General features: G+C 53.4%; 5 protein-coding genes across 6 annotated transcripts; 3 read left to right on the top strand and 2 right to left on the bottom strand.

The window, feature by feature from the left end:
• Positions 1-6,033: 6,033 nt before the first annotated feature.
• On the top strand, positions 6,034-44,333 carry COTL1 (coactosin like F-actin binding protein 1). The gene is made up of 4 exons (XM_069456285.1): positions 6,034-6,255; positions 6,410-6,492; positions 28,112-28,269; positions 43,097-44,333. Exons 1-4 carry the CDS (start codon positions 6,179-6,181, stop codon positions 43,205-43,207), a joined length of 429 nt encoding a protein of 142 aa, XP_069312386.1. The 5' UTR covers positions 6,034-6,178; the 3' UTR covers positions 43,208-44,333.
• Positions 44,334-86,451: 42,118 nt separating this feature from the next.
• MEAK7 (MTOR associated protein, eak-7 homolog) lies at positions 86,452-103,671 on the top strand. 2 transcript variants are annotated; one of them, XM_069456690.1, is made up of 8 exons: positions 86,452-86,582; positions 92,103-92,280; positions 94,083-94,313; positions 94,672-94,813; positions 96,686-97,114; positions 100,621-100,739; positions 101,490-101,669; positions 102,204-103,671. In XM_069456690.1, the coding sequence occupies exons 1-8, from the start codon at positions 86,563-86,565 to the stop codon at positions 102,315-102,317; spliced, it is 1,413 nt and encodes a 470-aa protein (XP_069312791.1). In that variant the 5' UTR covers positions 86,452-86,562; the 3' UTR covers positions 102,318-103,671. The 2 variants fall into 2 exon arrangements, with proteins under 2 accessions (XP_069312791.1, XP_069312792.1); XM_069456691.1 differs by lacking the exons at positions 86,452-86,582; positions 92,103-92,280 and adding an exon at positions 93,046-93,259.
• Positions 103,672-109,999: 6,328 nt separating this feature from the next.
• Positions 110,000-166,654, bottom strand: ATP2C2 (ATPase secretory pathway Ca2+ transporting 2). Its single transcript, XM_069456729.1, has 28 exons — positions 166,593-166,654; positions 166,445-166,558; positions 151,071-151,181; positions 149,087-149,203; positions 144,953-145,042; positions 143,568-143,603; positions 143,406-143,467; positions 139,979-140,087; positions 135,809-135,958; positions 135,650-135,718; positions 135,203-135,278; positions 131,602-131,668; positions 125,806-125,930; positions 125,562-125,659; positions 124,547-124,648; positions 123,408-123,497; positions 121,975-122,076; positions 120,040-120,196; positions 118,476-118,646; positions 117,584-117,681; positions 117,445-117,495; positions 115,790-115,956; positions 114,330-114,398; positions 114,126-114,242; positions 112,801-112,948; positions 111,519-111,617; positions 111,278-111,419; positions 110,000-110,167 (listed from the first exon to the last, which is right to left on the bottom strand). Exons 2-28 carry the CDS (start codon positions 166,541-166,543, stop codon positions 110,049-110,051), a joined length of 2,841 nt encoding a protein of 946 aa, XP_069312830.1. The 5' UTR covers positions 166,544-166,558; positions 166,593-166,654; the 3' UTR covers positions 110,000-110,048.
• A 15,078-nt stretch (positions 166,655-181,732) lies between these two features.
• Positions 181,733-206,595, bottom strand: WFDC1 (WAP four-disulfide core domain 1). The gene is made up of 7 exons (XM_069456472.1): positions 206,358-206,595; positions 191,433-191,625; positions 187,563-187,646; positions 186,405-186,545; positions 184,802-184,843; positions 183,497-183,570; positions 181,733-182,211 (listed from the first exon to the last, which is right to left on the bottom strand). Exons 1-6 carry the CDS (start codon positions 206,499-206,501, stop codon positions 183,512-183,514), a joined length of 663 nt encoding a protein of 220 aa, XP_069312573.1. The 5' UTR covers positions 206,502-206,595; the 3' UTR covers positions 181,733-182,211; positions 183,497-183,511.
• A 38,413-nt stretch (positions 206,596-245,008) lies between these two features.
• On the top strand, positions 245,009-256,212 carry KCNG4 (potassium voltage-gated channel modifier subfamily G member 4). Its single transcript, XM_069456641.1, has 3 exons — positions 245,009-245,758; positions 255,343-256,068; positions 256,135-256,212. Exons 1-3 carry the CDS (start codon positions 245,009-245,011, stop codon positions 256,210-256,212), a joined length of 1,554 nt encoding a protein of 517 aa, XP_069312742.1.
• The last annotated feature ends 13,638 nt before the right edge of the window (positions 256,213-269,850 follow it).

The raw sequence follows: 269,850 nt of genomic DNA on the forward strand, positions 1-269,850 counted from the left end.
TTTGTCTATCTGTTCATCTGCTGATAGATATTTAGCTTTATGTGACCCACTGCACCAGGCCTGGGTTACTTGCCTTTTTATTGTTGAGTTGTAAGAGTATTTTTAATATATTCTGGATACCAGACCTTTATCAGATATATGATTTCCCCATACTTTCTCCTAACCTGTGTGTTGTCTTTTCCCTTCCTCATGGTGCCCTTTGAGTCACAAACATTTTGTATTTCAATGAAGTCCAACTTATCCAATTTTTTTATGTCACTTCTGCTTTTTGTGTCATATCTAAGAAATCATTGCTTACTCCAAGGTCATGAAGATTTATGCCTATATTTTCATGTAAGAATAATTCTTAATTAATATTCTTAATTAATAATTTATGTGATCCACTTTGAGTTCATTTTTGTCTATGGTGTGAGGTAGGGGTCCAACTTCATTGTTTTGCATGTGGTATTCAATTGTCCCCTCACCATTTGTTGAAAGATTAGTTCTTCCCCACTGAACTGTCTTGGCACCCTCATTGAAAATCAACTGACCATAAATATAAGAGTTCATTTCTGGACTCTCAATTCTATACCACTGATCTATGTGGCCACGTGGCACCACCTTCTTTGACTCTTCCCTCTCCCTCACCCTGCTGCATCCTTCCACTCCGCAATGATCCGTGTGTCTGTCTGGGACAGATGCTGTGCTTGGAGCTGGACATTCAGTGGTGAGCAAGATGCACACTGTCCCTGCCCTTATAGATCTGACACTTTTCTAGGAGTGGGTGGACAATGTACGAGTAAAGAGATAAATGAAAAAGGTGATTTAAGATAGTGATGAATGTATGCTATGGAAAACACAAAAAGGGTTATATGATACTGACCGGTAGAGGACCACAGAGGGGACTTTTCTACACTGAGAAGCTGGGAAGGCCTCTGTGAGGGGCAGTGTTTGAGGTCTGAATGAGAAGCCGGTCATGCAGATTTGGGAGAAGGGTGTGCCAGGCAGAGGGGCAGAATTTGCTTGAAGATGAGTCTGATACACAAAGGAGGGCGAAACAGAGACATCAGCACTATAGAGCCGTCGCCTTGATCCCAGCCCTTGTCAGTGGCTTTTCCTTCCTCTCTGTTCAAGCCCATTTGACTTGAGTTTTCTGTTGCTGACGACCAGCAGGATCCACACTGGAGTAACTGCTTGTCACCCATACTAGACTTTAAGCCCCAATAGGGCTGGGAGATATTTGCCTAGTTCACATTTGCACACAGGTAGCTCTTAAATGTCACATTTTTATTGCCAAAGTTTAAGAATAAGAGATTTCTCAAAGAGATACAGATGTTTTGCTTAGTGTAAACAACTGGATGTGTGGAACTATCGTGCACAGCAACCAGGGCGGAGCTGAGAACCGGCGGCCCTCTCTGATGGGGAAGTTGTTCTGAAGATGAAACTGGCGCCCAGAGGAAGGCAGAACAGAGAGGATCCCCTTTTCCAGAAAAATTTTTCTTATGTGCTGTGTGCTTGGTTCATGTACGTTACACGCCTGCCCCCTACAGGCAAGTGAGATTGTGGCCCCCTTGGATTGTAGGCCCAGTGCCAGGAGTGAATAAATGAATGAATGAATACATTTGTAACACTCCCTAATTTTTTTTTTTTTTTGAGACAAGGTCTCGCTCATTCGCCTGGGCTAGATAGTGCAGTGGCGTCAGCCTAGCTCACAGCAACCTCAAACTCTTGGGCTCAAGGGATCCTCCTGCCTCAGCCGCCCAAGTAGCTGGGACTACAGGCGCACAACACCATGCTCAGCTAATTTTTCTATTTTTAGTAGAGACTGGGTGTTGCTCTTGCTCAGGCTGGTCTCGAACTCCTGACCTCAAGCAATCCTTCCACCCCAGCCTCCCAGAGTGCTGTGATTACAGACATGAACCACCACTGGTCTTTTTTTTTTTTTTTTTTTGGAGACAGGGTATCACTCTGTCACCTGGCCTGCAGTGCAGTGGTGGGATCATAGCTCACTGCAGCCTGGAACTCCTGGGCTTGAGGGATCCTACTGCCTTAGCTGCCTAAGTAGCTGGGACTACAGGTGCCTGCCACCACGCCCAACTAATTTTCAAAATTTTTTGTAGAGACAGGGTCTTGCTATGGTGCCCAGGCTGGTCTCAAACTCCTGGCCTCAAGCAATGCTCCAACCTCAGCCTCCCAAAATGCTGGGATTACAGGTGTGAACCACCATGCCCAGCCCATTGCCTTAATTCTTATCTTTTTTATTATTATTTATTTATTTATTTTTTGAGACAGTCTCACTCTGCTGTCCGGGCTAGAGTGCCATGGCATCAGCCTAGCTCACAACAACCTCAAACTCCTGGGCTCAAGCAATCCTACTGCCTCAGCCTCCTGAGTAGCTGGGACTACAGGCATGTGCCACCACGCCTGCCTATTTTTTTTCTATATATATTTTTAGTTGTCCAGCTAATTTCTTTTTATTTTTTTATTTTATTTATTTTTTTTGTAGAGACAGGGTCTCGCTCTTGCTCAGGCTGGTCTCGAACTCCTGAGCTCAAATGATCCACCCGCCTCGGCCTCCCAGAGTGCTAGGATTACAGGCGTGAGCCACCTCACCCCGCCTGCCTTAATTCTTAACTCAGTACATAGCACATACTAAGTGTCAAATATTTTGATTTCTCTTACAGAGGCATGAGTTGAATTAGATGGCATTTTATATTGTGTGGGTCTTAATTTAAACAGCTATTCTATTTACACATAATATTTATTTCTGGTCTGCAGTTTGTTTTTCTGCCTTAGCTGTGCAAATGGGCCGCAAAGTGCTCAAAATTGGGTTCTTTTAAAAACTAATCCTTTACGTCTTCAGTCCAGTAGAGGGCGATCGCAACAATGAACAGAAAGACAACAATTAAAGGCGGAAGGAAGGCGGGTTCCAAATTCTCAACACATCAGTACTATTGCTCCAGTAACGCTGGACCTTGGAGACACCGGAGCCACTTTTTGTTTTGGTGGTAATTTAGTGTTTTGAATAAATAATGCATTCACATGGTTCAATAATAAAATGAAATAAATTAAAGGTATATAGTGAAATCTCCCACCCAACCCCTTCCGTGGGGCTGTCTGCTCACCCCCACCACAGGACCACTGTTACTTTTCTCTTGGATGCGCTATCAGAGGTTATTATGCAGGTATATAAATAAATGCAAATATCTGTGTACCCCGTCCCCTTCCCCCCAGAGGTAGTATTGTTGTGAGCACGCTGTTCTGTCCCTAGCTTTGTATTTCTTGTAGAACCTGCCATGTCAGCATATAGAGACTGTCCTTTCTGTTACAGCCGCGTGGTCCTTGATGGCTTATCAGTGTCACTACCTATTCATCCAGCCCCTTTTGATGGGGACTCAGGTGATTCCCAACCTTCTGCCATTGGAAATACAGCTCAGGGAATAATCCTGGATGTAATTTGCACACATGCCAGTGTATCCATAGCAGTGACTTTCAGCTCTAAAACTGGACATGAGAATCACCCAGGGGGCTTTTAAGAATCCCGATACCCAGGGTATACCTCAGACCAATTACAGCAGAGTCTCGCAGGATCAGAGCATCCTGGGAATTCCAGTGTCCAGCTGGGCTGGGCACCTCTGATCCTACAGGGTAAATGGATTGGTCAAGGGCACATAGATTTGTAAATTTGGTAGCTATTGCCAAGGGGCCACCATGGGGGTTGTGTCAATTTACACTCCCACCAGCGATGTGTAAGAGGGCCTGGGTCTTCATAGGCTTGCCAAACTTTGATTTTTGTCAAACTGCTAGATTTTTTAAAGGTATATTTCAGTCTTGCTTTAATTTGCGTTTCTTTTATTTGGGGTTGAAGTTGAGCAATTTTTCATGTTTAAAAGCCATTTGATCTGTCTGGTTATATCTTATGCCCATTTTTCTTTTTCTTTTCTTTTTCTTTTTAGGTTGACCTCTCTGTAATCCTTGGAGCTGTAGACACTTTTTACTGTTTTGTCTTTTATTTTCACACTTTGCATGAGGTGGTATCTTTTTGTTCTCTAGAACAAGACTTTTTTTTAAGAAGTTTTTTTATACATTTGAATGTACCCATCTTTTTTTGGCTTCTGGGTTTTGAGTTATGGTTAGAAAGACCTTCCCCATTCTAGGCTTATAAAGGAAGCTCCCATGTTTTCTTCTGGCACTTTTGTAGTTTCCTTTATTTGTGTTTAAATCTTTGATCCTTTTGGAATTTTCCCTGATCAATGGTGTGAGGAATGGATTCATCTTTGTTTTTCTTTCTGAGAGCCAGTTGTCCCATTACCTTTATCAAGGAGTAAGGTAGGAATCACTTTGCACTGCCTCAAATGGGAATTTCTTTGTTTTTGTCTTTTTATTTATAGCAACAGCTGCTCCTGCTTTTCTGAAACTGTGGTCCTGTTCACCTACCACCCATTCAATCATCCACTGATTGCTTGATTCAGTCATCTTTTTGTGTTTGCTTTTTGCTTGCTGAGAATTCTACCTTTTTTCTTTGCTTTTCTTTTTTTAGAGATGGGGTCTTGCTCTGTCACCTAGGCTGGAATATATGGTGACACAATCATAGCTCACTGCAGCCTTAAACTCCTGGGCTCAAGTGATCTGCCTCTGCTTCCTGAGTAGCTGGTACTATAGGCTTGTGCCATCACGCTTGGCTAATTCTTTTCAATTTTTTAGAGATGAGGTCTTGCTTTATTGCCCAGGTTGGTCTTGAACTCCTGATCTCAAATGGCCTCAGCTTCCTGAGTTGCTGGGATTACAAGTGAGAGCCACCAGGATCAGCTCAGGAATTCTAGTATTAATTGGACATTGTTCCTGACCTTTTGGGTTTCTATTTAGTATTCATTTTTATTATTTAATAACCAAAAACGATGACCTTTTATCCAATGTCTATTTGTTTACATGTATCATATCATTTCAATTAAACTTAAACCAGTGATGTCCATTCTATTATTTTTCCCATTGGAGGAAAGTAATCCCAGAGAGGTTTGAGACTTGCCCAACGGCCCCCAGTTGGAAAGTGGCAGCACTGGATGCAATTCAAGAGCCGGGTCTGCAGGGTCCTGCCTTGACACCGTAACTGGTCTCTGTGGAATGACTGGACAAGGGAATGAATGAATGAGTCAGTGAGGAATGAGGAAGATAGAATGAGTCAGCTCTTGCTCTCAGAGGAGCCCAAAGGGGGAGGTAAGATGTGAATGCAAATAACTAGAATACAAAGTAAACAGTGACCCACTAGCATTTTGGAAGCAGTCCTGTTCTCTACCCCTCTAGTCTGAAATGCTTCCTTCTTTCCAACCCCCACCCCAGAAGCCTTGGAACCAACTCTAGGGTGGGGGCAGTGACCAGCCTGTCTTCTTGGGTTTGAGGCATTACATCACCCACTTGGAGGTCCCCTGTGGAGCTCAGCAGCCCTGCAGCCTTCGGGACAGGGGTGAAGAGAATGAGGGGGCAGGAGAGAGGGAGAAGTGAGAGGGAGGAGGGGTGGGGAGGAGGGAGATGCAAGGAGGGGGAAGGGAAGAGGAGGGAAGGAGAGGAAGGAGGAGGCAAGGGGAAAGTGGGGGGAGGAGGAGGGAGGAAGAGAGCCTGGGAGAAGGGAACAGGGAGGAGGGAGAAGGGGTTGGGGGCGGGAGAAGCAAGGATAGGGAGGGAGAAGAGGAGGAGGGACAAACAGGAGCGGGAGGAAGACGGAGGGCGAGCGAAAGGAGAGAGGGGCTGGAGAGTAGGAAGGGGGAGGAGTTGGGGTACTGGGAGCATCAAGGAGGGGGAGCGGGAGGGCGGAGAAGGGAGCGGGAGGGAGGACAGAGCGGGAGGAGGAAGAAGCCCCCCTCCAGCCCCCACCGCGGAGTTGCGCAACCCTCCCGGTCTGGGATTGGCCGTCCGAGAGTGGAGAAGCCCCGCCCACGCGTCCTAGCCGCCAATGGCGAGGCGGGCCGCGGCCCGGACGGCCAATGGCCGGGGGGGCGGGGCGGCCGCGGCCCGAGGTCCTGGAGCGCGCCCCGTCCGCAGTCGGAGGCGCAGCCGCGCTCGGAGCTCGCGGTCGCCGCGTTGCCGTCGCCGCCGCCAGCCCGCGCGTCCTTCCCGGCGCGTCCCCGTCGCGCTCCGGCCCCTGCAGCCCGCCCGGGGCGCGCCCGGCCGCTGTGGGCAGAGTCCCCGCCGCCGCCCCGCGGCGATGGCCACCAAGATCGACAAGGAGGCTTGCCGCGCGGCGTACAACCTGGTGCGCGACGACAGCTCGGCCGTCATCTGGTGAGGATTCTCCCTCTGGCGTGCGCGCCCCGCCCGAGCCCCTCCGCCGGGGCGCGCCGGGCCGTCCGGGCTGTCCCCGCACCGGCCCGGCCAGCGCGGCCGCTCCCGCGCACCCGCCGGCGCTCACGTGTGTGTTTTTTCTTCCACTCCAAAGGGTGACTTTTAAATACGACGGCCCCACCATCGTCCCCGGCGAGCAGGGAGCGGAGTACCAGCACTTCATCCAAGAGTGCACAGGTAGGAGTCCGCGCAGTCGTGATCTTTGGGGTCCTGTGGCCACGGGCACGCCTCTGGTGCTGGCGTTGGGGAGGTTTAAAGCCTCCTTCAGCCTTGTCCCCTTTGGACGTCCGAAGCAGCAGAGGTGACCCCCTACCTCCTTCCCACCATACCCTCTCCGGGGGCGGACAGCTCCTTTGCCCCCCGTGGTTCGCCGGTTTTCCAAGGTCAACTCCGGCAGTTCCAAACTCCGGTGTTCAGCCTTCCCCACCTGCCCCTTGGATAGGTCGAGTAGCCACCAAAATAAAAACAAGCTGGGGACTGCTTGGGAGAGAAAGAAACTGTTAGCTGCACCCTTCTTTCTCCTGCAAGTCATTGTCTGTGTGCTGAGGATGTGTGCTTTTCAAATTTGAAGAACAGAGCCACATACCAAAGGGTACACACCATATGATTCCATTTATATGAAATTGTAGAAAAGCCAAAGCTGATCTATTGTGTGAAAAGTCAGAGTGGCGGTTAGCTTTGGGGGCAGATAGCCGCCGATTGGAGGGGGTACATAAGAGGCTGGAAATGTCCCATATTTTGATCTCGGAGGGGGTGACACAGGTGTGTGCACACATAAAAAATCATCGCACTGTATACTTGAGATTTCTGTGCTTTTTACACTTCCCTGTGGTGTGTGAAGCATGAGAAGAAGGAACACGTGGCAGGGACAGCCCTAGACTCCTCCACCCGGGCTGAAGGCTCCGCATGGTTGGTAAGAGGACCCTTTAAGGAGACTGGAGAACTTGAACTCTCTCAGTCTCTGGTTTTTAGCTTGGGAGCAAACTTCAGACAAAGGCCTGGAGGTTCGGGTGTGGACCCTGAGCCCCACGGTGTGGGTTTGAATCCCCAGTGGCTACTTCCTGGCTGTGTGGTCGGGGCCTCGGTTTCCTCACCTGTAATGTCACAGGGCTGTTGTAAGGGCGAGTGAGTCGACGTGTGTAGAATGCTCAGGACGGTGTCTGTACAAGCCACACGATCATTTGTGAAATAGATAAAAAGCACAAAATTATGCCGGGGGTCATGTGGGCGTTTCTTTCCATAACTGCTTCCTTAATCAAATTACATTTTGCATTTAGTTCAATTCAGAGGATATTTGTGAAGTGTCTACTATGGGCGGGGTGGTACTGAGATTGTACATACACTCACACACATACACTCCCAACTAAAATATCTCCTTGAGAGCTGCCTCTAGGCTTTTCATTCATCCCTTCTGCAAATAAATAATTGGCTTAAAATATCAGAAGCATAAAGTACTACGGCAGTGTGGGGGAGTTGGTGGGGTCAGGATTTGAATCCAGGGCTCTGACTCAGGAGCTCAGGAGGTTTCTCAACCACTCTCCCTCTTCCACCACAGGCGGATGTTTCTGCAAGTGGCAGGAGCGCAAACTTCTCCCCCATCGGATCAGGGCAGGACCAGGAGACTGGGCAGAGTCTCTGCCTCGCTGCCCTGAGGCTGTGCTTTGCAGGCCAGCTGCCCTCCCTAAATTGGGCTTCTTTCCTCCTGCTGGTCCCCTATGGCTGCCCCCGCCCCCAGCTGATTGTGTTCCGCCTCTGAAGCTATTGTTGAAGCCATTGTTCTCTCCACCAAGTTGCAGAAGGTGACCGGGAAGAAAGAGAGCATCCTGTCATTAGATTCCTGAGCGATGCTCCTGGCCTTTGGGCCGCAGCCCACTCTGGTGCAGTCAGAGAACACTTCCTTCCCCGAGCAGGCTTTGTGGTTTTCTGATCAGACCCCCCACCCCCACCCTGGGGAGCGGGGAGTGGCACGTCTGGCAGGGGAGCTAAAAATGCTTTCCCTGCTGCGTGTTGATCCTTATGAATGGGCCGTGGGAGCTGCGGGCTCTGTCTGCTCAGCTGAAGTCTGCTCTCTCTCCCGGCCATCTGTTGGACAAACGCACAGGCGAGTTATGCTTGCCGGGTCTGCTCTTGTTCCCCTTGGAAAAGCTTGTTCCTTCCTGCTGTGGTGTCCTCGTAACCCAGTACGGCAGACTCAGAGCACTGACTAGTAACTTTTCCTGGCACTGTTGTATACCAGTCACTGCCCGTGGCATGTCTTATCTTGACTATGCCCTCTAACAGCCCTGCGCAACAGATACTGAGACTGTTCCCCTTCTACAGATGAGGAAACTGAGGCCCAGAGAGGTAAGCAACTTGCCTGAAATCACACAGCTAGGAATTGGCAGAACTGGCACTTGAACCCAGGGAGGATGGCCTCAGTGGCCCATGCTCTTGGCCTCTAAGGAAGTAGTTTATTTATTTATTTAGTTTTTGAGACAGAGTCTTGCTCTGTCACCCTGGGTAGAGTGCAGTGGTGTCATTGTAGCTCACTGCAACCTCCAGCTCCTGGGCCCAGGCGATCCTCCTGCCTCAGCCTCCCAAGTAGCTGGAACTACAGGCGTGTGCCACAACGCCCAGCTAATTTTTCTATTTTTAGTGGAGACGGGGTCTTGCTTTTGCTCAGGCTAGTCTTGAACTCCTGAACTCAAGTGATCCTCCCACCTCGGCCTCCTAGGGTGCTAGGATTACAGGCGTGAGTGGGATTGTTTGCAGATTACAAATGCTATGCGTGTTTGCTCACTTGTGATACAGGGGGGCTCACTTGTGATACAGGGGGGCTCTTTTGTGGCTCTAATTCCCCGCCAGGTGTCCTGACAGGCCTGAGAAGAAAGGCTCCTAGTCCGGCTCAGACTTACTGTTTCCAAACATCTCACAGTATGCAGCAACTTGGAAGCCCAGAAACAGCACCCAGTCTGTTCCTCCATAGACTGGGGACCTTCCTGGGGCTTCCCCTCCTCACTGACTCTGCCAGGGCGCTCAGGCTCTCTCTCTCTCTGAAACACCCTGCCCTCCCACCCCAGGCTACTGTCTGTCCTCTCCCCTTCCTCCTCCATTGCTTTCCAGAATGGAATCCGCCCATCCCACCTCTTCCTCTCATCTCCTCAGCCCCCAGGCCTGGCTTCTCCTCTCCTAGAGCTGTCTTCTGGAAGGTCCCGGGGTGCCTGAGCTGCCCCACCAGCTCCCCTGCTCTCATCTTCCCAGCCTTTCTGCTGGCAGGATGTGGAGCCCTCGGGCCCGTATGGGCTCTTGCCCGACGCTGGTCTTGCCCACCTCCCTTCCTTTTTTGCCAGCCGTCGTCACTGCCTCTGCTGTTGCTTCTTGCCCCGGAGCTCAGCTCACTGGGATGGCCAGAGATCTGTCAGGTGCAGGGGGACAGGGGAGGTCCTAGCTGCGGCGAAGGCTGCCAGACCCTTGGCTGGCCGCTCACCCTCTCCTAGCTCTGCCTTCCCCCTTTATGTCCCTGCTTGGGGGCTACGGGGAGAGTTCTCCTTGAGTGGTGACATGGATGGTCCTCAACTGCTCCAGCTTCACCCAACAGGCAGAGCCATCCTGGTGGAGGGACACAGCGAGCCTCTTTGCCAATAATGTCGGGGGTCCCTGGGCTGACTGTCCTGGCTGAGGTCGTGTGCCCATCCCTGAACCAAGCACTGGGACTCTGGGTGGCCAGGCCTCACCCACACCAGGAGACAGACTGAGGGAGGGTGGCTTCCTCAGGGGAGAGTGGGGTGCTGCCTCAAGAAGAGGGACAAACCCAGACAGGTCCATCCCTGTCCCATCTCTTCCTCTTTGTTACAACAGTCTCTTAGCCCTTGATCTTCCTTGTCTCGTATCCATTCTGTCCACCATTGCTAGAGTAAGTCTTTCTAAGGCACATCTCTAATCAAGTCACTCCTCTGCTCATTAACCTTCTATGGCTCCCCTGTGCCCCTTGGATTAATCCCAGACTGTCTGCTTGGCTTTCTAATCGGTTTGTCCCCACCCACATCTCCTACGCAATAGCTCTGAGCATTCCTGTTTGTGTACCTGCAGCTCGAGGCTGTAACGCTCCCAGCCTGGGGGCCTTTGGTTGGGGAAGCTCTGTCCTGAGGAATTCTCCTCTTCCCCACCTCAGCCCCTCTAGGACTCAGCCCAGCTTAATGTGATCTCCTCTTTATTTCAACTGTCAGGACACTTTGGAATCAGGAAAGTTCTAGATTCACATGTCAACTCTGTCTGTCACTCACTGTGTGGCCTTGGGCAAGTGTAGCCCTTCCTCTGTGCCTGTTTTTTGGTCTGTAACATGGGGATCCTGGCAGTGCCTGCCTCCGAGGGGGGCTGGGGGGCTAACTGAACTGGTACCTCTGCAGTGAGAGCACAGGCCCCCGACGTGCCTGGGCTGTCCTTACAGTCACTTTTATATAATTATTTTTACTCTTATAGCACTGACGGTGACATGCGCTTTCTGTTGTGAAGCTTTGAGTAAGTGCCGCGGCTCAGGGCACAGTAGACGCCAACCCCAGGCTGGCACGCAGTAGGCATCCGGTTCTACGTGGCGCGTTAGACCCGTGGCCTGGGTCCATGTGCCGTGGCCGTTCCGTACATGGCGAGAGGGGGTTAGCCTGGTGGTTAAAGGGTCTGGGCTGCACTGGGTGGCCCGGGTTCACGGACTTGCCCATCGTGTGACCGGGCGAGGGTGCGTTACCCATCCGGCAGCTCCTCTGCTGCAGCGTGGCCGTTAGGAGGGTTCGGCAAGCACGTGCACGGTGCCTGGGACACAGCCAGTGCTCCATACGGGTCCATTACTGTGACTGTCCTTTTGTCTGTAGACTTCAAGTGATGTGGAAATAGAGTCCACAGTCCGAGCGCCAGAAAGGAGGGAGGGGAAGGGACGAAGGGAAGGAAACGGTGCGGAGCGGGGCCGCCGGGGCTCCGTCCGCTCAGCAGAACCACCGGGAGTCGGGAGCAAGCAGGGCTCGGCCGGCAGAGACCAAGGGGGAGACCGGCCGGACACGTGACGCGTCTGGCCACGGCAGAAAGGCTTTCACAGCGTGTGTGTGTGACCAGGCCGTGGCTCAGGCCGTCTGTGCAGTCACCTTCTGTTTTTGCATTGTACAAATAATGCACACGCCTTGTGGGATATTCAGAAACTAGAACTAAACAAAAAGAAGAGAATGCAAACCAGATATAGTTCGGATATACCAATATTAACAGTTTTACCACTCAGAAATCTGTTCCTCCATTCATTTGACCGTTCGTTTATTCCCTTGTCGTTCAGTCACTCAATGTACGTGAGTGGCTGCTCTGTGGGCCCTAGTCTGTGCACTGAGGCTGAGTATAGAAGCAGAGAAGGGCCCTCTCCTCTCGTGGAACTGATGTCTGATTGTCATCACCCCATATGAACCCCTGGTCTCATTTTTATCTATATTCTTGAAATATTTTCCTATATGCACTTTCTGCTACAAAAAGGAACATATATAGATATACGGATATTTCTGAGCCGACTTCCCCCTTCACTCTAACTCCTGAGCATTTTTCTTCTCTCTCACTCTTCTGCCCCTGCACCCTTTAAAATGGCCACATAGTCCCCTCTCACATAAACGCAACATTGTTTAACCAGTCCTGTCTCCATGGACCTCAAATTACTCTGTGGCGAGCAGTTTTATTTTGGAAAGAATCCAGGCATCTGGGAATGAATCCAGTTTTCTGTTGGTGCAGATTTTAGAGCTGATCAGTGAAGAGCATCGATGGTGGAGCTGGAGCGTCTTGCTTTGAACTGTAGCCTTGCTGTGCTGTGTGGCCTTGGGCAGGTCTCCTAGGTTCTCTGTTTCCTCGTTTGACAGATGGGGATCATGACTGCATAAAATGCACAGGTTATTGGAAGGGTAAATTGGCATGATACATTTAAAGCTAGTAGGGTACTGGCTAATGTAGAGTGAATGTCCAGTAAATGTGGTTCTTGTTAAAGAGGCACCTTCTTGGAAGGTGCTGCACATCAGCAGTTGGGTTGACATAAACTCGAGGTGTGTTCATGGAGGGCAGCATCAGCTCGGTTGGAGGCAGGTGCCCTGTGATGTTGGCTGGGTAATGGTCTGGGTGCAGGTGATATTCCCATGATGCCATGGTCAGCCTATAGCTCATTCACAGAGAGATGCAGGGATTGATGTTTTTGTCTATCCGGTATCCCATGCTTTGGGAGAACCTCTCCCTTCCGTTTCACGAGAATCCTGCTTGGCCAATGTCGTTACAGTAAGGCTGACCCTGCACTTCTCTATGGGGTGGGCGCATGGCCTAGACCTGGCCAATCAGAGTAAGCCATTCCCTCTGCTAACTGATTGGTTCAAACTTGGGCTTATGTGACTCAAGTCAAGCCAATCAGATTCATCCCTGAGACTTTGGACTGAGCTGTTGGCACAAAGAGTCTTTTTATCTTTCTCTGGGGTTAAGAACTGAAAGAATAATGAAGACTTGGAGCTCACAGGGCCCATCTACCATCTGTAGAGAGAATCTGTCTGAGAATTCAGGAACAGAGCGAAGGTCGGGGTTGGAGAACAGATGACATGGCTTAAACTCTTCGATCCAGCCATGCTTGAAGCTCTCTCCTTAGACTGTTCACTTTCATGAGCTGATTAATTTTCTTCCTTAAGGCAACTTGAGTGAGTTCTCTGCTATTTCCACTTAAAGGAGTCCTGACCATGATCTCCAGGTTAGCCAGCTAGCAATAGGCTCAGAGAGGAAGAGAATTCAGGCTGGACAAGGAATTCAAAATGTCTCACGTGAGACGTGACAGAAAATTGGGCATATTGAACCCAGAGGAGAGACACCTTGGAGGACATGAGTGTCGTCTTCAGATGTTTGAGGGCCTGTCATGTGGAAGGTGTGGACATCTTTGATGTTCCTGCCCCCACTCCATATGATCAAGGGAACCAAACAGTAGAAATTTCAGAGATAGATTTTGGGTTGACCTGGAGAAGAACTCTGCTCTCAAGTGAGAATAGGTTACCACAAGAGGTAATGAGACCCCCATCCTGGGAGGTATGTTAGGAGAGACTGACTAACCACTCAGCATAGATGTCCAAGAAAGAGATTGCAAGAGGCCCTCGTTGACTGTGCACTCTTCTCTCCCCCAGCCCCTTTCTCTGGTCTGCTTTGCCCCTGGGAAGAATGGCCACGTGTGCATTAGCACAGCTTGGGTGCTGCCTGCCTGTCGGGGGCTCCGTCCTACCTGGATGACAGGGACTGAGAGTGCCAGAGAGGTGGTTCCTAAGGAAAACCACGGTGTGTTTACCAAAGAAGGGGGATGGATTGCCAAGGACACAGAACACTTGCTGTCCGCGGCCTCCGCATTCATAGTAGTACAACACGCGTGCAGTTGGCACTCTACTTGTCGTGCTGTTTGCCTTGCAATATTTTTTCCCTACGGAAAAAAATCCACATATGGAAATCCACATATAGATTTCAGAAATTTGGGTGAGAAGGGAAGGAGAGAAATTTCCCAGTAGGTCTCAGGGAATTTGAGATCAAAAGGAAGCTTTACATCTGGGACAAGGTTTTGGACATGATAAAGTGCTAAACAGTCTGTTGGTCATGCAGTCAACAAACATTTATTGAACACCTGCTTGGCTCTAGAAACAAAGTTCGATTTTTATTTTACGGGCTTTGCTCACACATCGGTTGCTGGGAGGCTCTGAGCCACATGGCATGGCTTCTTTTGTTTCCTAAGGTGCATGGACTTTGTGACAGCTCTTTTGGCCTACTGTGTGGTGACATTTGTGCTTGTTTTTGTGTTTGTGGCCATGTCTTCCACGACGAAGGTTGGCAGATGTCCGTCTTCCTGATACATAAGGGTGTCCCTTGTTCAGAAAAGATGTTCCATCAACATTAGTTGCATTGAACTGAGTTTCTGCTCCTTGAAAAATGTCAGGAGGTAATGCAAACTTTTTCAAAGCATGGCTTACGGATTTATAGATGCCATAATCACTCACCCCCCCATGCTTTCTGTACCCCGTTACAGTCTGGTGCCCACCTGCACCCAGAGCACGGGACCCTGTGCCTTAGTCTTTGGTAATCTTCTGCTTGCTGAATTTCTTGGCCATTTCTTTGTCTTTGTTCCACTTGACCTCCCACTAGCATTTGTCGGTGACCATCACCTACTGAAAAGATAATCCCCCCCCCCCGCCCCCGCTTCTGCACGGCTAAGCTTGCCTAGTTCCCCTTGTGTGTCTGTCTTCTCTCGCTCTCACTTCCCTCTGCTACTTCTCCTTCCCCTTCCCGTCCCATAAATCTAGGCGTTTCTTAGGGCTCCACCCTTGATCATGGCCTTGTCTTCTCCAGGGCATTTCTTGAGCATCTACTGTGTGCCAAGTACTGAGTTGGGTCCTTTCCCTGACCCTGGTGAGCTTGCAGTGCCGGCCAGAGGTGGCTTTCTAAAGTTCACTTCAGGTCGTGTTGCTCCCAGAACGTTTTGTCGCATCTGTCTGTTAGGTGCCAATGCTTAAATGGGACACGTGGTGCCCTTTATGACAGGTGCTTGCCAGTCATAAAGGAGCTAACGCTCCTGTGCATGTCACCAACACGTGTGGCTCTGACTTCACGGATGTCCAAACGCCGGGCACTGTGTGGGTGCTGCATGTATTAGCTCATAAAATTTCTCTTATTTATGAGGGACCAATGAGCACAATGACACCTGTAAGTAGGAGTTGTCCCCATTTTATTGATGGGGAACCTGATGTTGTCCTTGGAGAGCCAGAGTCGCTTGCTTGGGATGGTGCAGTGAGTGGGGCCAGCTGCGCTTCGGGCCCAGGTCTGTGTCTGAGGCTCCCAGCTTTGTCCCTGCCCTGTACCTGTGGACGGTCTTCCTTCTGCCTGCACTGTCTTCATCAGCTTTGCTTTCCTGGAAGACTTCTACACACCCGTCAAGGCCCAGTGTAAATGTCCCCTGTGCTCGAACCTCCTCCTTGTCTTGGTGTTGCTCATGCGTTGTGTGGTGGTAATGTTCACATCTGTCTCTTCCACTCCATGGCAAGGCCCTGGAGAGAGGGACTTTGTCCCTTTGGTGGTGGCATCCTCCGTGGAGACTCCCTGCCCTTCATGGTTCATTACCTACCAATTGCTTTTCTCCCCCATGGATGTGTTGCTGTCTTGAGTGGGCCCAAGTCATGGGCTGTAGCCTGGGTGACAGGCTTTGCCAGCAAGTGCTGGCTCCCTGCCCCTTTGTCCCTTGCCTAGAGAAGAGAATGCATACTACGGAGTTCAAATCTTAGCTCTGCTGCTTATGAGCTGTGTGACTTTGGGCAAGCCATTTAACCTCTCTGTGCCTCAGTGTCCTCAAGTGGAAAATGGAAAGTGTCCTTAGGAAGAGCAGACCTCTCAAGCTCTGAAAGGCCCTCTCTGATGGCCCAGCCACCCTCTCTGCCACCAGCTCTGTTTTTCTTCCTGGCACTGGTCTTGGGTTGGGGTCTTCCCAAAGTCAACCCCAAGGCCCGGACTTGAGTGCAGGCGGGACAATTGGAGCCAGGAAGCCAGAGTGAGGGTGCAGGGAGAGCCCGGCATCGTGGGCACCTGGGCAAATACCGCAGGGACCCTTGGAGGCACAGGTGGGGTGCTGCCCTGGGAGCCATATGGCCACCCACTCTTGTCCGCTATTTGTTGAGGGGTCGCCCAGGGGCTTTACGGCCCCTGCACTCCAGGTGGTGCCTCTGTGGGGTCTGAGCAGCTTCCAGGGGTTCAGAGAAAGGCCACCGGCAGAACCGCAGAGGCCGGCTGAGGCAGGATGTCACAGCACCGAAATCAGAGGTGGGCAGTGAGAAAGTGACACGGGGCAAGAAGCTCTCCTTGCCGCATTTAGCAGTGCCCCGGTCATACCACGTGTGCATGCACATGGCTGTTCATTGTGTGACTTTCCTGTGTGGCAGAAACCTGGTCTGCCTTGCTCTGCCGGACGGCCAGCGCCTGGCAGAGACGTGGCCTTCTGCGCGGGTACTTGTTGGACAGATAAGTGCAAAATCATCCCCTGAGCTGTTGAGAGCTCAGCTTGCCCGGGAGGGCCTCTGTCCCCTCCTCTAGAGAACAGCCCAGTGGCCAGTAAGGCCGTGACTGCCCTGCCCCAGGCCCAGTCCCTCCTCCAGCCCCCTGCAGGCTGCTACTCTCCCCCCCACCCCCCAGCTTTGGCTTCTCAGACCCAACTCAGTGGCGTCGGCAGGGGCAGGTCCCCAGAGGCCTGTTTCTGAAGGCAGGGGTGTCCCTGGGCATTTTATATTTTATTTCATCCGTGCACTTTGACGTTAGCCTGCCCGAGATCCTGGGTTCAGTTCTGTACCGAGTCTGTGGCCGTCTCATTCTTCCTCGGCACAAGCTTTTATTTTGTCTTCCACGCGTTGATGTAAGCTTCCTTGCCAGTAATAAATAAATGAGTTAATAATGATGCTAATGACGGACCTTTATTGTGCCAGGCATTGTGCTAAGGTCATTGTGTTAATTTCCTATGGCCGCTGTAACAAATGGCAAACTTAGTGACTTAAGACAACGTCAGTTTTTCATCTGGCAAGTTCTGGAGGTCAGAAGTCTGACGTGGGTCTCGGGGGCGAAAATCAAGGTGTTGCCAGGCTGGTTCCTTCTGGGGGCTCCAGGGAGAATCTGTTTCTGTACCTTCCAGCTTCTAGAGCCACCCACACTCCTCGGCTGGTGGCCTCCTCCGCCATCTTCAAAGCCAGCCATGGCGGTGGAGCCTTTCTCCTGGTGCATCTCTCTGCGTCCCGCCCTCCTGCCTCCCTCGTCCCCATTTAAGGACCCCTGTGATGTCATTGGGTCCACCCAGACAATCCAGGATCATCTCCCCCTCCCCAGGTCCTTAACTTAATCCCATCTGCAAAGTCCCTTGTGCCTTGGGAGGTGAGGTATTCACAGGCTCCAGGGGTTAGGGTGGGGACGTCTGGGGGGCCTTTGTTTTGCCTGCCACAGTCATCCACCCGCTACAACGTCACAGCCCTGTTGTCACCCTCAGCTGTTATCCCAGTTTCATGGATGAGGACACTGAGGCTCGAATGTGTGAGGGCCCTTCCCCGAATCTTACCTGGTACCTGGGCTCCAGACCCCCACCCCTCACCCCTCTGCTTCTTAAAATCCGCCAGTTAAAATCTTTGTGAAACTAGCGGGAAGACAGGAGGAGGCTCTTGTCTCGAACCCTGAGGGACAGTCCTAGTGCCAGCGTTTCTCCCTTTGTCGGGGAGGTGGGAAACCTGCCAGGGTCTTCTTCCAAGTGCTCTGTCCTTCCGGGGTAAAATTCTGCCTTGGCTCCTTTTCCTGAAGAAAGGTCCCCTGGAGGTCATCTGATCTGACCCAGAAGTAGTTTTCTTCCCCTCTGTGGCTGCAGTCCTACCCTGCCTGTGAAGTGGGTGTGATGTTCGAGGTTTGCAATAAAGGAAGCAGCTGCCCCAGGCAGGCCAGGGGTCAGCTGGGGCTGGGGCGGGGGTGGGAAGGACCTGGCTTGAGATCCTAAAAGCCGGGCTCTGGGCGGCCCCTGTGTGACCCCTACCTGACCGAGGGCCAGAGCAGGGCCTGTGGCCAACACGGAGCCCTCGCCGTGGCCCCGGGGTGCCACTTGCTCTCTTGCCATTCTGAAGAACGAACGGACCGTCTTCCGGGGTGATTGTGTCCACGCCTCCGTCCAGCACGTGTAGGTTGAAGGCCGCTGCGTGCCGGGCACTGCGGTGCCGGGAGGTTCAGCGATGTGTTCGCACAGGCAGCCTCGTGGGTTTCTAGAAACCACCGAACTGTGCATTTGAAAAGGGTCCATTTTACGGTGTGTAAATGACATCTCAGGTTTTCAAATGAAAAGAAACAGGGAGAGGACAGGTGTGGAGCATGGCCCAGTTGTGGTGGCGTGGCGGGGCGTGGCGGGGCGTGGCGGGGCGTGGCGGGGCGTGGTGCGGTGCGGTGGGGCACGGCGTGGACTCTGGGTTCGCTGGAGCGGCGCCCATTCTGTCCCAACAACTTTTCTTCTGCGTCCTCCCAGGACTTCGCCTGGGCCCTCGGTGTGTTGAATTCCCAGCAGGCAGTTTCCGTTCTGCCACGGTCCCTCTGGGTCCCCAGCGACGACTCGCCAGCCCCCAGGCCCTCTCCCCTTTGGAACCGAGCCCTGTGTCCCCATTTCCCGACCGCTGCCCTTCGCCTCACAGCAGGTGCCCTGTGGCCTGGGTCGCCTGGCCCGCTGCTCTCCTCCTCGTCTCGCACTTTAGTGCCGCTGCGGGCTGTGCCCGGCCCAGGGCCAGGAGCTGCGCACTGTCCGCTATTCTACTGGCGGTGGACACGCGTGTTAGTGAGGAGGAGGCCTTTCGGCAGTGGGTCCCTCTGTCCCCCAGCCCAGCGCGAGGGGAGGGACGCCGCTGCGTGCTGCACCCACGGCTGCCGTGAGTGTATGGTTAATAAATTAGTGAATCAATGAGAGCGAAATGAGTCAGCGGCAGTGTGTGGGCTGAGAGCGTTGTTAACATCCCCGGGGGCAGGAAACCGGCCCCCACCGGCTCTGAGGCGGAGATGGAGGGGCCGTTTCCAGCCTGGAGAACTGGGGATCAGAGAGGGGACGACAGAGGCAGAGCTGGGACTTGGACCCTGGCCTCCTGCTGTGCCCCTCGGTGGCTCCGCACCGGGTGGGGTGCAGAGACGGTAGACGAGGTCCCTCCAGGCGCAGGCACCGCTGATTCTAGCAACATTGCATAGTTGCCTGCCCTTTCCATGCACTTTTATGAAAGGGCAAATTTGTCAAAACCAATCAACTGTTCTATCCACATCTGATCACTTGCACCCGTCTACTCATTCCTGCTGTCTGGGGTGGAAGTCACACTCCTAAAATCCCAAGAGGGGGATGGATTTTATTCTTATAAAACGGCATCTCCCACCGAACTGAAAGGCCGCTGAGAACTGGGAACCCACAGCCTCTGAGAAGTCAAGGATGACGTGCAGACGCTCCCGTTAATTCAAGAAATATTTGTTGAGCGCGTGCGGCGTGTCAGGCAGCATCCGGGTGTTTGGGACGTGAGAGGGGACGAGATTCCGTCCCTGCTGGAGTGGGGATGCGCAAGCTGTAGGGGGACCTCCGGGAAGTCTTTCTGAGCCTTTAAACTCTTGTTTTACACACAGTTGTAACAAGCTTAGTTATGTGCCCTTCTGGCCTGTGGCGAGTCAGAAACAGAAGGATGGTGGGGGAAGCACTTTGAACTTGCCAGCAGACGCTGTTGCTTTTGCCTGTGGAGTTCCGTTAGAATCTACCCCTCACATTGTTAACACGTCCCCTTCGTCCTTACCCTGCTTGCTGGGTGCACTCTAAGTCATCCTTCAAGACCCAGAGCAGACATCACCCTCTCTCTGAAGCCTGCCCTGATCACAACTCCCCAGACAGAGTTAAATTTCCTGCTTTCTCTGATGTTCCCTTAACACCCGGCAACAACTCTTTGGCACGGCAGTGAGTTCACTGCATTCGCACGCCGAGTTTTTGTGTGCTGTGCTGGAGTGTGTGTTTTTTGAGGGCAGGGATTGTGTCTTACTCAGCAAAGTCCCTGTATCACGGATTGTCAGTTGGCGTTTGTCAAATAACCCGCCAGCAGCAAAGGGAGACGCAGCAAAACTGTACAAAGCAGTCACAATACAGAGTGGCGCGAGCCGGGCCGGGCGGTGCCGGGGCGGTCGGCCGGACCCGTCTGCGGCCCGGGCGGTCGTCACAGATGCTGCAATGATGTGCTCAGAGCCCCCGGGACCGCAGCTCTGAGTCAGAAGGTGGAGCTGGCTATAGCATGCTGACTTCCATTTAAGGAAGTAAAGTATAATCATTTTTAAAAAAAATGCTGGTGCCCTGTCGTGGGGGGAAGCCTCCGCTCTCCTTATCATGTTGTGTGTCCGGATCAGCCTATTCCCGGGGGTCTCCTGAAGTTGTCATCTTTCTTTCCCTCTGGCTATCTTGGACTCCACTTTCTGTGCTCTGTCACCCTGGGGAAGCTGGGTCCTTCACAGCTAATGAAAACTCAGTTGGTCAGGATCTTGGCGACGCTTTGGGGAGTGGGCGGGACAAAGCGTCCAGCAGCATTTTCTGCGCGATTTCAGTGCAGAAACGGTGCGTGTACGTAGCGCACCTGCAGCGCAGGTGGCAGAAATAAGCAGGACCTCGTTCATCCCCTGCGAGGAATAAAGCAAAAGGGAAACAGGGCTTCTGTTTCTGGGGTGATGGGTTTTCTTTAATTTTTAATGCTTTTTAGCATTTTCTAAAAATTTTTTGAGTGGGACAGGAGGAGGGCTTTTTGTTGTTTTTTGTTTTATTAATCAATGGAAAGTATAAAAGTCACTTTGAAAAAAGTGGGGCCTCCTAGACATGAGAATTCTCCTTTCAACTTCAAGGGATGAGGCCGACTCCTTCCAGCCTCGGGCCTCAGTCCCCTCCCTCGTAGACACCCTGAGCCCTCCTTCCTCCTTGGTGCAGAGAGGACATGATCCCCTTCGTTCCCCTTCCCCAGGCCTTGCCCTGTCACTGCCCGGGCTCCCCCCATCAGCAGCCCACTAGAAGCGGCGGCTGCTGTGGCTCCTGTCCAGCTCTGTCCTTGCTCTGGGCGGCAGGACCTTAGAATCCCTTCCCATTTCCTTTCATGCTAGCTCCAGGGAGCTCCCTGGGTGGAAGCTGCCAGCTCAGCTTTGTGGTGTGTGGGTTGTTTTTTCCCTTCCTGAACCTTGTTTGCATAACCTCTTAGGAGTCTATATAAGGTAAGGTCAGCCTTAGAGCGAGCTGCAATCTTGGCGGGCCCTGGGGCAATTTCCTCCCCGCTTCACCTTCCTCCTTTCTTTTGTTTTGCTCTGAAGTTCAGTGTTGGGTGGAAATTATGAAATTATTCTCTTTTTTTTTTTCCTTCCGTTGGCCCACAGATAATTTATAGGGTGCCTATGGGGTGCCTGGCGCTGTGATGGGTGCTGGGGCTATACCAAGAACAGGACAGATACGAAAGTAGCTAAAAAGATCACAAGGACTTGTGCCAAAAAGTTTATCGGGGTTACTTACGTGGTGGGGCCTTATTTGTATTTCTTATCATTCTACACCTAGTATGTGTTTTGTGTATAATGAAAGAAAAATTGTTCAAAGCATTTGCAAAGGTGTAAGAAAGTCACACAGTGCTAGGTCCATAGCAGATCCGTGGTCCCCTGGAGTTTGGTTCTGTTGCCAGGACTGGCTTTGGGGACAGGCAGAGACTAGCTTCCCTTCTGGGGCAAGGCAGGGCCCCTCAGTCAATGTGGACTCTGGGCCAGGGCCACCCTGGTGAGAATGCTGCGTGGGATTGGTCGGAATCTGCTCCTCAGTGATGACCCGAGCCTCCGGAGAGTTCAAGTTCGGGTGGGAGAGGGGAAAAGGGAGGGCAGGGGCAGTCTTTGAGCGCTTGGTAGAGATTCTATGCCACTTACAATTTTTGGGAAATTGTTAGAGCAGCTCATTCTGGTGGCTTTGGTGATTCCACTGAATCCTGACTGCCCCCTTTTTTTCTTGAACCCTCTTCCCATCCCCCAAGGATCATCCTCCTGCTCTGTCATCTCTGTGTTTCTCCCCCATCCCCAGCACCCCCACTCCGTTGCCCACTCACCTCCTCCCCTTCTCCCCTCCTGGCCTTTCCTCCTCTTGTGTGGGGCCTTTCCTTCCTGCGTCTCTCTCTCTTCCAGGGGGTCGGGAGGAGGAGGAAATGGGAAGGGGAGACACAGACATGTGATGATTCATTGACGTACATGAACTTGCCCAGTAAACGGAGGCAGAGAGGCCCGAAGAGGTGAGCTGGGCTTTGGACTAAGGTTCCCTTTACCTACCTGTGGGCCTTGCCTGGGGTTTCCAGGTCTCGAGGGGTCCCCACCGGGAGCCATTTCACAAAGACAGCCCTTCACTGGCCCGTGATGAAGCTTCATAGACCAACCGAAGGGTCAAGTTCTTTTCAAAGTGGAGTTTCATTAACGCTGCGTGCCAACTGTCTTTCCATGAGCAAGATTCTCAGCGGGTGGGAAGGGGAGGGTGTCCACAGCCCCTGAATCGGGGACGTCCTGAGTGCAGTCGGCCAGGGCTTTGAGCGCATGGCACTGGCCAGAAGGACACGACAGTCGTCGGGATGGGGCTCCCGGCCTTGCTTTGTCACGGGTGATGGGTGACGTCTCCCCCAAGATGGGGCTTCACTTGCTAATCGGGGCTTGTTTTCAGATAGGCGAGCTGGAGCTACGCCCATAGAAAGAGCTCACTGTCACCTGGGCCGTCCTTTGGTGGCTATTTTCCTAACCCTGGCTTCTCCCTGTCTGGGGGTGTGGGATTTGCGGGGAGGGAGAGTCGCCGGTGGTCTGTGATGGTGCAAGGCTCAGGAACCCGCCTAGGTGCTTTAATGCTGTAAATGACAGCCTTGAAAGGGCCACACAGGAAGCTTCTTTACACTGTCACTTCCCTAAAATGAAAGGGGTGCAGGAGGGAAGTGGGCGGGGCTAGACTTTGAAGCTTCAGCTTCTGGCCCGGAGGCCTTTGCCGGTTTCCTCTTCTCACCTCTTTCTCTCCATCAGTGGTTCTCACGCTTTGGCGACATCAAAATCATCCTGGGTGGCTCGTTCAGGTATCATTTCCTGGCCCCATCCTCAGGGTTTCTGAATCAGTAGTTCTGAGTGGACCCTGAGAATTCACACTTCTAGTAAGTTCCTGGGGGCTGTGGCTGCAGCTGCTGCTGGTCCCAGGGCCACACTGTGGGAACTGCTGCTCCAGGCGTCACCTGTTCTCCAGCGGATGGGGAGGAGCTGTCGGGCTCCTTATTGTCTCACGTCTCCGAGCCTCAGTTTCCTCATCTGTGAAATGGGCCTGTGAGCAATGCTGACCTCATAGAGAAGTTGGGATGACAAAACGTGCCAATCCACATAAGCGCTTACACTAGTGCCTAGAAGTACGCAATAGATGTGGGCCTCTGGCACCCCCTGGGCTCTCACGGTCTCCTCTGTCTCCCTCGGCGCGTGGCCCTGTGCTTGGCACATAGCAGGCCCGTGAGAAAGACTCATGTAACGAGTGACCCAGGGACTCTGTGTGTGCCCGGGAGCCCCCGCTTTGAAACTCAGCGGAATAGGCTTAGGTTTGCTGGGTATAGAAAGTTGTCCCCATTCTACAGCTGGAACAACCGAGGCTCAGAGCATGAAGATTCTTATCTGACGTTACGTAGCTGAAAAGGAAGCTAGCTGGGCTCCGGCCCTGGCCCGCTCGTCTCTGGAGTTTGTGCTCCTGTCAGCGGACCAGGTTGCCGCAGCAAATGTTGGTGTGTGGGGCGCGTGAGGTGCCAGGACGCGGAGAGAAACAGGCGCAGACTCTGCCCGCCTAGTTGAGGGGACAGGCTGGTTGGCAGCCGTGAGGGCAGGGACCAGGGTATCTGAGGGCCCGGTGTCCTGGATTTAGTAGCCCAGCTCCCGTAGGGACAGAGTGTCAGGGGAAAGGAGGGACGATTTGGAACCTCGGGGGGTGTTCGTGTAGAGCCAGAAGGAAGGAGGAGGCCGGACTGGCGCTCTGCTCTGAGAGAGGAGGGTGCCGTGTCCTGGGTGTGGCGGGGAGGGAACATTTCAAGAAGGGCTGGATTGGAAACGGTTTGGAGCCCCATGGCACCGGGAGCTCAGGTGAGCATGCGCACAGAGAAGATGCTGCTGGCTGGATTTGGCAATTAGGAGGCCCCTGGGGGCCTGAGAGCCGTCTCATTGTGGCGGGGGGCTTCAAACCCAGCACCTGTCCCCAGGGGCCAAGTCCTTCCCTCTCATTTCTTTTCCATTTCATCCTCACAACCACTTTATGAGGTAAGTATTGGACCCATTTTGCAGATGAGCAAACCAAGGCCTTTAGACATTCAGGAATCCAGTCTAGGTCACAGAGCTGGTGCTCAGTGAGGGTAAGTTTCTGACGGATTCTGGGACTCAAACTCTTACCCTGGACGCCACAGAGCAGGCTGAGCGTGAGGCAGCAGGTGCGGACCGTTGCCCTGCAGAGGCCCCCCCGCAGGAGGAGCTCGGGGCCCCTGTCTCCTGGTGCCTGTGTATGGGTGACGTCCTGGTCCAGTGTTCCCCACGGGGGTGGCCCAGTCTCCCTCTCTCCTTTGCCTGAGCCGGACCCTCCACCTCCATCTGCAAAGACGGACCATCGGCCTCAGTGGAACCGAGTGGCACAGTGGGGGTGATGGGAAGCCCAGGTTCCAACCTTCTGGCCAGTCTGGCCATCTCAGCACACACACAAACACGCACATACATACGTGTACACACTTATGCACACACGGTAAAATATATATGACGACGTTTCACTATGTTCTTCCATTGACGTGCTCGAGTTTTCGTGCATATGACAGCGATGTCAGCAGGAGGTGACTGAGGGCGCATGCCACTCCCCACTGACCGTGCCGGGGCTGCCCTTCTCTGGTCAGGAGAGGGCAGGAAATCGCCAGCGAGCCGGGATGAAGCGCCAGCACTTCCTTCCTCCTGCGCTGCCCAGGCTGAGGTCGAAGGGGCCGGAGCCTCCTTCAGGGTGAGCGAGGGGGAGCGGCCTCAGGTCGGACCAGCAGGTTTTCCGCCTGGGACTCAGCTGACATTCCCAGTCATGCCACATCTCCGGGGGATTTCCAAAAACACGCCCGTCAGCAATCTTGTTTGACCAAACTATTGTCAGATAAGCACTGAGCAGTCACCCAGGAAACCATGTCCCTTCCCCCCCTCCCATGATAATTTAAATGACATCAGCCTGTGGCTCTGGAAGGTTCCCAATGCCCTTGGGGGCAGGGGGTGGGGTGACTGACTTATTGTGGGTCCCTCTCGTGCCAGGCCCTGGGCTGGTGCTTGGGACACAAGGTTTAACTGGGAGAATGCTTGCTCTCCAGCAAGAACCCGGACGACCCTAGAGGGAGGCGGAGCTGCCCGAGTTAGAACGGGGAAGGTCTGAAAGACGGAGGAACAGACTTGGAGAGTTGGGGGTGCGCAGAGGACGGCCGTGTGGAGACATGCAGCAGCCAGCAGAGAGGACGGACCTTGGAAAAGGCGCAGTGTTGCCCAGAGAAGCTGGCCAGGGCCACGGGAGTGGGTGACATCCAGGAAGAGAGGGGGTGGGGGCTTGGCACTGGGCTGAACAGGGGGTCAGGGCCTCCAAAAACTGCGTTGGCCCAAAGCAGGGCCAGCGACTTTCCCACACGGAGGCTCTGGCCAGAGACGGGCGGCTTGATCCACACGCAGTCACTGGAACCCGCGTGTCTGGGCTGACAGCGTGGAAATGGGAAACACAGAGTGGTTGCTATGGAAACAGACTCGCTGTGCTCTTTCGCTTGTGAGATCCAGGCGGGGAGGCAGCTGGGCTGTGCCGGGCCCTCCTCCCGCTCAGGTCCAGGCTGCAGTTTAATGAAACACTTCGGTGCCGGTGCCCGGACAAGGCCAGGGACAGCACTAGGCAGAGCAGCGCTGGCGTCCCGGCCACGCCGGGCTTCTCCCGTGTCAGCCTGCGGCGCCGGTCTGCAGACGCACTCTCGCGTTTCCTGTGCGCGGTGACCGCTTGGCAGCTCTGCCCTGTGGCAGCAGCTTCAGGTACAAGGACAAGGTCCTGTCCTTGTACCTCTCGGGCTAGGTGGGTTTGTAGCTTTCACGTTCACTCCTCGTGGGTGACTGATGGTGGCTGAAATCGCCCCAGTTTGGAAGCGACTCAAATGCCTACGAACTGATGAGTGGCTGGGCCACGTGTGGGCTGTTGTCCGATGGAATGCGCCGTCCGGCTGTCGAAAGGAGGGAAGTGCTGATACAGGCGCAACGGGGACCGACCTTGAAAGCAAGATGCCGAGTGACAGAACCCGGCCACAAAGGCCACGCACTGATGCCTGCGTTTCTGTGAAACGTCCAGAACAGCAAATCCGTAGCCACAGAGAGTGGATTAGCGGTTGCCAGGGCCTGGGGGAGGAGGGTGGAGAATGGGGAGTGACTGCTGATGGGGACACGGGTTCCTTTGGGGTGACGTAAATGTTCTGGAATTAGATGGGGGCGATGGTTGTACAATACTGTGAGTGTACTTAAAACCACTGAATCGTATACTTTAAAATGGTTAAAAAGGTGAATTGTATGACTTTTATCTCAATAAAGGGAAAAACTGGGAAGGACGAAAAGAATCACCTGTTTTACAGATGAGGCAACCGAGGCCCAGGCTTGGGAATGAAGGCAGGGGCCTGGGAGGGACAGGTGGAGCTCTTGCCTGCGTGGTCTCCTGGGGACTCGTGTCCAGCCGGTCACGAGGCCCTTGCCAGTGCCTCTGAGACCATCCGTTCTTCTGTCCCCACTGCCTTGTCACCCACTGATCCCCGGGCTCAGGTACCCCCCGGGGGTCCCCCCAGACCTGCTGCATCAGGATCTGTGTTTGGGAAGATCCCCTGTGGCTCAAGTCCCTCCATGTTTAAGAAGCAAACGTATCACTGGGTGGCATCCTCGGGTACCCGAGCAGCCCTAAAGCCAGCAACTGAGAGCCCCTTAAGAACACAGGAGTTCATCACGGTGGCTGACACAGACGAATAGCTCCAAACCAGTCTCGTCCCCGTGGGCCTGTGAGCGCCGGTTAGGGACTGTAATGAGATCTCATTGAAAATGGAAATTAAAATACGAAGTGCTTAGGAGTGAAGCTGAGTGACGCTATGCGATGTCTTCTGTGAAGCGCAGAACTTTGGTGGGAGCCCGACATGGGTCCTGATTAAATGGGGACACAAACTGTGTCTAGACCACAGGTTCTCAACCAGGGGTGTTCTGCCCCCCAGGGGACATCTGGCAATGTCCGGAGGCGTTTTTGGTTGTCACAACTGAGGGGTGGTCCTGGCATCTCGTGAGGGCAAGAGATGCTGCTCAACACCCTACAAAGTGTAGGGTGGTCCCGGCACCGAGAATGGGCCGGCCCCAAACGTCCCCAGTGCTGAGGTGCACAGTCGTGGCCTGTCCCAGGGGGCTGCTCGCACACACGTCACTTTAAACGCTCAGGAACGTCGAACGCCGTTTTGCTGACGCAGAGCAGCGGGGGACGGGGAGCTGGACACAGTGGGTTGTGAGAGACTCTGAGGTGGCAATAACGAAAACAGCGTGGCTCTGAGACAAGGCTTGGCGTAGATCAGTGGGGCAGAGTCACCCCAAAGTCATTTTAATAGAAGCGACTATACCACAAGCATGACGCACCCAGTGGAGAAACATGCAGGATTCATCCCTGGCCTCGCTGTCCAGCCGTAAGCTAAGTGTCCCCGCTGGGCCTGGAGCCGCAGCCCAGGCCAGAGTAAGGGCCACTTTCTCCTGGTTTCCACCTCTACCCCAGCCCTTCCCGGCGTGGTTCCGGGCGCGGCTTTCCCGTTCCAGGCAGGAGCTCAACGACTGAGGGTAAGAAGAGCTGAATTTCTGTTCCCTAACTGGGATCCAGTTTGAGGCTTGATGGTGTGAGGCTGGTGGGGTTGCAGCCAGGGGCCTGGATTCAAACCCCAGCATGGTCGAGCTGCCTGCATGACCTTGGGAGTGTCACGTGGCCTTGCTGAACCTTGTGTCCCTTATGAAACGGGCACCAAAGGCTGAAGTGCTACTGTCAGGATTAAAGGCGGGAACATTGGCCAAGGCCAACGTATGAAGCCTCGTTCCCGCCTTCTGCACTGGTGCTTGTGCGTTGGGCCCCGCCGCGCGGCTCCGGCCACGCTCGTGGCTCAGAGCCTCTCCCCGAGGATGTGGTTTTGGGGAGTTTTAACCGATCGCGGTATTCTCTCTTTGCTGTTGGCCACAGATGACGTCCGGCTGTTTGCCTTCGTGCGCTTCACCACCGGGGACGCCATGAGCAAGAGGTCCAAGTTCGCCCTCATCACGTGGATCGGTGAGAACGTCAGCGGGCTGCAGCGCGCCAAGACCGGCACGGACAAGACCCTGGTGAAGGAGGTGGTGCAGGTAATTCTCCTGTGTTCCTTCGGGGCCGGGGAGGTCACTCTGTGCAAAGCGTCACCATCCGGCAGGGGCAGAGGGAGCTGGGCCTGACTCCTGGGTCTGGGACTTTGCTGAGACTTTGAACAAGCCCCACTGCGTCTCTGGACCCTAGAGCCACTGGTGAAATGGTCAAGTTGTTTCAGGATGCGGCTCGGAGGAGGTGGCTGGGCTCGCGATCCCGGCCACCACAGCAGGAACGTGGTAGCTGGTCTACCCTCTGTGTGGGGCAGGTCGCCCGCAGAGAAGGGGGCTGGCTCCCGTGGCTCCCATGGTGGCTGTGGGGATCCCGTGGGAGATCCACGAGGGCCCTTTCTCAATGGTGCTTTAACATTCTGGCCATTGAAGAAAATCAACACTGTCAATGCTGGAAGCTTTTAAGGTGGTCTGTTTGGGGTTAGGGTGTGGGGTCATGTTGAGAAGAGAAAATCTGAATTCCAAAAAGCCAACCCAGAGGAAGGGCAGGTGAGGGAGAGAGAGCTCTTTCCCTGTGGTTTGGAAACCCCGTGAAGCAAGGACTCGCTCCCTCTTTAGACTGTCGTTTACGTCACCAGAAACCAGAAACAGCGTGTGGCAGGTCCCTGCCGCAGCCCGTCTGCAGCCGCGGACAAGGGACCCCAGCACCTCCCCCGCCCCACGTGCATTGTTTCTCAGATACGAAACAGTGTAATTGGCTCACAGTAAAATAAATGTTTAAAAGTAACAGGCTGGCCGGGCGCGGTGGTTCACGCCTGTAATCCTAGCACTCTGGGAGGCCGAGGCGGGTGGATCGCTCGAGGTCAGGAGTTCGAGACCAGCCTGAGCAAGAGCGAGACCCCCGTCTCTACTAAAAATAGAAAGACATTATATGGACAACTAAAAATCTATATAGAAAAAATTAGCCGGGCATAGTGGCGCATGCCTGTAGTCCCAGCTACTCGGGAGGCTGAGGCAGTAGGATCACTTAAGCCGAGGAGTCTGAGGTTGCTGTGAGCCAAGCTGACGCCACGGCACTCACTCTAGCCCAGGCAACAAAGTGAGACTCTGTCTCAAAAAAAAAAAAAAAAAAAAAGTAACAGGCTAACGGTGGGGGTGGGGCATAGCTAAATGATGCAGGGTTTCTTTTTGAGGTGATGAAAATGCCCTAAAATCGACTGTCACAATCGGTGCACATAAGTGTGTGTATACAAAAACCACTGAATTGCAAAACACAAACGCAGACAAAAAATAGGGTATATACAATGTGATTCTGGATCGCCATCTGATTCTGGATTAGACCCATGAACAGAAAAACTGGTGAAATCTGAATAAAACCCAGAGTTTAGTTAATTGTAACACCAACACCAGTGCTGGCTGTTTCACTGTGACATGTGCCGCAGTAGCGTGGTGTTCACAGCTGGGGAAATATAGTGTGTGTGTGTGTGTGTGTGTGTGTGTGTGTGTCGTGGGGATGGAAAACTCTCAGTACCACCTCTTATAACTTTTCTGTAAATCTAAAACTCTTCCAGACTAAAAATTTTATTTAAAAAATAATCATAGGGAATCATAAATTACCATCGTTTCGCCGTCCCTGTCTGTTTTTTGATCTCCCCCTGCCCCTCCGCGCGGCTGCAGGCGCGGCCCGAGCTCGCACTGCGGTTGGCAGCTGCTTTCTTTTTAGGTTAATATCGTTTCATAAATGATGTGGCTGCGCTGTCTTTGCAATTAGTGTTTCTCTGTAGTCTGTCCCACTTCACAGGTGCACCGTAATGTACTGAATGTTCCCCTGCGCGTGGCCTCTTGAGTTGCTTCCAATGTTTCTTTTTATAAATATTGTTCCAAGCAACATTTTAATACACGCAGCTCCTTTCTCTCTTCCATTGAATTGTTTCTTTAGAATACATTCTCAGGAGGTATGGGGTTCTGTTCTGGCGTTATTAGTCGTGGGAATCAGTTTTAAAAGGTATGCGTCATCGTAGCTCACAGCAACCTTAAATTCCCGGGCTCAAGCGATCCTCCTGCCTCAGCCTCCCCAGTAGCTGGGACTACAGGTGTGTACCACCACACCCGGCTAATTTTTCTGGTTTTTGTAGAGGTGGGGTCTCACTATGTTGTTCAGGCTGGTCTCAAACTCCTGGCCAAAAGTGATCCTCCTGCCTCGGCCTCCCAAAGTGCTGGGATTACAGGCGGGAGCCACCGCGCCCGGTCATCAGATCGCCTTTTGAAAGGGTTAGCACGGTGCCTGGGACTGCGGAAATGCTCAGCACATTGGGCATGGCCTTTTGAATCTTGCAGTTCCCTTTTTCTTTCCATTTAAAAAATTGAGGTAAAATATAATAACGTAAAATTTACCTTTTCAGCCATTTTCAAGTGTAGACTTCAGTGGCATCAAGCACATTCACAGCACTGTGCAGCCATCGCCACTACCTAGTCTCGGAACTCTCCCACCACCCCCAAAGGAAACCTCGTACCCACCGAGCACTCTGCAGAGCTTCCTCCAAATCCAGAACTCTTCTCAGCTGGGTGAAGTGGGCCTGCGGCCGGGGAGATTGGGGGAAATTGATTCTCTGGTAGGAAGCTTTAGGTGGGAGGAGGAGTTATGATTCATTTGTTTGCAAGCTCAAATACGCTGAGGCACAAAGGGGACTTGCCTGGCCTTTGGAACTGGGAAGTGCAGGGGTTTTGGCTTCAGGTGTGGCTGGATCCAGGGCTCAAGTAGTATTTTCATCTCATTCCTTCAGTTCTGTTTTTCTCTGGGTTTGGCCTCAGGCAACTTCTGCCCAGCAGGAGGAAAGGTCCAGGCTACCGTGGTCCTTTGGGTCGGTGGTCCTTTGGGTCAGGATCCCAGAAGAAGAGAGGCCTCTTCCTTCACTGTCCATCAATCCCTTAAGAGGACCCTGATTGGCCCAGCTTGGGTCACATGCACACCCTGTGGGGCAGGAGGCGGGTTCAGGATTGGCAGCTGCAGTGCCATCCCAGTTGTTAAGAGAAGGGGATGCTGGTGGGTGAAGGAACTGCAGGTGCAGTGTCATCTCTTGACCCTTATCATTTGCATTTTCCACCTCTGTTGATCATCTGAAGCCGCTGCAAGCCCTCACGTTTGTACTACAGCTGCAGATGCAGCCACTCGGGTTACAAAGGGTCCTTACGCTGGTCTGATGGTGTCTTCCCACGGTCACTAAAGTCATGCCGAGACTGGCATGTGCCAGCTCTCCCTCTGCCTAACGGACACTCAGACCAGATGTTCTCTAAGGGAGCTTCTGGGTGGGCCACCCGGATTCCATGTCCCGGGGACTGGGTCACTTCTCCAGCTGCCTTTTGCCACCGTTTCCATGTGAAGAATAAGTGGATTCACTTTCAGTTTTAAGATTATGGTATGAATAGACCCTTGACTTCCGTTGGAATAAAGTAATGCACACGCATCCTCGTGCTTTGTAGGAAACGTGGCGAGTGGAAGTTGATTGCATGTCACTGAGGTAGAGTGACTGGAACCGAGAGAGGTGCCCTGTGTGCCACTGACTACCCGTCTGACCCTGGGCAAGTCCCTCTCCCTCCCTGGGCCTCAGTTTCCTCATCTGTGAAGTGATGAATTGGATGAGTTGCTGTGTCATATTCTACTTCAGCATATTATGAAAATTTTTCTTTCTTTTTTTTTTTTTTTTGAGACAGAGTCTCACTCTGTTGCCCAGGCTAGAGTGAGTGCCTTGGCGTCAGCCTAGCTCACAGCAACCTCAAACTCCTGAGCTCAAGCGATCCTCCTGTCTCAGCCTCCCGAGTAGCTGGGACTACAGGCATGTGCCACCATGCCCGGCTAATTTTTTCTATATATATATTTAGCTGTCTATGTAATTTCTTTCTATTTTTAGTAGAGATGGGGTCTCGCTCTTGCTCAGGCTGGTCTCGAACTCCTGAGCTCAAACGATCCGCCCGCCTTGGCCTCCCAGAGTGCTAGGATTACAGGCATGAGCCACCGCGCCCGGCCGATTTTTCTTTTTCTTTTTTTAAAATGGGGTAATTTTTTTACGAAGGCATTTTACCTTTAACAAAGAACCTTAGTTGACTTTGACAAAGAGGCAGTATGGTGCAGTGGTTGACTTTTGAGCCAGATGGTGTGGGTTTACATTCAGCCTCATGACTTGCTGTGTGGCCTGGGGCACGTTTCTTACCCTCTCTGGGCCCCAGTCACCTGACGTCTAATGTAGCGTCTGACTGTTAGGGTTGCTGTGGGGATTAAGCAAACAAATACAGAGAAAGTGTTTAGAACAGCGTCTGGTAATGACCCTGGAAGTAGTAGCTGTTACTTCCAGTTCTCCCTTTTAGACAACACCATGACGCACAGCTTGGGTGGAAAATGTTTCTACGTTGTGGGTTATTTCCTTAGGAGATGGTAGATACCTGTGCTGAGCTATGGGGTGTGAATCTTGTTGTTCCCCAATATTGCCTGATTGTCTTGCAAATGGCCTGGACCACAGTCACAGCTGTCAGCAACACAGAAAGGTCCTGGCCTCACCCACGCTTGCCAGTGCTAACTTGAGACAATCCATACTTCATCTGTGGCCTGCCACTTAGGTGTGCCGGCATAGGGGGAAACTGAGGCTCAGACCAGTGATAGGCCCTGCCCTGAACCCACAGCCAACAAGCAACAGAGCCGGGGCGAGACCCTGGACCCGTGAATGGTCAGGAGGTTCGACTCTGGGTCTGTGTTCAGAGCCAGGCTGAGAACCCGAGAGGCATCTGTGGCTGGGGGGAAACAAGACAGGTGCCAGCCAGGCCACAGGGCCACAGGGGCTGCTGGGTGCGGTGGGCTGGGCGATTGTGGCACCCAGACCTGAGTCCCCGGAATGAGCTGAGCACGCAGCACGCACGGCCGCCGCGCCACAGCTGCCGTCTGCCACACAGAAGTGCCCGGCTGGTGCCCGGGACAGAACATCGGCCCCATTGTTCTTGTGTCTTTCACGAGATTGTTGGGACAATGCGGTGGCTGCTGACAGCGACCTGCCCTGTGCCGGGGCCCGGCTACCTTGATTTAGAGCCAGACCCGGCCAATGATGCATCGTGCTTGTCTTGCAAAACGGTTTTACTCATGTGATGCTGTTATTTATTTTTTAACATAATATGAGGGTTCCCAGAGCCAAGTACCCAGAGGGCATGTCCAGCTTCCAGCGCTGGGAAAAGAGAACGACAGAGGTTGTGTCCTCCGAGGATCTGTGGGGGTGGGGGGACAGCGTTTCAGGAGAGGAGCAGACCCCGCAGCTCAGGGTCTCTCCAGATGCTTCTAAGCCCAGAAGCAGGGTCGGCTTAAATACGGGATCCCGTCCACCCAGGGCCAGGTGTGCCCAGCCCTCCCCTCTGAGCACCTCTTTTGTGTACCAGTGTGGAAGATACATCAGTAACAGTAGCTCGTGTCCCTGCTATGTGCCCGACACCCTTTGAAGGCTTTCCGCATGTTAAATCATTTGTTCTTTTTCCCGGATGCGGAGCCTGAGACCCGAGGAAGTGGCATGCCTTGCCCAGGGGTGGACGTGGTGGGGCTAAGCCTGGAAGCCACACTGTGGTCTCGGGCCCCGACTCAGTCACATCCCCTCCCCACGAGTTTCCAAAGTCTTCCCGCACCAGGGAGACCGGTCAGAGGCCGTAAGTGGAATGTGGACGCTTTCCTTGTGTAGACGCGGGTCTACGGCTATACGAGTTGTATAAACTCGTGTCGCCCGTGTACATTTGTTTTTAAATTTACTGGTTTTCCATCTTTCTCGATGGTGGAAACTTTCTTAAACTGGAAACTGAACACGGTTGTGCTGCTGAGTCAAATGGGAAACATCCTGGGCTTCGGGGGGAGTGAGACTCAAGTCCTATTCTGGCTTCATCAGCGCACAGCTGTAGGACCTTGGGCAAGTAATTTTCTCTCTAGAATTTCTGTGTTCTCACTTGTGAGAAAGACAAAGTGTTGGTGCTTGGTAAACTCTTATTCATCCTTCAAAACCCTGATTTTTTTTTTTTTTTTTTTTGAGACGATCTCACTCTGTTGCCCAGGCTGGAGTGCAGTGTCATGATCACAGCTCACTGCAGCCTCGAACTCCTGGCCTCAAGCGATCCTCCCACCTCAGCCTCCCAAAATGCTGGTATCACATGCTTGGCCGACCCTGATTCTTTACCCCACACCCCTACCAGCCTCCATCGGAGTTCATTGCTTCTATATCTGTTTCCACTATGGTCCAGGTTCCAGGAATTGTAACTAAGTGCCCAGCTAGAAAGTAAGCCCCTGAGGGCAGGCGGCTCACCAAGCCGTGGCTGCTGTACTACCCGGGACTCCCAGCGCCTGAACGGTGCTGAAACAGCAAAGAAATGAAGCTATCCGTGCAGGTTCTTTGTGTATTGCTAGGACAGACGCTAACAAACGCGCAGTAACTGTTCTTTGGTTTGAATTCAACTGTGGAAGCCGGTTACACCCAGGGAGGGACTTGGGGCGAGTGACATTTCCAAAGGCCTTGCTTTTGCTTCAGTGGAAAGCAGAAGTGGGAGCTGGGGGGGGCGGCTGGGGGAGCCCACGCAGCTCCGGGCAATGAGACTTGCACGGCCGCCACCCGCCTTTGCAGGGCATGAGCTGCCTCCCGGGTCTCCAGGGACTAGCCGTGGAGCCTCACTGCCCCAGGGCTTTCAGCTGCTTGTTTTCACCTGGGGTGTTTACACTTCTTCAAGCCACTGGCTCATGGAAGGAGGTGTAGTCTCAAAGCCAGAAGGGCCTTTTGGTCCCGATGCATGTCACCTGGGCCGTGCCCCGCAGGGCTGCTTGTGGCTCCTCTCATATATTTTGAAAACACAAACTACCTGAGTGAAAAATGGAAAGCTCCCCAGCGGCCTATGAATGGTGGTACCAGGTACCTACCACGCATGCAAGGCCAGGTGCTGTCTCACCCCCAATGCACAGATGGGGAAACTGAGGCTTGGAGAGGATGCATTCTTGAGCCACGCTGAGTGTTGAGGCAGAAGCCTGTGGCGAGGGATCAGAGACCACTTTAAAGCCGTGGCGGGGTGGGGGCTCTGGGAAGACTTTAAACGGGAGAGTGGAGGAGCCAGCTTGGTGCTCCTGTTACCAAAGGTGTGAAAAGCTCTTAGGGGGCAGGGGAGAGCCCCACACCTTGGGTTTGGGCCTAGCATGTAAATGAGGCCACTTTAATGCACAAACGGTTCTGCCCAGCAGGCTGTGGGCTGCCTGCCCTTCGCTAAGCTCCAGGCCAGGTGCCAGCCCTTGGCCAGCCGGCCTGCCTTAGCATTGCACCTGCCCGGGTCACCTGCCAGCAGCTGGCCTCCTGATGCCCTGACGCGGTGGTTCCCGACAGTCAGTCCAGTGCACAGTCGCCGTGCCGTGAGGACACCCGGCCAGGACACGTACAGGTCCTGGTTGAAGGGGCCGGACGAAATGAACCCAGAGAGCCTCCTGCGTGAGCCGCGCGTTTCCACGTGCCGGGTGGAGGCTGGAGGCTGCCGCACTCTCAGTCCCGTCGCTTCCGGTACCGCTGCCCACCTCTGTCCCCTCTGGCCAGCCTTTGTCCCTGGACATTGTGCCTTTTGAGATTCCCCTCTGGAGCAAGCCCAGGCTCCGACTCTTCCTCCTCTCCCAAGACAAAGTGGTGGTTGGTGGTTTTACCCCAATCCGTGTGGTTTGCAAAAGCGCTCAGACGCAATGAAGGAGCGCGGTGGCCGGCGCCACCCTCCGCGCCACGCAGAGATTTCCCTGCCTGCCGCGGGGCCCCGCCCCATGGCCCGGGTTTCTACGCGGCCTTTGTGATAGCAGAGACACAACTGTGGCCCTTCTCTTAACATTTCACAAATATGTTTTCAGTTTTTGTAATTTTGATGACCAAATACTATTTTGTGAATGTAGCACAACACATGTAAGTCTGATACCCACTTTGTGTGTTTGCTCCTGTGTGTGTACGTGTGGGGGGTGTGTATGTGTCCCTGCTCCTCCTAAAGACCTTGCTGTGGAGTTAATCGCGTGACCTTTTTGCTGGCTGCGTCACCTCCCTGATCCTCAATTTCCTCATCTGAAAAATGGAGATGATATTTAATGCATGGAATTGTGAAAATCAAGTAAGGTACTGCATATGATAAGTGCCTGGTGTACATAAAGGGTTCGACGCAGATACTGTTCACTTATTCAATTTTTATTGAAAGACAGAAATGGTCTGGTATTTACTGGCAATGAACTTCTTTGAGTATATGTGTTGTCATTTAAAAAAAAAATTCTGTTATTTCTTTGGGAAAAATTCCCAAACAGGGTTGTGGCTGAGGAACAAGAAGTGCTAGGCACAGTTTTGACTGAGCAGAAGTTGACCTGAACCTGGAGTTAATCTCTAGCTTATCAACTGATCAGCAGGCATGGGCTATTTGGAGTTCTGGGTTAAGAAGGATTCTGAGGTTAAGCCTAGACTTAGTGGGGAAAGTGCCAGGATTGATTTGTGATGTCTGCTGTGGACATGGGAGGGGAGAATAGAGTATGTTTCCCACATTCTCACTGTCCCTGGGCTAGATGAAGCAATAGTCTGAAATCAGGCAAGGTGGAGTTGGGCTTCTGTATGTATCTGTGGTTAGGAAAGAGGAGGGTTAGACTCTAGGCAGTTGCCCAAATGCTAAAGATGCTGGTAGCCCTACAGGTGTCAGGGTTCCAGGCATAGGAACAACTGCCCCCATTCGGTTTTGTCCCAAGCCTAGTCACAGCGTGTTCTTGGGACGCCAGACCTTCCTCCTTCCATCTTCATTAGATGCTCACCCCGGGCCTACCTGGATCGTAGCCGTGTGCCTCTGTCTTGTCCTTTGTTCTCTCCCTAGGGAAGCAGGATCACGTCACTCCTGAGCTGTGAGGGTGACACAGGTGCCATTGCTCCCTTATCTGTCAAACGCTCGGGGGTGCCATTTTGATCTGTTTGTTTTTCCCCCATTTTCTATGATGACTCATGCCTCTTATAACAACCTGTTCTTTTTGAGTCAATTACACCTTGCTGGTAGGATTTAAAAAACCTTGGTCTTTCAAGTACTTTAGAACAGTTGTAGGAGGGGCAGCGTGGGGCCGGGAGGGGCTGGCAGCCGTGTGGGGTGCATTTTCCTTTGGCCCACGCTTCTCGGAGGCGGCCCTTCTCCTAGCAAGACGCAGCGTGCATGAGACTGCTTTCCTTCAGCACTGCAGGGTCTTTGGTTTATAATTAATCTTCCTGCACTGGGTGGGAAGGCAGATGACTGTGGCCAGCACGTGTCTGTCTGCCCCCCGCCCCATCTCATGCACGTGGGAGAAGAGATTCTATCCCCTACGTTTTTTGCGAGGATTTGGGACAGGCCTGGAGCCGGCTCAGCCTTCGCTTAGAGAGCCGTGCTCTGAGCCCAAAGCCGCCTTTTCCATGGCCGTTCTCCCCAGCGCCCCTCGGACCCTGACGTCCACGGTGGAACTCTGTCCATGTCCATGTGCTCCCGAGGCTTGGGTGTGGGTCCCGGGACCACCGGTGGGGAAGCCCTGGGAGACCCTTTGTGCAGCCGCCTTCTTTCACGGAGATGGAAGCCGGGGCCCAGAGCCATTGAACTCTCCTTTCAGGGGGTTTAGGGCCCTGCTCCTCTTTTTCTGCTCTCAGTCCCTCAGAGAGGCCCATAAATACCAGAATTTCGACTTCCAGAGCCTAGGAGAGTCTATGGCATATAATAAGTGTTCAATGAGCACGTGTTTGTGGGAAGAATGAATTGCTTTAGCTTTCATTGTCTTTAGATACAACCAAGATCACCTCTCCTCCCTGATATCACAGATCTAACTGCCCCAAAGAGTCCCCACTCACCTTTTTCTTCCCAGAGCTTCCCCTGCACCCCCCGACACCCGGGTTCTCCATGGTGGTCAGGGAGACACCATGGTCCAGACGCTCTAAGTAGACCTGACAGTTCTCCCCCGACAGCTCCTCCCTGTCCCCCCGCAGCCAACCCCGGGCCGGGCCTCTGGCCTGGCAGCTGGATTTACTGGCCTGTCTCCGCCTTGGTTATTCAGAGGAATTCCTGGGACTTTCCTTCGCTGAAAAATAAACACTGGGAAGGGAGAGAAGAGGAACCAGCCTTTGCTCCAAGCAGTTCTGAGAACTTTTTTGTATCTTAAATTCCCCTACAATCTTGAGGATGAAGAGGAGCCCACGGTCATGTAAAAATCTCCCTCACTCTGTGCCGGGCACACCCATCAAGTGTCCCAGCCCTTTGCACGCTCATGAGATCCTCACAGCAGCCGCACGACCCGGGGGCTGTTGCTGTCCCCATGTGCGGATAAGGAGATCGAGCTCGCGGAGGTTGAGTCCCCGGGGAGGGCCAGGCTGCTGGAGGGGCGTGTGGACAACTGTCCCTGTTTGTATTTGGCCCAGACCTACTCCTAGCGCTTTGGGGTTTAAACCCAGGCAGGCGGGAGCCATTTAAAAATGAAAGGCATGATTTAAAGCCAAGGATGGGAAATGTGTGTATACTTTTTACACCAGCCTTGCAAACCGATGCTCGACTCTGCACAGAGCCCCGGCTGGTCCCTGGCCTCATCCTTTGCCAGCGCGCCTTCCGCAGGAAAGGGGCTGACGTCTGCTTTGCATCTTTGAGGGACGAACGTAGGTGCACTTGGGAACGGTCACAGGAGCGAAATTCGTCTTCGACTTGGTGGTTACGCAGTTCCAACCCATTTTGATGGGGGCTGAGCTGGGTGGGGCCTCTTCCTTTGAAAAGTCCTGCTGTGGCCAAAAAAGGAAAAGTCCCTTGTCTGGAAGCTGCCAGAGACGAACACCATGTTCCCAGACAAACACAGAAAATCTTTCTGCAAGCACAGGTGACAGTGCCCCGCCCTGGCACATCTTGCTCTGGCGTCTCGATGGATTCCTTCTGCTCCGGCAGCCTCCGGGGCCAGGTGCTCTGGGGCTCCCCGTGACTTTGGCCGTGACGTCGCTGTGCCTCGGGATGAATGGCTCACCCTCTCTGGGTCTCTCCCTGGGCCTCTGTCAATGGAGGGGTGAGCGGCAGGTTTCAAGGGCCTGTCTTGGTCATTAGAAGAGGAAAAAAATTCAGTGAAGAATGAGGAAGGACTTGATTGTCTACAGTTTCTCTGGTGTCTCCCTGAGGATAAATTGGAAATGAAATGTTAAGATAAGGCAGGACTGGAGGCGTGAGCTGGTTGACTGTGTTAAGACACTTGATCTGTACCCTTCTTTTTGGCAGTAATCGGATCACTGGGTGATTGTCTTTAAGACTTGTAAGCAGTCACTATAAAAACATGCCTTCTGTGGACAAAATAATCTTCCGTTCTGTTTCCTACTGAGGTAGAGAGGAAAGGACATTGGGCTGATCCAAAAGGGTCATCCAGTTGCATGGTGGCCTCTTTATCTTCTTAGATTCAGTTTATTTTAAACCTTTTCAGAGATCATATGGTTTCTTTTCTTTTCTTTTCTTTTCTTTTCTTTTCTTTTCTTTTCTTTTCTTTTCTTTTCTTTTCTTTGAGACAGAGTCTTGCCTTGTTGCCCTGGGTAGAGTGCAGTGGCATCAGCATAGCTCACAGCAACCTCAAACTCCTGGGCTCAAGTGATTCTTCTGCCTCAACCTCCCGTGTAGCTGGGACTACAGGCGCACAACATCACGCCCAGCTAACTTTTCTATTTTTAGTAGAGATGGAGTCTCACTCTTGCTTAGGCTGGTCTTGAACTCCTGGGCTCAAGTGATCCTCCCACCTCGGCCTCCCAGAGTGCTAGGATTACAGGCGTGAGCCACCACACCCGGCCTATGTTTACTTTTCTATATGGATACTTTTTATAACATGGAATCATTTTTTGCTAATCTTGTGGTTTTAAACATGTTTCTGGTATGTGGCATAGGGCTTGGGGTTGCTTTTTATTGTCCTTTGAAACAGCATTTTTAAAGGTAATTTTGTTCATTTACATTTATTGTTATGTCATATTTTCCTAGAGTCTGCCACCTGTTTTGCTGCTTATTTGGGTTATAATTTGGTTTCCCACGTACCTGTGGTTTCAGGGTGGACGGCAGTTACCTCCATCGACATGTCACTTTGGATTTCTTAGACCTTATCAACCTGACTTCTGCTTAATCCTCATCTTGTAATAGGTAACCGACACAGCCACTGGTTCTTACTTCTTTATACTGCCATATATGGCTATCACAAAGCCGAGGACCTTGGACTTCCTTCTACAGGCATCCTGAGCTTTCGGCTTCTTGCTCCTGGGTGCTCGGGTGCTCTCTGCCCCTCCTTCATGCCTCGGGGTCTCGGGCTGAGAGATGCATGAATTCTCAGTTCTCCTTTCTGGCTCTCAGTTCAGCTCGTGTTCTCTCACTGCACTGGTCCCTTGCACGCACACTCAGTGACACGGTGTGGCAGAACGACAGGGTGTTTTGTCATTCTGACCAAATCTCTCCAAGCCCAGCCCAGGGGTCTTATCTTAAAAAAAATAAAAAAGCCAATATACTGAGGGCGATTACATGAGAGAACGGGAGGCCGTGCCCGGCACTTATCAGCTGCCTGATAAGTACTAACCTCCCTCCTCCCTCCCTGTTAGCATTCTTGGCGGCTTGGGCGCCAGGTGTTTGTCTTTTTACTGTAAAACTTGACCTTGGGGGTTCTCCTGCTTCAGTCATTCTTCTTGGTAGAATGGTGACCTTTTTGGTTTGGTTTTGTTTTTAAATGGAGGTGAAATTCCCTTAACATAAAATTAACCGTTTCAAAATGTACAACTCAGTGGCATTTCGTACATTCACGATGTTGTGCGGCCACCACTTCTACCTGGTCCCAAAACATTTTTCTTACCCCAAAAGGAGATGGTGCCTCTCGTAACATACCAGCTTTGGAGTCACCTGGACCTTCTAGCTGTGTGACTTTGGGCAAGTATTGTGACCTCTGGCCTTTGTTTTCTCGTCTTTAAAATGAAAATAATATCGATTATCTTACAGGAATTTTTTTTTTTTTTTTTTTTTTTTTTTTTTTGTTGAGACAGAGTCTCACTTTGTTGCCCAGGCTAGAGTGAGTGCCGTGGCGTCAGCTTAGCTCACAGCAACCTCAGACTCCTGGGCTTAAGCGATCCTACTGCCTCAGCCTCCCAAGTAGCTGGGACTACAGGCATGCGCCACTATGCCCGGCTAATTTTTTCTATATAGATTTTTAGTTGTCCATATAATGTCTTTCTATTTTTAGTAGAGACGGGGTCTCGCTCAGGCTGGTCTCGAACTCCTGACCTTGAGCAATCCACCCGCCTCGGCCTCCCAGAGTGCTAGGATTACAGGCGTGAGCCACCGCGCCCGGCATCTTACAGGAATTTTTAAAAACAACTTTACTGAGGTATGATTTATATACTGCAAAATTAACTCATCCTCAGTGTACGATTCAGGGATTTTTAGTAAATTTACACACCTCTGCAAGCATCGCCACAATCCCCATTTTAGAACATTTCTATCATCTTCCGTTCCCTTCTCCAGCCCCTGGTGACCAAACCACTCATCTGCTTTCTGTCTCTGTGGAGTTCCCTTTTTGAGACATTTCATGTAAATGGAACCAGACAATATGTGGCCTTTTGTGACTTGCTTCTTTCACTTAGCGTCACGTCTTTGTGGCTCATCCACGCTGTACCACGTAGCAGGACTTCGTTCCTTTGCCAGGCTGAGTAATATTCCAGGTGTGGCTGGACCAGGTGGTGTTTACTTGCTCATCTGCTGGCGACATTGGGTGGTTTCCCGGTTTGGCTGTCACCGTGACGTGTGCGTCTGCGTGCAAGTGTGTGGGTGGGCGTGTGCCTCCACCCCGCTGCGCAGATCTCCAGGAGGGGAGTTGCTGGTCCTATCGAAGTGTTTTGAAAATGGTATTTGCTAATGTGTGTCACTCAGCACGACCACACAGTGCCTGGCGCACATTAAGTACTTAGTGACGGTTGTCCTTGTTTACATTAGTTCCTTGTGGACTTTTTTATGTGGATGATTTTCTGACCTTTAGAGTTGTTATTTGTAGTTTTTTGGTAGCTTTTCCTGTATTCCTGTCACCATAGCTCAGGGTTATTTGATTCGCCAAATCACCTGCTTTACTCATTCACGCCACGGACATTCACCAGGTGCCTCGTGTGTGCCAGGCCTGTGGGTTACATGGGCGAAACCTGTGTGGCCGTTTTGCTCAGCCCTGTAGCCCCATAAGGTGGAGTGGTGTTTTTTGAGTGAATGAGAACGAAGCCCCTGCCCTCAAGTAGCTGAGCATGGCTGGACAGCCCAGTACGTGCCCAGGCTGGTCACTCAGACCTGGGACCAGAAGCCCCGCACCATTGCGACCAGTGGGGGCCAAGAGAACCTGTCATGCCTGTCTCTTCCCAACTCCACGTATGATGACACAACCCCTCTGGGCATAGAATATTTATACCATGGAAATGGGCAAACGCTACAGCTCAGAGCTTTCCTCCTTTTTTGGGGGGGAGTCAGGTGATAAGTAAACATTTACCAGCACATCCACCTGCCTTCCCAGCCTCATAACCTATTGTTCTCCCAACAAGATGGTTTTTCACAGATGGGGAGGTTGAGGCATGGAGAGTTGAAGGGACGTGCCCGGGGTCAGGCAGCTGGAAGGTGGCAGAGCTCACACTGGCCCGTCCCTGTGGTTGTGGGAAGACACAGCGTGTCACCGTCACCCAGGCCCCGTCTCTAGGCGTATTTCCCTGCCAGTCAGCCCCGCTGCCGAGCTTTCGTCGTGATCGCGCGCTCCTGTTTGAGGTGCCAGCGCTTCCTAGCGTGTTGCCGGAGCCGCACTTGGATCACGTCCTCTTCTTCTTCATAGGAACCATGTGTGTTTTTGTCCTTGCAGAATTTCGCTAAAGAGTTCGTGATCAGCGACCGCAAGGAGCTGGAGGAGGATTTCATCAAGAGCGAGCTGAAGAAGGCGGGGGGAGCCAACTACGACGCCCAGACGGAGTAGCCCCGCCCTCCTGGCCAAGGTCATCGCCTGCTCCCCGGGGGAGGGGACCGCCGGCCTCAGCCACCAGCCCACCAGCCCACCAGGCAGAGGAGAAGCCACGAGAGGCAGCGCCCGCCACCCTGTGTCCGCACCCCAGACCCCTTCCCGCCCCTCCGCGCACCTGCTGCGTCCCGTCTCATGAAGCTCATGGAACATCTTTCTTTGATCTTTTTCTTTATGGCCCCTCTTTTTTGTTCTAAAGAAAAATCATTTGGATGCCAAGGTCCTGCATGTCATCAGATCTGAGATGCCTACGGCGGTGACCCCTTTTCCTGGCATTTCTCTCACACGCGACGAGGCCTGCCCGGTGGGCTTCACCATGACCTCGCGTGGCTTCCGCAGCCTGGGCCGGGGCCGCTACCTCCCGGGCACCCGGGCACTGCCGAGCTGCGCCCGCTACTGCAGCCTTCATAAGCACATGCATTTATCCCATGGGGCCGCCGCCGCCCTCCCGGAGTCGGCTCCAGGGTCACCCGCCCCCACTCAGAGTTGCCTACGCTCCATGGTCAACAGCAGTGACAGCATTGCTGGGTGGTGACAAGTGTAGGTCTGGCCCGGACCGCATAAGATAAAATTTTGCCTTAAAACTTGCCTGGCAGGGGCTTTGCCGCATGGTCTGAAAACCCCCCGTTCCCACCTTTGTGACTGAGATTTCCTTGTGGCTTGGAGAGGAGGCCAAGTCGGAGTCCAGAGTTGACCGGAGGAATATTTCAGGGATAACCTCAGGGGCTCCCAAAGTGACAAGACGTAGGGGGAGAGGCCCGAGGTGGGGAGCAGGAATTTAGGTAGAACTGAGAACTGACCCCTTACCTTCAGCGAGGTCCCGGCGAGCAGCGGGGATGGCCCGGCCCGAGGGCTGCCCCGGCCCCCACGGCCACCCGGAAGTCGGTGGTTTTGATCCTAGGCCTGCACCGCGAATGCAAAAGGATTGGTTTTGTTTCTAAAGAAAGATGAGATTGGCTTGGTTCTTCATGAGCGCATTTTATAGAGTTCTTTTTCTTTTTTTCCTTGCTCATTTCATTTTGGGGAAGAAATCTGTACTGTATTGGGGTTGTGAGGAATATCTCTGCACTCAGACAGTTTACAGAAATAAACGTTTTTGTTTTTCAAAAACCAGTTTGCTTTTCTGATTTGTCACGCAGAGTTTTCTTTCTTTAGGACCACAGGCAGTCGTCCTCACGTTCGGACGGAAGAGGCATTTGTAGGGTGCGTGGGGCTCGTTCACATTCAGTAGCTTGTTTAATTCTGAACAGCCGTGAGAAATAGGTGCTGTTTTCGTCCCCATTTTATGGAAACTGAGGCTCAGAGAGACTAATTCACCCAAGGTTACCCAGGCAGAAAGCGGCAGGGCTGGGACTTGAACCCAGGTCTCCCACTGTCCCCCGGAGCTGTGGCTTGAGAGGGGAGTGGGGAGGCCCTGGATTTGGGATAGGGACGTGACCGCAGGTTGCGATCCTTTTTGAGCGGGAGCCGGAACGCTCCTCTCTGTCTTTTCAGGAAAAGCCAAGAGGAAGCGTCCCCTTTGGCTTGGCCGTGACACCCTTTCTGAGGGTGTCCTAGAGCTGCAAACCTGCACTTCCAGCACACCGGATCCGGTGGGAACTGAGAATCAGGCCAGAGGAGTTTCACACGCACAGGCGACCGGGCTTGGAGCAGCTGCGTGCGGGGCAGGGCGGGGGCAGGGAGAGGGCAGAAGCCAAAATTGGAGCAGGAAGGAATCCTACACGGTGCGGGCAAGGCCGAGGCCAAGGCTGCGCTGCCCAGGGGATGGGGGCTGAGGGTTGTCACCATCCCAACCCTGGCCTGCCCCAGCCACGTCTGGGTTCTAATACCTGCTCATCTGTTCACAGCTGTGTGGCTCTAGGCGGGTCAGTTAACCTCTCTGAGCCTCGATTTCCTCATCTGCAAAATGGGCCACAACCTTGCCTACTGCATAAGAAGGCTTAAGGAGCAGTGACAATTACGCTTGCAGAGGGCGTCTGTAAGGGCACCGTATCACCTCATGCCTGCCACTAGTCCCCGTCACCCCTGTGGGCTTGTGTTTTTTCCTATACTTAGAACACAGGGAGTTAAACTAGGTCTCTTGCTTCCCAGCATATGAGCTTTAGCTACGGCCACAGAAGGCGGGCTCAGAAGGGGTGTGTCTTCATGTCACTCATGCACTCTGGCCCCTCAAGCCTTCGATCCTCTCCTGGAACCTCCTGGCCTGCGGGGCCCTACCCTGGGCTCACCGCCCTCCCGACTCCCTGTCACAAATGGGAGGTGGCGTAGAAAGAGCAAGGGGCTCTCTCCAGTCTGCCCCTAGGCCCGTGGTCTCATCCTGGCTGTGAATTAGGATCCCTGGGAGCTTTGACAGCACAGGTGAGGCCTCCATCCCAGACCTCTGAAATCAGAGGGCCAGACCTGAGCAAACGCCACCTTTTCCTGTCCAGACGGCTGCAGAAGTGGCCTGACCTGGGGCAGGCGGGACGGGGAGGCCTGCGTCTCCCTCCCGTGGGTTCCTCTTGTGAGTGGAATCTTGAAGGGTGAGTGCAGATGGGTGTTTGTTGAGCACCGACTGTGTGCCAGACACTGGCCTCATGAGGGGGCCCAGTGGTGAACAAAGTCAGACACAGTGCCCGCCCTCAGGGAGGCTGAGTCTAGCAGGGATGAGGGATATTAACCAGCTCGTCCCACCAGTGGGCACACAGTTACAGCTGAGAATCAGCCCTCTTTTGAGAAAAAGGCCTAGGTTTTATAAGAGAAGATTGCAAAGGTCCTCGACCTGGTTGAGGTATCAAGGAGGGCTTCCCTGAGGAGGTGGCACCTGAGCTGAGAACTCGGGGAGCAGAGGAGTAAGGCAGGCAGAGGGGGTGAGGGGATGGGAGTGTGGACACAGGCTCCAGGAGGGGTGGCCTGGGGCCTGGAGCAGCTTGTCTGTATGTTGAGGGGTTTGGCTCCTTAATTCAAATAAGTACAGCTTGGGCCTTTGCTGGAGGGTCTGATGGGATTGTGAGCTCTCTGAAGGCAGAGAAGCTTCACCTCTATCCTCCCATTAACCCTGGACCTAGCACCTGGGAGGTGGCTGGCACTGCACCTGGAGCTACCCCACCTGGGCCTGCCCCTGCCGAGGCCTGGCTGCTCCCCGATCGGGCCTAGCATATATACACTCTGAATTTATTTACTCATTCGACAGCTGTTCCAGTTACTGCTGTGTACCAAATTACCCAATGAACCTAAATGGTATAAAATAACAACCATTTTATCTTCCCTTGACGTGGTGGTGCAGGCATCTAGGAAGGGCTCAGCTGGGCGGTTCTTACCTGCAGGGCTCTCTCATTTGGTCATGGATGGATTGGCTGAGCTGGACGTCCACACCAGCCCTCTTCTGGGGCTGGCAGCTGCTGCTGGCTGGCGTCCAGGAGCTCAGCTGGGCTGTGTATTGGAGCATTCACGTGTGGCCCCTCCCACACGGTGGCCTCGGGGTTGTTGGACTTCTTAAATGGTGGCTGGCTCTCAGCGTCCCAATAGAGCCAGGAGGAAGCTTTGTGGTCTTTCCTGACCTGGCCTCAGAAGTAGAGTGACACCGTGCCTGCTGTACGATATTGGGGGGAGTGGTCATAAGCCCCCCAGAGTCAAGGGGAGGGGACAGGGACCGCACCTCTCAATGGGAGGCTTCCCAAGAAAGTTGTGGTCTTTCGTAAAAGCACCACACCTAACTATGACCCGCACTGTGCTTTGCCTGGGGTGCAGGCGGAGCAAACCAGCCTGTCATCATGCTCTGGTGAAAGAACAGGTACTCAGAGTGTCACCTCTGTGCCCTCGGGGCGGCTGCTACTGGCTGATTGACCCTGGGATGCTTCTGTGTCTCAACTTCCCTCCCTCAGGGGTTTGCACCCCAGGGGTTATCTGGGGCCGGAGGGAGGGCGCCCAGCCCCAGGGCACCGCCCTGGCTGGGGAGAGGTCTCCTGCAGCACCGAGGACAGGATGGGCTGTCCTCGGTACAGGCTCCCATTTCCCCATTTCTTAGTGAGCCATAGAACAGAGAGAAAAACAGAACAGGCCAGCGCCAGGTGACCCATGAGGAACAGGCAGCCGCACAGGCCGGGCTCAGAGCTCAGCTCTGGGCTCAGGCTGGGGTCCGAGGTCTGCAGCTTACCAGCCGAGGGATCCTGGGCTGGTTCCGTCACCTCTCGGAGCCTCAGTTTCCTCCTGTGTAAAATGGGGCCATGATGATAGTACTGACCTCACACATTTATCCTAAGGACTAAAGGGGATGAGACTTGTAAAGGGCCTGGCACGATGTCATCTGCTAATGTTACCATGGTGACTCTGCATGGTCCTGGGACACCATCCTGTCCTGGGAAAGGGCGGGGGCCATGAGCAGCCCTGGCCTCACACCAGGGCAGTGACGGAGCCCGTCTGCCCTTCCGCCCCTGCTGTCAATGCCAGAGCAGGCTGACAGCTGGGTGGGGCTTGGGCGGAGGCAGCGTGGCTCTTAGGCCCCCAATGGGAAGGGGTGGGGCTGCGAGGGGAAAGGTTCGAATCCCAGCTCCGCCGTTGCAGGCTGTGTGACCTTAGGCAGGGTGCCCGACCCTCCTGAGGGGTTCCCAGGACAAGTCTTGCAGCCACGCAAGGTTCAGCAGTTCAGCGGGGCAGCGACGCATCCTCCGCTTGCAAGGAGGGTCGCCAAATATGTGTGAACAGAAATACAGGCCACCATGCTCACCTAGGAGACAGCTGAGCCAGGATTTGAACCCAGGCAGTGCTGGGCTCCAGCATCTCCTCTTTAGCCCATGCTGGGGGTCTCACAGGCACGGACGCAGGAGTGAGTGAGCTCCAGCACCCTGTGCCAGGGGAAGCAACTGGCCAGTCCTCGCCCGGGTCCCCAGCCAGCCCCATCGCCAGGACCAGCCCCGGACAGGCGGTCCCCCAGGCTGCAGGCGGGCTGGAGCGGGGGTTCCAGCAATGGGCTGCTGTCTACACAGAGGAGTAGGGCAGGCAGCCAGACCCACCGCGGCCCCGGTCCCTGACTGCATGGACGCCATGGCCAGTCTTTCCCCAGCTCAGAGGACAGCAAAGGAAAGTTCTGGAGGCATCTCCTGGAGGACCATGTGACGCCTCTGTCTGGGGGTCTTTTGCACCGGAATGACTCTGACCTTCCAGGAAAGACCTGGAAGTCGGGCAGTGGCCCCGACGTTGATTCTCCACGGCTTGATCGGAAAGTGTTGAGTCACGGCCTTGGACACCTGCATCCCAGAGACGGAGAAGTCAGAGTCTGGCCGGGAGCCACGTGCAAGTCTGGCCAAAGAACAGGTACAATGTGACCTTCTGTAAGAACCTCAAAGCAGAATAGTCAAGATGGAGCCCGCGGCCTGGGTGACACGCGCCGTCATCAGACAAGACTGGCCGCGTCCGGAATCCGAGGCATCCGCGAGATCTGTTCTGTCTCAGGAGGAAGGAGCTGCACTCCCCGACACCTCAGGGCAGTTCTGTCCCCCGGGCAGAGCCAGGGAGGAGGCTGAAGGTATTTGGGCTCCAGGGTGCCACAAAACGAGTCACACTAGAGGAGCCCCGTCCCGCGGCCTTTTCCCACAGTTTGGAGGGAGAATCTCCACGGTGAGCACGAGCTTGACCTTCACCCCGAATGGCCTTTAGCTCTGCGGTCCGTACCCCGCCACCTCCTGGAGCAGCCCGGAACCCTGACAGCCCAGTGGCCTGCGAGGGTCCATTGTCCTTTGGATATAAATAAATGCTCAAGTCATGAAACCAAGAGAAAGCATTTTTAGTGCTTTTTTTTTCTTTCAGGATTATGCCTTATTTTCGAGCCTTTTCTTGTCCGCCAGAAAACTTCATCCTAAACTTAGCAGAGAATTTCAGCCCCCAAACTGCAGCCGCATTCAACCCTCCCCCCACCGAGAGCACCTCACTCCTGGGACCACGGTCACACGGTCACACGGTCACACTCCCAGCGGGGCCCTGTTTGTCTCTCCAGCCAGGACTTTGTCCCCCTTCCTCCTCCCATGCCCCAGTCCGGGCCCTGCTGTCCTTCCTGCTGCTCCCTCTCGAGAGACTGGTCTCTGCTGGCCTGCCTCTTCTAGAAGGTTCCCACACCCTGTGAAGGGGGCAGAAAGGTGGCTCCCAGAAGACACGTCCGTGCCCCAGAACCCGTGAACATGACCCTATTTGCAGGCTCTTTACAGATGCAACTAAGTGAAAGACCAGCCTGGATTTAGGGTGGACCCCAAATCTCACGAGAGGCAGCAGAGGGAGATTTGAGCCGGAGAGGAGAGAGAGGAGAGCCGGGAGGGAAGGCCCCGGGGAGACGCAGGTGGACTGCAGCGAGGACACCTGGAGCCCGCAGGAGCTTTAAGCGGCAGGAAGGACCCACCCCTGCAGCCTCCAGAGGGAGCACGGCCCCGCCCACGCCTGGGTTTTGGACTTCTGACCCCAGAACCGTGAGCAAACAAATGTCTGTGCGTCAGCCCCCAGCTTGTGGTCCTTGGCCATGGCAGCCCCAGGGAACTAACCTCCCCTCTCCCCTCCCCCACTGGCTGGCCTCGCACCCAGTAGGTGCTCACTAAGGGATTGGCGAGTTGGGCTTCACCGGACCCCCCTGCCTGAACGGGGAGGAGGTGGGGCCCGGCCCAGGTCTGCTCAGACCAGCATCAGACCCTTTCCATCCTGAACCAGGCAAAGAGGCCAGTGGCTTCCTGGCTTTGTCTGCCTGAGTGCTGGCTCCCACCTCTGGCTCTGTCCCCAGTCCTGCCCCTGGAATGGCAGCCGTCCTGTGTCCCTGTCCACCTTCTCCACCCCCAGAGGCTTGAACTCCTGACTCTGACTCCTCTTTGCTTTTACTAATCTCTGGAGGAGCCTTAAGACACCACAGGGAGGGGTGCTGAGGACGCTGGGGTGTGCTGCAGGGCTGGGGCTCTGTCGGGCTCTGCCCAGGTGGCAGGTGTGGGACTTTGGCTCCTCCAGGCGGGGCGGGAGAGGCGGGTGCTGCCCTGAGGCTAACGGCACACAGGGCTGTGGCGAGAACTCCGCTCCCTGCTGTGAGCCTGCGGAGGGGCTGCCCTGCCTGCCTGGCTGGGGGAAGACGGAGTCAACAGGCCCCTATGACCTGGGGCTGAAGGTGGCCACGGGTTACGTCGCGTAAATCCAGAGAACTCAGGCAGACGGTGACAGGCCGTTCTTTGCTGCTTGGCTTGTCCCTAGCGGTTCCCGTGTCTGATGTGACTGCTGAGGACCTGCCAAGACGGGGAGGGTGTGCACAGGCGAGTCAGGCCAGATGCTTCCGATACATCCCAGACACAAAGGTGGCTGTAAAGGCGACTGACACAGCGAGGAGGGCATAGTGATCGCCCTTGGGCTACGTCTCCAAACAGTCTCAGGTGTGGGCTGTGCCCTTACGCCCGTGGGCAGAAGCAGGTCGACTGCAGTGGGGAGGACGGTGGGTGCCGGGGGGGGGGGGGGGGGGGAGGGCGAGCGCCGCCTGGGGCTCCTGTGTGTCTGGTTCACTTGTTTCTAAAGAGCTGAAGGAAATATTCTCTGCTAAAGTTGATGTCTGTGCCGTGAGCAGGTGGGGATTTGTCAGAGGGTCTTCCCTAGTTTTCTGTCTGGAATACAGAAGTTCAGAAATGCTTTTGTTTAACAGACGAGGGAATTCACATAGCACGCCCGCCCGGCTCACCTGCACAGGTGCCTTGGTTTAAAGTACCCCTGGTGGAAGAGCCAGCAGGAAGCTCAGGAAAAAAGTAATAAGGCTTCTCCGGGAGGCCCAGTCGCGGGCAGAAAAGGCGGGTCGCTGCTCAGGAGCACGGGTTTCGAGTCTGAAGGTTCAAACACTGACATGCAGCTGGTTGCTACCGAAAACATCATTGTTGGTCTGAAAGACCAAGAGGGAGAATGTCCCCAGTGCCCCCCTGCTGACTGCCTCCTTCAGGACCTGGGGCCCATGCCAGGGCCCTCATCTCTGTCTTCCCTGCACCCAGCTCCCCGGCCTCCCAGATGCCCCCACGCGCTGCCCACCGCCCCTGCAGGAAGCCTGGCCCAGTGCCCGCCAGCAGCAGGAGCCCAGTAACTACCCACTTACCGAATGGTTGGCACCTGAGCGGCCCGTGCCGCAGAGATCAGCGACCCCTAACCCCATGTGGAGCGTAAGTGTGGAGAGCTGTGCTTCTCAAAGGCTGTCCCCAGACCTCCTGCAGCAAAAGCACCCTGCATGTTTGCCACAGTGCAGGTCCCCAGGTCCCACGCCAGACCCAGTGAGTCCCGCTCTTGGGGGACGGGTCCCAGAATCTGCAGGTAGAGCCAGTTTCCAGGTGATTCTTAGATCTCTAATGGGAACGTCTTCGCCGAGCATGGAGCCTAATCTGGCTCTTTCTCCAGTGGTCCTTAACGGGTGGCCGGGGGATCCCAGCATTAGCGTCACCTGGAAGCTTGTTTGAAAGGCAAGTCCACAAGCCACCTCTCAGGCCAGGCGCACCTGGGGTGTGGAGTCAGCGACTCCGACCTGGGCGCAGTTTAAACACGCGCAGGGCGAGGCTGGCGCGTCCGGCTTCACTGAGAACCGTTGCTTTTGACCACAGCTCTGCCCTCCTCCTTTTTGCTAGAAAAGAAATTTTGATTCCATTTTAGAAGAATTTTTTGAATGAACTTAATTCTTTTATAAGTATTACATGCCATCCTAAAAATATTGAGAAAACAGATAAAGCGGAGGAAGGTAAAAATGACCTCTTAGCCCACCTCCTAGAGGTTACTGTCGTCATGGCCTTGCGGACTTTTTAATTAGCACATATTTATTTTCAAAATTTAAGATTATACTCTATATTTTTGTAACCTGCTCTTTTCACTTAGCAATATGTGAACACTTTTCACATCAATGAATATTACTCGTCATTTTTTTTGGTTTATATTGGATGGCTGTACCGTAATTGATTTAGCCAAACCTCTATGGCTGGATATTTAGAGAGCTGGGACTGGCAAGCTGGTGTCACACAAGCCGTGTTTGGCCCCCTGACGGGACAGGACTTCACACACTTGGCTGCGTGGGGTGCAGTGCCCCACTGAGGGGAGCCTGCTCACCTGAACTAACATGCAACAGATACCCCAGAGTTGTGCAGTGCAGGACCTGCACAACAGTGCCCAGAATCCCCACCCCAAATTTTGAATCGGTGGCCAACATTCAAAGATGGAAAGATTTTCACATAAAAAATCTGCCTTTCAATTATTCATGATAAATCCAAACATCTAATAGCCCTGGATTTACGTTCCTGCAGAGTAACAAGGGGCTGAGGCTGGGTTACGGCTGCCTGTACAGATGGTGGGTGAGGCGGGCGTGCGCCCCAGGGCCCCCCAGCCCCCGGCTATCCACTTAATCTCTCTGTCATCCTTTCATTAGCTCCTTTCTGTTAACTCTCTGGTTCCCGCAAGCATTTGAGTTTGCCACCCCTCGGTGACACTGTTAGTATCGGTTGAAGGAATCATTCTCCAAAGTCACAATAGTCTAGAGACAGAAGATGCTTCCTTTATTTCATTTAAATAGCCCAGATGGGGAGTTGCTATGGCAACTCTGGGACCATATTGCAGATTGCTTCGGGGAAGATCACAGAGCATCCTCCAAGCGGCCGCACCCCTCCCCCACCCCACCCTCACCCTGACTCCGAGGGTAGTACCTTCCAGCGTGGATGCAGTTCCAGCTGCTCCCGAATAGGGAGTGAGCAGGTGTGCTCCGTGCTCGGAGAATGGAACGTCAGGTCCAAAAGGGAGCACAGGGGTCATTTAGCACCGCAGGTTCTGGTTCCTCCCCCACAAATGGCTCCTTTTCTTGTTTACCTCCCCGTGCATTCTGTGTTTTGGAACAATTGTCTGCCAGACGAACTGCATTTAGGAAGCACAGTTTGTCTTCTCATATAAAAAGAAAACCAAAATGAATAGTGGCAGCCCATGTCATTGTGGTTAAGTAAATGGGTTCTAATCCTGGCTCTGTCATTCACTTGCTGTGTGACCTTGGGCAAGTTGCAAAGCCTCTCTGAGCCTTGGTTTTATCACCTTTTAAATAATTACCATAACAGTAGTCTGCGTCTTACAAGGTTGCTGCAAAATACCTGGCGCATGGTAATCCACAAGCACTCGGCGCAGTGCTTGGCAGACAGCAGCCATGCAGTGCAGAGTGGCTGTTAAGATCGTGATTATTGGTAATAATCTGAGTGTGAGCTTAGCAGAAGTCAACCTGTACAGCCACACTGAGGTTAAAGCAGCAAAACTTGACCCCCACTGCTATGGCTGAGGTCATCCTAGAAACAGCCTGGAGGGCATGGCGAGGCTCTCCTTGCTGCTGGACCCGTGGACATGGTGTCAGACCTTGTAGCGAGATTCTGTCGATCTCCCAGGCCCCAGTCTGGTCTTTGGCCTCCTGTGGTTTAGTGGCTGTTCTGGATAATGACTCTTGGCACTCAGCATTCATTCCCATCTCCATCTAGTGCTGCCGATGCTGAAAAGTTAAAAACAAGTTACCCAAATTCTCCTGCAGCTAGGGTTCTGGGTGTGAATTTGATTGTACCAATTAAATGCGTTCACATGACAGTTGGAAGACAGGAGGGAGGCAGAAGCCACCTCTCGGTGCCCTGCTTTCTCTTGGCAAGCGGGGTTTGGGGATACTGTTGTCGGTCTCTAGTGTGCGGGTGTCTCCGGCAGGTGCAGAGGCAGCCCTGGTGCTCTGACCCCTGGATCGCAGCTCGAGGTTGTGCTCTGGACCCAGCAGTCCAGAGGCAGCGTTCTGATTCTCGGCCTTCCTGCTCGTGGCAGCTCCCCTGGTGGGTCAGTTCTGCGGCTCTGGGGGTCACTACTGCAGCCTAGAGCCGGGCCCCAGCCAGCCCCTCAGTTTTGCAAGCGTCTAATATCCTGTATTAAATTGCTTTCTGCCTGAACTACTTAGGTAGGGAAGGAAAATTTTTCTTTTTCCTCTACCTACCTTAGGTTCCTTGGCTGATGCCCTACAAATTTGAATAACGAAAGACATATTAACAAGAGAAAAAGAAACAAATTTGTATGTGTATTGCAAGCACACTCAGGAGCACCCACTGCTGAGTAACTCACAGGGGCGGTTAGAACTTGGGCTTATGCTGCATCTTAACAAAAGAAGAGAAGGGACAAGACCAGGAACAGGACTGTGAGTTTCTAGGGGAATTATAAATAGATTGGGAAACTACTGGAAGATAAGGGCTGGTTAGCAAAGTTTGTTGTGTAGATTCCTCTCCAGTGGTCTTGGGCTAATAGGGTTGTCTCTGATAATTTCTGTCCTTGCTGGTAGGAAGGTGGTGGGGGGACACCGTTAGAAATGTGTGTCCTGGCCGGGCGCGGTGGCTCACGCCTGTAATCCTAGCACTCTGGGAGGCCGAGGCGGGTGGATTGCTCGAGGTCAGGAGTTCGAGACCAGCCTGAGCAAGAGCGAGACCCCGTCTCTACTAAAAATAGAAAGAAATTATATGGACAACTAAAAATATATATAGGAAAAATTAGCCGGGCATGGTGGCGCATGCCTGTAGTCCCAGCTACTCGGGAGGCTGAGACAGGAGGATCCCTTGAGCTCAGGAGTTTGAGGTTGCTGTGAGCTAGGCTGACGCCACGGCACTCACTCTAGCCTGGGCAACAGAGTGAGACTCTGTCTCAAAAAAAAAAAAAAAAAAAAAAAAAGAAATGTGTGTCCTGCATTTAGGCAAATGGGGGAGGGCAGAGATTTTCTTGTGTCTGCATCTTAGCTGTTTTCAGCTCCAAATAATCATTATGCCAAAGGGGCATATTTTGGGGTGGCGGGGTCTGCTACCCTCCCGCAGAAACCAATAGTGTCTGCTTTCTGCACTGAGCTTCCCGGACTCCGTACTCCACCTCCCGGGCCGGTCCTTGCTGGCTGCCTGGCGTGCGCCTGCCCTGCCCCTCCCTCACCAGCTGCGTCTTGGTCTGCCCGACTCAGTTCTCCCCGCCAGTGTAGACGACCCACTTACCCTGCAGCTGCCTGCACGGGGGCAGCTGGGCCCCTCCCAGAGAATAGCATGTGGGGTGCGGCTCCAGGTTCTCACCACACTCTGATTTCTGGACCTCTTACTTGGCAATGAGTCAGTTCAAAAGTCACTAAGAAACATTTCAAGAGTAAAAAGAACGCGTCTGGCTTGAAAACGACTCCCGGTGTCATGGTCGTGGGGGTGCTCCAGTCTTCCTTTGCACCTGACAGATGTACTGATTCCACTGTGAGCTTTCGCTTAGTTAACGTTTTAATCTTTTAACTGCAAAAGTAATACATATTCAGTGCAACTAATTTTAATAATACAGAATTCTAGAAAACAAAAAATGAAAATTTTCCTTCCCAACTCCCCGCTCCATCGAGATACCCACTACTTACGGCTGGGTCTGCATTCTTCCAGACCGTCTCTTCTTTGTGTACAAACACACACACACATACAGGTGTGCACAGGTATAATTTTTTGATAAAATGAAATTTTATATATGCATATATAAGTGAAATTGTACATGTGTGAAATGATATATATGTATATATGTGTAGTTTTGTAATTACACCAAGGAAATTGACGTAATTGCATTTGTATCAGTTAAGTGCATGTAACTAACAGTGCGTCCAGGAAAATGCTCACATAGCTGTATCGCATTGTCTTTGGCAGCCCTGTAGCGTGTGAGATTATGGCGGTGTCACAGTTTACCTCACTAGGCCCTCATGGCCAGGCATTGTCACAGGCGGACTGCTATGGTGGCCCCAGTGCCCCCCCCCCCGTATTAATGTGATCCCCTTCCCTTGGGTGTGAGAGGAACCTATACATACGGTGGGACGACACCCCGTGACCAGGGCATGTTACATGGCGCTGTTGACTGTAAGCGGGGAGATGCCTCTCGGTGGGCCCGACCTAATCAGGAAAGCCCTCCGCAGGGCCAGACTCTCCCGGGCAGGCAGATGCAACATGGGAGAGGGTGGGCCCCAGGGAGACTCCCCATCACTGGGGGTGGGGCAGGGTGCGGGGCATGGAAGGGGCTGCGAGAGGCCTCCAGGAGATGAGGGTGACCCCCGGCCAACAGCCAGCAAGAACACGGGGACCCAGGCCTCAGTGATACAGAGAGATCCACAAGGAAATGAATTCTGCCGGCAAACTGAGTGGGCTCCGGAGAGACCCCGGCTCCAGTGAGGACTCGGCTGCTGGCGTCTTGCCGTCCGCCTCGGGGTACCCTGAGTGGAGCACCCAGACACGCCTGTCTGAACTCCCAAACCACAGAGCTGCGAAGTCACACGTGGGTGGGTGTTTTTATGGGGAGGGAAGGGTGTTGTTTGAAGTCGTGGAGTTTGTTGTCATTTGTCATAGGTAACTGATGGGCATTGAGATTGTTTCCAGGTTTTGTTTGTTGCTTGTTTGTAACTAACATTTCTGTCTTGAAGCTCCTCGAATATACATCCTTATTCCAGAGTTTCATTGGGACGGGTTTCTAAAGGGTTTTGGGGCTAATCATTTAGATTATCGGTGTGAATTACCAAATCACCACCCCTCAAGCCGTGTGCCGATGGACACCACCGTTTCCCCTCCCCCTCGCCAACGCTGGGTACTGCCGATCTCGTGTGTGTGCGTGTGTGTGTGTGTGTGTGTGTGTGTGTGTCTGTGGTGAAATACACACAAGATTTACCATTTTAGCGACTTTAAAGTGAGCAAGTCAGCGGCATTCAGTACAGTCACCATATCGTCCAACTGCACCATCACCCCAAAAGGAAACCCGGTAGCTGTCGGTCACTCCCCACCCCTTTTCCCAGCCCCTGGCAACCACTAATCTGCTTTCTGTCTTTCATTATTAATCCTTTTACTTCTGCCAATTGGATATACAGATAGGGGTATTTATTTCTAACTGCTCCAATGACAGGATGTGTATTTGGAAGGAAGCGCACGGCTCTCCTCGAGCTCGGACGTGTGTGCGACAGAGCAGCCCCCTGTGGGCACAGCCTCTGCCCCTCCCCTTCCCCCTGCACCTGCCTCTGTTGACTCCCAGCTCAGCGTCAGCCCCGACTTCTCTGGTTGAGACCTCGGCGTGTCCTCTCTCTTCCCTCCCTTGTCCCCAGGTCCCTACTGACTCTAACTGGGAAAGGCCTCCTGCATCTCGTCCCGCCTCCCGCTTAGCCGAGACCCTCTCCTGGCCCGGCGTTGGCTGAGGAGGCAGGGGCTGAGGAACCAAGGCTGGCAAGGGGCCTGGCAAGCAAGAGAGGGGGGCTGGAGGCCGGCACCAGGGAGACAACAGGGAGAGGTGGGGCTTGTGGCCAAGAGGAGGGCATTGCCCTTCTAAAGAAGGCAGCTGCCACCCCCACACTGATGGTGGCTGTGTGTTCCCAGAGCTTCTGCTTTTCAAAAGAAGTCCCAAATATGGATATTTATAGAAAGATGATTGGCATCTCATCCAAAAGGGCACGTTCTCATTGTCCTGGCCAACATGGAGGCGCGGGGGCTGGCGAGCAGGGAGCCATGTGCCCCACACGCCGGCTCCTCTGCCGACAGAACAAGAGGTGCGGGGACAGCAGGTCTCCAGGTTGCTGGAGGCTTGAAAGCCCGAGACAGATGCACTCGGCTCCCTTGCTCCTGCTGGGCCCTTTCTAGCTTCTAGAACATTCTCTCCAGCTGCCTGAGTCCCTGTGCCTGTTTCCATGGCACTGCAGAGCGTCTGAGGAAGAAGCAAGCCTGTGTGCTGCTTCAGGGCCCCCCTTTCAGCCAAGCGCCCCCACCCCGTGTGACCTGGAGACACCTGGGATTGTCCCGGTGGATTTATGGGCTCCCCAAGCAGATGCTGTGGGAGGGCCCTGACCTCCCCCGCGGAGTGGATTGTGCTGAGATGGCATTGGGGGCTGGGGGATGACTGGGCAGAGAGAGAGAAAGAGAAAGAAAGGAAACACGACACAAAGGCCAGCCTGTGGGAGCAGGCCGGGCACGCCAGCTGTCAGGGAGGGACCCGTGCTGGGGCGTGTGGGGGTCTGTCGGACAGAGGGGAACGCTAGCTCTAACTGGCCCTTGGGGGCTTAAAACGCTTAAAACAGATGCCCAGGGACGCTGCTTTAGGCTGAGGGCCCCGTGGGAAGCCCAGGGCTGATGCCTTTCTGCAGGCACATGAAACCTGAGCCCCTAAGTCAGCGTCCACGGCAGACCTCTGGGCGTGAGGGCCACTGTCGGGAAGGGCCTTTCAGAACGACTCCCAACCCCGCTGTGAAGGATCACCTGGCCCAGATGTCAGTGGTGCCAACGTTGAGAAGCCCTGATACAGACAGAGCGTTCCTTTCTTATGGTGATGGACTCCAAAGAGTAAATGTTTGTTTATTTTATTTAACCACTCACATACTGATGAACATTTAGGCCATTTCCAACTCTTTACCCTTGTGAACGATGCCTCGAGGAACGTCCTTGCACAAACATCCCCTGTGCACACGGCAGGTGTTTCCTGAGGACAGATACTCGGCAGGGAGGGCATGGACCTTTGAAATGGGGAGAGAATACGCCGGGTCACCCTCCGAACAGGCTGTCCCCAAGCGCACTGCCCACACAGCATGGCGGGGGTGCCAGCTTCCCCAGCTGCCCCGCAGGCGAGCCCTGGCTCAGCACAGTGTGCCCGGCCGCAAGGAGATGGGACGACCTGTCCTGAGAGCGGGGCAAAGACAGCCCACGTTGCTCTTTCTCTCTCCGAGCCGGCTCCTCATGCAGTGCTCTGTGTGAGTCAGGTCCCAGCTCTGCCACTCACCAGTCCTTTCGCCTCTCTGTGCCTCAGTTTGTCCATCTGTAAAATGGAGCTAATGTAGCACTCCAAGCTCCAGGATTGTTGGGAGGATCAGTTAATACGTGCAAAGACCCTCGTGCCTGCTAAGCCCTCCACGAACATGGGCTGTTCCTGTAGGACGTTCTTTAAAGATAGCTGTTTGCGTCATTTGCAATGCCGAGAAATTGGAAGCAGCCGATGTCCCACGGTAAGGGAAACGCCAAGTGCTTTACGGGTCCTCACAAAGCAGCGGGATAACCAGGCTTTAAAAATGATCCCAGGAGAGTATATATTCAGGGCAACTTGAATCTTTGATCCTGGGTTGCAAATACAAATTTTTAAAAATAAAAATGATTCCAGGACTGAGACTCAGGGGTCAGCCAGGGGGTGAGGACAAGAGAGAACAGCGCTGATGGAATGAAAGTCCCGAATTCGCCAAGGAATTGCCCCAGAGAGGCTTTTGAACTGGAAGGAGGTCAATTATCCTAAAGTGCCACAATTATGAGTTTTCTGCTGCCTCAAAAGCTCAGGGAGTGTGCAGCTACAGAGAAATCAAGTTTCCTTTTTGCACATTTAAAACAAAATAAACCCAGGACTCTGCAGCACAGAGGAGATGCCTGGAACATGAAGGAGAGGCTTGAGCAGCCCTGACCCCAGTGGCCGGGCGCCCAGGCTCCCGCCCTCCGCCCGCCGTCTGTCTCCACGGGAGTCGCCTCGAGCCGCAGTGAACCCTTTGCCTCTGTGCTCACTGGCTGCGCCTCCGCCCTGGGAGGCCGGCTCTGGGGGGGCTTCGTGCAAGTCCTTCCGTTGTCTGTTCCCAGCGCCTGGGGGGCGCCTGGGACATCTTGGGTGCTCAGAAGACAGGTGTTCCTGTTTCCGCTATAAAGTATCAGCCATGTGACGATGACCAGGAGGGAATGTGGGGAAAACGTCAAACAGTATATTGATTCGGCTTCATAGTGTAAAACCTTGGAAACCGAAATGGGCTGTATGTGGATTTCTCCAAAGGCCAAACAGGCAACCCCACCAGTTATTGGGACGGAAGTAAAATGCCCCCCATAAGGGACGGGGGCGGCAGAGGCAAGGGCACGGGGCGAGCAGGGAGGTGGCGTGAGAGCCATTTGTGATGTTTCCCCTTGGGGACGCCTGACGGGCAGGACCTGTCTCCACATCCCAAATGCTCTGGGAAGCCCTAGGAATCCGTCCTAAGGACGGGACTAGATGGCTGTGTAATTATTCATGGTTCACACTCTTTTTCAGTGTTTTTTAAAAAAGTCAATGCCACAGGCCATTTCCACGGTTCCTTGAGTTTTCCTCTAAAACACTGGATCTGGGCTTTGGTTTCAGAGTTTCTGATTTCAACCCTGGGGTGACCTTGTGGTCCCTTTAGCCTCTGGGTGGCAGGTGTCGGCACAGCCTCTCGTCCATGGCCAGGGTGGGCCCGTGTGAGCCCGTCTTCCACCGAGGAGTGTGCACTCGGAACGGCCGGGCTGCCTGCCCGACACGCGGCAGGAAGTGTTAGAGCTGCCCTCGAGAAGCTGTCTGACCTCAGAACCGCACGTGTTCACGTGACATGATGTTCCCATCACCCTGGGAGCCTTTAAGAGCCAAGTCCCTTCCCGAGATGAGAAAAGTCACGGAGGCAAAGAGACACGCGGGCCGGGAGAGAAGGTCCCTGTGCAGAGAGAGCAGCAGCTGCGGCGGCCGGGCTCTGGCCCTGGTTCGGCATGGGACAGGCCCTGTGGCCCTGGGACAGTCCCTGGGACGGTGTCCCCAGGATTAGGTCAGTGTTCCCAAAAGGGATAGATATGGGATGGATGATTTGAGTGGTGATTTCGGGGGATACAGAAGAGCAGTTATTTTAATTGCTGTGTAATGGCTGGAATGCATTAATCCTACATGAACGGGAGCTAAGATTTCCGTCAGCAGTCCCGACCCTGGCGCCTCCGCAGACTCTGCAGGGCTCGCTGAAACACAGACGCCCAGCCCGCTCCTAGCATTTCTGACTCAGCAGAACTCTAAGAACTTCACATATATTAACTCATTAGATCCTTTTAACCTTTAACCCTATGGGAAACATGCTGTTATTATACCCTTTCTACAGATGGGGAAACTGAGGCCAAGGAAGGTTAGGTAACTTGCCCAGGTCCCACAGTTGCAGGGGACCCAGGCTTTAAACCTAGACCTTTTGGATCCACTGTCTGTGTTGTTAGCTACTGAACTACACAGCTCATCAATACCCTGTTTCCTATTTCATGGATATTAGTACTTAGAGTAAAGCTAAGAGAGGGGGGAAAACCCACAGTAGGTTGATTTCCAAAAATAAGAACGAAATAACAGTAGTGCTGTGTTGCAGATGACAGAGGTCGCTCAGATGGCAGATAGGCCTCCTGGGGTTCTTTACAGGGGAAAGGTGTGCCCGGCTTTGGAGAAAGGATTCCGAAGCTCTTTCGCAATGGGAGAGGTTCACAGCAGCCGACGAGCTGGGGCTTGTGTCAGAAGAGCCGTGCTCGGCAAGCCGGGAGCCTGGGGACCCATGTGTGCAGAGGATGTTTCTAGGTGTCTGTGTTGGATGTTACGGCTGCAACTTTTAAGCAGGGATAGCAGCTCAAACTTGTCCCAGAATTTGGCTCTACTCACATTCTGCTAAGATCTCATCAACACGTCAATAGAAAACAAGGAGATTTTAAAAATTTACTGCAGGAAGCGCCTAGAAATGGGAAGATCCGTCGGGGTGACCTTGGAGGAATGAGTCTGTGAGATGCTGTGTGCTCCGAGTCTTTCTGGCTCTGAGGGGGTTTGCAAGGCCCTTGTAAGTGCCGGCTTCTCCATGGGGGGAGTCCCCGGGTCACACCAGGGTGACAGCAAAGGCAGAACAGAACCAGCCAGTGTTGGTGGCACACCTTGGATGTGCTGGGCTTTCTGTGTGTCTCAATTACTCACGTTGACGTTGTGAGCATATCCCCATCTGACTGAGCTTGGGGAGGCTGAACAGAGACACCCGGAAGTCAAGTTCAGGACGCTCTGACCCCAGAATTCCTGATCCCGATAGCTGACTGTTCTATCACACCCCCTCTCAATCTGCGGGACGCGTCGTCAGCCTGTTCAAAGACAGAAGGCCAACTCATTCCTTCATTCATTCAGCAAGTGGCTGCTGTGCTCATTCTGTGTGCCAGGCTTCGTGCTAGGTGCTGGCAGAAGGAAACAGCGCAGACACAGACGAGAAATCAAAAAGTCAATGTGCGACGTCTTTATGTCTAGTGCCGTGAGAGGAGCAAAAGCGGGTGGTGTGGAGGGTGCGGGCTGTGTGGGGAGAGGGGCGCCCACTTCAACAGTGTGGTCTTGAACACCCCGTGGAATGACGACGTCTAACTGTGATCTGAAGACTGTCGGCCCTGGAAAATCTGGAGGCTTCCGGGGAGAACTGCAGTAGGCTGAGCAATGGCCCCTCGAATGTCCAGGTCCTGATCCCCGGAGTCTGTGCACGTTACTTTCTGTGGCCAAAGGGACTTAGTTCGGGGTCTTGAGATGGGAGGATTAGCCTGGCCCTAAATGTAATAACGGGGTCCCTGTGAGAGGGAGACGGGGGGAGACTGGACAGCAGAAGGAGGAGAAGGGATGACAGAAGCAGGAGGTTGAGTGACGTGACCGTGAGCCCGGGGATGCAGCCGCCTCTGGAAGTCAGAAGAGACAAGGAGTGGATTCTCCCCTGGACCCCCCCAAAGGAACCAGCCGGCCCATACCCTGGGGCTCCTCCGCGTCTGGGCTGGTCATCAATCGTGTGACCAGGAACCACATGCAGCGCCACGCTTGGGGAGCCTCCCACATCACCCATTCGTCCTCACAACCACTTTTGGGGTGAGTGGCTATTACCCCCATTCCGCAGAGTGCTGGGAGCACAGGTGTGAGCCACCGCGCCCGGATATAACAAGAGGTTTCAACACGTGGGGAAGGCCAAGCCTTACAGCTGCCTCTGGGATTTTATTAGGGAGATCTGCCCGCTTAAAGGAAGCTGTGATTGACTTTTTTTTCAAAACAAGGAAGCTGGTAGAACATTGTCTTTAGCGGGGGGAATGCTGTGCTCTTCCTAGGCTGTTCCCACGTGCTGGCGCGGAGGGAAGCCGGCTCTCGGTGCTGCTGCTGCACGCAAGCCTGGCATGGAGGTGCAGAAGTTTGTGTCTGTGCTGCACAGACCGCTCGTTCTCAGTCCTTCCAAACACGAGCCCCCGTTTAATGTGAAAAATGGGTGTGATTGTTAGAGCTGCCAGGAACCGCCGGGCAAGCTCGAGGGAGCCATCATAAGACCCGTGGCCGACTCGTGAGACCAAGGGCAGCGAGGCCTCCGGGGAGTCGGAACCGGGTGGCAACGCTGGTTCCTCCGTCTTCGCTCACTGCCCCCTGCTTTCCTCTCCTCTCTCCACGCGGCAGAGGACGGCTGCCCTCAGCACGCTCAAGTGTGAGTCACAAGTGCAGGTACACGGCACTGGGGAGGCGCGATCCCGGGGGGAGCGGGGTGCCCACCCCTGGCCCACTGCGGGAGGTGCCGGGTGTCGAGACTGCAGGTGCCAGCGTCCGCGGGGCCGGGGAGGCGGCGGAGCAGGTGCGGCCCTGGCAAATCGCAACGTGGTGTCCCCTCCCCGCCCGCAGTTAACGAGCGAGAAGGAGCCAGCCTTCTCTTACTGCACGGGGACCGGGGTTGGCTTTCTAGAGTTCATGGTTTTTCAAGAGAAAACAGACCTTTGGACCTTTTTAATGTTAAGGGTTTGTCACGCTTGCTTTTGTCTTTGTAAATTATTAAAGTAGAACATCCACGCCAAGAAAGGACCTCCAATCCAGACGGTACAGTCAGGTGAATTATTTTCAAACTGAATATACTGTTTAAACAGCATCCAGACCAAGAAACAGCACGAATCCCTGCCCCACCCACTGTCACTGCCTCTAATCCCCGCCCCCACCCCTTCCCCAGAGGGGACCAGGGCCTGCACCTCGGACACCTGAGCTCAGCTTGCTGGTTGGCATTGTGTCTGGCTACTTTCTCACCCCATCGTGTTTGAAATTCATGCAAGTTGCGGGTGTAGGTGTAAATCATTCATCTCAATTTCTGTACAGCTTTTCATGGTGTGGATGCACCGCAACTTATTTATCTATTCTACCGTGATGGGCATTTGGGTGGTTTCTTCTTTGGGGCTGCTACAAACAGAGCTGCTATGAACAATCCAGGGCTGGGGACAGTCCCTGCCTTTTGATGTACACACGTGCTGAATATATCGTAGAAGTGGAATTGTTGGGTCAGAGGGAGGTGAGAGTCCAGAGAAAGGTGGCTTTTTTATCTGAAATCTTCCTACTTTATAGTGTCAGAAAACAAGGCATCTATTTTTTTTAAACAACAAGGATTCAGCCAAGGGAAACATTCTTCAGGCAGGTTAGACCTGCTGGTGGCCAGCCTACAACCTTTAGTCTAGATTAGACATTGTTTTCTCTGATAGCCTTACTAGCCTACAAGTAGTTTCATTTGTTTTATTTTGCTTTTTAAAATTTTATAGTTTTCATTATAGAAGATCTATAACCACATTATAGAAAATTCAGAAAATGGAGGAAAAAAATCAATAGATTTCAGTCCTCTAAAGCAAACACAGTATCTTTGTATATCTTGTTTTAGTGCTTTTTTCCTGTGTAAACGTATTTATTAATACACTTGCAATATTGTGCCACATAAATTACATAAACAGCCTTTGGCCTTAATCATTTTTGCGTTTGCATGTTATTACATGGTCTTCATATCCACCTATGGTAGGTTTTAGATTCACTTAATTTTCTGAGTAGAGAAAAACAACTCCTGTCTTTCTGTTTTAGACTTATTATTAAATCTATAAATAAAAGGCTTCTGGTAAGAAGGCGTTTTCTCCTAAGATATTGAGGCGCTATTCAAGGCCTAAAGAATGTGCTTTTAAGAGCATGGAGTCTGCAGCCGCGCTGCTTGGATTTAGAATCCCAGCTCTACTCATTCTCTGCTGGGTGACTGCTCCAGGTCTTAGTTTGCTTTATCTGGAAAATGGGTACAATAACCAGCACCTGGCTCATAGGCTGTTGTGAGGATTAAACGAGGTGATACATGTTGTGTGCTCAGAACAGGGCTTGGAATTTTGTAAACGTATAGCAATGGCTATTTATTCTTAGGTACAATGATAACTATTTTTGATGTTACTTTCTCTATATAAAAATAATATTTGTTCATTATAGAAACTTTAGAATACCCAGAGAGAACCCCTGTGAACATTTGCTGGTATATGCTGCCGGTCGGGTGTTACTTGCATACGTAATATGCACACACATATACCCAGTATTCAAGATCACATGTATATTACTTGCATACGTAATATGCACACACATATACCCAGTATTCAAGATCACATGTATATACACCATTTTGTTACCTGCTCCTTGGTGACCCCAAATTTTCTTTCTGTATCATTACTGGGAGACAGTTCTCCATGGGTCTCTCAGGTTTCTGCACGTTTTGCAAGCAGAAACACTGACTGTCTTTTCAAGGGTGTTTGTGTAGCATACAGTCTTGGTAGATAGATGTGATGTCTCCCTCCAGAGCAAAGGGCAAATTTGTTTTGTGTCCTCTATATAATACAGGTGTCTCCCTCCAGGGCAGGGACCAGGCAAGCTTCCTGTCCAGTATGAGAGATTTGGGTTCCCTAAGCTCAGCACTGCTCAGCGCTCCTCAGCTGTGAGGGCCGTCTGTGCGCGCAGCAGCCCCCGGGGCCCTTCCCAGTGCTCCCGTGGAACTTGGGGGCAAGGAACGGATATAAACATAAAGCTCATGCCACTTGCTGTGCTGCGAGAGTAATAAAGTCATCTGTCTCTGACCCAGGAGCCTCGTGTTTTCTGCCACCAGCCATGACACTGTGACAGGCTGATCTGCTGGCTTGGCTCGGACAGACGGTTGACCCTCAGCTCATGCACAGTCCCCGTGAGTCAGGAAACAGTCCTCTCCGGCATCACGTCCCGGTGTGGCACACTGTTCCCTCATCTGGCTCTTCTGTCACTCTTCGGGTTAATCTTCTGTTGTTGGAAATATAAGTTGTTTCCAACTTTTTGTCCTCACTATTTTAAGCAATGCCACAATGAGCAATCTTGTAGCTAAGCTTTGCTCTCATGCAACTATTCCCACACCATAAATCAGAAATCCTGAAACGTAGTGACAAGACCTCTGATATTGACATATTCAGACTCTTGGTGACCATCATACACTGAGGCCTGACTGATCCTGAGCCCCTGGGGGTTGGCCCCACCAATTCTCCACTGACCTGTCTCCTTAGGCCTGTAGAACCTTCCAGACTCCCCCATCCCGAATCTCCCTGGGGAACACATAACACATTGGACTCTGATTGAAGATTCATCTCTCTCCAGATCCCGAGCTCTTCGAGGGCAGGGACTTCCTCTTCCTTGTGTCCCCAACCTGGCAAACAGTAGGTGCTCAGCCAACGTTAGTTGAACAGGAACTGTAAATGAATTCAAGAGTATGCCGAGGCACCGTATTTCACGGTATTGAGCCTGCTGGCTCTTTCTGGTCACCATTGTACTACAAGAGGTTTTCTGGGTGTCACAAAATTGCATCTATTGTTGGGGGCAGCAGGCAAGGAAAGCGCGGGCTTGGCGGGGGCCTGCACTGGGGACGGGCACCGAGTCAGCTCCTTAACCTCCCCAAAGCTTCTCCACAGCAAGCCCTTGGGAAAGGTTTGCTCTAATTTCTATGTTTATTTTTTGTTGAGTATAATATATAACAGAGACGTGCACGTATCTGCAGCGTACAGCTCCGTGAGTACTCACACGCTGAACACATGTAACCAGCATGCGGATCAATAAACACATTAGCAGCCCCCCTGGGCCCCACCTCATGCCCCCTTTGTGTCACCCCTCAGTGGTACGCATCACCCTAGCTCTGATAGCACAGAACCCCGCGCTGTGCACTCTGTCGTGTCTGGCTTCTTTCATTCTACCACGTCCGTGAGAGACAGCCATGTTGTGTGCGGTTGGAAGCCATTCTTCTTCCTGTGTGGTTTTCCGTCGTGTGGATAGACAACATTTATTGTACCATGCTACTGTTGACGGGCATTTGGGTGGTTCCCAGTGCGGGGCTATCGCGAACAGCATTGCTAGGAACATTCTAGTTCAAGTCCTTACCCTGTACGCATCCTTGTTGGGTGTGTACTGGGGAGTGGAAATGCTGGATTATGGTGCATGTCTATGGTTCAGTCTTTGGGAAGACTCTGAAATGCTTAGAAAAATGTTTATTTAATGAATGACTTTACTGAGTCAAAGAATGAGGATGATGGATAAGTTGAAATAATAGTTACAGTCAGGGCCGGCCTCATGGGCGATTGTCTCCCATTGCAGCGGCCAAAGGCCTGTGCTTGGGACTTCATGCTCTGTGGTTGCTGTCTTGAAATTGCTAATACTTTTACCAAGGGGACAATGGGGCATGTCCTCCTCCCCCAGTCACTCCTGGGTGGCATCAGCAGAAGGCCCGGTCGGCATTTATGGTGGGATGTTGGCCGTCCCCTGGGGCTGGCATGGAGGGCCAGTGGGGGACAGAGCCCTGAAGGAGCCAGGGGTCCGCTGCAGCTGGGTAGCCCGAGGCTGGGAGCAGCCGTTTCAGAGAAGGAAAAGCTCATGAAATGATCATGAGGTCGCGATTCATAATGCATGAGAGGTCGGGCAGGGGCGCCTCGCTGGACACAGGGCCTTTGTTCCCTGCAAGGACTGTGGGAGCACTTTCCTCATAATCGTCTCAGAGAGGAAGGAAGCGGAGAAGATTTATCTCCCTGAGTCTAATCAGCTTCCTTGGGAGAGGCGGCTATCCGTCCTGCACAAACCTCTGAGTGCTCCCAAGAGATTCTTTGTAATGAGTTGCAAGAGTCAGACCCTGAAGGGTCGGAGATATATAGCTTGCTTACAGAGTCCTAGAAAATATACATTGTGTGTGTGACGGGGGGAGAGAAAGAGAGAGAGAGAGAGAGAGAGAGAAAGTCTCTTTCACAGCTATCTGTGCTGTTCACCCTCCCAGCCTCCTTGTGAAAGAGTTTTGTTTGCTTGCTTGCTTTGGTTTGGTTTGTTTTTAAGCAGGAGGAGAAAGAAAATGACAAGAGAGGATAGGATTTCCCTAAGCCCCCAGCGCAAGTCAATAGCTCAGCTAGAAATGGGCTGAGGCCAAAGGTCAACTAATCAATCACGAAAAGCACTTTGAGGGCCTCGTTCCTAGAAGGGAGGCTGGGGGGGGGCGGAGAGAGCATGAGATGGGGGGCAGTGAATTCAGGGCTGCCGCAGCCTGGGCGCTGCTGAACGTGTTTCCCAGGAAGTTTCAAGGCAAATTTGTATTTTATCAACTGCTGACTCTGTTTTCTGCTGCCACATGGGCGCCACGTTGGCACTGTGGGACCCCGCCCCCTTGGCCAGAGCTGATTGGACCGTGGCTGGACACCTGACCTAAGCTGGGCCAATCAGATTCTCTGTCCCATGAAATTGCCACTGGGATGGACGGCCGGGACAGAGGAAATGGAGTCTTGAGTGGGGCAGGTGTCTGTGTTGTCTGGTCTCAGAGAGAGATAAGTCAGAGTGCAGAAATGAAAGCTCAAGGAGAGAGAGAGAGAGAGAGAGGGCGCGCGTGCGAGAGGTGCCTCCTGGGCTCCTTTCGGTTTTCCAGGCCCTGCTTCCGGCCCCGCGAGGCCCAAACACGTTTCGCCTTCGGGTTCTCTGACATCCTCTTGTCTTTCCCTTAAATCTCCTCTTGGTAATTCAAGTCACCAGAATGGCTTAATGTAACGCCAGCTACAGAATGTGGAGGCTTAATGCAAAAGGAAATGGTAGGGCCCTTTGTTCAAAAAATTTTAAGAATTTCAGTATGGCAACGGCAGAACATGAAACAAAGCATGGGCCCCTCCTAAGCGTGGGCCCTGGGCGACTGTGCAGCTCGCACACCCGTGAAGCCGGCCCTGGGTTTATGTCACCTGCAACCAAGAGAACCTTGAGCAAGACTGGCCTGGTAGGAAAGGTGGTCTTCCCACTCGAAGGAAAGACGTTTCAAAGCCTTCCTAGAACTTCATCAAAGGGGCAGCCATAGGCATGGAAACCTCAGAAGACTAAAAGAAAAGGCATTCCCGGGACAGTGACTAAGCAGAGAGCCCTGGGTAGGATGGGAGCCGGGAGCACATTCCGTGCTACTAGCTCCGGTGCAGGAAGAGTCTGAAGTCCAGGGAGGGACATTCCTAGGGCAGACAGCACAGCCCAAGAATCCCAAAGGGACTAACTCAAGTGCATGACAATGAGGAAGGGGAGATCAGGGCAAAGAGAGAGTTTTCTCTTTGCTGGTGCCAGTGTCTGTTATGTTTAATTAACTGTGGAGTTAACGGAGTCCTGTTCTCATCCTCTATGGTAGTTTCAAACATCCCCATGCAATCCTTTGTAAACTCTCAAGTTAAAAAAAGAAGAAGAATCCCCCCTTCGCTTTTTGATTGGATAAGGCCTATCTGTGTGTGGTAGCCACATTGCGGGGGCTCAGCGTGGATGGGGAGATGTCAGTGGTGTCCACACAGAGGGCTCCCGTGGCTGGCTTGTGTCCACCTGGGTCAGGAGCACTTGGCACCTGGGCATGGCTGGGGGCTGATGGAGCACAGGGGTGTCTTGGGAGCAGCCTCCCCACGCCCACCCCCGCCTTCCTCTAGATTATCATTAGACTATTGGCTACGACCATGCTGATCCCACAACTTGCATCATGTCACCTCCTTGGGTGGCCATCTGTCCTGCCAAGTCAGTAGGTTCCCATGGAAGGCCATCCTGCAACAATTTGGAACCCACCTACTTGGATTAAATGTCAAGAAAATCATGAGGGACCTTGTCAGTCATCTCTGACACCCAGGTTCACTGTATCTGTGGCATTTTCCTGGTTTACTGTGTTTCGTAGCTGGTTGGAGATAAGGTTGAGCTGGCAAAGTGCTCTTAGTGTAAAGGTTTAGGTTGTGGCCAGGTCTAGATCCGAGTCCCAGCGCTTCCCCCGCATGGCTTGGGAAAGTCATATAACCTCATTTTTCTTCGGCTTTAAAATGAGAATAATATTTCCTTATCTTCCAAAGTTGCTGTAAGGATTAAAGGAGATAATTTGATAAAGTTACTGACATGTAGTGATCAGATTATTATCATTATCAATCTGTGCTGGTTCCTGGTGGACGCTGACTGCTTCTTTTCCAAGTATTTGGAGGTCTTGCATTGAAGAATCAATTCTAAAGTCTTACCTGGGGTTAGCATCAAACTAATTTGTTAATTATACCTCACATAATTTCCCACAACTCTTTGGAGATCAGAACTAGCCTCGTTTTTCAGGCTTGCACACAATAGGTGCATGAGGAGAGATTGTGAAGGAGGCAGCCACACACTGCCACAAACAACAGAGCATCTCCTAAGGGAGATGGATACTGGTGGGATGCACGCGTGAATTCGGCTGTTAGAAATTAGGTTATGAAATCAAGTGAAAAAAGGAATAGAAAATTGTATCACATAATTCTGTGTTGTTTCATTTCATATCACAAGATTATAATGAAGGTGTGTAAATATTCACAGGTTAAAAAAAGGAAAGAAAGGAGGGCGAGTCACAGGGGTGCTACGAGTGGCTGTCTGGCAGCAGTACGTATGTGGAGGTGCAGATACAATGTAGCACAGCAGGCCTGAGACCCTTTAGGAAGATCCGCTTGCTAGGTTGGGCCTTGGCTGGCATCTGGGAACTTGGCACTTGAACTCCTTCCTAGATGACAAAGGTGTGTCCCTGTGCCTGGACCACAAACAGTGTAGCTCGTGCTAACCACCTGGTTTCCTTCTGGGAGTCTGGGATTTGCTAAGCAGAGGGTGCGTAGGTGACCAGCCCCTTGGAAAACTCCTGGGTGCTGAGTCTCTGATGGGCTTCCCCGGACAGAACCGTTGCAGACGTGCGGCTGCATTTTTCTTGCTAGGGGAAGGGCGTGCTCTGTGTGAACCTTCAGAGGGAGGGGAGTGCACATTCCCGCAGGCTCACCTGTGTGGTTTCCCCTTCCCCTCTGGCTGTGTGTCCTTACTGCGTTGCCATAAATAAATCTTGGCCGTGAATGCAACTACCTGCATATGCTGCGGCCTGTGAGTTCCAGCAAGTCTACGAATGTGGGGGTGGTCTTAAGGACTCCCGGCACAGTGTGCCTGTGTGCGTGTGTGTGATTTCTTGGTTCTTTTTTCTGGAAGGTGGTTATGCTACTTTCATAAGGAAAAAATAAATATACTTCTAAATTTTGTTCAATGAACGTGCAGCCCTGAAGTTATTTCAGTAGTAAGATCGCGGTCCTGGTGCAGCGCCCTCCGCGGCAGTTCTAGCGGCCGCTTAACAGTGCGGCTTCCTTCCCTCACTGGCCCCGTGGCTCTAACGTGCCTCCCACTGAGACCGTCAGACTCCACCACGACCCCTCTTCCTACTGGGCTGTGGGCAGGAAGCAGCTGGGATATCCTGGAGCCAAGGTCTCGCCCCGGAAGGGAGCTGAATGTGGATGTGGCAAGATACAAAACCCCCCAAATATAGACACGAGATTTCGTGCGCATCCTTATGCGCTTTCAGAAACGGGCCCAGGTTCCTCAGCCATCCCGGGGAACTCCTCTCAGGAAAGCTGAGGCGGCTGGTCATTCTTTTCCAGGAAGGTCACTGCTTGTGCCCTACTCACGGTCCCCCTGACTGCCCCGGCCACGCTCGTGAACGGGAGAACCAGCACGGAGGGATGTCGGTGAGCACAGTCCTGCAGCAAAAAGGATGCTTTGCCAAAAACCCAAACCTGGCAGCCAAGATCGCCCATGAATTTGCAAGCTGGAAACATTTTTGTGTTTCTTTGTTCAGGTGCTGATTGGTCTGTTTGGAGGGTGCGTCTCTCTGGAATACCACCCACAGACACAGTGGTGACCCCTTCATGACTTTTGAAAAGGTCAGTCAGAAATCACAAGCCCCCGTGGTCCATATATGGTGGCACTGAGTTGGCGTGCGCAGGTTCTGACCTGGGGGTGCACCATCCCCTGCAAACTCACTCCACCTTTCACAAACAGGTCAAGGTGTGTGGCCATTTGGTGGGTGTGTTGAATTGAGCTAAAGAGTGAGGCTTTGCTGAGCCCTTTAGAGCTGGCACTGTTCCAACAGCCCTGCTCCTTTGTACACACAATGTGAAGTGGGTGTCACCATCCCCATTGTACAGATGGGGAAGCTGAGGCCAGGTAAATAGCCGGCCCCGCAGCACGTCGCTAGTGGATCTGCAGTCTGGCTCCTGGCCGTGCTCACTGCCCCAAGCTCTGCCACTCTGGCTGACAGTGAACACGTTAGCATGAGACCTGTCCCAGGCCCGGGGAGCCTTGCCCTGCAATTCAGGGGGTTTGAGCCTGTGCACGAGCCCGACCCACGTCTCTTCTTTCGCATGTCCTTTCTCCGCAGTACCGGGCAGTACCAAGTGCATCAGTTGTGGAATCACATGCCCAGGTGTGACTCCCAGCCCAGCCCCTCTTGTGTGATTTTGTGCAGGTCAGTTAACCTTTCTGTGCCTTGATTTCTTCATGTGTAATATTTGCACAATACCTGAACTTGCTTCATAGAATTTTGAGGAAGATGAGTTGAGTCAGTGCCTGCAAAGGGCTTAGGATGGTGCTTGGCTCGTAGGTAGTGAGCGTGATGGGTGTGCTGGGTATTGACAGAGTTTTAAAGTAACAACAAATCCATATTTGCTCAAAGAGCAGAACTTTGTTGGAAGATTTTAAAAATCTGTTTCTGGGTGGCCTGTCGAGCATCCTGCCCTGCTGAGCCCCAGTCTCTGCTCCGCCATTCCTCGCTGTCTGCCCCTGCGCAAGTTACAGGGTCTTTCTGAGCTTCTGTTGTCACATCTGGGAAACAGGTGTCATTCTTCTGCTCAAGATTCCTAAGGGCGTTTAAAGAAATACTGGCTCCAAAGCAGCAAGTGGCTGAAGCTGAGAGTCCACCCTCTGCTTCCCGACCGTTTAATCTGAGATTCACACGGGCAGCGTCAGAGGCGCAGCCCTGCTTCTCTGAGCCGGCCTCGGCCACTGCAAAGCCCTGGAGTCGTTAACAACTCGGCCTGCAAAGCAGCCGCCGCTGTCTTTTCCTGTTTTCCACCCCTCAGGCTGATGAGGGGCTGGAATTGTCATCTCCACGGTGGAGAGGAAAGGACCTCAGGAATCCACGTCCTAACAAAGAAAACAATTGTCTCATGGTCCTCCGAGGCCGTGGCCTCTGCCCAGTGCCGGGGCTTGGGCCAGGTCACCCCTTCTCTGAGGCGTCACATGACTTTCCCCAGTGGGGGGAAGGTTCCCCTTCCTCCGACTGGCTGGGTCGAGACTGGCTGGGTCGACCGAGGGCGGATTTGTGCTTCCTGCCGGGGATTTGCACGGATCTGCTTAGGCCTTGGTGCACCCTCTTGGCTGCAGGGAGGTGAGGAAGGAGGTGGAAGAGCAGCGGGGGAGAAGAAACGGCCCCCTTCCCTGCACCCGAGGCTGCAGCTGAGGCCTGGCCACTTGCTGCTGTCTGCGATTCTCGGGGATGGGCTGCGGGTGGGGCAGCGGGGTCGGGGCTGAGCACAGGTCCCCAACGCTCCCTCCTTAGGTTCTTCTGAGCAAATGCTCAGCACTTCACGGGACTTTCACTTTTACATACAGCTCAGGGATGCTCAGTAGTAACACAAAGTGAGTTATGAAGGTATTTTAACCATTCAGATGGTGTCCATGGGACAGGGTCAAAAATATTAACAAAAAAGTCTGCACGTCCTTCTCTGCCCCGCCAAGCAGGGCTGCTGGGCAGATGGAAGGATTGTCATGTGCTCTCGGGCCCTTACAGCTCTGATTGGGGAACGGGTTACACTTACATCAGAGAGGGCGGGCGCGAGGCCCAGGACGCTCTGTGACAGCGGGTGGCAGGAAACAAATACAAGATCCATCAGACAAGTGGAGCTTCCACGCTGGAGGAGATCCGGCACCTGCCTGTCCTCTGGGGCAGGGGCGGGGCAGACGGAGGGCTGGCAGGGCCCAGCCGAGAGCGCAGGTGCCTCATCGCCTGCAGCCAGCCCAGGGTTGGGGAACGCCCAGGGTTGGGGAACGCCCAGGGCAGCGCCGCGCAAACTGTAATGTGCACAGGTCCGGGGGGCTCCGGGGTGATGCTGCTGGTGCCCGGACCGCCCTCTGTGCAGCCTCAGGACACTTTCTTCCAGGGTGTTCCCTGGACCACCCGGATCAATGTCACCTGGGATGCGGTTACAGCTGGGAAAATGCAGAGCCTCATTCCTGACCTGCAGAATCAGACTTTGCGTGACTGAGCCCCGACATTTGTGGGTTTAACCACCTCCCCAGGATGGTCTTCCAACTACTGAGGCTTAAAACACTCAGGGTCTTCGAGGAGTGAAATAGACAGGCTGTGTCTTTGTGGGTCTCTGGGGTGCTCAGGGCTGAGAAGACCGTACCTTCTGAAGGAGCCTGAGCCTGCTGTTGATTGGGGTGGGGGGAAGAGCACCCACAGTTTTTGGACACCTGCACCAAGCCCGGGGCCTCACATTCACAAGTGTGCTTACTCCTCACAGCAACCCCTGTGAGGCAGGTCCTACTCCTACTCCCATTTTGCAGACAGGGAAACTGAGGCCGAGAGAGACGAAGTGTCTTACTCAGCGTTGGTCGCACAGCGGCTGTCTGGCAAGCACAGCTCCCAGTTCCACACCGCGTGGCCCCTGCCCCTTTGCGTGGTCTCAGTAGACCTCTTTTCAGGCCAGAGCTGCTCAAACTTGAATCACCTGGTTCAAACGCAGGTTCTGGCTCCCGGGTGGTGCTGACCCTGTTGGCCTTGGACCAGGCATTGGTTATCGTGGCTTAGGAGCGTGGGCACGTCTCCAAACACCCTCAGAGATGAAAGCCAAGGCATCGCTCAGGGCGGTGGGGAAGCTCCAGCTCACGTGCAGCACCCAGTCTGTTTTCCTAGCATTTTAACAGTTGGGTCACAGAAACCACGTTGCCATCTAATTGCAGAGCGATTGGAGCTTAATAGGCATAAATAGCCTGTTTACTTGCTCCGTGTTGATGAGCACCTGCTAGCAGATTTTGAACATGAAACAGCTGTCCAGGTGCCTGCTGGTCTCCTCACGCACCTGGTTGGAATTACTCAGTTCCCCTACTCGAACCAGAAACACCTGGGGAATCAGGGAGGCAGCTTTGCACGCAGGATGGAAGGGGCCGGTAGGAGTTCCTCGTGCAAAATGATGCCCTCAGGATGTTGGTGGGTGAGCAACTGGCACGCTTGGGGAACGAGGGTGCGTTTTCAGTCCTGCCTCCCTTTCCCCCTTGGAGAACTGTGTTCCAAATCGGCCCACCGTGAAGCTGTCGTAGGTCTGCAGTCATGGGAGAAAGGTGAGTGTTCTACAAAATGATTTAATTTATTGTTTTTTTAAATCTTTTCTAACATGTGGGTGTTAAAATGACTTTGTGAAACAGAGGCAAAGATAAAGGGTGTTACCTTTTTTTCCCCTTTTAAATGTCTATAGTTAGTAAAATAAGCAGGCGGTTTTGAATTAGTACCCTGATGTTTTAATTTGCCTATGAAACCCATGAGTCTGGAAACCTCACTATCGGCCGTGTGTATGTATGATGTCCGCTCTAAAGCAGTATTGGTGCATAAAAGCAAAAGAAACGCCCGTTGTTAAGAGATAGGCTGGATAAATTACATATAGTCAGACATTGGCACATTGTGTAGGCTTGTGTGAGCTCCATAATGTCGCTGAATGGAGGAAACAGGAGTAGAGCTGCAGCGTGTTTCCAGCCCGTGTTTAAAGTATGTAGACAGAAACGAATGTGCATTCACAGAACTTTGGATAAATCCACACAAAGCTTCTAGCTGTGGTTGCTTCTGGGGAGCAGTACTGGACCCTGCTCCCCAGAAAATCCCGATGCAGGATTTTACTGCTTTACACTCAGATTAATGACAGCTGATCACTCTTAAAATCCCTCGGGACTGCACAGAGGCTACCAGGACCTCGGAGCCCGGGCCCACCCCGCCTTGCACCCTGAAGTCTGCTGCTGAATCCCGGGAGGGCTCCCGCAAACACAGGCTGCTGGCTCCACTCCCTGGTCTCTGACTCAGGAGGTGTGTGCGGGGCATAAATATCTGCATTTTTAACAGGCTCCAGGCTGCTGCTGGTGGCCTGGGGCCCCACACTGAGGACGCTGCTGTAAGGGTTCCAGGCCTGCCGTTGGGTATTTCTCTTCCCATAAAGCAGCAGGCGGCAGACGGCTCTCACCGGACCTGCTGTTTCGTGGTAACCGGGAGAGCCACGCGGTGATCCAGGCTGGCCCTGGGTGCAGCTTGGTGTTTCCCAGGGAGTGTCTAAAAGCCCCCATCCCAGACCTGCCACATCAGAGTCCTCAGTGTGGGCTCTGCCGTGGGCAGTTTTAAGAAAACCGCAGGCAAACTTTGAATATGGACTGTGTGTTCGTTTCCTGGGACGGTTGTAATGGAGCACCGCAAACCTGTGGCTTCAAACAACAGGCATTTATTTGCTCCTGGAGGCAAGAGCGGTTCCTTCTGCGGCCCTGTCCTGGGCTTGCAGATGCCGCCTTTGCCTGTGTCTCCCCCATCCCCGGCTGTCTCTGTCCTCATGTCCCCTTTTTCTAAGGACACCGACTACATTGGATTAGAGGCCTGCCCTACCCTGACGTGGCCTCATCTTAACTAATCACACCTGCAACAGCCCAGCTCCAAATGCAGTTGCAGGTTGAGGTACTGGGGGTTGGGACTTCATATGCTTGTGGGGGCAAAATTGAATCCATAAGACAGGGCATAAAGTTTGCTTCTCACACTGTAACAAATGTGTGCATTACTTGGGGACCTTGTTAAGCTGCAGACTCTGTAGGTCTGGGGCGAGACCTGAGACTCCGCATCTCTAACCAGAGTCTAGCAACTCAGTATCGGATTATAGTAAGAAATTATCGTTAAATTTTGTTACACGCATAATGGTTTTGCAGTTAGTAAAGTGTCATTTTAAAAATGCATCAAATGTACCCGAAGTGGAAATGTCAGATAACTCACTTTCTTCTGAATATGCCAGAGAACCACAGGAAGGATGGCAAAATGTTAACAATTGCTAAATCTAGGCGGTGGGTATAAGAGGATTTGTTTTGTTGGTCTGCTTTCTGGCATGTTAGAAATCTTTCATAATAAAAGGAAGAAAAGCTCTCCAGGTGAATGTAAGGTGTGGGTGGGAGCTGGGCGCCTCTGGGACAGGCGATGGGGGGAGGGTCCCTCGAGTTCTCTAACTGCAGGCAGCAGCCTCCTGCGTCAGCTCTTCCCTTCTGTTTTCCGACCTCCTGTTGGCCTCCGTGCAAGACCCGGGAGGGACGAAGGAAGGGGAGGACTCTGGGATCCCCCTGCCTGGTCCACCTGCTCTGGGCGACAGGGACAGTTTAGGTTTCTAAGCAACACTCTGTTTCTGATCTTTATTTGCTGACAATGCATCCTCTTTATCTGCATATTGTGTCCTGGGCAAGTCTGTGCCGGTGTTCTGCTCTCGAGTCTTCTCCGTCGTTGTTTAGCCCCTTCCGGCCTCCACACCACCGGCTGTGCTGATGGTGCATCAGCCCCTCCTTGGGGCCAGTCCACGTGGGATCCATTGGGGGAGCACACGGTCTCTCTCGCTGCCTGCTGAGTCCCCACCCTCAGCGCGAAGCCCAGCACGTTGCAGGCACTCGAGAAATGCATTGAGTGCACGAACAATTAATTGTGCCGTTCTCTAAAGGCCTGGTCTACTCCCAAGGAGCCGAGCTCAGGGAGGTTAAATAACCCAACTGGCATCTGAACTTCTAAGCCAGTGCTGTCCAATATCCAAATATGGACGAGAGAGTGAATGCAAGTCCCCCGGGGAGATTCTGAATTTTCTAGTACATTTTAAAAGGAAGAAAAATGTGACATTAATTGGGGTGACATTAATTTTAATGATTTAACTCAGTGTTGCCAAACTATTTGCACACGTAATCTATATTTTATAATTATTGCAGGGTGGCGTGAAAGAGACTGGTGATGGAGTAGTTCTGTAGCTCGCATACGGGTGCAGATGGAACAGTTCTAGCGCAGTGGGGGGTCACGCAAATCTGTATGCGTGATGCGATGACGGAATTGGTCACGCACATTGCACCAGTGTCGGTTTCCTGATTTGGATATTGTATGAGAATCACGTGAGACACAACCGCAGGGGAAACCAGGGGATGGGCATAGGGGACCTCTGGAAATTACCTTGGCAACGTCCTGTGAACCTGTAATTATTTTGAAACAGTTTAAAGATTTGAGCTACCTTACAATCTTTAAAAAAAACAACCACCATGTCTTTGAACTGTGGGGTGTATTTCACACTCACAGCCCATCTCAGTTGAGACCAGCGGCTGACAGGTGTGCGGTAGCCGTGTGTGGCCGGTGGCTGCCATGGGGGACAGCTGTGGCCCTTGCCCCAGTGCAGTCTTCTTGGAGGTGGAATTCCTGGAGGCCTAGACTGTCTCTCCTGCTGGCGGCTTGTCTGGCAGATAAACTGCGGATCTCAGATAAGCCACTGGCCGCCTCTGAGCCTGTTTCCTTATCTCCACTCCCCCCCCCCCCCTGCCCGCTGTACCCCCAGCTCTGGCTGTTTAACTGAAAACCTCATCTGTTGCGTGGGAATAACAGTAGTGCCTACCTCACAGAGTTGTTGTGAGGGTTAAATGAGATACTACGAGTTCAGCACTTAGCGCAGGCCTGGCCGTGGGTTGCTGACTGGCAGGTGACATTTACTAGAGTTACCGTATTTGAAATCTGAAACAGCTGCTTCTGGTTCCACCTAGTGTTAGAAACCCTCCTGCCTTTCTCTGTTAATCTCCCCCAAACGGTAAATTCCTGGGCCGCTCTCCTCCTAGGACAACCTGCTGCATTTAACCCTGGCTCCTAACTCCTGGTGGCCCGATGCCCTGTCCCTTCTGGAAAGGTGGCTCGCTGGCTGCTTGCTGGCCAGGCCTTCTGCAGAGCCTGAGCAAAGCCTGTTGTGAAACCGAGGACTTCCTTCGTGAGCCCTGGGCTGTGCTTTGTCACCATATAAGGCGATCCATGCGCGGGCCAGGACACAGGTGAGCAGGCAGCCACAGGGGCCTCACTCAGCTGAGCGTGTGCACAGAGGATTTTAGCAACTAGGAGATCTTGACGCCTTTTATGGTTTTAGAAGAAGAGAAAGACGTGTGTACCACAAAAGCAGAAACAGCCTTATTGTGGCGAGAAGGGGTGGGTGGGACTCACCGCAGCTCTCCTTGCAGAAGCCGTCTCTGCCAGAGGCCCTGGGCGTAGCTGACTCCGCGTGGGGGGCTGGTGCACAAAGGAAAGCCACTGTGGGGCTGTGTGTGCCCCTGGGTCACCACGGGGGGTGGTAAGAGCGTAGCTGCAGGAATCAGCTAGGAATTTAAGTCAGGGGGGGTTTTGGATGGGGAGTGCCCACCCCCCATCCCCCTTAGCCCGATGGTGGTACATCCTGGGGTTTTCCCCAATCTCCGCCCACCCTGCTGCCTCCTGGGCAGGTTTCCCACGCTGTCCTTGACCCTGCACTGTCTGCAAAGGACTTTGCCTCGCTCTGCCCCCGTCTCTTCATCTTGGGCTGGGTCAGGCCACACATCTGGGTGGGGGCGGGGAGGTGGCATTTGAGCTGAGGCCCCAGAGCGGGAAGACAGTGGGGAGACGCGTTCCACGCAGAAGGTGAAGGCCCGTGTGAGGACTCCGGCTAGGAAATGGTCTGACCCGGAGGGTGGGCCGTCAGGGAAGGGTTTTGAGCAGGTGGGGGGTCGGATCTGATCTACTTAGGGGAGCCGAGCGGGTGGGAGTCACCTGCCCGCCGCCCATTCAGTCTGGCAGCCATCTCTTGAGCACCTGCTGTGGGCCAGGCCGCTGCAGGGGACCAGGACACGATGTCCCTGCTCTCGGGCTCTGCATCCTGGTGGCACTCCAAGAACAGAGTGGTGGTTGGCTTCGCTTTGCTTTGGCTGCCTCTTCCCAGGTCTGTCCCCCATCACCCCTCCAAGGATACCGGTTTGAGTCTCACGTGGGTGAGTTAAGAGGTGGGCAGAGGCCAGAGCCCCAAGTGGCTGTTCTGTGCTCTGACCCTGGAAAGCCACTGGGCGCTTCCCGCTGGGCGGAGTTTGCTCTTCATTCTCAGTGTGACCAGCGCCCGCCCCCACGTCTCACCTGCACCGTCCCAACCCGGCAGATGGCTTTCGGGGCCAAGGGGACAGGAAATGGTTTTCAAAAGTGAGACAAACCTTTGAACACCAGATCCAAAGAGTACAGTACGGGAAGGGAGGGAGAAAAGGGTGACGTCACAGGGCAGAAGCCCCGGCAGACCCCTCAGCTGCCGGTGCGGACCCTCGGCAGGGTGTGATGCGAGAGGGCACTGCACCTCTGGGGTCTTCTCCCCCAATCCCTGACCCCAGTCTAACCACAAGGGAAACGTCACCCGTTTCCCAGTGGTGGGCAGCCCTCGACACTGCCGAGGCCACCCCAAACCAGGGAAGCCTGAGACAGTGTCACGGCCAAGAGACCTGAGGACTAAATGTCACGTGGCCTTCTGGATGGGATCCTGGCACTGACAAAGGAACATTAGGGAAGAGCAAGGAAATCTGAATAAAGCAACGACTTCAGTTGCTACGAGCGTAGCACTGCTGGTTTGTGACTGGAGACAAGTGTCGCAGAGTAACGTAAGATGCTGATGACAGGTGAAACGGCGTGGGCTGCACAGGAACCGTGTATCAGAGTCTCAGCAGTCTTGTAAATGCAAAACTGTTCTGAAATAATTTTTATGTAAAAACCCAGGATTGTAGCAATTGATCTTGCAATGATCATGAGCGCCACCTTGTGACCACATAGCCACATTTGCAGTGACGAATCTCCCCAGAAAGGAACAACCGAGGCTTCAATCAGGGTTGTTGGGAGCCAGCTGCCTTGATTCTGGGAAATGGAAAAGGCCCCCTTACTCCCGGGCAGGGGCTCCTAATCCAGTGGAGGGAAACGATGCCAAGCAGGTACAGGCGTCCTCGTCACAGCATCTGTGTGAGTTTTTACCTGGGTCAGAGACTGAGCTGGCTTATCCCACTGGAACTGGTCCAAGACGGCCTGTAGGGCAGTCACCCAATCAGCCTCATTTTCTGGCGTCCCTCAAGCCTGCTCAGCAGGCATGGGAAAGGAGGGCCAGCCTCTGTCCCCCAAGGAAAACCTCAGACCCTCTTCATGATTTTTTTTCTGTCCATTCTCAGGAAATTAGGTCGTGGGGTCAATTTAGATTAAAAGCAGTTTCTGTTCATGAATTGAATATGTTCAGTCCTGGATAATAAAATGTGGACACTGGCTGGTCGCAGTGGCTCACACCTGTGATCCCAGTACTTTGGGAGCTGTGGCAGGAGGATAGCTTGAGGCCAGGAGTTTGAGAACAACCTGGGCAACATTGTGAGACCCCATCTCTACAAAAAATACACAGATCAGCTGAGCATAGTGGCACATGCCTGTAGTCCCAGCTACTTGGGAGGTTGAGGCAGGAAGATCGCTTGAGCCCAGGAGTTTGAGGTTGCAGTGAGCTATGACGACGCCATTGCACCGTAGCCCGGGCAACAGAGCGAGACACTGTCTCAAAAAAAACCCCAAAACAAAAAAGCAAACAAAATGTGGCCCCCGATTTAACATTAGATCCTCCCTGTCTGCTCCGGAGCTCGCTGCAGGAAGTGTGGGTTTTCTCTCTCTGTCTCCCCTGCTCCCCTGCTGCTGCTGTTTTCGACTAGGATTGACAGACACCATCAGGAAGCCTTGCTGAATTTAAATTTCAGATAGACAACAAATGATTTTTAGTATAATTATGCCTCATGCAATATTTGGGACTGTTTATACTAAAAATTATTCATTATCTGACATGCAGACAGAGCTGATGTCCTGTGTTTTCATGGTCTGTGTCTGGCGGCCGATTTCAGACCCCTCCGGGCTCTGAAGGGCGTGGCGGGGGGGAGACGGTTTTTACTGCCCTGGTGTGCGTGTGCGTTTCCCACGCCGGTGTAGCAGGTCGCCCACACGCATGAATGTGCTCCGCTACAGGTCTGCGGGTAGATGTGAAAACCGAGGGGTCAGCTGGATGGCCGTCCCTCTGGAGGCTCGGGAAGGGAATCCCTTCCCTTTCCCAGGTTCTGGGACTCCATCTTCAAGCCCGTAGCACGGCGTCTTCCTGTCTCCCCCTCCCCACCGCTTCCTCTTACTTTCATCATCGCATCTCCGGCCCCCGCCGCCCACCATGTTAGCATATCCCTGTGACTACATGGGCCCACCCGGGCACTCGAGGGTGATCTCCCTGTTTCAAGGTCCTTAATCACATCGCAAAGTCAGGTGACACATACATGGGTTCTGGGGATTAGGACGCGGACGCCTTTGGGGTTGTTCTGCCTCCCACAGCTGGAAAGCTGTCTTCGAGCTGTCTGGGCCTGGCCCATGTTTCAAGGCGACTTTGATCTCACGGCCGCTTCTGTGCATCCTTTGGGACCCTCCTGCTGGGCCTTGCCCAGTGCAGCAGCCCTGACTGGGTGACGCCTGTCCTTTGGCCAGCGGCTCCCAGTTCACCCTGGGCTAAGGCCCCTGCAGCCTCTCGCAGCTGGGCTCCTGCTGCCCTGTGAAGGGTCCCCTTCTGTGGAGAGAACAGGCTGCTGTGCCCACCCGTCCCAGATCCCCCACTTCTGACCTGCCGCTGGGTGCTAGGGCACTCACGTCCCAGGAACAGACCCTGCTGTGCTGCCCCAGCCCCTTACCTACCCTACGTGTGACGCTGTGGGGTTCCCTGGACGGTTCCAGAGGCGGGCAGTCGGGCGTGGAGCACGTGGGGAAAAGCGTGGACGCCAGCTGTAGCTGGTGCCTGGCGGTGGCTCAGCCCTTCCATGGAGATTGTCAAAGCTGGACGTGGAAAACCTGGTAGGGGTGTCGTTAGCAGAGGTGCCCCTGAAAATGGCAGGACCAGTGTGGTCTGGACCCCAGGGAGCAAAGGAGGTCTCAGTGCCCAAAGTCGGCATAAAAGACAGGAGGTGGCACATAGGGGACAGCTGGGACGTACATGGGCTTCCTAGGGAGCAGTGACTGGTGGGAATAGCACGGTGTTCACCAGACAAGGTGGAGGGTGTAGTCCTAGCTACTGCCGAGGGTGAAGAGGTGGCGGTGGGGGGTGGGATGGTGCATGGGGGGAGGTGGGTATCACTTGAGCCCAAGAGTTTGAGGTTGCGTTGAGCTATAATCACACCACTCACTCTAGCCTGGGTGACAGAGACCCTGTCTCAAAACATGATGGATATACATTTCTAAAAAGTCTCAGTTCATATGCAAAATTGCAGGTAATACAAATTTTCCCCATTAAGAATGTTCCAAGCAGGTGAGCGGAAGGGATTGTAAGCTATTTCTATTATGGTCACACGGTGGCGCCCCTCCAGTAGCTGGCAGGTGTTTCCTGTGTCACTCTCCAGCCCCTGGGGCTGCAGCTGAGGGGCCAGTGCGGCCACCCAACTCCCAACTCCCGTATGCCTCAGCCTTTAGGAAACTTCCTCTTTGTCTAAAATGCACCTGCCTTGGATATTTCTGAAAGCGTACACGCAAGGCTTATGTGTGCAAGGAGTGCGTGGGGACGTGCAAGCCAGTGCATGGGGACCTGGTCCTTCATGCCTGAAGGACCTGCCAGCGTCTCGGGCATCAGGAACCTTGGCTGCAGGTAACAGAAGCTAAACTTGAGCGAGCTGAGGGGAAGAGCTGAGATTATTGACATGTGTCACCGGTGCCCAGGTGGGTGGGGGTGGCTGGGTTTTGAGACACGTCATGCTTGTGGATCTGCTCCTGGCACATTGGCCTTGGTGCCCAGGCTGGCTTCTCCTAGAGGGCTAGGCCCTGTGTGTGTCATCAGCCAAGACTGCTACCTGCAGGCGGGAAGGGCTTCTGGGTTTGTTCCAACTTAAACAGCCGGGGGGTGTCTGGTGGGCGGGAGTGGGGGTGGCCAGTTAGCCCCACACAGCTGGTTTTGGGGCCAAGGAGCTCCCCAGAGGATGGTACAGCTGGGTGGGCAGATGCCAGGTCTGTCATCCTCTGTCCCCAAACCCAGGTGTCAGGCTGGGACACCAGCCTTCCCCGTTGCTGGCTGGAATTCACTGGCAGAGCGTGGCCACGCTGACTGCAGAGTCTGCCTGGCAGGTACCGGCGCTGCTGAGTAATCAGGTCCGCTGGAGTCAGAGTGAAGTCACTGCAAGTGGTCACCCCGTTCTTCCCTTCTTGCAGCCGATACTTATGGCCACTTACCAGGTGCCAGGCACTCGGCTGTGTGCTAAGGCTACAGCAGCACACCAGGCAGGCGTGTTTATCAGGAGCCTACATTCTGGCAGGGAAGCAGAACACAAATACAGTGACACAAAGAGAGGGCAGAGAGCAGCGAGTGCCGGGAAGGCAGATCAGAGAGCCACAGGGGCAGGAAAGACAGACGGGCTGGGCCTCGCAGGGGGTGAGGGCCAGGCCACACCCGGAGGATGCTCCTCCCAGGTAGGAGTGAGACAAGAGAGGGATCGTCTCCCTCTCGGTGCAGTGCCGCAGAGGGCCCGGCGGCGGCTGGAGTCTGCTGAGGGAGAACAGAGCAGCCCGGAGGAGATTAGAAACTTGGCGAGGGTCTGTGGACTGCGGCAAGTAGCCTTTGAAGGGTGTCAGAAGTGGGGTAGTGTGCACTGCATTGGGAAAGATGGCTCTGGTGGCTGTGTTGGGGAGGGACCCAGGGTGGCAGCAGGGGCTGGGTAGGAGGCCCCAGGGTGTTCCAGGTGGGGCACTCGGGTGGGACCCCGTGGTGGCGTGGGAGAGGAATGAGGACCCTGTTCCCCACTGCTGTCTCACAGCAGCTGGGAAGCCCTGTGCTGCCGTCATCTTACGGCGTGGTGGTTTGTAGCTGGAGTCCCTGTCCCCAAGGTTCCACTGGCCTGGAGGACAGACTGTGCTTGGATCACCTGCCTTTCTGCAGTGAGTTAGTGTCCTGGGACCCAACACAGCCCAAGACTTATTCTGAAATGAGTTCTTCCCTGGAGGCTCTTGGGTCCTTCCTGCAAGTACAATGCCCACTGTGGGCTGACCCAGGGGGGCCTCTGGAAACTGGGGTTCAGTCCTCCCGCTCTAGAGAGATGATTGTGGAACCATCAAACCAGGTTACTTCCACAGCGGCAGGTGCGCTGTGGAGGAAAGAGCCCTGGACTTGGAGTCGGGAGTCCCTGTACTCCAGCTGTGTGTCCCTGGGAAAGTCACTTAACTTCTCTGAACCCCAGTTTCTATGTAATGGAGTAATGCCTCCTTTCTAGGGCTGTTAGGAGTGTGGCACTGGATTCTGATTACAGACAGGCTTGGAAAGGCAGTAGACCCTTGACTCGTAAGAAAGGAAGGGTGCCGATGGCCTCTGGATTTTGTCAAGCTAGAGATCGCTGTTTCTATCTTCAGATCCCACCTGCTCTCTTGCTGACAGCCTCTTATTCTCAAAGCCTCACTGTCCCTGTTTTTTTCCTTATCTACAGCCACACCCTCCCTAGCCACCCCTCTCCTCTTAACTTAATCAACATTATCTTCCAGCAAGTGGGGACTGAGTGACAGACATGCATGCCAAGGGCAGGGACTCTGCTCACTGCTGGGTCACCCTGCCTGGCACATAGTAGGTGTGCAATGTGTGTTTCCCAACTGTAAAGACAAATGCTGCCCTGTGGATCTAGTTGTCCCAGCCCCATCAGCCTAAAACCTCCTGGATCGATCTTGTAGTCGGGCAAAATCAGGTTTGTTTGCTTGTGGCACCAGGGGACCCTGACAGCTCCCCTGGCAAGAGAGTTTTCATAGGATTTGTGGAGAGGTGGAGTTCAGGTGCGGGTGGATGAGGCGTTGTGGCGACAGGCTCAGAGCAAGGCTGAGAGTGAAGGGGCCGGCATCAGGTCTGGACCACAGCGGGGACCCAGCTCCAGCTTCCTTGGGAACCACCAAGTTAAGAGAGCCGTGGAACGTCGTGTCTGGAAACTGCTCATGTGGCGCCCTTCACCCGGCTTGGAAACCCAGGCTGCTTCAGTGTCAAAGGGTGTCAAACACTGCAGGGAGGAGCAGGCTATTTCACTCTTAGGAATAGAATTTCAAACAGCAAAATTTCTGCTAATCAATGATGTTAGAGAGCAAAGTTCTCAGTGAGTAGGGAAGGAGTTGCTGGTTAAGATACTGGACAGCTGCTGGGGTGTGTGCTTGAGAAATACTGTCCCTTGTTAACGGTGCGGCTGGTTTTATCTGAGTCTGTCGTTCCAGATTGGTGAACAGCGAGGTGGATTTTTACAGTTCAGGCTGATACTATTCCTCAGTCCGAGGGGCAAGATGGGTTTTTGCGATTCAGTGTGCCATTGCGGGGGAAGGAGCCTCTTACTGCAGTCTGGCCTGACCACGGATCCTAAGAATGTGGAGGGAAGTGGGCAGGTACGGCCATGAACTGGAGGCAAGACAGATTTGGTCAGGAACCAGAGGCTGGGAGAGAGGGAGGCGGCCCCATCGGAATGACTCCGGGTCTCTGACTCAGGCCATGAGACGTGGTGATGTGCACCAAGGTAGGAAGTAAATAGAAGCAGTTTTGGGGAAAGAAGCTGAGCTTGAGGTGCTGGTGAAACAGCCTCGTGGAGATGCTGGATAAACAAGTGGATAGGAGGCATCAGAGTCCAGGGTAGACAACCGGCAGGGTGTACAGGTTTGGGGATCAGCACAGTGGACAGGTGGGAACTGAAGCCATGAGAATGATGTCATTTCAGGAAGGATGCAGGGGTGGAGAAGGGAACAGGAAGAAGCATGAGGACAGAAGCCAGCAGAGTGAAAACTACCTAGGGGAGAGACAGAGCCAGGAACGAGGGCCCTAGGAGCCCAGGACAGAGCTCCCATGGGGCAGGAATGCCAAGTGTCAAACGCTGCGTGTGAGGACTGAAGGTGTCCGTTGGACTTAGGGACAGGGTCCCTGGGACTGGGTTTCGGCAGGTTTGAGAAATGACCTAAGGGATGAAGACACGGAGGCGACAGTTTGGAGGGGGGGTGGGCGGGCACTAGCAGAAGAAGGGCCCGTTGAGGGCCAAGGCGAGTCCATCTGCTGAGACTAGAGCGGCTGGGACACGTCCCACGACCCTGGGGAGGAGCTGGCGGTCGTGGGGTGGGGGGGAACAGGAGGAGGGGGGGTCGTCCAAAGCGCTAGGCTGGGACCGGTAGTTGGGGCTTCAGCCTCGGAGGTCCCGCAGCGGAGTCCCTGGGGTCACCCTCCTTCCCTCGGGCGGACCCAACCCCAGAGCTCCCCAATCTCCCAGCTCCCCCCGCACCCCTGCTCCAGCCCCGGGACCCCAGGTAGCCGAGACGGGCGTCTGCCGCATCGCCAGCCGCTCCCTACCCGCCCGGGAATCCGGCCCGCGCACCGCCGCCGCCCGCCGGCCTTTCCCGGACCTGCCCCGCCCCCTGCCCTCTGGACCCGCCCACTCCCTGGGAGGTGCATCACCACTGGCTGATTCTTTGTCTTGGGTTCTGCCCCTTGGCTTCCGCTTCCGCGATTGGGGCAAATACCCGCCGATCAGCAGTGTTGCCTGGCGACGGGGCAGGGGAGCTCCTCAGGGAAACCCCTGGGCTGCTGACGCCACCGGACCAGAAGGCGGGTCTGGGGTCGGCTGGGCGGAGGGCGGCGTTGAGCCGAGCCGGGCGCGAGCCGGCGACAGGCCCAGCTGGGTGGGGCTGGGAGCGGACAGTGTCGGGGTGGGCCCGGGCCTTGGCCTCCCCGCCCGCCGCACCTCCCCGCCGGGGTGGGCCGAGGTGGGGGTGGGGAGGGGTCGGCCGGGCGGGAGCGAGCGAGGGTCTCTGGCACGGTCAGTGGGGCACAGACTCGCCCTGCGCCCCGCTGTCCCCGTGGTGAGGATCGGAGGGTGGGGAGGTGCCTTCCCCAGGGTCGAGGCCAGCTGTCACGAAGGGAGCGCTGTGTAGACGCGGGGAGGAAGGACCGCCTCTGCGGAGGCGGCCAGTTGGTATGTACTGAAGTGTGTGTCCGGTTTGTGTCTTCCTTTCTGATTCGGACCACAACTGGGCTCGTTCCAGGACAGTCGAGCGGAGTCCAGTTCCCGGGCCAGCACCCCTGCACATTAGCCAGGGGCCAAGCCGGCCTGCGGCCCGAGCAGGACAGGTCACCTTCTGCCCCAGGGACTCCTTGCCCAGGCTCAAGCTGCCTCTTTGCAGAAGGGCCGCTGGGCTCTGGGACGTAAACGGGTCTCGAAGCCTTCTGTCCAGATGAGGCCGTTGGAATCTCCTGAGAAGGGGAAGACTGAGGGTCTCCTTCAGGGCTCAGAGGATGATGGTCCCTTGGAGGTGAAGAGGGTTGGGCGTTGGCAGGCTGGGGTGGAAAGAGCCCAGAGTGACAGGAGCCAGCCAGAGAAGCTGTGAGGGGGAGTGGACTCAGCCATCCTAGGAGGCCAGTAGGAACTTGGATCTTCCTGTTTTTTGCTTATGTCATAACTACAGAGCCTGGGGCCCCTGTGCTGAGGGGCCAGCGTTGTGGATGTCAGAGTACTTCAGGGTGGACCGTCCTATTCTGCCCTCTATCCTGCATTCTCCGAAGCCAGGGTTTCTCCCCTTCAGCCCCACTGACTTCTGGGGCTGGGCAGTTCCTCATTGCAGGGCTGTCCTGTGCGCTGGAGGTTGCTTAGCAGCATCTCTGGCCTCTACCTGCTAGACGCCAGCACTACTCCCCTCCCTAGCTGTGACAACCAAAGATATCTCCAGTCATTGCCAAATGGCTCCTGGGGGACAGAGCTACCCCCAGTTGAGATCCACTAGTACAAGCAATCTCAATGTGCTCTCTTAAAATGACACTGAGGTGTGTCCTCTAAGAAAACTTGGTACAGGTAAACCTACAGAAGTCTTGGGACTAGTATAGGGTTATGTCATGTACAACTGGTGAGGAAAGATCTTCCCACCTACCAAGGTGTACTCACGGAAGTTCCATGACAGAGAAAACTTGTCAGGGACTGAAAGTTCAGGAACTTGCATTTGGAGAGAAATAAGCGATGCAGGGGTGTCCCAATGAAGGGAGGAAAGTCCCCTGAACTTGCCTAGTGGGTTCTTGGCTTCCCAGAAAGAATTCAAGAACGAGCCAGGAGAGTTTTATTAAGACAGAGACAGACAGCAGATCCTGCTCCACAGATGGTAGGTAGGGGTCGACTCCTGAGCAAGGGAGATGGGCGAGGGTAACGTTTCTAAATGTTCTGAAACCGCGTATGTGACCAGCATTGTCCTGAGGTCAGACCATAAAAGTTAATCATAAACTGCTGTCACAGGAAGGTAAGCACAGACAGCTTGTGGGCTACCTGCTTTAGTAATTCATTGATCCTCAGGTGGTCCTGGGTGGCGACTTGCTGGCCTTCTCGTTCAGGGTGGTTGGAGTCTGGGGTTGGTCAAGGTGGCTGCACTCGGGCTCTCCCGACCTTCCTTTTCTGCCTTATCACAGGACACATCAAAGGCCTTCATTTCCTCCTCAAAATTGATTAAAGAGATTTCTGACCTCATTACAGAGATTGAGACTGGGATAGATTAATTTTGGAACACTTTGTACCATGGCCGTTTCTTAATCTTACCTTGCAGGCAGCTTTTTAAAAGGAGACAGGTTGCCCTTGGGGCTGTTCTGAGTCATGTCCCTTCACCAGTGGTGCTAAGAATGGTGACACAGGGGACAGGGCTGTGTTCTTAGGAGCTGCCCATCCTCCCACCGCTCACTGACTCCAGCCCTGTGGCTCCTACTGGGGGCTCCTGCGTGCCTTCCTCCCTCCTACCTGAAAAACCAGCGCTGCTGGCATTGCTCTGCTTCCGGGCCTACCCTGGCGTCCTGGCACTGCCCTGTGCACACCCCCGTGTGGCCGGTCTGCTCCACTTCCGTACCTGTCTGTGCTCCTGCCCATTGGTGGGTTGCCCAGCCCTGTTCCTTTCTCAGAGCTGTTTGCGGCCTCGCTGAGGGAGAGCAGGGCTGCACCGTGTTGCTGTTTGCAGACAACAGTGGAGGAGCCTGTTTTTAGTGGAGCAGGAGGAGGTTGGGGGTGGGCTTCGGGGCAGGCCAGGGTCCCCTTCCCTCCTTCCTCCCTTCCCCCTTTCCCCCGTTCCCTGTTTCCCACCCTTGCCAAGCCTCACCTCACTGACCCTATGTTCTCACTGTGCCTATGTGTGCTGTTCCCACTTCCTATGTGAACCACCTGTGGGTCCCTGAAGAGCCAGCCAGAATGAGTCCTTTGGAACATGTTCCACTCTTGACTCCTGGTGTCTGCATACCCCCCGATCCACACTGATCCCTGCGCCCTTATCTCTGTCTCCCCTGTTAGACCCAAAGCCCCTGCAGGGCGAGGCCTTTGCAGGCTTCTGTGTGTGCCGCTTTCTCCAATGGGCCTGGCCCAGGAGACGGGTTATTTGTTGGGTGAATGATGTCAGGAAGGCCAGTGTCTTGGAGGAAGAGGGGGGACTCGTGACCTCTTAGGGGCACAACCCCTGGATACACTGATGCCCCTATCAAGGAGTATGTGGAAGCTTCTGATTAGCTGGCAGCCTTTCAGCCCCAGGCTGTGTCCCCCTGCTAGAGCAATTCCTCGTTTTTGAGCAGGAAGGAAGCTTTCCCGGGATTCTGGGAATCTGAGTGCAGCCCGAGCAGCAGCACCCAAGCAGACCCCTCCTCTTCGACAACTCTTCTATGAGGCCACCAAGTGGACCAAACTATCTATGCCTAAGCCCCAAGAAACATCGTCACCATGTAGGGCTCAATTAGGAGATGAGGCGTCATAATTTGATGTTTAAATACGCACTGATTCGGGATAGGAGTAGGAGAGAGTGCAGCACAGAGAGAAAGAGATTCCTAACTTTATTGAGTCTGCAGTTAATATATTCCACCGATCGATCACATGCCCCTGCCGGCGGCATCAGTGCCCAGGAGAACTTGCCGCAGAAAACATGAACGCTCGCTGGCTACAGACCAGCAGGAACTGTCACACTGACTGAGCTTGTCGAGTTGCTTGTGGGGAGAGCGTGGTTGTCTCTAGCAGTCTCACCAACACAGGGTTTCCAGAAAAAGTCTAAGGACAGGAATTTAATAGTCACAGCACTTTGCCTCTTCAGAGATTTTTTTTCGTCTCCACCTGTGCTTTAATGTTTGAGTCCTCTGATCTGTTGGCACCTGATCTCTTTCTGTAATGAGGTTAGTGACAGCGAACCAGGCCGCGGGTCACCTGCCACTGGGTGCCGATTGCTGTTAATGCTCCTTCAGCACCTCGGACAGGTGAGGCTCGCTGGCTGGGATCTCGCAGGCAAGGCAAGGTCAGGGCTGGCCGTTCTCAGCCCTTTGCTTTGACTAACTTGTTTCATTGTCACAACAATCATACCGTGATTACTCCCATTTTACGAGTGGGGAAATCGAGGCACGGAGAGTTCCAGTAGCTTGCCCAAGACTGCACAGCTAGCAGAAGGCAGAGCCAGGGTCACGAAGGAAAAACTTGTTGACCAGCGTGTGCACTTTATAGGCAGTCTTATTAGGGTGGTGATTTGATTCAAATACATGTGATTGTTCAGCCTTAGATATATTTTTCAACACAGGTTTTAAAGAAATGATTATTTAGATTGATTAAAATACAGATTTTTTGTTCTACCTTTTAATCACGTTAGTTTGGGAACTGTTTTCAGATAAAGAAGTCCAGACTGTTGTTTGACCACCATGGGCACACGTAGGTAGTCCACGGGAGTCAGCGAGGAGTGGGGGAGGGCTTCCCCACTTTATTTGTGCCAACTGTTAATTTCTGACACCCTGAAACAATATCATGTACCTCTACTGTGTGTTGGCTGCATTTTGCAGCTAAATCAATATTTATTAACTTGACCATCTAATTATCAACATTTAGTTTCTATCATTATTGCATTTTGATTTTTCTAACACTGTGTCTTTTCCTTCTGCAGAGAATTCTGCCGGATATCAGGAGAGATGGGGAACAGCAAAAGCCGCTTGGGGCAGAATTTTTGTTCGCGGTTTCTTCCTGAGGAACAGGCTGAGGTGGACAGATTGTTCGTCGCTCTGTCGTTGGATGAAAACAGCTCACAAACCTCACCCAAGTCCTTCTCTCTGCAGGCACTGAAGGCAAGAGTAGCAATCAGTAGTTAAGGTTTAGCTGGGCACCAGGGGGCTGTAAACTATGGCCCTCGGGCCAAAATTGGCTCCCTATTTTGTAAGACAGTTGAATGGGAACAGTAAACAGTTTGTTTTCTGTAAAGGGCCAGATAGCGTGTATTTTTGGCTTTGTGGCTGTGTGGTCTCTGTTGCAACTATTCTGCTCTGCCCTTGTAGCAGACATGAGCCATGCACAATACCTAAACACATCCCTCCCCTTTTTTGAAATCAATACTCTTATCTGTACTAAAGAAAGGCAGTCAGAGTAAATAATGAATTATTTACACAACGTTTTGGGGACATTTCCAACTTGAGATTGACACCAAAGGGGACAGCTTGCTTTCTGTCTCTCAAACCAGTATCTCTTGACTGCCATCCGGGAGACGGAATCATAGATCTGCCTTCGTGGACTCGTAGGTTCAGTAACCATAACATTTCAAGTGCACCTTTATCTCTAGAATTTATGAGTGTTTGATGCCTTAGAAATTTTATGATACTCCTAACAAAATAATGAAGTTTCAGATTCAAGGCTCACCTTACAAAGGGTTAAAATTGCCCATTTCCCCATCTTTTTGCCCCATTCTGTGGGGCTCTTAACTGCATGTTTGAGTGCTCAGACTAAGGCAAGACTGGCAAAGAGATACCCTCAGCTCATCTTCCTGGGAGTCTGGGAAGGCGTTCCACCAGCCTCCCCTTCTGGAACATACAGGATGGGAGCTGACACGGGGCAGTGGGATCTGCCCTGCACGCACATGTTACAGAGGAGGAACTGGCCCAGGTCGCCGCTGTGTGGTTTGACACGCACGTGTCTCCACCGGACCAAAAGCACACCCGTGGGCCTGGGGCACACACCACTAAGTTGGAGCAAGCAGAACCAGACAGGCCAGTGACAGACTGGACTGCAGAGTGGGTGCTTAATGTTCACGAGTGTTTATCGAGATAAACATGGGTAAGAGTGGATCATTAGACCTTGGTGACTGAAAAACGTTTTCTTTGGGAAGGAATGAGAGGTGGTTTTTCTAATAGAACTTTGCAAACACTGGCAGAAAAAGGAATATTCTTATTGAGCAGTGAGCACAGAAACCTGCCTTAGAAGCACTGTAGAGTATTGATGGAGTGACGAACGGTGTGGTACCGAGTCAGTTGTTACGGGAGACTCCATCTTTCGGATCCTACTCTGCAGGAAGCTGGTGACGTGCTTGTGATTTGCTCTCGCACCATTTACTTGTAATCCCTGGATCAAATCAGATTTGACGCTGCAGCCAAAAAGGAGAACGAATACTTACAGAATGTTATTGTCCAGGCATTAGGAATTAAAATGTAAATACAAATTAATGAAAAATGCATATTGAGCACAAAGAACTTGGGTAAGAAGTGAAAGCTGGCTAATACATTTGGAAATCCCTCGTATAGAGGCCGAGTGAGCTACACACAGACGTATGTTACGTGTGTTAATAAATTCAGACATGCAGGTGGCAGCTGTTGGAGTCTAGAATGACGACGATGTTCTAGGCAGAGTGAGGAGCAGGTGGTGGCCAGAGGCAGGACGACATGGCCAGTTTGGGGAGAGTGGAAAGTTGGGAGGCATGGTGGGAACAGCCATACCTAGGTGCTTAGGTGGGGCGGGGGAGATGGTACACGTGGGATGTAGGAGGGTTCAGGGGCTGATGGAAGCACTGGGGGCAGCAGTGGTTGGTCTTGGCCCCCTTCGGGTCTTTTTGTGACACTAACAAGTTTAACTTGCGGTCTTCTCTCCCGCTTGTCCCCGGCAGAACCACGTTGGGGAGGCTCTTCCCCCGGAGATGGTCACCAGACTGTACGATGGCATGCGGAGAGTCGACTTGACGGGGAAGGCGAAGGGGCCCAGCGAGCGTGTGTCCCAGGAGCAATTCACAGCGTCCATGTCCCACCTGTTGAAAGGAAACTCCGAGGAAAAGAGCCTGGTGATTCTGAAAATGATTTCTGCCACAGACGGGCCTGTGAGAGCCAGCGAAGTCCAAAAGGTAGAGCGGCTTCGAGGTCCTTTGCCACCTCCTAAGCAGTCTTGGTGTTCTCAGGGTGGGGACTTAGGCCAGCTACGTGGCTGATGGAGGCATCGTGGGGCTGCCCACCCTTGGGGAACCCTAGACTGCATAACTGTCTGGTCAAGGTCAGAACACCTGGACAAAGGCTTTGGCAAAACTTCTAGGCCAGCCAAGTGTATCATTAGAAAACAACTACATAAACTGCATAATTTTTCCCCGAGTTGTGGCCCATTACAGCTGGCATGAAAGAGATAAAATTGCCTTTCTCCATGTTGTGATATGACTTAGATCTCAGGTTCCAGCGGGACCGTTTCTAATGGCAAAACTGATCTTAAAGTTTACAGAGGACCTGGTGGGCTCTGTGGTGCACGTGCTAAACCACAGGCAGGAGCTGAAGGGCTGGACTCAGAAGGCCCCAGGTCCCGCCCCCCGGGTGCAGGTGCTGGCGGCTCAGCTACTCTCAGAGATGAAGCTGCAAGGCAAGTGCTCGGCGATTCAGACCTCGAGTCTAGAGTGGTACCTGCTGTTTCCATTACTGTAGCCCTGCAGTTAAGTTTTGAAATCGGGAAGTGTGAGCCCCCCAACCTCGTCCTAGGTCATCTGATTTGTCGGCATACAGTTCTTCTTAGTGTTTCCTCGTGATCCTCCTCATTTCCGCAAAAGCAGTGGCCATGTCCCCACTTCCGTTCCCGGTTTGAGTAATTTGAGTGCTCTCTATGTTTTCTCTTTGTCAGTCTAGCTAAAGTTTTCACAATTTGTTGCTGGTGTTTTCAAAGAACCAACTTTTGATTTCATTGATTCCCATCCGCCCAGCCTCCCATTGTTTTTCTAGACCCTTCTTTGATTAAGGACAGACTGAAGTGAATGGCTGAGAGGCAATTTAATTTATTTTTGCCCTGTTTTTTAAATCTCCTTCTGCTTGCTTTAGGTTTAGTTTGGTTATCTTTTCCTATTAATAGTTTCTTAAGGTGGAATGTTAGGTTATTGTTTTGAGATCTCTCCTCTTTTTCAATATTGGCGTTTATAGCTATAAATTTTCCTCTGAGCATTGATTTAGCTGCATCCCATAATTTTTGGTATGTTATGTTTTGTTTTCATTCATCTCAGTATTTTCCAATGTCCCTTATGATTTTTTCTTTGGCCTATTAGCTATGTAGAAGTATGTTATTTAGTTTCTACATATTTGTGAATTCCTCAAATTGCCTTGTGTTAATGATTTTTAGTTTCATTTTATTATGGTTGGAGAATATGATTTTGTATGATTTCAAGTCTTTAAAATTTATTGAGGCATCCTTTATGGCCCCTAGTTTGGTCTATTCTAGATAATGCTCAATGTGCGCTTGAGAAGAATGTGTATTCTATTGGGTGAGAAACAGTATGTATTTAAATTGGGATTTAAAAAAAAACCTTGTGGTAAATCTCTTTGCAAAGTAGACTTTATAAATGTGTTGCTCTTTTGCTATAAAGCCAGATTTTTAAATGCAATTTGAAATAGGTTATATTCAAAAATTAAGTGAGGTGTTTGAAACTTGGAAATAATAAAAATATAATAAATATAAGTATCAGTAGTTTGCCTTGTGGGTGAACCATTCATCAGTTTAGAGTCAGTGTGTTTTAAAAGAATCATAGAATATTAAAGTCATAATTTTAGTAGCAAAATTTAAGTTGAATGATTAAAATTGTCCTTAAGATTTCAAGTAATAGACAGGTAATGAGAAATGAAACTATTGGAAAAATATTTTAATTAGAATGATAGGAATTTTGAAACATCATGGAAGTTGGGAAGTAGAAGATTAATCAGGTTTTACATTTCTGGTTAATAAAAGGAACCTGAGTTAGAGAAGACATCATTATTTCAGCTTAGATCCAGAATCTCCGTAGGTTGGCAATTACAGTAGCGCTAAATTGAGCCTTTGCACATGTCAGTAAGAGCTTAAAACATAAACGCTCCTCTCTTCCTTGTAACAACCAAACGAGGTAGGCTCTAGCATTATTACCTCCATTTTACACATGAGGAAACTGAGTCAGAGAAGACCTTGCCAAGGTCACGCAGATAGTGAGCCAGGGTTTGAAGCCAGGCTGTGTGAGTCCCAGGTGTGTGCTCCCATAGTGTCACTCTGTCACCTCCAGTCTTAGTAGGTAGGAGATGGCAGATAGGACAACAGATGCTACTTGGAAACAGTTAAGCATGATTTGTAGCTAGTGAACCCGCTCTGTCCAGAGCAACTACCAGGGTCCCCGTAAGTTGCCCGGCCCCTCTGCAGCCTCTCCACATGGGTCAGCGAGGGTTTAGACAGCAGCAATAAGGTGACGTAATGGCCCCACTAACATTGAGCATCCCCCTCCCCTAGATGGCGAGGGGCTCCTGGGCTCCCAGTGGCAGGACTGCAAGTGTGACCGAGCCGCGATCGAGGACTGGGTGTTCAGGGCGCCCCACGTGGCCGTGTTTCTGAGCGTGGTCATCCACAAAGGCTTTCTCGTCCCGTGCTCGTCCCTCGATCTGAGCACCCTGGTCCCCAAGTGTCAAGTGGACCAGGGCAGGAAGTTTGAGAGCATCCTGGACGTCCTCTCGGTCACCTATGTCAACTCCCACCTGCCCCGGGAGCGGCAGCACCGCTGGCGCCTCCTCTTCTCATCTGAGCTCCACGGGCAGAGCTTCTCCCAGCTCTGTGGGCACATCACCCACCGGGGCCCCTGCGTGGCTGTCCTTGAGGACCACGACGGCCACGTGTTCGGCGGGTTTGCCTCCTGCTCCTGGGAGGTCAAGCCTCAGTTTCAAGGTAAGACTTGGCAACCCGGACTCCACAGCGTGGCATGGCACCGGCGAGGCGCTCTGGCGAGACGGCTGCTGCTGTGGACACCTGAGCGCTGGCAGAGGGCGGAGGTGGCAGAGAGGGTCTCCTCCGTCTCCACGTGTCTCTCTAGACACAGGGGGTGAGATAGTCAGACGAGGTGCTGCTTTACGGTGGCCGCCGCGTCACGGGTCTCCGTCTTGCTCCTGGCAATGGGGTGCAGTGCACAGGACAGGTCTTGCCGCCTGTTTTCAGGTGAGGGTACAGGCCCGGTGTTACTACACGGCGTGGAGAAGTTGGGCTGCGGTGCCTCAGAGGGACCTGGGGGTGCTGCCGCTTCCCGATGTCCCCCCCTGCCACTGTGTGTGTGGGAGCCTTTGCCTTTCTTTTCTGCCACGTAGTTTCCTGGTCTTGTGGTTTTGTTGGAAATTCAAAGCTCTTTGTGTGGCCTTGAACACACTGGATGAGCAGCTCTAAGTAAATCTTCTTTCTCTCAAAGAACACTCTTTTAAAAACTGTCCTTTAAAAATGTTTACAGGCCGGGCGCGGTGGCTCACGCCTGTAATCCTAGCACTCTGGGAGGCCGAGGCGGGTGGATCGCTCGAGGTCAGGAGTTCGAGACCAGCCTGAGCAAGAGTGAGACCCCGTCTCTACTAAAAATAGAAAGAAATTATATGGACAACTAAAATATTATATACAAAAAATTAGCCGGGCATGGTGGTGCATGCCTGTAGTCCCAGCTACTCGGGAGGCTGAGGCAGGAGGATCGCTTGAGCCCAGGAGTTTGAGGTTGCTGTGAGCTAGGCTGACGCCACGGCACTCACTCTAGCCCGGGCAACAGAGTGAGACTCTGTCTCAAAAAAAAAAAAAATTAAAAAAAAAAAAAAAAAATGTTTACAAAGGTGCGTTGCCCAGGGCAGGCTGCTGTCTGCACTCCAAGGTAGGCCGCCTTCCCCGGGGTTTGCTGTGGGTGTGTCTCCCCCGTCCGTCCCGTCTGAGCACGTGCCTCTGGGACTGGCATCTTCCCCCCACCAGGCAGAACTTCTGCAGGCCGGCAGCTGTGTCCAGGTAGAGTGGCCGTTACTGGACGCTTTCGGTAGAGGCTGGCTGGCCATTTGGCTGGGGAGGGTAGGAGGAATCCCTGGGTGGAGGGATTGGTACCTCTATCTCCTAGATGCTGTTTCTAGGATTTGACTTATTTCTAGGTTTTACAATGTTCCAAATCTTTATTCTAGTTGTGGGAATGGCAAGACCCCTCCCCAAATCAAAGTTGCCAGATGCCAGCCAAGGGCTGGCCCTGCAGAGGGCCTTTCTAGAAACAGCAGTTGCTACGTTTCTTTTCTGCACACTCACCTTTCTCTGCCGCCACGTCACAGGGACGGGGCATCTTCCCCCGCCGGTCCGACCTCTGGGCTTTGGGGAAATTGCGGGCTGCTCCGCCTCACGGCGCATTCGGAGGCCACGCTTTAGGATATGAAAAAACCCTCATTACAGGCAAAGCTGCTGCCACCTCCAGGTCCTTTAATATTAACTTCAGATCGACTCTGCCAGGTCTTAATGTTTTATTAACAAGCAGACTTAATCTTCCCGAGCAATATGGAAAAATACAATGACTCAAAGTTTTCCAATTTGAATTCATTCTGTTCTGAATATGAGGATGAAATTGTGGCAGAGGGCAGCCTTGCACCACAGCGGGTGCAAATCCGTGGGCTTCGGGTCAAGTTCAGAGTGTTCTGTCCATTGGTCCTGGAAATGGTAACCTCTGATACCTGAGACTTTATGTGGCTTGATAACCGTAGGGTCACTTCATTGTTGCTTGTGTTTTGTGGGTTGCAGTTGAAAGGCCCGAGGCACTGGATTGAGCAGACAGGATTTTGAGTCCTGGCTCTGGCTCTGGCCGTGGGCAAGGTGCTCGATTCTCTGGGCCTCAGTCCCCCGGAATGACACGGAGCTGCACCATGTGGGCACGGAGCTTGCTAGCAGCTGGTGCCAGGCGGTGTTTGCTGCATGGTACAGTGTTATTAATGTGAGAATTAGATAAGGAGCCCTTGCTGTTGGCTTGGCTTTCTATTACAGATGACAGTGACTCACTGGGTCCTTGCCCTGTGTCCTAGAGAGTGATGTTTCCCCCACGTGGCCTTCCCCACTGAGAGCAGCCCTCAGCATGGACTGGAGGGTGGGCTCGTTGCAGCCGAGGGGCCCACGCTCTGTGGCCCTGACACCTCACTTAGCTGGACCAGCGGATGTGTGTCAAATGACATCGTTAGGATTGCAAAGCAGAGTGCCGGGGGGGTGGGGGGCGCTGCGGCAGGTTCATCAACCCTCCACCCTCTGGGGCTGCCGGAGCCTCCAGCCCGGAGCCACGCCCGTCCACTGTGCAGTTCCAGCTGACCTTCCTAACCTTGCTACCCTCCTCCTCCCACCCCTGCACGCCCAAGCCCTGCTGTTTCCTGTGCGCCCACGCCTTGTCCCCGCGTGGGATCCTTCCTCCACGGAGTGGCTCTCCCCAGCCGTCTCTGTGTCAGGACGTCCCTCCCGACCTTGGGGGCCTCCAGAAGCTGGCCCTGACCGCAGAGCCCCGTGGGTCTGTCTGGACCGCCCGCGCTCTGCCGCCCTCCTCCCTGAGGCCCCTCTGGATCTCGCTGCCCCTTCACCTCTGCCCTCTGCACTCATGCTCCCAGCCTGCCTCCCAGGGCTTCCTTTTTGCCTAACAAAGAGCCCGTCCCCACTGCCCTGTGCTCAGCCCTCTGCCGGCTGTTGGCTTGTTCCGACATCACTCGAGCCTCACGGTGTCTGCGTCCAGGCGGCAGCAGGTCCTCAGGACGCCATGGGCAGCTCCGGACGCGAGCGAGCCTCCACCCCTCTCCCTAGCGCTGAAGGCGCTTAGGGGATGAAGGGGTCTGAGGCCAGGACCCCGTCACTCCCAGAGTTCTGACTGGTGCCTTTCTGTTACTGGCATGTGTGCCCACCCCTGTGCCATGGACAGACGGTCACCTTTCATTGTCCCCTTCCCAGTTGTGCAGCCCTGCGTCTGCAGGTTTCCTCTCTCACGGATGGCACGTACTCCCAGGTTGGGGACAGCCCCACACCAGTGTCTCCTGCCTGTGTGAGCCGTCAGCATCTGCAGAGTGGCCACCTGCCCCTTGCTCATGAGCTAAGGGAACCTGCTGTCTCTGGTGTCATTGCTTGGCCAAACAGCGGGCAGAGTTCTGACCTCTGCTCCCCGGCCACAGCTAAAAGACGTCCCCAGAACAGCTATCCCATCCCCCGTTCTAATCCCCGCACCCCTAGCTCATCCACCTGGGTCCCTAGGCAGCTGCCCTGGTCCCTGAGACTCTGACGTCCGGGTGTGTGGCGAGTCAGGGCACCTGGGGGCAGGTGAGGTGGTCCCGGCTGCTTTGCTTTCTAAGCCGAAGCTTGGTAGCGGCTCCTGCTCTTTTGGGCCCAGCCCAGACACAGTGACTCTGTTTGTTTTGCTCTCTGGTCACTTTCAGGGGACAACAAATGCTTCCTGTTCTCCATCGCCCCCCGCATGGCCGTGTACACGCACACGGGCTACAATGACCACTACATGTACCTGAACCACGGACAGCAGACGATCCCGAACGGACTGGTAGGAATTGGGGACGAGCCTGTCCCACCATCGTGACCTCGACCCCACGCAGGGGTTGATCCTGATGGTCAGCATGACGTGTTCCCCCCAAAAGTCAAGGGAGAACTGCGTGGCATTCAGCTTGTCACCTGGGCCATACCCAGTTCATTCTACCTCTGGTCCCAGGGCTGTCCCAGTGGCAACTAATACGGGATTTCCCTTAGGGAAGGACGTGGCCCCATTGGGCCCATTTTCCTGGCTCTCAGATGATGGGTGTGTGGCCTGCATGGCTTGAGATGCCATCAGAGCCAGACCCATCCTCCTTACACCTGGTGATGCTGGGTGGGGGCAGCCCTCGGGCTGGGGTCACTGGGCTGTGGGGTGTGGCCGGCAGGTAACGGAGCTCCAGCTGGGGTGAGCGTGGCCCCTGTGTGGTCCTTGAGTAAGTCACTTACGTGCTCGGAGCTCAGTTCCTGGCCTGTGTACGGACGGGGATCCCTGCCCAGAAGTGAGGGGGAGGGAGGGGGCCCCCACACGTGGGTTTGCAAGTGTCAGCTTCGCCCCTTAATGGGCGGGGGGGGGGGGTGTCTGGAGTCGCTGGGAAGTGATGCTGGAACCGCAGCAGCATATACATCTCAGCTGGGGAAAACAAGAAGGTCGCGGTCCCCACTGTCAGCCCCATCCCGGCAGGTGTTCACGGGAGGCACAGGCTCGCGGCATTCAGTGTTTTGGGGCCAGGAGCTGACGCAGTTCTCTGCGTGGCTTCTGCAGGGCATGGGGGGGCAGCACCATTACTTTGGGCTCTGGGTGGACGTCGATTTCGGGAAAGGACACAGCAAAGCCAAGCCCACGTGCACCACGTACAACAGCCCGCAGCTGTCTGCCAAGGAGCACTTCCGGTTTGACAAGATGGAGGTGTGGGCGGTGGGAGACCCCTCGGAGTCGGAGCTGGTGAGTGGAGTGTTCTCTCTGTCCCGGGCAGGGGCCTTGGTGTGTGTGTGGGGGGGGAGGTTTCTCTGTTTTCTCGGCTTCACTCCTCCATATGGGGATTGCTTATTCCAAATTTGTTTCTGGCAGCTGTTGTTGGCCATGGGAGCTGCACAGCTGGAAGTCTTGCCTGGGATTTGTGGACGGTTTAGTAGAGCAGCCTGGGGTGGGGGACCCACCCAAGGTGTGAACCCAGTGGTTCTCCCCATCTGCAAGATGAGGGGGTCTGGAGTTCCTCCTAGTTCCCTGGCTCTGTGATTGATCTTGACTTTGTGAGCCCTTTGTACCTCTTGTGACATCTCGTACCCTCCCGATGGTGGAATCCAGAGTGGGCGGCCTCAGGGAACTGTGTGCGACATGTGTGTAGCAACAGTAGAATTCTGATTCCCTCCAGGCAGCTGGGAAATAGCAGGAAGTCAGTGCTAGTTCTTGGTTATTGGGGAGCCCCTCATCTCTCCCTGCTTGTCATTGACACAGCCCCTTTTCCCGCTTCCCCAGGCCAAGAGCAACAAGAGCATCCTGGACGTGGACCCCGAGGCCCGGGCCCTGCTGGAGATCAGCGGGCGGACTCGCCACAGCGAAGGGCTCCGGGAGGTCCCGGAGGACCAGTGAGGGGGGGCCGGCCCGGATCGGCTGGATAGAAGGCGCCGTCTGCTGTCCCCTCCCCTCCCACGTTGGTTTAACTTTACCAGAGAGCCGGTGGTCCTGGCTGAACAGCACAGAGCCAGTGCCAGGAAAACGCCTGTGGGGCCGTGGGCTGACCGGTAGGCGCATCCCCCAGAAACCTTAAGTGGCAAATGAGTGACTTCGTCTTACACTTGGTTCCTTTCGTATTAGCGAAATCCTAGGACGCTGAGACGTTCCCGCTCTGCTGGAATCAGCGTTTGTGGGAGCGTGAGTGCTCTCCGTGGGGAGGGGCTCCATCCTCTGGGGTCACGTAGCTTCTGCTTCTGCCACCCCTTCCGCGCCTCGATGGTCAGTTCTGACTGGGAAATAACAGACAGGATTGGGTGAGAGTCTTGCTGACTTTTGTGTGCAGCTTCTAATGGCGTGGGATTTCTGTATTTCTTTTTAAGCATGAACAGTGTATTAATGGGGGAAATGGTCTCATGGTGGCGTGGTCCCTCAGGAGGTGTTTGTAACGAACGTTCCACATCTCGCTCTCGCAGCTGCTTTTAAATGAATCTGTGCCATGAACTAGTGGGACAGTCGGGGGAAGCCGAGTTGTCGTTCTGAGTCTGGGAGCTTGGTCGATATACACGTATGACCCACCCTGTACGTCAGTAGTGAGGGACGTCCCAGCGCTGGCCTGGGCTCTAGACCTCCAGGCCGAGTCACAGCCCTCGGTACCGCCATTTGCCCAGGGCTGCTCCCCAAGGGGATGATGGGTAACTCAACAGTGTAGACTCACTGTAAACAAACTCCAGTGATCCTGAAATGCTGATGATTAGGAGGTGGATCGGGCCTGTGAACAGAGCTGCCGGCTCCCCTCTGCCCCAGGTCTGGAAAACCGCACGCCATGAGGCACCAGTGTGCACAGCGAGAATTCCCTGCTTGAAGGAACTGTGGGCTCTTTTCTCAGACATATACCTCTTCCTCTAGTCTTTTGTTATAAATTTTGACCTTTTGCAGATCTGATGGGGAAAAAACGCGGCCTTTTGGTATTATAGTTTACCTTGATTATAAGCCATAGTAAATGTAGCGGTTCGGATTTTGCAGGGCAGCTCATCAAACCTTCCGCTTAGCAATATCCCCGACCGAGGCAGAGCCTTGCAGGTCAGCCTTCCAGAGAAAGGTGCAGGCTCAGACGGTGCACGGAGGCGCGGGAGCCCGGCACAGACAGGGCCTTAGCCTTGATGATACTCCTTATAAAACGCCAGTTTTCAATGGCTTTTTGGGAACCTATCTCTACCATAAATCCAAAGAATTAGGTCCCCATTGTAACTCTGTTTTGGAATTTTTTTTTTTAAATAAAAATGCAATGAAATACCTCACTAATGAAAGGTCTGTCAGCGTCTGTGCCTTGAATACCATTCATTGCCGCCTCTGCTTAACGGCTGCCAGGAGGGTTACGGTTTTGTCACCCGCACGATTTCCACCTTGAGCTTGCCCTGGCGAGGGTGCAGGTCACAAGGGGGGATCTGCTGGCCGAGACGGACACTCGCACCGAGAAGCGAGGGCGCCTGCCCAGGTGCTTGGGACCCTGGGGCTGGAGCCCCGTCCGTGCGCTTCTCCTGGGATGAGATTCTGCCTCTCGGCACGCAGACCTGTGTAGGCTGTGGCAGACCTGGCGGGGCCTTCGCTGGTCTGAGAAACCTGGACTCGGGTTCTAAGGACTGGAGGCCTTCTACGAGTGAAGACTCATCAGGGGCCCAGAAAGTGCTAGAAGGAAGAGGTTAAAAAATAAAAAAAATATGGGCTGGGCCTGGCGGCTCACGCCTGTAATCCTAGCACTCTGGGAGGCTGAGGCAGGAGGATCGCTTGAACCCAGGAGTTCAAGAGCGAGACCCCATCTGTATACAAAATAGAAAAATTAGCCAGGCGTGGTGGCACACGCCTGTAGTCCCAGCTCCTCAGGAGATTGAGGCAGGAGGATCGCTTGAACCCAGGAGTTCAAGAGCGAGACCCTATCTCTATACAAAATAGAAAAATTAGCTAGGCCTGGTGGCACACGCCTGTAGTCCCAGCTACTCGGGAGGCTGAGGCAGGAGGATCGCTTGAGCCCAGGAGGTGGAGGTTGCAGTGAGCTGTGATGACGCCGCTGCACTTCCGACTGGGCAACAAAGTGAGACTGTCTCAAAAAAAAAAAAAAAAAAGTCCATGTTGCAAGCATGGCTACTGTTACTTTTCCCCCACTAAATTTCTTTAATTAAATGGATTAACATGTACATGATAAAAAAAAAAGTTGCCATATAAAAGGATGTAACTTGAACGGTGAGTCCTCCTCCTGCCTCTTCTCCTGCTGTTTTCTCTTAGAGTCAAAACCACTGATGCTAAAATCACTCAGATGTCCTCAAACAGGTGACTCGTTGCACACCCGAGTGTCTGTGTTTTACACGCTGGCGTGTGCCGGGTTTTAGAACGGAGGTTGCTCCGTACCCACCCATGTCGCTCCCGCTGCTTCTGTCGACTGTGTGGTGTCCTGGGATACAGATGCCCGTCGGGTCTCTCGTCCCGTTGTCAGGCTGGGACGCGCTTTGTAGCCAATCACCGCTGGAGTAAACATCCTTTGTGTCTTGGTGTGACTGTCTGTGGGATAAACTCTTAGAAGTGGATTTGTTGGATTAAAAGATATTTTTTATTTACACGTTGACAGGTTAATAAACCTCCTGAGCTCAGGTTATACTCCTAACATACCGGAGTGCCTGCCCGCCATGCTCTCAGCAATACTGTGTTGAAACTTAGTTTTTGCTTGCCTGACGGATGAAATCATGTTGAAATTTCTCTGACATGTGACAGTGAACAGGTTCATTTTTAAAAAGCTGTCTCTGTGCTTTCCTTCTGGTTTTCTGTGCTGTGGGTCTTTTTCTTATTGATTTGCAAAGGGTGCTTTTTTGAGTGAAGCAAAATAGCAGTTGCCATGTATGGTAAATGTTTACAGTTTGTTTGACTTTATCACCTTTTCCTGTACATATATTTTACCATTTATGTCATATTTGCCAGCATTTCTCTGTAAGGCTTCTGGGATTTGCAGTTTGCTTAGGAAGTCCTTCTCTGAGAATTAAAAAAAAAACAAAACAAAACATTTTCCTCTGTGGTTTCCATTTTTACTTCTAAATCTTTGATCCATTCAAAATGTATTTTAAAATACACCTCTATCTTACCCACAAATGAAGTCTCAATAGCTTTTATATTAAATGGTATGTCTTTTTCCCAGTGACGTAAAATGATTTTTTTTCATCAACTGAATTTGTGTGTGAATTTAGGTCTCTTACGCTTTAATATGGGAGCTTTGTGATAAAAAGACGTCAGAGCTATTTCCCTATTACTACTATTTTTTGGGGAATTTTCCTGCGTATGCTTGTCTGCTAATTTTCTCTGAGCCTTGGTAGTATTTTCAAGATAGTTCTGCCAACGCTACTCTCTATTTAATGCTGACATTTGGCTAATGTTGATGCTTCTATCCAAGAACAGGAACCCTGAGTTTGCTAGGTAAGCTTTGTTGTCATTTCTGGTACTGTAAGTGGACTTTTTTCCCTAACTCATGGAAAGTTCTTCATTTTTGTACATAGTTTTGTACCCTGTTACCTTATTGAATTCTTTTGTTTGGTGGTTCTCAACCCTGAGTGTGTGTCAGAATTGCCTCAAAGGAGTCTTCAAACAAATTGTGGGGCTCCACTCCTGTTTCTGACTCAGTCGGTCCAGGGAGGTACCTGGGAATTTACCTTCCTAATAATTCCCAGGAGATGCTGCTGCTGCCGGTGCCAGGACCTCACTGTGATGGAAACCACGCTGTTACCTGTTTTGGGTAGTTATGGATTCTCTTGGGGTTTGTGGCCGTTAGGATTACGTACCTGGAAATAAGGGTAATTTCCCTACTCTTCTAATTTCTGTATCTTTTCCCCCTCTTAATTGTGTCAGCAAATACTTCCAGAACATTGAGTAGTGATACATTCTTTTTATTGCTTTCATGAAAATGCATCTAGTCTTTTGTCACTAAGCACGATGCTGACATTTGCCTTGAGATGTTTCTCATATATATTTTTTCACGTAAAGGAAGGATCCATTTGTATTTATGTGATGAAAACTTTCTATCAGGAGACACTGAATTTTATAAAAAGCATTTTGGGTTTTTAGCACCCGAGGTTTCCTTCCTCAGTTATTAATAAGGAAGATGAAATTAATAGGTTTCCAAATATTGAGCCATCTTTTTATGTTAACTATCATTCTTTCTAATGCATGTGTTTGGTTCGCCCGTGTTCGGTCCTTTTGTAACAATATATGTAAGTGATCTGGTCTGTAGTTTCTTGTTAGATTTTACGTAAATCATGCTTGAGTTTTAAAATTGTGCTAGCCTTACAAAAATAAGTTTAGAACCTTTTTCCAGTTTCCAGAAAATGCAAATGGAAGGAGTTCCTTAAAGTTTAGGTAAAATTCATCTCGTACTTTGTGGTTTGGTGGGCAAGGGTGATGTTAATGCCTGGTAACCGTATCTATTTCTTTGACCATGTGAGTTGTTTTAAATCTCTTCTGGGATTAGAATTGGTCATTTTTATGTCTCTGAGTAAATTTTCTAATTTGTGTTCAAATCAATTTCTGTAAATCGACCAAAGTATTTGAAATCTTTTGTAGCTGTCTCCCCATTTCTTTTGTTTTCCTTTCATTTTCCTAGATTGAGCTCTGCCAACTGTTTTCAAATTAATTTTGCTTTTATATTTCCTCTTACAGTTGTTGTTTAACTTTTTGAGTTCAATTACCAAAAAAAGTGAAAGTCAATAAATACAGAAAGCTATTTTTTTTCTTTGGGCTCTTTTATTTTGTAGTATTATATAGATTCTGATAGGTGCATGTTGATTTTTCTCTTGGGCCCAAGAATTTTAAAATTTTGGTATGCGAGAGCTTCCCCCAGTCCTGTTACTCATTTTTAGTTTTACTGCGTGGTGATTAGAGAAGTCATCTGTGTTTTATCTATTTTTTAGAATCACTTTGAGGTTTCATGTCCTTACATGTGGTAAGCTAGTCTCCTAGTGAATTTCCGATATGCTTTGCCTAAATTGCCCACACTGTTGGCTCTTTCAGTTCAGATGTTGTGTTAGTACCTGGTCTGGCCTACTGGATTTTCAGTGGAGATTCTGCCTTTGTTAAAATCCCTTCTTTGTCTAATTTAATGCTTTTGGCCTTGATTTTTAATCTCGTCTGACATTAATAGTGTCGCCCCTGTTGTACGTATTGTTTTTTGCATTTGCCTGGTATCGTATTGCTCAATTTTTTTTCTTATAAGTGTCATTTTGAAATAAATTTCAAGATTTTAGATTCATAGAAATTGCAAAAAATGGTATAGGAGTTCTTGTGTACCCATCACCCAGCTTCCCCTAGTGAAAACATTTTACAGAGCCATGTAGCACAATTATTAAAACCAGAAAATTGATGTTGTCAGTACAATAGTATTATTTCTTTGTCTCCAGTGAGTTTTGGTAGTTTGTGGTTTTCAAAGAATTAGTTTATTTCATCTAATTTGTTCAATTTACGTGCATAAAGATGTTCATAGTATTCTTTCCTTATTACAATTTCTTGAGGGGTCTGTGGTTGATAGACCTTCTGTCATTCCTGACATTGGAAATTTGTCTCGTTCTTTGCTAAACTTCTAGCAAGACTGATAATTTTATTGATCTTTTTTTGATTGATTTTTCTGTTGATTTTCAGTTTATTGATTTCTGCTCTCTATTTTGGTGCATGTTTCTCTACTGTTAATAGAGTGTTCTATAAATGCAAAACAAGCTAAGTTGCTTAATGTATTTAAGTCTACTATATCCTGATGAAAAGAAAGTCTTCATTTTAGTGTAATCCAATGTATCCATTATACTTTGTTGGCATTTTGTCAAAAGCTTTATTAATATTTTATATGGTATATGTAAGGGGTGAGAATATCTTGGTGTTGTTATTGCAAGTATCAATAAACCCTGGTTCTTTTTATTTTAAGAGACAGGCTCTCGCTCTGTTGCCCAGGCTGGAGTGCAGTGGCATGATCATAGCTCACTGCAGCCTTGAACTCCTGGGCTCAAGCAATCATCCTGCCTCAGATGTGCACTGCCACATCGGGATAATTAAAAAAATTTTTTTTTGGTAGAGATGGGGTCTTGCTATCTTGTCTAGGCTGGTCTCAAATGATCTTCCCACCTTGACCTCCCAAGAGCCTGGCATATTTACTTATTTTTTAATGGGAAGCATATTTCTTGGCCCAGAAGTTTGCCAAAGGATCCTGAGGAGTGGTGCAAGGAGGCGCCCTGTGACAGACGAGTTGTGACTCGTGTCACATATATAAACAGTTGCCACAGGCTGGCAGCTTCTGGTAAGATGCCACCCCTGCTCAAAAGGTTTCTTCTCTACCCACCCCCAGATCTGCTGCTTTTGCAGGATGGTGCATCTGTGCATCGCCTCCTTCAGCCCCGGTGGTCGGGGCAGGCCGCATACAGCAGCGTCCCCCAGGCTGCGAATCCTACCTTGGAGGAGCCGGGAACCTGCCTGGGGGCTGCAAGGGGTCCACTCTGACCTTTTTCATCCTGGCGTGGTCCAGATTTTACCCCCGGGGCTGCCCTTCTCATAGCTACTGGGGCTGGGTTCTGTGGTTACTTTCATCTGTCACTTGGCCGGGCTGTGGTGTGCAGTTATCTGGCCAGACACCAGTCTGGATGGCACTATGAGATACATTTTAGATGTGATTAAGTCAGGAGACTTTCAGTAAAGCAGCTTATCCTTCATGATGCAGGTGGGCCTCATCCCCTCAGCTGGAGGCTTTAAGAGAAGAGACTGAGCTGCGGCGGGAGGGAAGGAAGGAATTCTGCCTGCAGACGGCAGCCTCCGCCCTTCCCGGCAGCCACAGGAGCCCGTCCTTACAGCAAATCTCTCTCCACCCTGTCGGTTCTGTTGCTCGGGCGAGGCCTGACAGTAACTGCATGGAGGCCACGGTTGTGGTCTCATCCCATGGAGGAGGGAGTCCCATTTCTGGTTTCCGCCTGGCTGCAGCAGACGTCTCTGCCATCTTGCTAGTGGAAGAGCAGATATGTTTTAAGGAGCGTCTTGGGGGCAGCGGGGAGCGAAGCTCACCGCAGGCAGGAATATTCCAGTTGCTGGGTCCTGTACTGATATCTCCAAAGCCAGGGACTTCTCTCAGGCCATCCCCAGGGGTTGCTGTTTGCCACACGGTCACCAGCCCATGGCTGTAGGTGTCCAACTGGCCGCTTGTAGGAAAGACTAAATCTGTCACAATAATAAAGACCCAACCCCTCAGTTCCAAGGAAGAAATGGGGCTCCAAGAGGACCACGCTGGGCAGAGAAGTAACCACCCTGCTGGCCGCCTCTGCCAAGGGCCCTATGCAGCAAACTGTGGCACAAAGACGTAGTTAGTTAAAAATCACCGATTTAATAAATAGCGCGATGTCTCTATGCAGGCTGCTCCCTGTGTGTCCCAGAGCTGGCTAGAGGGACCAAGAGGTGGGGGCCGGGGCCCCCAGCCGACCACCCTGAGGTTCCTGTGGGTCTCCAGGAGGGAGAATCAGGTGAGTGACCTAATGCTATCTGTCCCCAGAATCTCCCTCTGGAGAGTGTGCATTGCAGGAGGAGCGGGGGAGGGCCAGAGTCACATAAAAATAGAGTATTTAGGGATAAGCCCCCGAGCGAGGGCCACTATACGTCTTCGAGGTGCGTCTGCGCGGCCTTGGCGCGGGAGTAGTACTTTTCACACAGTTTGAGGAGCTCCGAGACGATGAAGACGGACGAAGCCAGTCCGGTTAGAAACAGCAGATCTGCCAGGAGGGGCAGAGAGAAGGGTCAGAGCCCACCCCCCCCCCTCCCCGGTCCCCCTGACGAGGTCACACACAGGGGTGCCGAGGCTCACACCCAGCAGCTGAGATGCTTCAGCTAGAGCAGGGCCTGCGGGCTTCCCAGACAGACACGGACCCGCTGAACTGTAACAGGGGTGGTGCCCCGTCCCTGGCGGGGTCATCCCAAGTCACTGCTGCTTGCAAACACCCCCAACTGCGGCTTTGGCCTCCCCGGCCCGTCCAACCTGACCCACGTTCTGGGCTTAATTCCTAAAGCCGCCCTCTGCCTCCGCCGTGTCCGACTGTGGGGAGCTGTCTCTGCTCCTGCCGTCTGCGGTCCTTACCGCACGTGTGACAAGCTGACTTTCCTCCCAGAGGATAGAAACGGCTATTAAAGATTTTTGTTTTGCGGAGTTCCCTTTCCCTGCTCCTACAGGGCACTTATCAGTGAGCCACATGGACCTGGTTTTTAGATGACAGGGAACAGCTGACCATGCCAGTCTTACCTGAGGGCTCCCGTGCCCTGTCACTACAGCCCCAGACCTGACGGATTATCCTGAGCCGGGACAGTGCTCTGCCTTGAGGGGTGAGGCTGCCTCGCCAGCCTCCCCATCATCTGTCCCCTGGTGGGGGTGGCCAGCAGCAAGCCTGGGCCAGAAGTGGGGGAGCACCTCCCCTGCACCACTCTCCCGTCACCCCGCTCCTGCTGAACCAGGCTTCGGAGGAAGGCCCCACGCCCCCAGGGGACAGGTGGTGGGGCCCGAGTTTCAGGCCAGGAGAGCCTTCAAGAGCCATGGGCACTAAATCACGTCGCTTTCAGCAAGAGCCAGAGGAGGGGCCGGCTCCCTGGCTTCAGTCCCACTGCTGGCCCCAGGACCAAGGCCAGGATCCCCAGCTGGGGGCAGGTGCCAGGCTGTGCCCAGGCGTCACATGACTCTTCTTCCCCCTGCCAGGACCCTGTAGGGATTAGCCCCTGGGGAAGCTCTGCCTTCCGGCGGATCCTCCCTCCCGCCCGGCAGCACCAGAGCCCAGTGGCCGGGCCGTGCACGATGGCCCTGGCCTGAGCTGACCTGCTCTGGTCCATCCACTCACCCAGCGCTCCCAGGTTCTCTGTCTGGAAGACCCTCTGCAGGGGCGGGATGTAGATCACAGCCAGCTGTCCCAGAAGGGACCCGAGCACCGAGTAGAGGAACATGTGGTTCCTGAGAAAGCCGATCTCAGATATCAGCTTGGTCTGCGGGGAGGAGGAGGGCACACGTTGCAGTCCCCAGGGTCTCGAGGAGCGCGGTACCCCAGGGAGGGTGGGCAGGCGGGGAGGCCGCCCGGGGCTCACCTGAGAGCGGCAGGTCAGAGCGTTGAAGAGATCAAACAACACGAAACAGGTGAACGTCATCGTTGTGGTGCGTGGGGTGCTTGCTTTGTCCTCGGGCATCTGGAACGTGAGTGCACAGGGGCGGTTATGACAAGACGGGTGAGTCCCTGGGATGCGGTTCGTCACCCGCCCTGCCCCCCAGGAGCGGAGGGCCGGGCGGGCCTGTGCGCTGCTCCTGGAATTGGCCACAAGGCTGCTTTCAGCCTGGGGGCGGCAGGCATGACACCTGTAGTGTTTCCCGGCACACGGATCTGCCGCTGCCACGGGGACCCTGACCTTCATCAGGAGTGTCGCCCACCAGACACTACAGCACAGAAAGGTGGCACAGGTATGGCTACGCCACTTCCTCCAGGAGATGACTGTCTCCCAGGGAGGTGGTACCGCTAGTTAATCCCATGTAACAGACTGTCACTTCTTGCAAGGAGGCCCAAAGGATGCCTGACCCCCAAGAAAACTAGGGCCTCTGAGGGATCTGAGACTGGGCTCGAGGCGAGCCCTAGAGTCCCCCCTGGGTGGCACCCAGGAGACCTGAGCCAAGGTCTCAGTCTAGCCAAGATTGCAGGGCACGGGCTGGAACCGAGGGGAGAGGGTCCCCTCTCTGGCCTGGGCCGCAGGCCCCTGCCTCCTGCCTGAGGTTGCAGGTGGGGGTCTGCCGTCTGAGCCTCCTAGAGTGTGCACCTTCCAACAGCACCAGTGCAGCAGGGCCTGGGGCCCTGGGCATCTGCATTTCTCAAGGCTCCCAGGGGTGCTGGTGCCACCCCTGGGGCCATGGGGTTGGACCCAGAAGGCCTGTCTGTCCCCCATAAGCTGTACAAAAGTAGGACCTGCCCCGGCAGGTGAGACTGCAGGGGGAGCCTGAGGGAAAACGGAGCCGCGGTGGCCGGCCAGCGTCCCACCCCTCCACCTGCGCAGGTGCAGGCTGTGGTTTACAAGGGGGACGATCACCTGCCTAACTGCCCGTCTGGGGCCTTGTACGTTTCAGCCCGGAACTCCCTGGACCTGAGGCAAATGGTCAGCTGTGGAACATGAGACCCTGCAGGCTCCCAGTTGTTTCCTGGGGACAATAACAGCAGGAGGGGAGCCCTGTCCCCTGTAGGCAGAAATCTGAATTCCTGTCTGTGCCCGTGAGGCCTCAGGTCCCTTCTACCTCCTCCTGCCTGTCCCCGTCCCCCTGCTCACACTCCGACAGCACCAACTTCCACGTGAGCCCAGTGTCTCGCGCTTGAGTGTTCTCCGGGCTCACCTCCTTCCAGAAGATGAAGAGGGTCCCGCTAATGATGACCGCCGCGGACAGGAGGACCTTCAGGAGGAGGGCGCGACTGAGGATGGTGTCCCGGATGCGCCGCGGCGGCTGCCTGAGGGCATCTTTGTCAACTGGCTCGACCCCCAAGCTGCTCAGGACAAGAGAAACACTTGGAAATAAACCCTGAGTGAGAAAAGGATCCTCAAACCAGATCCTCGTGAGCCTCCCGGGACAGGGTGTCTGCTGTGCCCTCCAGGTGGGCCCTGGTGAGCTGGGCGTCCCGTCCTCCTGGGCTGCCCGTCCCTCCGTAACCTCCAGCCTGTTGGCTCCTTCTGGAAGCTCTAGAGCCTGGGCCACGGGCTGCTGTATTCCACCCCCACCCTCCCTCTGTTCCCTAAACATCAGGGGATGACCCCCCAAGGAGGCTACCCACCCTGTAGCCTTGGAACGACACCCAGTCATCCCTTACACTCAGACAATTTCCATCACCACCAGGGGACCCCCAAGACTCAGGATCCAGGTGCTGCCCTCCGCAGGGCCCATGTCAGCTGGGGGAAGCCCCCCAGCCAGCTCTGGGACAGCAGCGTGGAAGCGAGACCAACGGGGGGGGGGGAGGGGGTCAGGCAGGAGCCAGCGGGGTGAGGCCCCAGCTTGGGGACACCCCTGAGGGTGGTTGTCATACACAGTCCCGCTCCCAGGTGGAGAGCTTGCGGGAGAGGCAACCCTCACATGAGGTGTAGGGAGAAAAATCAGCACAGTCTTTCCCTTGACAGCTGCGGTGACTAAGACAGCAATCACCGTCAGTCAGCGGCATCTGACACGGCACCTCCTCTGTGCTCACGCAGTTACAAATGCCGGTTGCCCGACTCCAAAGCCAGGTCTCTCCCTGCAGTGTCCGGCTCAGCACGCCCCTGTCATCCACTCCTGTGCAGCCGCTGCGGCCAAGCACTTCAGAAGCCAGGGGTACAGGAGGAACAAACCAAAAACCTGCCTCCTTCAAGGTGACAGTCTAAAGGGGAGGCAGATTGTAAGCAGATAAATGGGATATACGTGTATGTGTATATACATATGTCCCTCTTCCCATCCAGGGGAGAATAAAGCAGGGTCAGGGGACCAAGTAGGAGGAGGCTGCTGTCAGAGCAATCAGGGACGACTTCTCGGAGGCAGTGACTATGCAAGTAGCCCAGGGAGGGCGCCCCAGGCAGAAGGGGCAGAAAGCTCCCCTCTCTGCCCTCTACTTGTCCTTCACCCAGTGCGACACGAGTGTTTTCCGGGAACTCCTTGTGGGAAGTGACTGAGTGTTCACCTCTGCAACCCCGCCTCACCTCTGCGCCGGCGGCCCGTCCATGATGATGTTGATCCACAGGATCTGCATGGCGTTGAGGGGGCTGGGCAGGTTGAACACGGTGGACAGAGCGATGAGGCTCAGGGCTGAGATGCTCCTGCGGGCACAGTGGCAGACGCCGGCCGTCAGCGGCTGCCCCCACCGTGGCCCTGAACCACACTGGGAAACGCCAGCCGCTACTTACGTGCTCAGCTGGAACCGCACAAAGTTTTTGATGTTGTAGAAAATGCCCTTGCCTTCCTCCACGGCGTTCCTGCCAGAGAAGAGGGATGGTCACTCCCAGAGACGTCCTGGGGGAGGCACAGCCAGCTCAGCGGCTGCTACACGGAGCAGCAGTGACCCGCCCGGATGGACATTGCATTCCGACCCCGGCCGGGTCCCCATCAGTACGAGATGATGTTGCCCTAACAGATGCCACCAACCACTGGGGACGGGCCCTGAGCCGAGTTAGCCTGTGCAAGGCAGATGCTCAGCGTCTCCAGTTAGACCCCAAGTTCCTCTCGTCCTGAGCCCACAAACCCTGCCCCTTGCCCAGGATCCCTGAAGTGCTTAAGGCATTTCTCTGACTTACCAGGGAAGAGACATAGCAAAACCCATTAAACCCGAACACGAGATCCGGGGGCGGCACAGAGGGAGGGGTCGCCTGCTCGTGTCTTTAGAAAGCGCTTTGCAAAAGTCCTTTTAAGAACTGGGCCTGAGTAGTAGAAAAAACTGTCTAACCCCTACCTCCCAATTTTGCTAAAAAATTTTGCAAAAGAATTAAAACTGTAGAGTTATGACTGTACATTTTTTTTTTTAACTAAAGAGGATGTGTTTTAAGGATTCCTACAGTGAATGCAGTGTGAAGAAAAACCCCTTGTAAAGTGCACAGTCACACCAAGCTTCAGTATTTGTTCATTCAAGATCTCTGATATCAGGCTTAAAAAATTCCCCCCCTCCAGTTACTGTGACTGACTTATGAGTACAATCTCAATCAGAACTAATTAAAATTAGACCCAGAGGAAAATACAGAAAAGTGAAACAGAAGAAAAATAACTTCGTGCAATCCCAGAACCTAGGGATGCCATCAGTGGTTGATGACGTGGAATATTTCCTCTCAGTCTAATCTCTCTCCAGTGCGTGAAATGTGCACAGCAACACGCCAGACCCAACTGAATATCTTCATGTTTACCTTTTCTCTACACTACAGTGCGAATAGTGTCATTTGTATCATTAAAACATTTTTCAAAACATGATATTTATCAGGCATGTAGCACTCCTGGCTCTTGCCCTTGGCTGCTGAGGGTGGTTCTGGGACACACACACACACACCCACCCACCGCCTGGAGACCTGAGCCTGCTCCCCGGAGGGGCTAGTGCTGAAATGCACCCCCAGGCTGCAAATTCGAGTTCTGCTCTAGGTGTCTATAAAATTTCCCTGGGTGCGGCATGAGACCAGCCCCAGGGTTAATCGGCCCTATGACCCTACTTTGGGGATGGTGACACCTGCCACCACCATGAGTCTTGAGATTCAGCAATCTCTGGGGACTCCTCAGGACCCCTTCTCGGCAGGAGCCCCTGTACCACCACGGTGGCAGATCCCAGGGGGAAGCGGGTCACCCCAGGCATCTTTACAACTAAAAATCTGCCTAGAGAGCAGCTTACATGATGGCCGAGAAGTCGTCGTCCACCAGGATCATGTTGGCGGCCTCTTTGCTGACGTCTGTCCCTGTCTGCCCCATGGCGATCCCGATGTCGGCGGACTTCAGGGCGACCGCGTCGTTCACCCCATCCCCAGTCATGGCCACGATTGCCCCCGACTCCTGCAAAGCCTTTGAGAAGAGCAGGCAAGAGAGGCCTGGAGGCTGAGGACCCTCCTAGGTCCCTCCTTCCCTCCTGACGCCCTGCTGCGCACACCCTGTGGCCAGCAGCAGGGAGTCATCGGGAGGACACTGGGGTCAGCTGACCCGAGTCTGAGTCCCAGCTCTACTCGCAGTAGCACAGGACCTGGACACACCCTTGAACTGCTCAACCTCAGTTTCCCCATCTGTAAAGTGGGAACAACAGGCTGAGCGTGGTGGTTCACGCCTGTAATCCTAGCACTCTGGGAGGCTGAGGCGGGAGGATTGCTTGAGGTCAGGAGTTCAAGACCAGCCTGAGCAAAAGCGAGACCCCGTCTCTACTAAAAATAGAAAGAAATTATCTGGACAACTAAAAACATATACATAGAAAAAAAAAAAATTAGCCAGGCATGGTGGCGCTTGCCTGTAGTCCCAGCAACTCGGGAGGCTGAGGCAGGAGGATTGTTTGAGCCCAGGAGTTTGAGGTTGCTGTGAGCTAGGCTGACACCATGGCACTCTAGCCTGGGCGACAGAGTGAGACTCTGACTCAAAAAAAAAAAAAAAAAAAAGGGAGCAAGACACCCAGCTTCACAGGGCTGTTGTGAGGCCCAGACTAAGACGGCGGACGTGACGACACCCAGCACTGTGGAAAAAGGCTCATGGAGGTTGTCCCCTGCTGTTAATAAATAATCGTCAGCAACGCAGCCTCTGAAACCGTGAGGTGCCCAGTAAGGACTCACAGTTTCTTTGAGGCATAACTTGCATATCCTACAGAGGATTCACTCTGTAGAACTGAAGAGCATAACACAAAAGAAAAATCATGACTGCTAAAGAGTTCAAGAGCGAGTTGCCAAAGTACACGTGCAACATCGCCAAGCACATTTTCTGTCTCTTTCACTTTTTTGAAGCACAGTCAGCTCTTTACTGGGCACTCGCTGTGTGCCAAGAGATTCGCAGGCCTGGCTTTGTTCAATCCTCTCACCAACCTTGCAGATTAGCTGGTGTCATTAATAGTGTCCCCGTTTCACAGATGAGGAAACTAAGGCACGGTTAAATGACAAGACTAATGCCAAGGAGCACCCAGCTGACAAGGGGTGGCTTCTGTTTTAAGTTTTTCCTTTATCCAATTCCAGCTCCTTGTTTTCAGTGCGTGTGGCAAACAGTCCCCCAGTTCTCCCCTCTCTCTCCTAATAGGCCGCCCAGCTAGAGATGACACTTCCCAGCATCCCTTGCAGCTAGACCTGGCCACGTGACTGCATCCTGGCCCACGGGCTGTGAGCACAGTGAGCTGCGACTTCCGAGTCCCCGCCCTTCAAAGGGACCTGCCTGCCCCTGCTCAGCCTCCTCCCTGCTGGCCATGAAAAGCAGCCCCTGGAGCAGCTGCCTTGGACCCCGAGAAGGAAGCCACGGCTAAGCCTTATACTGACCACATCTGGGGCCCTGTTACGTGGCACGGGGGGCCTCCCCCACCCCGCGTACCTTTATGATTTTGAGCTTGTGTTTCGGGCTGGTCCTGAAGAACAGAGACACCTGATACAGAGAAGCCACAGAGCTAAGAGTCACGGAAGTCGGAGCTGGAGGCCCACCCGCTTCCCCGGCTGGCCTCTGGGGACTCCACCTTCGAGACGCGGTCAGCCAGCTGGTCCTTCTCCACTCTGTCCACCTCCTCCCCAGACATGGCTTGCAGCTTCCCGTTGCCCAGGCCGATGTTTCTTCCTTTAGGGAAAATCAGTTTTAGGGTTAGAGTTAGTTAGGTTAGGGTTAGGTTAGTTCTGAGGGCCTGAGACCGTGGTCCCCCCACCCTCACTCCAGTCCCTATCATGGCTATGGAGAACAAGAATAAAGCCATGATGATACCATTTACTGAGCACCTACTATGTTCCGTGATCTCAATCCATCCACATTAACTTACGACAAGTGCCTTGCTATCCCCACTTTAAAGACGAGGAAACAGAAGGGACTTCCCCGAGGACACTCAGCGGGTAAGCAGTAATAACGGAACCTGGCATGGTTCTGTCTGATTCCAACACCTATGAACCTTTTCATGGCGCCAGGTTGCCTCAAATGGGGAACAAAAACCAAGATGTGACAACCCCCATAACAATAGTAATTAGAGGAGTTGGCTGAGGGCTGCTGGACATCTGCTGATGAAGAGCCTGAGGGTCAGAGTGGTTCAGTGATTTGCCAAGAATACATAGATAGTGGCAAAAGCCAGACTGAATCTGCACGTGGGGCACGATGCTGCCTGTGGAGATGAGGTGAGATCAGGGATGAACTGAGACTCAGTAGGTCCTCAGTGTACACGAGGACTTTTCCCCTCTTGAAGAACCTGCCAACATTTTGGAAACGGGAACACCTCAGGAGTTGGAACACTGGTCCACAAATCTCAGTCTTTTCTGAGCATGTAGCCAGCGTGAGCACTCCCGACCAGGGTCACCCAGGACTGACCGGTGGCAGTGGCCCCATCGTAAAGGACGTGGAGTCCTCTCTTCCCCGCCCGGCCCGGTTACCTATTGCCAAGGCAGTCTCCAGAGCGTCTCCCGTTATCATTTTCACGGACACTCCCGACGCGGAGAGAACCTGAACCGCGTCCTTCACTCCGGCCCTCGGGGGGTCGATGATGCCGGCGAGACCCAGGAACGTCAGCCGCCCCAGCTCGGGCCCCGAGGCCAGGGCCAGCACTGAGGAGAGACCCCGGCCCCAGCAAGGGTCACGGGGGTCCGGGGGCCGTTCTCAGACCCCAGCCAGCCCCCACCTCGGCCCAGACCCTCCTCTGTCTGCAGGGGTGTGGGTGGCACATTCCCAGACACAAGGGGAGGACAGGCAGCACCCTGGTGGCTCTCAGGCCTGTACAGGTGTCCCCAAATAGAGGGGGCACCGGGACCCGCCTGTGCAGCAGGAAATAAGACTCTTGTCCGCTCGTGTTGTAGGACCCTTCCCCCCGCCCCCGGGCCCCAACAGCGGCCACAGAGAGCCTGTGAGATGCCACAGGAGGCCCATTCCTTGCCCTTCACCGATGCTGTGCCCGCTCCTTTTGTCTAATCTGGCAGACTTGGGGTAGCAGCTGCCAAAGGTTTAGAAAAATCTACCGGAGAGCAACACGGTTGGGAGGACTCTCGCTCGGGCCCAGAGAATCGAACAAGCCTTCCTTTGTCACCTAACTGACACCAAAGGGCGGCTATGCCCAAGAAGCCTCTAGCGGCAGCTCCCTCCGACACAATCATGACACTGTGCTACCTACGCTGGTGCCCGAGTCGAGGACCTGGCTTAGGCCACGTGGCTGGTCCACAGTGGAGCCAGCGCTGGAGCCCAGATCCGCCGGGCTGCAGAGTGTTAGCACCATGCGGGACTCATTCCCGGGGACCTACTGTAGACCTAGCGCCGCACAGACCCCTCTGGGGGGCACTGGGATGTATAAAGCACCCCTGCTTTGGGGGACACACGCCTCACTCGGGAAGAGGTGACAAACGCCAGCGAACCTCGAGGGCCTCGCCCTGTGAGCGCATCAGTAGCTGACAACTGCTGTCCCGACGGGGAGGCCACGGCAGCTGGACCGAACAGGGCAGGCCCAACCTGTCAGCTCCCCCCGAGGGAACACGGCGTTCTGGAGTGTTTTTAAACGCTTTCTCTGAAACTGGACAGGGTGACAAGTGACACCACGGGAAACGTGAGTTCAATGTTCAGCCCGTTACGGAGGCAGTGGCTCCGGTGCGGAAATTGGAAATGGCCAAGGGATGAAACGTGTCCCTGCATTTAAGAGACCGTTGGGTTTTCCGACAGGAGGCAACGAGCAGAAGGGACCTACCGGGACAGGCCATGTTTGGGGCGCCCGTTCGCCTGGCTCGGAAAACTCAGCAAGCGAGGGCCCGCCCCTCCTCAGACACGTGACCACGTCCACACTAGTGGGTGTCATTTACCGGCTGGGACTGGGGGGCTCTTTGTCTTTCATCTGACCGTTAATTCCAAGCTCGCTTCGTTGCTGCCTGACAGCACTTCTGGGGGGGCCTTATCCACTAAGGACCCTGCACCAATGCACCCCAAAGTCAATGTTGTGTGCAAACTTCAGGCACTGACCGCGCAGACCGAGCGAGCCCATCCTCTTCTCCTCCTGCAGGCAGAGCGACCTCTGCTGGGGCGTCAGCGGCAGGGGGATGCCCCCGTTGTTGTACACGGTGCAGTGGCGAATCACCTCTTCGAAGGCCCCCTTCATGAAGTAAACGTCTTCCCGGTCCTTGCAAAAGACAAAGGGAAGAAATCCGCAGTCATTGGCTACCTCGGTTCCTAGTGACCGTCGCAAGGGTACAAAGACGTGCGCGGGGACATTCGCAGTGGAGTTACTGACACTGGGCAAGTGCTGTTCGCTGAGCTAGAGCAGGCAGGTACGTTACATGTCCACGCACAGACCTGGAAAGAACCCGGTGACTTGTGACCAGCCCTGCCCTCATTCTACATTCAGTTCCCTCGTGAATGTCACTCAGAGCACCCTGAATGTTCCATCAGCTGGAGGTGTCCCGGCCGGTGTTGCACACTGGGTGTATGATTCATCGCTAGCACTGAGGCTAGACTGTCACCTCTCCAGGGCAGGCAACTGTCTGTTTTGTTCCCTCCTGCTCTTGGCTCACAATAGGTGATAACGTTCCCTGTATTTTTATTTAGATCTGTCTCGACAAATATGTAGGCTGTAAGCTCCGGGTGGCAGGTCTTGGGTCAGCTGGGTGCAGACCACGTCCCCAGCATCACCACGGCACCTGCCTGGCCACAGTGGGTGCACCGTGAATGCGGCGACTGAGCCTGTGTTAACTGCCGCAGACAGGCATCTAAGACACAACGCTAAGGGGAAATTTTATAGGAAAAAAGTTCAGACGCTACATACAGCATGACCTGTTTTGAAAACTGCCACCCCAGATGTCGCTACACGCACATGTAGAGTCTGGAACATTCTATCCCAGGCTGTAAAGGGAGTTACCTTGGGAGGTGGCGGGTAGGGAGGGACGAGGGGCAAAATGATAAAGCGCTTTCATTTTTCAAGTCATATTTCTAGACTTTTGCAATGAGACTATGTCACCATTGCCTTTGGGGAAAAAAAGACGTGAAGCTATAAAAATTTTTTAAACATTTATAATCCCTTTTAAGCCCTCGAGGTTTACACGTCCGTCTGGGCACCACAAGGCCTGGAACGAGCTGGCTGAGCCGTCCGCGGACCAGAGCCAGAGATGAGCTGTCTGTGTAGACAGACGTGATAGATTCTAGGAGGAGCGGGAGAGAAGAGGAGGGTTGGAGAAAAAGGTAGAAGAGAAAAAGGTAGAAGGTAATTCTTTTTAAAAAATGAATTTGTTTTCAATGAAGAATATCTGAAAAGCCACAGCAAATCTAAAAAGGAAAATAAAAGGGAAAAACCAGCTGTCATCCGGACACCCAGGGGTCGCCATGAATCGTTCGGTGTGATTCCTCTGGTCACTGACACGCTCACACACTCGAGTGCACGGTGCCCCCTTAGGGATGAAGCATGTGTTTCCCCATCACGACGGTGAAATGAGCCGACGTGTGCAAAGAACTCGGCACCGCGATGCGGAGACAGGACTCGAGACTTGGCCGTCGGGGTCGGTGTTGGCAGGACCGACGGCAGGTGCTCAGCGCCGGTTACTCAGCGACTCTATCACAGGCCAGGGAGTCTCACGCTTGCACCTGCCCCAGAACCCCCAGAAAACACAGGCTACTGGACCCCACCCTGGAGTTTCTGACTCGGGAGGTCTGGCGTGGAACCGAGAGGTTGCATTTCCAGTGAATTCCCACGCACACGCTGCTGCCCCAGGGAACCCACTGGGAGAACTGCTGTTTTAAACGAAAAGCTCCGAGGACGGCCCAGGGGAGTCAAAGGTTTACTTGCTGTCAACTGTATCTCTGTGCATTTGGAACCTCGCAGAGGCAGCTGGGAACTTGGAATTCTTCCTGGGGTCTGCGTTTGGCTTTATTTTGGGCGGGGGGCCGCATGGGAAGGGGCTGACTCACCTCATTCTTCGGGCTGCATTTGACCGCCATCCACTTCTGCTCTGAGCTGAATGGAATCTCTTTTTTCCTTACGTATGCATTTTTAATATCACTCAAGTCCATCTAGGATCATAAAATGAGATATTTTTAGTGAGTCATCCGAAGCCAATCTCTATGCAAAGCTCAGTCCGTTTAAATTATTCATTCTTCAAACCATCTCCAGCATTTAGCTCACGCAGAACGACCGCTTATTTTCAAATGTCTCTCCCAGGAAAAAAAAATGTCTTTTCTCATGTCCCAGGGGCAGGAATGATGGTCTTTGCAACTGTTTCTACCTAAAACCCTGCTTGGAAACAGCAACCTGGGGAGTTCCTGCCAAGAGGAATGTTTAGACTTGAAGGCACAGCATTTACCCGCCCAGACAGAAACCACTGAGTCGGTGAGGTGGCCCTGCTGTCCCTGTTGTAGCTTGGGGCCCTTGTCAGTCCTGACTTTTGTTTGTTCTCTGATGGCTTTGGGGCCAGTTGCTCGACAGCTCAGAACCTCAGTTTCCCCAGTTTTAAACCCATGCTCTAACCACTGCTTTCCGTAACCCCCAGGGAGTGCGAAAGGGTTGGGGGTTGAAAGAACGACTCCCTTTATGTACGCAGCGAAGATACGCACACGGCACACAGATACCCGGTACATCTGTGGTCTTAAATTCAATGGGGGCTGGTTGGCAAAAAAAATCTCTAAAAAGTCTCCTTAGGGGGGTGTTATGGGTCGAACTGTGTCTCCCAAAAGATATGCTGAAGTCCTAACCCTGGAACCTGTGACTGTGACCTCATTTAAAAACAGGGTCTTTGCTGATGTCATCGAGTTGAGGTCATTAGGGAGGGCCCTAATCCAGTGTGACCGGATATGAGAACAGGAAGACACCCTGTGAAGACAGACACACGGGGACAGCACCTTGGGACAAAGGCAGGGAGTGGAGTCAGCAGCTGTGAGCCAAGGAATACCAGGGCTTCCCCAACGACCAGGCGATGGGCACAGACTGGTCTAGAACATTCTGCACCGCCACAGAGCTCAGGGTCTAAGGGCCGAGCCCTGGGGTCGGTCGAAGGTGCTGGGAGGAACAGGCCCCCTAGGGTGCTTCGGAGAGAAGGGGAGCTGAGCTGGGGTGCACAGGCGAGTCTTGTTCCTCTGTTTCCCCAACACCTGCGGGGGGCCGGGCCATGGGGGTGCTCAGAGGATTCCTGTGGGATCTCTGGTAGAGGGTTGGAGACCTGCAGAGCTTTCTGAAGCCACAGGGAATCTCAGAGCCCACCCGATGCAGCCCGAGGACACGTGGGGCCACGTTCTCGCATTGGCACTAAGCTTCCCTGATCCGGGAGCTCAGATAGGAGCTTAAACTCTAGCAACTAACCCAGCGGCGAGGGAGAGCATTCCCAGCACAGGCGCCCCCGAGTCCCCACCTTCATTGCCAGGGCGATCAGGGCTCCCTCCGTGGGCTGTCCCATCACGGTGTTCTTCCTGATGACAGCGTTGTTGGCGACACAGCCCGCCTGAAAGAGGGACCGAGTGTCTGTTGTCGGTACCGGGACCCAGCGCCCCGCGGGCTCTGGCTCACTCAGGCTCGACCCGTTTTTAGAGCCTGAGGCTGCGGGGACAACACTGGCTTTTTAAAATAAATCAGCGTCCTGGCTGCTCAGAGGGAGCACGGTGAACATTTCTGACCGTGTGGAACGCTGGCTGCCACAGAGCTGTCACGAGGGAAACCGGCGGGAAGGCGGGTGACTGGTGGTTACGAGTGTGGGGCGATGGGGGGTGACCACGAGTGGGGACGGCGTCTCCATTCGGGGTGACGAAGTGTTCTAGAATTAGACAGTGGTGATGGCACACAACTTTGTTAACGTACTAAAACCGCCGAATCGTATGCTTTACCAGGGCGACTTCTAGGGTCCATGACATATCTCAGTTGAAAACTAAATATATAGAAAAGGCAAAATAGACACCAACAAAGACCGTGAGTGACACTTCCCTCCCTTCCTGCCAGCTGAGCTTGGGTGCTCATGTCACTTGTCTGAGCCTGTTTCTTTTTCTGTTTTTATTGATACGTAACAGTTGTACGTAGTTTTATTTCTTAATCTGCAAAACTGAGACGACGGTGGCTGTGATATTGAAGTAGTGCCATTAAGCAGGGCCCTCTCGGGGGGTCACTGACGGCTGTGGAGGACGAAGGCGCCTGCCACGTGGGGAGGAGACAGGCTCCCGCGAAAGGGCACACAGGGGGGAGAGTAAGAGCATCGATGGTGGCAGCAGGGACGTTTATCACGCGCTCACCTCCCAGCGGTCACTGGGCACCTTCTCTACTCCCGTGTCACTTCTGCGCCCTCCCAGCAGGCAGGGACGAGCACAAAGGCTTCTAGCTCCCCGTTGCCTCCCACGTCACCACTGGTTTCGGGGCCACTTTTCCAACACCGTGACAACCTTACCCCTGGGTGGCCGAGTCATTGCCAAGAACCAGGTGGCCCAGCTGCTGCTTCCTCTTCTGAGAGAGCCCCGGAAGCCGCGTTATAAACACCTGCTGCCACCACGGCGCTTTGACACTCACCTCCACCAACTTCCCCACTGAGACATTGGAAAATTCCTTGATCACTTCCTTTGATGGTAAAAGACACACGGTCCCTTTGCCGTCATACCCGACTCCGCTGACCTGCAGGGCCGAGCAGAAGAAAAGATGTCACTGAGAGTCAGAAATACGCTCCCCTGGGTGGCCCAGTCTCCCCCCTGGGGATCCAGGCCAAGGACGTAACACCAAACACGGACGAGGCCTGAAGGATGAAGATGTCCCTGCGGGACTGTTTACCGATCGGCGCGCCTCACGGCGGACACAGTGCCACGCGCTAGTGAACCGCGGCCAGTTTACTCAATGGGATGTTCTGCAGCCAGCGCAGGTCGTGGTTAAGCGAACTGAGCACTAGCACAGACGGGGTGGGACACGTTTTCTTATAGAGCCAGAGAAGCAAATACTGTAGCCTTTGCAGCCCAGGCAGCCTCTGTCGCAGCTACTCAACTCTGTCATTGCGGCCCGAACACCACCACCGACAACATGTAAACAAATGGGTGTGGCACTATGCCCCAAAACCCTGTATTTTCAAAAATAAGCACTAGCCCATGGCAGTCATTTGCTGACCCCTTGCTCTGCAAAGTTTTGTGAAAAAACATCAGGGTCAACATCTCACATTCAGGGACCTTCCAACTGTGCCACACACACAGGACGGACACTGAGGACAACACTGATGGGTCATCACGGTTACTTGATCGTGGGTGGGAAGAGTGTTTTCCAGCTTGTAAATTTTGCAATATGCATGTTATTAATAAATAATAAAAAATAAGGGGGGCTACCTTAAATCGGTCATGTTGTTTGAAACAAAGTATGAGATGGTTAAAAAGAATCAGTCTTGTTTCTTGCTGCTACTTGTAGCAAGGAGATTGTGCAATAAGCCCAATTTATTTCTTCCTTATTATGTCCTGGACGCCACGCCATGTGCCTGCTGTCCCCGGACAGGGGAGGGTCTAGCCGGGCGCACGTGGTGTCGAGGCTTGTGCGTTCTGTCGGCACTCACCTCCGCGTGAAGCCCATCGGAGGTCACAAGCTGGGTCACTGTCATCTCATTGGCAGTCAGAGTCCCTGTCTTATCGGAACAGAGGACATTGCAGCAACCTGGTTCAATAAGACATCAGTTTACAGAAAAGAGGAGTTGCCACCACAAACGCTCTGGCTTGTGAAATGCCCAGGTTGCGTCACCGCAGCACCCCACCCCGCCTGCGGTCCCACTTGTGAAAATGCCACCAGCGTGGGCCCCTCACCTAAAGTCTCCACGATCGGTAGCTTCTTCACAATGACCCGCTTCTTGGCCATGCGCAGGACACCCAGGACCAGCGTCACCGTGACGACGATGGGCAGACCCTCTGGGATGGCCGCTACAGCCAGACTGGATTGAAAGGTCAAACGGGTCCCTTTAACATGCACTCAAGGACCATCTGAGTCCCCACTGGGGTTGGCAATGCTGTTGGCTAGTGAAGCTTGTCTTTGGTGTCCCCCACGTCCCAGTTCTATTCTCTGTTTTTGATTCCCTGGTGTACCTGCCTCCTCCTTCAGCATCCATTGTCCTGAGTGCTCCCCTGAAAACCCCCGTCTTGGGAAGGGACCTCTCTATCAGCCATCCACACCTTAGTATAAAATAGTCCGTCAGATGTTTTGCCTCTTTAAGAAATTTTGCATTAAATTATTCTCATTTATTAGAGAGAAAGGTCTTTAGGCCCCATGAAAGGAATTTCTAGACTTAGACCCTAAGTAAGAGTAGAATATTTTGCTTCAGAGAGTACTCCCTGGGTCCCTCAAGTTTCCCTTTTCATCAGACTGGTGGTTTAGACACTTCCTCTGAGGAAGCCAGACAAGGAAATTAAAGTCACAGGAAGTAAGTGCCAGAGCTGTGCCTTTGCCTGTTGAGTGATCTGTTTTGGGGTGTCAGCTCACTTCTTCACAGCCCCCTCACTCTCTCTGTACCCCGGGACCTTTCCTCCCTTAGCCAGGGGTGAGTGGATCAGAAGAACGCACGTGCCGCCGCTGAGCCAGAGAGGTTCTCTCTGCCATGTGACTGAGACTGAGGCACATGGAGGCCCCGTGTCGGCAGGGGACAGGACGTTAAGAGGGGACACTTTCTGCCTTGGTTCTGGCTGAGGCCCCACAGCCTAGCGGCTCACCGGTCCCACGTCCCTTTCTCCTGGAAGGTGGAGTGAGCGACGCCGGGCGCCTGCCTGCAGCAGCGTGCGTGGGCACAGATAAAGCATGACGGGCCGCTGGGACCCCCGCTGAGAGCCAGCGACCCCTGTGGAGGCCCGTGGTGGCCACGCAGGGGTTCACATCACCATTCTCTCTGCTTTTGCCTATGCGTGAAATTTTCCTTAAAAGATTTTATAAACAAATATATAAAGAAACCATGACAACCCCAATGTCCATCAGTTGACAAATGGACGGACCAGACGTGGTCTGTCCCTTCAGTGGCACCCTATTCAGCCGCAGCACGGAATGAAGTTCTGGAACACGCTACGACACGCATGCGTGTTGAACACACGCGAGTGAAAGAAGCCAGTCACTAAGGGCCAAGAGTTGTGTGAGCCACTCATGTGAGATGCAGAACAGGGAACTCTGTCGAGACAGGAAGTAGGTCAGGGCTTGCCTAGAGCTGGGGGCAGCTGGGGGACAGAGGAGTGACAGCCAAAGGACACAGCCTTTCTTTGTGAGGTTATGAGAAAATATTCCAAGATCAACTGTGGTGATGGGTGCATGTGTCTGTGGATATACCAGGAACCAGCAAATTGTGTACTTTATATGGGTGAATTATGCGGTATACAAATTATATCTCAATAAAACTCTTTAAGAAAAAAGAAATGTAACCTTGGCTAGTGACCCGGGGAGAGGAAGGGAGAGGTCGGGCAGGTGGGGAGAGCGTGACCAGACCCTCCCCACCAAGCCGTCCACCTGAGGCCACGGAGCAGTGGATGCTGTAAATTACATGAAGTTTCAAGGGTTTTCATCACATGGAAACACTCGCTATAGGTTCTAGAAAGACATTATGTTGGGACTAAAAGAGATGGAACTTCTGATATCCAAGAAGAGCCAGGAAAGTGGTGGGAGAAGGAGCCACCGTCTCTCACCACCCCTGGAGCCCGCCCACGGCAACTGGCAGGGACCCTGCAGAAGCCCTGCAAGATATACGCGGCCCAGGATGCTTGGGAAATAAGTGAGACAGACCAGCGTGAGCGAGGCTGAGTGGTGGCCATCCCATAGCTCAGGCCCCGCCCTAAGCAAACAGCCACCACTGAGCCACCGGGGACAACAGCAGCGCCCAGTGCTGCGAGACCTTCCATGTTTCCCACGAGAAACTGGAAACCCAGTATCTCTTTCATGCAAAGTTCCAATTTTTAAATACTGGCAACAAATTCCAATTTCTTTCTTTTTTTTTTTTTTTGAGACAGAGTCTCACTCTGTTGCCCAGGCTAGAGTGAGTGCCGTGGCATCAGCCTAGCTCACAGCAACCTCAAACTCCTGAGCTCAAGCGATCCTCCTGTCTCAGCCTCCCGAGTAGCTGGGACCACAGGCATGTGCCACCATGCCCGGCTAATTTTTTCTATAGATATTTTTAGCTGTCCATATAATTTCTTTCTATTTTTAGTAGAGATGGGGTCTCGCTCTTGCTCAGGCTGGTCTCGAACTCCTGAGCTCAAACGATCCGCCCACCTCGGCCTCCCAGAGTGCTAGGATTACAGGCGTGAGCCACCGCGCCCGGCCTAATTTCTTTAAAAAGATACAATTCAAACAAAACATATTTTCTGGCTACATCCGGCCCACGGGAGGCCCGTTTTCACCCTGCGATGGGAACACCCGGCGTCCTGCAGGTATTCAATAAATAGCTGCTGAATGAACCAAGCTGAACAAGCGAGTATCTACACGTGTTTAGACCCGCGCCGGCCTAGCGCGTAGTGAGCGCTCCACCTGGGTTGGTTAGTCTCGAAAATCCTGCGAGGCTCTCGCTCCACCAGAATCACACGGCGCTACCGTATTTCATCGAAGCTAAGACGGTTGTTTGTGAAGGACACCACTATTTTATGCACACTGAGAAAGGACAAAAGCACTGCCAATCCATCAGTAACACGCTGCTTCGCCTCCATCGCTTACTAGACGCCGTCTGATCTCAGAGGAGTGAAAACGAACGTGCATCTGAGAATCGAAGAAATACGGTACATGAATGGTGACCTTTCCTCCAGACACAATGGAGCTCTTAGGGACAAGTTATATAAACCAAGATTACAGAATTTGGTCAAGGGGCTGTGCCCAGTTTCTATGGTGACATCCTTCTGTCACCTTCCCTGGTTTTCCGGCCCAGGCTGGCGGGACGGGCTAAGCAAACATTTGCGGAGGGTTACGATGGGGACTTTCCCCTCCGTGTGGCCGGGGAAGGGCAGGTTGCACGTACCTGGATACGTTCATACTAATAAAAAATTAATCCACAAACTAATAAAGATGAGAACAAACCAGGAAAAGCAAGTGCCTGGGATCATCTCGAATGTCACTCAAGGCAGAGGGAATGAGGATGAGGTTTTGAAAAGAACGATCTCTCATTTTATTTATTTTGGAAAATCTTGCTGCCATTTCTACCTTCTGATTTAGTGGTTTCAGGTGACTTCAATCTGCCACTAAACACTGAAAAACTTCACCTTTTCAAAGTGACAAGTGAAAGGAGTGAATTGTCTTTCAAGTGCAAAGTCGCCACGGATCAAGTGGGACGAACGCACTGAAATGTTAGGACAAGGAATTGGAACAGACCAGGAGCACTGGGGGAGCGAGGGAGGGTGAGGACGGAGGAGAAAGCTTTTTTGTTCTTTATCCTGCAAATATTTAATAGTCCTTTTTGGCTCACGGAAATTTTCATGGTTTATAAAATGGGAAGGGAACACGTGGTTATTTTGGGGAGGTTTCAAGCATTCTGGCTGCGACAGCCCTGCGTTCTCATCCTCCTCCCTCCCCGCCGCACTACACCTGCCTCTGCGGGCTCAGCCGCCTTCCCTGGTTCTGCCCTTGCCGGAGCCCGGACCGGGTTGGCGTCGGATCCCACCCTCAGCGCCCCCGGGGGCAGGTTAGAAACGCGAGCGTGGGCTAAGCCCGTTTCCCGCTCTGTACAAGGGAGGCCGGCCTCGCCCCACAGGGCTGTGCAGGGCGGAACTGGATCACACGTTTCCACTTTCCAATCATTCAGAAAGTCATCACTGAATGCTTTTGTGATAGGACGCACACCTGCCCACTTGTTGATTTTTCACCTGCTCCTCAATGAATATACAGTGTGATAAAAAACCATAAGGCATTTGGAATTTTAAAAAGACCTGCCTTTGAATCGATTCTACTACTAACTGCTGGGGAATTGCCCACGTTCCTTTACACACAGGCGAGCTTCACTGGGTACCCTAGACGGGCACACATGATACCGCGTGCCACCCTGCGTACCAGAGCCGCGTACACCCAGTCCTGGAAGCCAGGGTCGCTTGCCCACACTGGCCAGCACACACCAGGATGCCTCGGTCCACCATGGGGCTGTCAGCTGAGCTCAACCGTAACAATCGTCACAGCACAGGCGCCGGCCACAGCCGGCCACTTTTTACACACAAATCAGAAAGGCTCCGAAGATCCCCTTAGGAACGGCATTCTCGGTCACCTCTACGCATGTTTGCTGTTGTCCTTATTGATACGACTCACAGACCATAAAATTCACCCCGTAAAGCATATCATTCAGTGGTTTTTAGCATATTCAGAGTACTGCAACTGTCTCCACAATCAATTCTAGAACATTTTCTTCACTCCCAGCAGAAACACTGCAACTGTCAGTGGGCACCCCCCCTCCCCCACCCCAGCCCCTGGCAAACCCTGATCTACTTTCTGTCTCCGGAGAGTGCCCTGTTATTGGGCATTTCATATACATTAAATCATATTATCATATGTGGTCTTTCGAGACTGGCTTCTTTCAGCAGCAAAATGGTTTCAGGGTTGCTCCACATCGTAGCCCCAATGAGCGCTTCATCCCTTCTGCGGCTGAACATCCTACTGCACGTATGTTGTCTGTGCGTTCATTAATTGATGCACATGTAAGTCTGTTGATGTGAGTGTGATGTGCCAATTACACACACACACACACACACACACACTCTCACGTGTGTATCTTTTTTTCTAACAGACACGGAAACAATTTTCCACATATCCTGAAATCATCCTGCAGACGCCTGCACGCGGGTTTCCCTCGGGAACCACCGGGCTTGACACCAGCCTAGAAATGTGTTGGCTCCTCTGTGTCCTGGAAGGGTCCCCAGCCTCCCCTCTGCTGCTGGGACAGGCCAGCTAGTGACAACCACGGACACGCTGCTTCCCTCGCCTCGGCAAGCAGCACCGAAGAGCCACCAGCACACGAAGCTGCTGCCCGTCCTTCTCTCTGCAGCAGCCGCCCGGACCCAGGGGCTTGGGATGACTGATCCCAATCGCTGTGGGGAGGATGGGCAGGTCCCCTTGGCGTAAAGCAAGTGCCCTGACTCCTGGCCCTGCTGTCACCGTGCCGCCTTGTCCTCGCTTACAGCCTTCTCTGGAAAATGAGGGCTTGGATCGAGTTCCACACTAGTAACCAGAGCCGACCTCACTGCGCACTGTGTGGTGTGTGGCACCCACATGACGGGCTCATTTAATCCTCACCATGGCCCTAGGAGAGGGTGTATCAGCACTCCCATTTTACAGAGGCGGAAACGAGGCACAGAGAGCTAGGAACCTTGCCCGAGGTCACACAGCTAGCGATGGCAGGGGCAGAATTTCAACCGAGGCAGGAGTCCAGACTCTCAGCTAGAGAGACCTAAACCCACAGGCAGAGAGGGACAAGGACTCACACTGTCACTCATCTCGCAGGTGCTCACAGGCACCCCAGCTGGGAACGGCGTGCTACGGGGAGACCGCGGTCTGGGGTACTGAGGATGCACGTGCCCTGCACCCCCAGCCCCGCTCTCACGGCAGGGAGGGGCACGAGCCCATTCAACGCCCTGACAAGGTGAGGGACAGCCACGTGCCCTTACCTGACGCCAATTGTGAACATGCTGAGGACCTGCTTGCCTTGCAGCCAGCCGATGAACATGATCAGACCTGGGAAGAGACAAACACACGTCCGCGTGTCTACCAGCCATGGCCCGGCCCCTGCAGGTGTTTCAAACCCGCTCCCGCGAAGGGTTGATAGGAACACACACGGGAACGATTAATGACCTCAAGTGCTTTCAACCACGCTTGTTTTTTCTTAAAGGAAGATACTTTTATACTTACAAAAAAACTGGTTTGACTTTCACAGGAAAGGTTCAAGCCAAGTTTAAGTTAAAGAAACAAGCAAGCAGTTTATTTGGGGCTGTCTGTGAGCATTTCCATATTACTGCAAAAGTCCCCCCATAATCTGTGTGTGTCCAGGGCCGCCTGCCCCACCCCACCCCAGTCTGGTGTGGTCAGTGACAGCTGGTCCTGGGGTCAGCAGATGGGCCACTGTTTTTCAAACTATTTTATCCTGTTTTGCTCGTGATTCAATACACTCCCCTTTCCATTTTTCTTCCCCAGTAATTTACCAAGTGTTTACTCAGCGCTGGGGTAGGTGCCAGAGACACGGAAACTGCCACAGATGGACCCTCAGGGCAGCAGTGGCCAGAGCCGTGCTGGGCCCCGTGAAAGGCCGTGAGACGTTCTGGCAAGGGGGGAAGGTGCTGGGGCTGCCAGATGCGGCCTCAGTTTCCTCATCTGTAAAATGGGATAATGACCAGCCTCCTTCAAGGAGTTGCTCCAGGGTTTTACATGTGATGATGCGTTTGCACACTCAGCACGGTTTCTGGCCCACATTAAAGGCCTAGTCCTTGACTGCCCTTGCCCTCGTTACCAGAAGCAGAGAGAAGGCAATGGGAAGGGGGGTGGACTTGCAAGAATGTCAGTTCTACAGGAAATGGGGAGCCAGGAGTGCATTACGCTGGGAGGTCGTGGTGTTTTGTTTGGGGCATATTGATTAGCTGCAGAACTCAGCTGAAATCTTAGCTAGACCCCCCCCCCATGAACCCAGATGAAACAGTTTAGAGGGCAGAGTTCTATTAGACTGCCCCACCCACGAGGAACTCACCCCACCCTGCGGCCTTCCTGTAGGTGGCTCCCAGGAGTGACCTGCGTACGTCTCTTCCCAAACCCGAGCTCAGGGACTTCGCGCTGGCAGCTTGCAATGGGCCACGCCAACAGCATTTACACCACGGGAACTGGCCAACACTACCTTCCCCAGGAAGGCATTTCCCAGCCCGTCACTGTGGCTTTGCCTCCTCCCTGTGGACCCTTTAGGGATCCGTGGAACCCAGTTTCAAAACTTTTACATTGCTAGAGCAGTTCTTGAAATGTTAAAAAGAAAAACATGTTTGAGTTGACTCTGAGTGCTGTCATCAGCCTTGCCATGGACACGCCAGTGTAATTAAGCTCTAATTTAACTTGAGGAACACGGGCTTATCCAAGCCTTGGAACTTTTTTTTTTTTTATTAAAGATTTCATCTTGTGGAAAGTCCTGTGAATGCTATCTACTTTGACAATCTGCCTTGAAGCATGTTTCCTTGGTATTTGCCCTTGGGGTTACGGGGAGAGAACATCAGTGCTCCTTAGTGTAGTGTGATCGCCTTCCTGCAAGCCCATCAGCTAGCGCAGGTGTCGGAAAACTTTCTGTCACAGGCCAGAGAGTACGTGGCGTCGGCTTTACGGATCACATGGTCTCTGCTGCAACTCAGCTTCGCCACTGCACCTTGAGGGCAGCCAGACAGCGTGCGAATGGGCAGGCCTGTGTTCCGATAAGATGTTATAGTTTTCTTGAGACAGAGTCTTGCTCTGTCATCCAGGCTAGAGTGCAGTGGTGTCATCGTAGCTCACAGCAACCTCAGACTCCTGGGCTCAAGCGATTCTCCTGCCTCAGCCTCCTGAGTCGCTGGGACTACAGGTGCTCACCACCATGCCCAGCCCCAATAAGACATTAATGCTGAACACTGAAATTTGAATTACATGTAATTTTTACATCATGAGATATTTTTCATTTGATTTTTAAAAAATTTTTTTAAATGTACAAAATATTCTCTGCTTGCTGGCCATACAAAAATAGGGAACAGACCAAATTTGGCCTAGAAGCCACAGTTTCCAACCGCTGCTCTAGAATCTGACAGAGGCCTCTGGGCATCCTATTCAGCCAGACATGTCTAATCTGCAGCCGACGAGGGCAAAAGGAGGGTGGCCATGCCTAGCTGCTTCCCCCTCTTGTGCCTGGGCAGACATCAATAATCCACCAGAGTCCTCTGCCACCGAGTCTGAGTGTGGCTTCAAAACCTTCTCACGGCCCACAGTCCCACTAGTTTTGTCAGACTAGTGGGTTAAGATAAAACCCATTTCCATCACTTTTCCAGGACAACATTGGACAGAGAGGAGGGCAAAGGGGAGAGAGTTACTTAAGTCTTTAACCTAGGGGTTTTGCAAACTCTGGGCAGTACATCCAAAGCTGAGGTTTGAGACGAAGACACTCAAGCAAGATTAATTGTCACCTTCACATTTCATATTCATACAGGCATCTCTCCCCTATTGGACTGGGGCCCTTCTAAGGGCAGAAACTGTGTTGGACTCATCTTGGTGGCCCCAGAACCCAGCACAGGGTCTAGTGTGTAATAAGATACTCAGTAAATGAACTAATGCATCTGGGTGGCCAGATGTACCATGAAGCAGCTGCTAGGAGGGACAGTTGCTTCTCCCAAGAACTTTATCTGGCTCTGCAGTTCCAGCCAGTACTCCCCTTGTCGCTGCATGTGCTATGGGCAGTGGCTTGTTGGTTTGTTCCTTTAGTAAATCACTCACTTGACAAATGTTTACTGAGCATCTACTATGGCCCAGGCACTGTTTGATCCTAAAGACTGGAATGAAGGACATAGAATCAAGGCCAGACCTGAAAACAGGAAGAAGCAGGTGAAGGGACCAGGGCAGCCCCAGGGGGATGTTAAGGCTTAAGACCTAAATTTAGTTCTGCAGCATCATGATGGCATTGTTTGGTGTGTTACCAAAGGCCAGAAAGCATGACCTATTTATTAACAGAAGCACAGAAATATGACTGGGTCCATAGCTAAACTACATTTCCCAATCTCCTTTGCAGTTAGGTAGGTCATGTGACTTTATTTTGGCCAACAAAAAAAGGGTAAAAGTGATGACTCAACTTCCTGGTCCGTGCCTTAAAAACTCCCCCACAAGCCTCCACGTTCTCGCTTTTCCCACCCGCTGGCTGAGTAGAATTATGGCCTCCAAGGACCTAGAGCAACCTAGAGCAACAATACAGCAGGAGCCTGGGCCTGAGTCAGCATGTGTAGCCGGGCATTGTGGGGAAAGCCACTGGACCAGGAACAGGTCTGTGGACCGCAGTGTGAGCAAGAAACAAACTTTTCCTATGTCAAGGCATGAAACGTGGGGGCTGCTTGTTACAGCGTCAGCCTGGTGCCACTAATACAGGAACCTCTGGTTGCTGTTCGAGCATCTCTGATCCCAGTCCCCAAGCTGGCGAGTAGCAAGATGTTTGAGAAACGGCCATAGTGGCTGCCCCAGGACAGCCCCTTCCACCTCTAGAACCCAGGGCAGAGACGCTCCACTCACCGATGATGCCAAAGGAGAAGAGCGTCAGCTGCTTCCCCAGCTTGCCCATGCTCTTCTGCAGCGGGGTTTTGGGCGTCTGGAAGGGCGAGAACGATGGTTTGTTAGACGAGCCCCCAGTAGTGCACCCCTTCTTTGGGCTGGCTTTTTTCCAAACGGATTTGCCTTACTGCCCTATAGCTGGGGCCAAGTGACGATTACACAGGGGCACACGTATGTCAAAATGAAATGACTTCTACACTTAAGATCTGTGCGTGGTACTGCCTGAAAGTTATATCTTTATGACAAGACTAACAAATGTTTTAAAACAATAACAACAAAAAGTTTAAAAACTATACTCCCATTAACCACATCCTCCTCACTCCTAAGGGCCAGGCAGCCCTGGTATCGTTCACCGAGAATAGTCTCAAGCCCCAGCCCACAAAGCCCCAGGCCCCACCTGTCCCTTACCTCTTCAGCCTGCATCATCTTAAACACTTCTCCGAACTGGGACCTTTCCCCTGTTCCAATCACCACTCCCTGTGTTCCGGAGAGAGAGAGAAGTGTGAATGCCAAGCCTGGGGCCTGCGAGTTATGGGAGGCGGAGGTCTCAGGAGCCCCGGAGCTCACCTGGCCCCTCCCGTACTGCACCAGGGTCCCCATGAAGATGATGTTGCTCAGGGTGGTGAGGTCGCCCCCGCCTGGCAACGGACTGTCTGTTTTACTGCACGGCTCAGCTTCTCCCGTGAAACTGGATTCGTCCACCAGGAGATCCGTGACCTAGGAGAGCAAAGGGAAGAGGCTGTGGCACGGCCCCTCTCAGCCTGACAGTTGGTTTTAGAAGCTCAGAAGGGTGCCCAGCGCCTTAAAGGATATCAAACAAGGAACATGTTGAAATCCGGGAACGGATATCAGAGATATGAGCTCTGATGCATGTGGGAGTCAGAAAAGCTTTGCATGTGTGGTCCTTCTTGAACAACACAAAAGTCTCACCACTTTCTTTTAATGTTATTTGAAATTTTAATATAGTCTGAAAAACACCAAAGCAATGGTTTTTCGAGAATATACCTTTCAAAACACCTGTGCGCTTCTCCTAACTCTCAGCATCCTGCCCACCTTGGAGATTCCTGTACGATCCCGTAGAATAACTTGGCCAGGTTATTCAGTGACAAGCTAAGGTTGCGCTAACACAACCATCCGTCTCCTACTGTGGGCACTGGGGACACAGCTGTGACCGAGACGGACGAACTTCCCGCCCTCCTGCAGATGATACTCCATCGAGGAGGGGCCGACAGGAGACCCCAAAACAGAGGAACATTGGGACGGACACCAGGTGCACAGAGCAGGGAGCGGAGCCCCTTAGGAGGGACAGTCAGGAAGAGACAGGAACTGGGACCTCAGGGGTGAAAAGGACTAAGTCACACACAGTGGGGACAGGGTTTTAAGTGGCAGAAATGGCCTCCCCCATGGCGGCCCCCACGGTAGTTGACAGCAGCAACTTGTCAGGCTTCTAGGTCAAGGGGAGAAAAGTCGCTTGGGCCTCCTTTGCTTAAACAACTGATTTGTGTCCATTTGACCTTCCAGGTCAGCTCAAAAGCCACTGTCTCCAGGAAGCCCCCCCCCCCCCCGACCCCGGACTGCACCAGGCCAGGCAAGTCTTTCTCATCTGGGAAATCCAGGATTCCCGGTGCTGTCCCCTCGTGGCTCTCCCGGCAGTCACCGAGGCATGAGTAGGCTTAGGCCGGTCGTCTCTCTGGTCTGTAAAGTCACGAGCACAGGGACCTGCTCTGTTTTCTGCACGGTACCCTCTGCACCCAGCACAGTGCCTGGCACGTAGCAGGTGCTCAAGAAACATTAGCTAAATGAATGAGTGATGGCGCTGGGGTCGGGGCTGAGGCAGGAAGGGAGGGGAGAGGCTGGCAAGGGGCCCTGAGCGAGGTGTGCTGAGTGATCCTCCCCGACACCCCGCAGTCGCATCCTCAGCACCTGAGAACCTGCCGTGCGACACGGCGAGACTGTGTAGACGGCATGGACTGAAGCACCTTGAGGTGGGAGAGTCTCCTGGGCCACCCGGCTGGACCTGATGGGACCACAAGGGCCCTCGTGAGGGACGGGAGGCGGGAGGGTCGGGGGAGATGTGGCCACAGACGCAGCGGCCGGAGTGACGCGCAGCCCAGAGCCGAGGAGAGCAGCGGCCTCCAGAAGCTGGAAAGGGAAGGAATCGTCTCTCCCAGGGCCCTGGAGGGGGCGCGGCCCCGACACGGCTCCCTATTTCCACCCAGCGAAATCGATTTTGGTTTTGACCCCCAGAACTGTAAGATCACACGTCTGTGTTGTCTCGAGCCCCTAAGTGAGCCCTACTGTGTTACAGCACCCACAGGAGCCGGCACACCGCGGACACCGGAGGGGCAGGCGGCCAGAAAGAGTCGGCACCGCCGGTCACGGGGAAAGAGAGAACACGCTGTGGCTGAGGCCGTGGGCGCCGGAGCCAGATGGCCCAGGTCCCAGTCCCCCCAACCACGTGGCACGTGTGACCTCTCCAGGCTGCTGTGTCCTTGCTGTAAAATGAAGGAAAACAACACTGCTGTTCTCTTATGGTTGCTGGGAGATGAGATGAGACCGTGTCTACGTCGTGGTCGGCACAGACCTGCTGTACTGATACATAGAGAAACACCAGCTTCCTTAACATGAGAGAGACACACACAAGGTCAGGTGGAGATTCCGGACCAAGAAGGAACAAAGCCTGTTCTGGGCTGTTGGGGAGCCCCTGGTGACCTCCCAGGGCACAATCTGGGGTGAGGGAGGGGAAGAGGGTCAGGGAAGATCATGTGTGGGCCAAAAATAGAGTCGGGGGCACGGACCCGACAATACCAGCCCACCAGCGGGGCAGGCCCAGCCTGCAAGTGGGTATAGTCGTGGCTGCTTCCTGCTCGGGCCTGCATAGACGCGTCCTGTCACCCCAACATGCAGGGCTCACACCCCGCAGGTGCAGCGGCCTCTGAGTCACAGCGTTGCTGGGGGCCTTGTCAACTCCAATCCAATTCCCTTTTTATTTTAGAAATGGTAGGGGACAGAAACAAAGGCCAGTGACCTGCCTTCCTGGCCATACCAGGTCAGCCTCTGACTGAGGCCTTTGTCTTTGTTTAATTCTGGGAAAGAGAAAATGATGTCTCATGACCTCACACACACTATGCAGAAAGGGCTATTACTGGGTTACTTATTTTAAGAGCTTTCTTGAACCTGCTGCTTCCTGGACCTGAGTGGTTTCCAAACATACAGAAAGCACTCCTGGACCTCAGAGCTCTGCAGGTAGCGATCTCCCACTGTGCGTAAACAAAGCTACTGACTGTTCCTTGGAGTTGCAAAACACCAGTAGGGAAATCCACCATCTTCCTGGCTGGGGGCCTAGGAAAAAACCCTCATGGCGGCGTCACACACAGGGTGCAGTTTAATCCAGCAGAAGCACGGTGGGACACAGCCAGAGAAGCAGCAAGGGAGGTATTTGGGGTGGAAAGTTGTTTTGGAGAACCGTTTCACAGGTCCTTAAGGATGAATAAAACCCGTTGCTAGTATGTGGGGCTGTTGACTCCACGACAGGCACGGGCTGAGCATGGTGCGGTCACAGCCCGTTCCAGCTTCACAACAACCCGGTGGGGTAGAAGCCAACGTCAGAGACCAGGAAACCGAGACTCAGAGAGGTGAGTCCCGTTCCCACGTCACACACTAGGGGCTGCAGGGCCGGGGCTGAGACCCAGGGCGCTCCGACCCCCAATGTGTGCTGCAACAATGTCAGCTGGACAATGGCCACTTGGTCACCCGTGCCGGGCATGGCTCTGAGCACTGTGCATCTATGAAGTCGCTTACTCCTTACAATTACCCTGTGGGCATCATCATCCCATTTTACAGATGAGAAAGCTGAGGCACAGAGAGGTTAAGTAACTTGCTCAAGGTCACACAGCTTTGAATTATGGATCCAGGGCTCAGACCCACGCATGAGCCACCTCTCTTTGCCTTTACAGCAGCATGTGGAGTTGACACATGTCGTTCTTATTGGCTGCCCAGCATGTGGACCCCGCCCTGTGCCTGGAGAACTCGAATGTCATCAGACAGAGCCCCCCTCTCAACAAAGCAGTTCCTAAGAACGCACCGGGAAATCCTTCCAGCACATAATCGGTGCTTAATTCTTTATCACTAACATCTTTGAACCATCCTTACACATTCTTGGAAGAAAATAGAGTGCTCCCATCAGCAGATCACAAGGGACGTGATTTAACCATTCGAGCAGCCAGGACACCCTCCCCAGACCACCTCGGGCGTTGTTCTGAGAAGCTGTGACACCCCGAGCCCCGCACGGCTGAGGGGAGCCTGCCCCGCACCCGAGTCCTCAAACCACTTCTCCTGCAAAAGCTCGTGCTGCCCCGCGTGCTCCTACGGGCTCTGTTTCCCTCTTTGTTGGAAGCAGCCTAATATCGCTTCTTCCCCACATCCGTGCCTGTTTCTGGAAGCAACTCTGCTCCCATCCCCCAGCCCCTCCTCGGTCAAATGTGCTGCCGCAGCCTGCTCTGAACGGGCAAATCCCGTCACCAAAACATGTGCGGCTTATCCTGAAAATGAGAATGAATAATTTATGAAATGTGGTTCGAGGGGCTTTATGCTTAGAATTAGCTTGTTTGCTAAGTCCCGACTGGTTTGTGTGCGCGTGCGTGTGTATTTGTGCACACGTGCATATTGAGAGGATACACGTGGCTACAATAAGGCAACTGTCCCCATCTCCCCTGACAAGGGCGCGGGACCACTCACCTCAGTGAGCCGGATGTCCGCGGGGATCCGGTCTCCGATGGAGAGAGACACGACGTCTCCGGGCACCAGCTCCCGCGCCAGCACGTGCTGGAGTTTCCCATCTCTGAGGCTGCACGTGATGTGGTAAAAAGCAGAAGACCACGCTGATATTCCATTTTTGTGCACTTTGACAAATGTGAATGAGGAGAATAGAAATATACTTCCTCTTTCCATCATAAACGAACCCTGTGCCTTCGAGGTTTAATTATTTTTTAAAGTCACATGTCCTAAAAGACTTTTGGGGAAAGTGTGCGCCTTCTGGGCGACCCTGGGCCTCACCTGACACATGGGGCTAGTTCTGTTTACCCTGCCTGGAAACAGGCCGGCCACACGCCCCCCAGAAGCTTCCGTGGGTCTAGGGCAGTGGCTCTAAAGCCTCCCAGGGGACCGGCAGCGCTCCTGCCCTCAGAGAACACAGCACTCTGGGCTGCAGGACCCGTCTCGGGAAGCCGGGGATGGCAGAGCCCTGTGGCAGCTGGAGGGAGCATCTCACGTGCCGAGGAGTCCCCTCCTCTCCCAGGGGCCACGACCACCTGCCCTTGGACTGTGGCTGTGCTTCCCTGCAAGGGCTGGAGTCCCACGTGCCCGCCCCTCGCCCGACCCCACTGACCCCTGCCTGTCTCTGGCCCCTTCAGTCCACCTGCTCTTATGGCCCCAAATCAGATCACAACTCCCTCCCGCTCCAGACCCTACAGTGGCTTTCCCATGACCTTGGAACCAAGCCCAAAGGCCTCGCTAGGGCCCTCCCACCTGGGCTGCCGGCCCGCCCTCCTGTGAACACGCCCAGCTCCTCCGGCCTCTGGGTCTTTGCAGACCTTTGAATGCTGGAGCAGACGTTCCTGTCTTCCTTCTTAATGGAATGTGACCTCGTTCAGGTATCCACCCTTCTCCCCACAGCCACCTCCTCCAGGGAATGTCATGCCTGGCTAAGACCCCTGCCGGTGACTACCTTAGGCGTGGGCATGTAACGTAGCACTGGCCTATGACACACGAGCAGACGGTCCCTGGGGGCTCGTGGGAAAGGTTTCCTTACTGTGAGTGTGCACACACACTCACACGCACGCACACTCTCTCACACACGCTCACACACACACCCCTTCTGTGAGCCTTGCATGCTTTGCTGTGATGCCTGGAGCTGTGGCAGCCATTTGGGGACCATGAGGGGAGCCAGCCAGGGGACAAAGCCAGCAAGCTGAAGGTGGCGGAGTAAAGAGGTAAAAGGACCAGACCTTTGGTGTCATCTTGAACTAACTAACCCACTGCTCCTCACCATGGGTCCCTTGCTGTGATACAGTATAACTTCCTGTAGTTTGTATGGTTGAATTTTCTGTTTCGTGTAGCCAAGGGTGCCTGTAGAGACACACCTGCTGTTCCCTCAGCCCTGCCCACGGCTGGCTCCTGTTCCTCAGGCCTCAAATGTCACCTCCTCTTTAAATGTCAGATCAGGGCAGCCTCATCAACAGCTGTCCTTACCCGTAACCAAATGCTATGACATCTCGGTGGGGCTTTTCATTTTGGTTTCTGTGTACCTTTAGGTTTGCGGCTATTCTTTGGCTTCACAGTGGCTGTGCGGTCCCCAAAGCGCCTTGTTTCTTCACTTGCTCATCAGCTACCTCCCCCCGCAGGAACGTGAGCCCCCCGGAGCCCGGGGCCTTGGCGCTTGTTCCACTGGTGTAACCTCAGCTCTCTTTCCCCAGGAGGGACTCAATAAGAGTTTGATGACTGTGCCGAGGATGGGGGTCACATGTCAGGGCTCTGCATGGCAGGGCTCCCCCCAGTTTGTAAAACGGGTCTGGGAGACTCAGAGCCCGGGGCTTTATGGCGTCAGGGAAACGGTTCCGCTGCCGGGCGCTGCCGTTTGTGTAAATGGAGTTGTCTGTCAGAAGTGCGTTCCGGGGACGTCAATGATGCGTACTATTCACCTGAAGGCCAAGCCTTGATACTTAATCTTAAGATCGGATCATGAAGCCACACAAATCATTTTTGCTTCCGTCTGCTCGTATGAGACGTCACACATCGAGACTCCTGACAGCCATGTTGGTCCAGCCATCGAGCCCAGACAGTTTCACTGCTTCCAGCGGCCCTTCTGGAATTGGCTCACCCGCCCCGATGCTAGTCAATCCCATATCATCCCCTTTTGTCCCAGTTTTGTCATTCTCTGCCTTGTATTACACACACACACACGCACACACACATCCTTGAGCGCCGAGTCCTTGAGAGGCGGGACTGTAGCTCACCAGCACTTTCTGTTCCCAGCCCTGTGGCTCCGTTGTACCACAGGCCCCAACACACACTGACGTTCCCCCGCCAAACTATCCTCCAGCACACAGAGTTGCCATATGTTTAAGCCCCTCCCGGGCGCCACAGATCATGAGACACCTTCTACCACCTTGAGCAGCAATGTGTGTTTGGGACAGACACGTGAGCCGGAAATAATCTCAACCAATGTTACGAACGGGGTGAGGGAGGTTTTGGACTTTTGGAAATCATATCATTTTTGACAAGGAGAATAAACTTATGGACCACTGAAATACTCAAAACTAAATTTAGGAAAAGTCATTTTCCCTTCTGGGCCTGCCAGCTTCCCTTGCCCGTGGCAGCCACCCCTACAGGAAGGGCCTTACGATGCTCTAACCCTAAGCCGTCCAGCGCGGCAGCCACTGTGCCTGTGTACGTGTTTCAGTTAAAATTCAGTAACGTTAAGAACGCAGTTCCTCACTTGCCCTGGCCACATTTAAAGTCCTCGGTAGCCACATGTGACTAGTGATGCTGTACTGGACAGAGGAGATTGTAGAACATTTCCAGCAAGTTCTATCATTCAGTGCTGCACGAAACAGGAATGCCCATGCGGCACTGGTGGACATTTTTGGCTTTTCTTTTTCCGTTTCAAACATCTTTGGTAAGAACCGTGCAATACAGATGGAACGGTAGCGATGTCTGCCCAGGAAAGAGCCCCGCACGGCTACGGGGCAAATGGCTGGAGCTCACTCTCTCCACGTGCCCTGCTCTGCAGCCGGCTTGTTAAAGCCCTGGGTCTCATCCCTTTCTGATTTCACCCTTTGAGAATCCTCCGAACCCTCTCCCTAGAACAAATTCGCACAGTTTGCCAGCTATTTCACAGGCTTCATGGGCCACCCTCCTCCCAAAGCCACTCTGCCGTCCATTGCCCCCAGGTAGGTACCCTAATCTGGACACTGATGATAGAGTTGAGGCCCAGAGAGGTTATGTGACATGCCCAAAGACACACAGCAATCTGTTGGCAAGGCGGACAGCAGGTTTCATAACTTCCAGTAAGACGTGATATAGAAAGGATATGATGTTTGCCAAACTCACCAGCCCCACCAACTTCTCTAATGAACCAAAAAGTCCCAAAGAAGCTCTGGCTTACCAGTTGCATTCTGGAGGCACCAGCTTAGTCAGCTCTTCCAGAGATTTCTCCGACCTGTACTCCTGGCAGGAAGGGCATCAGACACGCCGTTCAAAGATGGGAACTCCGTGACTCTCTCTTCCCACCCAGGTCACCCCGCCCAGGACCTCAGGAAACACTCACCTGGATGAAGGCGACGGTGACCACGATGAGCACGGCCTGGAGAGCAAACGAGAGCAGGGCGTGAGCACCAGGGTCTCCACGAGAGAGAGAGCGCAGGGCCACGGCGGGCAGTGGGGGCAGGGAACACGCCTTTCAAAATAGATTTCCCTTCTCCTTGCAAAATAAGCGCACTGTGAAGAACTTTGGGAAGCAGACAAGCCAGAGAGCAGAGAAACCGAATTCCACCTCCCAGACATCCACTAGATCTTCCCACACAGACGCTCAACACGCATTGCACGACACAGGCGTGTTCTTTCATAAACTGCCACATTCTTGCAGCACGTCGTAGACACCGTCCCACATCAGCGTGGCTCTAACCCCCGCCTTTCACACAGAAGCAGCAAACCCCGCTGTGCGGAGCGAGTCTGAGTTTGTGTTTGCAACAGTAACTTGCAGAGACAGAAAGAAGCGGGATGAGAGCCAGCAAGGGGCGTCCCACGGAGGCCAGACGTCACGTGAGTCCCTCTCTGGGACACACCCGAACAGGCAAGGGCACGGCCTCCCCGGCCAGCTGCCAAGGGGTGGAGGGAGACAGGAAGTGACTTAGTGGGCACAGGGTCTCCTTTTGAGATGATGAAGATGTTTCGGAACCAGACAGAGGCAGTATTGTACAATATCATGAATGCATTAAACTCCCCTGGTTGTGCATTTTATTAATAAAATGGTGAATTTTTTTATTATGTGAATTTTACCTAAATTTAGAGAAACATTTTTTTGAGACAGGGTCTTGCTGTTCACCCAGGTTGGAGTGCTGTGGGTGACCATAGCTCGCTGCAGCCTCCGACTCTTAGGCTCAAGCGATCCTCCTGGCTCAGCCTCCTGAGCAGCTGGGACTACAGTTGCACACCACCACACCTGGCTAATTAAAAAAAAATTTTTTTTTTTTTTTGTAGAGACAGTGTCTGACTGTATTTCCCAGGCTGGTCTCAAGCGATCCTCCTCCTTCAGCCTCCCCAAGTGCTGGGATTACAGGTGTGAGCCACCAAGCCCGGCCAAAAAAATTTTTTTTAAGTGTTCAGTGATTATCTCTGGGTAACAGATTCAGGGTGATGACTCTCTGTAAGTGTGCACAGCTCGGCATCTGGCTGCTGCAACCAGGGGCCATGGAAAGAAATTCACTGCATAGCTGTTCCCAGTAGCAACGAACTAGAAACAACCTAGTGTCCACCAAGACGGCACAGGGGTAAAGAAGGATGTGGATTTGTTTTCCTTTCTTTCTGCTGTATTTTCTATTTTTTTTTTTTCTGCAGCAAACTGTTTTCCTCACATAATGACAATAAGCAGAGATTCAGCCAGCCCCTCGGCAGCCCTGCCTGGGAGCCGGGCGCTGCTCCCGACACACTCACCATGGCGATGCTGACGGCGTCCTCGTACTCCTTGGTGAGGACGCTCACCAAGGCAGAGCCCAGCAGCAGCAGGATCAGGGGGTTCTTAAACTGGAAGATGAAACACAAGCCGGTGCGTTCTTTAGTTTCACAAAGACCAGCCTGGGCTTCTCACCGTGCAGAAGTGTGTGGGATGTAGGCCTTAGTTCAAGGCCATGTGTCCAGGTCAACAGTGCAGAGATCGAGGGCCCAGGGAGACCATGGTCCTCCTCTGCCTACAAGTCCACCACTAATGACCCTCCCAAGGGTCACCTGACACTGTCCCCATCAAGACACCAGCCTCGGCCCTGCCTCTGAGTTCTTGGTCTTGCCCCACCAATCCCCACAGCGCTGTGGGCCAGGCCCCTGGGGGGATGCCAGTCCTGGTCCAGCCTGGCCGAAGGATGCTCTCATCATGCCAGCTTCCCAAATCCTCTGCATCTTAGCCACCCAAACTTGGATGCCCATCTGTCCTCAACAGCATGTGGGAACTTCGATGATGTCCCTCTTCAAAACAGGTATTACGGAAAACTGAGAGGATTTTTACTTGTAGTTTTATGTACCTGCCCCTCCATCTCACAGAAACACTTCGTGGTAGCCCATGTTACAGAGTTGAAAGGAAACACAAACACACAGAAACAGGACCAGAGAGAGCAGACCAAAGACCAAGATCAGGAAGAGAGTTAAAATATCAACAAGCAAGTCACTGTTGTTTAAAACAGGGCTGCACACTGGGCTCTGAGCTTCCCAGCAGCCAATGCAAAGGAGGAAATGTGATCGAACGTGTGATTCATGCTCTCATGAAAACCAGCCCATCAGCGCCATGCGGTGGGATGCAAGAAGGGATCTCTCTCTCACATACACACATGGGCACACACACACCCCCCTCCCAGAATTGCCATGTTTTGTGCCCTCTGAGTGCGGGGCAGGGCCTTTTTGTCCAGCTTACCAGTGGCCCTGAGTGTACCACAGCAACTGCTTTGACTCCTTAATACTGAGCAGCCCAAAGACATTTGCTGTCTTAGCTACAATTCTATCAATTGCTTATCTCTGTCGACTGCTAGAACGTAATCTTCCCAAGGACACAGACCACCCTGGTGTCCCCAGCCCTCCTGGGACCTAGAACCTGGCCCGGAGCACTGTGGGGATTGGGTGGGCCAAGGCTGCTGTCTTGATTGGGACAGTGTCAGGATGACCCCTGGGAGGGTCATCAGTGGTGGACACGTAGGCAGAGGACCGTGAGATGGGCGTGGTCGCACACTCCATCACTGCACTGTGGACCTGGAGGGATGGCCTTGAACTCCCGGCTGCACCACACGCGCTTATGCGCAGGTCTGAGCATGTGGCGTGGTGGGCGGGAGCTCAGGAATCCGGCGGGCTCTGCCCTGTCCCCACCATTGTCTCACCCAGAAACCTCACGCAAAGCCCTGCCTTCTCCAGCCCCGCCTCCCTCCTGGCTCTTGTGAGCACTCAGCGTGGCGGCGAGAGCACAGCGGCTGCTCGGTGGGAAGTGGCGGCCAAGAGGCGCTCCAGACCCGTCACGGAAGGACCTGGGTGGACCTGGGTGGGTGGAGGAGCTGTGGCCACTCGAGTTCCTGTGTCAGGGCCCTTGATCCAACAGCTGCTCTGCGGGGACGTTTTCCCATCTGTCCTTGCCAGGGGCAGGCGGGAGCGGGGGTCACCACACTTCCAGAGAGAACCGTACCTCAAAGCCAGCTCGCCCGCTGCGCCCTGGCACGAGGGTCTGAGACACTCAGGGCCTGTGGACTGTAGAACCTAACCCCCCGCCCCAAACTGGAGACCTGCGCTGCCGTTCCCAGGACAGGCCGCACTCAATAAGTTACAGGCTTCTCCGTAACAGTGATGTGTTCGATACACAAATAAACCGTCCACTAATCTTGTGGCCTCCATAAGCTGTTCCATGGACACCAAGTCACAGATTAGAAAAAGAGTTTAGAATGAAACGGTTTAAGGGACACACCATCCAAATGCAACAGGCGGGCTTGCTCAGACCCGGGTTCTAACAAGCCAAGTGTGCAGAGCCGTCTTGGGCCCGTGGGGAAGCGGGTCGCGGGTCACGGGTCCCGGGTCACGGTTGGGCCTGAGCTGGTGCTAACGAAGCGCTAATGGTGTCGCATCCCAGGGTAGGAGAAAGGAAACAGAGATGCGTGCTGGCCTGTAACTGCTAAAATCACTCAGCGTCTAGAATTTGTTCCCCATACTGCAGAGACAAAAGTGGGGCATTAAAAACCTGCCAAAATGGGTTGACAATGATCGAAGCGAGGTGACGGGATTGCGGAAGTCATTATGTTATTCTCTCTCCTTATGAATATTTCTGAAATTTTCCCTAACAAAGAGTTGAAAAAAGGTGTTGGTTACAGAGGAAGTCGCAATTTTGGTTCCGTGAGCCCCTGGTGACGGGTGGTCAGGGGCAGCTCGGCAAGGGGAAGGGACTGAGAGAGTCCCCGGGCTGGCTTGAAGCCACGTGGCAGAGCTCACGACCGCGGACGCGGATGCGCCTTCCCTTGGGAGCCCAGGGGAGGACGGAGCTCAGAGAAGAGGGAGGTGTTAGCTCTGCAGAGCCCGGGCCGGGGCCTGTGGGTTTCCTGTGGCCGCTGTCGCTGTCGCAAATTTCCACCCACCGGGGGCCTGAGACAGTGGGAGTTTGTGCTCCCACAGCGCTGCCGGCGGGAGCCTGGAGCAGAGCGTCCGAGGTGCACGCTCGCTCCGCAAGCTCCGGGGACATCCTTCCCTGCCACTCGGCTCCTGGCGGTTGCCTCGGTCCTTGGCTTGTAGACACATCCCTCCGATGGCTGCCTCACCGTCACCTGCACTGCTCTGCGTGTGTGTGTGTGTGTGTGTGTGCGTTTGTGTGTTTGTGCGTGTGTGCACGCGTGCATGCCTGCCTGGGCTGCTTCTAAGGACACCAGGCATGTAGGGCCCACCCCAATCCAGCACGACCTCTTCTTAACTAATCTCATTTGCAAAGACCCTATTTTCAAATGAGGTCACATTGTGAGGTTCTGGGTGGACATGAATTTGGCGGGGACACCATTCAGCCCAGTACAGGGAGGAAAAGGTGCTGCAAGGAGGACTGTGATTGGCCCCCGAATCGCCCAATCAGGAAGCGTCAAACACGGAGCCAATAGGAAGGCAGCTGCAGCCGGGCGCAGCCCAGGAGCCAGAGGAGGAGGGGGTCTCCCAGGGACCAGGGACGGGATGGGGGCCCAAGGTGTGCAAAGGGCCGGGGAGGGGGAACTGAGGCAACCTAAGTGCCCTCAGGTATGTGGAAAATTCTGGGCCTTTCTGAACGGGTCCTGGTAGGGTGGTGGGGGTGCCAAGTTCTAGACTGGAACTTGTAGCCCTGTCTATTTCAATTTTCTTCTTTCCTCTTCCTAATGGCTTCTGGGCATGTCATTTGCGTGCCAGCCGTGCAGCACCATGCCAGTGCTGATGGCAACAGCCAGCAGGGGCAGGGGCCCTGGAGCCAGCTCCCTGGATGTGGCTGTCAGCGCTGTGTCTCACTGCTACGTGACTTTAGCTCAGGTTGCAGGTAAACTGTAGGATGCCCAGTTAAATTTGAATTTCAGATAAACAAAGAGCTTTAAAAAATTAGTATAAGTATATTCATTGCAATATTTGGTACATAAATATTTGGTATACTAAAATTACCTCTTGTTTATGTATCTGAAATTTAAATTTAAAAGGGAATCTTGCCTTTCTTTTCTTTTCTTTTTCTTTTTTTTTTTTTGCTAAACCTGGCAGCCCTATACACCCTGGGGAAATCTTTCAACCTCTCCGTACTTCATCTTCCTCATCTGCAAAACAGGGATTAGCAGGAGGATTACACAGATGAGTGCTAACTAATTTACTGGTTCACTTAGCCTGGTGCCTGGCCCGTGGTGAACCCTCTATGAACGTAATCACTACCATTCATGATCTCGGCTGGCAGGGTAGTTAGTTATCTACTCACAGTCGCTCTGCCTGCTAAGAGCAGCCTGAGAGGGGAGTGATCTGTCCGAGGACTCCCTCAATCAATATTTAAATGATGAATGTCTGCCCCATCCCCCCCTGGCTTCCGCTTGTTAATGCAAAGAATGACACCTGCGGTCCTACCTGATCGAGGTATTTCTTCCATATAGGTTCGGTGTTGTCAGCGACAAACTCGTTCCAGCCGTGCACCAGCCTGCGCTGCGTCACCGAGAACTCTGACAGCCCAGTGTGTAGGTCTACCTGCGGGGACACAGCCAAGCACAAGCTGACAGCCCAACAAGGGCCAAGGAGCCCAAGTCACAGACTCCCACTCGGGCATCCAGCTGCTTCCAGGACGCGCTAGGAACATGGGCTTGCCCACAAGGGTGAGGGGACCTGTTGAAGACCACGTGCAGAGGGTGCAAAGACAGAAGGAAAATGCACAGTCCGATCACCACTCCTGCCCTCTAATTATAGCAGAAAAGATGACCCTGGGCCCCATTGCAACAAATGGAACTGCAGTATGGAATTCCAGAAATGCAGAAACACATATTTTCTTCTAAAAAAAAAAAAAGAAAAAAGAAAAAGCCTTAGGACTGTAGAATGGTGCAGCTGAGGTGGAGAATAGTAGGGCAGCTGCTCAAAACATTGCAAATGCAATTATCCTACGACCCAGCAATGGCACTTTGGGGTACAGGACTGAAAGAATTGAAAGCGAATTTTAAAGAGCTGTTTGCACACCCGTGTTCGTAACAGCCTTGCTCACAATAGCTACATGGTGGCGGCAACCCCAGTGTCAGTGACGAATGAATATATGAACTGTGGTGTATACATACAAGCAGATACTATTTAGCTTTAAAATGCAGAAATTCTCGTACAGGCTACAACACGGTGAGCCTTAAAGTTACACCTTGAGGTTGAAGTGAAATAAGCCAATCGCCGAAAGACGAATTCTGTGCGATCCCACTTAATATGAGGAGTCCAATTCAGAGAGACAGAAAGTAGAATGACAGCTGTCAAGGGCTGGGGAGGGGGAACAGGGAGTTAGTATTTAATGGGACAGAGGTTCGGTTTTGCAAGAGGAAAAGAATTCCGGAAATGGGTGATGCTGATGGTTGCGTGACAATGTGAGTGTACTTCGCACTACCAAAATGTACACCTAAAATAATCAAGATGATAAATTTTACGTGGTTTATTTCACCACAATTAAAATTTTTTTTAAAAACACAAAGTCCTGTCCTAAGAAACAACAGTAGCTAAAACTATTACATTGTACATTCATTGTGCCAGATACCATTCCAAGGTCTTTCCATAAACAAATTCCTTAACTATATAATTTGAGCCAATAATAATGGAAGGAAACTTTGTTGTTCTGGTCACAACAAAGGTGCCCTTGTTTTCAAAGGTCAACAACAAGGCAGCTGTACTTGCTGGGAGAGGTGACAGGGGAAGCTGCAGTGACTCCTACATCCTTTTGAATACGGGGGAAAATCTAGCTCATTTTCTTGGTCAGGAAAATGTTCAGGGAGGGAAAAATATTCCCTCCCCTTTTCCAAATAAAAATAAGTAGACCTTGAATTTAAATAGACTTCTGGATTATTCTCAAGAAAAGACAGGCATGAATCATCGACTTCCAACTTCCTTGAAATCGGAGGATGTGCCCTTGTGCTGGTGGACTCGTGTTTGCTCTGCCGAAGTGTGGCGTGTTATGAGTGTGGACACACCCGCCCGTGCGGCAGTATGTTTGCTCAGTAAAGAAAATTAAAGGATTCAACAGCAGGCTGTGCTACGTCTAATCCAGGGCTGGGCCACTTGCTAACTGCGTGGGTCACACCTTCTCTGTGCCTCTGTGTGTTCGCCAGCACACAGGAGCGTTAAGAGAAGCGACACACATGAAGTGTCCAGAAGGACGCCTGTCTTCCCGCAAGGGCTTAACGGGGGTGAGCTCTGCTGACAACAGTGTTGCTGTTCTCCCCAGGAGACTGGAACCATTCAGCGTATTTTCCGACACTGATGATACAAGTGTATAATGACAGCATTTCAAAGCCGTCTTCGGGGCTTTCTGTGGCTTTCTTTTAAATCTAAAACTCTTGTAACAGTTGGCATCAGACACAAATTCGGTTCTTACACAAAGTGCTTCGGCCAAATCCTCCTTGTGGCATTTGCACGCTTCCCTGGGCGGCAGAGCTGCCACCTTCTTCTCCTTTTCGATGGCTTTGAGCTCATGTTGTTCATCGATCTGGGGAAAGAACAGGACTGTTGTTAAGCAAATTGAAGTGTTTTTCCTGATGCATCTTTTAAAGCATAATACACATTTAGAATGTGTGCACAAGTGTGGAACTCACACAACAGCCTGTCAACCAGCCTCCAAATCAAGAAACAGACATTACGGGCCCCAGATACCCTCTGTGCTACCCGCCAACCTGGAGGGTAACTGCTACCCTGCTTCCTATCACCAGAGATGGGGTTTGCCAGGTCTGAACTTTATAGAAATGGCGACATGCAATATACACTCCTCCGTGTCTGATGTCTCTCACTGGATGTTGGTAGTGAGGTTCATGCAAGACGTTGCATGGAGCAGTGGTTCACTAATTCCCCTTGCTCAGTGTTCCACCATGTGCGTACATCACAATCGATGGATCCGTTCTGCTGCTGATGGACATTTGGACTACTTCCAGTCATTGGCTAACACTGATGCATTCACTTTTAAGCAAACTTATTTAACAGAATTGGAACTCACAAGATGACAGCATAGGGCAACAGTACACGTATGGAGAACCCTGAACCTTGAACTTCTGGGATGCTCAGTCAAGTACACACCATGCTTTAGAGAGTGCCCCCTGCTGGAGACAGGCTGTATCGCAGCCTGGTTCTATGAGACATTTTAAATAATCCAAGAAAAGGGGTGGGGGACACAGCCGAGTGCTGGGACTCTGGGGGTGCTGTGCTGAGACCTGCTTCTTCCTGGGAAGAGGCCACATGGAGCACGTGGAGGCTCTGGGAGGCTATGCTTACACAGAGGACACCTCAGAGTCAGGAAAACGCTAGAAGCTTTTGCAAAGTTATTCCTAGTATTCTGATACCCAGGACACGATAATCATCTTTTCCTTTCCCAGCAGGTTATTGGGAACTGGGAAGGAGGAAGGGGGAGAGGTATTGACCAACTTCTTCCTTTAGCTGGAATAGAGATTGCAAATTCCTCTTTCCCTCTTGCCATGCCCTCCCCCACCCCAGGCGAGCTCCTCCCAAAGCCTGTTTGTTAGCGGAGCTCTGCCGGCCACCTCCACTTCCTGCCACCTCCGCTGCTGGGAGGTGCTGCTGCCCACTGTGCGGATGCCCAGGCGGCACGGCAGTGATTACAGACCAGCCAACAGGCTCATCTGCCCATGTCGAACTTTCCTTAAGTCAAGGTTACGTACACCATCGGACAGATTTTCTTTTCCATCCTCAGGATCTGGTTCCATTGTACTAAATCCGTGCTCCCTCCTCTCCCAAACCACAGGTGGAGACAGTCCCGGGGGTTCAGCACTTGCCCCCCTGGCAGGTCTCAGTCTTGCCATGACTACACCAGAGTCACTTTCCATAGAGCACCTCAGGTAACCCTGAAGTGTGTAAACCCAGTTGTGACAGCTCTCACCATGCTTGAAAACACTTGGACAGAATCCAGTTGCTCTCAGGATAAAACCCGATCACCTCCAAGGGGACCACAGCAGACCCCACCCCACAGTTCTCCCCCCTGACCACCTCTGTCCTCCTCACCAGAATCCTGGTTTAGTTCGGGGCAGCAGCTTACTTAGCTAAAAATATATTTATTTCCTGGGCTCATGAGACACAACAATGCCACTGAAGGAGTCCTGTGTCCCCCAGGAATGCGCCACTCCATTCCCCGCCCCCAACTCCATCTGTCAGCACAGACATGACGTGGATTCCGAGGGCAGGAGCCCACGTCCTCAGTTACTCGGACGCCAGTTGAGAGGCCCAGGTGGCTCCATGGGAGAAACAGCTGCAGGCACATGCCTCAGTTTACCCCCATTGCCAGTGCTGCTCAGGAGCCAGTCCAGCTCCGCTTGCTGGTGGGGCGTCTCAGCAAGTGACAATCTCTGACTGCAGTGGACCCACCTGTAAAAAGGGAGCATTCTGCCAGCCTTGCCAAGTTTTTGTAGAGCTAAGCGAGCTCATGCACGGTGAGGGCCTGCTATCATGCCAGACCCACTCTGAGTGCCCAGGAGGGGCCGGCTTGAGCCACGTCTCTGGCACTTGATCGGAAGCACAGGGACTGATGGCATGGGACGGTGGCATCCCTTGGGTGGCTCAGCCATGTTTAAGAAATTCAAGAGCAAGAAGACACACAATGCAGCTGAAGGAACACAGAGGCTAGAATCCCATAGCCTGGTCTCAAACCCTGTCCCCTCACTGACCAGCCCTGTGACTGGGGAGAGAACCTGTGTGTCACTGGGGAGTTTTGAAGATTTTTTTAAAAGGCCAGCCCTGGCTATGCACAGTGGCTCACGCCTGTGATCCCAGCACTTTGGGAGGCCAAGAGGGGAGGATCACTTGAGGCCAGGAGTTCTAGACCACCTTGGGCAACTTAGTGAGACCCCATCTCTACAACAAATAAAATTAACCATAGGCCTAGCCACTCAGGAGGGCCAAGGCAGGAGGATCGCCGGAGCCCAGGAGTTTGAGGTTGCTGTGAGCTATGATGATGTCTCTGCACTCCAGCCTGGGCGACAGAGCGAGACTCTGTTTCAAAATAAATAAATAAATAAATAAAAGTTAATACGGTTGAGAGACAGGGGCGGGCACTGGGCATACGAGGCACTGGAGGGGGGGCTTGGCTGGGGAGACCCTCCCCCACCATGCTCAGCGACTGCAGGGCAGAGTCTGGAGCCCAAAGTGGGAGGACTGGGCTCCAAGCTCCCTCTGTGAGCAAAAGCACTTACTCTCCTAGGCCCGTACCCCAGGGAACAGAAAGCAGGGCCTCGACTAACACAGGTTCACGACTGTTCACAGCAGCATGACACTCACAAGAGTCAAAAAGCAGAAGCTGCTCAAATGCCCATCGATGGATGACGGGTGAACAGCATGAGCTCCACCCACGCTGCGGAGCAGCATTCAGCCTTGAACATGAACGAAGTGCTGATGTAGTTAAATCGCATTCTCCCCCAAAAGCTTGAAGCCTGAGCCCCCGGTACCTCAGAGTGTGACCTTATTTAGAAACAGGGTCTTTACAGAAGGAATCAAGCTGAGATGAGCCATCAGGATGGGCCCCATCCCACAGGAGTGGTGTCCTTAAGGAGAAATTTGTCACCGAAACAGATGCGCACAAAGGGAAGACGATGTGGGGAAAGGTAGGGAGGCCACACGAAGACCGAGGCAGAGATCGCAGGGATGTGGCCACACGCCGAGGAACACGAGGACGGCCGCAAGGCCGTGAGCTAAGAGTCAGGCACGGAACACACTGGCCTGGAGCCTCAAACACAGCGGGGCCCTGTGCCGCCTCGATTTTGGACTTGGAGCTTCCAGAACTGCAGAGACTATAAATGTCTGTTGCTTTAAGCCATTATTTGGTGGTACTTTGTTACAGTAAGTAACACAGAACTGGCAACAGTTTCTTTGCGTGTGAGTTTCCTCGGGCTACTCGCAACAGCGTCCAGCGCTGTGGCAAAGCCCCACGAGCTGGGTGCCTGAAACAACAGACATTTATCTGCTCGCAGGTCTGGAAGCCGGAACTCGGACATGCGGGCACCGGCAGGGCTCTGCTCCCTCAGGAGCTGCAGGAAGGACCCGTCCTCGCCTCTCCTGCTTCCGGGGGATGGCGACAGTCCTTGGCGCTTCTGGCTCGTGGGTGCATCACACCAGTCTCGGCCTCCGTCAGCACGTGGCCGTGTTCCCCGAGTGTCTTCTGTCTGCTCTTTCCATAAAGACCCCGTCACTGGATGAGGGTCCGATCCAATCCAGCCTGACCTTGTTTTAACTTGACTGCATCTATAAAGACCCCATTTCCAAATAGGGGTGCAATGTGCAGGTAGCAGGGGTTAGGGCTTCGACATATGTTTTTGGGGGGACACACCTTGGCCCATGACAGGTGTTTGTGCAGCTACAGAAGAGAGGAGAGATGAGGGCAGTCGCCCAGGGCTGTGGGGCTGAAGGCTCAGAGAGCCGCGGCTTGTTTTCATCTTGTAGTCATCTGTCCACCTCCCATCGCAGTTTGTCCCTTTTGTAAAGAGAGTGTCACGTCCTGCTTAAGGTCACGTGCTCTCTCCAGCACCCCTAATTCTCTCTTTTGGGCAAACCTGATTTGGGCGGAACCGCACCTCCCTTTCTCCTTTGTGCTTCTCCCTCTCTGAGTTTTTTTATATTAAGGAGAAATTCACACAACATAAAATTAACTATTTTAAAGTATACAATTCAGTGCATCTAGTCCCTTCACGATGTTGTGCAACCACCACCTCTAACTCATGCCAAGACACTTTCCACCCGAAAAAGAAATCCCCAACCCAGGAAGCAGTCACCCCCATGCCATCTCCGAGCCCCTGGTGACGACTCATCTGCATTCTGTCTCTACAGAGATAACAACCCTGCACCTTTCGTACAAATGGAATGGCACACTATGTGGCCTTTTGCGTCTGTGCCTCCTGTGTGACCCCAAATCACGGTTTGCTTGCAGCACTCAGACCCCGCTGGTGTGTCCGGCTGGCGATGCTGAGCAGGGTAGTCCTTGGCCCCAAGGAAATAGTCCGGAAGGACTCAGAGCAGTTTCACCAAGCAAACACGGCTCAGGGCTGATATTTAACATACCAGAGGCTTCCGAGGAAACCACGCAGGGCAAACGTGGCCCGTGCTGACAGACGAGCTGGCTGGCCAAGCGAGCTGCGAGCTCACTGCAGACAGAGCGAGCGAGCACGTGGCACCTCCGGGCAGACAGCCTCCCCCATTCGATCATTTCAAACACTTCTTGACTTAGACCCCAACGATCTCTTCCCTGTTCCAGGGTTTACGCAGACATGTATTTCTCCAACATGTTTGTCCAACACCTATCCTGTGCCTCGGCTTCCTCCTCTAGAAAGGGGAGGTTTGAACAGGGACACTGTGCAATGAGGAAACACACAGCGACAATGAAAGCTGGTGTCTCGCCGCGGGGGAGGAGGGTTACAAAGACACAAAGCGCTGGCCTGAGCGTACGGTCGGTATTCACTGGGTTGGAATCTGCGGAGATGTATAGACAGACATAAACCGAATATAGATCTGACAGCGTGCGCACACCCACACCCCACTCTGGGAGGGCCCAGGGGGCAACAGCGCCCGAGGAACAATGAACTCCCAGTGCCAGACCCTGATTCCAAAATACGATCCTTCCAGGGAAGACGGCCCAGGGGCCTGTGAGGAACGGCTGATTCCAGGCGTGGAAAGTACAACATGAGGCTGACGTTTCTTGTCATGCCAGAAAACAGGGACGTGCTCAAGAAAGATGGAAAAACGTCAAGGGGACACAGAAGCCACCTTGAAGAGGCTCCCCGTTGGCCAAATCTAAGACAGTCTGAGCATCAAAATAAATATTGACATCTTAGCACATAAAGCAAATAGGAATCCACGAGTGCTGATGTGAATAAGTAAACGGCCAAGTCCACGGGGAAGAGGAAGCCCGTCCTGAGGGCAGAACTGAGGAAGGAAGGGGGAGTCGGAAAATCACCGTGCGGCAGACACCGTGCTCCGGCTCCCCTGCGGGCTCCTGCCTGCCCTCCCTTGAGGTGGCCTTTGTAGGTCCAGGGAGAGTGGCAGTTTTTCCTCCCGCCTTGGGAGAAAGCCACAGCCGTCACTGCTAGCGTCAGCCTCTGCCCCGTGACTGCAATGGCTTTGGGCTGAACAGATCAGCCTCCGCCAGGAGGAACCTGGGTTCTGCTGTGGCCCCAGGACCGACCCTGAGAGGCTGCAGAAGGGAAGGGGGCTGCGGGGGCTGCGGGTCAGATCAGTACGGCCATTCCTAAGGGGGCAGGGCAGGTCTTTGCAAGGAATGCATCTGAAACACAGTCATGCCAGCGAGGAGAGCCGAGCACACAGAACTCGGGCTTAGCATTCGGGCAGCCCCGGGTCCCCATTCCGGGCAGAGCATGCAGCCCTGGGCAAGTTACTTCACTTTCCAAGCCTCAGATTCCTGCAGGGATTTTTGTAAGGATTCAAAATAGTGTGGTACATCCACAGATGTTCATTATAACATTGTTCTAAAAATTGAAAAAGGAAACCACCTAAATGTCCCTCAGCAGGGTTAGGTACAAACACCTATGTTGCCCTTAAAGAACAGGCTTCATCTATATACACGCCAGGGACGTGGGGACAGGTGCAGAAGAGTGTGTGCAGCATGACCCTGTGTAGGAAAAAAGACACTTATGTAGTTGTATAATAATAATTACTCATAATTAATAATTACATAATGAGAATTACTGTGACCAGCTGCTACCCCAAATGCTTCATGCATATTGAATCACTGAATCATTCCAGCTCACAACAGGCCTCTGATGTGCGTACAGTTACTACCCCATTGTACAGAAGAGAAAACAGAGGCAAGAAAACATGAAGGAATTTGCCCGCAGTCTTACAGCTGGCAAGTGGCAGACCCGGAATGTGTCTCCGGGCAGCCGGGGTGTCGTCTGAGTGCTCTTAACCAGGATCCCACAGTCTCTCTAGAACAGCACAGAAAACAGGCCAGGAACAGCCCAGCACACAGTAATCTGGTTACTGCAAACTGATGAGAAGCAAACGTTACCTCCCCTCCTGCTCTTGCCTGCACCCCCAGCCAAGAAGGAAAACGGGATCAAAAATGGGGAGGCAGGTGAAGGAGGAATTTTAAACTGTGCAAATTTTTATTTGTGGTTTGTGAAAAAATTAAGTTTACAAAGGAAAAGGAGGAAGGAAAAAGGGAAAGAAGAAAACACATGCAGTTCCTGGTTCACCAAAGATAAACAGCAACTGACTGACAGAATCCAGTAGCAAAGACAAAACTGTCACTCAAATTTCCATATGCTGCCACCTGGGGGAGGGGGCGCAGAGGGAGCTGCCATTTATGGAATTCCCTGGGAAACTGGCAGCTCCCGGCTCAAAGAGGAAGGAAGCCGGCTCATCTTCCCTGAAATCTCCTGTAGGCCAGGCTGCCGGCTCCAGGGCATGTGTGAATGTGGCTGATGTAAAAAATAAAAATAATAAATACGGGAGCATGGGTGGCCCAAGTGCAAGTCTGAGTTCTCCAAGTTTCTGTCATCTCCTCCAGGAAGTCTTCCCAGACTACACCTGGATTGCAACAGTAGCATTGTCACCACTCCCCCGTGCCCGGGCTGTGCCTAAGGCCTTTCTCATGTGCTCTGCTTTCCTTCACAGGCCTGTCTCAATCTGCAATTACTCACTAGTGTAATGACTGAGCAAGTATCTGTCTCTCGCACCAGAACATGAGCTCCACTTGATCAGATCAGCGTTTTGCTCATGCTTTTGTCTCCAGCCAACCGGAGATGACATCAGGCAGATGGAGAACCACGCCACTCAGAGCAGCGGTTCTCAAACCCAAGTGAGCAGCGGAAGCACCCAGACGGCCTGTGGGAACTCGGATGGCCGGGCTCCACCGGGTTTCTGACTCCGCGGGTCTGGGGCGGAGCCTGCGATTCTGCATCTCTAGCAAGCTCCCAGTGATGCCGACCCTGCTGGTCCCTGGACCACACTTGGACGACAGCTGATCTAAAGACGGAATCGGCAAAAGCACGTGAGCGCCCCACACCCAGCTTCCACCCGGGCGTGTGAATGTGCAGAGATTCGGAGATTTGCCGAGGTGCACACAGCCAGGCAGGAACTGCCCCCGCCTGAGCCCCCGGTCAGGAGTGGTCCCCCAGTCAGGAGGGGGATGACACTCTTCCCCCTACACCTGCGAAGGCCCCCAAATTGGGTCCGGCCGGGGTGCAAAGACAGGGAGGACCCCGAGACATACATGGGAGTAAGGTCCCCAGACCCAACTGACACGGAGCGTGGCTGGAAGCAGAGCGAAGGTGCGCGGTGCCCGCCTCTGCCCTGCTCAGGTCCACTTTCTCCTCCCCGGGGTCTCCGGAGAGTTAAGAATCTCGAGCTCGTCCCCTGTCTGTACTCGAGTTTCACGCTGGGCCAGACATGCGCTGTTCTGGGATCCCTCCAACAGGCTGCAGGATGTCGCTGGGAAGGTGGCCCAGCTAGAAGAGCAGTCCCTTCACCTCCTGCCCACGGACCAGGGACAGACCACGGAGTTAATAGCAACTTTGCAGGGTCTGCAACCTCAGCAGAAATGATATATTTTTTCCTCATTGTGACCCTCAACTCCCCAAGAAAAAATCACCCCTCAAGATATTTTCTACAAGGAACAAAATGTCTGGCTGAGTCCTGCCCCACATCCAGATTCATGTGTATTGAAGTCCTAACCACCAGGACTTCAGAATGTGACTGTATTTGGAGATAAGTTCTTTAAAGAGGCAATTAAGGTTTAATGATGTCATTAAGGTGTGACTTAACCCAACATGACTGGTGTCCTAATGAGAAGGGATTAGGCCCCATATGGCACGGGCTGGCTCACGCCTGTAATCCCAGCACTTTGGGAGGCTGAGGTGGGAGGATCACTTGAGGCCAGGAATTTGAGACCAGCCTGGGCAACATAGTGAGACCCCATCTCTACAAAAATAAAAAAAGTAGCCAGACGTGGTGGCGCATGCCTATAGTCCCAGATACTTGGGAGGCAGAGGTGGGAGGATCCCTGGAGCCCAGGGGTTGAGGTTACAATGAGCTGTGATCTCTAGCCTGGGTGACAGAGTGAGACCCTGTCTCTTAAAAAAAAAAAGGAAGAAGAGGTGATTAGAACAGACAGGGAGAAGACCACATGAGGACACGGGGAGGAGACAGCCAAGGACAAGGAGAGCAGCTGCAGGAGAGAGCACCCTGCCTGCCGCCACCCTGACCATAGACTTCTGGCCCCAGAACTGAGGCAGTACCCGGGCTGTGAGGCGATGGCACCCATGGGTGCCCAGGGCGCTGTCGCCTTTGGGATTTGCAGCCACTGGCAACACCGGTGCCACCCCCCACCCCTGTTCCACGCAGGGGGAAGACGGTGGTCTGCGCTGAAAGCCGCCACCTGCTCCTGCCGTGGGAGTCTCAGCCGAGACGCTTTGGAGACCGAGTGCCAGCAAGCCCAGGACAGTTCAGAAGAACCGCCCACGCCACAGGGTCACATCAATTTTATTTTTCCTCTCCAGCAGGAACCCTGGGCAGGGCCAGCTTCACGGGCAGGAGACCAGCACAGCCGTGCAGAGTGCCCTGTGCCATGGCCACCATCTTGAAACGTGTAAGAATTTTATTTTTGAATTTGTGCGTGGAAATTCAGTCCAATGGGCTGACAGGTGCCGGGGTTTGGCAGCGCGGCTCACACGTGGCCCCAACTCCCACCACCTCCGCTCCTCCACCCAGCGGCAGCCACCACCTTCTGCCTGGGGGGTGCGGCCTGGGAGGGTCTCCGTGCACTTGGAGGTCAGGCCCACGTGCGAGGGACAGCAGTGCTATACAGCAAATGAAACCACCACGACAGGTTGAGGGAGAGAGCGTTTTCCTGCTTTTCTGCACAAGATGCCCACATTTCCTTTTTGCACGGGGCCCTACGGATTATGCAGCCAGCCCTGCCTCACCTCACCTGCCTTCACCTGCCTTCCTCGGACCTGAGCCCTTTTCCATCCTGCCCTCGGCCACTGCTACACTCCCTGTGGAAGTCCCCAGTGTGCCCACCCAAACTGTGTCAGGAAGCCACAAGGGGCTGGGGACCCCCAAAATAGCTGCATGCCGATCCTCTGTCTCCACTGGCGCCCTCCTGCTGTGGGTGGGCGCGCGCTCCGGCACCCCCACTGGGGACCTGGGGTCTAACCTGATGGTGCCCACAGCGCCACTGCCACCCAGCCACACCCACCCAGCCAGCAAAGGTGGCCCAGACTTCTGCTTTTTTCAAACTTCCTCTTTATTTTTCACATAACTCTTTCTTCTGGTGACAGAATTAACCCATGCTTTTTGCTGGACATTTGGAAAACGCAGAAGACCGCAAAGGCTTCTGTCTTTCCAGATTTTACACTCTGCGCACTGTAAAAGTTTGTGTTTTCAAAAGAGATGGCATCCCCTTGTTCCCACTCACACGACGCGTCACATAAAGCAAATATGGCAAAAGAATTGAATCCGGGTGGAGCGTACAGCTTTCTAGCCCTTCGACTTTTCTGTCTGTTTGACACTTTTCGTAATAAAAATGTTAGATTAAAATCCCAGCCATCCTCTGTGTTGTTCTACATTCTATGGCGTCACCTCCAGCATCTGCCTAGGACTCCGTCACAGAGCTAGGCCCTACTGTGTTTAAACAAACCTCTCCCCAGGGGAATTTAAGATGCTCATTTTAAAAATATATTTTGAACATCTCACTCCCTGTTTTAAAACATCTGTTTTCTTCATATCTGACACTAGACGAGTCCTTTTCGCTGGGTACCTGCATCAGCCCTCGAACCGCCATCCAAATACTGTCCCCTCCACTTCTGCCTTAGACAGGCTAATCGAAATACTTTATGCGATTTTTGAAGTCCCCGAATAAGCTTTCCCCTAAGTCCCTTTCTCTCCTTTTTGATAGACTGTTAGATGACATGGGAAGAGAACTCAAACTCTTAGGTCCTCTATAGCTTTTCTTTGTCCACTGGAGAGAAACAGGAGCCGAATGTTACCCCCTGAAGAAGTAGGAGCCACCTGTGTTCCTCAGGCAGCCTCTGATGTAGGAGGAACCCCCGACCCACACACTGCTATGTGTCTGGGGGCACAGGAGCCCCCCGCCAGCTCCCAGTACCCACCCCTAACGCGGGAACCACCGAGCAGCAACCGTCGAACACACTGGAACACAGTGCGGTCTCCTCTAGAATGCGATGCCATCTTCATACATATCCCCAGAACCCTCAAGTTTTCTGGGAACTTGCTAACCCTGTGTTTCAGTGATTAGCCTCAGTGACACAGACACCCTGGGTGGCCGGCTTACAACTGAGGACCGTGATGTGACCCCAGGATGCACACTCACAGCTGTGATAACAATCGCATCACACTGTGGGGATGACATCTTCGCAGTGACTCAGGGAGAAAGGTGAGCAGGGAAGGGCGCCGTCACACGCCACAGTCAGCTCTAAAGTACCCCAGCGTGCAGAAGCGTGGTCACGTCGCAGGCGGGTGACCCAGTCTCTGCACACAGCAGCTGCCACCGTCAGCCAGCACTGAGCGTGGTCATCAACACAAATACATGCAAAGTGAAGAAATCCTCTTCTGACAATGCCCAGCGCTGGCTTCTGAACCTTATCTTCAAGTGAACGAGCCAGTCCTACGCTTATCAAATGTCGGCCGGCTGCCTGCTGGCAGCTGTACTGAAGCCTGAAGCTGGTCATCCCAAACCAGCAAACAAAGCCGTGACACGTTTCAATGTCATTTTGGACTACAGACATTTTCAGCACAGCATTGTCAAGACGAAGATTCAAAGAATCGCAATGAAAACAGAACTCAAGGCAAATGAGAAGGAACACTAACAAAAATATGGAACTACCGAGCAGATGACGTATCAGGTGTGGTTCGAGGACTTTTTATGTGGATCATCTCATTTAAGGGAATATTTCTTTGTACCATCCTGGTAGGCGGCATCTAAGACAGTCACCGGTCACCAATTCCCCCAGTGTCCAAGCCCTTATGTAACCCCTCCCCTCCCTGTGCGTAGGGACCGGACCTAGACTCGCTTCGAATCAATGGAAAATGGCCGAAGTCGTGAAGTCCCATCTCGAGACTAGGCTATTAGAAGACTGGAAACTGTGGTTTCCACTTTTATGGAGGTTTTTATGGGGTTTTTCTCAGACTATTCGGCCTCTGAACCCCAGCTGCAGAGTGACCCACCAACCCCAAGAATGAGCATGGAAGTGGACGCTCCCCACTTCCCACCCTGTGAACCTTCAGATGAGACCACACCTCCGGCCACAGCCCCACTGCGACTCCATGGGACACCTTGAGCCAGGAACACCCAGCTAAGCCGCGCCCGGATTTCTGACCCACAGAAACTGGGAGACAACAATTATTTGTCATTTTAAGCCACATTTGGAAGTAATGTGTTACACAGCAATCAATGGCTAATCTAACCCTCCAACACTGCTGGCTGAATTCTCGTAGAATGTCACCAGTCACAGCAAACGACGGCTGCTATGTTTGTGCTTTGTAATTCTGTTATAAATTTGATTTTACAGTTAGTTATAAGCACACAGCTATGTTGATTGCAAATTTTATGCTTTTATACTTATGGAAGTCACTAGTATAAATCATTTAAGACAACACTGGGTAGTTGCAACACATTTGTTTAAGAAGATGCTCATATATTGCTAAATTCTGAGAAATATTAATGATTTGTGTACACGGGCAAGCCTCAGAATTCCCTCTCGTACATTCTCTTCCTGTAACTGAGTATGATCTCTCAAAAACACAAATCTGATTGTGTCTGTTCTGTTTCCCATATTTCTAACGGTTGGCACATCTGTGAATAAATGAATGACTATCACGTCCTGACTTAAAACCTTCCAATAATCCCGTTGCGCTAGGGATAAAGCCCACATCCTCTCTGACAAGGCTCCGTGTGGTCACCTCTGCAGCCTCACCTCCTGCCACCAACCCCTGCACCTCACTCCTTTGTGTCCAGAACTCTCTATCAACCCCTCCCCTTCATCCAGCACACGCCTGACCTTTGTCCCTAGTGACCTTAAACAACATGTCTTTCTCCCAGATTGTACACACCTGCCATTCGGTGCCCATCTCTGCTCACCGGGTGGGGACCCCGAGGGCAGGGAGCACGTGCATCTTTTCACACCCCGGCCCTGGTGCGCAGCCCCCACCTGGCACACGGTAGCTGCCCTGAGTGTGAGGTGAACGGCTGCACGTGTCTATCGGGACCCTGTCCTCACTCCGGAGAGCCCAGCAGGAACGAATCCACTGGCCACCCAGAGCGGCAGTGCCGGCCAGAGCTGTGCTTGCCCCGGTTAAGAGACGGGAGCCCTGGGGGACAGAACGCTTCCCCAAGGGTGGCACTGAGTCATCCAGGAAACAGGAATTCCTCATCCCATGTTCTTCTTACCTTAACGTTCAGGTGAGCAGGGAAGCTTTTTGCAGTGACTAAATCAAAGGGGCCTCTCAGACACTTTTCATTGCACTGGAAAGGCAGCAAGAACGTGCCCTTCTCAGAACACTGCGTGTAATGCAGCTCCTGTGCCTCTAACTCGGGGTCCTCTCTTCCCCCTCCTCCGTCTGGTCACTCTGCACGTGTATCCTCCACTGCACCTGACGCCACTGGGTCTCAAATGAAGCTTCTCCTGGTTTGTATGTTTGTTGGCCTTCCCCGTGACCTCTGTTTGGCACGTACTTGCATCCTCAGCGCCCGGTCAAACTGGCCATCGGGAACTACGCATTGAGTGAGTGAAAGTGGCCCCACCTGTGGGCTTCCGCGTGCTCCTGTATCACAGGATTGCAATAAAACTCACCTGGGAGGTAAGAGGGCTCAGTAATGATTACTACTACACCTGGGGTAACAGGCAAAGTGGCTAGGGGGCCTTAGAGGCCACCACAGCTGTCCAGGACGTGGCAAACAATAAAAGAGAGTTCCAGTGACTGTAGACGTGATCACCTTAACAAACACTGCTCCCTTTCCAAACCCTCTTGCGAGAAAAGGAGTTCACATCAGAGGGTGCGAGCGAAGGCAGAGGAGGTGTGCGGGTAGTGAGCCGACCCGGCAGGAAACAGGCTCCTCGCCCAGCCTCGCCCCCTCCCTCCTCAGGTTCCCACTTATCTTTATTGTCATTTCCTGGGTTTGCACAAGGCCACCTTGGAGACAGCACACCTTGTTTCTCAGCTGGCCTTCTGGCTGCTGGCATCGCCAGCCTCCCGGACACCGCTGGTTGTCACACACCCCGCATCGTCAGGGCGCTGCCGGGAACAGCCCAGTCTGCAACCAGGCGGGAGAGCACGCCTACAGACAGGCGGAAGGCCTGGGGGACCTTTGAGGGCCCTTCCGAGAAGCTCTGCAGGAATGAAGTCCACCTGGCTCAGCGATCAAACTCTCCCCAGCATCTCCACTCGGGTTACAGCATCCCTGCTCCTGCACCCCTGGACATCCTATAAAACCTGACTGCAACCAACTATACATCAGGAGTGTTGGAAAAATACCCAGCGTGATGCAAAAATATCAAAAGATGGAAAGAAAACAATAGGCACAGAATGTAGGCAAGGCAGCCTGCGTTGGCAAACTAACTTCAAACTCCTTTAACAGAACGTAGTGCGCAGCATGTGAGTACAGAATGGATCTCAGCGATGCAACTCTAGATCCTGTCAATGTTGACACATGTTGCTTCAGAAAGAGATTACTGAAAAGCTGCTAGTGACATGGTCCTGCGGTCTACCACCCTAATGTCAGAATTCTCATATCAACACTGGTGTATAAAATACTATTTTTCAAATGCTTAAATATTAAAGAATTGCACAACCAAAATGTCTTGACCATTGGCTTTCTTTGGGAGAAAAATTTTAAATTTTAAGTATTTTTCAGTTGATTTTTTTCCATGAGGTTTTGGGGTTTCCTTTCACTGGTCACAAGGCCATGGCAAGGTCACATTTCTCACGAGCAAGCCCAGGGGACTCTTTCAGAAGTTTTATTTTTGAATGACTGATTAAGCTTGAGAGAACAAAACTGCACCGACCCTCTGGCACACGGAGATGCCCGTGCAGAAATTCAGCACTGCCTGACCTTCCACCGTGCACGGGGCTCTGTTTACAAAGCCACGGAGAAAGCTGTTGGGTCACCGTCAGCCCTGGCTTCGTCCCTGGTTTCCACGAATCAGAGGAACAGGAAGGGCTTTGCCAGTTTGTCCCCTGATAAACTCCCCAGGCCCTAGAATCCGACTGGCTCATCCCAGAGTCTCCTGAGATTGCAAAGTCAACACCCAACTCCGTGGTTCCTGCCCGTGCAGAAGTGAGGCTGGGAGGCCCCTCTGCGCTTACCTTGACTTCACCTGTTACCGCTAAAACATTTGTGCAACTGTGTTCTTTTGCTTTTTCACATCAATCTAATTTTCCCCCCCAATTTAAGTAGGTTTTAAAAAATCCATAAAACCGCCTGGGTCTGGAGACCTAGAAATTTAAATTCCCTGGAGTCAGAGAAGCCTAGGTTAGGGTCCTGGCTAGGGCACTCTCAAGCTGTGTGCTCCTCTGGGCCTCAGTTTCTCATCTGCGAAATGGGCCGCGGCGCGGGGCCGGCGGTGAGCTCCCCGCCTGGAGCGGAGGGGAGAGCCGGGCTGCTACCAAGGCGGCCTCCTTCTAGAGCCGGGGGAGGAGGGCGAGTCGCAGCGCGCAGACGGGGCATGGGTGGGGGCGGTCAGGGTGGGTCAGCTCACGCGCCCCGCGCCGGCCGCCCGGACTCACCAAAGCTTCCACCTCGTCCTTCCCCAGCGCCTGGTACTGGCGGCCCGAGCCCGAGAGGGCGAGTTTCTGCAGGAACTTGGAGCAGCGTCTCTCGACCATGGCGAGCGCGCCCAGCTCCCGGCCAGCCTCCCGTCGGGCCGGCGGCCGCGCCTGCCTGCGTCCCTCCGTCCCCAGCGAGGCCCGGGCCGGCTGCGCGCGCCCAAGCCTCCTGGGCCGGACGCGGGTTACCTGGTAGCTGCCTACCTGCGCGCGGCAGGTGAGGCCCCGCCCCCGGGGCGGGGCTGCGCATAGGGCGGTGCTCTGCGCACCTGGCCCGCCCCGCGCGCTCGCCTGGGACACCAGGGCCCTTGGGGACCGCGGCAGCGTTGACTCAGAGCATGGGCGGCTTCCCAGACTCGCCAGAACATGAGAATCACCTGGAATGGGAGGTAGAGGCGCAAACTGACCCAGGCAGTTTTATGGATTTTAACATCGGGATTCCCAGACTCCTCCCCACCCAGAGTCTTTGGGTCTGGGGCGTCCAGGAAGCTGGGTTCCACAAGCTCCCAGGTGACTCTCGAGGTGCCAAGGGTGGTCAACACCAACATGCCAGGGGAGGGCAGACCGAGCTGCGCGTGTCACGTGGCCTCTCTGAGCCTCAGTTGCCTTGTCTGTCATTGAGGGGCAGCGGAAAGCTAAGACCTCACCTCCAGGGGCCTGGGAGTGAGTCCTGGGGCAGGAGACTTTGAGGACCACGCTGCCTTTGGCTTCTGTGTGGTCCTGGGTGATCTCAGAATGGGCTCCTGCGCTTGCTAATCTGGGACCTCCGGCAGGTTTCTTACATGTTCTAGGCCTCAGTTTACTGATCTGTAGAATGGCCACCATGACAGCACATCCTTCATCGGGGTACTGAGAGGGTTCAAGGGACAGTGTTGTGTAGGAAGGGCTGGAGCAGGGCCTGGCATCGAGTCTGTGGGCATCATCCTCATCATCAGCACTGGGAGTTGCTGGGCTCAAATGGCTCCAGAAGTATGTGAGTGAATGTGCGGTGTAGACAGTTTCCAGCCGCGTTGAAAAGTGTGAGGGCTTTCTTTGGCTTCAGATGGGACTAGAATCTGTAACTAGACCTACCACTCATAGCAGGGTGGCTTTGGGGAAGGCTGTGCCACTCCTCTGTGCCCTGGTTTCCTCGTGCTAGAGCAAAATTCCTTATGGACTACAGAAGGTGGCCTTGCCTTTATCCATGGAATTGAGTGGACGCTTTTGAGCAAATATTACTCCAGCTGCTCCCCAAGGGATGGGCAGTTCTAGTGACTCTTCTGGTCTGTCCCACATCTTCCCCTATTAAAGAAACAAACAAGGCGGCCACATCACGCTGCCCCTACTTCACCACTTTCAACAAAGGTGCAGGAATATGGAAAAAGCAAAACCCAGTGTCAATCCAGATTTGAATCCTAGACCTGTTCCGTTCAGATGTGTAACCTTGGGCAACCTTCTTCATCTCTCTCCACCTCAGTTTACTCATCCATAAAATGGGGCTACCACTACCTGCTTGCATGAGTCACAGTCCCAGCAAGAAACAGCACCTCAAACCTGACTTCTAAGCACACTGCTATTTGCTGTCACCTCTTATTTTGATTTTGGAATAAATATCTCATTCAAGGTTCTATCAGGAACTATCTGAAAGCATTTCAGAAATAGGAACAAATAGTTATACAGTCTCTTTTGGTTTTCTTTTAAGGATTTAAAGGAATTTCGTTGTGATTTTCATTTTTGTTTTTTAACCTTTGCTTCTTTTTATATTTTAAGTCATCTAATCTAGTCAGTTACCCACACCTGATTTTTTGAGCTGTTTTTTCCTGTTGCTCTCTGTTGCCCATTCCCCCAGCAGTGACGCGCTATTTACATATGCTTTCAACGTCCTTTCCGAGCTCAGTCACTTTATTTGGAGCCCATGGTCATCCCCACTGACTTCAAGATGTTTTTCCTTTACGAGTTTTTCATTTATTTGTTTTTTCTGCCTTCAACCTGGAAAGTTCTAGAGCCCACTCCCAAGGACTCTCTTCAGCCCAGACAGGTGGCTGGCAAAGTTCCTGAGGTTTGCAGCTCTGAGAATGACCCTGCCACGTTGGCCCGTGATGAGCCTCAAGGGCGGGACCCACACAGAGGCATCCAGCCTTTCTGGAAATGTCTGCTCTGGGCACCTGGAACAATGAGGTCACGCTCTGTGACTCCCATTCACTCTCCATGTGAAAGTGGCAGCTTTTCACTGCCCACAGAGCACCTCCCAACAATGCACCTGTCGGGAAGCCCTGACGCAACCTCAAGGCACCTGAAGTTTATTTGGTAAAAAAATCTCACCAGTCATAAGGTTGGCGTTGAAGGCATCCTTTTCAGAAAGAGTATATTGTGCAAAGGCATATTTTATACAGCTGTTCCTAATTTTGGAAATTAGTTTGAAGTTATGGCTCCTCACATAAACCCTTAATTCTGTTTGTTTTTTAATGACTGTGCACACAGGCAATAATATAATCATTTTACAGATGAGCACATTGGGACTTTGAAAGGCAAAACCATTTCATTTATTCAACAATATTTTGTTTGTTTGTTTTTTGAGACAGGGTCTCACTCTATGGTCCAGGCTGGAGTGCAGAAGCATCATCACAGCTCATAGCAACCTCCAACTCCTGGGCTCCAGTGATCCTCCTGCCTCAGCCTCCTGAGTAGCTGGGACTACAGGCATGTGCCATCACACCTGGCTAATTTTTCTATTTTTTGTAGAGGTGGGGGTCTCACTCTTGCTCAGGCTGGTCTCGAACTCCTGAGCTCAAGCAAGCCTCCCAGAGTGCTGGGATTAGAGGTGTGAGCCACCGCGCCCGGTCACCTGTGTCTTTTAGATTCAGCACCAGGGGATTATAGGCATGAGCCAATGCACGCGGCCTCAACAAATATTTTTAAGCACCTGCCACGTGGCACTGAAGCTAGAGCTGTAAACACAGCAGACTCTATCCCTGCTTTCTTGTGTCTCATCTCCTAGCGAGTGAGACAGGCTGCAGCTAAAGCCATGTGTGATGCAAAGCCAGGCAGTGCATGTCGTGGGTTGAAAAATGGCCCCCCCCAAAATATGTCCACATCCTAACCCCTGGAAACTGTGAATGTGACCTTCTTTGGAAAAAGCGTCTTTATAGATTTAGTTGAGGATCTCAGGATGAAATCATCCTGGACTAACTGGGTGGGCTGTAAATTCACGAAGCCCACGTGAAGATGGAGGCAGAGACTGGAGTGATGCGGCCACAAGACCAGGGGCGCTGACAGCCACCAAAAGCCGGAAGAGGCAGAGGCAGGAAGGACCCTTCAGCGGAGCCTCCAGAGGGAGCGCAGCCCTGCTCTCACCTGGATCGCAGGCTTCTGGCCCCCAAAACTGAGAGGAAAGAAATGTCCTTTTTTCAAGCCACCAGTTTGTGGTCATCTGTTGTTGCAGCCCCAGGAGACAAGTCCAGTGGGCCGCCCTGTGGAGACAGGACGGCAGGCTGGGGCTGGAGGGTGAGGCTCTGGGGCTGGAGGGGTCAGGAGAGGTGACACGGGGCAGAGACCCGAGTGAGTGAGAGGGCTCTGTGCAGGTGTGGGGGAGTGTTCCAGGCAGGGAGAAGGGCCAGAGCCCAGGCCCCAGGTGGAATGCAGTAGCAAAGCCTCTAGCGTGAACCGATCCGCGCATTTGCACCAAAACTACGGTCGGCGCACGCGCTCGCACACACAGCCTGCTTCCCGGCACTATCTCTGTCATACTTTCGCTGTCACCTCTTCCGCAGCCACTGTTTGCTAAATGACCGGCCAACCTAGGCTGAGAGCCTTCTCCAGCTGCGGGCGTTGCTGGGCTCCCAAGGGGCTTCATTCCGCCGGGAGGGACAAGGTGCAGACCTGTGCAACGTGGCGCCAGGTGCCCTGGGACTTGCTAAGTTCCAAGAGGTAAACACGCAGCGCAGGCACCTCCGCTCTCTCCTCCCCCTTCCTTTGCCTGTAGCCGACATCACTATTTGATCAAAGTCACCAGGTGACATTTCCCCTTGGCTGGGACAGGCCTGGGAATCCTCCTCATCAAACTCCAAGCACTCACTGACAATAAACCGATGTACCAAAGGATTTTCAGGTGAAGAGGGAATGACTTGGGCCAGGGGGAAGTTGTGGAACCTTCTAGACGGTAGTGGTATGGCTGAAAGATCTGCCTCTGCAGAGAGAAGAGTAGGGTGGGGCAGCAGAAAGAGCAAAGACCCAGAAGAGAAAGGCTGATTTCAGGATTCCTGAACTGCAAGATCTTTTTTTTTCATTCCTCCAAGATCTCTGCTCACGATTCTCCCCCAGGCCAGTGGACAGTTGTCTGGTAGAATGTTTGCCTGCCACACAATGGCATTTGTTAAGTATAAGTGGAATCCCTTTTGAAATAGACTTTATTTTTTAGGGCAGTTCTAGGCTCCTAGACAAGTGGCACAGAAAGCGCAGACAGTTCCCCTACGACGCCCCTCCGCGCCCACGCGGCTCCTCTTTCCATGAACACCGCGCAGTGTCGGCACGTTCTCGACGATCGGTGAACAGACGCTGATACGTTGTTATTAATAAAGTCCATTGTTTACATTAGGATGTGCTCTTGGAGCTGTCATTCTGTGGGTTCGGACAAGCGCACAGTGACACATGTCCACCCCCCCCAGTGTTGCACGGAACAGCTTCACTGCCCTAGCCACCCTGCCCCCTCCCGTGACAACCACTGGTCCTTTCACTGCCTCTGTAGCTTTGCCTTTCCCAGCATGTCATATAGCTGGAAATTTGACTCCCTTTTAAAATGTAAAATTCACTCTCCATTCAACAATTCAAAAGCATCCCAGACCCGTCACTCAGAGTCAAGGAAATTTCAGTCCAAAGCAAAGAGGCCTGAGACCTTCCATATGTAAACTCCCCAGATTGGGCTCCCCGCAGTCACTCACGAAGGTGACCAGCCAGCCTGGTTTGGCTGGGATGGTTCCAGTTTTAGCACCGGATGTCCTTACACCCCAAAACTCACACCTGACTGTGTCACCTTCTCTAAGTCCAGATTCCTCCCCCTAAGCCCTGGGCCCTGGCTCTCTCTGCATCTGTCCACTCCGGCCAACCCAAACCCCTTTCTTCTCAAGGCCCCAGGTGTACACTCCCTCCCACCAGCCCCTGCTGGACTGTCCCCTGGGTCTGGAGCACTGTCCGCGCCTCACCCCCTCCAGACTCCCAGTCTGCTGACTGCTGCCCACCACTCAGTTTTCACAGAATTGTCACCTCCCCTGAGGGGCCCTCCTGCTGCTGGACCAAGCAAGATCTCCTGCTGGGGACCCCAGAGCCGCGGCGCTTTACCACGGTTACAGGTTTAAAAGAAGGTGTCGAGTGCAAGACGCCCCAATGTCCACCAACAGTGAACGAGAAACAACACGTGGGCCACCCGCACAACGGGATGTTATGTGGCACAGAAGGGGACATGGCACTGCTCCACGCTACGACACGGAGGAGCTTTGAAGACACCACGCTGAGCCAAAGAAGCTGGTCACAAAAGGCCACGTACCGTGTGATTCCGTTTATACAAACCATTCCGAACGGGCAAAGTCACAGAGACAGAAAGAGTGGTTGCCACAGGCTGGGCTGGAGGGAAGCTTGGAGCTATGGAGTCTCCTTTTTGGGTGACGACAATGTTTCGAAATTGGAATGTTCTGGAATTAGAGGGATTGGTTGCACAACCTTGTGAATATACTAAAACCCACTGAATCACACTTTGAAATGGTGAATTTTATGTTATGTGAATTTTATCTCAACAAAAAATACATTTTAAAAATAGGCACTGAATTTGTATTTGTCGAATGGAGAATGAACGCATTAATATTTTTAGCTAGAAAAATAGCTGATTGGAAGTTAAATATCTGATTTCTGTTGGCTTTTTTTCCTTTTCTTTTGAGATGGGGTCTCACTGTGTTGCCCAGGCTGGAGTGCAGTGCTGGGATCACAGCTCACAGCAGCCTCAAACTCCTGGGCTCAAGCGATCCCCCTGCCTCAGCCTCTGCAGTAGCTGGGACTACAGTCGTGTGCCACCATGCCCAGCTAACTGTCAAATTTTTGTAGAGCTTTGAGTCTCACTAAGTTGCCCAGGCTGGTCTTGAACTCCAGGCCTCCCAAAGTGCTAGGATTTCAGGTGTGAGCCACCGCAGCTCCACACCCGGGCCCTGTTGGCTTTTTAATACAACACAGAGAACGAAGTTCTCAGTTTCTCCCTTGGAAACCTCCCCCAAGGGTTCCGAGTGAGGCTGTGCTCAAGGGGGTAAGGTTAGTTCTCTGTACAGTGGCTGTCAGAAACAGGGAGGGGACAGAAGGGGGATCTTGGGCCGGACCCTCCTTTCCCCTGGGTTGGTGCAGCCTGTCCCAGACTCGGTTCCCGAGGGCTCAGGAATTCAGGGGGCTTGGAATCCCTCAAGCCAGGGCATAGGGAGGTGGGCCTCCCTCTCCCAGCGCCCCGCTGGCCCCCCACAGTTGATTCTCGGGGTAACACAGAGCGTGGCCCTCCCCTGTTTGGAGCCTCCACAGCCTCCTAGCACAGGGGCTGCTATCACGTCCGTACTCACCTTCAAACAAAGGCTGCTCACCACGGACACCTGCGGCTCTCCCTCTCCGCGTGAGGGATTTTATCCGGGCACCTGGGCCAGGAATGCTAACAGAGGGGGTACTGTCCTCCCCACCCTGCCTTGACCGCGGCTTCCGGCTTCCGCAGGGAGGGGAGAGCCTGCGGGCCTGTTCTGCCTCCCAGACACCTGTGCCGCTCCCCTCCCTCTCGCACTCCCCCACCCCTGCGCTGTTCCCACTGTTTCCTGGGATCACCTCCAGGCCGGGACATCAGATTCCTTATCCTGGCCCCATCTGTCAACCCCTCTTCCTGCCTCCCGGCTGTGTGGTGGCTCAGTCCTGCCCCTGGGCCGTGGTACTTTGCAGGTCCCTGGCCAGGCACGCTCTGTCCCCAGCTGTTCATTCAGGCCTAGGTGTAGGGTTCCCTCCCCTGGGGAAGCCTTCCCTGAGCGCCCTCCTGCCGCCGCCTGTGTGCTCCTTTGTGACAATCCATTGAAAGGGACTTGCAGCTTGTGTACTTTTCTCTGGACAAGTTTCGCTTCAGTGAAAAGTTCTCTTACAACAAAACAGGTGAAAGTTTAACGAGACACTGGATGTTTGGAAGGTCTCAAAGTACATCCCCACAAGAGGCTGATTAATTACGAAGGGGAAACAGTCCCTTACAGTGGAGAGACCTGGCAGACACCAAGTTATCCAAGGGATCAGCGCCGTCATCACCAGGAACGGGACAAGTGACATCACAGGCCCCCCCCCCCGCCCCGTCCCCGTATGGTGCACAGAGGACACAATGTTGCTTCTGGGCTGTTCCTGCCAAACAGCCTCACCTGAATCTCACCGTGACGGAAGCTCACACCCAAACGGAGGCGGCCCTGGCCGATGCCTGGCGTGTTCCCCGCAGACGCCTGTGTCGGGGACGTGGGGGGCTGGCTGCGGGGTGCTCCGGGGGCCAGACCCTAAAGAGTGATCACGATCACATGCAACCTGTGATCTGGGACTCGAAAAACATGACTTTGTCTTTTGCTATAAAGGACATCAGGGGGACAATGGGTGGGTTTGAATAAGGGCTGCAGATAATGGCGTCGTGTTGGTGTGGACTCGCTGGTTTTCATCACCCTACTCTAGGTATGTAAGAGAATGTTCCTGTTTCTTTGGAAACTCACCCTGGAGCTCTCACGGTAAAGGAGAGGGAGGAGGGGGAGCAGGGGCCGAGGGAGCGGAGAGAGGACGCACAGACCTGGGGAGTGTGGGGAAGGATCTCTGCAACCCTCAGGGGTCACATACCGTGTGCTGCTACTTACACAACACTCCCGAAATGACAGAACTGTACAGATAGAGGACGGCTCCATGGACGCAGGGGTTAGGGGTGGCGTGGGTGTGACCACAACGGGTAGCACCAGGCTCCCCTGGCGTGATGCAGCGGCTCTCTGTCCTTGTCGTGGGGGCAGCTGCGTGAGTGCACACACGGGACGAAATGACTCAGAGGCGCGTCCAGCCGCCGGCTTCCCAGGAGGAGTGACATGTTGCTGCTGGAAGGTCCCGGAGAACACCAAGGCCCGGCTGCACCTGCGCTGCGGCGGCGCCCGATGCCGGCTCGGACTGGCACCACTGTCACGTGAGAGGCGACCACGGGGGAAACGGGGCGGAGGGACCCAGGACCTCTCTGACCGTCTTTGTCGCTTCCTGTGAGACTGAAATCGTTTCAAACTAAAAGGTTAAAAAATAAGTGGCACCCACCTCCGTCCCTGTCCCTGCCCCATTCTGTTTGATCTGCCCCCAAAGCTCTTCCGTTCACCGACTCCGCCTGTTCCTTCGTTCCCTCTCTGTGCCCGCACTGCCCGGCGGCTCTGCCAGGGTGAGGGTACCTGCCCGTTATGTTTCTTGTTTTGTTCCCAGCACCACGTTAGAATTTTGTCGAACGATAAAGGAGTAAGAGCGCCCTGGCCAGAGGCCACGGAGCACCTCGGCCACGGTGAACCCGACGGGAGCCGAGACCCAGGGACACCGACCCCGTCCGAGCACCCGCAGGCCCCTGCGGCAGACGGGGTGCTCCCAGGGCCGCGGGCTGGGTGCTGCGGCTGCACACCCCAGAGTCAGTCCTCCCGGCCTTGGGTCCGGCTGTCACTTTTACCAGCCAAGCTGGACACAAAGACAGGCCTGGCAGTCCGGGTGGTGAGGGGCGGGCGCCGCGCAGCCAGTTGAACCAGTGCGGAGGCCGGTTGGCTCCCCCTGCGAGCGTGGCGGGGGCAGCTCGCGGCAGGGCAGGAATGGTTCAGTTCTAGCGAACAATGTCGCTGACTTGGCACCAGGCTCTGCGATCACAGTTCTGCCCTTGCTTAATCCTCATGACAAACGCCTTGTTTGCGCTCAGCGCCCTCATCTCACAGAGGAGAAAATCACAGCAGACGATGTGGGGCCCTGCCCAGGTCCCCGTGACCTGCACCCCCGTGTTGTGCTCTCCTCCCTGGGTGCTGGTGGCCTCCTCTCTGACAGCCAGCGCGTCCAGATCCGGGCTCCTGGGGCACTTTGCTTGGAAGTGTCAGAGCAAGAGTACCTGGAAATGTCCTCCCCCCCAGGGCATCCCCTGGGCAGCGACAGGCCAGTGCTCCGTGTCTCTGAGTAAGTGCCCTCCAGGGCTCCCCCCGGGGTCGGCTGAGCCTGGCACTTGGCCTGAAACCGCACCATCCCCAGTTCCTGCAGCCCCTCCCCGGTTTCTGCCAAGGACACTTCCTTAATGTGTCACTTGCACTCGAGTGTTTGTCTCAGGACCTGCTTCTGGGACCCGGCCTGAGACGCAGTCCAGGTGCACAGGGGCTGCAGCTTGACCACAGCCACGCAGCGGGAAGAGGAGGAGCCAGGGCGGTGTCCGGGAGTCTGATCCCAGAGCCTGCGCTGCTGGCTGTCAGGCCGCGAGGCCTCGGGGTGGACTCACCCATTCGTCCATCCGTCATCCCTCCACACACCTGTTCCAACTGTCCCCTACGGCGAGGCACAGAGGTCGGGGACAGAGGAGGGTGAGTGTGACTCTCAGGTCCCTCCTCAGGGGCTCTCAGCCTACCTGGGGAGGCAGATTTGACCTCGTCCCTTTGATCACTCACTGGGTCGACAGTGACGGTTTGGGCACCTACTGTGTGACAGGGTCTCTGCCCTCCGGGAGCTCTCGGTCCAGAGAGGAAGGAGCAAAGCCACACGGCGTATGTTACAATGTCACTGTGCAGGCACAGCGGGGACGTGGAGGGGACGTGTCGGTGAGGCTCAGGGAAGACTTCCGAAGAGATGCCGCAGGGCAGGAGGGAGAAGGCAGAGGTGTCCCGCCGGGGCGGGTGAGATGCCGCCCTGGGAGAGAGGCGGGTACACAACGTCCCGGGATCCTGGCTGGTGCTGAACCGAGAATAGGAAATGCCAGCGTGCTCGCCTTGGCCCAGCTGGGAGGCAACGCCCTCGGAGGCCGCCCTCTCCGGTCCTCAGACAGGGCCTGGCGTCGCCCTGTGGGGCTGAGCTCCCAGGCCCACGTTCAGACCTCGGCCGCTCACCTCCAAAAGGGGATCAAGGAGACACGCCTCACAGGTACCAGGAAGGCGACACGGTACCACCTGGCTCGGAGGACGCACTGATGGGCTGGCAGAGAGGGTGGAGCTCCAGGGAGCGCCGGTCACACCTTTGCAGACTCGCACATGCTGAGACAGAGGACGGGGCACCTTTCCCACCCCCACGAGGCACCTGCTAGACCAGCAGCTGGGACCTGCCTTGGGGAGGGGTCCCGGGGCCCGCGTGGGAGCCGCACGGCCGAGAGCTGTTCACTGGAGCCCGGAGTTTCGGCTCCTCCGTGGGCCTTTGGGGCCAAGTCGGAGCGTGGCCGGAACACCGGAAGGATTTCAGCATCTGGGGGAGAAGTACAAAGAGACCCATTACATCATGGTCTATGCTTTGTTTGTATTTTAAAATTTTAATGATATACTCGTTTATTTCATGCAAGAAACAAACAAAGGCCTGGCTCCCCTGTGTAGTGGCTGTGCGACCCTGAGTAAGACGCTGACTTGGGGCAAGATCGGAGCCTCAGTTCCTCCCGCTGTCAGCGGGGACGGTGGCGCCTTTGCAACAGGGCTGCTCCGACAACAGAAGTTATCGCGCAGCACCGGGCCTGGCGGTAACTGGTGAAGCTGCGATGTCCCCGTTTCCCTGTGCAGGGTGTTGCCGGTCCCAAGGCACCTGCTCAGCGGGTTCCTGGGTCCGCGTGGAACTTGCCCTGGTGGCACTGTGGGAACAGGAGGTGCAGGTGTGGAACGCGGGGCGGGTGGCACGGGAAGGTTTCTTGGCAGTCACAGGCAGGATGGGTTTTTCTTTACATGTGACCGGGTCTGGGGCAGGGGTCGCTGTCACCCAGCTCGTCAGTGCTTCCAACAGAGTCCCCGGGGCCTTCAGCCTGCCAGGCTGTCTCAGTCAGTGTGTGTTTTGGTGGTTTGGTTTGGTTTTGGCTGCAGGTAACAGAAGCCCATTCGTGCCAGCCTAAGCCAAAGTCGGGGGCGGCTGGGTGCCAGGGGCCACAGAGTTCTTGCCTTGAACCTTGTAGTACAGGAGGGCAGCCACGTCTCCCACAATTGGAAGAAAGTCCTAGAAAACCGTCAAGGTGGCTGGGAACCAACGAGAACCGAGAAGGCAGCTTCTCTCTCTCTGTCTCTGTCCCTCCTTGTTCTTCCTACTGCTGCTCGTACCGAAGGCCGCTTCCCCACAGCCCCAAGTCCCGTCCCCTCTGTTCACACAACCAGCACAGTACAACTAGGTTGGGCCGGATTTTCTGAGGGCCGGGCCTTGAGCTGTAAGCCTCACTGCCAGGATTTCGCTAAATTCCACAACAGGCGGGAATGGGAGCAAAGCGCTGCGTCCATCATTCCGACTGTGAGGCCGGGGAACTCGCTGGAAGCTCAGGTGGAGGAAGATTTCTCGCACGAAGATTAGGGCCATTTTCACGCCCTCGTCCCCTCTGCCTGCAGGAGGCGCAGCAGGTGCGATCCCCGTCTCGAAGCAGCAGAAACTGAGGCTCAGGCGGGCTAAGCTGTGTCCAGGGGCGCACAGCTGGGGACCAGCAGGGCTGCCGTGGGGACTCAGCTCCGGTCCAGCGCTCGCCCTCGTCCCCGGGCAGCCGATGTCTACTCAGATTTCAGCTCTGATGACAGGCACTGTCACCGGTTTCCAAACCAATCAGGTCCAAGGGAGGGCTGTGGCGGCTCAGAAGGGAAACCGCTCTAGGTTCAAAGCCAAGAAATCACAAAGAAATACAGGCGCATCCCAGACAGGTGGGGTGCCTGTCACCTGGCCGCCTCCCCCGGCCGCAGTCAGCCCTCCATCCGTGCCTCCCCTCCAAATGCCCAGGGAGGGAGGCTCTCGAGCTCCCTGGGAGTCAGCCGGCTGCGGGTCAAGTCGCTGCCCCTACACATACAATTCCCCACGGCCTAGGCAGGGACCGTTTCTGGGTTGTCCCCCTTGGTGTCTCAGCCTGGAGCAGTGACAGGTGGCACAGACTGTAACTCAAGTATAACTTGATACACGATTAGAAGAAAAAGCTCTGCCAACCAGGCCACATAACGCTTTCATCTTTTTATTTCAAACTCATTAAAGACCTCTTTTAGACTTATTTAGAGATAGTTTTTTTTATCATGTATCATTCTTGTGCATCAGTCAAAGCAAAGACACAAGTATGATAAATGAGAGAAGATAGTTCCTAGAACATCTTCCCGGGAGCGCTAGTGATGCAGAATCTCCCAAAAGACAAGTCCTCTGCTGTTTCCGGAAGTTTCCGTCAAGCTGCCGACAGCCGACCTGCACGTTTGGACATGCACGGGTACGGCAGCGATGCCGCCGTCGTGCCTGGGGCCGGCGGACAGTGGCCGTGACACGCCCTGACTTCAGGAATGTCGAAGGGTAAAGAAAACTGGCATCTCAGATTCGACGAGAAAAGGTGGTTCTTGCGCCCGGGAACATTACCCGAGAGGACGGCGCTGGGAGTGGGTGAATGAACCCGTGCTGAGTGAGTGGCAGAGAGAATGACCCTGAACCCGGGGGAGAACTCGGGAACTCGCTGGGGGATGAAACAATACAAAGCAGAGATTCACTGGCTTAAACCAGAAGTTCTCACCGGCAATTGTACCCCAGGGGACTCTGGCAACGTCACATTTGTGGTTGTCACAACTTGCAGGGAGGGTGCTACTGGCACCTAGTGGGTAGAGACCAGGGGTGCTGCTCTGCATCCTACTGTGCACAGGACAGCCCCCGCCACGCGGAATGATCCTGCCCAAAACGTCATTAGTGCCCAGGCTGAGACGCTCTGGCTTAAACCAAACAGGGAGAGTGGTCGGTCCCCTCAAGATGCAAATGTTCTGGGGACTGTTCAGACATTAATTATGAGCACATTCCCGTGTCACCACCTCCAGGAAGCCTCCCCTGACTGCCCCTCCCTCTGCCCCCGACTGGGCTTGGCAACCCTCTCCAGGCTCCTTTGGCGCCCCTGGCCCCTGCTCCCAGGTATGCCCCCAACACTAGACCTTCCCCCTGGGTGTTTCTCTGACTCCCTCAAAGACTGTGGGCTCCCCAAGGGCAGAAAGCAGGTTGTACTTTTCTCTGCCTCTCCACCCCGTGTCAGTACACGACCACCTTCCCACCCTGGCATTTGTATCTTAGTTGACAATTCACTCACATTCGCGACGATCTTGACTGAGTTCACAAGAACACTGTGAGGTTGGAGCTCTCAGTGACACTTTAGAAATGTGGTCCCCAAGGCTCGGGCATGTTCCCTCACTTGCTGAGGGTCGCAGAGCAGAACCAGCCCATCTAGATGGGTGTCAGTGGCCCTGGGCTGAAAGCTCAGCTCTAACCTGTGCTTGCTGGGTGATCCTCGGCAACTTGCTTAACCTCTCTGGGGCTGAATTTCCACAGCTGGACGATGCAGATGTTTGTATCCTCTTTATCAGGTTTTGTGAGGATTAAGGGAATTAGCGTGCACTGTGCCAGGCTAGCACTAATAAGGGAGTATAACCCTGCCTGTTTATTGAGCACTTACTATATGGCACCTCACACTCATCCCTCCCCTGGCCCCAGCAACTCTGAAGGGCAGCTCCTCTGCCTGCACTCATTTCGCAGAGGCTGGGCTCACTCACCTTCCCAGGACCGGAACCTGTCCACCTGTCTCCAGCCTCCTCTCCAGCCCAGCCAGGGGGCAGCCCCCAGGAAGCGGGGCTGGGCTCACCCTGGCCCTTGACCCGGGAGTCCTCTGCATGACCCACAGCACCTGGTGCCCTCTGGGCCTCAGTGGCAGCAGGGACTCCGCTTCAGCAGTCCAGACTAGCAGGGCTCTCACTGGCTTCACGACTTTGGTGAGTCCTTTAAGATCTCTGAGACCCTCGGTTTCCTCATCTGAGAGATGCACAGGAATTGCCAGGCACCCAAGTCTCTGCTTCCACTGTCTGTGGCCAGGGAGGCGTGGACAGTCCCCTAGACCCTCTGTCTCAGCCCAAGGAGCTTCCGCCAACTCCAGGCCGGGGAGCTGGCCGTCCAGCTCAGGTGGGGCGGCCGTGGTTTCAGAGTGACCCTGGCTGTGACCCCGGGCTCGCCCCACGGAGCTCACGTGCACACACTGTGTGACAGGACTCATGCCTGGAATCCGCACGGCCCTCACTGTCCAAGCGGAATCGTGCTTGTCTCCCATGGAACTTGCCGTTCCCGGGCAGAGTCACCTCCCTTCCCCATCAAAGTGGAGGTCAACGCCCCCAGGCAGTGTGACAAATGCTCACTTTATACGACTTTACGTGAGTCACGCAGCTATTTTTTTCTCATGTTCCTCCCAACACACGGACCCCAAAACACGCAGAAAATGATTCTTGAGTAGCACAATGCGCCCGTGCTCAGAAATGACGAGAGGGGCTCTCAGCCGTCAGTCTGCACTGTAACCTGACCCGGGTGTTGCCCAGACAACACGGGTTTCACGGGAGAAAGAGCGTGCGCACCGGTGGGCGGGCGGGCGGTGCACGGGGCGGGGGTTTTAAAACCTGGGTCCTCGAGTGTTGCCTCTGTTTGGAATTAAAAAGGTTGAGTCCTGGCAGACGATCGCTATCCATCACCACGGGGCTGTTTTGAGCAGAAGGTTATTGGTGGAGTTTAATCATCCCCCGGAGCAGACTCTGTCGCCATTTGGACCGTGTAACAGATGCCCCCAAGGCTCCGTCCGCACCCCCTTGGGTCCCTTCGTGCCCTCCCCTCTCCAGTAGGTGGTGGGCTGCCCCTGGAATCGACAGCCCCTCCCCACAAGGGGCAGCCCTGACCCCTCACTGATGGTGCTGGACGCACTGTCAACACTGCGGCTCCCTCGCTGGCCCTGGTGGGACTCGCGCTGCCTCTAGGACGCCCGGAGGGCATGCACCAAAGGTACCCGCATGGGCCCTGCTCCCCGACCCTTGTCTGATGGCTTCTCCTCCTGTCCCACCTCCCCACTCCCCTGCTGCTCTGACCCAGGGAGCTCCCTGGTCATCGCTTTCAGCAAATCTCCCTCCCAGGTCTGCTTCGGAGGGACCAGGGACCGCACTGAAACAGGACAGGTGTGGCCCGGGTGCTCCTGGTTACAGAAGCAGAGCTGAGCTGACACCTCCTCCCACCCCATTAAACAGTGACAACGTGTTACAAGACGCTAGGGACTGAATGTCTCATTTTGCAGTCTTTATTGCTCTATAACCGCCTCCCACCCTCTGCTAACATTGGGGCTGGGCACATCCTATTCGAGATCGTCAGGTGGGCAGAACTGTGACTCACGCGTTAGCAGGCAAGTTCATTCCATTTCCCGATGGACAAGGTTATTCTGAGAACATCTGGGATGGGTGCGTGCCTCTCAGAGCCAGACTCGGGGGAAATCTATACAAAATGCCAAGATGCTGAACTGTCTTAGAAAGCGGCTTCAAACATGCTCACGTGGGCAGCAGCTTCTTTCTCGGTGAAAGATCGTGTGGAGCTGCGGGGTCTTGTCCATGGCGGTAAGACAGGGACCAGCGCTGTGAAGCGGCCCCCAGAGAGTCAGCAGCCAGGGGGCGCCGTGGGATTGAGAGCCGGGTGTCCTGTCTCTGAGCCGGATGTAGACCCTGGGCGCCAAGCCGTTTTCCCCGACTGTTTGCGCTCCCGCAAACCCGCTGAAAGGGAGGCAAAGACGGAATGAACAGGAGCCGCTGCAGGGGCAGAGCCCGGGGTCAGAAATCTACAACCCTCCTCCCCACGAACGCTAGAAAGAGGCCAGTTTCTGCTGAGATTAAATTCCTAACTCGCTGCCAAGCCTTTATGGGGTGTCATCGTGCGTGGTTCCTGACGCATTCTTCCCCAGCACTCCCGTCTACAGATGAGGAAACCGAGGCCTGGAGGAAGGAAGTCATCTGCTTAAGGTCCCACAGTGGTGTGTGAGAATTTAACCCAGGCTTGGCTGGCTCCAGCGCCCGCACTTCTAGCCCCATGGCAGACTGCCTCTGAAGGTCTCCTCGTGCCCCGGCCCCCGCCCAGGCCTGTGAGATGGTCACAGTCCAGGGACAGGTCCTGTCATCAGCAGGCAATAGCCATGCTGACATCAGTCCCCACGGGCTCTGGATTTCCCTGGGGGACTCAGCCCTGGATACTCTGGAACCTGAAGTCTGACATTTGCCTTTCAGGGGCACGGCAGGGGAGGGTCTCTTGCTTCTAAGGGCCTGGGACTGGGGGGTTTCTTTCAGGTTTAGGCGCTGAGACCCCACTGCACTTTGCATGCACCTGTGTCCGGCCTCTGGGGCACCTGAGGGCAGAGCCGGGGCCTTACCTGGGAGCCAGCCTCCCGGCCACTTCCTGTCCCCACCCGGGGCCTCCATCTGGCTCCCCCAGAACAACACCTGGCTTGCGGCAGACCCCCACGGCCTGCTGCCGAGCAACCCGGTAGCCGGCACCATGCCTATCAGAGAGCTGGCACCACACAGAGCTGTCTGACAGACGTGGGGACAGACAGGCAAGATGTCACGGGGTGTCGGAGACCTCAGGGCAAAGGAACAGACAGTTTTGACCTAGTCTAGTCTTGGGTTTAGGCCCAGAGGGCGCAGAGACACTTCCGCTTCTGGCCACACACAGGGTTCTGTGCGTACATTCCATTTGCAATGGCGGGAAGCCCTCACTTAGCCTCTTGAAAGGTTTTTGGAAACTGGGACTTTAAGCAAATTTAACTCTTGTTTATGCCAGTTAGCCTGTGGTAAAATTGGTTTTTTGATACAGTACAGTTGTTTCGCTTAAAGTCAGTCAAGAAATCAACATGTTAAGTGAGGACTTCCCGAGCAGGGGATTGAAAGATCCTACGGGCGGGGGGAGCCCTGCTCTCACCTCCCCCGGCCAGCGTGGTCTGAGAGCCGCCCGGGACGCCTGCCTGCGCTGTGCACCCATCCACCCACTCGTACGACCCCCACCTACCTGCCTGCCGTTGCTTTATTGAAAGTGCCTCTGTTGTCCCCTTCCAGGTTCTGCCACATTCTTTGAGTCACCCTCTGCAAAAAGACCACGCTCCGTCAGGGCAGGTGTGTCTATTCCTGCTCAAACGCCTCCCATGGCTCACCAGGGCCTGGCAGATTGAGTCCAGATGCCTCGGCCAGGCCTGTGACCTGGCCCTTTACTCCCCTCCCCCAAAAGAGGCCACTAAGTCACCACCTGCAGCAACTCCCCTCCCTTCCCAGAGCCCCCAAGCTGGTGTCACCGGCCCTGCCTATGTTTCTGGCCCCACCTCCTGTCGCCCTCCCCGGCTCAGGACACACCCCAGCTGCAGGGACAGCTGAGCTGCTTCCAACCTCAGGAGCGTCACGTCCCCATTCTGATGCCCACCCCTTCTCAGGCTCCAGGCTGAGCCTCCACGTCCCTCCTGAGGAAGCCTTTCCTGACAAGCTGGTCTAAAGTGTCCTCATAGTATCCGCTACGCGATGTCAGTAGGGCTTGTCACTACTCTCATGAAATAGCCACTTGGGCTTTACTCATGTTTGAATTTCCTGCTTGATGTTAGTTGCACAACAGCAGGGCCTGGTCACAAATGCAGCCCGACCTCCAGCACAGAGTGATGAGTACTGCTTGGGAAATGGGTGCTGGAACTCTTGACAGAGGCATGTTGGATGGATGGAATGGACGGAGGGGTATGTGGATGGATAAATGGATTGGTGGGTGGATGACGGATGGAAGGAAGGATGGACGGTGGGTAGATGGATGGATGGATGGTGGGTAGATGGATGGATGGAAGAGTGGTGGGTGGGCGGGTGGAGGATGGGTGGATGGATGGATGGTGAGTAGGTAGACGGATGAGTGGATGGATGGGTGGGTGGACAGACAGATGGATAAATAGAAAATTAGGTAGATGGATGAGTGGATGGATGGATAAATAGAAAATTAGGTAGATGGACCATTAGAGAGACGGTGGCAGAATGGGATCAGCCATGTTTTGCAGTTCCCCGAAGGCAAGCAGGAAGCCCTGAGCACGCGCAGCTGCGGTTCTGGTGTCTGGCAGGAGGCCCTGAGTATGCACAGCTGTGGTTCTGGTGTCCAGCAGGAGGCCCTGCCTGCCATGGGCCTGCCCTGCCGGCCATCACACAGCAGGGCTTCTACTTTACTGCCCAGTCCTAGCGCCACTTGGTCCCCTGTGTCTCAGCCCTGCACTTTTACTTTTCTTCTTCATCCAAGAAATGCTCATTGGCCTCTTTTGTGTTCTCTGCAAAGAAAGACGGTTTCGTGTCCTACCTGGATATTCTTTGTAAAACCTGTGTCTCAGGATCCGCCCATCTGGAAAACAAGGGAAGAACTTCCTTCAGGAGTTTAGAAGACCAAAACTGTCTTCACAATAACACTTACGGAATTGTTCGTGTTTTTCCCTCGCATTCTTTCACGAGTGTACGATGGAACTTTCCGGAGACTACGTGAAGTGTGATATCCCCCTCCCCAGGGGTGAATTGTGGAATGTAGAAGAAATCATAAAGAGATGTATTGGGTTCATATCCCTTTATAGGCAATTTTTGAAAAGTTCAGGATTCTCGAGACAGTTCTAATGTCTCATAATGGTATTTGCGATGATAATGAAGTTAAGTGGGTAACTGACTTTGTGTCTATGTCTTTCTTGAAACACTGCAGAGAAATAAATTCTCAAGCCAGAAAAGGCACAGTTTTGGCAGATCGTGCACCTCCCGGTACACTTTCAGCAAACGGTCTCGGTGGTCATCATCACTCTTGACAGAGGGTCTTGACCTCAGCTGTTAGAGATAAGAGATTCAGAAATGGGGACGTGGGCCCTTGGGTGGGTGGTCTCAGTTTGATGGAGCTCGTCTGTGACATGGGGAGCCTACAGCACCCCGAAGTCCCGGATTCGTGGCATGCCACACATTCTCACCACACTCCACGCCAAAACTCAGGCTGGAGTCTCTCCACCTTCCGCCCTGCATGGGGCACGACAGGGTTTTAGATACCACCAGGAGTCCTTGCTCTGCCGTCCTTTTCTTCCTGGGCAAATTATGCAAACTGAAGCACGCAATGCACTGATTTATTTATTGCCTCTGACTCCAAAGATGAGCACTCATTAAGTCAAATGAATAGTCCTGGCAGAAGTCCTGGGAAGTTTCTCAGGCGATGCAAATGCTGTGCAGCTTGAAATAGACACCAACACTCCTCGGCTTACAACAGGGTTATGCCCGATGAACTCTTACTGAGTTGAAAATATCTTAAGTCAAAGATGCATCAAATACACCCAACCTCCCAACACCAGAGCCTGGATGTTGGCCTCACCCACCTTAAATGTGCTCAGAATACTGACATTAGCCTACAGTTGGGCAAAATCATCTAACACAAAGCTTATTTTATAATGAAGTGGTGAATATCTCATGCAATTTGTTGAATATGGTACCGAGAGTGAAAAGCAGAATGGTTGAGTGTGTGCTCGAAATGTGGTTTCTGCTGAATGCGCAGCGCCTCTGCACCGGCATCGAGCAATCGCTACGCCAGAGTATGGACGGATATAAAATACCCAGTGTTCGCTGACCACCTGCTACTGACTGGCTCTGCTCTGAGGGCTGTGCACGTGTGATTTCAATTAATCCCCACCTCAGCACAAAGTAGTCCCATTTTATGGAGGAGGAAACTGAGGCCCAGAAATATGAAGAAACTGACCCCAAGGTCACCCAGCTGGGAGGTGCAGAGCTGAGAGAGTCATGTGCGGGCGTGGCGGGGAAAGGGCAGAGGACTCGAAGGAGGAGCCGGGTAGTGGGAAGATGGGAGCAGCTCTCGGCCAGGCTGGACGTGAGGGCTGTGCCCTGCGGCAGGGGCCAGGAGCCGGGACGGGGGTGCCCACACTCACCTGCTGGCCGGCGCTGCTTGACGCACTGCCCGCGGTTGGGGATGCCCTCAGCCATGTCGCCGGGGCTCAGGATGTGGCACTCATAGCCCGAGGGACACAGCAGCGGCTCTGCCCCATCCTCGGTGGTGCTGCACGCCTCTGCTGTGGGAGGGACACGCGGGGTCTCAGAGGGCAGACCCTGGGGAGGGTGCAGAGAATGCACCTCGCCCAGAGACGTCACCTCCCATCTGCACCCAGATTGCGGACTGCACCTGGGGTCTCACTCGGCGGCTTGCGTGGACACACGTGCGCACACACACACACCCCCACACACACCCACAAACACACACAGAGGCGGTCCAAAGTCACATGATCCCAAATATACTCTCACACGCACGGTGACCCACACAGACACATGTTCACCGACACACCCTGAAACACATACACACACCCACACCTACAGTCACACGTGCACACAGACGTTCACACACACAAATCCTGACACACACACACGGACACATACATCCCTGTTCATCTACACACACAAATCCTGTACACACCCACCCAGGCAGGCAGTCACATACATACACGTTCACGCACACACACACTCACAATACAGTCTCCCTCCTTTGCACACACACAGATACACAAGTTTTCAGCCACACGAACAGTGACAGGGTTGCCTGCACAGCTGCACACCCTAGTGGTCACAGCCGCACACACAGAGGGCTGCGGAGTCACACACAGCCACACATGAGCAAGTGCGCACGCTGGCACCCTGGCCCCTCTCCAGGACCGGCCCACATGCTCCTGTCAGCCTTCGCTCTCCTGCTGCGAGCGCCCCAGGGAGGCCTCACTTTCGGGGGCAGTGAGCCCCTCATCACAAGCTTAGGGATTTGAAAGCCAGCCCCAAGTGCCCTCCCTTTCAGTTCTCCACCCAGGAAGGGGGCTCCATTCCCAGGGAGACTCAAAACCCTTGTTCTGTTCTGGGTTTTGATTCTGGCCGAGCCCCCAGCTGGCGACCCCTCTGTGTTGGGTGGAGCGGGTCGAAGGGGGCTGAGTGTCTGGCTGCAGGGCCCTCGGGTGGGGGACACGCAGCCCATTGCTGCAGCTTCCTGGCAGCAGCTGAGAAGAAGGGTCATGGCTCTGATGTAGGGTCTGGGCCTCCCCCGTAAGTACCTTGCAACACCTCCTCGGGGCCGTCCAGGAGCCAGCCGTTGCCACCAAGCCATCGAGGCTTCGGCTGCACCAGCCAGTCTAGAACTAACGGAAAGCACGGTCAAATCGAGGCCCTCCTCAGGCATTGAGAAATTTCTCAGCACTGGGGCACAGGGGAGGCCCCATTTCATGACGGCACAGGGGGCTCCCCCTGGGATAAATGACTCTGGTTCCCCAGCACACCTTCGCACCTTCCTTCTAGTAACAGAGCCCGTGAGTGTGGGCTGGGCACTGGGCCACCAAGCTGGAGACTGCCCTTCCCAGCCTCCCTTGCAGCCAGGTGTGGCCAGGTAACCAGGCTCTGGCCGGGGGCACATGAGAGGGACTGATCATGCAACTTCCTGCTGTGCCCGTGAACTGGCGGCTGCTTGCTCCCCTCACAGTCTCCTCTCCTTTCCAGCAGGCTGGCAGCCACTTCCCCCACGTGGACAAGCAGCACTCAGACTGCAGAGCAAGAGGGAAGGAACCCGGGTCCCTAGAAGGCTTTGTGGAGCAGAGCCGTCTACCTACCTCTGTATTATCAACTGAGAGAGGAGTACGTGCCTCTCGGGTTGGGTCCCTGTGTTTGGGGTCTTAGCGTGGCCTGTTCTCCACCCAGCACATTCTGAACAGTAAGTGCTACTCACACAGCACCCTGGAAGCCCTGCAAAGGCAGGGGTTGAAAACTCAAATACCCCAGAGGCCAGGAAGGTGACATAAACGGGGAGCAAGCCATGGCAGGGTGGAGGGCCCTTCCTGCCTAAATGGGCCACCTGCTGGCTGGCTCCGGGCTGCTGCTCCCAACGTTCCCAGAGCTTCTGGTGTTTGGTTTTTTGTTTTTAAAAATATAAATCTTCTGGTTTTTAAGCGTTGACAACAAATTAAAAAACTTTAAGCATTATGGAGATAAAACAGTTCCAGAATCACATTTGCTTGTAACCCCTGCTTTAGTCTGACTCCCAAATATGACAAAAATAAAGATTAATAACATTTATGTTTAAAAAGATAATAGAAAAAGAATTATCTAGCACCTTCTAAAGTTGGGTAATTCTAGTTGGCAGGGGAGGGGCCTGGTAAAAACGCTGGTTAGCTTTTCCTTTAACAGAGCACCAGCTGATCGTAATGACATGCAAGCTGGACAGCACGGGGAGGAATCGCCGTCCGTAATTTCCCAGACGGGAACGACGTGAGGGCTCTGCAGCCCAGTTTCCAATCCTCTGGTTCCGCCTTCCTCTCCCACCACCTGGGACCACACGTCAGAAAAAGTTTTCAAAAAGAAAACATATTAACATTTACCATTTGTATTCTCTTTTGCATTGATCACAGGCTTCTGAGCACACATTTTTTGGAATAGTGAACCTTGGTCACAGCTTCCCGTCACTCTTGTTTGAAGACCCCTAAGGGCCTGGTGGCCCCAGGGTCTCAGCTGTCCACGTCCTTTCTGGAACTACCTGGGATCACCTCCCATAGAAAGCTCGGGGTCTGCTTTTCAGGGACCCAAACGACAGTGGCGGTGAAGTGTGGATGGTGCTGAGAACGGGGCCTGGTGTATTCCGAGTCACCTCACGTTAGACCAGCGGTTCTCAATCCGGAGTGATTTTGCCCCCCAGGGAATATTTGGGAAAGTCTAGGGACAGTTTTGGTTGTCACGACTTGGGGTGGGGGGGGGTGCTCCTGACAAGTAGTGGGTGGAGGCCAGGGATGTTGCTAAACATCCTGCAGTGTCCCCTCCCCCACCAACTAGAATTTTCCAACCCCAAATGTTAATGGTGCCAAGCGTGTGAAGCCTTGCATCAGATATTATTATCATTATTACTACTGACTAATGGTTTGATTGCTCTTCCTGCTGGCCAGTGAGCGAATGAATGATTCGGCGCTGACTCAGTACCTTTAATGTGCCCAGAGACTGCAGGAGGCGCTGGGATACAGCAGTGAACGGAACACACAAAACTCCCTGCCCTGCGTGGCTGAGCCTCGAGTGGGGAGAACCGGCAATGAACAAACAGTAAAACCCAATTTTCCAGATCACGCTACAGAGAGAAATGAAGCAGGATGGAGGGGCAGGGACGGCCGGAGCAGGCATTGCCATTTCTAGAGGAAAATCTTCCCTGAGAAAGTAGCCTCTGGGCAAAGGTCTAAAGGCAGTGAAGACGTGGCCTACATGGTATCTGGGGGAAGGATGTTCTGGGCAGTGCAGGACCCTGCACGTGGGCCCAGGTGCTGCAGCAGGGGTCCCACAGCCCTGCACTCAGGGCCTAGGGCAGTGGACACTTCTTTATGGTCAGACAACTGGATTGAAACCACATCTCTGCCTGCTGTGTGACCTTGGACAAGTGACTCAGCTTCTCTGAGCTTCAGTGTCTTTATCTATATAATAGATCTGATAGTAGTCTACCCCATGGAGCTGTGTGAGCACAGAATGAGGTGATGTATGGGAAGGCTATTGGGAATGCCATGTACAGTTGTATAGCTTGTGCATTGTTCAAAAGCACTTGGTCTAGGCAGCTAGTGAGTCTAGAACCCCTGTGCCAGGTTGCATTCCAGAGGAAGGGGCACACTTTTTGATTTGCCTTTATGTGCTCTTCCACCAGGAGGGGGCCCCATTTTGTCTTTGTTAGGAAGGCTGGGCAGGAGGCAGTCTGGCCTTGAGCACCGGCCCAGTCCCTGCACGGAGGCAGTATTCACTCAGTCCCAGACTGTTTTTATGAGCATTGCAAGACTAATTATGAGCATCATTAAGTGTGCTGAGTCCCTTGTCATCGCTGTGACCTCACTCCAAAGAACAAAGTGCGGTCATTCTTGCCTTCTCCAACTCTCTCAGCCTTGGGAGGAGAGGTTGGGGACACCTTCTATGAGCCACCCTCAGTAATTAAGGCCCATGGGAACCCGCAGCCTCCCAAGGGAAGGTGAAGTCCAAACAGACTGCTGTTATCTAAAGGCTCAGCCCTGCACAGAACTGCGGGTGTAGAAAACCTCGCTGCCCCCCAGTCCTACTGACTTAGGGGTATATTTTCCCTGCCCAGGAAACAGCTATCTGTCCATCCCAACCCCTATTTAGTGTCCCCCATGGGCTCCCCTCTCTCCCCACCCAAACCTTCTCTCCAAAAGGGACCCAAACCTCCTCCCTGCCAAAGATGAACCCTGAGGACTGTTTCTCCCCAGGAGAGCGGCATCGTGATTCCACAAACACTTGCGCCTCCCTGGAGAGCACTGGGCACTGAGCATTTCCACCTGCTCGGACTCTTCGTGAGCTGCATGTTTTCACTTCGGCCTGTTTTACAGGAGAGGAGACTAAAGGACGTGACAGTTGGCCAGGGGATTTGAACCCAAGACTGTGCTCCCCGCCGCCTACTCCCCATATCGGGGCCCTCTGCCATGCTGGGGCACACCTGTCCGGACTGCTAAGCACCCAGTCTCCATCGCACACACCCCCGGGGCTGGGCGTATCAGTGAAGCAGGCCTGGTGGGGTCAGTGGGAACCTAGAGGACCCTGTCCATCCAGGGGCACCCCAGGTTCCAGCCAATGGTGGCCCAGAGAATATGGTCCCATATTTTAAAGAAAGGCCCCAAATCTAGATTTTTTAAAGTGAGAAATCTCACTGCACCTCCATCCTCATACCAGGTGGCATTTTCCCCGGAACGGTGTCCCCTGGCGCGGAGGCTCCTCGGGGCAGTGGGGCGCCCCCACACGGGACGCTTGCTCGAGGAGCTGCCACCTGCCCCATTCCAGGAGCGCGAGAGAGGAAGTGACTCGCGCGCGCGCAGGTGGCCCAGCTTTAGTCCCAGCTGCTTTTCGGGCTCTCCTCCCACCCCCGGCGCTCGGTGGACCCTCGGTGCCCCTCCCGGGCCTACCTGGCGGGGGCGGCACGGCCTCCAGGCAGGCGTAGGCGCAGCCGTTGTAGCAGCAGCGCCGGTGGCGCGGGCACTCGGAGTCGGCCTGGCAGCGCGCGGCCTGGCAGGCGCCGGGGGGCAGCGTCCGCGGGGGCGGCGGGCAGCGGTCGGCGCGGGGCTGTCGCGGGCCGCCGGGCGCGCCCGCATCCTCGGCCTGCGGGAGAGGGAGGCGTCAGTCCGCGGGTGTCATCCGCCCCGGCGTGGTCGGAGCTGGGCACCGCGGCCAGGGCCCCGGCTTCTCTGAGCGCGGCCGCGGCCGCCAAGGGTGGCTCCAGGGTCGGAGGCTCCTGCGTTTCTCTTTACTACAGCCCCAGCCGGGAAGGCCAGAAGCCCGACAGTAAAAGGATAAATGAATCTTGGTCTGTTTGCTGGAGGACAGTTTGTGTATGTTAATTATCTACTGTGTGGCAAATATACATACGTTATGTATTTGTATACATGCATATAGATAGTGTGTATATATTAATATACACATATATTTTTATATATACAGTTTTTTTCTTTCTTCTTTCTTTTTTTTCAGAGACAGCGTCTCACTCTGTCCCCCAGACTGGAGTGCAGTGGTGTCATCATAGCTCACTGCAACCTCAAACTCCTGGCCTCAAGCAATCCTCCTGCCCCAGCCTCCCACAGCGCTGGGATTACATCGTGAGCTGCTGTGCCTTATTTGTTCATGTGGATTTCTTATAGCCCATATGTTTATCTAGAGTTTTTGGGAATTTACAAATCATACGTGGGGTGAATAAATATATGCAACGGCTTGGATAAATCTTCCAAACATAATACTAGGGGGGAAAAGCTCAAAAGGGAACACACAGCGTGATTCCACATGTATTTATAGTTCACAAACAGGCAAAGCTGATGTCTGGTGTGAGAACTCAGGCCCCGGTCACCTGGTCGTGGTGACAGGCCAGTCCCTGAGGGCTGGCCCTGCTCTGTTTCTGGATCTGGTGCTGGACACACAGTGTGTTTACTGTGGGAATTCATGGTGCCGGGCACTTCGGATGTGCGCACTTTGCTATTATGTTTCAATAAAAAGTTAAAATGTAAGACATAGCGCTGCACTTAGCATATAGGATACAGTGAGTGGACAATGACATAAGCGTGTCAGAGCTGAGGCTGACAGTGTAAGCCACCAGGCCACCCGCCTGGGGCCCTCTGCCCCAGCCCCCATCCCCGCCGGTAACGCGGTGCTGCTTCTGCACTTGAAATGGGCTGTGTGGTGGGCGGGTCACACACAGTCACACACACACACACACACACACACACACGTGCTGAGTTCGACATAGAAGAGACTCACTGGAAAATGCTTTACCTATTTACTCCCCAAGTCCTCCCCCAACATGTATGTATTTCGAAATCCTGCCTCCTCGTACTGCCCAAGCAGATCACGTGTGTCTGCAGACTTCAACAGCACGCAGCCGTTAGAACCTGACCTTAACGTGTCCACAAAAAATGAAGTAAGACGCAACGTGCTGATCACCGGGACGTGGTGGTTCGTGAGAAAACTGAGGGGCAGAACAGTGTGTACGCTCTGCACCTGCCTGTGGTTTTAAAAAATGTTTCATATATATATATATATATATATATATATATTTGTATAGGCCCAGAACATTCTTGGAAGGCTGCACAAGATGACACAAGAAAGCATTATGAAAGATTGCCTTGGGAGAGAAGAATTAGGTTCTAAAGCGGAGAGAGATCTCTTCTCATAGTATATTCTTTTGTGCTGGTTCAATATATATATATTTTTTTAGCATGTGCCCATTGCTTTTCCAATTTAAAGAAGACAATTATAAATTTTTTCAACTTTATAAGTACTTATAAAGAATTTTTAATGACTAATAAAACACTTATGATGTATTTGTGTGTGAAAAAAGCAAGATATAAAATGGTATACGTAGTCTGATCGAAAATCTATCTGTCCATCTCTCTACCTGTCTATCTCTCTGTCTATCTCTTTATCTATCTGCCTGTCTGTCTATCTATCTGTCTGTCTATCTATCTGTTTGTCTATCTATCTCTCTGTCTATCTGTCTGTCTGTCTATCTCTCTGTCTATCTGTCTGTCTGTCTATCTATCTGTCTATATTAAAGCAAAGGGGAAAAACAGTGGTGGGGCAGGAAGGAAATGCCCCAAGTAGTAATAACAATAGTTAGCACTCACTGGTAGGGTTATGTGATTTTTAAAAAATTCTTTATACTTTTTTGGTATTTTTTATTTTTTTCTACAATGAGAATAAATTTCTACAATTAGAATGATTAGCAAGAAAAAAATTAAACAAATGCACACAGCCACACACATACCCACACGAAAGGGAAATTAAAAACACTGCCCCGCTTTGTTGAGAGAACAGAGCTCACATTCTGCTATGTGCCGTCTCAGCAAATGCACACGCTTGCATGCCGGTATGCAAACATAAAAATCAAAAGCTCATCAATAAATCATATCAGAGTATGTGATTTTAAAACATGAATTGTGGCAAATACTTAGTATAAAATGCAAACCATAGTAGTCCTGTGATGTTTCCAGCATATTAACAGTTTGCTGAAGTGTAAATTCTATATAATGGTGCTCTACAGAATAAAAGAATAAAATTGAAGAAGACAAAAAACCCCCTCCCAACCACCTTAAGAATGGGTTTATTCACCCTAATTTATACATGATATTAATACAAGTGAGGCTCAAAACTGGGAAGTGTATCCCCAGGGACAAAGTTGGTGAGAGGCAAAGCTGATCTGAGTCCAGTCCTGGCCGACTCCAAAATCACGCTGCCAGCGTTCAACAGGGTGCCAGGACAATTTGCTGGGGAAATAATAGTTTTTCCAGTAAATGGTGCCAGCTGAACTGGATATCCACAGCAAAAGAATGAAGTCGTGCCTCTGCCTCACTCCATACAAAAAAAAAAACAACTCAAAATGGATGAAAAACCTAACTGAATAAACCTCTTAGAAGAAAACACAGGAGTCAATCTTCAGGACCCTAATGGTTCTTAGAAACGACACCCGAAAGTACAAGCAACAAAATTACAAGTAGATCAGTTGCATTTCATCAAAATTAAAAACTGTGCTTCAAAAGACACTATCAAAAAAAAATAATCAAAAGACAAATCAAGGAATGGGAGAAAATATTTGTCAATTACAATCTGCTAATGGACTTGCATATAGTACTATAAAGAACTCTTCCAATTCAATAATAAAAAGACAAATAACCCAATTAAAAGATGTACAAAGGATCTGAATAGAAGTTTTTCCAAAAAATATACCCCAATGGCCAAGAATTACATGAAAAGATGCTCAACGTCGTTAGCCATCAGGGAAATGCAAAGCAAAGCCACAATGCGATACAATGTCACACCCACTAGGATGGCTATAATTAAAAAGACAATACATGTTTGCAAGGGTATGAAGGATCGGAACTCATACACTCCTATTGGGAATGTAAAACAGCACAGCCGCTGCGGAAAAGAGTCTGGCAGTTCCTCCAGATATTAATTATAGAGTTACATGATCCAGCAATCCCACCCCTAAGAACAGAGAGAAAACATATGTCCACACAAAACGCTGCACACAAATGTTCACAGCAGCGTTATTCATGACAGCACCAAAGCGGAAACAACCCCATGTCCATCAACTGATGAATGAACGAAATGTGTCCCCTGCACACAATGCGGTGTGTTACTGAAGTTCTGACACAGGCTACCACATAGATGAGCCCTGAGAACACTACGCTAAGTGAAAGAAGCCAAAGCTAAAAGGCCACACGCCGTATGATTCCATGTAGGTGAAACGTCCAGAACAGGTAAATCCATAGGGACAGAAAGTGGATTAGTGGTTGCCAGGGGGTAGGGGGAGGCGACTGTTAATGGGGATGGGGTTTCTTTTTGGGGTGGTGAAAATGCTCTAAAACTATTTACAGTGACGGGTGCACAATTCTGAGTAAACTGAAGGCACACATGTTAAATGGGTGAACCGTATGGTATGTGAATTATACCTCAATGAAGCTGTTATTGAGAAACACCACGCTGCCTCCTCCTTGAATCCTTCCACAACCCTCACCCCCACTGGGTGTGGCCTCCCTGCTCCAGAGGGGTCCTGAAACTGTTCTACTGGATGGGGATGGTGGACGGGTGGGAGTCCCTTCCTCCCCGTGTGCCACCCTGACCTCACCCCCGCAGGACCTCTCCCAGGCGATACGTGTTGAGCTGGGCGGCGTGGCCTTGTCACGCTGGGGTGTGTGCCCGGAGCAGCCCAAGGAAGACACTTCGATAGGAGAAGATGCTAAAGCCAAGCCCCAAGGAGCCGTTGAGAGCAAAGTAGTCTCTGTGCAGAGTGAGGACATATGGTCCAAGCTCTGGCTCCATCTAGATTTGAACACACAGAACTACTGATGCATCTTTGACTGCAGTGCGGACGCCATTATCTCCAGGCCGTGCCCTCTGCCCTTTCCTCTGGGTCTGCAGGTGAACCCTTCTCGGAGACTCAAATCAACCCTCACGTCTGGGATGTGTTTCCTCAACCCGAGCCCTTCCTGGCCAGGACGGGAGCCCACACCCTTCTCCCCACTGCATGTCCCACAACCCCAACTGCTCTAGCTCTTGTCACCCTAGATCACAGCTGTCTGTATAAACCGCTCATCCCGTGAGTGGTGGGCAGCCCCCCGAGTGAGGGCACAGAGTCTTCTGTATCTCTCTGCACCCTCGTGTAGCTGCCTGAGTAAAGGTCCCCAAAGACACCAGCTCCCACGCCCCGGAATCTGTAAACGTGCAAGAAAAAAAGCGTCTTAAGGTGTGGTTAAGTTAAAGATCTTGACACAGGGAGATTATCCTGGATTATCCAGGTGGGCGATAAATCCCGTCACAAGTGTCTGGGGAAGGGGGGCAGAGGGAGATCACACACACGTACACACACACGCACACACACACACACGCACACACACACACAGGAGGCCACGTGGAGAGGGAGCAGAGCTAGGAGTGACGCGCCCACAAGCCACGCAATGGCAAACATCACCGGCAGCCCCCGGAGCCGAGAGAGATGGGGAAGGTCGTCCCTGGAGCCTCCAGAGGGAGGGCAGCTCTCCTGACACCTGGATCTTAGTCCAGTGACACTGATGCCGAACTTTGGGCCTCCAGAACTGTGAGAGAATCCATTTCTGTTGGTTTAAGCCCCCAGTTTGTGGTCATGTGTTATGGCAGCCCCGGGAAACTTGGTATCTGGCACTCTAAATGCCTGTGAAAGAATGCCACCCCGGGCCACGGCGCCACCACCACCTCCCGGCCTCCCTCCCTGCACACTCCACCCACTGTCCAAACTGCAGGCCCAAGGTCACTTCTGTGCTCCAAGCCCTCAGTGGCTCCACAGCACCCATGTGACAGCGTCCCAGCTCCCCTGCTTGACCTCCGAGGCCCATGCCCACCCCAGCCTCATCACCCGACCCTCCTCGCCGCTGTCTTTCCTCCTCCTGGCGCCCTCCAAGCACCTTCCTCTCTGCAAACCTTTCCTCTAGCGTGCTTGTCGTGCCATCGTGGCAGCGTGCAACCCGCTGGGCCCTGCAGCTGGTGTGCTGGGTTCAAATCCTCGCTCTGGGGGTTTAAGTCCAGCTCTGCCACTCACGTGCTGCGTGACCCTGGGCAAGCCCTGGTTTCTCCATGTGGGGGCGATACTAGCACCTCACTCCTGGGGCTCTAGTGGGGACTGAATGTGTTAAGACATGCACAGCACCCTGGACGGTGTCTACGCCCAGGACGGCATCCACACTGTGTCACCGACTGTTACTTGCACGTGCTGTTCCTCTGCCTGGAAGACTCTTCCCAGCCCCTCACCTGGCCAAATCCTCTGTAGTCCTCTGCTTGAATAGCCTCCCTAAGGTGGCCGTGCCAGACTAGCTGGCGGTGTGGGGTGTCTCTGGCAGAGCTCTCCTGCATTTTTAGCCCCTTCCACACACACACTGAGGGCAGAGGCGTGTCATTTCATGGCCTGGCACGGCGGGTACCGGGTGAGTATCTGAGTCCTCCCTGCATGGCTGTCGCTGTAGCTGCAAACTCCATGCGCTGCCGCCAGTGCCCAGTAGGGGGCGTCGGGTCACCGAGAACAGACCCTGACAGGCGCCCCGAGAATTGCTGGCGTCACCCAGACCCTAGACCTGGGGCGTTCAGCTGCCTCCCAGGGAGCCTGAGGGTCTGACACAGGGGCATGGGGTGGGGGCAGAAAGCAGCGATGGCCAAGCGGGGAGGGGGAAGGCCAGGAGGCAGGGCCTTGTCCCCATGCCTGCCTCACCCGGAGAATCACCTTCCTCTCTTCTACGTATTGGTCATGAAATTTGTGAAAACTGAAAATGAACACTAAACCAACAACCAGTAGATAAAGGAACGACGGCTTAAGGAGGTCGGTGGTCTTCCCCAAAGGGGAGACCAGAGCATGGGTCAGTCTTTGTGTCACCCCTTCTCCGCCGATCTCTCATTTCTGTACTGTCACCAATAACTTCCAAGCTGCGAGCAGGGGGCAAGATCCCACGCCACTAGCGCTCAGTTCATCTGCTCCAGAATTAACTAAATTGGGCCCGGGTCGGGGCCTGCCATTGTTAATCCTAATCCAAGGCGACAGCTGCCCCTGCCGCCCTGGGAGGGTGATCAGGAATGCACCGCGTCGTCTGAAGGGGACGGTGTATTTTTCCGCCTCGCCTGTTTTTACGCCAAGCCTCATTTGTGAAATTTAATGGAACCTGCAGATCAGAAGCAAAACACTTTTCACCCACCTCCAACGCCGCCCAGTCCCGTGACCCCCTCAGTGGCAGCCCCAGACGGGAGGGGCTGCAGAGATCAATTCTAGATGTGCCCCCGTTCTCTGGGGAAAACTCAAATGTCATTTCTCAGAATTTGGAGAGAACAGAGAGATAAGCGCCTTAGAAGTCAAATCTCCCGAGTTATTCACTGTGTGGCCGAAACAACAGATGGTCGTGGGTGATAAAGAACTGATTTCACCTACGGGCCCAGATTAAAGGATTAAATGTTTTGAAAAATATTTCATGTCACGCAAGGTGACGTGCAAGGAGGGTTCTAAACAAAGGATGTTTCCCGGAGTTCTGAGAAAGAGCTGACTTTTACTCAAAGAGGTAAATAGATCACCCTCCAATTTCTTCCTGGCCCCCATGGGTTAAGGGGGGGCCAAAGTCCTCTGCCCAGAGGTCAGACCAGAACTGGCCCCCGACCTGTCCACTCCTCTGACCTCTCTCTGTCCACCCCCCACCACCAACCCGCTCACTTGGGCAGCTGCCCCATCCCACCCCAAGGCCTTGGCACCAGCCGCTCCCCACCTACCAACCCACCGGCGATCTCTGCCTGCTCCCGGGCCCCCTTCCTCCGGGGCTCCACTCACATCAGCCCTCCCGAGCCCCCTCCCTGCCTTACGGAGCTTCAAATGCCCGAGGCCCTTGGGTGTAGTGTGTATTTACACTCTCATTGGTTTGCTGTTTTTCTCCCCCTACGACGTGTCCTCCTAGGGGCAGAGACTTGGTTTTGTTCTCACCTGTGTCCCTGGCTCCTAGAACAGTGCCTGGAACATAGCAGGTACTCAACAATATTCTTTGTGGTTGAACGAAAGCTGTGACGATGACAATGATGCAGATGACGACGGTGGTGATGGGCAACCCTTGCTGGCGTTTTGCAGGGCACCCTTCCAAGTGCTCAGCACAGAGTCACGGACTGATCTTCACCTCGTCCCCTCAGTCTGGGGTCCCCTCCCTCTCTCAAACCCCGGCTCCCACCCCCTATGGAGCAGCCCCAGCTCAGGGCACAGTCATGTAACTGCAGCCCCCCAGGGACACATCCTGGAAAGAACTCGCCCTGGCCCCGGCTCTGCAGCCACAGCCGGCACCCCGTCCCACTCAGCCACTCAGCTGGAAATAGGAACGGCACGTTGGCACGTTAAGTCCCTCTGAGCCGTGAGGCTGCGCGCCCCAGACTGACAGCGTCCTTCATGAACACCACAGAGCAGCCCATGATTTCCACCTTTAATTTTCATTCCTGCTGGGGGATCGTATAGTAAGTATATTTCAAAATAACGACCAAACATAAATTCACGGTGCAATTCGGGCAAGAACTTTCCAGTTTTGCATGAGTTCCTCGGATAAAAAAGATTCCCTTAAGGTTTCCAACCTGGTGGCTATGTCTTTCCTCCTCAGGGAGGGAGTTTCGGAGGCCTCTCTAGACGAGCACAGACGTGCAAGGCCACAGCGCCGACGTCCTCAGGAAGCAGGTTAAGCCAGGCCTGGGCTCCTTCAGCGGGAGGCCCGCTTCAGCCGGTCCAAGTCCGGACTCGACCTAAGAAAACAGCCTGGATGTCCTACCAAAGGGGGCTGGGTAAATAAATAACAGAAATCCGTACCTCGGAACATCACACAGGCCTTTGAAAAGAGGATACGGACCTACCGTATTAACACACTCACCACGTATTCTTAAGTGACAGTGCAAGATGTAAAATAAAATGGTGTATAAATAAGCCAGACACTTGTATGTCCCATTTCTATGACATGTCCAGCACAGCGAGTCCATAGAGACAGAGAGCAGTTCCGTGGTTGCCGAGGCCGGAGGGAGGAGGGGGCGGAGAGAGACTGCTAATGGGGCTGAGGTTTCCTTTAGGGGTGATGGGAATGTTCTGGAACTAGAGAGTTACGATGGCTACACAACTCTGTGAATATACTAAAAACCACTGAATTGTACACTTTAAAAGGATGAATTTTATGTGACTTTCATCTCAGTAAAAAAAATTTTAAACAGTATGAATAAAATACCGCTAAGAAAAAAAATGTGTTCTGTGTTTAGCCGCTTCATGAAACAGTCCAGACACACACTCGCCCCACCAAAATGTTAACAGAGCTTACATGTTGGAGGAAGAATTTAGATCATTTCTACGTATTTGTAACTTTATGTATTGTCTGAATCTTTTTTTACAGTAAACAAACTATTTGAATAATCAGGAGAAAAAATTTTGAAACTGTTTCCATTTAGGGAAAAAGAATCCAATCTCCAAAGCTGCCCCCAAATTACCCACGCCCCTCCCTCGGCACTCCCCACCCTCTTCATCCTGCCTGCAAGAGCTTTACCCTTCTTTGGAATGTTCCAGTGACTTAAGGGCCCGACCAATAAAAATGCACCCCGGGACTGGTTTGCTTGGTGGAGGAAGAAAGCCAATTTTCCTCTAAGTATTACTTGCTCTTCCTCTGGAATTTAGACGTCAAAGATCTAAAAATATGTCTCTCCCTGGAACAGAGGGCGTGGAGTTCAGCGAGTCGACGAGTGCCATTTCCGGATGCCCGGGGCGCGGCGCTGTGCGCTGGGGGCAGAATTTGGTGCAAGGTTGATGAGATTTCCTCAAGGGATACTCAGGAGACCAGAGTCTCACAAGACTGCAGACTCCGCCAGCCCCTTCAGTCAATGCTGGGGTCCATCAGTGCACCTGCGAGTCCTCTAGAATCTTCCATTCCTTCTGTTCTGTGCCGGAAGGTTTTAACATAATGTATTCATTCATTGAATAGCAAATGCGTAATTCCCAGGCCTGCTGCGTTTCAGGAGCTGGGTTGGATAGGGGGACTGCGGTGGAACAAGAAGACATTGTCCTTGTCCTCATGTGCCTCAGTTCCGGGACAAGGGACAGATGCGGCACAAAACGTCATGCGGATAAAGTGAAATCACTGCTTTTTGGGGGTGGGGTCATCTGCAAAAGTAGTCAGCGGAAAACTCAACCCATCAGACTAATGCTCATAATAATGCAGGAAAAGCCAGGACGTCAGGAAAGCCCTCAAGGGAGATCTCAACGGGGAGTTGGGGCGAGGCCCTTGGGGGAGGTCAGCGCCAAGCCGAGATGACACATGACGGGGAGCTGGCGCTGTGAGCGGGAATTTGCTGAGTCCACCACTCTAGGGACACAGAGGGGCACGTCACTCATTCCCCCAGCTTGCAGGGACTCCACGTGCCATCCCAGAGTTCCTAAGAGGGACCTCAGGTTCCTGACGCATTTAAAAAAATTATTGTGATAAAATATATACAACACGCAATCTTCCATTTTAATCATTTTAAGTGCACAATTCAGGGGCAGTAATTAGATTTGCGATGCGGCGTGACCATCACCACCATCTATTTCCGGGGCTTTTCCATCAGCCCAGGCAGACACTGTACTCACTGAGCAGCGGCTCCCCACCCCCCTCGGCCCCCGGCAGCCTCGCGTGTGCTTCCTGTCCTTGTGGATGTGCCTGTTCTGGACAGAGTGTCACACGCCATGTGGCCTTCGTGACCGGCTTCCTTCACTAAGCACCCTGTCTCTGAGGTCCCCCCATGTTGCAGCGCGTGTTGGAGCTTCACCTCCTTTCTGGCTGGATGATATTCCATGGGGTGGACAGACCACGCCTCCCTGATGTGTGCCTCAGCCACCTGGGGGCCGCCACCACGCGTGGCAGCAGCCGGTGGGCAGCACTGCTGGGAGCACCCTGCCCCCACCCCCAGGCTGTAACCACACAGGGACCCGGATGCCTCTTCCCTCGCTCATTCCCGCCCGGCATTTCGGGACTGCGACCTCAGATGAGGAAGGCCAGGCCCAGGGAGGAGACAGTGGTTTGCCCAAGGTCACCCCAAGTCGTGCTATTCGTTTACTTTTCATTCCTTCCTCCCACCCGTCCATGCCGGGCTCTGGGGTGGACACCAGGTGTGCCAAACCTGTGTATAGAGCAGCTGCTCACTGTCTGTTCCCTCTGGCATGACACGGCCCCTCTCCCCAGCACCCAGGCGGACCCAGGGCCTTGCCAGGGCCGTGAGCATTCCAGAGCCCACTGAGCGCCCCTCCCCCCTCAGATGGAGGCAGCTTAGTGGTTCTGACGATGGAGCCCTGCAGGGCTGTGATCACACCTTTCCAGGAGCAGAGAGAGCCCCCAGGACTCTGCTGATATAGTGATGGCCTCACCCCTCCCTGGCCAGAAGGGCAGGGGGGAGTCACTCTCTGCTGTGGCCTCAATTTCCCTATCTGTGAAATGTCTACCAGTCAGGGTTGCCGGCTGTGAGCAACAGAAGTGACGACCTTCGTTTGCAGAAACACGTGCCTTAGTTCCTGGGGGGGGCTGCAACCAGTGCCACGCGTGGGTGGTTTGAAACGACAGAGACTTATTCTCTCACTGTTCTGGAAGCCAGAAGTCTAAGATCAAGGTGTTGGCAGGGTTGGTTCTTTTTTTGGAGGCTCTAAGGGGAAAATCATGCCTCTCCCAGCTCATGGTGGTTGCTGGTGGTGCTTGGTGTCCTTGGCTTGTAGATGCGTCACTCCAGTCCCTGCCTCTGCTGCACAAGGCCTCTCTCCATGTGTCTCTGTCTCTGTGTCTCATCTCCTCTACTTACAAGGTCGCCAATCAGATTAAGGACCCACCCTACTCCAGCATGACCTCATCTTAATTAACTAATTATATTCATACCTGTAATGAACCTATTTCCAAATAAGGTCACATTCGTAAGTACGAGATGTTAGGACTTGGACATCTCTCTTCTGGGGATGTAATTCAACCCAGGACAGAGAACCAAGACTAGATTTGAGTAGAGATGGTCCATTTGGGAGGGGATCCCCCAAGCTCCTGAGGTGGGTGGGAAGCGAGGCAGGAAAGGGAAGGAGCCGGTTCCGGGGGTGCTGATGCGGAGGTGACTGCCAGGGCGCAGGAGCGCGAACCCAGGGGACCTCGGGGAAAGTGCAGAGCTCTCTTCACACGTGTCCGGCTCCAGCTCCTTCTGCTCCTACAGGAGCTACCTCCCCGCACCTCGGCCTGTCCTGCCTGCGGCCAGGCCGGGCATGCTCCAGCGCCAGGGAAAGCCGGCAGGAGCAGGTTCTTACAGCGAGAGGGGGAAGGTGTCGGAATTAGGAAACGAGAGCAGAGCTCCAGGTCACCTGCCTCTCCCACCCCTGGTGTCCTAGCGAAGAGTAAAAGCTGAGGTTGGAAGGCTCTCAGCAGCTCACACAAACAACGGGGCGAAGGAGACCCAGGCTGGGGAAACTGAGGAACACTGAGCTGGGGGCCGCTGCTGGCTCCTACAGGGCATCAGTGCTCATTGCCATAGGGGTGCCTCCAGGCAGAGCAGGTGCCAAGGGGCACCCCCTCCGGCAGGAGGCACTGCACAGAGGCCCCTGCGCCTGGCTGCTGCAGCCCCTCACAGCTCCTGGGCAGGGCGGGCACCTCTGGGCAGGGAGCAAACTGAACAGCCATTTCCAGCTGCTCCGGATGGGCCCTCAGGGGCAACGCAGCCCTGCAGCCTCAAGGACAGCAGGGACCGTCCTGCTCTGTCCATGGCTGCTCGGTACCCAGGCGGGCGCGGTGGCTGCATTGGGCCCCACCTGGCGGATTTGCTGAGAGGACCCCAAGAGCTAACGCGTGGCAAAGGCCTGGCTTGACGCAGAGTAAACGCTCAGCAAAGAACTGTCCTCATGAGTGTCATCGAATGCCAGAAAAGAGCCCAAAACACCACCAGCTCCAGAGAACTGACTCCGAGCTCCCCAGAAATGTTTTTGGACTATTTACAAACACTCTGTTTCCATTTTCTTGGCCTCATAAATATTTGGTTCTAGTATTTTTTAAACATATATCTGTATAGGGAATGAAGTTCTGTGCCAGGCACGGAGCGCCGTGGTCCATTCACTGGACCCTGCTGAGCCCCGTGCTGTGGATGAGGAAACTGAGGCTCAGAGAGGAGAAGGGGTGACTGAGGGTCACCAAGCTGGAGGACAGCAGACCTGGGACTTCTTATTAGAAGCCTCGCATAAGGGCGCCCATGAGAACGTGCAGCCAGCGAGTCCTCTCTGGCCCTGCCTGGGTGCTTGGACGGTGAAACATAAACAGCGCTCAGGAAATTAACCAGCCCCCCTCGGACCGAGAGACCAAGCCCCTAAACAAAAGTCCCTGCCCCGGGCTGGGATTTGGGGAAGGTGGGAGCGGAGGAGGCTGGGGCAGGATGTGGGCAGCCAGTGCCACTCAGGGGAGAGCCACCAGCTCTCCCTGTGTAGCCCTGGCCAATTTCCAAGGCGTAAACACTCCCGCTATGACTGATTTCAGCCTAGCAACGTGACGCCGCTGAAGGAGGCGTCGGAAAAGATGCTCACAGATGCAACAGACAGGAAAAACCTCAAGAGCAGAGAGAATGGCAGAATGCAGCAAAATAATGGAGAGTGATGCATTTCCAATAAGGAGTATTTCCTCCCTTTCTTTTTAATATACATGATTTAATCTGGAATCATGGCTGTGTTTAACAAAATCGGACGTCTTTTCTCCTCCTAATTCCTAATCCTTCTTCCAGCTCTGGGCACCACCACCAGGAAGCCTTCGGTGACTATGTCACCTCACGTGAGCTCTCCCTTTTCCAAACTCATTTCACTTTACTACTCTTTTCACTGCCCTGTGGCCTCCTGTCTCTTCCCATAGGCACCTGCCCAACCTGGAGAGTGTGAGTCCTAGATCAGCCTGAATATAGTTTCAGCCACAGCACCATACCTGGGGCCATTAAACATCCCCTTCTCCTTCACCTCCATCTGCCAAACTCCTATTCATCCTTTGAAGCCCTAGGTCCAATGTCTCCAACCTTGAAAAGCCTCTCTGAGGCTCCTGGGGCAGAGCTGCATGTGCATCCGTCTGTGCTGCCACTGTGTTTGCTGCTAGCTCACCCACAAGCAGGTACTGGGTTCTGACTTAATGGCAGGCACCCCGAACACTGCACTAAGTGAAACAGAATCCAGCCCTACCCCGAGGAACCTACGTTCCCCCCCACCCCGGGAGGCAAGCACCAACCAATGTCACCATTATGTGATTAACAGCCACCAAGCTGCACTGATCACTTGCTAGGTGCTAAGCACTCTATGCATGTTGAGTCGTTTAAACCCCAAGCAGACGATGAGAGCACTGTATTCTCAAACCCTCAGTGTCCAGATATCCTGGCTCACTCCGTCCCTGCGGATCTGTGCTCCCTGGGTGATTAGGGGGAACCTAAAATTAAACCCTCCCCCATGCCCTTTCTCTCTCCTGGTCCCCTTCCTGTTGTCTTTCTCTCCTGGCCACTGGAGGACTGAACATGCTTGTCTTCCTTTGATCTCTCCTTTACTCTCTGCTGCCGGCTGTCCCCTGAGTCCCCCAGGCAGAGAGCCGATGTCTGCATCCCCACAGCCTAGGACAGTGCCTGGTAAGCGGTGGCAATCCAGAACACATTTGCTGAATGGAATACATCACTCTGGCTTTTGCAGATAAGATTGTTGGTGCTCAGAGATGTCAAACAACTTGCCTGAAGCCACACAGCTGGTGAGCCTGGATTCAAACCCAGACACCTGGCTCCAGGGCATGTGCTTCTCACCACGCACTATGCCTCACCTTCCCTTTGCTCTCCCACCACTTGTCACCAGACTGCCTCTGCCACTCCACGACCACCCTCAAGGGCAGGAGCTGGTGTCTCCTTCATCTTGTGCCTGCAGGACCCCCCACGGCACCTTCCCCATAGCTGCTTTTGCTAAATGTTTGTGGAATGAATAAATAACCGCACGTGTGTATAACTACACTTCATCAACATTCAGCTATTGATGGTGGAGACTTAAGTCCTTGGACTCTTAAATAAGGTGCTGTCTTCAGGGGAAAGTGTACTTTGGCAGCAAGTCAGAAGCAGGGCACGACTGTCCGGCAGACTCACTTCTGCCTCTGCGCTCACAGGCAGGAGCCCAAGGGCAGCGAGTCCCGCCTGCCCACCCCACGGGTCTCACACACCCGGGTAAAGACGCCCACCCAGCCACGTTTGGGGGAGGAGGGTGCAGCGCCTGGGGCTGGCTTCTCTCTGCGAGGCTGCCTTCACCCACGGAGCCACCTCGGCCTCCCCACCCGGGCACTTACGCGGGATTTCTCGGCCAGCCTCGCGGGCAGGGCCCGTTTCCAGACATTCTTGGCAGAACTGGCTTCGAGGAGAAGGAGCAGAAAGCTCAGAGCCCAGACGACCTTCCTTCCGCGGCTGCCCATCCCGAGGCTGGTGGGAGGCATTTCCTCCCTGGGGAGGGACCTTGCGGACACTCAGAGCCGGCCCCGGGCTGCGTGGGGCGTGGACGCGGGAGCAGACGTGTGCGCGGTCTGCCGGGCTTTCTTAGTTCCACCCAGCTGGGTCCCTCAGATCATGTGTCCGCGCCCGGCACATGCCCCCTCCTCGGTGGTGGCTGGCCTGCCAGGTTATTTTTAGCTTGCCCTATAACATCTGGCCCCAGAGGCTTCCACCAGGGCGTTGGCGGCCCAGCCAGCACCGCAGGAGGAGGGGGCACCGGCTGGCTTGGAGACGTGGCCGGGAGTGGCCCTGTCTGTCCCTCTCCTAACGAGCACTTCCTCGCAGGCTGGGTCCCCTCCCTAGGAGGAGCGGCTGGGCTGGGGCAGGCGGGCGGGAGCCGGTGGGGGCTCCGCTGCTCCCTCGTCCAAGTTTTGAGCGGGGCCAACAAACTGCCCACAAAAGCCTCTTTGGAAGAAGTTGCCAGACGGGACCGGCCGAGCGTGCGGCTGCGGGGACACGACTCCCAGCCCCGAGTCCCGGTTTCCTCCCCTGATGCGGGACAGTTCTCACAGCGTGTGCTTCTGGTGAGATTTCAGTGCAACTGCGCACGTGAGGCGTTTCACATGCATCGCAGGTGTGCTGGAGATGTCGGCTCCTGTGTGTTTTACACAGGACTCAGTCTTCCACAGATTTTATATCCCCTTCCTGTTCCCAGCACCCCCAAGACAGGTGCCGTTTTCACACCCATTTCACAGATGAGAGCGCAGTGGAGGCGGGAGCCCAGGTCCGTCTGACCTCGGAGGCCCACCCCCCGGCCAAGCGCGACGGACCCAAGCTGTAGGCATCCACGTACCTGGCCTAAGTCCCAGCTCGGCCCGTGTGAGACGCTGGAAAGCTCTGCTCACCGTGCCTCAGTCTCCCACCTGTGAAATGGGCGAGTGAAAGCACCTTCCCCCTAAGGTCCACATGGGGCAACAGGAGATGGTGCCGGCCAAGCCCAGCGCTCGCATGGAGTGAGCGCTCGATAGAGGCTGGTTCCTTCCTCCCGGGGCCCTGACCTCCCACCGCTGGCCAGGGCAGCCTCCAGGATAGCGTGGGCCGTACCCTCGACCCCTCTTGGCCTCTTGCAGAGTGACAGCAGCAAGGACACGCAGTCTGTGCCTGCACTGTCTGAAGTCCTTCGCACACCCTAGCGTGTAGGTCCCACAGGAGCCCACACACAGGTACTGCCTGTGACCCCGTGCACGGCGGTGCCAGACACCTGCCCACGGGCGAGGATGCCAGCGCACAGCCACCTGCGCTCTCGGAGTCAGTGAACGCACTTGCCTGAGCCCGAGAGCGAGCGCCTCCTTCGGTTCTATACCCGGGACGCCTCACGTGCCTCAGCCTCGTCCCAGCCCCTGGTTGGTACCTTACCCTAAGTTCTAGAATATTCCTTCATCTCTTCACCCTGGACAGATTGGTTGAGCCCTTATGGGAGCCCGGTCCAGGGAGCATCTTTCTCTCCTCTCGAGCCCTTTGAGATGCCGTCTCAGCCCCTCCACGCGGAGGCTGCTTACTTAGAGTCAGACTCGCTCGACAGAGGTGGTGGAGCTGGTTGTGCCCCTCTCTGTGCCTCAGTTTCCTCATCTGTAAAAGCAGGGTATGGAGCCAGAACCGACCCGCAGGCTTGCTGCTGCCATGCGAGGGTCTAGGGCTCAGCATGGGCTTGCTGCCGGGAGCCCATCCTTCGAGTCGCCGCGTCCTGGGCCTCGGCCATCCTCAGCCTGCTGTGCAGGCAGCCCCACCCCCACCCGGCTCCGTGGACCTCCCTGCTGCTTGGAACCTGGGGTCCTGGGCTTTCCTAAGGCCATCAACACCTCCCCCTTCCTGTTCACCCCCGTCCCCTCCACCTTGCCCTTAAATGTAGGCGTTTCCTGTCGATGTCAATGGGATGTTCTTGGCCCATTTCCTGGTCTCTCTCCCGCTGGGTGGCCCCACTTCTGCCAAGAGCACCAACCCCCCTCGCTCTGGGTGGGGGACCTCCAGTGACCTCTCCCAGCCTCCTCGCCCTGGCAGTCCCCCACCTGCAGTGTTTTCCTACCCGAAACCGCACCACTCACCCGGCGCCCCCTCCAGGTTTCTGCTCATATGTCTCTTTCTTGGTGTGGTCTTCTCTGACCACAGGATTTAAAACCACAATTCTTACACCACTGGGACCCCCCACACCCCTCCTGGCTTTGTGCTTCTTCATACCCGTCACCACCTGATTTGCGTATTTTGCTTTATCTGGTTGCTTTGCTGTCTGTCTTTCCACACCAGGACGCCAGCTGCACAGGGCAGCTTTTTTGGGTCTGTTTGTTCACTTTGGAATCACTAGTGCCTAAAGCAGTGCCTGGCACCAGGGAGACACTGAGTAAACCCTGTGGAACGGATGAGCCGTGCACAACCCCGTCCACCTGCCCGCCGGATGGCTCAGCTCGGCTGTCACTCCATTCATGCTGTCCCACATGGCCGTCCCTTGTCACGGGTGGCGACGGAGCATGTGACATGTGGCCGGTCTGAATGGAGGTCTATTGCAAGCATAAAACACACACGGGGTTTTGAAGACATGTGGGAGGAAAAAGGTTGTGAATATTTCATTGGGGATTTTTATGTTGATTATGCACTGAACTGCTACTGTTTAGGCTACGTTGGGTTAAAATGAAATAGATCATTGAATTAATTGTGCTTGTTTCTTTTTACCGTTTTGCGTGGCTAACTAGAAAATTCACCATTGCACGCGTGGCTTGCACTGTGTTTCTGTTAAGCAGAGCTGGCTGGTCCGCGACACCCGCCTCCCTCTCTAGCTCTCAACCCCTCCCGGCTGAGGCCGTCAGCCTCCAACCAGACCCCCAGGCTGAAACCTTGACCTCCTTCCTGTTAATACCTCCCTCACTCTGAGCTCCATAGCTAATCTCCAGCTCAGAATTTTAAAAAGTTACTGTATCGTATCCTTTTTTCTTGATAATCAACGATGATGCACGTTTATTAGCAGAGAGTTTGGAAAGCAGAGGAAAGAATAAAGAAAATCTCTAACATGACGCATCCAGTATCCATAGCCAGAGGTAACCGATATAGCCTTTCCTTTTTCCCACGCGTACGCATTAGATGGATGGAGGTCAAAGCCAAGGCTAACGTCAGTGCTGAGGGAGAGGTCGAGATGGCAGTGTTAGACAGTGTTAGGAACACACACTCCGGAGTCAGCCTGCTTGGTTTAGACTCCTGCTCCAAGACTTCCCAGCTGTGTGACCTTGAGCAAGTCACCTACCCTCTCCGTGCTTTGCTTTTCTCATCTATAAAATGGGAGTAACAATACACCCATCTCGCAGGGATGCTGTGAGGATTGAAAGAGCCATGTGGATGAGACAGTTGTATAAGCACCTCTGCCCTCGCCTGACTATGGACTTTCTGAGGATAGGGCTGCATGCTGTCCGTCTCTGAATCTCTCACCAGAAAGCGAACGGGAACCTCCTTTACTAAGCACTTACTATGCACCAGGCACAGTGCTGGGCTCTAGATCCTCACCTCCTGCTTCTCTCCATCTTGCTCACTCTGCTTTCCTCGATGGCTCCCGCCCCAGGGCCTTTGCACTGGCTGTGTTCCAGTGAGTGCTCTCTCCCCAGACATCTGCTTTGCCAGTCCCCTCGGTGCCTTCCTGTTTGTGTTCTCAGGTCACTTTCTCAGTGAGGCTCACTCCAGCCATGCTCTGAAAATCACAACCCACTTCTTTTATACCACCCCAAGTTCCCAACCCCGCTTATCCTGTTTTGTTTCTGCATCACCTTCTACTAGATCATGAAACTTACCTATGCTTATCACCGATTGCCTCTCTCCTTGTGGCAGACAGAATAATGGCCCCTTAAAAGATGCCCACATTCTAACCCCCAGGACCTGAGAACACGTGGCCTCACGTGGCCAATGGGCTTTGCTGAAGTGATTAAGTCAGAGATTTTGAGCGGGGAGATGATCCTGGATTACCCAGGTGGGACCAATGTCATCACCAGAGTCCTGATAAGAGAGCGGCAGGAGGGTCAGATGGGAGAAGCAGATGGACGATGAAAGCAGAGGGGAGGGGAGAGGGAGAGGTTGGTTTGAAGACGCTACGCTGTGGTTTTGAGGACGGAGCAAGGGATCGGGAGCCGAGGCATGCAGGCAGCCTCTAGAAGCTCGAGGAGGCAAGGGAACCTCAGAGGGAGCACAGCCCGGCCAACACCCCGAGTTTAGCCCACTGAGGCCCACGCTGGACGTCTAATCTAGTAAAATAACAGATTTGCGCCGTTGTAAGCGGCTGGGTTTGTGGGTATTTGTTACAGTGGCAAGAGGAGGTCACACACTCCCGAGTGGGACGCAGGCTCTGCAGGGCCACGTGTCTGTGTCTCTTACTGCCTGTGCCCCTGCGCCTCGCACAGGGCCTCGCCCGCATCAGCACCCCAAGTACCGGCCGGTGCATGGAATAAATTTAATCATCGTGACCTCGTGAGGACTTTTCCCTGTTCTACAGACAAAGAGGTGGACGATCACAAAACGTAGGTGCATTTTCCCAAGTCCCAGCCAGAGACTGAACTCGGAAGTGCTATCCTCATCACAGGGCACAGGTACACATTAGGTGCTCAGGTAATGTTCTTCAATGGAGATAACAGTTCTGCCGCGGTATTCGGACCATAGGGACCCAGGCTGCTGAGCTGTGACCCGTCAGGCAATTTCTTGCAAATGTTAACTTACAAAACGACCCTCTAAAGTCTTCAGGACAAGAAGGGAAACTGCCCAGGGAACCCAGCCCTGCAGGTTTTGTGCAGAAGGAGAAGCTCCATGAGGAGAAATAAACACAGAACAAATCTGCCCGGGAAACCGGCCACTTTCCTTTGATCAGTGACGAGGCAGGCTCTCAGCGTGACAGCCTGGCTGGATGCTCCCGGCTGGAGCCTGAGGTTGCTGGCCGGGCCTGGGTCCTGTCACAGTGTCAGGGCCAGCACCCCTTCCCAGAGTCCTGCCAAGCCTCGGAACTTTGTGTTCCAAGCGGCAGAGGCCCTCTCAGTTTATCTGAGCTCTGACTTGATTCGAATTTACTGGGCAGTCCTCTCGGGGACTCAACAGCCTGTTAGTTAGTGCAACTTCCTGCAGAGCTGTGGGCGAGGTTTCCTCTGGGAAAGATTGAGAGCTGGCCGGGCCTCTCCTCTCCTTCCGAGGGGCCTGCTAGGGAAGGCTGCATGCTGGGGTCTGACGGCTGCTGCCTGCCAAAGGCTGCTCTCTCTCAGAAAAAGGAGGAAAATGATGTCTTTAAAAATACGAAGGGCACAAGTGCTTAGATACATCTCTCTAGGGAGGCAGAGGACGTGGCTCATGGGTACAAAGTCCAGGAAGACGTTCTATTTCTCCAGCCCCTATTAAACTCCCCAGCCTGATCACTGAGGCTTCACACTCCTTCCCCAGAGGGGAAGAACATTTTTTCCATGGTGATGAGATCAGGGAAAGGGGACAGGTGGCATTAATTGATACTTTATACTACAGTATGAATGACTTCTAGCAGTCAGAAACATACTGGCATGAGGAGGAGGAGCAGAGTACGCTCATTCATTCATTCAAATATTTGAGCATCTAACATGTGCCAGGCCTGGGGATACCAGGGAGGGTAAAACCGGCCCCAACCCCCATCCCTGCCCCTCTGGGGCTTGCCACCAAGCAGGCAGAACACTCAGATGGCACTTTTTGGTGCCACACATGGTTTTGAGGGCTTTAAAAATATCGCTCATTTAATCTATCACAGCTCTACTAGGTGAGGACTATCATCACCCCATTTTACAGACAAGCAAACCGAGTCTCAGATTAACAACCGAGTGGTTTAAAATTGCTCTGTCTTTTAATCCCTCAGAGCCTGTCAGGCAGGTGCTCTTACTCTGCCTTTCCTTTACAGACAGGAGGGACAGAGACTGAGAATGTGCCAGCGTGCGCAGCCGATTGGTGGCAGAGCCGGGATCGGAACCCAAACGCTGGCTTCCAGGGGCTGTGCTGGACCCAGGCGCCATGCGTTTCCAGGGGCTGAGGCGCGACAGGGGCGTGGACTCAGGCTTGACCCAGTCAGAGCCGCCAGCAGGTCTCCCCGGGGAAGGAAGTGAGGACCAGCGCTGAGCCCTGCAGACGGGTGGAGCCCGCTGGGTGTGGGGGGACTGAGAGCGGGGCAGCAGGCGGCTCTAGCGTGGGCCTCACTTGAGTGGCGGCTGGCACCACCATCCACGTGGAGCCACGTGGTTTTACCGGCCCCACGCTCCTCTGCCTTTATGGGCCCCTTCCTCTATTAAAAAATACATTAGCAATAATCTTTTATGCGTGCACTGATTTAAAACAGTCGTATATAATACAAGCTGGATTACACTCTTTTTTTCTTCTGATTTTAAGAGAAATTAAAACACCCTCCTGGGCCCCTCCCAGTGTCATGGGCCCCAGGCACCGTGCCCGCTATGCCTGTCGGAGGAATCCAAATACCGAGCTGTGTGACCCCAGGCAGGCCTCTGCCCTCTCTGAGCCAGGGAGCCGGGAGGACTCAATGAGTCCGTGTAGATAAGCCTGCAGGCGCGCTCAGCACTGGGGCGGTGCCTGGCCCACAGTGGCTCCCTCCGGGCTGCACCACCTCAAAGGGCAGGAGGGCGGAAGTGGAAAAGGCCCCTGGAGTTGCACAATCGGCCTCTAAGAACTGCCCGCCTGCTCCGGCTATGAATGGAAACAGATGTCCCTGGGCCGCCTTGTTCTTGGAGAGCCAGACCCTGCCCTCAGTTCACCCGCTGCCCTGTCCTGACCTGCATCAGTCCTCCTCTCCCCCTTGACGTTGGGTTGACCGGCCCTGTTAGGGGACTCCCAGCTGCGTCCTCGGCTGCTCTCCTCCCTCCTCCAGCCCCGGGGCCACCGTCCAGGGCCAGACCACCCGGCAACTGACCCCTCGGCCGGCCAGTGTGGCCTCCCACGCTTCCTTCGCCATCTGGGGTTGCTGCAGGGAGAAGCAGCCCCTTTCAAGCAACGGGAAGCCACGAGGCCAAGTGTTCCCATGGCCCAAAGTCAGGCTGGCCTTGCAGGTGTCCCCCACCCCAGCGGAGACGGCAGTATCAGCCCCGCTCCCGCTGTGGGGGCTGGGCATTTGCTGGATTTTAAGCTCAGGATCTGGACCACCCCCAAAGTAGTGTTTGTGACTCAGTCATTTGTCCCCCCACAAAAAAGAAAATCTGACTGTGACTGCCCCATCCCCACCACCACCCGCCCCCCAAGCTGGAAACCTTGCCCCGGCCCCCTGAGGACAAAGGCACCGTGTGGCCCAGCCCTCCTCGCCCTCCTGCACATCCATACCGCCTGGAGCAGGGACCCGAACGTTTGTGGCTGCCTGTCTGTAATAGCCTGAAAGTGGAAACCTCCCAAGTGACCACCCACGGGTGAATGAGCAAAAACGCATGACAGCCGCGAGACGGAATCTTATGTGGCAATAAAAAGGAAGAAGTATCGATGCACTGAAGTTCAGCACGGATGAACTGCAAAAAAATTACGCTGCGTAAAAGGAGCCAGACACATGGGACGTCCAGTTAGGGCAAATCCAGAGAGACAGAAAGTGGACTGGTGGTTTTCTGGGGCCGGAGTGCGGGTGGGAGTGACTGCTCACGGTCCGGGGTTTCCTTCCAGGGTGATGAAAACGTTTCGGAACTAGACAGAGGTGGTGGCTGCACAATTTTGTGAATGTATCAAAGGCCACCAAATTTAACACTTTAAAATGGCTAACTTTTTGTGTGTATTACTTCAGTAAAAATAAAGTAGAAAAAAATGAAGAGGTTGGCAGAATCGTATTCGAGGTCTCCACGTCCCACAGCCCACATCGGGGCAGGGAACACAGCGCCCAGCCACCTGCGCGTAGCTGCTTCCGTTGGCTGGTCCCTGAACCCGTCCTGCCTCGGTGGCCCTGGTGGGGCTCAAGGTCCCCTCTGTGGGGCCAAAGTGAGACCATCCAGGAAGATATTGCTGTTGGCTCCATACAACCGGAGCCAGGCAAAACTACCTAAAGGTGTCGTTTGCCAAGGAGGTCATAAAAAAACCAACTCTGACTCCAGAAAAGCTGCACAGATGTCGGAACATCCCCTGGCTGATACGTCGCCCGGGAGGCGAGCTTGGGTTTCACAACCTCTCCCCAGAGGGCACTCGACTTTCCAGGAAAGTAGCCGCTTCCCACGCCCTACGAATCAGCTCCATCCCGTGTTGTCCAGGGACACCCCACAGCAGGCCCCGGTGGTGACGGGCAGGGGCCCTGCCACACAGCGGGACCTGGGTAAAAGGGAGCGAGACCCCTGTTGGGAAGGGACCATCCCGTCGGGAGGCAAAGGCCAAGAAAACAGACAAACTGCTAAATGCAGTAAAGACCCAAAAGCCTGAGACAGTGACCCCAGGCCACCATGGGGGATGGGGAAGCCCCTAGGTGGGGTGCTAGGGAGCAGAGTCAGAGGGACACTTCCAAACCCACAGCGGAGAAGCGCGACCAGTCCAGGGCAGGTTGTGGTGGGAAGAATTTTCCCGGCGGGGACACCTGCCTGTAGCCCTAATCCCTGCTGGATTGTGAACTCGCAGGGTCTGCAGGGGTAAGGCGGCGCCTGCCCTTTCCAGGGCTGGGAGGAGGAACTGGAGAAAAAGGCAGGGGGGCAGGATCGCAAAGACAGGCCCCTCCCTACCTGCGAGGGCAGCAATGATGCCCCAGTAGCCCTGACCACCCATGATTGGCCCAAGCCAACCATGAATTCCCACCTCCTCTTACTGGTGACTGGCTCAAGAATGGGTCTGTCATCTGATTTGGACCAGTGAGGGGAAGTCAGGAAAGGGGCTTCTGGGAAAGTGGTCCTCACACCTGACAGATGCAGGAAAGTTATGATTCCTTTGTGCATCTGGACTTCACCCAGGCAGGATGTGATGCCAGGATCTGCAGCAGCCACTTTGTGACCATGAGGGAAGCCAATCAGAGGGTGAGACCAACACTGAAATGACAGTGTTGGGGTGGGAGGTCAAGTCCTCAGTGGCATTGCTAAGCTGTTCAATTTAGTCAATCCAAGAGCTGTCCTACCTCTGGATTCTTGTCACATGGGACAATGAACTCTTCCTTAGGGTTAAGCCAATTGAATTGAACTTTTTGTTACTGACCCCCAAATACATCCTGACTGATACGCACCAGGTTCACATCCAGCCTGGCTGACGAGCAGCTGTGAATGCAGAGGATAAAAGGGAACAGAGAGTGGGGTGACTCATATTTCGTGAGCACCCACCATGTGCCACACTCTGTCCTGGGCATGTATATAGGTCTCTCCTGAATCCTCTGACCAGCCTTGAGGCAGCCACTTTTATTTTATCCCCACTTACCAGAAAAGAAAACTGAGGCTGAGAGGTGAAGAGACCGCCTGGTTCTACCTGGTGGGACTGGCATGTGAACCCAGGTCTGTGTTGGCACGTGGCCCCCGTACTTTCCTGGGTGATTAAGCAGCCCTGGCAGGGGAGGGAAGCCTCACCTTGAACGGAACCAGCTTTTCCTGGAACTATCCAAAACTATCCATTGTCTAAAACTGAGGACACCGACCTGCCTGGTGGAGGCGGCCCTCCAGGGCCAGGAGCAACTCAAGAGAGATCGGAACCCCGTTGGGTTTCATGCAAACTGGGGGTCACCATTGTCACAACCCACACGAGGACTCCACACGGAACCCTTGCTTCTTCCTTCCTGGAGGTCGGCACAGGCTAGGCAGTGGACACGCTGCGCCTTCCGCTGCCCTTCCTGTTAGGGGCCTCAGGGAACACGTTAGCTTGGCAGGAGTTTAAAAAAAGAAAAGAGAAACAAAGAGTCCTTGATCCTTATTATGCATGCCTGGTGCAAATAAATCTATTGCTTGGCAAAAACAAACTGTCCCATAATAAGTCACAGTGAGGCGGGCACATAAATTCAGAACTCGGTGCTCGCAGCAGCTGCCTGGCCCCAGCGCGGCGGGCAGGCAGGAACGGTGCCAGCCGGGCTCAGGCCCGGGGCCGGCTCAGCCTCATCCATTCAGGAACCAGCCGCCCACTGCTTCTCTGATGTTTATTTGTTTGTTCCCTTTTCTTACAACAAAGGCACAGGTTTGGTACCAGTCAGCTGGAAAGCTGAACCAACTCTGGGTATTTAAAACAGAGGATTAATGCAGAGAACTGGCTACACAGAGGGGCAGAGGGCCGAGAAACCACAGCAGGGATGGCCAGGCAACCGGACAGTGACAACAGCAAGGAGCTACCCCAACCTCCAGGGGAGGGACAAACAGAGGTGGCGGCATCTCTGGGACCCAGGATCTAGAGTCACCGGAAAATGCTGGAACCACAGAAGCGTGTGCCCCCTGCTGGCAGCAGCAGATGCTGCTGAGGAGAGCAGTTGGGGACTGAAAGGAGTAATACTGTTTGGCTGCAAGCTGCAATGATTAACTCCTACCTTATTAGAATGAAATTTGCCAGGATTTGAAGAGAGCTGATCGGACCATCTTCTATACTTTCACCTGCTGTGCTGAGTGAAAAACACCCGAGAACTACAAGGGACGAGGCACATGCACGGATGTCTGTCGGCACGGGGTCTCGCGGTTGCAAGGCACGGGCCGGGGAGACGGGCGTCCAGGTGTAAGGACTTGGTCATGTGAAGTGTGCATACATTTGAACGCTGGAATTCCATGGCCCTATCGAAATGGTAACTCTACAGACTTTGAAAAATGTTCATAACATACTGCTAAGTGATAAAAATGAATTATACAACAGAATGTATAGCACATTCTAACTTTGGCAGAAAAGTGTATTTTATGCACATGTGTGTGCAGAGAAATGTGTAGAACACACACCGACATAACAGCACTGGTTATTTCCAGGGGGTGTCATGAATCCTCTCTGTTCTGCCCCCACCTCCATTTTTCTACGCGTGGCAGCTCACACATACAACGTGATAGAGCAACTCTTTGGTATTGACATGGGGATTACAGGAGACCTGTCTGACCTACCAAAAGAAACAGAATGTTTTCCAAGATTGTGCAGCGTTCTCTGCTTTGGGGCAGTTCAGTGAGTCATATTTGTTCAGCTCCAGGGAGGTCAGGGGCTGGAAACAGACTAGAATCATCCTGACCAAGGTCCATACCCAACTGGCTGCCTCGGAAACACACGGCTTCTTCTAACACAGCAGAAACCAAGAAAGAGCGAGGGTGGGCCAGCGTGGCTTCTCCACGTCTGGGAAAATAACATGCTTGCACACCACACACACACACGCATGCACACGCTCACACACACACCACCCACATACATGCATATGCAAATGCACACGCACACCTGAGTGGCATGTGCCAGGTGCCACCTCTCCACCTAGAATGCCATCTTCCCCTACCACAAAGGAAAAGAAAAAATCTGCATGTCTGCCTTCTTGTCACTGAGGTTTCAGCTCAAATGTCACCTCCTCAGAGACAGAGGCCTTCCCCACTGCCCCAGCTAATGCTAGGGTCACCCTGTCACTCTCATTGTGCTCTTTTAATTCTCTCTGCAGCATTTACTACTCTCATAGCTCCCTGTCCACTTTGCTTACTGCCTGTCTCCCACTCAGGAAGGTGAGCTGCGTGAGAGCCTGTAACCGATGATTCCCCAGCACCTAGAACAGGGATACAGTCAGCACTCAGAAATGGGGTGGAGGGATGGAAGGAAAGACAGAAGGATGGGTGGATGAAAGGATGCGTGGGTGGAAAACTGGTGACTGGAAGGAAAGACAGAAGTGTTGATGGGTGGCAAAACAGGTGGTTGGAAGGAGAAGTAAATGAGAAGATGGGTGGGAGGAAGGATTGGTGGGTGGATGAAGGAAGAGGCAGATGGAAGGACATCTGGATGGATTAAAGGATAGGTGGATGGAAGGAAGGAAGGAAAGCCGGTTTGATGAAATGACAAAAGAACAGACAGACTGATGGAAGAATGAATGAATGGTCAATGAAAGCGTGCGTGGATGGTAGGAAAGATGGAAGGACGACTCAATAGAATGATGATGGACAAATGGGAGGATTGGGGGTGGACGTACAGACAGGCGGATGGATGGGAGAGAAAACAGGGAGATGGAAGGACGGGTGGGTGGAAGTATGTGGATGGAGGGAGAGACAGAGGATGAATGGACAGAATAAGGGATGAGGGAATGGGGGGTGTCTGGAAATAAACGGATGGAAATGGATGGAAGGACGGATAGACGTAAAATTCCCCAGACTGAGCTGGATAGATATCGCTGGTACTCAGCACCTCCCGTCTGTGTTAAAGGGGCTACCATACACCTTCCTGCAAAGACTTTGTTGCCGAATGACAGGTTGCCTCTAATCCTCTGAACCAGAGTCCGTAATCATCTGAACTCATCAGCAAACATCTATATTTAATAAACTCCCCACCTGACGCCTGGCACCCCGTGAGCAGCGGTTGACTTAGCTTTATCATCAGATCTTGGTAATCCCGGTTCAAAGCATTAGCTTTAACTTCTGCCACCACTAGTGGAGCCCCTCTGTGCTCTGACTTCCAAACAAACAAACGAAAAAGACTTGCTCACATCACCCCCCTGCTTAAAGCCCTCAGGAGCAAGCTCTGGCCCGCAGGACCAGTGCAGGTGCCGGGCCAAGTCCTTCGCTTCTCACCCCTCCCGGGCTCCTCCCTTTAGACCCCGTGTGTTGCCCCACATGGAATTCCCCTCTGCTCTGCAGCCTCCGAGCATCCATCATGCTCTCTCAACCTAGAACACTGCTCTCCCTCCGTCCATCTAGGGAATGTCCCTCATTCTTGAAGCTCAACTGTCCTTTCATGGAAGACCCACTGGTCCCTCAAATAAAACATCTTCACAATCTCTTGCCCAAAGGTACTAGACACGGTACTAAATGCTTCACAGGCAAACCCCACTGGATCCTCATCATCTACGAAGTAGGATTTATTACTGCCATTTTATAGATAAGGAAACTGAGGCAGAGAGCTGAAGTAACTGGCCTAAGCTCTCAGCAATGGAAATCGGGATGTGAACCCAGGTAGTCTGCCTCGAGAACTCCCCTCTTCACTACTACACTCCAGAGCCACCCCAGGTGAGCCCCACTCCTCGGGAAAGCTCTCCCTTCTCTCCGTCGAGGTTTGCTGTGTCCTCCTCGGGGCTCCCACACAGCCTGGACTCCGATCATAGCATCTAACATCTGCATCACGACCCCTTGCATAGAGGACTGTCTCCAGACACGGCCACCAACAATTCCTCCTAACCCTGTATGCACACACCAGTCCTGACACCGAGAACTGGCAGGCACTTCCCCTCCCCTTGGGTTGGCCTTGTGACTTGCTTTGACCAATAGAATACAGGGACACCAGGCCTTAGAAGATTGGGATCTCTCATTCCTCTCTCAGACCCCAGCCGCCATGCTGGGAGAAGTCCAGGCTGGACCACTGACCAATGAGACGCCTTGCAGAGACGCCCTCAAGGGCAAGGCCAGTGTGGACATCCCAGACCCGGCCGAGTCACTGCCAGGCTGATGTCAGCAGATGACCCACCCAGCGGAGCCCCAGCCAACCGTGGAACCATGAGAATATCACAAACCATGTTCTTTCAAGCCCCTGGCTTGGTTCATCTTCCAGCCTCAGTTTCCCCATCTAAAAAGTGGGGATAGTGATTGCTGCCCTCTGGGTTTGTTGTGAGGATCAAGTGAAAGTACCTCACAGAAGAACGTGGTTGATTGTCGGTTGCCAGTTTTCCACTTTGGACCAGCCAAGAGGACTCCCTTCCTTCTGACCTTCTCCCCTGGCTACTGTGCCCCGAGTCCAGGCCACCCTCACATCCGCACACTGCACAGAGGCACAGCTCTGCTCCTGCTCAGCCTTCCGTGTCTCCGACCCCTCTGGTGCCAGGCTCTGGTCCTGCCGGCCAGGGCACGTGGGGGTGGGTGACGCAGGTGTCTCCCACTCACCCAGGGCAGCAGGCCCTGGAGTCCCGGGGGCAGGTGAAGGAGTCTAGAGAAACGACTCCCCCCCAGATATGGATACCCCACCCAGGGCAGGCTGTGGCTTGGGCACAGGAGGAACCTGACCCACTTCAGCATCTGGCTATAAAATGCATCTCCACTGTGTGATCTAAATTATGAATGACTTGACCCAGACCTGCTCTCAGGCAGCAGGAACAAGGAATTCGAGGGATATTCCACTTGGGGACCACTCTCAAGGTCACCTACCCCAGAAGTCACAGATTTGCATGCCACCAGGGGTTGGGCAGGATAGAAATGTGCAAGGCAGGTGAGGGTAGAAAAACCGGCATTAGGAGCTCATGGAATACCCACCAGGTGCACCATGGACATTTCAGTATTTCTTTAAATTTAAGAATAACCTACATATACAAGTCAAGAGTAATACGTCGCACAGAAGCTACACGAGTGGTTGCCTGGGGCTGAAGGATCCAGGGAAAACGGGGAGTGACTGCTAACGGGGACCCGTTTGCTTGCTGAGGTGATGAAAATGTTCCAAAATTAGATTGTGGTGATGAATGCACATCTCTGCGAATATGCTAGAAACCAACCACTGAATCACATACTTGAGATGGGTGGATTTTATGATATGTGAATTATATCTCAATAAAGCTGTTCAAAAATGATGGGGATATAGAAAAAAAGAGTTTAGAGCAGACGGATTTTCACAAAGTAAATGTCCAGGGAGCCACTACCCAGGTTGGCCACGCAACGGGGCCAGCGTCCCAGACCCCTCCTAAGCTCCGTCTCATTGACGACACCTTCCCGCTCCACTCTTAAAAGATAATCATGATTCTGAATTCTAACCGTGTAGCCCAGTTTTGCCTGATCCTGTCCTTTCTGGGAAGGAAATCACTCAGCGTACACCCTTTTGTGTCCGACCTCTTGCCCACAGCGTGATGTTCGTGGGTTCATCCATGTACACGGCTAAGCGTGAGGCTCAATCACTTTCCTTACAGGGAATATACAATAATCAACAAATCCATGGTGACAGACACTTGGGTGGCTTTATGTCTGGGCTGCCACAAACAGAGCTGCAGCAGACATCCCTCCGCTGTGTGTCTTTAGCGAGCGCATGCACACGATTCTGTTCAGTAAGTATCTAGCATGCAAGCACCGGGCCATAGGGCGGCGTGTGTTCAGTTTAGGAGACACCGCCAAATAGTTTTCTAAAGCAGTTGTTCCAAATTCCGCTTCACTCACACGTGTTTTGAGAATCTGGCCAGTCCACAACACACACGCAAGCTGCTCTCTGTCTAAGGAGCTGCCAGCGTCACAGCCCGACCTCTACATCTTACAGCCATAGGAGAGACGCACCACAGAGCCACCTGAGGTCACAGAGCCATGCAGTGGCAGACTGCATCTTCATGAGCTGTTGAACCCTCCAAACCTCAACAGCCTTGCCTGTAAAATGGGGCAATAACAACATCTGTTCCACTGGGTTGCTGGGAGGATCAAATGAAATGACACCTGGGAAGGACTTAGCACGGTGCCTGGCTTGAGTGCCCCGCAGATGTGAGTCGCCACTGCTGCCGCTGCTGTCACTGGTCACGCTTCCTCACCCCCGTCTGTCCTCTTTCGTCAAAACCCATTCACACTGGTAAACTTTAACGGCTAAAGGAACGTTTCATTAGCAATGACGGTTTCTCACTCCACGACTCGCACGGTTAAGTTGGGATGCCAGTCCACAGAGAGGCAAGTCCTCTTACGTTCCTCCAAACCCCGAGACGTCCCCTGTGGATAACTGCATGGTTGATCATACCACGCCAGTTATAAAATCATACTATTAATCATGTATTTTCTCTTGAAACTATTATTATACATTAGTTCTGTTGTTTACCTCTGGTTTTCTAATTTGACTGAGGTCAAGTTTATGTTAAAAGTAAAAAAATATATAACTAAATTTACAATTTATGTTAAAAGTTAAAAAGTCTTCCATCCTATTAAAGTCAAGCTTCTATGAGAAGCAAAGACAAAAGCATTCACCCGGCAGGCGTCTGGAACCTGCAATGCCCCGAATCCAGTCCGTGGTGTCCTTCTGCCGAAGGTTAGCGTTTGAAAACCTGTCATTCTAGTTACGTTTCGAAATGGTTTCAAGCTCCATTAACCACTTTGTAGAGGCTTGAATTTTCCCAGGGCACCATTTTGGCTGAGGGGACCGACGGCCTGAGATGCAAAACAGGAAGCCGGAGGGTGAAATGTCCCATAAAACCCAGGTTTATGACCACTGAGAAGATTAAGGTTCTGTGGGCCTCATGGTTCATTTCCATGTGCCCCGGGGGACGCCTTTTAATCTCCGGGTGAAAGCTGATGATTTGGAAGGTGATAATATGCAACCGTGTTCCAAATGGTCTAGGAAAAAAACCCAGCCTGGTCCCAATTTCTTGCCTTTTTTTTTTTTTTAATTCCCCTTTGAGGCATCTGATGAGGACTTAGTGTAATTAAAGTGGTTGCAGGGGCCGAGAGATAAATCAGCTTTTTGAGGGAGGGAATTTTTCCAGCTGAGCTAGGGGATCAGTGAAATCCCTGCTGAGATATCAAATCATTAGCGCCTCCGTAATCCAGAGGTGGCTTAACCCCTCTGTCTGTCGTGCTGGGAGCATGGGGGTGGGGTGGGCCATGAAGACCCTAAGGCTGGTGCTGACAGCGGGTGCCAGTTGGGGAGCACAGGGCAGGCAGGTTCCCTGGGGTCAAGGTGAGAAAGTGGCAGGAGACAGAAATGCCATGTCTGACTCTGCCCTGGTGTGATTTGGGTGCCGAGTCCCACGGAGCAACCCTGGCAGGCCAAGCGCACTCAGAGGCCAGATCCTTTCCCAGTTCTTATTTTGTTTCTCCTCACTATTAAGAGTCCCCTGACTGCATGTATCTGGTAGGGTCTCAGGCCCCCAGATCCCACCCAGCTGCCTTTTAATAGAGTGACTGCAAATAAACTCCCGAGTTCACTTACCAGCTGCAAAATCCTGAATGTGGTACCAAGTCTCTCTGGGCCTCAGTTTCCTCATCTGGAGAACGGGGGCGTGATGGCCCACCTCCTGCAAAGATATGGGAATTAAAGGAAACTCCTCGAAAAGCTCCTAGTCTAAGGTAGGCAGGTGCTCATCAAGCATCGCCGCTCACCCTCGATCTTTCCGGACACGCATCCCAGCTGTGGATGCCGTTCAGTGGTTTTGAACCCACAGTGGGCTGGAGCAGCTGGAAGTTCAAGGCGACTGGCACTTCAGATTCATTCTTCCAAGTGAGGCCGGTTCCCTCCCTGACTGAGCGATTTCTGCGTCTCTCTACACAAGCTGACATGTGGCTGCTGCGTGTCTTCCCACAGCAATTAGCAAACAGCCTCGCCCCCCACACCCCCAGGTGCCCCTCGAATCAAAACAAAAACCAGGGCTTTTCAATCTCAGTACTATTGACATTTGGAACCAGACAGTTCCTTGTCGTGGGCACTGTCCTATCACCGTAGGATGTTTAGCAGCATCCCTGGCTTCTACCCTCTTCTTCTATCAGTAGGGCCCCCTCCTCCCCAGCCAGGGTGATCAAATATGTCTCCAGATATTGCCTAATTCCCCTGGGGGGCGGAATTCATCCCCAGTTGAGAACACCTGCTTTAGAGGGTTGTTCTGAGGGTTAGCACGTGTAGAGAGAGGCCTTCACATATTGTTAGTCACTGTCATTAAGTGGTTCATCAGTTAGGATTGGGTTTGCCTGCAAGGAATTGTGACCCAAAAGAACAGTGACTTAAACCAGACCGTAGCTTGGTTCAAAATCTAAACGTTGGCAGTTCAGGAATGGGTGTGGCCCTGTTCCACTCCTCCATCTCTAACCTTTGACCTCGTCCTCAGGTCAGAGGCACCTGCTGTAGACAGGACGGAGAGAGGGCGGGGCAGAGGGCACTTGCCTGCTGGCCACGTAGATCCCCGGATGCCGCCACATGGCCCTTCCACTGACGTCCTTTGGCCAGAATTAGTGACACGGTCACACCTCGCTGCCAGGGAGGCCAGAAGCGTAGTCTTCACTCTCAGGAGGTGCGAGCACAGCTAGCGCTGCATTGCTGCGGAAGGAGAGAGAATTGCCTACATGAGGTCATGGAATCCCTCGGGCCTGCCGCAGTCTGGAAGCTGATTAAAGCCAAAGGCTTTCAGAGCCACCAGGACACGAGGGTGACATAATCCTTGGAGCATCTGGTCCATTATGTTTTAAAAAACCACTGGAAAACAAACAAAATAAACCACTGGACGAGAAATATCAGCAGAATACCCAGGAAATAAACGCACAGGCAACTCATCTCCGAAGAGAAACCCCGTGGGGCTGCACAGCCACGTGCCCTCTGTGTCACGTGAACGTGTGGTGCGAGGAAGGGAACATGGGACACGGGACCAGAACCCGGGCATCCGCTTTCCTCTCGATTCTACTGCCCAGAAGCTCACGGCTGAGATCAAGTCACCACACCCTCCAGGCCTCAGTTTTCTCAACTGTAACCAGGGCCGGTAGTGGAATCTCAAACATCCAGGTGAGATCTATTTGTGTCCATGTATTCCATAAACTCCACAGTAGCACAGCCCAATAGAAGCTTCTGTGATGGTGGAATGTTCTAGATCTGCCCTGTCCAGTGTGGCAGCCAGCAGCCACCGCACATGGCTGTGGAGCTCCTGAAACGTGCTGGTGCGAGAGAGGACTGGACCTTCCATTGCATGTTGGGCGGCACATCTCGGAGCACCTGCTCCGTGTAACGGCGTGAGCCGAATCGATTCCCCTCAAGAACTTCCTGTCTCTCAGGTCCCTCATGCTCTCCCCACACCCTTATCTTGAGCCCTACAAGAGCACCTTGTTAACCCTCTGGGATGGCTATTACTAAACAAACAAAAACAAGAAGAACAAGGGTTCCATCTTGGATGAGGAGGAGACGGCTGGACAACGCGGCTTCCCGCCTGAGGTCACACCACTGGGAGGAGGCGGAGCTGGGGTCTCTGTGGGTCTGTCCAATCACCCAGGGCTTAGCCACAATTGCCAATTCTACCTCATTAATCGACAGTTACTATCTCACCTTCAAAAAATTTCATCAAGTCCAGGTGTTTAATAAGATCGCGCCAGGAAGACAATTGGGCTTGATGACATTGAGCCAAATGGATATTTGGCTCCACACACACATAAAGACGGGGATGAGATCGTAGGAGCCCATTAAATCGCCTCATTACAGCACCACTGTCATCAGTTGGTTCCATAACTAATAGCCTGTATCCTGCCCAAAGCAATAGTGAGTCTTGCATGTAATTTCTGATAGCTTAAATGTCCCCATTGACATCATGGGACTTATTTTTCTTTCTAAATACATTTGCAAATGGTTGTTTCTCAGCCTCAAATCAATACATCATGACTAGCAAGAGCCAGAGTCACAGGCAACCTTACTGAATGCTTTTTACGGGAACGAAGACATCATTCTGCCGAACAAGCCCCAGAGGAACGCTGGACTTAAAAGTCTTCGAGACTTGGGTTCAAATTCCTGCTCTAGTCTTTTGGAGCTGTGTGACCCTGAGCCAGGCATTCAACCTCTCTGTGCCTTGGCATCCCTGCCTGTGGGACGGGAGTGATGCACCCGTATCAGAGACCTGCCAGCTCCAGTAAGACTGAAACATGATGTGCAAGTTTGCAGATTAGAACGCATCACGCAGACGTCAGCTGCCATTCATCACTTGTCAGGCGTGAAGAACCAGCTGCTGAGATTTGACACTTTGGATCTCCAGGTTTTGAACCTAGGTTTTGTCTGTCTCAAGTTCAAACGCATTTCCTTAAATAATTAATTTCTCTTCATACGTTAATCTTCAAAGCCCTCAATCCCTGTGTCTTAGTGAGGGGGTGTGACAGCAATTAAATTCCTACTAGAGCTGAACTGTGGCCGGTGGTTAGGAGCTCACTGCCTAGAGAACAGGATCGGAAGGTATCAAACTGACGGCGGCCTCTCTGGAAAGGTGTTCCACGTGACAGAGAGGACAGCTGGGCATCGGATCCCAGCGATAACCACAGAAGTGCTCCTGTGCCCGTTGGCCTCCTCTGCATGTTGAGCTGTTGGAGCTGGAACTCTGCACTCGCTTGGGCCGGGTCTGGAAGGGGCTGGGCGCGCGGCTGAGAGGCCCATCCTGGCCAGGGCAGCCGGGGCCGGGCCGAGAGACCCTCATGCACACCTCGCCACCTGGGCTCCTTGCTTCATCGCTCGCTTTCTTGGACACCAGACACCTGCCCAAGGGCCCTGTGTGACATCAGGGTGCTTCATTGTCTTAGGGCCACAAGATGCACCAGGCCTGAGAAGGCAGCCAGGAGCACAGGAGGGCCCAGTGAGATTTCCTCTGACATGTGACTCGAAGGTGACAAAGGACAGCCTGATGTGCCAGGGAGAGCAGGGTCCCCTGGAAGAGATGGCCATTGGCCTTCCCAGTACGTTACTGCCCACCGATATGTCGTTTCCCTACTTTGAGCACACGCTGGACATAGGGGCCTCTGGACTCCACCAGAACTGCATTTTTTGCGGTGATCAAAAAAGCCTAATTTCCAGGTGTTTAAGAAGGCCCCTCTGCACAGGCAGTGTCACCTCTACCATCTTCTCAGCCACAACGTATAAGCCAGCAAGGACACAGAAGTCACCAGGCCCCTCTGAACCTATTGCAGGGCCATCGTTCTCATCTTTACTCATGAAAAAAAAATGAATTCACCTTCAAATGGCAAAAATATATTTGCAAATTAATTTTGCTACGTTTATTTTTTTATTTGTTTTAGAGACAGGGTCTCACTCTGTCACCCAGGCTGGAGTGCAGTGGTGCAATCATAGCTCTCTGTAACCTCAAACTCCTGGGCTCAAGCAAACCTCTTGCCTCAGCCTCCTGAGTAGCTGGGACTACAGGTGCGCACCACCACACTGGCTAATTTTTTTATATTAGTATTATTTGTAGAGACAGGGTCTCACTATGTTGCTCAGGCTGGTCTTAAACCCCTGGCCTCAACTGATCCTCCTGCCTTCGTTTCCCAAAGTGCTGGAATTACAGGCGTAAGTCATCGTGCATGGTCAATTTTGCTATTTTTATAAGGATGGAGTAGGACAACAGGGTGTTTAAGGGCATAGACTCAGAATGCCAATGTTCAAATCTCATCTGTATTCCCCTCACTGCTGTGTGACCTTGGACAAGTTGCTTGACCTCTCAGAGCTTCTGTTTCCTCATCTGTAAAAAGATAATATGAAGCATCTCTATTTCCAAGTTGTTGAGAAGGCTAACTGAGTCATGACAACTAGGATGTAACTCAACCATTTACTGATCTGTGGGTCTGGAAATATGCATGAAAATACGAAAACGGTGATTATCTGTTGAGATGAGAGTGTATATTTGGATTTTTTATGTAGGCATAAATTTTATACAATTATATGAAAACAACTGTTGTGGACTGAAATGCTTGTGTCCCCTCAGAATTCATAGGTTATAACCCTACCTCCAATAGGATAGTATTAGGAGGTGGGGCTTTGGGGAGGTGACTAGGTCATAAGGATGGAGCCCTCATAAATGGGATTAGTACCCTAATAAAAGGGACCCCAGGGAGCCCTCTTGCTCTCTTTCTGCCATGTAAGGACACAACAAGAAGTCAGCGGTCTGCAGCCTGGAAGTGGGCCCTCACCAGAACCCAGCTATGCTGGGACCCTGATCTTGAACTTCCAGCCTCCAGAACTGTGAGAAATTTCCATTGTTTATAAACCACCCAGCCTGGTACCATGTTACATCAGCTCAAATTAACTAAGAAAACAAGGTGTGCTCATGCGGTGGGAACAGCATGAGCTGAGATCCAGAGGAGGAGAGTGTGGGTGATAAAGCAATAAACTCAGCTTTGTTTGCTCAGTGGCTTATTTTGATAGCATTTTTGGAGAGAGCATTTACATTTACACATATACCTATTTTTTAAACCCAAACAAGATTACACTATATTCTGTGTATGCTTTTTTCAGTCAACAAATTCCACCTTCTCATTCCAGTAAGATTTCATCTCATCTAATATCCAGACCATATTCAAATTACCTCAGTTGACCCAAAAATGTCTCTCATAGACAATTTGTCTGAACTGGTATCTAATTACTAGGCTGGCAATTGATAGCTCATGAGAAGATCCAAGACTCAAGGCATTCAGGCAGCTTAGGATAGTGAAAGAGGGCTAGATTCACCCATTTGAGTGTCTGTTCATCCATCCATCCATCCATCTATCTATACATCCATCCATTCATCCATCCATCTATATATCCATCCGTTCATCCATCCATCCCTCCATCCATCATCCACCTGTCCATTTATCCATCATTCATCGTGTCCATCTGTCCATCCATCCATCCATCACTTACTATATGCCCTTCCATGCCAGCTCCTATGCCAGGTATGTAACTGACAAACTTCTGGTTCTGGCTCAAACTCACCCTGTGCAACAGAGCTAGATTTGAGCCCAACTCCCCAGTCTTAGGCCAGCCCTGTTCCCATAGCACAACGCTGCCAGCGGCTCTCAGTCTTCCAGGACAAGGAGACCAGCAGCCACTGGTCACCACTGTTTGCTCATCCAGACATGCGCTAACCATACAGCAGGTAGTCCAGTCTGTGCTTCCTATTTACTCAGTCAGGAAAGGTGTTAGGTACAAAAGCCAAAATTTCTGCCGAGAGCAAAACACATCAAACAAAATATTTCCTTTATAACAAATGTTTTTGTGTTCCAGCAAAGAACAAAGTTTCTGCATTAAAAAAATCAGGTCAATTATTCTCTTGCTTTTAGCTTCGAGGTCTTGCCTGAGTAAGCGCTTGCTCTGGAGTATCGAGGGTCCACAGGGCAGCAGACCTTCCTGGTGACCTTCTCGCTCCCCTCTAAGGAAAATCACTGTTCTGGGTTTTCAAAATCTTCATGAAGGCAGACTACGTCTGGAGCAAACAACTCTTAAAAGGTGTGAAAGCAAATTATGGGATTTTTCCAGCAATAAAAGTAAGTTTGTGCTCCTGGTAAAACATACACACTGACAAAATGCCACTGTCAGGATATTATAATAGAAACAGTTAAGGCCCATTCAGCTCTCCTAAAAGTTATTAATATTAAAAAAAGCACTAAGAATAATCCCTAACCTTGATTCCTTATTTTATGCCAAATATTACGCTAAATGTTTACATACATGATCTTATCTAATCCTGTGAGCAGCCCTTTGAGGCAGAAACTACTGACCTATTATTAATCCCATTTTACAGATAAGGAAACTGAGTTGCAGAGAATCTAAGTATCTTGCCCAAGATTACAAAGCCAGAAGTTGAAAGAATGGAGATTCAAAGCCAGACAGTCTGACTCTAGAACCTGCACACTTACTTAATCTCCACGTGGTACTTGAGCTTTGTATAAAAAAGAAAAACAAGCCAGGCATGGTGTCTCGCTCCTGTAGTCCCAGCTACTCAGAGGCTAAGGTGGTAGGATCCCTCCAGCCCAGGAGCTCAAGGCTGCAGGCAGTGAACTATGATCCTGCCACGTCACTGCACTCCAGCCAGGGCTACAGAGCAAGACTTCACTTCTAAAAAAAAAAAAAAAAAGAAAAGAAAAGAAAGAAAAATACATATATGCAAAAACAAAATAGAAATCGTGTCTAAACCCTCCATTCAAAGGTCACCATTTAGCACACTGATATATATTCTTCCATTTTCTTTCTCCTTTGCTTCCCTCACCTACCAAATGCAGCGTGAACATCCTCTCATGGCAGTGGACATACTCTTAGCTGTGATTTCACTTCTCTGTGTACATTACGAGAGGCTCCACCCTTAAGACTGGAAGAACCAAGAAGATATCATTACCGGATAAAAACCCCAGGGACTACATTTATGTCCAAACTGGGAGCAAAGATTGAATTTGGAGGTCTGCTCCTCCCTTGGCTTCTGGCAAAGCCTCGCGGTTTATCATGAGATGTGGGTTTTTATGACTTCGGTCATTTATCAGGAATGATGGAAGTGGATGGAAGTTCTAAAAGGGGCTGTAGCAGCTTCAGCATGGCCACAGATCCTTTGACACTCCTCTGAGGGAGAGGTGGGCCCTGGGCTCCCTCCCTTTGAGTATGAGCAGGCTTGTGACTGCTCTGACCAATATATGGAGCAGAAGTGACATCACATGATTCTTAGGCTGGGTCACAAAAGGCCATGGGGCTCCCGCCTTACTCACAAGGCTCTGAGCCGCCATGTTGGAAGTCCAACCACCTGCTGAGGCTGCCATGCTATAGAGGCCACAGAGAGGCGCTGTGGCCAACCGACCCAGCTGAGCCCATCCTTCCAGCCATTCCTGCCACAGTGCCAGACACATGACCGAAGAGAACATCTTGGAAGTGGATCCTCTGGGCCCTGCTTCAGATGTTGGGGTTGCCCCAGCTTTGGAGCTTCCAGCCAAGGCCCCAGACATCACAGAACAGAAACCAGCCCTTCCTGCTAGGCCCCACCAAAGTCCTGACAAATAGAACCCATGATTCTTTTTTTTTTTTTTTGTAATAAATGATCATTATTTTAAGCCAGTATGTTCAGGCTGGTTTGTTTCGCAGCAAAAGACTAGGACAGAATTTGGCACCTGGAAGTGGGGACTGAGCTCCACAAAGTCAGAGCTGAGCTCAGGGATTACAGCCCTTGCATCTGAAGCACGACTACATACTATGAGACCAAAAATCCCCCAAAGACCACAATGGCTCCATTGGCTGCTGCCTTCCCTACCTGGGTCTCCAGGTAGTGTGTTTTGCTAGGAAAGGGCATCAAAACATAATTTTTGGCTGGGCACAGTGGCTCATGCCTGTAATCCTAGCACGCTGGGGGGCCAAGGCAGGAGAATTGCTTGAGCTCAGGAGTTTGAAACCAGCCTGAGCAAGAGTGAGACCCCGTCTCTACTAAAAATAGAAAAAATTAGGGGGGCATGGTGGTACGTGCCTGTAGTCCCACTTACTCGGGAGGCTGAGGCAGGAGGATTGCTTGAGCCCAGGAGTTTGAGATTTCAGTGAGCTACAATGACACCACTGCACTATAGCGCAGGTGACAGAGTGAGACTGTCTCAAAAAAAAAAAAAAAGAAAGAAAAAAAAATCTATTGTCCTCATTAGTGAGGGAACCAATGGAACAGTAAAGCTGGCTTAAGAAGCATTTAAGGACCTGGTATTTATAGGCACCGAGGAGGAAGATTGGGACAAGAATTCCGGGTGACATACAAAACCTGCGAATGTTCTTCAGGGCCGTCAAACTATAACCTTGGGGGTCTGTTTGCTAACAGACAGAAATCAGACTCATCTCCACCCAACAAGAATTTGCAAGTTAACATGTTAACATCAGAATCTGGGCCCAATTCAATAGTACACAGAGAGTCGAACAAAGGCACAATTCCCCCAGAGAATTAAACATAAATAACTCCGCGGCTGGCCTGTTAACGGAGGCTAGAGTATGACATTGAAAGGACATCCAGGCATCCGCCTGCCTCGTTCCGATGTTTCAGATCATTTTTCCCATCCAGAGTTCTGGCAGCAGAAACACTCACTCCCTTGTCCAGGCACGTCAGACACACACGCAGGGCCTCGGCACCCTCCGCCAGAGCCGCTCCACTTCCAGAATCCTGAACGTGGATGACAGTCTCTGCCCATGATCTCTGCCTCCCCACCCGGGCCTCTGTCCTCCTGGAGACCTCAGGCTCCCATGCACTCGGCTCTCCAAGGCCCCAGACATCCCCTGCCTCCATCAGGTACCCCTGGCCCCCAAGACCCTCAAGCTTCCCAAAAACCTAATGAAAAATGAATGATTCCAAAAACGTACAAAGCTTCCAAATCACAAGAAAAACCCTGCTATTAATATACATTTTGATGTTTAACATATTCATTTGTGCATCGGCCAATTTCGCATCCAAAATATTTCATTACATTGAAAAGCCATATGTTGGTTCTGTTGTCTCATTTTGAAGTGACCTTCTGGAGCAGGTATGATGTTTGTGGAGAAGTCCGTGCCAGCTATAAATTAAACGAGCTCCTCACAGCCAAATGACTTCCAAAGCAAAACAATAAATATGTTCCCACATCTTTGCAGAGCAAAACACTTTTTTGATGTGTGGGGGGTGCACGTAAGAAGCTTGCAAGGACGTGATACGGGGCCTCCAGGAGAAAGACCCCCTGAAATGGGCCATCCTCTCCCCACCGCTGTGTCCCCACCCCAGGCTCCCAGCTGCCTCAGCCCCGGCCTCCCGCTCAACAGCTCTCACCTCCTACGTTTGGCATTTAACCCTTCGACCCCGAGTCGACGCCACTCTGGGGAATGATGCTAGTGAAAAATGCCCTGAGGCCAGGCCGGGCTGCACCACGACCCCAGTTCACCCCCTACTTGGAGCCTGGGAGCTGTCTGACAATCATTTTCCCTGGAACTGCACAGCCCAGCACCTCTCAGGCTGTGCTCCCCAATAAAGGCCTGCAGAGAGCTGGCCTGTCCAAGAGGGGGTTCCAGAATCCATCCAGGGAGTTGGGGGGACTCACAAGCGACGTTGGCCAGCGGCCCTTGGTCCAGAGGGTCTCTGCACATCACATCTGCACATCAGCTTCTTCAGGTTGCCGAGCGGCTCCCCAGGAAGGGCACCTGCTCGGCCCTGCTCGCCCAAACTTACCTGAACAACAACCTCTCCCTTGGACACCTGACACATTCATGTTCAGGGGGGCTCACCAGGCTGCACGGCCCTGGACAAGTGTTCCCTGGGAGGGAGCCGGGGAGGGGGAGAGGGGAGAGAGGAAGGGGGACGTGGAAGAGGAAACCCTCTAGGACCCGCTTTACCTTTCTGCAGGAAACCCCATTCTGGTTCCCCTGTCCTCGCCAAACTCAACGGCTATGCCCATCTTCGTCTCTCTGAATCGTCTTTGTTATAGTCGGTTGTGAATCTGTGTCCCCACGTGAAGTCCTTAAGACCAGGGCTGTGTCTTATTCACCTTGGACACCCCCAGGCTCCACAGCCGTGCTCTGCCTGCGGCTGTGGACGCCCTCGAAACGGCCCGATAAACTTGCCAACGGTCCTGACCACTGAACAATTAGTATAACTGACTTTCTTAGGTTTAGAGTAGGTTTCAAAATGACATATGAAGATTAAGAACAGGTCACATTAAAAGTAAACTTCAGGATCTTAGTAAGGTTACCGAATCACAGCTTAACCTACACCCGATCTCATCTCATGCTTCTTACTCAACTTACTTCCCCCGGTCTCTGCTACCTCCTGAAGCAGGGACACAGCCCTGGAATCGTAGTCTTAGCGGAACTTGACGTCCTGGCGGTGCGTACAAGAGCGGTTAGGAGCAGACGACTGGCTATCACGGGCCTGTGCCTTAACTGCACGCCGCCATCTCCAGACTGGGAGAATTTCCAGCTCTGCCGACAGGCTGCTGCCAGGGTGAAGGTGGGTACTGGGCTCAGTGCTCGGCACGTACGTGGCAGTGACGGCGTGACGGCCGTTCCTCTCAGCACCCAGGCCTGGCCTCTCCGAGCTGGTATGAAGGAGAAACCACGAGATGAGCTGTGGTTTCTCCTTCGCAAAGAGTAAGAAGAGTTTAGGTCCAGATATCACCGCCAGAATCCCTGCTGAGTGCCAAGGGAAAGCATCCCCTTACGATAGAGACACCGGCTGTGACCACCTTAGCTGAGCAGCACAAGTCAGAGCCGCCCGCGGGGACAGCCAAGCACGCCAGCGCCCAGCGGCTCCACCGGGGAAGCACCTTTGCCCACGCTGCTGAGCCCGAGTGCAATCAACGCTTTAGCCCCAATTTCCAGAAATACAGAGGAAAGAGGGACAATTGGGGACAATCAGATAAATCCAGAAGGAGAAACAGTCTACAGGACAACTGGCCTCATGTCTTAAAAAAGTTAACGTCATGGGGGGAAGAAAGAAGGTGCTGGAAGGGACAGAGGCGTGTTCAAGATTAAAAGAGCAAAGAAACATCACCATCAAGTGATCCTTAACTGGATTTGTTTAAAAAAAAAAAAACTATAGAAGACATTTTGGAGACAGGGAAACTTGAATATAGAGTGGGTATTAGAAGATTTCGGGGAATGACTTTTAATAGTGTTGGATGTGATAAAGGTTTTGTGGCTATGCATCATAGAAAGTTATCCTGACTTTTCTGAATTCCACGCGGAAGAATTCAAGGGTGAGATGCCAGTGTCTGCAACCTACTTCGAAGTGGGGGGTGGGGAATATATATACATTCACATATAAAGTCAATACGACAAAATGCTAGTAACTAAGAGTCTAGGCCCTGAATAGGGGTATTCATTGCACTAGTCTTCCAATTTTTACGCTTGTTTAAAAAATTTCATGAAAAGATACAAGCATCTGGAGGGGGGATGGCGAGTTGAGATCCCGGCCCACATTCGGCTCTAGAGTCCCCCAGACAGACTCTAGTAACGTTCAGTCTCCTTAGAGAGTCACCCCCTGCTCCAAGAAAAAGGTCCCTGCAGCTGCGACAGCCTCAGCTGCCTGGCCTTTGAAGTTGCAACTCCACGGCTTGTCCCTCTCTGTAGTGGTGGCTGTCCCTGACGACTCACAACGTCTACAAGCTGCCCGAGGACAGACTCGCTTTCAGAAAGAGCTGGTGTCTGTCAACGGGGATAATGACATCCTGAGCACTATTTTTAAATCGGAAAGCACAAGCAACTTGCATGGTGCAGCCATCTCTCCCTTCGCTGTCCAGAGGAGGCAGGGAGAAGGTGGGCAGAAGACCGCAGGGCCAACCCCTCGATCTAACGTCCCGGTCACAGGTAAGGACGAGGACACAGAGCCTGGTACAGCTGCAGGCTTCAGTGGTGACTGACAAAAAGCAGAGGTTCTGGGGCTCGAGCAGCTGCGAAAGCCCAGCCACTCGGAAGCCACTGGCTGTGGTAGGTAACCTGGTCGCAACCTGGAGCCGAGGACGAGAGCAGCCCACTGATACGTCTTAATTTGGTCCTCCACAGCAGTGGTCGTTTAAAAAAAAAAAAAAAACCTTTAAAAATTTAAATATATATAACACACATACTAATGTGCACAAATCACTCGTGCAAACTGAACACCGTATCAACAGCCCCTAGATCAAAAATCAACACGACCAGCCCCAGACCTCTCTCCCACGTAGTCCCAGCCACTATGCCGGCCAAAGGCCAGCGTCCTTCTAACGTTTGTCACCGTAGGTTAGTGCTGCCTCTTTCTGACTTTACATAAATGGAATCACGCTCATTTAGCGCCTGGCTCCTTCCACTCAGCATGACGACTTCGAGATGCGTCTGCGTTGTTACGGATGGTTGGGTGCACGCATTCTCAGTGCTCTGTGGTCCTCCATTGTGTGCGTGTGCTATGACTGACTCATCCCTTCTCCTGGTAGTGGCTGCTCCAGTTTGCGGCTGTTAGGCAACGGTGTTGGACAAAGCTTCTAGCCCACGCCTGCTGGGGAGGACATGCGCACGTCTCTCCCGGGCGTCTACCTGGGAGCGGAATTGCTGGGTCAGCAGATGCACACATGTTCAGCTATAAATTCCTGAGTTAGCTGACAACATTTAGAATTTGAGAGATTTACTATAAAAATAAGGATTACAGCTCTTCCTTCCAAACGGAAAGATACTGCACCACCGGACCCACACCCCACCGTCATGAGTGGGGGATTTGGACTCCTCTTTTGCCAAACCCCACCCAGCCTGCCTTGTGTCCTCCCCCTGGCTCCTGGAGGGGCCTTGACTTTGGGACGCTCAGTGGTAAATGATTGGAGTGTGCTTTTACTTCCAGTCCATGATGAAAAGTACTGAGTTGCCTCAGTTTCCCCAGTGAGTCCATTCTGAATAACCCTAGTAGACTGTGCTCATGTAACTCCCATGGGGTCTGTGGCCTTAACAGTAATCAAATCTCCTTGATGTGGTATGATTAAAGCTGAAATAGCTGAATCATAGTTGGTGGGCAGATCAGGGCCCACCAACTGCTATCTTTCCAGCACCTTCTTCTCTCGTCCGTTCCAGCTCCTCTCCCATCCTCCCTCCCCTGCAGCCCCACAGAAAGAGCCTGAGTCACACCCTTATCACCTCCAGCCTGGTCTGATATGTAATCTCTTTTTTCCAGGCCGGCTCCTCTTCCCAACTTACACCAGGATGCCTTTTAATATAACTAAAACGATATAAAATGATACATAGAGAAAAGGAAATTTCCCTCCTCCAAGCCCCTCAGTTTCCCTCTCCAGAGGCAACCACAGTTTCTAATTTCTTAGCCATTTTTCAGATATAAATACCCTATGCACACACACACACATGCAACCTCTCGTCTGTTCTGCACCAGCTAGTGCACACGGTACGATCTCTTCTGCACCTTGCGATTTCTGCGTCTTTCGGGGCTTTCCATGGCAGTGTGTATAGATTCCCCGATTCTTTACAACAGCTGCAGAGCTTTCTTCTGCCTTTACAGCCATCATTTATTTAATGGGTCCCTTAACGAGGGATATTTTGGTCATTTCCAATCCACTACTATCACAAACAATGCTGTAATGGATATCTTTATACACCTATCTTTGCACACATGACGAAGTATAACAGCAAAGTAAATTCCTAGACCTGCGACTGTACGTTAGAAGATATCTGCATTTCTTATTTTGATCAATAGTGCTAAATTGCCCTTCAAAAGGCTTGCACCAATTTATACTGCCTCCAGTAGTATCTGAGCAGCTAGAGTGAACTCTCGAAAACGCTTATCTGACTTAAAGCGCCTATGCCCACTGCTGGCTGCAGGCTAGAATGACCTGGGGAGATTCCAAAGCTATTGCAGAGGTGGAGCCCCAAACCCCAAGGCTCTGATCGAATTGATCAAGATGTGATCTAGATTTTAAAAATCTCCTAGTCATTGGAGATTTTGTAAAGCTCCCCAGGTGATTTTGGAATGTTCCAGGGTAGAGAATTACTGCTTTAAATTCACCAATGGCTCCCCATGCCTGTTGCCCACAGTGTAAAGTCCATACTCCCCTGCAAAGTTTAGACGGCCCGTCATGTTTTGGTTCCCACCTGACTCTCTGCCCTTCATCGTGGTCCTCACTACTTCCTGCCAAACTGTCTGGTCATGCTGAATCCCTGTCAGTTTCCCAGAAGCACAGTGTTCTCTAGCCTGCCTGCCTCGGCCCCACCTGCCCCCTCTGCCAGCATCTGCTTCTTCACCTTGCTAGCTGCTGCTCACTCATCCCATCAAGGTTTAGCCAGAGGTCCCACCTTTGGGAGCCCTTCCCTGGCCCTGCTGGGGAGCTACACCTGCAGGGATGCACTGAAGCCAACTTGGCACAGGCCTGCAAGAGCCAATCCTCCCCATCCCTTCCCAACTCTATGTTCACAGATGTTGTGTTGTTAGCCTGAAACTGGTCATGGCAGGGGTATTTACACCACAGTAAATGGCAAACGCCACATAGCAGGAACTTCCCCCCAACCCAGAAATCCAGATGTTATCAACTGACATCACATCAGTGTTCAGCGGTTCCTCTGCACATTCATGGCAACCTAGGAGTCCATCTACTCCAGCTCTGCTCATGCTCTGTTATCAGCAGCCTTTGAGCTCTTGCAATAATAACAGTGATGATGATGATGGAAATAATAAAGCTTAACACTTCTTGCACAGTCCCCATGTGCCAGGCACTGAAATGAGGCTTTATGTGCATTAACTTATTTGCTCCTTACAGTAACCCTGTGGGGACCATCATCATCCCAACTGTCCTGAGTGAGGCACAGAGAGGAAAGGCAACTTGCCTGAGGTCACACAGCTATTGAGCAACACAGCCACACAGAGCAGATGCTTAATAAATGTTTGTCACACGGAGGGAGGGAGGGGGAGAGGGATCCCAACTCCTGGAAGCAGGTGCTGGGAAGCCTGCGAGGCAGGACCTTCTCCTCAGCTAATTATTAACACAAACATGCTGCTCTCTTCCCCCTCAAGGCAGGGCTGGCATGAGTTTGCCACAGCTGTTGTAACAAATACCACAAACTTACTGGCTTAAAACAATACAAACATACTATCTTACAGTTCTGGAGGCCACAAGTCTGAAATGGATCTCATGGGGCTAAAATGAAGATGTCACCAGGGCTGTCTTCGTTTCTGGAGGCTTCAGGGGGAGATCTGCCTTTCTGGCTTCTAGAAACCACCAGCATCCCTTGGCTCACGGCCCCTTCCTCCTTCTTCAAAGCCAGCAACGACTGGCAGAGAGATTCTCACATCACATCACTCTGACTCTATCCTCCACATTTAAAGACCAATGAGTACACCGGGCCCACCTGGTGAATTCAGGATGGTCTTCCTACCCAAGGTCAGCTAATCAGCAACCTTAATTCCACCTGCAACCTTAATTCCCCTTGCCCATGTAAAGTTACATATGTACAGGTTCCAGGGATCAGGACATGGACATCTCTGAGAGGCCATTATTCTGCCTACCATGGGGCTCCTCCTCGTCGTGCTCCATTCAGGAGCTGGGGGATGACACCTGAATAAGAGGGTAAGAGCTAGATGTGATCACATCAACCAATTTTGGGACCTGAGTTCCTCCTTCCACCAAAACAGTACAGAGAGATATAGTCAGACTAACACTGACGACAGTGACGAGGCCGATGACGATACGACAGCAGCTGACACGTTAGCAGACCAGGGCAGTGTTCTAGGGCTTTACAGAAATTAACTCATGTAATACGCGGTGGGTACAATTGTCACCACCACCTTACCCATAAGGAAGCGGAGGATCAGAAAGGCCCGTACCTTGCTCCAGGTGAACTTCTACATGGTAGGGCCGGAGTGGGGACCCGGGTAGCCCCCTCCAAGTCCTCTGTGGGACCACTGTGCTCCGCAGCCATGCGCCAACCACAGGTCTTCGGGCACACAGAGCTTCTCAAGCAAGCTGTGTCAAACAAGGATTCGTGGTGAGGAAGCACGGGCTCCAAGGACGGCAAGTCCAAAGTCAGGGCTCCATGGCACGTCAGGCTGGGGCCCGCAGAGCCGGGACCGAGAGAGCCGTCTCCACCTCCACAAGGCCCTGCCTGCTCCTCTCTCCCGGCCAATGGGAAGCTCTTCGTCCTCCTTGCGGTTTCTCCGGCACCTGCGCCTCACACGGGCCCGAGCGGCCACCAGCCCGGCTTCCGCTGCGGGACGACCTTTCAGGACCAGCACCTGCTCCGCTGCGGAAGCCTCTGTTCCCCCGTCTCGGGGCAGAGAGCTGATTTGATTGGCTCAGCCCAGCCTGTGGGAGGAGCCCTCTGGGGCCAGCTGTCCTTCCTCTGTCTGATTGGACAAAGGACATCTTGGCCCTCGCTGATTGGCTGGGGCTGGTGGGCTTGGGGCTTGCTATACAAACATGGGCTTAGTAGGCAGAACCGTGCACCCCGAGCCGCACAATGATGTCCATGCAGCCCGTACACATGTCAGCTTACGTGGCCAAAGGCGCTTCGCAGTTGTGATTAAGTTAAGGATCTTCAGATGGGAGAGCATCGCGGACCACCCAGTGGCCCGGTGGAACCGCAGGGGTTCTCACCGCGGAAAGGGAGGCGGGAAGAGGAGCAGGAGCAGGACTGGTACAGTCGCTATCTGAAGACGGAGGGAGGGCCCGAGCCGAGGGTCGCAGGCGGCCTCTACAAGCCGGCAAAGACAAGGACACAGGGTCTCCCCTAGAGCCTCCAGAAAAAACGCAGCCCCGCCGGCACCTTGACTATCCCCATAAGGCCCCCTTCTGACTTGTGGCCTTCAGAACTGTCCGGTAATGAATTTGTGCTCTCTCAAGCTGCTGCGTTTGTGCTGTTTGTCCCAGCAGAGGTAGGAAACTCATACACGGGCACTGTGGCCCATGCCTTTATCAGAAAACTGTGGCAGGAGTCAGCCTTCAGAGGGAGTTGGGGGGTCGTTTCTACGTACGTCTCCGTCCCAGACTTCCAGGATGCGGGATAGGGATGGGAAGTGGGTTACCTTCCCTGGTTAGCCGAGGTCAAGTGTACACAGGAGGGAGGGCCGCTGGGGACAAGAAGACGGCGCAGAGCTAAAAGGACTTTACCCAGCCCTGGAGAAGGACTCAGTGACGCCCTGGGGAAGGGGCTGTAGGTGCTGGATGGACACTAGGCTGAGTGAAAGGTCCTACAGCCTGGGGAGAGTGACAGTGCTGACTGGAGCCCGGCCCTGCCACTGACCGACAGGCCACGTGCTCCCTCCTCTGGGTCCCAGTTCCCCTACAGGCAAAATGAGGGGCTGTACTACATCAATAAATCAACTTTTCTTTTAAAAAAAAGTTTTCTAAACAGCAGACTCCTGTCTTCACATTAAATCTTTCTTCTGTGACCTGGAAGAATGTTGTTAATAATTATAATAATGGCAAGCATTTGAATGGGACTCACTTTGTGCCAGGTACTCTTCCAAGTGCATTATCGATGTAAATTGATTCGTTCAATACTCACAAGAAACCAATAGATAAGTGCTAAAATCTTCACGTCACAGATGAGGAAGTTGAGGCACAGAGAGATTAAGAAACTTGGTCAAGGTCACCCCACAGAGACATGGTAAATTTTTATTTGAACCAGTGCATTCTGGATCCAGACAGAACAGAGGCAGGTGGGTAGGCTGGGGGAGATTTATCCAGATAGGCTAACTCAAGATAAATACTAAAGGGCCAGGGGAGGTGCAGGGAGGGGAATGGGGAACAGCATGAGCTGGGAAGATAATTTTGGAGTCTGGTCTACGAGAACCATCGGAGAAGCCGTGGGGTCTGAGAGAAGCCGGAGTCAGGGGGAGGCCAGAGCTCTCCATCACTCACAGGTGCTCTGGAGTCTCTTCGAGCAGGCTCTGTGTGCAGACTGGGCCATGTCAGGCCACGGCATTTACTGGGGTTACACTTACAGTCTCACTGTGGCAAACAGATCAGAGCTGCCGTCGTTGAGGCAGAGGTAGCAGCCTTAGGGTCTCATCCTCTTGTCATCTTTGCCACCACCCCAGACTAGCCCCCCAATCATTTCTGAAGAGCCCTGCAGTTTCAAGCAATACCGTTTGAAAACCACTACACTAGAAGACCTCCATTCAGTCGGTTCCCTGTGCCTGCCTGGATCCGTCCCCACTGCCCAGGCCAGCGAGGCCAGCAGCTCCCTGCGCCCCCATTCCAGGTAGCTGTGGAGGGCTCGAGCTCTCACCTCCACTCTTGGATCCTCACGTTGGAACTCAAGTCTCTGTTAAGTGACAATGCTAACCTCTCTCAGATTGTAAACAGCAAGGTGACCTTACCCAGCCTTTTCTCACACCTCCAGAGCCTCGACAGTAACATGGAGTTTTGAAGACAGCTCAGCCTCAGAAGCCAAGACACTGGGCTTCAAAACCTCTTAAGAAAATTAAGCAGAGCCAGTGTGTAGTGAACACCTACATTAGAAGATGGTTTTGCAATTTCAGCCATCACTGCTTTGACTGTCCTCATTTGACCAGTGAGAAAACTGAGGCCCAGAGAGGTGAAGTGACTGACCAAGGTCACACAGCATGGCAGAGCAGAGCTGAAGCTAACACTCAGGCCCTAGACCATTGCCTCTTCCTCTCACCCTGACCATACAATTGAACCCGCAATAGGCACTTGCTCTCGGGGTTCTGACTGACCCCCCTGAATCCCCTCTCATCCCTATATGTTTTATAAACAAGAAAATTGAGGCTCAGAGGCACTAATTCACCTGCCCAAGGTCACCCAGCCTTTCCCTTGGGAGCCAGGGAGCCAGGTGTGTGTGAATCCCGAGCTTGCTCACACCTCTTGCTATGCCTAGTCCGTAATGCAGCCTCCTAAATTCCCACCCAGGACGCAGAGGCTGGGCTTCTGTCTGCACCTGCCCCAGGCCGGTGCCGGCGAAAAGCAGCAAAAAGTTCCCCTGCTGCCTGCTGCCTCTGCTACCTCACCATCAGCAGCACAGCCGGAGGAGCCTCCAGGGTGCCCGGGGACAGGTAGCTGCGGATGCCCCCGGCCCCTAGTTGCCCTCTGTCCCTCCCGGGTTGTGCTCCTCCCTGGCGGGGAGGGAGGGCTGCTCCCCTCGCCTCCCAAGCGGTTGGCAGCGCAGCGGCTGCTGCTGCTCCCGCCTGCTGCCGGCTGATGGAGAGATTATTTCTAAGTCCTTCCCATTCCCCCCTCCCTTCCCTTGCAGGACCACACTGGCTGTCCCTGTGGGACTTGGAGTGCAGAGTCCACCGCTGAAGCAGGACAGCCGACCCAGCTCCCTCCTGGCAAGGATCCCCAGAGCCTCGCCTCTCACAAGGAAAGGGGCTTTTGGGTCCTTTAAAAAACCCCACCCCACTCCCCCAGGGCTCTCCGGCAGCTGCTGGAGAGAGAGATGCAGAATGAATGAACTTCTGGTTTCTGGAGGAGGCACAGGAAGACAGACTGGAAACTAACTCTGCCAGAAACTGCTGTGCTTGGGGTTTTTTCCTTCCCTTTCATCTCCACCACAAACCTGTGTCTTTCCTGGGCACCGAGACATGGGCTCCCCGTGCCCGACAGAGAAACAGCTGGAAACGGGCTCCCTGAGACAAGAGGGTGAGTCAAACTTCAGGAGAAGAAGTTGGTGCTTGCTGGGGGGTGGGGGCTTGCAGGAAGGGGCAGATGCTGGTAAAATGCTTAGCAAAAGTACGTTTCCAGTGAATTCTTTCCCGTGCTCTGGAAGGAGCTTTGTTTGCCAGCTCTTGGGGAACTGTAGATTGCAAAACTGGGTTTCTTCAGTGAACGCAGAAAAGGGAGTTTTGGGGCTCTGAGACGAGCCCCAGGCTGGGTGACAGAGTCTTGGGTTGGATTTGGATTTGCTGTGTGACCTTGGACTAGTCACTTCAACTCTCTGGATCTTAGTTTTTGCACTTGGCAAATGAGAAAGGTTGGGAAGGGCTCCCTGGGTTTCAAAATACTCTTCTCTCTGCAGGCTACTCACCCTCCCTGGGCATACACTGTGAAGGAAGTAATGCTTGCAGATAACAGAACGTTGTGAGGGGCAAGTGTGAAACAGGCTGTGATTCACTCTTCACCGTCCCCTGGAATCCAGCTGGCTCTGAAATGGAGAGGAACTTTTAATTCCATTCAGCTGCCAGGTTTTGCTCCTGATTGGAGTGCATCTTGAAATGTAGGGTTACAGAGGCTTTGGGAATGGCTTTGGCTAGCAGGAATAGCACAAGGAATGCTTGCAGGATCTGAGGATGAGAAATATTTTGGAAGTGATTTTCAAAAATATAAGAATGAGCTAAATCTAAAGGGCTTATTCTAAGCCAAGTGCCCCAAATAGGTCTGAAATGGAGAGAGCATTAGAGGCCCCTCCATTCTGCAGATGAAAGACGGAGGCCCAGAGAAGGGGAGTAACTGGCTCAAGGTCACACAGCAAGGGTGGCTGGGGCAAGCAGTGAACACGGAGGGGCACTGTCACTGAAAGTACGAAATGTTCCTCCCCCTCCTAGCAAAGTCCTCCCAGTGAGAATGCAAACAAGAAGGGGTAGGCAAGGGCTGTGGGACTCCCCCCGGCCCCCAAGAGGTAGATGCTGTGCTCGGCACCGTCACATTCCTGGTCTCCTCCAACCTTCAATAACTGGCCCTCCCCGAACTTTCCTGGATGTCAGGTGCTTGCTAAACAATGGGCAAGACACTTAACCTTGTGTCTGTGCCTCAGTTTCCTCATCTGTAAGGTGGAGCTGCTACTAAAGTCTACCTCGTGAGGTTGTCAAGATGAGCTAATTAGGGGAAACCCGGCACATCAGAAGCGTCTGTAAGTGTTATCCACACACAGTCTGTATAGCACTGTGTGTAACCCTCACCGGGCCCTACAATGTGGGCACTCAAACTGCCCCTGTCGTACAAAGTGAAGGGCCTGGAGGGACTGAGCATCCCACCTGTGGTGGCAGTCCGTAGGGGGTTGGAAGCTGGAAGTGAACTTGAGAGCCTGCACTCTTTTCTAAAAACATTTTTTTATTTGTATATATTCATGGGAGACAAATGCAGTTTTGCTACATTGATGTGTTGCATTGTGGTGAGGCCCGGGAGAGCCAATATTTTTCAGCGCTCTTTCTACCACCTGTGCCTTGCAAAGTTGATGTGAGTCTTGTCGTTTAATTGAATGATCCTGAGGTCAGAGAGGTTAAGCCACATGCCCAAGACCACACAGCTCTGACTTCCCTGCCTCAGCATCGAATTACTCAAGTCCCAATCCATGCCGTGCTCGTTCCAGAGAGATTTTTCTAAGATATAAGCACATGCTCCACAGGGGAAGGGTTTTGTTCACTGATGTATCCCAAGCACATAGTAGGTGCCCAATAAATATGTGTTGAATGAGTTACAAGAATGAATGATGCGGATGCAGTTGCAAGAAAGCACACGTGAGCACGTCTAATTAGTGAGATCTGGGGCTCTGCCCTGAGCCTGATTTCCCCTCTGTTTTCTTGCCCTTTTCCCTTTGGGCGTCAGATGGGTAAACCCACTGCTCCGCGGCAGAGACGTCTTCCGCGATGCCCACGCCTTCCAGAGCCAGGCGCCTGCGTCCCAGACACCATCACCACGGTTCCTGCAGCCCTTTGAGTCAGCTCCTGCCTGGCCCCGTGGAGATGCCGTCCCTCAAGGGCCTTTACTACCGCAGGGTCCGGAAGGTGGGCGCCCTGGACGCCTCCCCGGCAGCGGACCTGAGGAAGGAGATCCTGGTCAACGTCGGGGGCAGGAGGTACCTCCTTCCCTGGAGCACGCTGGACGAGTTCCCGCTGAGCCGCCTGAGCAAGCTCAGGCTCTGCCGCAGCTACGAGGAGATCACGCAGCTCTGCGACGATTACGACGAGGACAACCAGGAGTTCTTCTTCGACAGGAGCCCCAGCGCCTTCGGGGTGATCGTGAGCTTCCTGGCGGCCGGGAAGCTGGTGCTCCTGCAGGAGATGTGCGCGCTGTCCTTCCAGGAGGAGCTGACCTACTGGGGCATCGAGGAAGCCAACCTGGAGAAGTGCTGCCTGCGGAAGCTGCTGCAGAGGCTGGAGGAGCTGGCCGAGCTGCGCAGGGAGGAGGCGCTGCGGCGGCGCGGGGAGGCCCGCGTGCCCGCCGCGCACACCTCGCGCTGGGGGCTCTGCATGCACCGGCTGCGCGACATGGTGGAAAACCCGCAGTCCGGGCTGCCCGGGAAGGTCTTCGCGTGCCTCTCCATCCTCTTCGTGGCCACCACGGCCGTCAGCCTGTGCGTGAGCACCATGCCGGATCTCAGGGCCGAGGAGGACAAGGTGAGTGGCCTCCGATCGGGCCGACGCGCCACCGCGGGTGCTGCCCAGGCCCCAGATGTCTTCCTAGGGGCCCACGAAAATGTCTTCGTTTCTTAAAATTAGGAGAAAACAGTGAATATTATCCAGCACGGATTATATTCATTTTTAGACCACCACTGTCGTAAATGATAGATTTTTATGTTTGTTTTCGAGACCCACCAAAGTCATTACACGCCCTGGCTCTGATAGCGAACCCTGGATGTTGACAAAGCCACGCCTGATCCCAGTGGCCCCACAGGCCCAGCCTCACCTCTCCCAGCTCTGCTACTGTGGGCAAGTCGCTTCACCTCTCTGAGCCTCAGTTTCCTCCTCCGTAAAATGGGCGACACTGCTGCAAAGATTGATGCATTCAGTGCACTCAACACGTGTTTGAGCAACTGCTTTGTGCCAAGCACGAGGCCAGGCCCCAGATTCCTGCTTTCTTGAGCTAACATTCTCCTGGGCACCCTGGCTCCATTTTCAGATGAAGAAACTGAGGCACAGGATGTCTAGTCTCCTCGGAGTTACATAGTAAAGATGCGGATCATGGCAAAGGTTCTCTGCCTCAGTTTCCCTGCGGTGCTGAGTGTCTCAGCCAGTCTCACTGGATGGAAACTCAGGGACGAGCGGATGTGCAATGACCCTGGCCCAGGAGGGCAGAGCACAGGGATGCGCTTGTCCACTCCTGCACTCTCTTTCTAGGGAGCTGGAGAGGAGACCCCAAGACCACCCACCCCCCAACCAGGTGGCCTGAGAGGTGAAAGAGAAACATGGCATTTTGTCGAGAGTGTCAGGGAAGAGCTTCACGTAGAGAGCTGAATTGTTTCCTAATGTAAAATGTTGCCGTCTCTGCGCTACACTCCTCCAGGGCTCCCCACGCCCCAACCACACCACGGCAGCCGGAGCGCGCTGACAGATGAAACACACCACGCTCCGCACACGGCTCACAGCAGCTGCCGGTTCACCGCAGGTCCCTTCCCTGAGAGACAAACCCCGGGGCAAGACAGGAGGATCAGAGAACTTTCCAGACAGAAAGGACTTAGATGGAGAACCAGCCCGTGCCTTGCTCGCACACAGTAGGCTCTCAATCAGTATTTGTTGAGTCAAATTTGTCTTGTCCTAAAAAAAAAAAACCCAAAATATTTGGACTTTCCAACAGCTTGTTTTCCCATGGAGAAGACTATAGGAATTTTCTCTTTCTTTTTAGCACAAAAGCATGTGATTTACGAGCCTGCGTACTCGCAGAAATACTTACCCATGGACTCTGCAGTGAAAAGATTAAGGCAAAATAAGTGACTTCCTTACTCTGCTCCCTAAGTGCCCCTGGTCCCCCTGGCTAAGGGAAGACCCCTGGTGGCCACAGGCTGTCCCTCTCAGAGGCGGTGGAGAGGGAGGGGATCGGTAGGGGCGAAGGGCCAAGATCTTTGCAAACCTAATGCTTTGAAAATTACGAAGGGTCTGATCCCAGGCCTGGCTTAACGGTGACCCGGGAAATCAAATTAGAGTGGGAGACAGGCCTGCAACTGGGCAGCCCGAAGTCGGAGCCGCAGAACCCGGCAGCTGTGTGCCCTCCTGGGATAAAAGGGATTTCTGCCCTGCTCAGCTGCGAGACGTCTCTGCTTGCTCCCTCGTGAGACCGACTCCGAGTGTGCCCGGGGTGCCTGTTTCCTGTGTAGATAATAATTCAGAGACCAGGGAGGCTGAGGACGGGCGGTCTTGACCACGGCCTTACATTTTCATAAAAAGGCGATGTGCTGTCCCCAGTGTTCCATAGTTGCCCCCAGGGGACGTTAGTCTGAGAACACTGGCCAGCTGCTTCTGGGGACAGGCCGTGCCCGTCCAGTGTGGGGGCCACGTCGTCCCAAGTGGCCCCGCGGGGATCCATGCAGATGAATTAATGCCCCGGGGGTAGGGGTAGATACAGCCCACAGAGCTGCTCTATCAGAAACGAGGTTGGAGGGTCAGAGCACACTCCAGAAAGCAGATTTACGTTTTCTTTTTCTAACTTGTCTCCCAATGTCCTTGGAGTAAACTTGATAGTGGGTCAAAGGTCTGTGCCTGAGATTTCGAATTAAAATGGAGGGGGAGGAGGCAGCGCAGACAGCAAGGGCCAAGCCAAACGCCCCAGCACCTCTGAGACGCACGCGGAACTTGAAAGTTCTGGATTGCTGGGGGATTCATTCCCACCGAGAGGCTGGCATCTGACACCACGGGCTGACGTAATCCTTCCAGCGGTACTGGGAAGTGACTGAGACTGCTACCTCCATTTTACAGATGAAGAAACTGAGGCCTGGGGGAGTTCCATCACTTTCCTAAGCTCACAGTTAGTAAGTGGAAGAGCCAGGATTTGAGCTCACCTCTGATTGGCTCTAAAACCCGACCCCCCACGACCACACGACACCAACACTGCCATTCAATTCTGGGCCACTCCAACTCCAGTCTACACCCTTGGCGGCCCTGCGTGCTTCTGAGACAGCCGGACTCTGTAAAGTGCTCGTCTGTCCAGCGTGACAGTGCAGACGACAGATGCCCCGGGCTGGAATCTCAGCCTCACCCCTTACTGACCCAGTGATCTTGGGAAAACCACTTAACTTCCCTGAGCCTCAGTTTCCTCATCTGTGAAATGAGGATGCTGTTGGCACTTTCCTGAAGGGCTCATGGTGAGGATGACAGGAGTGATTTATAAAGCGGCTGGGACAGTGCTGACACACGCGGGTGCTGGACGACTGCAGGTCATCGCCGTCGGTTAGGTGTGCGCTGACAGCCAGCCAGACGCCCAAACTGTCCCTTGCTCAGCAGCAGCCGCTGGCTGCCTCCGAGGCCCTTCTCGGTTTGGAGATAAGACTCACCGTCTCCGGCCTTGTACTCTGAGCGTCCCTGCTCCACGTTCTAGATTGAGTTGCCGTTCACGTGACCTAAAACCGACCATCTTAAAGTGAACAATTCAGTGGGACGTGGTACATCCACAGTGCTCCGTAGCCCCCACCTCTATCTGGTTCCAAAACGTTTTCTCATCACCCCAGACGAAGGCCTGTACCCACTGAGCGGTCTCTCCCCATTCCCCTCCCCCGTTCCTCCCCATCCCCTCCCCCATTCCCCTCCCCCGGCCCCTGGCAGCCAGCCATCTGCTTTCCGGCTCTATGACCGTATCTCTTCCAGACGACTCATAGAAACGGAGTCGTGTGATGTGCAGCCTTCTACGTCTGGCCCCTCCACTCAGCATGACGTCCTCAGGGTCCCCCACGCAGTAGCACAGAGCAGCGCTTCCTTCTTCCCTACAGCTAAGTAACAGCCACTGTACGTACAGCCACGGTTTGTTTTTCGGGTCACCATTGGTGGCTGGCTCCGTTTTACAGTCGAGGTGCAAACACACAGTACAAAGACCCCCACCTCCAGGGGACAGGACAGGCTTGAGACCCGGGCCAGGACTCTGTTCCCAGGGCTCCTGCCCCTTCAATAGCAGGACTCGAATCTAGTCCCGACTGCCCAGGGCAGGTCGCGTCACCCACTGGACTCCAGTCTCCTGACTGTGAGGAGCTGGACTCCCTGGTCCCTGGCGTCCTCCCGCTCTGGGCACCTGCAGTCCCCTGTCCTGGCCTCTTTGCTGCAGCTTCCCAGGGTCTTTGTTTTCCTCTGTCTTCGTGTCCACCCTGCCATTCATCCCTCCCGCCCTTTCCACGTGGCCTTGGCGCCTTTCCCTCCCTCCGGGGGAGGCTGAACGCCACTGGCCAGCTGCAGCGAACCTCCTTCTTCCCCTTCGCTGCCACTGAGCCGTCCCAACCACTGCGACAGCAGCGTGTCCCGGAAGGAGCCCCGACCTTTAGTTTGCCAGCCCCGGTCGGATCCCAGCTCCGCTGCTACAGGCTCTTTGCTTGGATGCGTCCTTGCCTTTCCTCGCGCCTCCGTTTCCCCACCGATAAAGCAGGGTGATAACACCGGCTCGCAGGGCCGCAGTGAGGACCGAGGCGGAGCCTGCTTACCTGGTGCAGCACAGAGGGGACACTCACTGTCTTCTCCGTCCACGCCCCCGTTCTCCCCTCTCGCGTCACTCAGCACGTCCTTCCCGAGGGCCCGCTCCGGGCTGGAGCCCCTGCGCCGCGCGAGGAGCACGGGCACAAACCACTCTCCTATCCAGCCCCGCCAGCGCCCACTCGTCTCTTCCCACCTTAGATTCCATCCCTGCCCCCGTGTTGCTGGGCCTTTCGGAGACACGGCCAAGGAGGCGTGCGCACCCTGCTGCAGCCGCGGGGCGGCAGAGCCGTGGCGGGGTCAGCGGGTGGGACCCGCGGTTCTCGCTTTCCCGCACAGGCTGTGCTGTGGCAGCCTCCGCACCCGCCAGGACGGGGAGCTACACGAGGGGGGCGCGGAGGGAGATTTTTAAAAGACCAGGCGGGACTCCCGGGCCCCTCCCCGGAAGCAATCCCCTTCCGGCCGCTGCTCCCACCTCCCCCCCCCCCCCCCCCCGCCCCGCGAGCCAGCCCCCTCCGCCTCCCCCTCCCCCTCCTCCTCCGTTCCTGGATCAGGAGTCACAGAAGGGACTGCCCCGTTCTCTGTAGCTTCTGTGTTCGCTGACATTTGGTGATTGCTCTAGTGAATGCCTCCTATCCTGCTTTTGTTGTTTTGGGGGGTGTTTCCTCCCAGCTGAGTCTCCCTGTGTCCCAGCCAAAAAGAAACCCTCTTTCCTGGGCCGGCCCCGCCTGTCCCGCTGCTGTTCTCACTGTTCCCTCCGCCCCGTCACAGCCCCCCCATCTCCACGGTCCGACTCCCAGCCCTCCGCAAGGCCCAGCGCAAAGGCCGCCACCCAGACATGCGAGAGCCCGGGCCCGGGCAGGCCTGTGCTAGGAGCTGGGGGTCCCTAAGGTGTTGCCTTCGGTGACCAGCATGGAGGTGATGGGATGTGCTCTGCCCTTGGTGTAGGACGGCCGCTGTGAGATGTGGGGTCAGCAGACACGCATCAGAGCCCTGTGGGGCACCTGGCCCTGGGCTAGTCATTCCCCTGTTTCCAGGCCTAATCGTCACCACAGCCCCGGAGGAAGGAGCCGGGGACAGTGAGTCAGCACGTCCAGGTCCCGGGACAGTCTCAGAGCAAACAGCGGGCCGAGGCCGGGGCAGGAGGCCCACATGCACATTCTCAGCAGCAGGGAGGAGAGGGCCGGAGGCCTGAGCTGCCCAGAACAGCAGTGGGGACAGCAGGGAGCCCAAGAACTGCCACAGAAGTGAGAAGGGCCACGTCCAGAAGGGGGGTGCAGAGGGGCTTGTGAAGGGCAGGAGGCCAGGATGGCTCCAAGGTCAAGACTGCCGGCCGTGAGACCCTCCCGGTCGGAACTTCCAGCACTGGCCCTGGCGGCACCTGCAGCCGTCTGCCCAGCAGCCTGTCCAGACAGACCCTGGGGCAGCGGCTGTGCCCTGCTCTGGCGCTGCGGGGAAGGGGTCTGGGCAGGACCCCACCCCCTGCCTCACCTGGGACTATTTGGCCACCTCAGACTCGGACGCTGGATTCTTTTTTATAAAAATATATCGCACATACGATGCCCTTTGAAGGTGTACAGTTCAGCGGCTTTAGTGTGTTCCTGATTGTTCAGCCATCAGCACCAGGTTACTCCCACACCCGCTAGCGGCCACCCCCCAGTCTCCCTTCCCCCAGCCCCCGCAACCACACATGTGCTTTCTGTCCCTGTGGATGTGCGGGCTCTGGACAGTGCATACACCTGGAGTCACACTGCGGGTTGCGTCTCTGGCTTCTTGCGCTGAGCATAGCGTCTTCAAGGCTCTTCCACGCTGTAGCGTGTTCTGCTCCAGTCCTTTCTAGGGCCGACTGATAGTCCATTGTGTGGCTGTGCCACATTCCTTGTTGATGGACTTTTAGGTTGTTTCCACCTTGGGGCTACTATGAATAATCCTGCTGCAGACATCTGTGCACGAGAGTGGAATTGCGGGGACGGACAGTCACTTTAGAAGAAGGTTTGACCTTCTGAGCACGTGCCGACCGCGTTGCACAGAACTCACCGTCTTGCGTCCCACCAGCTGTGCACGTGGCTTCCGACTTCTCCACAATCTCTCCAGCCCTTGCCACCGTCTGCCTTTGTGATCCCAGCCGTCCAGGTGGATGTGAAGTCACATCTCATTGTAGTTTTGATTTTCTTCTCTTTTTATTTTTTCACTTTTCATTATGGAAAATTTCAGACATTTGCAAAGTAAGCAGAATAATATAATGAACCCCAAGGACTCAGAGCTCAGCTCCAACAGTGGACAATATTTGGCCATTCCTGCTTCCTCTCTCTCTCCATCCTCTCTCCACCCAAATCACTTATTATCATTTGTATTTCACAGTTTTACAGGTAAGATGTGCATACCTTGAGATGCACAAATCTTAGCTGTACAATTTAACCCATGGCTACCCCCGTGTAACTCTCACCCCTGTTCCTATAGAACATTCCCAGGACCCCAGAAAGCTCCAACATCACGGCCCCTCACAGTTGATCCCTCCCCCTCCCAGAGGCAGCCGCTGCTGTGACAATTTTGTGCACCACAGATGGGTTTGCCATTCTCGGGCTCCCACAGATGGAAACCTACACGCGTGTTCCACTGCAGCTGCTGCTCTCCGCGTGGTCTGGGAGGTGCGCCCGGGTTGCTCCATCGTTCACGCCCCCGGCCCTCTCCGGGAAGGAATCAGACCACACCTCACCCCACAGGTGACAAGGCCCATGAACAGGGTGACAGACCATCCGGATTGCCCGGCACTGACAGTGTTCCCAGGACCTGGAACTTTCTGTGCTCAAACCCGGGGCAGACAGGATGAATTGTTTGCCCTCCTTACAACATACACCTAGAAACTTCCACAAAGGGAGAAAGAATAATTTTTTCTTTTCTTCCTTTCCCTTTTTCTTGTTTTTTCAAATATTGGCTAGGCTGGGAATTACGTCCTCAGCTTGAGCTCCACAAATTCCCCCCCAACCTCAACGCCGGCCGCGGATGCGGTCATTTCTGCAGGAACCGGCGGGGGCGGCTGGCTCCGGGATGCAGAGCAGAGCCTGTGCGTGCGGTGACTCGGCAGAGCGGGCCCTGCTGCAGTGCAGGGAGGCGGCCAGCAGGCCGGCTGCGGCAGGAGGAGCTGGTGTGCATGGCCTGAATATGCAAACGCCACCCGGGAGGCAGAGGGAGAGCCCAACAGAACCTTCTCGGTCTCTCAGGAGTCACCTTCCTCAGCTGTGGGGTAATGGGTTTCGAAAAGTTATTCCCAGATTACAAGTCTCTTAAGCCCAGGGAAAAATTCCCAGAACATCTACAAAGGAAGAGTCTTGTAGGGAGAATCTAGCCCTGAGTCAAAATGCAAATTCGTGGGCAGCCCCACTTAGGGTTTTGATGTTGTGCTGGGGGCCCCAGAATCTGCATTTGTAACAAATACCTTGGGGGGTTCTGAATTAAGAACTAGTGATTCTGTTCCAGCCTCTCCACTGCAAACCGAAGCACAGAGAAGGGCAGTGGCCCCTGCAAAGTCACACAGCAAGTCTGCAGCAGGACTGGGGAATCAGGACCCCAAACTCCTGAGCCCTCCAGGATCCTGAAGCCAACTGCGACAGTCGTGGTAAAGGCCTCTCAGCGTGTTGGAGAATTTTCTCACCTTCTTGTCACATCCAGCAATAGGAGGAGGGTGTTGCTATCCTTGTACTGACCAGCCAGGGTATTGTCTTGACCAAAGTATCGTGGCGTTAAAATAGCCACACGGTACTGTGTGCCTGCCGGGCGCAGCGTCCTGCTGGCTGTGTCTGCTTCCTTTCCATTCATTACCACAGCCCCGCCCAGAGTAGAGAGCTGGAGTCTAGAGGGCACAGGTGAGCTGCCTGAGCAAGGGCAAGAGGTGGGACTTGAAACTGGGCCACGGGTGCTCTGCACTGCGCCCCTTGGCAGCGCCCGCCTCCCACCCTGCGGTGCACCGGAGAGAAGTCAGGCGACACTGGGATGGTCTAGCCCGTTACTCTTTCTCCAGGGGCCAGACATCAGGAACATTTCAATTTAGGATTCCTCTGGGCCCAGGCACCGGAAATAATTTCTTTTTCCACCCGAGAGCATTTTAATCCAAAGAAAACTGCAGTTGTCAACATCTTGCTTTTTACGCAGGCAACTGGCTTCTGTCATTCATATGCTCATCCATCAAGTATATGTGTGATATTTACAGCAAGGTTCTCTATTCTGGCTCCACATTTGGGTCATCTGTGGGGCTTCTGGAAAATTCTACTGCTCAGCTCAAACCTAGATCAGTTAAATTGGAATCTCGGTGAGCCCGACCTGGGCAGCGGATGTTTCAAGGGTCCCCAAGGGGTTTCTAATGTGAAGCCAGGGTCGAGAGCCACATGGCGAACCGTGACGTGCACACAGGTCACCTGGGGGTCTTGCTAAAATGCAGATTACGATGCTGTGCAGTGGGCTGGGGCCCCGGGATTCTGAGTTTCTAATAAGCTCCTGGAGGAGTCTGATGCTTTGTGCTCAAGGACCACAGCTGAGTGGCAGCGGGGCTGGTGGAAGTGCTCTGTTAGGAGGCAGGGACAGGGGGAGCAAAATACAGAACAGCGCCCCCCGTGCTGGGATCTGCCGGGGGAGACAGGCTGTGTGTGCAGAGCGGCAATCACACGTCGCAGGGCTGTTCCGGAGACTCAGGAGCCTCCTCTGCCCCACCGGCCTTCACGCCTCCCGGAAGCGATGTCTGCTTCTCTGGTTATGGCGCCCCCAGAGCCTGGCACAGTGCCTGGCACGCAGTGGACCCTCCATACATTTTTGTTGGCCAAATGAACGAGGGTTGGTAGACAAAGAAGTTACAAAACAGTGTGTAGTGGCTAAGAGACCTGGGCTGGGGTCGAGCTCCATGACCTACTGTGTGTGTGCGCCCAGGTAAGTCATTTCACTGCTGTTACCGATTTCCTGGGCCATCAAATGAGGTCACGTACTGCCACGTGGCTTAAGTGACGGCAGCAGAGCCGTGCACGGCCCCCGAGAGGTGCTCGTGTCAGTTAGGGCGGAGGCTGCTGCTGTAACAAAGAGGCCCCAAGACAGAATGGCTTTGAACAAAATTTCTCTCTCGTGCAATGGTCCCCAAGTGAGGCAACTAGGTGACCAGACAGCTCCTGTTCTGGGACCTGGATTTTCCCCACCGTGGTGTCCATCCTCCCCTGGGGCCTGGGTCCGATCTGCCCGCGCTGAGCTGGGGTGCAGGCCCATCTGCGATGTCCCAGCTCACCAGAAGTGCGGAAAGCGTGTGTAGGAGTTCACACCAGTGTCTTAAGTCGTGGACCCAGAGGTGGTTCCCATCACTTGTTTCCACCCCGTAGGTGAGCACTTAGCCATCTGGCCACACCTAGCTGCAAGAGAGGCCAGAAGGGGCGGTTAGCTCCCAGCTACGTACCCAGCTGCAACGTGCAAACCGTAAAGAGATGTTTGTGGACAAATAAGTCCACAGCACGGAGCTCAATCGATACACACCTAGAAGCTCTTTCAGCATGACGTCGCCTCACCTATTTCCAGCCCCCGTGCGGGTCACCCTCTACCCTGCCTTTGTTGCCTCTTTCCCCCAGGGTGAATGCTCTCGAAAGTGCTACTACATTTTCGTCGTGGAGACCATCTGCGTGGCCTGGTTTTCCCTGGAGTTCTGCCTGCGGTTTGTCCAGGCCCAGGACAAGTGCCAGTTCTTCCAGGGGCCCCTGAACATCATCGACATCCTGGCCATCTCCCCGTACTATGTGTCACTCGCCGTGTCCGACGAGCCCCCGGAGGACGGCGAGAGGCCGAGCGGCAGCTCCTACCTGGAGAAGGTGGGGCTGGTGCTGCGCGTGCTGCGGGCGCTGCGCATCCTCTACGTGATGCGCCTGGCCCGCCACTCTCTGGGGCTGCAGACGCTGGGGCTCACCGTGCGGCGCTGCACCCGCGAGTTCGGCCTCCTCCTCCTCTTCCTGGGCGTGGCTGTCACCCTCTTCTCCCCTTTGGTCTACGTGGCCGAGAACGAGTCCGGGCGGGTCCTGGAGTTTACCAGCATCCCCGCCTCCTACTGGTGGGCCATCATCTCCATGACAACGGTGGGCTACGGGGACATGGTCCCGCGCAGCGTGCCTGGCCAGATGGTGGCCCTCAGCAGCATCCTGAGCGGGATCCTCATCATGGCCTTCCCGGCCACGTCCATCTTCCACACCTTCTCGCACTCCTACCTGGAGCTCAAGAAGGAGCAGGAACAGCTCCAGGCTCATCTCAGGCGCCTCCAAAACACCCCCACGGCCAGTGATCTTGAACTCCTGGACACCACCGTGGCCAGCGATCATGAACTCCTGGATGCCACCACGGCCAGCGACTGTGAACTCCTGGACGCCAGCAAGGCCATTGAGCACGAGCTCATGAATGACGTCAACAACCTGATCCCGGAGAGCCCCGCCTTGCCCGTCGTGCACGTGTAACTCAAAGCCCCTCATGAGCCCGGTGCCCTCAGCCCGCCGCCTTGGCTGACACACACCCAGGAACAGCCAGCGTGGACCACCCGGTGGTGTGTTTCTAGAGCCCCAGTGAGGACTCCCCGAGCTGGGAGGGCACAAGGCCAAGATGCTCAGTCTTTGTGATCCTTGGCCCCGTGGGGCCTTTTCCCTTCTCCCTGTATGTCCTGAGCACACCCCGTCCTGCTGGATTAGGTCAGTCGCCCTCGTTTCTCTTTTCCTTCCCAGCAGAGTCTTTGACATCCCAGCTGGGCTCTGGATGCCTGCAGAACTCTGGTCACCACTGGCATTTGAGGATCGAACCCACAGAATCCCACTGTGTCCCTAAGACCCTCGCTCCTGGGCCACACCATTGCCAGAAGTCAGACGGTCCAGTCACTGCAATCCCTTCCAATCAGATCTCCCCACCCAGCCCTTCCACGGGCTCCGCAGGGATTGAAAAGTTCTCTCTGCCTCCCACTACCAGCCGTACGTCCCCAGCGCGGCTGCCGCCCCGCCAGCTCCGGCAGCTCATAGCCAAGACAGCGCTCGGCTTTTTGCGGTAAATCCCACGTTGGAGGCTGTGGCCACAAGCCTGCCACCGCCCCCCCATGCACCTGGGACCTGGACCTGGCCAGAAGCCCCAAGCACAGGCGGGGCAGGCCCTCCGGCCGGCTGGACTCTTGGTGGGATGTTCCCCAAGGACCTAGTCCTTGCGCTTGGCAGAGGCGAACTCTTCCGGGTCTCTGCATTGTCCCTTGAGAGAACTGCTCCTGCTGCTGGTCCTCCCGCGTTGCCGGGGACCTTGGCTTTTTGTCCTCAGTCAGGTGCCACGGGCTCCGCCAGCTACAGTGCAGCCGTCGGGTCTGCCCCTTGCTGGCTCCCCAGACCAGGCCCCTTAACGCCAGAGGGCAGACATTCTTAGCTTATACTTAAATGCATTTATTTACTTACCTGTCCATTTGCTAACATCCGGGCAGGAGGCAGACGCAGAACCGAGTCCCGTGTGATGAAGCAGTGGATCCCGACACTAGCCAGGAAGGAGCACGGCATGCCGAGTGCTTGGCTCCCAAAGGCCTCCAGAGGCAGGAGGGCTGGAGTGTGGGGGGGTGTCCGGGAGACGAAGCTGGGAAGGTGGGCCGCAGTGAGAAGGTGGTGGGCCTCAAATGCTTTGCAGAAGACGGGGTGACGTGGACAGACCGTGGGGAGGAAGACGATGGTGGGAGGGGATGTGACAAGACCAGTTTCGAATGGGGACTAAGATACGAGGGCCCCCTCTGTGTCATTAACTGTACACAGTTGTGTCAAATGCTGGCGTCTCTTGTGTTCCCCAGCAGAACGCACCTGGGAGATGTCTCGATGACACTTCCCAAGAGTGACAGGGCCCCGCCCAGTTGCTCACCGTTGGCTGCGCGTCCCCTGGGGAAAGTGCGCCAGGATGCAGATGGGGGCAGCGAAGTGGTTTGGGACCCGCGGACCGGATGGGGTTTACGCGTGAGCGCAGTCAGCATTTCATCACGGCAGCAAGTCACCTGCAGTTCGTTCTTTCTGCTGGTTTCTAGGGACGTCCTGCCTTGCGCAGTCACGGTCCTCCCCTGACCACGACGCCAGGCGGCAGCACAGCCGGGGGCTCTGCCCCGGGACAGCCCAGCATCCGGCTCCCCTCACAGAAAGCCCTTGTTTCCTCTGACTCCCCCATGCTCCTCCCAGCTGATGCGGGCACATGTGTCCGTTCCTTTAAACCCCAAGAGTCAGCGGGGCACTTCCCGGTCCCCAAGCTGACATGTCCCCAAGTTAGCTTTCTGCATAGTGGTCCCATGGCCACCACACAAGGAAGGCCCCTGTGCCCCATAAAATCCCCACCTGGACGGCCACTCTGCTCCACGAAGTGACCGTCAGTCTCGTGAGCACGTCACAGGCACCTTGGACAACAGCCATATGATTCTTTTGTTCCAGACTAACTTTTTTTATAACTATTTTTAGGCAAAAATATCAAGAGTTCAAAGCCTTCCGCTTACTCTTACCGGGGGCTGGACGGCCTGGGAGCTTGCCGGGGCCCAGGTCTCCACTCCCTGTGTGACCGGGAGGGCCCCTTCCCCTGTCGGTCAACTGCAGCTGTGGGCTAGATCTGTTTTCTGACGAGGGTTCCCCAAAGCACCCTCAGGGACCGCCGTGTGGGTGAAGACCAGCCAGAGCTCTGCATCCCAGGGAGCAACATTTGCAAATAACGTTGCTTAACAGAATGCGCAAATGTCTAGACACCTTCGCCCCTTCCAGCCAGCGCTCAGCCACAGCCCCTTCACCTGCGGTGGCGAGCTCACACCACGGAACCAGGGAAGAACCCGCCACGGCCCCTGGAAGACCTAGGGCCCACCCCAGGCCCCGCATCTGCGCCTCCTTACTGGAGACCCTGTCTGTGCTGTGTGCCTGGTGCAATCACTTCCTAGTTACAGCCCCGCCCATCCCTGCAACTGGCTTCTACCCAGGCACCTGCATTTCCCGTACCAGGCGTCCCAAGAGAAGTGTGCCAGGGCTAAAGGAAAACTTTAAGATCAAAATTAGGTGAACCGTTGCCAACATTAAGAGAGAGATTCTATAATGTCTTAATGTTCACCCAGCTGAACTTCTCTGCTAAATTAGCAGTGGAAAATTGGAATTGATTGCTCACATGTGGGGCTTAATTAAACGCTCTATTTTTTCTCCATGGTAACGTCCCAGGAGACAGGTGCCAATTGCTCCAGTCTAGCCTTGCAGAGATGCCTTTCCTTCGTGCTGATCGAGTGGGGCGCAGGTGACCACAGGTCACGAGGCAGCTGCTTCCTCCCCACTGGCGGAAGGGAGCCCTGGGGCTCCCAGAGGGGCTTGCTTTCCCTGAGGCCAACGGCATGACCGTCGCCAAAGACGGACATCTGCCCACTGAAAGTGAAGAGAAAATGGCCCTTTACTTCAAGCTATTTTCGTGTTGAGTCGCAGACTTGGCTTCCCGAGGTAACTGGACAAACCAGTTTGGCGTGTCTGTAGCCAGCGTGCAGCTGGGGAAGGGAGTTCATTCTCCGATGGAGCAAAAGGGACACAGGGGGCTTGACCCAGGACTGTACCGGGGACCCGTTGACCCTACTTTGATCGCTTTCGGGACTTTAGAAGTTGGTAACTGGAAGTACCATCGGAAAACATAGTTCAGGCAGGGAGCTTCCATCAGAGACCCCCGCACGTCCCCCGCACGTCAAAGGGTACAGTGTCCAGTGATGTCATCATATTCTCAAAGGAATCAACGACCCCTCAAGAAGGATAAGACGCTCTAAAGTAAACCAACTGCCTCATTTTAAGATGGCGAGACCAAGGCTCAGAGAGGGAAAGCCACCTGCCCAGGGCCACACAGCCAGTTCATCTAGTTCCCAGCTGAACACTCTTTTCTAGTACATCCTGTTGCACCTCCTAGGCTCATCCAAAACAGAGCCCAAGCCCTCGGGGAAAATATGCAAGAGATCATAGCAACACTTTACTGTACTCTGAGCAGAGTAAGTAAGGTTGTCTTGGACTGTCCCAGGCATGTTGTATAACAGGGGACGTGGAAATCAATCTCACCGGACCTTCCTGTTCTCATTTAGTTCAAGCTTGAATACAAGTTCACTGAGATCTCTCCGCACCACCTGCCCACCACGTTCCTACTCACCCCACCCAGGCACCGCCACCCCCCCACCCCCGAGCCCCTGCCCCAGAAGTGCCCGGCTGCAGCGCTCGGCACACTCAGCAGCTCATGAAACAGCCTCCCTCCTCTTCCTCACAGCAACATGCTAACAATGAGCATCGCTACGGGGAGATCACCAGGCGCCAAGCAAACATTTCATTTGGAAAACATGTCAAACTCACAAAAAAGTTGCCAGAACAAAAATAGCACATGGAACACCCAAATACACCCTTTTTTTCCCCCCCTACATTTTGCCGCATCTGTTTTATCATTTGCTCTGTCTGTGTTTGTGTTGTGCACGCATAGTGTGTTTTTCTGAACCGCTGGAGAGCAAGGAGCCCGTATCTCGGTACCACGGCCCTTCACGCTAGAATGGGGAAACCAGAGGCTCACCACCGCAGCCCGGGGATTCTTAGCTGGAAGTTGCCATGAGGCTCCAGAGGTCCATGAACCTCAGGAGGGTAGGAGCATTGCAAAGTGCTAAGTGTCCAACAATTCCATCAGCTTCTCAAAGGACCCCTTGCCGCCGTCCCCCTGCTCGAATCAGTTCCCTCGCTTTAGGCTGGAGAGTGTGTGGATCCCGAGGACGAGGACACTCTGACATGACCACAGGACCGTTCGCAACTGCAGCACAATTAACCCCGATGCCATATTTTCCTCTAGTCTAATGTCTGTCCCAGTGTCGTCTGCTGACCTAATAATGTCCCTTCTCGTCCCTTTCCCTCCAGTTCGGGGTCCAGCCTAGAATGGGGTACCCTGGATGCTACGTTTACTTGTCCTACCGCTTTAGCTTCCTGTCATCCGACCTTTCCCACAGCTTCTCTTTGACGCGGATGACATGGAAACTGTGGGTGAATACGGCGCACACGCCCTCTGTTAAATGGGTGTCCTCATTCCGTGTCTGTCGGACGCTTCCTCGTGCTCTGACCCAGGCTGTGCATTCCCGGCCAGGACATTCCGTAAGAGAGGCTGCGTCCCTCTCGGGCCATCGCGTCCGGGTGCCATGTCCTACGAGTCGTTTATCTGGGAGGCGACCCCAGGAGACGCTGGCAGGGGAGTGCTGGCCTGGCCTAAAGTTATGCAAGGGAAAAACAGAATCACCGTCACGCTTGGCCCCCACCCGGGCAGGCAGACGGGATGGGCCAGCAGGCCAGGCACTCGCTGGCCACCTCTGTGAGCAGGACGGCCTGTCCCCCTTGCAGGTGTCCCCACGGCGCAGAGCACATCGTCTCTCTCCACCTGGCCAGCTCAGGGCGTGGCCGGCCTCACAGAGTCTCGGAGCTAACAGGACCCTGATGGTCACCAGCCCCATCCTGCCCATTTCACAGGTGTGGGTGTGAAGGCCCAGGGAGGGGCCGCTCCGCCAGGGGTGGCCAAGCCAGGACCCGGAGCCCAGGCTCTCTCGGCTCTGTGCCACCGACCCCCACCCAGCACCGTCTCTGTCCGGCGTTGAGGTCTGCATCTGACGCCTAACCAAGGGGCACCTCCAGGGATACGATGTCGGTTAAAAATAAAACAAAGGGAAGCTGCCGTTCCCGCGGGCCCCGTGGCCTCCTTGTCATCCAGAGCTGTCCGTCCTGAGCCCGGCTCTGCCTCCGCGGCACCTGCTTCCCGAGGACACGTGGAGAGCCGTGGAGTCAGCCGCCCGGCTGCAGTGTGACTTTCGTAACTCACCTTTGCCGTAAGGGGAACACAGCCGGGGCAGCGCTGGGCTCCGCGTGACGCGACTCAGAATGAATTTGGACGCCCTGAGCTAAAATTAGCCAATCTCGCTGCTTCCAAAGGCTTCCATTGTTCTTGGCCAGCGACCAGCCTGAAATGAGATCCCCTCTGGCAAGTCCGGCGCCCTCACCTTGCACCTGCCTGACTAAGCTTTCGGGGCTCCCCCACCCCGCGCAACTCCAAGAGAAACATTAAACGAGATTAAGAAGCGATGCTGTGGTTTCTCTGGTGTGTTGGGGCAAGTCGAGTCCTGAGGCCTCCAGGGGTTGACCTTGGGGCTGTAGGAGGATCCCCTGGAAAGGAGGTGGCAGGGGCCAGGCCACCCAAGGCCACCGCCAAGGGGAGTCAGGAGCTGGGTGGGGCGATGGTTGGTTTCTGGGGCAGTTTTTCTTAGGTACCTGCCACGTGCCTGATGTTCAAGCGTCGCAGGACGCGTGTAAGAGAGACAGACGCCCGTGCTGCCCTGGGCGGAGGTCGGCAGGCCGTGGGATGGCAGGGCGCAGATACACAGGAGGGCGGAGTTGAGACACATCCAAGGGAGGAAGGAGGCCGAGGAACCGTACGTGGGGGCGCGGTGGTGGCCACATTTGGACAGGCTACTGACAGGTACATCTTTGCTCTCCCAGATCTTGGGGTTCCCCCAGAGGCAGCCCCCGGGACAAGGATTTGAGTGTGGGCATCTTACTTGAAGAAGATGCCAGGACACACGGGTAGGGGAGAGAGAAGTGAGACCGGGCAGGAAGGCCCTACATACAGGAGGTGTGACCAGGCCTGCTAACCCCACGGGCAACTGGAGTTCAAGCCCCCGGGGGGACTCTGGGAGCCACATACACAGGGGAAAGTGCCAAGCGTTTGTGGCACACAAGTAAATTTAACTCTCCTAACAGACTCCCATTCCAACACCCCAATGGTAACAGCTCTAGACACTCCCTAAAATACACCCACAAATACCAGTTAGGAATGATTTGTTTCCAAGTTCAAGAAACCCCACTCAGACTTCATTAAACAAACAAACAAACAAACAAACAAAAGAATTACTAGCTCTTATAACTGAAAATCCAGGTGGAGTTCAGGTGTGGCTTAATCCAGGGGTGAGCCAATGTCATCGATGTCAAACAAACAAGCTTAGATTTGCTGCCTCTTCCCTCTGCCTCCCTGGGCATGCCAGCTTCACCCTCAGGCTCTCCTCATGGCTACAACGTGGCTGCACAAGCTCCAAGTCTCACACCCTCACTCCACCAAGATATCTGACAAGAGAAACTCTCTTTTCCCCAGAATCCCAACCGTGTGCTTTCCTTGGGTCTTACTGGTCCTGGGTGAGTTATGAGCACCTCCTTGAGCCAACCCCTCTCGCTACACTGATTGGTTCATGTGAGTCAGGGCTCACCCTGGAGCAGAAGACAGGCTCAATCCCACCCAAACCATGTGGTTAGGAATGGGGAGGCTGAGGTTTCCCAGAGAAATCGGGGCATGGTGCCCAAAGAGAGAGGGAGACGGGTGCAGGGCAGCAACCCGGGCGGCGACTGCAGCGTCTGTCGGGTGTTGGCTGGTGTCAGGCCCTGTCCTGCCACTTCACAAGCATCACTTCGTCCTCACGGCAGCCTTCTGAGGAAGGTACTATCATCCCACGTTACAGATGAAGAAACTGAGGCACAGGGGGTTTAGATAAATATCCCAAGCTCACCTGGTTGTCAGGGATGGATCCAGGATTGGACCCTGGCCCGTCTGGCTCCACGCTCTGTGCTGCAGCCGGCCCTGCTCACTGCCTTCCGGAAGCTCCAGGCCACGCAGGCGCACCCCCACATGGGCTGCGTGGGGTCCGCCTCTCCCTGCAAAGATGTTAAGAGTAACAATTCTCTGTACGACAGTGTTCCAGAGCTAAGACATTTGTTTTTCCAGAAGCCTACTTACATGGGTTAATAGCCTGTGGCCTATCCGTACCATGGAATATTGGCCATAAAAAGAATGAAATCGTAACACACTGCATCATGGATGGACCTCAAAACCTCACAGGTGGAAGAAGCCTGTCCCCAAAGGTCACGGCTGTATGATTCCATTTATAAGAAATATCCAGAACAGGCAAATCCGTAGAGGCAGAGAGCAGGCGCGTGGTTGTCAGGGCAGGGGGAGGGGGAGGGGAGGGGCTGCTTAATGGGTCTGGGGTTTCTTTTGGGGTGATCCCAGTGTTCCGGAATTAGATAGTGGTGGCGAATGCCCCACTCTGAGAATCTACTAAAAACTATTGAATTGTACGCTTTCTAAGGGTGAATTTTATGGCACGTAAATTATATCTCCGTGAAAAAAGGAGGCGGCGGAAGAAGGGGAGAGAAGCAGCAGCCATCAGCGGGTCTCTGCGGGAGCTGCTGGCCCGGACTCGGGGAGCAGAGCTGAGCAGCCCTGACCCCAAGCCTCGCCCGCCCTGTCCTCAGGCTCCGTGGGGACCGAGTCAGCCCGGGTCACATAGACGGGCGGGGCTGGAAGAGGCTTCAGTGGCACCACCGGGGGCCACGTGAGCCCATATCAGCACCGTCGTAGTGGACAGTGGCATTCGGATTCCACGCCTGGGACACGCGGGAGCCCCCTCCCTGCCCCTGAGCAGAGAGAGGGTCCCGCTCTCTGCTCTTGGCCCAACACACTCGGCTACGGTGGCAGGTCTCAAACACCTCGTTTCAAAAACACACCAATCCAAAGGCGTTGAACAGCGACACACGAAAAGCTGCACACAGATGCTCACAGCGGCTTTACTCACAACTGCCGAGACCCGGACGCAACCAAGATGCCCTCAGTCGGCGAACGGGTAACACCCAGATACCCCCCGACGGTGGAAGATGAGGCAGCACTGAGATGAAGCGAGCTGGCAAGCCAGCAAGAGACAGGGAAGAAACTTAAATGTGTTAAAAAGATAGATGTGGGCACGTTAAAATTTTCCAGAGTGTGTTTGAGCAGACAGCGGTTCATGAACCTGGCAGCCTCAGACCCCAAGCGGTTCAGGGCTGCACCGAGGGGCGCCAGGGGGAGACCTTCATAAGGCGTTCACGGGGCCGGGCGCGGTGGCTCACGCCTGTAATCCTAGCACTCTGGGAGGCCGAGGTGGGCGGATCGTTTGAGCTCAGGAGTTCGAGACCAGCCTGAGCAAGAGGGAGACCCCATCTCTACTAAAAATAGAAAGAAATTATATGGACAGCTGAAAATATATATAGAAAAAATTAGCCAGGCATGGTGGTCCATGCCTGTAGTCCCAGCTACTCGGGAGGCTGAGACAGGAGGATCGCTTGAGCTCAGGAGTTTGAGGTTGCTGTGAGCTAGGCTGACGCCACGGCACTCACTCTAGCCTGGGCAACAGAGTGAGACTCTGTCTCAAAAAAAAAAAAAAAAAAAAAAAAAAATAAGGCGTTCACGGAAGCAAGACAAAGGGGCTATGTGATTGATTAAAGCGGACAGGGAGTCCCTGGTTAGAGGTTGGTTGGTGGTATCTTATTGGCAAAGTCTCCAGTTAGAGGTTAATTGCTGGCTGCTAGTGGGTGACGCTTAGGTTTCATTTTGCTGGTTTCATCGGGTTTGATTTGCTGACGTAGGAACCCAAGGGGCTCGAGCCGTCTCAGCCAAATGGCCTCCCAATTAATTATTTTAACAGATGCATATTACTAAGCGATCGAAGCCAACCTGAAAAGGCCACTTTTAAAAGACAAAGAAAGTGGCTCTTTGAAAGGGAAAATAATACAGGTGTGAGAAGAGGTAAATATACACTTTAAAAGTGGTCAAGGGGAAGGAGCGAGTGGCCAGGAACAGAGTACAGAGCCACATTGTGGAAGGAGAGCAGGTCCCAGGGCCTGGGAGATCTTGATGCCCCTCAGAGAGCCTGAGCCCCCTCAGCCCAGTGATCGAATCAGGGATAACAGGAAAGCTCTCTGCACTTCCACAGGTCTCCCTGGGCATTTGTTGGAACCCCTAAGCCACGCCCACTCAGTTTAGCCTCTTTTATGTAAACAGTCCACACTCAGCTCTGAGATTACAGACAGCCACAAACTTGCCAAGCAACTTGTTACATAAGGGTTTCTGCTTTGTGGGACTCTAACCCTAGCGGGCTGGGAGCTTTCCAAAGCCAGGCACAAGCAGGCAGATGCCCTTAGGCAAGGGGGAGCTTTGGTGTGGGGTCCCCAGAACAAGCTCAGAAATATTCACAGCAACTCACAGCCCCACAGCCGCTCAGCTGGGCAACTTAGGACACATCTCTCAGCTTCTCTGGGCTTGTATTTCATAGAGTTCTAGGCTCTCAAGCTTGGAAGCGATTTTAAATTCCATCCAGTCCTATTTCTGATGCCTAAAGTTACTCTACAATTTTGCTGCCAACTGACTCAGCCTCCTGTATCAGAGAACTCACTACCTCTCAAAGCAGAGATTTTTGGACAGAAGGTAAAAATTAACTTTATTTCTCCACAGTCCCTGGCTACAACCATCCATACATCCATATATCCATTCATTCTTTGAATATTTACCAAAACACTTGGCTGGGTGTCATGGATACACAGGTAAATTCAATTTACATAAATCAGTAGCATTTCTATACACTAATAACAATGTAGCCAAGAACCAAATCAAGAAGGTGATCCATTTTACAACAGCTAAAAATAATAATAAAATACATAGGAATGTGTCTAAACCAGGAGGTGAAAGATCTCTACGAGGAAAACTAAAAAGCTTTGATTCAATCAATCATGCCTACGTAAGGAAGCTTCCAGAGAAACCCCTAAGGACAGGGTTTGGAGTTTCCAGGTTGCTGAACACATGGGGGTGCTGGGAGCATGGGGCACCCCAGAGAGGGCCCCACCCCCCGTACCATGCACTACGCATATTTTCCTTCTGACTGTTCATCTCTATCCTTTGGAATGTTCTTTAAAATAAACCAAAAAACATTAAGTATTTCCCTGAGTTCTGTCAGCTACTCTAGCAAATAATCACACCCATGAAGACATCATGGGAACTCTCAATTTATGCCCCGTTGGTCAGAAGCACAGGTTCCTGCAGGACAGCTCTCCCTCTGTTCTCATCTGCAGTTCTCCGGAATACTCTGGAATGCAGGAGAATACTCTGGAATGCAGTAGAATACTCTGGAATGCAGCATCTTGACATGGGGGGACTGGCTGTTGCAGCCCGGGCTCTGTCCCCGTCCCCCACCCCTAGGAACAGGATGGCCTTCAACACTTCAGCCCTCAAGGTATGAAACCCAGGGCAGGCTGCTTTCCGGGTCCCTCAGCTGTGGTGCAAGCGGAGCCAGTGCAGATAAATCTGCCCCTGTGGCAGCTTTCCTGAGCCTTGGGGTCCAGCTCCCAATAATCCTAGGCTGCCGTTGTCTCTTGCTGTTTATGATGTAAGTCACAAGCCCACTTCATGCAACTTGTTGAGGGGGCTGTTCGGTCTCACCAGACTCAGAGGACTTGGTGACCAGAGCACAGTGAGCTGGCTTTACAGTTACAACCTGGGACTTGCTGCTGGCATCTGACTTGGGGGCAGTCTTGTGGGACTGAGCTCTTACCCTGTAGGATCTGATGCTGCCTGCAGGGAGACAGTGTCAGAATGGAATGGACTTGTAGGACACTCAGCTGGTGTCCGGTGGAGACGTGATGAGTGGGGATAAACGCCCACGTATGGTGGCAGAAGTGAGGTATTGAGGGTGAGTGTGAGCATAGTTTTGTGTTTGTTTTTATTCAGGAGCCTCAGATTAGCCCAGGCGAGAGGCAAAGGCTAGACCCTTTGCAGAGAAATGCCACATAGCTTGAGTTTCCTGAGCACTTCTGAGGTGCCAGGAACGGGATTCGTTTTGTCTTGGAGACTGGGGAGGCCGGGGAGGCCGCCTGGGCCAGAATGCGTTTAACCTCAGTTGGAAGGAGGAATAAGATTTGGGAAGCTCCCTCCCATGTGGCTGCCATATGATTAGGACTCTAGAGCATGAGAGAGCCAAGAGACCAGCCTTCATGCTGTCCCTAAACGTGTCAGCACAGGCACAGTCACCACTACTGGGGGCTTTGGCTTGGAGCCTCGCCCTGGGGTTTTGGTCTTGGTTCTGCCCCTGAAGCAGGTGTGGCGATACAGACACCGCCCACAGGAGGGCAGCAGAGAACCATCAGCCCACTGGATGCCCTTGGCCAGACTCGGGCCCCTGAAGCAGGTGTGGCGATACGGACACCACCCACAAGAGGGCAGCAGGGAACCATGAGCCCACTGGATGCCCTTGGTCAGACTCAGGCCCCTGAAGCAGGTGTGGTGATACGGACACCACCCACAGGAGGGCAGCAGGGAACCATCAGCCAAGTGGGTGTCCTTGGCCAGACTCGGGCCCCTGAAGCAGGTGTGGCGATAAGGACACCGCCCACAAGAGGGCGGCAGGGAACCATCAGCCAAGTGGGTGCCCTTGGTCAGACTCAGGTCACTGAAGCAGCTGTGGCAATACAGACAATGCCCACAAGAGGGCAGCAGAGAATCATCAGCCTATTGCATGCCCTTGGCCAGACTCAGGCCCCTGAAGCAGGTGTGGCGATAAGGACACCGCCCACAAGAGGGCAGCAGGGAACCATCAGCCAAGTGGGTGCCCTTGGCCAGACTCAGGCCACTGAAGCAGCTGTGGCAATACAGACAATGCCCACAAGAGGGCAGCAGAGAACCATCAGCCTATTGGATGCCCTTGGCCAGACTCGGGCCCCTGAAGTAGGTGTGGCGATACAGACACCGCCCACAGGAGGGCAGCAGGGAACCATCGGCCAAGTGGGTGCCCTTGGTCAGACTCAGGCCACTGAAGCAGCTGTGGCAATACAGACAATGCCCACAAGAGGGCAGCAGAGAACCATCAGCCTACTGGATGCCCTTGGCCAGACTCAGGCCCCTGAAGCAGGTGTAGTGATAAGGACACCGCCCACAAGAGGGCAGCAGGGAACTATCAGCCAAGTGGGTGCCCTTGGTCAGACTCAGGCCACTGAAGCAGCTGTGGCGATACAGACAATGCCCACAAGAGGGCAGCAGAGAACCATCAGCCTATTGGATGCCCTTGGCCAGACTCAGGCCCCTGAAGCAGGTGTGGCGATATGGACACCACCCACAAGAGGGCAGCAGGGAACCATCAGCCAAGTGGGTGCCCTTGGCCAGACTCAGGCCACTGAAGCAGCTGTGGCAATACAGACAATGCCCACAAGAGGGCAGCAGGGAACCATGAGCCCCCTGGGTGCCCTTGGCCAGACTTGGGCCCCTGACCAGGTGTGGCGATACGGACACCGCCCACAAGAGGGCGGCAGGGAACCATCAGCCAAGTGGGTGCCCTTGGCCAGACTTGGGCCCCTGAAGCAGGTGTGGCGATATCAACACCGCCCACAGGAGGGCAGCAGAGAACCATCAGCCAAGTGGGTGCCCTTGGCCAGACTCAGGCCACTGAAATTAGAGATCAGGGCAGACCCAGATAAGGACATTTAAAGAATGTCCTGGGTAGCAAGGCAGGATCACTCTGCATGTAAGGACTCAGGCTCTGGGTCCAGACTGCTCAGGTTCATATCCCAGCTCTGTCACCAGGGCCATCTTCATGGGTGTGACAACTGTGTAGTCACATGTTGTTTTAATGCTGTGCCATTGCTGTCTTGAAATTCTATATAATTTTTAAAATAGGTGTCCCAAAGTTTATTTTGCATCAGAAATTATCTAGCTGGTCCTGTCTGTCACTTATTAGCTGAGTTTTCTTGGGCCTTGTGTGGACTTTCATGGGGTTGATAACAAGTATACATCTCCTGGGGTTTCTCGGAAGATTGTTTGAGTTAATATGCAGAGGACTTTATAACGAAAACAAACAATAAGTGTTCGGTAACTTCTAGTAACTATTACTGATACAAGAAAGTTGACCCAAACCTGAGGTCAGGCCTGAAGGCCAGGTGGGTTCTTGGCTTCATGCAAGACAGAATTCAAGAGTGAACCACCACAGTAAAGCAATAGCATGTTTTGTAAAAGTCTTTAGAGGTTGTCCTGGATATACAATACACATCTTTGATGAATCACATTATACCTTCAAATAATATAATACCAATTACACAAAGTATAAGGACCTTACGACAGTGTACTTTAAATTCCTACTTTCCATCTTTTGTGCTATTTTTGTCATTATTTTGCTCTTACACGTACTCTAAACTCACAGTTCATTGGTACTATTTTTTGCCATAGACAATGATTTAATATAAGAAAAA

The sequence above is a fragment of the Eulemur rufifrons genome, chromosome 23 (assembly GCF_041146395.1).
Source record: "Eulemur rufifrons isolate Redbay chromosome 23, OSU_ERuf_1, whole genome shotgun sequence".
Lineage (NCBI taxonomy): Eukaryota > Metazoa > Chordata > Mammalia > Primates > Lemuridae > Eulemur > Eulemur rufifrons.

What these genes read in the sequence shown, in the direction of transcription:
- COTL1 (XM_069456285.1), top strand. Translation starts at nt 6,179, where the DNA reads ATGGCCACCAAGATCGACAAGGAGGCTTGCCGCGCGGCGTACAACCTG. An exon ending in GACAGCTCGGCCGTCATCTG is followed by an intron (nt 6,256 to 6,409) that starts GTGAGGATTCTC and finishes TCCACTCCAAAG; the next exon opens with GGTGACTTTTAAATACGACG. An exon ending in TGGTGAAGGAGGTGGTGCAG is followed by an intron (nt 28,270 to 43,096) that starts GTAATTCTCCTG and finishes TTGTCCTTGCAG; the next exon opens with AATTTCGCTAAAGAGTTCGT.
- MEAK7 (XM_069456690.1), top strand. Translation starts at nt 86,563, where the DNA reads ATGTGGAGGGAAGTGGGCAG. An exon ending in CTCAGAGATGAAGCTGCAAG is followed by an intron (nt 94,814 to 96,685) that starts GCAAGTGCTCGG and finishes CCCCTCCCCTAG; the next exon opens with ATGGCGAGGGGCTCCTGGGC. An exon ending in ACCCCTCGGAGTCGGAGCTG is followed by an intron (nt 101,670 to 102,203) that starts GTGAGTGGAGTG and finishes CCGCTTCCCCAG; the next exon opens with GCCAAGAGCAACAAGAGCAT.
- ATP2C2 (XM_069456729.1), bottom strand. Translation starts at nt 166,543, where the DNA reads ATGGTCGAGAGACGCTGCTCCAAGTTCCTGCAGAAACTCGCCCTCTCG. An exon ending in TGCAGTACGGGAGGGGCCAG is followed by an intron (nt 135,719 to 135,808) that starts GTGAGCTCCGGG and finishes TCCGGAACACAG; the next exon opens with GGAGTGGTGATTGGAACAGG. An exon ending in GTGCGGTTCCAGCTGAGCAC is followed by an intron (nt 114,243 to 114,329) that starts GTAAGTAGCGGC and finishes CTGTGCCCGCAG; the next exon opens with GAGCATCTCAGCCCTGAGCC.
- WFDC1 (XM_069456472.1), bottom strand. Translation starts at nt 206,501, where the DNA reads ATGCCTCCCACCAGCCTCGGGATGGGCAGCCGCGGAAGGAAGGTCGTC. An exon ending in CAAGCAGCGCCGGCCAGCAG is followed by an intron (nt 184,844 to 186,404) that starts GTGAGTGTGGGC and finishes CTTGTTTTCCAG; the next exon opens with ATGGGCGGATCCTGAGACAC. An exon ending in GTTTTACAAAGAATATCCAG is followed by an intron (nt 183,571 to 184,801) that starts GTAGGACACGAA and finishes GTCTTTTTGCAG; the next exon opens with AGGGTGACTCAAAGAATGTG.
- KCNG4 (XM_069456641.1), top strand. Translation starts at nt 245,009, where the DNA reads ATGCCCACGCCTTCCAGAGCCAGGCGCCTGCGTCCCAGACACCATCAC. An exon ending in TCAGGGCCGAGGAGGACAAG is followed by an intron (nt 245,759 to 255,342) that starts GTGAGTGGCCTC and finishes TCTTTCCCCCAG; the next exon opens with GGTGAATGCTCTCGAAAGTG. An exon ending in AACTCCTGGACACCACCGTG is followed by an intron (nt 256,069 to 256,134) that starts GCCAGCGATCAT and finishes GACGCCAGCAAG; the next exon opens with GCCATTGAGCACGAGCTCAT.